The sequence below is a fragment of the Macaca nemestrina genome, chromosome 9 (genome assembly GCF_043159975.1).
Source record: "Macaca nemestrina isolate mMacNem1 chromosome 9, mMacNem.hap1, whole genome shotgun sequence".
Lineage (NCBI taxonomy): Eukaryota > Metazoa > Chordata > Mammalia > Primates > Cercopithecidae > Macaca > Macaca nemestrina.
Window position 1 is genome coordinate 116,028,455 of NC_092133.1, and position 288,358 is coordinate 116,316,812.

General features: G+C 39.0%; 1 protein-coding gene, 1 long non-coding RNA gene and 1 pseudogene across 12 annotated transcripts; 1 reads left to right on the top strand and 2 right to left on the bottom strand.

The window, feature by feature from the left end:
* Window positions 1-13,993: 13,993 nt before the first annotated feature.
* LOC105479983 (proteasome subunit alpha type-6 pseudogene) lies at window positions 13,994-14,928 on the bottom strand (annotated as a pseudogene).
* Window positions 14,929-16,964: 2,036 nt separating this feature from the next.
* On the bottom strand, window positions 16,965-32,721 carry LOC139356115 (uncharacterized). The gene is made up of 3 exons (XR_011607508.1): window positions 32,586-32,721; window positions 29,610-29,786; window positions 16,965-17,183 (listed from the first exon to the last, which is right to left on the bottom strand). It is a non-coding gene; the product is annotated as an uncharacterized lncRNA (long non-coding RNA).
* Window positions 32,722-42,303: 9,582 nt separating this feature from the next.
* On the top strand, window positions 42,304-236,535 carry ODAD2 (outer dynein arm docking complex subunit 2). 11 transcript variants are annotated; one of them, XM_071070319.1, is made up of 22 exons: window positions 42,306-42,400; window positions 45,454-45,716; window positions 53,086-53,243; window positions 55,430-55,622; window positions 56,330-56,436; window positions 56,638-56,774; window positions 59,037-59,153; window positions 69,407-69,612; window positions 71,856-71,954; window positions 79,615-79,762; window positions 95,890-96,036; window positions 96,425-96,634; window positions 101,317-101,559; window positions 102,015-102,125; window positions 105,161-105,315; window positions 106,751-106,993; window positions 107,279-107,323; window positions 135,379-135,493; window positions 181,169-181,357; window positions 182,945-183,166; window positions 211,917-211,981; window positions 236,080-236,535. In XM_071070319.1, exons 2-22 carry the CDS (start codon window positions 45,493-45,495, stop codon window positions 236,198-236,200), a joined length of 3,255 nt encoding a protein of 1,084 aa, XP_070926420.1. In that variant the 5' UTR covers window positions 42,306-42,400; window positions 45,454-45,492; the 3' UTR covers window positions 236,201-236,535. The 11 variants fall into 11 exon arrangements, with proteins under 11 accessions (XP_070926422.1, XP_070926425.1, XP_070926420.1 ...); XM_071070320.1 differs by having other exon boundaries at window positions 211,917-211,976; XM_071070323.1 differs by having other exon boundaries at window positions 211,917-211,971.
* Window positions 236,536-288,358: the final 51,823 nt, after the last annotated feature.

Below are 288,358 nucleotides of genomic sequence, written 5' to 3' on the forward strand. Positions count from 1 at the left end.
GCACATTTACCACCCATTATGAGTTCGAGGATATTCCTGAGAACTTTTAGATAGCCAAGCTGAGCAAAATATTTTTATAAAGTATACTTCTTTTAGCCGCATATTCCCTAAAGATCACTTCCCTTTAACAATTTATTTTTTTCCATCAATAACTTTATACTGCTGAAAATAATACTTTTGGAGCTCAGCCCTTACAAAGTAGGCTGGGAAGAGGCACTTCTTATATACAAAAATTACTCAGTGAATATGTTTTTTCTCTGTAGCTCTGTATTTCACGAATCTAAATTTTAACTCACCTTCCCACCAAAACTCTTCCACTTCCTGTATTCTCAAACTTTGCTAAAGGCTCCATTGTCGCTCCAATGTGTCCAGCTAGAAGACTCACAGTCTAACCTAACCACTACCTATCCTTCACCTTGGTTGCAAAATTCTGAGATGACCTCCAGGACACGCAAGGAATGCAAGTGGCCTCTAGGAGCTGAGACCCCCCCTTATCCTCCCACCTGCTGGCATTCAGCAAGAATGCTGGGATCTCAGTCCCGCAGCTGCAAGAAACCGAATTCTGCCAAGGTCCACATGAGCTTGGAGGAAGACCCTGAGCTCCAAATGAGATGAGCAGTAAGCCCTGCTCATACCTTGACTTAAGCTTTGTGAGACCCTGAGCAGGGAACTCAGTCATGCCATGCCTGGACTTCTGACCTGCAGAAATGTGAGCTAAAAATGAATGTTGTTCTGAACTGATAAGTTTGTGGTCACATGTTACACAGCAGTAGAAAAGCAGTACACTCACTCACTTCTAGCATTCAGCCACCAGCTCCTATGAGAAGTCTTTTAGCTCCATCCTCTCCTCTCCACTTTCTCTGCGGCTGCCTTTGTGCAAAAGTTCATCATTTCTTTCCTCAACCAGTGCAGTGAGCTTAATGTTCCTTTTGAGCACCTCACACTTCTGTTCATCCTTAACACCACCACTAATAATCTCACCTTCCGCCTTCTCCTTGCTGTCTTACCATTTGGGACCTGTCTCTGTGTCTTTGCCTGTTTGCATTATGAACAGTTTTCCATTTTTGTAGCAAAGAAGCAGCTAACAAGGATCAATAGAGCAAGTATGCACACTTCATTTATGGAAGAACCATTTATTGAGTGCCTGCTATACATCAGCCTGTGCCTGGGGTGGGGATTAGTGAGCTGACTAGCAGACAGTTCCTGATTCAAGGTGCTCATGTTGTAAAGGGAGAAATAGGCACCCAGACTGGGAATAATGAGATTGGGTGGTAAGAGCACTAGTGGAGATATGTATGTAGAAGCTCCAAAGAGGATCTAACCCACTGAACAAAGGGATAAGAGGTGGGAGAGAAGAGGGGTTGGGAGGGTAGAAAATTAAGGATTGCTGTAAGAGGGGAGATGTGAGCTGAATGTCAGTGAATAAATAGGAGTTTACCAAGCAAAGGGAGAATGGGGGTGAAAGGCAGGAACCAGGGGGTACTTCGTGCAGTGGCATGAGCAAAGTCATGGAAGTGAGACGCACTTAGTGTAGTAAAATGCAGGCATTTCAGATTATCAAAGTCTGGAGCTAAAGTCAGGGATTAGTAAGAAGAAAGATGAGATTGGGCTGGATGCAGTGACTCAATCCTGCAATCCCAGCACTTTGGGAGGTGGAGACAGCAGGATTGCTTAAGACTAGGAGTTTGAGATGAACCTGGGCAATGTAGTGAGACCCTATCTCTACCAAATAATAATAAAAACAGTAATAAATTAGCCAGGTGGTTCTCGCTTGTGGTTACAGCTACTTGGGAGGCTGAGGTGGGAGGACTGCTTGAGCCTAGGAGGATGAGGCTGCAGTATGTCATGATTGCACCACTACACTTCAGCCTGAGCAACAGCATGAGCAACTGTCTCAAACAAACAAACAAACAAACAAACCAAAAGGAGATTGGAGAGACAAGAGCCAAGATCAGAAGGGTCTGCCATATACAGAGTGTTCAAAACTTTAACATGTGCCTCACTGAGGTATGTATGGCAAAGTCAAATTTCTAGGAAAGCTGGAGATCATGATTTGGTAAGACTGGTGTAAGGTTCAGAAATCAGCTTAGTCACAAACTCTTAGGTGAGCCTAATGCAGATGTTCTCTGGTTGATACTTTGAGAAACACTGTAGTTAGCAATGGGAAGACAATGAAGGAATCTGAATGTAGTGGGAAGTGGTGGGATTGTTTTTTGCTATGTTTACGTATTATGCCTTCTGGAGGATTATAAGGGGCTTGATTTGAAAAGGAGGAGAAAGACATAATCCACGGGGAAAGGAACAATGATTCAAACTAGTGCTGGAGATGGACAGGAGAAGTCAGAGTCTGGAACTCTTTGGTAGGCAAAATCTGTGGGATGTATGCTTGATTAGAGAGATGAAAAGAGGGAAGAGACAAGTCTCTAATGTGAATGAGTGGATGCTGTTGCCCATTGAACAAGAAAATATAAAAGGAAGATCTGGTGGAGGTGGAAGGATTATTAGCTCAGTTGTAGACATACTGAACATGAAATGCATATAGAATGGCAGTGTGATGTCCAGGAGGCAGTTGGATGCATAAGCCTGAAGCTTAGGGGAAGATCTGGCATGGGTATCCAGATTCTGAAGTCCATGGAACACCAGTTCTTGTGGAGGCATGACAGTGGTTGAGGTCATGCATAGAGAGAGTATAAGAGGAAAGGAACAACATGCTAAAGACAGGATCCCAGGTAGCACCAACTTTTACGAGATACCCAGAGGAGAAGAGATAAAAGGAGGCAGTCAAGGAAAAGCTAGAAGGGTGAAGAGAAAGGGAGTGAACCACAGAGGCCACAGGAATAGAAGACATCGAGAAAAAAGGAATGACTGATGATGTCAAGTACAACAGAGAACTTAAGGAAAGTAAGGATGAATAGTGTCCCTTGGATTCAGCATGGGTGCCCCTTGGCAACTCTAATGAGGACACTTTCAGATAAATGGTGAAGGGAGAAGTCAGACTAAAGTGCATTGGGAGGTGGGGCAATGAAAACAGTAAATGTACACCACTTGCCACAAGGTTTGAACAAAAATGGCAGTAGACAGAGGTTGGACATACACCAGGGAAGCTGTGTGTCAGGGGTAGGGATGTATAGCAGATTTGAACATATTTACAGATTGAAGGCAAGGAGAGTATAGACAGCGAGAGGCTGAGGATACAGGCGATAATGGAGTGTTTTAAGGAGAGGGAGACTGTGAGGAAGGTGGAAGGTTGAGGGCACAGGAGAGCCACCTCCGCATCTGAGGGTGGACGAGGGGAAGGAGGGGATTGATGAGCGCATTCAAGTGACCTTAATTTTCTTCATAAATTAGAAGGCAGAATTTTCTGCTCAAACTGAGTTCTCAGAGTTCGTTTAGTGGTTTAAAAATATCCTCATCCTCACTGCCTAGAATAGCAGGATCTTTTGTGTCTGGATAGCCAGGGCAGAACTGGCTTGAGGTGGGGCTTGATGTCAGGACTCCAGCAACATCATGAAGACCTGGTTCTCTCTGCATCGAGGGGCAGGGCTGGGCTCAGCTCACCAGGTTTTCTGCCACCTGCTGGCTTCATTCTCAGACAGGTTCTCTTTTTGGCGTTACAAGTCAGCTGTATTAGGAACTGACTCCAAGACAACTGGAAGAACAGGAGTCTTCTGGGAGCTTCCGACAATGTCCTGACATTCACTCTAATTACACAAGCATATGTCCTGTGCTGCACGCTGACTGGGGGCACCTGAAATTAGGGAAGGGAGCAGTTCTTTATGGTAGTAGCCTCAGAATTACTTGGAAAGCCTGCTAAAACACAGATCCTGAGCTCACTCCAGAGTGTCTGGCTCAGTAGATCTGGGATGAGGCCTGAGAACTTGCATCTCTAATAAGTTCCCAGTTGAGGCTGAGGCTTGTAGTTCTGGGAGCTCACTGTGGGAATCACTTATCTAGAGGAGGTTGGGGTACAGCTACCCAAGAAAGGGAAATGCCTGCTACATCTAGTCTCTGCTCTCTAGAGCCCATCTCTGGGTATATATTTGGCTCGTCCTATGAAAGGAGACTGTGGAAGCAACCGTTCTTCCACACAGAATGAAAGGCCTGCTGAAGAAGTTAGAAATAAGTCAATGAACATTGTGGTTGTTCCTCAAAGAACTAAAAGTAGAACTACCATTTCTAGCAATCCTATGACTAGATAGCTACCCAGAGAAAAAGAAATCATTATATGAAAAAGATACTTGCACATTCATATTTATAACAGCACAATTCGCAATTGCAAAAATATGGAACCAGCCTAAATACCTATCAATCAACGAGTGGATAAAAGAAATGGTGACTCACACCTGTAATCCCAGCATTTTGGGAGGCTGAGGCAGGTGGATCACCTGAGGTCAGGAGTTCGAGACCAGCCTGACTGAGATGGAAAAACTCTGTCTCTACTAAAAATACAAAAATTAGCTGGGCATGGTGGTGAGTGCCTGTAGTCCCAGCTACTTGGGAGGCTGACGCAGGAGAATCACTTAAACCCGGGAGACAGAGGTTTCAGTGAGCCGAGATTGTGCCACTGCACTCCAGCCTGGGTGACAGAATGAGACTCCATCTCAAAAAAAAAAAAAGAAAGAAAGAAACTGGGATATCAATCAATCAATCAATCTATATCTATATATCTATATCTACATATATATATATATGATGGAATACTACTCAGCCATAAAACGATTGAATTAATTACATTTGCAGCAACCTAGATGGAATTGGAGACTATTATTCTAAGTAAAGTACTTAGAATTGAAAACCAAACATGGTATGTTCTCACTCATAAGTGGGAGCTAAGCTATGAGCATGCAAAGGCATAAGAATGATACAATGGGCCGGGCGCGGTGGCTCAAGCCTGTAATCCCAGCACTTTGGGAGGCCGAGACGGGCGGATCACGAGGTCAGGAGATCGAGACCATCCTGGCTAACACGGTGAAACCCCGTCTCTACTAAAAATACAAAAAAAAAAAACCAAAAAAAAAAAAAAAAAACTAGCCGGGCGAGGTGGCGGGCGCCTGTAGTCCCAGCTACTCCGGAGGCTGAGGCAGGAGAATGGCGTAAACCCGGGAGGCGGAGCTTGCAGTGAGCTGAGATCCGGCCACTGCACTCCAGCCCGGGCTACAGAGCAAGACTCCGTCTCAAAAAAAAAAAAAAAAAAAAAAAAAGAATGATACAATGGACTTTGGGAACTCAGGGAAAAGGGTGGGAAGGGGGTGAGGGATAAAAGACTACAAACTGGGTTCAGTGTAAAGTCCTCGGGTGATGGGTGCACCAAAATCTCACAAATCGCCACTAAAGAACTTACTCATGTAACCAAACACGACCTGTTCCCCCAAAACCTATGGAAATAAAAAAATTAAATATTAAAAAAAAAGTCAATGAGAAGTGCCAAAGCACAAAGCACAGCTCCCTGACTCAAATGACATGACAGTGGCTTTCTTCACAGCTGTAGTTTTTGAAGATTTCTTCCAAGCTGCTTGCGGGCAGCACAAGGAAAAAAAGATTCTTGTTGTTGAAATCCAGATGTGTGGATTTCTGCCCTTTAAGTCAGGTTGAAAAGTCTCCTGTTTAGATTACAAATGTTGACATTCCTAATACATGATATATACTACTCGTGTCTTCTTATATTTCACCAACCTCGTATTTTAAGTTAATGTAACAGTCTAAAATAAAATATATTGGTTGGCTGAATGACTTCCAGAAGTTTATGTCTTATCTATGTGCATTTTCAAGCCCTCCTTTCTACATACACACACACACACACACACACACACACACACACACACACCCCGTAGATGAAATAATACAAATTTAACTCTATATTTTCTTTTTTTTTTTTTTTGAGACGGAGTCTCGCTCTGTCACCCAGGCTGGAGTGCAGTGGCCGGATCTCAGCTCACCGCAAGCTCCACCTCTCGGGTTTACGCCATTCTCCTGCCTCAGCCTCCCGAGTAGCTGGGACTATAGGCGCCTGCCACCTCGCCCGGCTCATTTTTTGTATTTTTTAGTAGAGACGGGGTTTCACCATGTTAGCCAGGATGGTCTCGATCTCCTGACCTCGTGATCCGCCCGTCTGGGGGCGGGATTACAGGCTTGAGCCACCGCGCCCGGCTAACTCTATATTTTCTACTCATATTTAAATAGATTTTCATCCATCCTCATAATATTATTTAATCCCTAATTTTCAAATAAAATCCAAGTTACCGTCATCTCCATAGTGAAATCATCACCATTGGCTGCTAAATGAAGGGAAAGGCAGTTCCCAGTGGACCAGTAGCCAGAGACACTTCTGTAGGGCTGGGTCCATTTCTGACTAAGACAGAGTTCTCTCGTCAGGCATGCAGCAGGAGCATGAAGGCATGAATAGAAGGGGAGCTGGGCATGCACAGGAATTAGGTATAAGCCTTTCAAAAATTAAGCTCAGACAGAAGTTGAAGATATGGGAGAGAAAGAGTCGATATTAAAGAGAGACACTGGTAAGGTGAAAACTAATTAAATAATTAATTCTTGAGGAATACTTTTCTGATAACCATTCCATGCGCAAGACCTGAGTTTGACTGTTGATTCTAGTAATGAGTACAAATCTGGACATGGAACCTGTGGTTTAATTTTGATTATTTTGATGGTGGAGGTCCAGCTCCTTGTGGACATCTGGGATGTTTACATGCCCTAGATTTTCTTTTTTTTTTTTTTTTTTTTTTTTTTTGAGACGGAGTCTCGCTCTGTCACCCAGGCTGGAGTGCAGTGGCTGGATCTCAGCTCACCGCAAGCTCCGCCTCCCGGGTTTACGCCATTCTCCTGCCTCAGCCTCCCGAGTAGCTGGGACTACAGGCGCCTGCCACCTCGCCCGGCTAAGTTTTTTGTATTTTTAGTAGAGACGGGGTTTCACTGTGTTAGCCAGGATGGTCTCGATCTCCTGACCTCGTGATCCGCCCGTCTCGGCCTCCCAAAGTGCTGGGATTACAGGCTTGAGCCACCGCGCCCGGCTAGATTTTCAAATCAAAAGTCAAGTGCCTGGAACAATGTAGTTCCCAATTAGTTTTCTGATTGGCTCCTTCTGCCCTTAGATGTGGGGCCCTGGTCCCTTTACTGATCCTGTTAATTTTTCATTTTTATGTTGAGCATAAATCTGAAGGCTCTTTTCCATTTTCTGCCAATAAACTTTAGGCATAGCCACCCCAGTCCACCTGAATAGATGCTCATAACATTTTATTTTAAGGAGTAGGGTTTGGATTCCTTCCATTGGGGTTTTTATAATCTACTCCCATCAGGTTTTTAGTTCTACATAACAACCACTTCTCCATCCCAGTTAAGTCACTTCACAGAGATCTTTGTGTAATAACATGGCACATGATCCAGATGTGCAGAGTAAGGGAAGGCTTCCTGGAAGAAGGTAGTCTGACTCAAGTCAGCAGAGGTAACCAGAGGGGAGGGACAACTTGTTGAAAGTTCAGCAGCGAGAAGCTGGACTTCTCACAGCATGACTGGATCACAGATTTTACAGGATTTTGTGTTTTGCAGCACAAGATGAAACCAAAGAAATAAGCAAGGGTCATATGCTGGGCTTCATAAACTCAATGGAGATTAACATGCTCTTTATATATGAAGAGAAAAGAAGTAATGCTGATGAGGAATGATGGTGGCCTAAACTAGGGCGGTGGCCATGGAAATGGAGAAAAGTCAATAGATACTGGAGAATCTTGGCTAGAATCAACAGATCATGGTGTTTTGGAGGTGTAGGTGGTTGGGGAGAAGGTATTACCATGGGTGCCTGGATGATAGTGAAACAGGTTAAAGTGGGTAGGGAGAGAGGAGTTCAAGTTTAAATATGGTTAAGTTTGAGGGGTCTGTGTAGGAACCCGGTGACACTTGGATATATGGATCTGAAGCTCTGGAGAAATAACAAGATCTACAGCTCTTTGGAGTTGTACCTGTGAGAATTATCACCATGAAAATGGAAATCTAAGGATAGAGAATCACCAGAAAATGTGTAGAATGAGAAGAAAGGTAAGCCCCGGATGCACTTCAGAGAGTTGCCTGAATTTAAGGGGCAGACAAAAGAGAAAGAGTGTCAAAGGAGACACGGGGAGATCAGCAACAAGCATAGGAGAACCAGGAGAGTACAGCATCATTCAAGCTCCTGAAATGAATGTTTAAAGGATGAGGTGGCCAACAATGCCAAATGCTGGTAAAAGGTCAAATTTTAAAACCAGTTATTGCATCTGGCAGCAAGAAGCTTGTTAGTGATCTTGAGAGGTTAAATGAGGTGCTGAGCAAAAAATATAAGATTATAGACGGTTAAGAAGTGAGTGGAAGGGCCGGGCGCAGTGGCTCACGCCTGTAATTCCGGCACTTTGGGAGGCTGAGGTGGGTGCAACACGAGGTCAGGAGATCGAGACCATCCTGGCTAACGTGGTGAAACCCCTTCTCTACTAAAAATGCAAAAAAATTAGCTAGGCATGGTGGTGGGTGCCTGTAGTCCCAGCTACTAGGGAGGCTGAGGCAGAAGAATGGCGTGAACCCAGGAGGCAGAGCTTGCAGTGAGCCAAGGTCATACCACTGCACTCCAACCTGGGTGACAGACTGAGACTCTGTCCAAAAAAAAAAAGTGAGTGAAAGCTGAGAAGGCAGAAGCTGTAAGCATAAAACCTTTTAGGAATTAGGTATAAGCCTTTCAAAAATTAAGCTCAGACAGAAGTTGAAGATATGGGAGAGAAAGAGTCGATATTAAAGAGAGACACTGGTAAGGTGAAAACTAATTAAATAATTAATTCTTGAGGAATACTTTTCTGATAAAAGGCATTTGAGCCAAGCCATGAAGGAAGTGAGGGAGTGAGCCATGTGGACATTGAGGGTAAAGTGTGTCAAGCAGAGAAAACAGCAAGTACAAAGGCCCTGAGCATACATCATTGATCAAGAAATAGCAAGAAGACCAACATAGCTAGAATAAGTATGAATGCTATGGTTTGAATATTTGTAGCCTCCAAAACTCCTGTTGATTCTTAATCCCCAATGTTGCATTATGGAGAGGTGGAACCTTTAAGAGGTGGGGCCTTCGAAAGGCCGACCCTTCATGCATGGATTAATTGATTTGTTAATTAATAAATTAATGGGTTAATGGATTAATGGGTTATCATGAAAACCAGATAAGAAGGGGAACATATAATTCCCTGTGCCACCTCAGGACTCTGCAGAGAGTCCCCATGAGAACGAAGGCTTTCACCAGATATATCTCCTCAACCTTGGACTTCCCAGCCTCCAGAACTGTAAAAAACAAATTTTATTTCTTATAAATGACCTAGTTTCAGGTATTCTGTTATAAGCAACAGAAAATGGCCTAAGACAATGAACAATATGAAAGTGGTAAACAATGAGATCAGAGAGGTAGTGGGAGGCAGATTTTGGAAGGCCTCTTAGATGGCAAGGGCTCCGGATTTTGCTCTGAGTGAGATGGGAAACCATTGGAAGGTTTAGCAAAAAAGTGATTTGGGAGTAAAGACATCTCTTCTAAAATGGCAGGGAGAAGATAAAGAATTTTTAAGCTAGAGAAAGGAGATTCCCATTCGATTTCTTCTGAGGTAGGGAGGTCAACTACCAAGAGAGACATGAAGAAAGGCATGGTTAAAGTTTGCATAGAGTAAACAAGTGTTAAAAATAACATTGAGAGCATTTCTGGAATAGTAGAATAAGGACCTCCAAAATCCACAGTGAGACACTGGCAAAAGTGGTTAAAATCAACTTTATTACAACTTTACGACTTGCAAGAATCTAAAGACTATTTATTCAGAAAAACCAACTGATTCTAGGTAAAGCAGCAAGGTTTGTGATTCGCAGTATTTCCATTGTTCTCTCCCACCTCTGAGGTAACAACTCCATCATTAATTATGTGGGAACTTGAAAACCAACAGCCCCACAATTGCACTGAAAACCAGCAGCCTAGAAGCCACAGGAAGCGGCAAAATGGGACGAGAGCCCTCCCAAAGGTCCATCCCAAGGTAATTGCCACTATTTGACCTGCCTGGCAGCTTCCCGAACAGTTTCAATAGTGGATCTTGTCTTTATTTAACCTATTCAGAACTGACTTAATATGAATGGCTGTATTCCCATGTCATAGTAGAACAATCAGTGGCAATTGTTCAGCACTACAGTTGTCTGAGGCAGCAATACCATTTGGGACTAATAAGAGGCTGACCTGAAAACATAAAAGGAAAAACGGGAAAATCAGATGTTCACATGGGCTTTCAGGAGCTCTGACATTCTCAGAAATCTAGAATGCCATGTTCATATGCAGAGCTGTGCACATGCTCAGGAAAGACCTGAGAAGAGGTGACCTAATCTCTCACTTCCAGCTGAACTTAAAGCTCTGCACAAGTAGAAAGCCAAGGCTAAGTTGGAGTTAAAACTTGCCTGACAGAGTATTGAAGGCATAACTCAATGCACCAAAAAACAATGACAACAATAATAACAAAAACAAACAAACAACCCCCCTCCAAAAAAAAATCTCCATAAGGGGTAGGAAGCTTATTGGTTCAAGACATTTAAGGAATCTCTGCCCAATCTTTAGCTGACCACTAAACTAACTGAGCAAAGACTTCAGTTGCTAAGGACAAGAAAGATACAAATTCTACAAAATTAGTCCAGGAGAATCATTAAACAAGTAAGCAGCAATAACACAATGAACTTCAACAACACCAGAAACTGGGGAGGTGGCAGGTCATCTGATTTTCTGAGTTTCCACATCATATTATTTTAAATATCCAGCTGTCATGAACAAATTGAGATATGGAAAGAAACAGGAAAATATGTCCCCCTCTACACACACACAAAGCAAATAATAGAAACTGTCCCTAAGAAAGCCTAGACATTAGATTTACTACATAAAAACTTTAAGTCGATTATTATAAATAAGTTCAAAGAACTAAATGATACTATATCTAAAGAAGTAAAGTATGAAAACAACATCTTATGAAGTAGAGAGTATCAATAAAGACACAGAAATTATAGGGAATAACCCAATAGAAATTCAAAAAGTATCAACATGTACAATAACTGAAATGAAAAATGTATTACAGGATCTCAACAGCAGGTTTGAACTATCAAAAGAAGGAATAGGCAAACTTTAAGGTTAGTTGAGATTTTCCAGTTTGAGGGCTAGATTTTTTAAAAAGAATGAAGAAAAAGGAACAGGGCTTCAGATACCTGTGGAATATTAACACATGTATAACGAAAGTCTGTTAATGAGAGGAGAAATAGAAAGGAGCGGAACAAAGTTCCAAATTTGATTAAAAAAAAAACATTAATGTGCACATCTAAAAAGCTCAACAAACTCCAAGTAGGATAAGCTCAGAGATCCACAGCTAGACAAATTATAATCAAGCTGTTAAATTAAAAAGAGAATCTGGAAAGCTAGAAGAGGCAAAGAACTCATTACATAAAGAAGAAGCCTCAATAAGATTCGCAGCTCACTTAGAAATCATGGAGGCCAGAGAGCAGCAGGGTAACTTAGTCAACATGCTCAAAGAAAAAGAATGTTAACCAAGAATTCCATATATATTAAAATTCTACTTCAGAAAAAAGGAATAAACCAAGATATTCCTTGATAAACAAAACTGGAGATAATTTTATATGAACAGAACTGCGCTACAAGAAAAAGAAAAGGAAATCCTTCAGAATGAAATTAAACTACACTAAAGAGTAACTTGAATCTACGTGAAAAAATAAAGGAGCACTGATAAAAGTAATTGCAGAAGGAAATATAAAAGATGCTATGTATATTTTTGTTTGTAACTCTTTTCTTCTCCTATCTAATTTAAAAGAAAGTTGTGGAGACTTCTGTTTCTTGAAACATGGAGATGTACTTTATCCTGTTCCTCTAAGTTCAACTAAAAACCTTAGATGTTATATACATAACAACCATTAAAAGACTCTAAAAGTCAGAAAGAAGACAGACTGGCAAGGGACCTTGGGACTTGAGAAATGACACAGTGGTGAGAGCCCTGGATTTGTTTTTATTATTATTTTTGTCTCATATATCCCAGACTTGTAACTGAAGAAGTTAGCAACCCAGCAACACTAATGGGTGCAGACAAAACAAACAAACAAAAAACCCTTAACAAAAGCCTGCTCTCACTTGCCAAAAGAACAGAATAGGGGCAGCCTAGCAAGACAAAAAAATGTCAAGACAATAATTGCTTTACTCCAGCCAAAAATCCTAGAAAAAAACTGTAACTCCACTCCCATTCATGCTAACACAGTCCAAGAGGAGAATCTAGACTTATAACCCTCCTGAGACTAAAGTGAAGTATCCCACACCCATGCTGGGAAGGTATCAAAGAAGGCCAACGAAGGATCCAGGACTCTCATTCCAACTCCCCAGTGATGAGTCTCTAGTGATATCAGTGGGGATCATGAGGGAAGCCTACACTTTCACTCCCATGGCAGATACCCCTTCTCCTCCCTGCTCAGGGACCTAGTGGAAAGTCAGGAGACTTTCATCATTGCCAAGGAGTAAGGCTGTGCCACCTTCATCCCCTGTTGGAGTGATGTCAGAGAAAGCCAGGTAACATAGAAGTTTTAAAAAATAGATCCAGAGTCTTATAAAATAATATAAAATGCCCATGTTTTAATTTTAAAAAATCATTTATCATACCAAGAAACAGTAGTCTCAAACTGAATGGAAACGTATGATCAATGAGTAACAACACCAAGATGACAGAGATGTTAGAATTAACTGTCAGGAATTTTAAAGCAACCATAATTTTTAAAAGCTTCAATAGCAAATACAAATATTCTGGAAACAAATGAAAAAAAAAAAACAAGTCTCAAAAAGGAAATAGAAGACCTTGGTAAACTGCTAGAGCATATAATGAAGAACCTAAAGGAAATTTTAGAAGTGAAAAATGCAATAACCCAGGTAGAAAGCTAAGTTGATGGGCTCTATTGCAGAATGGAGAGACAGAGAATAGAATCAGTAAACTAGAGAATAGAACAATAAAAATGAAGTAATCTAGACTACAGAGATAAAGTAGAGTTAAAAAAAAAAAAAAAAGACCTTTCAGGGACCTGTGTGATAACAAAAGAGTTAACATATATTTCATCAGAGTCCCAAAGGAGGAGAGAAAAAAAGTGGAGTTGAAAAACATACTCAAAGATAAAATGCCTGAAAACTTCCTAAATATGGCAAGAGAAGTAATTCAAAAGCTAAGCAAATGACAAACAGAATAAACCCAAAGAAATTCATGCCAATACACATCAAAATTAAAGTTCTGAAAATGAAAAGGCAAAGAAAAAAAAATCCTGGAAGCAGCCAGAGACAAACAAAACCTTGCTTACAGGGAACAAACAAAGCAATAATGGTTTTCTCATCAAAACTGTCAGGCCAAAACTGACAAAATATTTTCCAAGTAATAAAAAAAAAAGTACTGTCAATCCAAATATTATACCCAGTAAAAATATCCAGGAATAAAGGGGAAATCAAGACATTCTGAAATGATGGAAAGCTAAGAGAAATCACCGTCAGACTTACTCTAAAAAAATGGCTGAAGGAAGTTCTCTGAACAGAAAAAAAAAAAAAAAAGGAGGAAACTTGGAACTTTAAAAGGAAAGAGAGGCCACAGTAAGCAAAAATATGAGTAAATAAATAGACTTTCCTTATCCTTTTGAATTTTCAAAATTATGTTTGGTGACTAAAACAAAAAATATCTTTGGAATGGGTAAAAAGTGATAGCATTTACTGAATTGTAATTACTATTAAAATTCAAAAAACTGAACACATTCTTTTAACCATAAGCCAGTCTTAGTTAAATCAGGACTGCCCAACAAAAATATTTTGTAAGTCATTCATGATCTGAATTCTGGCATAGGATATCTATTAAATTATGGTATGCATGAAACAGTCATGAGACATTTCTGTTTTGAAATAAATAAGGCAGTAGCTAATTATTATTATGATTATTTTTAATTTTCCAAAAGCGTTGTTTTTATTTATATAGAGTCCTAACCACTTCAGTGGCAGGAGGAGTGGGAGAGGTCCCTTTTTCAATCCAGGGACCTCCGTAATGTTGGTTTGTTGTTACCAAACACACAGGTAAGTGGCATCACGGATCTGGTAAACTAACGACAATGTTTAGTCTCTCTCTGCTAGGGCAACAAGGTGAGCATCAATCTCTGCTTCTGTAAGAATCCTGAATTTAGGATTTTCAACTGTCACTGCTCCAACTTCTATTTCTGAAGGTTTGAAATCAATTGATAGAACAGTAGACAGGCATGTAATTGCAGTTTCCACTGTCTGTTCAAATGTCCAATCACATTTCTTCTTCACTTTTTTTTCAAGGAAGCTGGTTGACTCAGTTTGTTTAACTCCTGCTGCAGTAGCTTTAAACCCACAGTAGTAACCTGCAGGATCACACTTATATACTTGAGGGCCTTGATCTTCATCTATACCAATTAAAATCATACAACAACCAAGAGGCCTCATTTCAGCATTCTGTGTGCAGACCTGAGAAATATCGGCAATTCTTTTACACAGCATGTCCACAGGAATCTCATAGCCATACTTGTATTTCCAGTTAGCTGCCTCATAGCGTGCCCTCTGTACCTGGGATCTGCTGTCGGCTGTCATTCCGGTCATCACACAACCAATGTTTTCAAGTATCTTGAATAAGTGAGTCACTGTGCTGGAATCCAATAATTTGTCAGGTACTTTCTTCTGTGTGACAATTACTGCACAGTCTTTCCCTCTGACAGCTACTGATGTAAGGCCACCCTGGTTAATAGCCTTAAAAGCATATTCTACTTAGTAGAGCCGACCCTCGGGTGAAAAAATAGTAATGTGGCGGTCAAAACCGGCGCTGGAACCACGGGACATGTTGGTAGAAGCACTACTTCAAACACAATCCCCAATTATTACTCAGTAGCTTTTCTGAGGTAAGCTATCAGGTCTGCCCTTTCTACTTCATCTTAATGCCAGCAAAGATCATTTTAGTAAAGTTCAACTGTTCACAGAGATCTTAAAACCTATTGGAGATTGGTTTTATATTTATATGTATCTAACTGGTTATAGGAACACATTTAAATACCGGAGAAATTCCTTCAATGTCTTATAACAAAGCAAGATTCACCTGTGTTTTGTGTTCATTTGCCTCTCTTAAAGGCAAGGGCTGAAAATAAGGTAGCAATATCAACTTTATATTTTTGGCCTTATGCCAATCTAATTAGAATTTCATGTATCTAAAATGGTTCCTTTTACTTATTGAAAGGCATTTCAGTGTGGTTTATGTGTAATATCGAAGATTATTTAACACTTCAAAAAATTATAACACTCTCTGACGTGGTCCTAAATGTATATAGAAAAAATATTTTTAAGATAATGAAATTATCTGAAAGGTAAAGGGGTTAAAAGAAAGGTAAAAATTTCTATACTTCACTAAAACTGACAAATTTCATTAAAATTGGTAAATTGATGACACTCGTAGACTGTGAGAAGTTATGTATAAGTTCTGTAACATACACAGCAACTGCTGAAACTACTATGCAAAGAAATATACTCAAAAACCTCATAAATAAAATGGAATTCTAAAACATATTTAAGTAACTCATAGGAAGTGAGATAAAGAAGACAGAGAAATAAAAAACATTAAAAATAAAATCATAGACTTACGTCTACGAACATATCAATAATTATGTTACGTGAAAATGATCTAAATGCACCAATCAAAAGATAGGTTAACAGAGATGATTGAAAAATATGATCTAACAATATGCTGTCTACAAACAACTTACTTCAATATTATGATACAGACACAGTGAAAGTGAAAGAGTAGAAAAATTATATTAAACATGTTTTAATTAAAGGACAGCAGAGTGGCTTAACAGCAGATCAAATGAACTTCAGAGCAAAAAAACATTATCAGGAAGAGAGACGGGAATGGTATAATGATGAAAGAATCAATCCACCAAGAAAATCTAGCAATTCTAAGTGTGCATGAAACAAAAAAATAGGATTCCAATTATATGAAACTAAAACAGATACAAAGAGAAGTAAACAATTCGACAATTATAGTTGAAACCTTCAAAACCTCTGTCTCAACAATTGATAGAACAAAACCTGTTTCAACAATTGATAGAACAACTAGACACAAGATATACCATTATGAAATTGAAAAACCACCAATCAACAAGATGGAATCCATATTTAGAGAATGCTCCACCCAATAACATCAGAATACACATTCTTTTTAAGCAGCTGTGGAATGTGCATGGCAAGATATATCACATGCTGGGCTATCAACAAAACAAAACACCTCAACGATGAATTCAACATTTCCAAAGCACAAGAATGATACCAAATCCTTGTTTTAGAATCCACGAGGCCTGGTCTCAGAAAAAGGCCATTGTGAATGTTAGAAAACAGAAGTTTTACTTTTACTTAGAAAATGAGTTATTACAAATTCTACACTTGTAATTACTGTTCTAATACCTTATGTGTACAAAAATAATTTTTTAAAATTTAACTATATTATGTAAGTTTTAAAAAATTTTTTCTACTTTTATTTCAGATTTGAGGTTATATGTGCAGGTTTGTTACATGGGTTTATTGCATGAGGCCAAGGTTTGATCCTATCACCTATCACCCAAGTAGTGAGCTCTTCCTATGAGCACTAAATTAAATGCTCTGGAAAGACTTGATAAAGGTCAATTGCTTAAAAATTGTTCTCAAATTATAAAAATTGGAGAGAAATTATGAAAATATAAAAAGATTCTACTCATGTATTTCACAAGGGTCTTTACATTCTCACTATACATTAAAAAAAAGAAACTGAAACTAGAAACCTTAGATACTCTGATGCATTGTGGGTAAGGTTTATGCGAAAAAGACCCATGCTCAAAGAAGAGGCCTTGGTCCCATACCAAAATATGAGTGAATAGGAGATGAGTTAAAATAAAATGTTTACCCATTTATGCTTCCCTTTGAACTTAAATAGACCAACAGGTAGTTCTACCACTTTGGGTAAGAGGCTTCTACTTTCTGGCTTCACTAAGAGGTACCTTCCTATGGAGCTGGCCATCCATAGCATCTGGGCATCCCGTAATCTGAAGGCTTTCAAGGTTGGAAAAGCTTAATTCTCCTTCACAAACTAAGGTTGGTCCTAGAGAAAGCAGAAAGGTGGGAATTATCTGTAATAGCAAATAACTTTGGCCGGACACCCGTGCCTCCATGCCCCACATTCATTTCAAAATCCTTAAGTTACGCATTCGTGACCATATGAATGGCAGAGGGAGGAAATTGCTAAATTTCTGAAGAAGTGTTATTTCCAAAGGAAATCCAAGCCTGGCCAATAAATATTGGTGGTCTTCAAGGTATAGTGTTGAGGAAAGAGACATTCTCTCTCTCCTCCTGGGCTTGCTGTTGGGAGCCATCCTACAACCACAAAACCAACGATGAAGAAGGCAGGAACTTTGATGACATCATTGGGCTGTGGATTAAGACCAGCCTGAAGTTAACCCAGATGCTTGCTTTTTAAATTACATGAGCCAACATATTTCCTTCACTGTTTGGATTTGGTGTTCTGTTTGTTTCCAAACAGTTACAAAGAGCAGTTTTTTGGCTTGGGGCATGGTGGGGAGAAAGTGTCCAAAAGTGGATTGAAAAGTCCAACCAGATAAAGTGCATATCTCCTTTAGAAGAATTTTAAGAAATGCAAGTTTGTTGGTTTGTTGCCAGCTAGAAACATTTCCAGAGGTTTTAATGCACCACGGTCTCTCAGTGCCCTTCATAGGTTAGTACCATGGACAACTGCCCAGCTGGACTTCCACTTAACCTGTCTCTGATGTTGTTATAAAGTTTGCTCTGCCCAAAGACCAGTGGATGAATTATAGCAGGACACCCAGACTATCAGCCTAATGGTCCCTTTGAAAAATGTGTATGGACAAAATGAAACATTACTTTAAGCAATGCAGCAGACCAATGCTGTCAAGATCACAAGAAGAAGTCGGGCTGAATCTACTTACTTTGAGCAAAGGCCTTGTGCATCAGGAGGGAGTCCTTTGGTCATCCTGGTATGATGCAAGCTCTCCCAGGGGGATGTCCTCACCAGAACATAGAGTCGTGCCTCTGCTCATGCAGACAATACTTGTGCTGGTCCTGGGCCTGATTGCCTTTGGATCCATTCCTCACCCATCCCCTTGCACAAGAAAATAACACTGCAGACTATTTTCCAGGATGGGAATGGCCCAGGTAGACACTAGAGGCAGATGGGGGAGGAGGCTGGAGAGAGAAGCCAGGGTTTTTCTCCCACTCTCTGTTTTTGGCAACATCTGATGTAATAGTTGAGTCTCTTCTAGCCCCTATCTAAGGACCTTACCTCTCTGCCTCCTCACTCTGGCCCAGAGAAGGTTGTGGTTTTCTGGGAGTGTTTACCTCTAGGTTCTCTCCCTGTTTGCTGCTAAGCATTTCAGCTCTTCCTTCTCCTGGGTGATCAGTTTCCTGCACCAGACCCCTCTGTTTTAAATACTCAAGTGTGTTCTCTTTCTTGAGAGGACCCTGACTGGTAAGTAGATAATGCAAAGTCAGTATAAAACTTCAGAAGGATGGGTCCAAAATATATTGTCATGTCGCTATTCTAAATCTGAAGGTTTTCAGTCTGTTTGTTTCCCGTTTCATAAGTGCTCATGTTATTATTTTCCCCCTTGCATTCTCAACATTTCTTCTATTTACGACTTGAAGTTGCACTTCATCTTATAAACGGACTTTCTTGTTTCCTAGTTATTACATCTTGGCATAATAGTTTCCAAACACTGTTTTATTATGTTCCACACTTAAAAAGCCACCTGGATATTCTCCCTTTCTAGTCTTTTTGTTAAACTATCTTTAAGCCTCCTTGCGTGTTTTTGTAATGTGGAACGCAGACTTCGTTACGACAGAACAGTTTCAAAAGGCTTGTGCAGCTGGGAACTTTTTGATGATTTCATTTTATAAGTCCTTTGGAATGAACGTGGGCATTAAGAGGCACAATGAATACAATATCAGTTTAACAAGATTCGAGTGGCCTTATTTTTTACAGAGAAGTTAACATTTCTAGACGTGGTGATTCCACCAGTGGCTTTCTCCATAATGTTTAAAAAATGGAATTTAGCAGACGTATAAAATGGGAAAAAACCCAGAAAAGTTGTCATAAATCTTTTACACTAAAGTGTTTTGTGATTGCTTAAGAAAGAAACAAGACGAGAAAGTCCAGGTGCTATTTGTTAAAGTAGAGGGTTGATGTTTCACCATCTCAAAGGGATAGAATGAAAGAAACCGAAGAACATAGGTCACATGTTTTACAGTAACTCACCAGAGAAATCAAGCCCATCTGGCCTCTGCACAAAACAGGAATGTCCAAGGCCCGCCAAAGAAATGAAAGTGCCCATCACGGCAGAATTCATCAGACCCTTTCTCTGGGGGCAGGCCTCAATCTGCTTCCATGCTGGCCACGGTGCCTCTCTATGAGTCCCCATAAGACAGCCAGAGAGCAGTCTGCAGGTGTGGGATTTCCTCACCTTTGTGACTACACATCGGCCATTTGTACCACCAATGCTATTTATTGTCCCCAAGGGAGATTACATGGTCACATCGCTTGGGCCAAAAAGGCTAGGAGACCCCTCAAGCCTTGCTCTTCTCTTCAGTCTGTATATTGTTCAGCACCAAGTGACTTCCTTACTGACTTGTGCTTTTGGGCCAGCTGTATTCCTCCATAGACCATCTTTTTCTCTAGTGTCTTTGATTGAGTAGATAGTTCGCACCTCACCCTCTAAAAAATGCTTGAAGATTCACCAGTGTCTCACAGGTGTAATCCCAGTGTTTTGGGAGGTCGAGGTGGGAGGACTGCTTGAGGCCAGGAGTTCAAGACCAGCCTGGGCAAATAGCAAGTCCCTGTCTCTATGAAAAACATTTTTTAAATTTTCTGGGCATGGTGGCATGTACTTGTAGCCCCAGCTACTTGGAAGGCTGTGACAGGAGGATTTCTTGAGCCTAGGAGATCAAGGCTTCAGTGAGCCGTGATCCCACCAATGCACCCCAGCCTGGGTAACACAATGAGACCCTGTTTCTAAATAAATAAATAAATTAATTAAAAATTAAAAATACTTTAAGACTGTTAATCTTGACTGTGTGTGTGTGTGTGTGTGTGTGTGTGTGTGTGTATGCCAGCTTTCTATATTAGTCTACATGATTTCTGTCATCTTTTAAAATAACTGTGGAGGCTGGGTATGGTGGTTCATGCCTGTAATCCCAGCGCTTTGGGGGGCTGAGGTGGGAGGATCATGAGGTCAGGAGTTTGAGACCAGCCTGACTGACATGCAGAAACCCCATCTCTACTAAAAATACAAAATTAGCCGGGCGTGGTGGTGCAAGCCTGTAATCCCAGCTACTGGGGAGGCAGAGGCAGGAGAATTGCTTGGACCTGGGAGGTGGAGGTTGCAATGAGCCGAGATGATGCCACTGCACTCTAGTCTGGGTGACAGAGTGAGACTCCGTTTAAAAAAAAAAATGGCTGTGTAATAGTTTTTCACCTGGATATAAGGTATTTGTTTAAATTTATGGCATATTGGTGAACACTTAGGATTTTTCTCATTTTTTACTATTACATACACAGTTGCAGTAAATATCTATGAACATTTTTCTTCAGTGAACTTACTACTTCTATGAGATGAACTTCTAGCAGTGGAATTTCAGGGTCAAAGGGTATAAACATTTTACATTTTGATAGATATTGTGCAGTGTATTCGTGACATATTAGGCCATTTTATACTCATACAAACATAGCGTGTTTGTAAACATTATTATTTACTTTTAGTTTTCAAAGTTGTGTAGCTTGGTTATTTAAAATCAGTTTTAAAGGAGAGTGGTTCCTGAAAATTGCAGAATCCTTTTGTTTTCTGAATGCCTTATAAGATTGGTTTGGTAAGCAAGTTTAAATTTTTAAATTTTTATTTTATTTTATTTTTTGAGACAGAGTCTCGCTCTGTCGCCCAGACTGGAGTGTAGGGGTATGATCTTGGCTCACTGCAACCTCCACCTCCTGGGCTTAAGCAATTCTCCTGCTTCAGCCTCCCAAGTAGCTGGGACTACAGGCATGTGCCACCATGCCCTGTTAATTTTTTTTTTTTTGTATTGTTAGTAGAGATGGGGTTTCACCATGTTGGTCGGGCTGGTCTCGAACTCCTGACCTCAAATGATCAACCTGCCTCGGCCTCCCAAAGTGCTGGGATTACAGGAGTGAGTCAGTGCGCCCGGCCAGTAAGCAAGTTTAGAGGCAGGAACTAAGGCACAGTTAAATCTTCTTGAACATTTCAGGAGAGAGAAACCCAAAGGGAGGAGGTGGAATTCTGGAGGTCAAAGACTGGAGTAAGACCTAGACCTGTGGTGATGTGGTGCTTAAAGGACAGAAGAAAGAATGGTTTTCATGGCACGACAGCACAGAAGGGATTCTGGGGAAAAGGCTCTCAAAGGGGCTTTCAAATTCTCTGATGTGGGACATCTCTTCTGTCCCACAGAAAATAATGTTAAATATCTCTTCTCCATTACCAAATTGTCAATAAACTGCCTGTTCATCGTTAACTTATTTTTTCAGTAAATTCTTTTGAGAAAGCCCAGCCAAAAAGACAAAGGAGCATTAGGCATCAGCATTACAGTAGTTTGACTACATTGCATTTCATTTGGAAAATCAAGGCAAAGGCAGGCAAAACAGCCATGGTTCTATAACCCGAACATAAGCATGACTACAATTTTATTTGGTTCCTGGCCATCCATTCATTTTCCTATGCATTTTTACATAGTTGTAATCACAGTCTATATGCAATTTTGCATCCTGCTTTGTAAATTTGTTATTAAGGTGTATGTGTGTACATAACAAAAGACAAAATTACAAGATGGAGAAACCTTTTATATTCTTATTTTTCATTTTATTTGTAGGTTTTATTGTGGCCAGAAGTAATTATAGACATATGTATATAGTGAATGTTTGGGATTCTGTTCCCAGGGCTGAAAGTTCAGTGCATATGTTACACAGCCTTGTTTGGAGATCAAAAATATGACAATAAGTAAGTTGCTGAGGGCTGTTGATGTCACTTTTCAGTTCTAAATATAGAAAATGGTATTGACTGAAACATCTCCTTCAACTTTTGCAGATATAACTTCTGCAGCTACATTAACAAAAGTTGGTATTTTGGTTTTTAATCAGATTAAATTAATTTTCTTTTCTAGAGCTAGAGTCTTGCCCTGTTACACAGGTTGGAGTGCAGTGATGAAATCATAGCTCACTGTAACCTCTAACCCCTGGGATTGAGTGATCCTCCTGGCTCAGCCTCCTGAGTAGCTGGGACTACAGGTACATGCCACCACCATGCGTAGCTCATTTAAAAAATGTTTTAGTAGAGATAGGCCCTTGTTTATGTTAGTTAGGTTTGCTTCAAGCTCCTGGGCTCAAGCAATCTCCCTGCCTTGGCATCCCAAAGCACTGGGATTACAGGCATGAGCCATTGTGCCTGACCTTATTTGTATTATTTTTTACTGTTTTTTAAAAATATTTTCAATCTGCAGTTGGTTGATCCACAGTTGGTTGAATCTGCGGAACTCACAGATATGAAGGGCTGACTGTCATACAAATTTTCGAAAACGGTAAAATATTAATTAGTAAAACTTCAAATTTCAACAATGCTATTAACTCCCACCTGCATAGTTTTAAAATATAAACGTAACTGCTCTAGATAAACAAAGAAGATGGAAATAGCTGGTAAAAAATGGTTATATGTTAAGCCCTTGAAATGAAAAAAATATATCTCTTTGAAAATAAGTATTCATCTAGTAAAACAGAAAAACAGAAACCTGATTAGAAATATCTCTCTAATTATGGTTATTAGTACACAAATCTCCAACACTTTAGACTGAAGAAGTAATTAGATTGAATTTTTCTCAGCAATAACATATACAATCACTACTAACTTATAGGCTTTTTTACCTCAACTAGAATACCCACACATTTCAAGTAAAGCACTCATTTTAGGTAATGACCAGAAACAGGAATTTTTAAAATATCAATTCCAAAAGTAGCCACAAAAAGCACTGTTGTAAAACTTGAGAAGAATAGCAAAGAACTAATAGAGGAAATTATTATAATGTGCACCATTTAAGACAATCATACAATGCTTATCTTTGCATTAAAACAGTATCTATTATGAAAAATCTTCAATACTAATTTATACTAGCTCATATTTATATTTTAAAAGTTATTCCTCAGTAAAATGTTTAAAAGCAAGATATTACAATTCTTAAGTTTAAAGTTCAAATTAGTGAGAAAACAGTCCAGAATAAAAATTATAAAAATGGGCAGAGTGAATGAGCAGCAATTTCACAGAAGATAAGCAAATGGTCTATGGATATATGCAAATACGTTCAGCTAATTGGTAATAAGACATTAGCAGATTAAAAAAATAAGATTCTCATCAGATCAGCAAAATGTAAAGATTAATGATATCCAGTACTTTTAAGAACATGGCTATATATTGGTGGGCTGTAAAAAGATAGAGTATTTTTGAAAAATTGTGTGTAATTAAGTTTTTTTCTTTTTTTCTTTTTTTTTTTTTTTTTTTTTGAGACGGAGTCTTGCTCTCGCCCAGGCTGGAGTGCAGTGGTGCAATCTCGGCTCAATGCAAGCTCCGCCTCCTGGGTTCACGCCATTCTCCTGCCTCAGCCTCCCGAGTAGCTGGGACCACAGGTGCCCGCCACCACGCCCGGCTAATTTTTTTGTATTTTTAGTAGTGACGGGGTTTCACCGTGTTAGCCAGGATGGTCTCGATCTCCTGACCTTGTGATCCACCTGCCTCAGCCTCCCAAAGTTCTTTAATGTTTAAAATATATTTTTAACATGTTCTCAGGGAGGGCATAAGAACCAACTCATGGCCTTGTCTGAGACAGAGCATTTGTTCTTGCTGGGATTACAGGCGTGAGCCACCGCGCCCGGCCAATTAAATTTTTTAATGCACGTTCTCTTTGCCATAGCACTCCCACTTTTAGGAATGTTTATACAGACATATATTTGTGTATGTGTCTATAATAAGAAGTGCACATTTGAAGTGATGTCTGTTTTTAATAGCAAAAACTTAGAAATGACTTAAAAGTCCACCAACAGTTGAAGGGTTAAATCAATTACAATATATCTTTATTATAGAATTCTATGCAGCCAAAATAATGAGTAGATAAATTTACTTTCAATGACAACCATTTCATGATATATTGTTAAGTGAAAAATTGCAGACCACATGCATAAAATGACACCAGTAGTTTAAAGTGGTCATAAATATGTAGCGTCTGGCAGAAGCAAACGCCAATCCTGTTTAGAGGCAACTTATTTTTCCCAGTTCTTAAGGAATTTCCTTGAAAAACAAATTTCCAAGTAAATGAACAGCTTACAGCCAAAAAGACTTTCAAAATATAGGGAAACAAGGTACAAAGAGTAAAAAGCAGCAAGAATACAATCAACAGAAACAAACTAAAAAATACCTCAGATATTGTATAATGAGATGAAGATGATAAAATAATTATGTTTAGTGTGTTTAAATAAATAAAGTTTAAAAATCCTTATAGAGAATAATAAACTGTATAGTACGATCAATCACATTTGAGAAAGAACCAAATAGAGCACCTAGAAATGAAAAATACATTAACTAAAATGAACAAAAATCTCAGTGGATGGACTTGACAGTAGATTAGATGTGGATGAAGAAAGAATTAGTGATCTTGAAGACAAAGAGGTGTGAAGATGTTATCCAAAATGTTGCGCACAGAAATGAGATGCAAAATGGTTTTTGGAGGGGGGTAGCTAAGAAAAATGGTGGATAGAGTGGAAATGTGCCTAACTGAAATTTTAGATGGAAAAGAGAGAAAAGGAGGACAGAGGTAATATTTGAGAAAAGATGACTAAGAATTTTCCAGAATGTATCAAAAATATATTCTTCTAGATTTAAGAGCACAGCAAGAATCAGACAGAATAAATATAAAGAAACGCAAAAGCTACATAACTCATGGTGAAACTGGAGAGCCAAGAAGATGCAGAGGTCTTAAAGGAGATATGTTACCTTCCTTCAAAGAAGCAACAAACTGACAGCTCATTTCTTGACCACTCCAAGAGATAGTGGAATAACATATTCAATATGCAAAGGAAAAACTGTCTTCAATCCAAATGTAGAAAACTTTCTTTTCTACATAGAGCCAAACTGATGACATTCTAAATCCATCAAAAACTTAGGGGAGTTTGCCATTAGCAGATCTTTGCTAAAGGAAAATCTAAAGGGTGTACTAGAGATGAAAAGAAAGTGATCTCATATTCCAAGTCTGAGATACAAACAATAATGGAGAGGGACTTTCACTAATAGCCAATATAGAGTAACAGGATTTGGCTTTAGGCTTCTGCCTGAAACACCTCCACTACCAAAATAGAGTGCAGTGGCAGAAGTGATGGATTGAAAAAGGACCTAAGAAATCTTTTTCTTTTTTTAAATTATACTTTAAGTTCTAGGGTACATGTGCACAACGTGCAGATTTGTTACATATGTATACATGTGTCCTGTTGGTGTGCTGCACCCATTAACTCGTCATTTACATTAGGTATATCTCCTAATGCTAGCCCTCCTCCCTCCCCCCTCCTCACAACAAGCCCCAGTGTGGGATGTTCCCCTTCCTGTGTCCAAGTGTTTTCATTGTTCAGTTCCCACCTATGAGTGAGAACATGCGGTGTTTGATGTTTTGTCCTTGTGATAGTTTGCTGAGAATGATGGTTTCCAGCTGGACCTAAGAAGTCTTTTGGAGGTGAGGAGATGATCATTCTCTTGATTGTAGCAATTGTTTCACATATGTCAAAACTTATGAAATTGGGCAATTTAAATACGTGCAGTTTATTGTATGTCATTCATGCCTCAACAATTCTATTTTTAAAAGAAATGGAAGGCCAGAGAATTTGGAGAACATATGGATAAATATAAACAAAATAATGATTGTATAAAACAGCAATCTCTGTGTTTCGAGTGAAAAAAAAAAAAAAGAATTTAATTGCATGACCACAATGGCATCTTATTCCAGAGGGAGACATAATTCTAATAGGGGTGAAAGCAATGTTCCGTAGGTAGGTATTGATTAACTTCAATCTTTGATAAATTAATAATGCATGTTATTTTGGCAGTAAACACTAAAAGAATAGTATCAGACTGCATGACTTCCAAATAGTAGCAGACAAAGTAAAATGTAGAAAAAATAGTCAATCTAAACAGAAGGCAACAGAGGAGAGAAAAGGAATCAAAGAAAAGGTAGGACAAATAACACATAACAAGATTGCACTTAGTGCAAATAAATTAATGCCAACATTAAACATCAAGATTGTCAGGCCAGATTTTTTTTAAAAAGCACCTATATTCTGTTACAATAAACATGTCTAAAATATAAGTTTCTGGAAGAGTTAAAAGTAAAAGATAGGAAAAGACATACCTGGAAAACACCAAAAAGAAAGCTGGTGTACCTTTATTAAAATCAGAAAAATTAGACTTTCAGGCAAAAATCATTACTAGAGAAAAATAGGGTCACTTTATATATAAGAGGATCAATCCCAGGAAAATATAACAAATTTAAATTTCTGTGTACCTGTTATACAGTGTCAAGACTGGGCAACAAAGTGAGACCCTGTCTCTATGTGGTGGCTCAAGCCTGTAGCCCTAGCTAGTGAGGAGGCTGAGGCAGGAGGATTGCTTGAGCTCAGGAGGTTGAGGCTGCCATGATTGCCTCATTCTACTCCAGCCTGGATGACAGAGTGATATCCTCCCTCCAAAAAAAAAAAAAAAAAAAAAAAAAAAAAAAAAAAAAAAAAAAAAGACATAGCTTCCAAATATTCAAAATACAAAAAAACGAAAACATTTCATATGATTCATTTTGGCCAAAGAGATACAAATAGAATTGTGGTGTAGCAATTTCCAGAAAGAAAGTCAGTTTGTGACTTTTGCCCCTTCTCTTGAGGCTTCTCTCCTCTTGGTTGGCCAGAATGTAGTCATGATGGCTGGAGACAAAGCACATCTCGGAAACCTGGGTCTTGCACAGTGGAGGAGGAGCTTAGGTCCCTTGTAACTCTGCAGAGTCGAGCCACGGCTGCAGACCTTAACTGTTAACTCCAGACGATTGTTGTAAGTAATCAATTTCTGTCTTCTGAAAGGCTCTGTTTTTAAGAGTCTGTTTCTCACACCGGAACCTAATCTTAATTAATACAGAGTGAGTTTACAGAAGCCAAGGAAGTGGATACTTTTGCAAAGGAAGGAAAAAAATCATCATTGCTTTCCTAATTCCAAAGTACTCCTGAGACATTATTATAACACTTAGGTAATCAATATGACAGAAGAAAAATAGTTCCCTCAAATGACAACTGGCAATATATTGCATATGGTTATTAATCTATGCTCTGCCCCCTTTCAGCTGATTTACCAGTTAAGAAGGAAATAGAAAATTAGAAGATTAGTTTGGTTCATTTAGACTTCCATATTTTTTCTTTCTTCTTCAAGCACTTAATATCCATGGAAATTGCCAAATGGTCCATTTGTGCTTAATATCCTCTATAGGAAATTTAATTGATTAAGAGAAATATCCCTCAGAGAATGCACACATTCGAATTTCTGTTCTATAATATCGGATTACAATCTGTTTGTGTTCCTTAAAAACTCATTTTGCCCCTGCTGCTGTTGCCGCTGCTGTTGTTTTTCAATCCAGTGACAAGACCCAGAGAATTGTTCAAGCGCAAACTCTTGCCAGGTAATAAAGAGATGTGAAAATTAACCACAGAGTAAGTCAAAGGAAGATTTCAATAGAGAAAACTAAAAGCCAGTGACCTCACTAAATGCATTTCATGATGCTAGCTCTGAAAGCTAATAGGTTCTGGTGCATTTTGATTGGTGCAAATCTATAATGGAGTGTGTAGGAGGAAATGACTTAAGACCTTGAAGGGCGTAGAAATACGGGAACTCTATCAATGAACTAACTAAGTGGTCTACAAACTGAGGTACACATGAATTTTTTTCAAAGGTTATGTGGGTGTAAGATGGTTTATGGGAAATCAATTTCCAGATTCCAGTTCTTTCAAAAATTTATGTTTCTAAGAACGTTCCCATGTGCAAAGCGTCATCCCGGTTTTCTTGTTCTACTTTCCTTTTTACAATCATCCTCCTTCCACTGTACAAGACTTTGAAGTATATTCCAGTCAATGAAATAAACAAATCGTCTCACCATAAACCCTGATTTACTTATGTTCTTACGAATAAATCACATTGAATGGTAAAACTGATTTTCATTGCAAATAGTTTATTCATCATTTCATTATTTGAAAAGGATAATGCCTTTGGCTTTTATCTCTTTAATGATATTACGAAGTTGAAGTGCAAAATACTACTAGTCACCCAAAGAATGCATCCCTTCTCAAAATAAGAAACATTCTCCCTTAGCCATGTTCTCATTTGGTATGGACGCTTGATTTACTAGGCATCTGGAAGCCATTCTTTTAAGACGTCTTCAGTGTTTCCTTTGGTGTTATTGGGAGACATCACCCGGATATTATTAATCCTTGGTTTGTTTTTCCAAAATATCAAGTCTCACATTAAATCCTTTATCCTCCATGAGGTTTTCTGGAGTACTCACTTCTTGGCTAGACTACACATTTTCTATATCAAATAACTTTCCCTATATTCCAAGGTATTTTGCCGTGAGTGTCGACTTTTAAAAAATCCAGAACAAGTGCCACTTGACATAAAATGAGTTCAAACATTTTTAAAGAGTAAAATATATTCCTATTTATTCTCTAGATAAAAGAGAGAGCTTAGAATAAAACAGTGTTTAAATACAACAATTTATAACAATATTAAATACAATTTAAAATAATTGCATAAAAAAGAAGCAAATTCGTACACTTAGTCATTAATTCTGCTGTTCATCCTAGATATTCTTGCTAAGAGGATGAAATAGGATAAAATGACCAAACCACCATGGCAATATAATGGAAATGATGACCAAGATCAGAACATATTTGATAAATGATGAATGATGTGATGAAGAAGGGTGCTTTGGCAGATTGAATTGCTGGTGTCAATGATTTTTTTCACTCTCTCATAGTGATGTCATCTCTCTACACTCTTGCCACGGCTTCATGGTGGGCAAATGATAGTTCCCCACACTTTGACTTTGGGCTTGACATATGACTTGATTTGGTCAATGGGATGTCAGTGGATATGATGCAATCAAAGATTTGGAATGTCCACAGAAGTGATCCACCATGACAAGAACATGTCATCGGTAGTCACTGCCTCTGAATCCAGAGTGAGACCTGTGGAGCAGATTCACAACCTGCAACCAAGCCCAGAAGAAACACAGCCTGAAGCAGAGCCTGAGTCAGGCCCAACCTAGATCAGCCAAACTGCAATCGAAACTCCAAATGGCCTATAGATTCTGGAGTGTGAGCATAAATACACACATGCCACTGAGTTTGGGGGCAGTTTGTTATGCAACATTGTTGTACCTGTCGTTCACTGTCACAGAAGCTTCAGCTCCTTTGATGGTCTGTGTTCATCAGGACTGAGTGCATTTAAGCCTTTGTGATGATTAGCCAGGCCTGGATAATGGAGAGCAAGGCTTCTGCAAAGTGGTCGATGCTGGTTCTTCTTGAGAAGTTGATTTGCTCCTGGTTGTTCTTTTCCTGAAAGTCATAGTGATGGGCAACAACTCTTACCATTGTCTTCAGCATTGTTCAAACATTTCTACATTTCTAAATTACATGCTTAAACTGCTATTGTTTTCTTTATTTTATTTGCTTAATTTTAATCTTTTTTTAAGAGACAAGGTCTTGCTCTGTTGCTGAGGCTGGAGTGCAGTGGTGCAATCATAGCTCACTGCAGCCTTGAACTCCTGGGCTCGAGTGATCCTCCTGCCTCAGCCTCCCTAAGTGCTGGGATTACAGGAATGTCCCATTGTATCCAGCCCTGATTTTTCTTTTTAAGAGATTATCATTGACTTCTTACTCTGGAAGAAGAGGGTATAATTCTGTTCCATCACACTTTCCCCACTCTACCCACACACTTGCCCTATTCCAAGACCTGCATATTTGATTGAAAAGACTCTTAAGTGTGAGCACCTATAGATCTTTGTTTTCAGGCTGGTCAGACTCAGATCTGCCTGCTGATATATACTGGGTTTCTAGTGCAAGGAAGGTGACCAAGAGAAGGGGTTGAGGGGCTCTCAGCATTCAGCATGCCAGTTATGTTAGTACAGTGTTCATGGTTGTGCCTGGTGCTCTGAGTTATAAACTTGTCTATTGATAAAAAGCATATGGGGTCCAGCTACCCTTTGAACAAGGCTTTCAAGCAGTTTTCATTTTCAGCCCACCTCTATCCTGGCCTTAAGCGATGATTCACAAAAGCATGAACAGAAAATTTACAAAAGACAAAATACTAAAATTAAAAGTATCTTGAAATGCAACAAATTAACAGTAATATAATCAAATAAATTCAAATTAGAGCAAGAATGAGCTCTGAAATTCAGAAGACTACTTCAGTGCTGGATAGTTCATGGTGAGAAAAGAAAAGCTCCAACACTGAAGATAGAGAACGAATTGACTAAAACTCTGAGAAGCAATCTGGTGAAATTCATTAAAAACTTTAGAAGTATTTATGTCCCTTGACTCAACTCAACTTCTAGGATCATATACTTCCAAGTAACAATAAATATTTGAGAATAAATATACTCATTTCTGGGTTATTGCTAATAAAAATCAACTAAGCTCAATGTCTAGCAATATGAAATTATGACACATTTGTATGAAAGAATCTTTGTAAATATCAAAATTGTTTATGTCAAACTTGATGACTGGGCAAAGAAAATTTAATTTGCAGTTAACTGGAAAAAGAAAAAGATGCCTGGAAATTCTGAGCCTTCCCGGAGTCTGATTTGCAAATGTATTTTTGTTGGCTTTTACCCCTTAGAGCATTTAGATTTCATCTCTCTCTGATCTGCTAAGCTAGTTCAACACCTTTGATTTCTATCGTTCACATTTTGTTGACATGTTTTGTCTACTTCTTCTTTTCTCCCATTCTCTTTCCCCACTGTCATTTTAGTGGGCTTTTGGAATGCGCCCAATAACTGTATTTGACTGGAAGTTTCGTAATGTCGCATGTGGGTTTAAAATACCATTGAGACCATGACCACTTTCATCATTTCTAGAGGTGTTGACCAAACTGAGAAGAGAATATGCTTTCCCGGGTTTATTTCCTTCTTTTTTATATAGAGTACTGAGGCTCATAACATCCTTATCCTGTCCCCCAAAATTCAATTTCAGATTCCAGTCATTTTGATTATTTTCTTGCCCAAGTTTTCTAGTCAGAAGTCCAGCCAACTGCATCACATGTAAATACTAGAAAAGGATTGGAGAGACCACCTTTTCTCTATGAAGTTTCTTCAAGCCAAAATGTTTAAGGCAATTCTACAACTTTATTTCAGAACCAAAATCATTTTGTTTGATATATATGAAATAACCCATTATACTTGGCTATTTGACAGATGGCCTAATTTTAATTATATATGAAATTTAAGTTTACTCATAGGTTCTATGTTCATTGTCTCTTATACCATCCTAATTTTTGTTACTACAGGAACATAGACTCATTGTAACATGTTAAAAGATAAAGAGGTAAATAAATTTAAAAATTAACAGTTCTTCCCCATCCATTCACTTCCTAAGGCAATATATATACATTATTGATCTGTTGCATAACCATTCATAGTTTGTACATATACCTAAGGAATAGGATGTTAGAAATGTTTCACTAGTTCAAGATACAACAGACAATTCATTCCACAGTGGGGTACAAGGCTTAGATATAAAACTGTAAAATAACTGGAAAGTCAATTACCTGACTCACTCACACTGAAATTATAGAAGGGAAATGAGTGGATTTCCAGGGAGGAGTTCTTTGAAGAGTCATTCTAGGCATTGCCTCTCTACTTGCTGCCCTCTTGGCTCCCAACATCAATTCAGAGGGGAAAGGAGAAAAGGGACTTCAAGGTACCACTCAGAGAGCAAAATATATGTCCTGTGTGGCTGGGGGTCAGGGAGGACAGTGTGGACAAGTGTCTGACTCCCAGCTGAGAAGTCTTGGGGTTAAGAGACAGGCTGGGTCTGGTGGCTTTGGTGGAAAAGAGCAAGAGAGCTTCTATAGTGATGGGATTGACCTGCACTGCTAGAATTTGCTGGGCAAATAATGTGTGAGTGCTTCCCATGGATCAGATTTAGGCTGTTGGGGTAGGGGGAGGGAAATTCACTGGTTGGGGGAGATGGAGGTGGGATGGCAGCTATGGGACCTCGGCAGATAGTAGATGTAGTGAACTGCCAGATTCCCAGGACTACAGCCAGATTAGAGAAGCTTGTTCTGGGATGGAGCAAAACACAAGGGAAAGGACACCAACCAGGCAAGGTTTCTGAATAGCCAAGAAAAATACCCACAAGAGAGACAGCCAGCCTAGGCTTTGTTCAGAGAATGCAAAATTAGCTTATGGCAGGACCAGAAAATTAAACAGGTTCCTTGTTCCTTTTTTTTTTTTTTTTTTTCCTTCCCTGTCCCTTTTCACCTGAAGGGTTAGAGTGAACCCCCAGGTAGGAAATGGCGAAGACAAGCTAGAAAGAAGAAAGTGATCACAATTATAAATGTCCTTTGCCCTTAGGCTGACACTTTGTCTGGTCTGGGATGCTTGCCTGATGGGATGACCCAGATCTCTGTTTCTGAGGGGTTTGAGTCCTTAGCTGCCTTGTCTTAATCAGGCTGTGGTTACTGTAAGCCATGGAGGAGCAATGAAGTGAATTCTTAGGGTCCCTGGGTTCTAAACATCCTCTTTCCTGGTGGTAGCACCCTAGCTCCCATGCAATCATGGCCAGTCATGACCTGATGGGTGTAATAACTCCCCCACCCACCCCCCTTTTTTTGGCCTACTGGTTTACTTGCATGAGGAGTCCAACATAGCCAGGTGGTAGTAACAGCCTCAAGTTCAATGGAACCCTTACTCTATTCCCTGATGGATGGAGTCTCTCCATGACAAGCAGAGTTTCTAATCTGGCAGAGCCCAAGATTGGTGATAATTGGAAGCTCAAATTCCATAAGTAGGTAGGTCACTGAGAGCTCTGGTGAGAAGATTCACTCCTTGTTTTGCACACTTAGGAATTCCAGCAATGAAGGAAAAACAGCACTGTGTATCACACATCCACTGTTAATTCCGAGCATATACCACATCTTGGAGGATGAAGACCCAGCCCTAAAAAGAGTTCTGCCATACTAGCACCTTACCTGAGCCCTCAACGTGTCATTCTTCTGTGCTATCAGGCTGTCTGTTTCTAGGTGATATGGTCCAAGGTAAGACTGGTGGCTCTCACAGTCACGAGCCTACTGTTGTATCTTTCTTTTTGTGTATTTGTTTTATTTTAGATTCAGAGAGTACATGTAAGAGTTTGGTACATGGATACATTGCATGATGCTGAGATTTGAGCTTCTAATAATCCCATAGCTCAAGTAGTAAATACAATACCTGATAGGTAGTTTTTTAATCCTTGCCCCCTCCCTTCCCATTTTTGAGTTTCCAGTGTTTATTGTTCTCATGTTTGTGTCTGTGGTGCCCAATATTTAGCTCTCATTTATAAGCGAGAACATGTGCTACATGGTTTTCTGTTTATGCAATAATTCACTTAGATTAATGGTCTGCAATTGCAAAGAACATGATTTCATTATTCTTTTTGGCTGTGTAGTATCCCATGTTGTATATGTACCACATTTTCTTTATTCAATCCAACCATCTGTATCCAACTCAGATGGGCATCTCAGTTGATTCCAGGTCTTTCATTGTTGCATCTTTGTTGCTCTCAAATGAGTCTCTTTTTCTGAGGTATACATTGCTGTGGTGAATCTGAGGTAATCATGTGGGTGAATCAGGCTTTTTTTTTTTTTTCCAAGACAGGGTCTTGCTCTGTTGCCCAGGCTAGAGTGTGGTGGTGCAATCACATCTCACTGTAGCCTTGAACTTCTGGGTTCAAGTAATCTTCTGCATAGCTAGGACTACAGACATATGCCACAATGCCCAGCTATTTAAACAATGTTTTGTAGAGAAGGGGTCATACTATGTGTCCCAGGATTGTCTCGAACTCCTGACTTCAAGCGATCCTCCCATGATGCAGGCATTTTGATGGCGGTGCTGGTGGAAGCACTGTGTGCAGAGAAAGCAAACTCACATTTGGAAGACATGTCAGCCCTACTAGGGAGGAAGCTTTCTGCCACCTCCAAGGTAGAAGGGGTATGATGTAATTGATCTGCTACCAGGGCCTAGTTGGTCTCTCCAGGAATGGTGCCATATTAAAGGCTTGGTGTCGGTTTCTGCTGTTGGCAGGCTGGAAACTATCAGTGGCATTGGTCAGACTGGTGTCAGCAAGAAGGGACTCACATTGCTGGGCCCATGCATAGCCTCCATCTCTGTCACTTTCTTCTACATCTCTTCTTCTACATCTCTTCTCTAACATTTGGTCATCCAGTCTAACACTTTCAGTGAAGGGGCATTTAGATGTACTCCAAAGTAGATCTTCACTGTTTCTACTGTCAGCTACTGCTCTGATAGAGCCATGGAGCCTTTTTGGAGGTGTGGCTGAAATGCCAGTTTGGTGGTGGGGCCCCGTGGGGGTGGGGTGCCATCCTACAGGCTGCAGTAGGTGCCCCAAATCAACAGCCATTCTATGGGGCTATGACTCCTAAGGGTAAATTGCACCAGTTCCAGAACCAAGAGATGGAATAAGTGGCCACGTTTACCCATCATTTGGGAAAATTTGTGCTTCCTGTCACCACAGATCTGGGCTCTGCACATTTATATTTTCTTTAGACATAAAAAATTTTTATTGTAGTAAAAATGTAAAATTTACCATCTTAACCATTCAAGTCTACAGTTCATTGGGATTAAGTACATTCACATTTTTGGGCAACCACCACCACCATCCATTTCCAGAACTTTTTCATCTTCCGAAACTGAAACTCTGTACTTATTAAACAATAACTCCCCACTACCCCCTCTTCCAGTCCCTGGCAAACACCGTTGTGTTTCGGACTCAGTTTCTTCTTTCACTTAATAAAAGAGAGGGTGCACTACTGGCTAACGGGATAGTTCTCTATGTGCAGGCCTTCTTGCATATATGTGATTGCGTTTGTTGTAGAGAAAGGTACTAGAAAATAGAGTTGTAGAAAGAAAACAGGTGGTGGAGACATAAACTGGACAAGGGTTTTCATGCTGGGCATCCTATCCAAAGGCCTCAGCAGTCCTGCCACAGGTTTGTCCAATTCTTTTGCATCAGGAATTTGATCTTGTGAGTCATTTCAGTGCTATAGGACTGCCGGCAGGTTTCATGGCTTTCCTGCTGTCAATGGCGGCATGGCTTCTCATAGTACCCCTGATGGTATCCCCGATGCTTAATGTCCTCAATGAGTCCATCTACGGTGAGGATTCCGTTGAGGGTCCTGTAACCTCCACGGCCCTTCCTGTACCATCATAGTCCCGGCAATGAACTTCAGATGTTTTGCCATGACCTTGGATTTAAGTCTCCACTCTGCAGGGCCTCATGCACTCAGTATCCAGTGAACCCGATGCCTATTCTGCACATTTAGAGGTCCTGGCTCGGAGAGGAGAATGTTCCACCAAGGGACATAAAACTTTAAGTTATGGTGGCTATGTTGTAACTTTGGACTCTTTACGCAAGACAAAGAGGCAAGTAAAGGAGTCATGATCCCTATAGGAGAAACTGACCTAGATCATCAGGAAGAGGGAGGTTGCTGTTGCAAAGTAGGGTAAGGTTGTCTTTGCCCAGTTTTGATGGTAAAGGTATAGAGTAGTCACCACTTGAGAAGGGCATGATACCAGAAACTCAGTAGTGAGGGTCAGGATCACCCCCACCAAGGAAACTATCTAGATTAGCAAAAGTGCTAGTGAAACGTGCCGGGAATCTGGAATAGGCAGAAGAGGAGGGCAGAAATGGATACGTTTTGGCATGGAGACCAACTGCAGAGCCAGGGCTTGCAATTTTGTCTCATCTTTCACTTGTAAGTTTCCCCAGGGAAAGCTGACCACCAGGATCCCTGAAGAGTTGCTCCCAGATACCGCTCTCAGAGCTGTATTGCATGATGCTAGGGATCTCAGCTGTGCAAGGGGTGGACAGTAGGGGATGCTGTGGACTGTCCAGATACCTGACCCCTTCCCACCTCTCTAAGACTGAAGCACTCCTGCCCTCAGCTGCTGGGGAGTATGGGCAGCCGATAGCCCTCAACTGAAAGAGTAAGGTTATGCCCTCGTCCTGGGGACAGCCTGCACCCAGGGACTGGCTGATAATGATCAGTTGATGAGAAGATCTAAAGGTCCAGCCCCTTTGCCTCAATATGGGAAAACTGTTGGGCCGTCCCAGCTTCAGGGTTCTCTGTGGAACGGTTGTGGCTGCACGGCAGTTCAGCTTCTCTCTCAGTCTAATCTCCTTGCCTTCACTCTCCTGAGGGCACTTCTTCATACATTTCTCACACGCCCTTCTCTATCTCAGAGTCTATTTCTCAGGGGAACCTGAGTCCAGGTGTCTTATTAATAGTCTCTTTCTTTCTACTCATGCATTTCTCTAGTTTACTTCCACCATGTAACCAGAACAGCTTCTTAATAACAGAAATCAGAGCATGTCACTCCCTGCTAAAAATCTTCCAGTAACTTTCATTTGTTCTTGGAAGAATATTTCAATCATTATCATGGCTTGGAAGAATATTTCAATCATTATCATTATTTACCTCATGCAATCCTTCCCACCGATTCAGTCTCTTCTCCTTTCTCTCCTTTGCTACTGTGCTTCATGTGAGTGGCTCTCCTTCTAGTCCAGGAATTCTGAGTTGAGTTTAGTAGCCTCCTTTTTTGGCCAGGACTTGAACTGGATAATTGAGTTCTGCCAATGGAGTGCCTGGCACAAATTGGCATCCAAAAAGCATTTATTGAGTAAATGAATGTCTAAGAGATTAGAATCTGAGAAGAAGGAGCCATTTGATTTCCAGGCCGTGGGCCTCGGTCCACAATGCATCACTGAGAAATATCAGAGAGTCCAGGGAGGCAGCTGAAGCTGCATTTCTTTGACATTTTGTCTTTATCTATGAGAAAAGGTAGAATCTGGTGAATTTAGTCTTTAGGACTTCATAAGACTTCATGCAATTTTCTTTCCTTGGAATCTCTATTGAAAAACTCCTGAAAAAATTCTGCAGAGAGGGAATTCTGTCCTATAATGAGACTTACCCCCATTATGACACAATATAAATGACTGTAATTCCCTGCAAACCTCAGGAGGTTTATTTCATCTGTCTTAGTCCTTTACTAATTGAGGTACTGGATGCTTAAACCAACCTTGCCTCTTACTTTCTCCCTGGTTACAGCCTGTAAATTCTTAGTTGGCTTCACTCTAACATGGAAGAGTGGGCCCTGGAAGCCTGCTGATCACATCTTTACAGAATGCTATGTGTGACTTTGTTTCCCCCTAAAATCGTATGCTGAAGTCCTAACCTCCAGTACCTCAGAGTGCAACCATACTGAACACAGGGTTTTTATAGAAGTAATTAAGTTAAAATGAGTTTATGAGGGTGAGTCCTGATCCAATGTGACTGGTGTTCATAAAAAAAGGAGGAAATAAGCCAGGAGGAGTGTCCCAGCACTCTAGGAGGCTGAGGCAGGCAGATTACTTGAACCCAGGAGTTCAAGACCAGCCTGGGGAAGACGACAAGACCCCATCTCTACCAAAAAAAAAAAAAGCCACAAAACTTAAGCTGAGTATGGTGGTGCATGCCTGCAGTCTCAGCTACTTGGGAGGGTGAGGCAGGGGATCACTTGAGTCTGGGAGGTTGAGGCTACAGTGAGCCGTGATTGCGCTATTGCACTCCAGCCTGGGTCCTGCCTCAAATGCAGAAATTTGCGTACAGAGACAAGCACACAGAGATAACATCATATGAATGTGAAAACAGCCATCTACAAGCTGAGGAGAAGAGCCTAGAATAGATCCATTCCCCATAGCTCTCAGAAGGGATCAATCCTGCCAACACCTTGATCTTGGACTTCTAGCCTCCAGCACTGTGAGATAAGACATTTCTGATATTTAAGCCGCCCAGTCTGCGACACTTTGTTACAGAAGCCCTAGCAAACTAATGTGTGCAATCTGTGTCTGAACTCTCTGATACATGAGAGGAACAGATTTGCCCAAGCCAGGGTGGATGGTTTCATAAGAATCCCTGTAGATCAGCAGTCCCCAGGGACTGGTTTCATGGCCGACAATTTTTCCATGGATAGGGTGTCGGGGAGGGGATGGTTTCAGGATGATTCAAGCTCATTACATTTCTTGTGCACTTTATTTCTACTATTATTACATTGTAATATATAATGAAATAGTTATACAACTCACCATAATGTAGAATCAGTGGGAGCCTTGAGCTGGTTTTCCTGCAACTAGATGGTCCCATCCGGGGGTGATGAGTGACAGGGACAGATCAGGCATCAGATTCCCATTAGGAGCTTGTAACCTAGATCCTTCACATGCACAGTTCACAATAGGGTTCATGCTTCTATAAGAACCTAATGCCCGCTGATCTGACAGAAGGTGTGGTGCGGGGGTGGGGAACCCCTGCTGAGGATGACGTAGTGCTGCAGAGGTGGACCAAAAACTATCAAGTCTTTCCCAGGAGCCCGTGGCAGATTTTCTCTAAAGTTTCAGTGGACAGCGCTGCACCATGCGTCTGTGCTCTAGCCATAGGCAGGGCTGGTAAAGGCCTCTGGTACAGCAAAACTTGGGGGTGTTCTCAGTGATGAAGGCTCTTTCCAAGATCATGCCTACTTAGAATCCTCAGGTTGGTTCTATGAACCCTAAGAAAATGCAGGCCATGCCTTTCTGGGGCTTGGTGAAGAGTGTCAGGAAGCAAGGAATCTTTGACTAGGCAATTCGTGAATTTAGCTCCTTCTACATGTCAGTCATCCTTCTAGATCTTAGGAGTACAGACCTGAAGGAGGCAGAAAAGCTCCCTATTTTCATAAAGCTTATCTTGTAGGGGTAGCAGATGCGTAACAAGGCAAAGACAAGTTATGGCCAGGTACAGTGGCTCATGGTTATAATCCCAGTGTTTTTGGAGGCCATGGCTGGAGGATCACTTGAGCCCAGGAGTTAGAGGCTGCAGTGAGCTATGATTATAATTATGTCACTGCACTCCAGCCTGGGTGACAGAGTGAGGCCTTGTCTTAAAAAAAAAAAAAAAAAAAAGACAAGTCATGATAAATCCTTCAGGGAGTGACTTGGCTCAGGTAGTGTTTAATCACGGCAAGGAAAAATTAGAAAGAGGCGACTGGGACTCCTTCAAATTTAAATATTATTAAGTTATTTTTGCTTGGAAAGTCTCAGGTAAAATAAATTCACATTTTGGCATCAGATTAAGCAATGTTAGATTTTGACACTTAGCGTGAATTTGGCAAACGAAGATATAGTTGCTCAGCTCTTGGTGGGTTCTGGCTCTTTCCAGCTTTGCAAACCAAGGTGAACTGTCCTGAACTTGGAATATCTCTGGCCAGCATCCACATTGGACCCAGTAATGCTCCCTCATGTCACATAGCTGATTAAAATGTGCAGAGGAACTAAAGTACCCACAGAAGCTTCCCTGCTTCCGGGACTGGGACTACTCCAGGATCCTTCTGAAAGATGCTTGCTGCTCCTCACCAGGTTGTGACCTGCATTACGGCCACAGGTGTGATGCTGTTGTCTCAGACTGTAATCCACCCATTTTAAAAAGGGCTTCTCTATATACCTATTAGCATAAGCCCCTTTCTCACTGGTTGCAAGTCTAATCTTCTCTGCAGGTAGCAGCTCCCTTAGGCGAAACTATTCCATTCCTAACAACTTTTGCACTTTAAAAAAGAAAGAAAAGAACCCAAAACAGGCTGGGCGCGGTGGCTCACGCCTGTAATCCTAGCACTTTGGGAGGCCGAGGTGGGTGGATCACTTGAGGTCAGGAGTTCGAGACCCACCTGGCCAATATGGTGAAACTTCGTCTCTACTAAAAGTATAAAAATTAGCCAGGCGTGGCGGCGCAGTCTTGTAATCCAGCTACTCAGGAAGCTGAGGCGGGAGGATCTCTTGAATTCCGGAGGCAGAGGTTGCGGTGAGCCGAGATCATTCCACTGCCCTTCAGCCTGGGTGACAGAGCCAGACTCCGTCCCCCACCCTCCAAAAAACCCAAAACAAAGGACAAATATCTATACCTCATATCCCTACATGTTTACAGAAAGGTTCTGCTTTGAGCTGGATCCATATAATATTATGACAGGTGATATCCTGACATTCCACATTTGCCTCCTTGGCATCCGGAAAATAATCCAGTTTTAATTCCGAAACACCCCATCATCCTAAACGCTCCGACACTGGTCCTTGAACACCGTGTCCCCCCACCCCAAGATAGTGCATTCTTCTCCGCACCCCTCTCCCCCACCTCCCGCCAATAGTCCTACTCCCTTATCCCTCACTGGTGTTCCAGTTGGGACTCTTGCTGGTAGGGTGTCTAGAGGTGGGCTCAAAACGTACAAAGGTAAAAGCCATTTAAAGAAAGAGATGGAGGACATGTTTTCCTTTCACTCCGATCCTCTGCCCTATTGAAGAGCACTTTCTGATTTCCCGGTGAGTATCAGAGTATTCTACCATATTCGTTTTCTGGAGAGAAACATGTAAGCCTCAAATGTCCTACGAGAGGCCCTATACTACTTGAGGGTGCTCAGTGAAGATTTCAGGCACATACAATGCACTTGTCTGGAAGCCTGTGGACAAATGTAAAAAGGGGTTTCTAGGGAATATTTTCTGTTTTCTTTCTGCTCCATTTTAAGTTTCTGCTAACTTGCCCCCGCCCCCGCAACTGCTCACGACCTCCGTCAAAGTCAACCTTTCCCACCGCGTGGAGTGAGTTGGGATGCATACCGGGAGTTGCATAAAAGTGTTTGAGAAAGGGAGATGCAGAGTTGAACAAAAGTGTTTCCCGGGAGGGGCCGAGCGGAAAGCAGCAGGTGGCCGGGGCGGGTGGAATCTAGCGCGGGCGCAGAGTGTCTCTGGCCCGGGTATTCGGTGCAGCGGGTCCGCGGGAACCTTGGATGCGCGGAAGTCCCGGGACCGGGTGACCGACTGGGCTGCGACCGCGGCCGGGTGAGATTGGGAGCGGAAGGCGGCGGCGGCGCCCGGGGGAGGGCACCGGCCCTGGAGGCCTCCGACCAGGGCGCAGCCGTGCGCTGCGCCCGGGCGCGCAGTGTTGACCGGCGTCCTAGCAACAGGCGGGGCCGACTGCGGCCGGGCAGCGCGCTGCAGGTGAGTGCGTATGGGAGTCTCCACGCCCACCCCCGCGGGGGCTCCGCAGCAGGCCGCATGGATCCGGAAACCGAGGCGGCTCTCTGGCCCCGACGCTGCTGCTTTCGCCTGCTCCCCTTTCCCTCCTAGGGACCAAGACCCACCCCCTTTCTTTCTCTCTCCCAGGCGCATCTCGCACCTTCCTCCCCGCGAGACCCTGCCTCCGCCCTAGGTTGGGGACCGTCTGCTCCTCTGTCCTCGCGCCCCGCTCTGCACTACCCCGACCCCTTCATCTCCTGGATCCGCTCTCCACTTCTGCCGCCGCTTCCCTGCCTCTCCTTCCCCCAGCCCGTCTTTCTCCTCCGGCCTTGCAGCTCGGCCTCCCGCTCCCACCGTGGTCTTCGCTGTCCCTTCCCTCCTCGTCCCCTTAGTGAATCCATCCCTGGAAACTTAGAGTCCCAGCTCTGACGCCCACTTCCTGTAAAGAGTCTACTGGGGGCCGTCATCCCACACTAGGCTTAGCTTTAGTTTTACTTAGGGCCCTGTTCATGTCAGTTCTGAAAGTTCGATTTTCTGCGGGTCTTACTGAATAACTTCTGCATTCTCGGAAAGCCGTGTGTGCGCGCACTCCCGGTGGATGTTACCAACCACATTCACAGATCTCAGAGCTGATGGCTGCCTTTCCATAGCCCCCTAAAGAATTCGGTTGTGCTTCTGTTTAAGTCTTAACGACGTGATTCCCGAATGGGTTTTATTTCACTAATGATGCTGGAAGCTTGAAATTGACCCTTAGAAAGAAAAACAATCTATGGTATCCATTGGATAAAGAGAGTCCCAGTTAATGTAAACATCCCAGTTTATGTAAACACGTAACCAAAACTTTTTTCCTTTTAATCTTTAAGCTTACTTTCTTTACTTCAAAGGTATGTGCTGTGTATTTACATGGATTCATTTTAACTATGGTTCTTAAGCCAAAAGAGCTTGGCAATGGGTAGAAACTGGGGAGCAACTGGTCTTGATTTTAAAATCTTAGTTTTGAGTTATACTGACCATTTTTGAACACCATTTATTTTATTTTATTTTTTTAAATTTATTATTATTATACTTTAAGTTGTAGGGTACATGTGCATAACGTGCAGGTTTGTTACATATGTATACTTGTGCCATGTTGGTGTGCTGCACCCATCAACTCGTCATTTACATCAGGTATAACTCCCAGTGCAATCCCTCCCCCCTCCCCCCTCCCCCCTCCCCCCTCCCCCTCCCCCTCCCCCCTCCCCCTCCCCCTCCCCCCTCCCCCCTCCCCCCTCCCCCCTCCCCATGATAGGCCCCGGTGTGTGATGTTCCCCTTCCGGAGTCCAAGTGATCTCATTGTTCAGTTCCCACCTATGAGTGAGAACATGCGGGAACACCATTTATTTATTTATTTTCTAATGACATTGAACTTGCCTTCTGGATTGTCATAGGCCACCCTAAGTTTTCTTAAGCTGACCAACCTTCTTGAATAAAACTTGTGTACTGCTACGGTTCACTAGACTTGGAAATGCGATTTGAATAGATTCAAATGTTCCATTTCTGTCAAAATTTATCTTGACGAAAATAACGATTTTGCATTTCTTAATTCTGTGCTAAGGATCCTTCAAGAAGTTGCTATATGATATGTTGACTACCATAGCGTTACATAATCTATTTAATTGCACATTTTTTCTTTAAAAATGTGCAAGAAGCAATCTTTATAAGATTACCAAAACAAATGTTATGCTTGAGATTAAAGACAGACAGAACTGTTCACCTAAGTCTTTCTGTGTAAGATAAAGCCATTTGCATTTATTTCACACTATTTTACACTGATTTGCACTTATTTTATGCAACAATGGGGAACTCAAGAGTCTCACACATACACATCAGAACATATTTATGTGTTTAAATCTAAAGCATTTCTCATCGGTTAGCAGTTGAAACAAAATGCTGGAATACTAAAACAAACGCCCAGAACAAATTCATACACTAACTTCTATGCTTTATTTCATGAACACTTTGGTATATATGTCTGGATCAGTTGTTCTCAACCCTATCTGATCCAGTACTTGGTTTTTAAAACAAATATGTTGTAATGCTGCTTTGCTATCCTGAAATCAAGATTGTAGATTATAATCTTACATATTGAATATAGTTTTAAATAGTGGTAGCATGCTAACTATAAAATGAAAGAAAATAATTGTAAGAAAATACCGGCATGTAAACACTCAAGTACCACTACGCTAGAATATATAAGGAAGTAGTCAGATGTCCACATCTGACTTACACAGAATGACTGAACACAGCAGCCCCAAATGCAGACTGATACAGACATGCCATGCAACTTAAATTTCTCAAATAACATTGCCATCAATGGTGTCATTTTCCAAAATGCTGAGCTCTTGGTAAAATTCCATGTAAAACAAAGTATGTACAACCTTCCTTTCATTTACAATAGCTACAATTCTGGAAAATTCAGGGTGTATTAAAACTGTGACAAAATACTCCGCAATTTTTGCAAAGTGCAGAAAAATTCTAGGCTCAGGTAGTGCTTATGTGAAGTTTTTCACTTACCAGATGCCTGGAGGTTACAGCAGAATTCTTCCTTTTGCGGTACTGTCTTGCACAGAAGGATATTTTACATTGTCTGTCCTCAACACTAAAGGCCGATAATGCCCCCTTTCCTATCATGTTGATAACTACACATCTCTATAATATTTCTATACTGTTTATCAGCAGGAAGTACTGTCCTGTTGCGATCCAATGATCTCCTGTGATTGAATTTAATAGATAGTTCTAAGATTTAATACAGTATAGAATGTAAAATCTCCAAGTCCAATCTTTGTACTTTAAGCCTTTGTAGTAATGATGGGAGAAAAAAGCTAATTTTATTCTATATTTAACTGTATAACCATTCTTCTAATATTCTGGAAGAAAGATTTTATCAGTAAGTGTTATTACAAATGAGAAAAGAGACAAGTAGAGATTATCTGCCATAAAAGCCTTCAATGTTCATTATGAAGTCAGAACTTGCTTTCTAACTTGGCTTTTATTTAATGTTACAGATATTGTTACTTTTTAAAAGATCTTCTTTTACAGACTAATTTCTATTTAGCCAATGTGAAATTTGTCTCACTTGAATTTGTTTTAAATTTTACTGCTAGACTCTTCCGATAACTAATTCAGATAAAAAGTCTGAAAGACTTTCACTTATTCCTACATCTCTCACATTAACTCTTAAGAAGGTTGTGAATTACAGTAAAATGTCATTCTGGGCAGGATATACAGGCAGGGAAAATAGTATTTGGATTGTCCAGATATTCTGGTAATAGGATCAATGTGTCCTATATCAATTTTCAGAAAAAAATTATATTTCACAATACTGTTCTTATTCTATTTCTTTTTTAACTCAGAAGGCACTTGGGGAACCTGGAGTTATTAGAATCATGTTCTTCAGTCATCATTGTGAAGATGCAGATATTATCACTATAAGAAAGTCGGGGTAACAGTATTCAGTTTAATAGTGTAATTCTAAACAGTGTATGTCCTGGCTCAAAGGAGTGTTTGTCCCTGAAACTGCTGGCTCCCAACAGAGCTGTGAACAAAAGCCCTTAATACTAACCTCTTCCACTTCTTTGTTTTACACTCTTGGAGTTTTCTGTTTGGGTTTTATGCCTATCTGTTTGAATCCTCTCTCTTAGGCCCCAGGGAAATTAGAAAGAAGTTATTAATTTCAGGGCAAATACTGGAAATTTCTTAAATACTAGTCAGTTTTACCTAGTGCTGGTTTACTACTTCATTGAACTAAAGAGCAATTAGATAATTTTGAAAAATCAGTCTTTGAAGATTAATAAGCAGAATGTGGGGTGGGGAGTACTAGTTTAAAGTCTTGAGAATGAAAAATGTTCCAAGGAAAAGGTGGATGCTCTTGTCTCTTTCTCTTTCTACTCTGATGTAGTGCCTGTGCTAAGCTCAGGTCTGAGCACTGGCGGATCCCATGGGTGTGGCTCTGACAAAATCGACGCAGTGGACTGCTGCTGGGCATGGAACTGGAACCCTCGAAATCACACCTCTAAATGAAGCGATATTGAAAGAAATTATTATGTTTGTGGAGAGTTTTATCTATAAACATCCTCAAGAGGCGAAATTTGTTTTTGCGGAACCACTTGAGTGGAACACAAGTTTGGAGCCCTCAGCATTTGAATCAGGTTATGTTGTCAGGTAAGCCAGTTACATGCTTCTAGGATTTGATATCTTCGTTGTACATATGTTTATCAGTTGGTTCTAGGTATGGGGGTAAGTCACCTAACCTCTCTGAACCTCACAAGCCCTCTAAACCAGGGATTGTGAACCAGAGACACACAGCTGAAGTCTGAGGATGTTCAGCTTGGCCAAAACATTCTCTTTCTAAGTTTTAAATTTAAGTTTTTAAATTAAACCCAATTTTAATTTTTGTGGGTAAATTTCTTTGGACAAGGTATCCATTATCCAAGTCACAACACTGCCAACACTTATTGCTACTTTATGCCTCGCCTTTCCACCCATATGTGGATGTGTGTATATATATATGTTAGAGATGGGGTCTTGCTATGTTGCCCAGGGTGGTCTCAAATTCCTGGCCTCAAGTGATCCTCCTGCCTCAGCCTTCTAAAATGCTAGGATTACAGGCATGAGCCACCACCCCAGGTCATCCATATTCTTCTGAATTTTATTTCTATAAATATATGGGATACTTCCGTATTACCTGCCAGATGCCAGGAGCCATTGGTTTTGTGGCCTCTGATGTAGATGATATCTCTTCTGGTATTTAAATTGATCAATTCCTGGGATAGAAGCAGGAGGCGGCGGGGAGGGGTGATGAATAATGAATTTTGATTTTGCTCAATATAAGGGAGATAATTCTTAAGAATTACTGTTGTCCTCAGATGAGAGCCTTTCAAATCTGAGATGAAAAAAAATAATTTACTTCTGTCTCAAACAGTGAACTCTCCATTTATCTCATTCAAACATGGCTAAAAAATACCTACACACACACACAAAATGCATAAATTATGTGAACAAATTAAATATAATTGTATAAGAATGTATTATTTCATTAAGCATAATTATACAATAAGCAAGCTAACACACACACACACACACATATTTTTGCCAGTCGCAGTTTGTTTTGCACTTTAGGCATTCTATTTTCTACCGCCTTGTTCTTCTTTGGTTTGGATATGAACTTTTAAAGTCCGATCGTATGAAAAACAGTTCCGTAGGAAGCCAAAGCTTCCTCTAGATGCCTTTTCCCTTTTCTCCCTTTGGGATTATTTGTGAGAATAAATTCAGAATTTCATTTTTAGAACTGCAGCAAAACCATTCTTAAACTGCATTTCAAGAGCTCTTTAATTCTTCTATTGGTCGGCCTTCTCTCTGAGTTGTTTGAAGTCATATTTATTTATTTATTTTTTCTGGAGATGGAGTCTCGCTCTTTCGCCCAGGCTGGAGTGCAGTGGTGCAGTGTCGGCTCACTGCAACTTCCGCCTCTCAGATTCAAGCGGTTCTCCTGCTTCAGCCTCCTAAGTAGCTGGGAATATAGGCGCCCGCCACCACGCCTGGCTAATTTTTTGTATTTTAGTAGAGATGGGGTTTCACTGTGTTGCCCAGGCTGGTCTTGAACTCCTGAGCTCAGGCAACCCGCCTGCCTTAGCCTCCCAAAGCGTTAGAATTACAGGTGTGAACCACCAAGCCTGGCCTGAAATCTTATTTTTTTTTAACAGTGCATTTTATTTCTAACTGTGCCAGTGGTAACTTTCTCCAGAAGTGCTTGTTATTTCTGTATTGTTCAGCTTTTTTCCTAACTTTTGAAATATGGTCTTCTATGTAAAACAAATGTAAAACATATTAACTACTTGGCTGATCACATGGCTCACACCTGTAATCCCAACACTTTGAGAGGCCAAGGTGGGCAGATCACCAGAGATCAGGAGTTCAAGACCAGATGGCCAACGTGGTGAAATCCCGTCTCTACTGAAAAGACAAAAATTAGCTGGGCATGGTGGCACATTCCTGTAATCCCAGCTACTAGGGAGGCTGAGGCAGGATAATTGCTTGAATCTGGGAGGTGGAGGTTGCAGCGAGCCGAGATTGCACCACAGAACTCCAGCCCGGGCAACAGAGAGAAACTCCATCTCAAAAAATAATTATTTTTTTTTAATAAAAATGCATTTAAAGCAGATGACAGAAAAGAATATCATGATTGTAATTGCTTTGCCTCTGTACAAATTTTGTGCTCCAAGCACAAACATGACCACATCTGACCCCTGGTTAGGTTGGCTGTGACACATACCACTCAAATCTATCACTATTTCCCCTCTATTCTTGTCCAGATTCTTTTTGCTTTGTTTCCATTCTTATATCTCAGCACACAATTGTGTATATATTTATTTAAGACAGGGTCTGGCTCTGTTGCCCAGGCTGGACTGCAGTGGTGTGATCATAGCTCAATGCAGCTCAAACTCCGGGGCTCAATGGATCCTCCCACCTCAGCCCCTCAAGCAGCTAGGATTATAGGAACATAATACCATGCCTGGTCAATTTTTCTAATTCTTTGTAGAGACGGGATCTCACCATGTTGCTCTGACCAGTCTTGTACTTTTGGCCTCAAGAGATCCTTCTACCTTGGCCCCCTGAATTGCTGGTATTTCAGACCTGAGCTGCTGTGCCCAGCTCTGCATGCAGTCTTTATGCACAGTGTTCCCTCCTGAGAAGGACATTTTTACATTTTGAAACAATTACCCCTTGATTTTTATACTTCTGTCACGTTTACTGTGCAACTTTTCCTTGGGCTAATTTCTCAATCCATTCTTTTTGTGTCTGACCGTTATTGATGATATCTTTGATGTTGGAAGAGTAGAGGGAGGTATTGCCATTGTATCTGAAGGAAGCTGTGCTTGCCTGGCTCTGAGGAAAACCAAGATTGCCTTGAAGATAGCAAAGGGTGCAGCTGAGATTTTGGTCATAATGGACAATATCAGATGCTTTAACATGCGGATCTTGACTATACCCTTTGGTCTACTCCCCAAACCAAAGAAAGTTCAGTAACCTGTAGCCACTCGGTGTTTGCTACAACAACAAGTGATGTCAACCAGAAATATTCTCAATTGCCCAAAGAATTTATTATCAAAACAGTCCCCATGATGTCATTCATTGCCCTTTGGACCAAGCACACTCTTTTGACTTCTCTGCTGTTAGTCCACTATTTATACATTTATTGAAAGTGGGGAAGCTACTTTCCTTCCAGACGGGACTCAGGTCTGGGCATCTGTGTGTAAGACGAAGATTATCCTGAAGGATTTGAGCTTGGAGTCTCCGGATGTGTTTCTACCAAATAGGAATGTCCTTGGATCTTTTAAAGTAAAGGTGGATGGCTCTCCTTGTGGGTAGACTTCTCAGGCCTCCTGTTCCAAAACAAGTTAAGTTTTATCTACACTGGAATTCTGCCAAAGTAGATAAATTACCCCTTTTGTGTTGGTCTCTGCAGACATTGATGGGAATATAGTTATATTTGTGGCCTTAGTTCTCATTTGATGTTGCACACTCCAAATGCACTGTGGGCAACAGTCAATAAAAGTTTGATCACCCTTTTTCTGATTAGGCTAATGAGCATCTGATACTGAAACTGATATTTTAGTCACACACTGGAAAGCTTTTATGTTTCATCAACCACCTTCTGTCCTTTTGTACAGATTGTTATTGATTGAATAGATGGGCATAGCCCTGTTCATGTTACATGATTGTCTTTTCCTTAGAATCATTCCAATGTTTTCACCCTGTTTTAACATTTGTCATCATCTCTCCACGTTCCCTCTTGGGGTGGGGGCTGGGGATCAAATAGCTCTACTTTCATTTCATGGAAATCGTAGGTCTCTTTGTATTATCATTTGCAATTGCTTTTGTTTTTGTCAGACAGGATGAAATTAATAATCTTCCTAAAACACCTGAGAATGAAGCCTAAATATGCTGTAAACTAAGAACAAATGACGCCACTCAATGGCAATACCATCTGTGGTGCATAGAACTGAGGCACTTTGATTCATTTGAATGTAGCTTGGGAAATTTATAAATTGGATAAGTGCTCAGAATCACGTAGTGAAAATGTTGTGACCTGATTTTTTTTCCTTCTCTGGTAGAACTACAGTATGATTTTGAATCAAATGTGCTATAATATTATCATATTTTAGTTTTAAATCTCACTCCGCTGCATCTCAGTGATATATATGCATTGAGATAAAAATATGTTCTGGTAGGAGTTGGGACAGGAAGTCAGATCGCCTGAGTAATAGCTCTCTTCCCCGCAAGAATGCACAATTCACACACAATTCATACGTTTCTGGACCTTAGCTTTGTGATCAATGTCATGAAAGGCTGAATTTACATGATCTCTAAGGTTACACTCAACTTATAAAATAATATTGTTTTATGAGACAGTAATTATTGAATTTTGGTAAAATTTCTAAGTCACAGTAGTAGGGTCAGTGGCCATAAGTGGCTCTTTATTTTTTGTCTCTGAGAACTGCTAGTTTCTTAGCTATAGCCTTATTTTCTATATTACTATTTACACATACGTTTATTAAGTAGTAAGACACTAAATGAGGCCAGGTGTTGTGGCCCACGCCAGTAATCCCAGCACTTTGGGAGGTGGCGACAGAAGGATGAGTCGAATGCAGGAATCCAAGGCTAGCCTGGGCAACATAGCAAGACCCTGTCTCTAAAAAATAAATAATAAATAAATAAACAGACCAATAAATAAATAAACAGCCAGATGTGGTGGTGTGTGGCTGTAGTCCCATCAACTTGGGAGGCTGAGAGAGAAGGATCCCTTGAGCCCAGGAATTTGAGGCTGCAGGGAGCTATGATTGTGCCACTGCACTCCAGCCTGGGTGACAGAGCAAGATCTTGTCTCTTAAAAAAAAAGGACACTAAACTCGATACTGGGGATTAAAGAAAAAAGACATTTTTCTGCTTTCTTGCTTTAGAGTATAAAGAGAATTTTTAGCACCCTTCCATGGCTCTGGTTTAAAAATGTCTCCATCAGGTCCTTGGAGTTTTTGATAGCTCATTCTTCCTGACGTTCACAAGGTGGGTGGAGCATTTTTCTTTCCAAGAGCTCATTCTTCAGGTGTTAGAAACTGTGAGCCTAAAAACTGAAGCTTCCTCTTCAAAATCTTGTCGATAGCTGGTGTTTTTATTTTTTAAATCTATTTTTATTTTATTTTTTGAGATGGAGTCTCACTCTGTCACTCAGGTTGGAGTGCAGTGGTGTGATGTTGGCTCACTGCAACCTCCGCCTCCCGGGCTCAAGTGATCCTCCCACCTCAGCCTCCCAAGTAGCTGGGACCACAAGCACGTGCTACCATGCCTGGTCAATGTAGCTGGCATTTTATTTCTTACTTCTCTGTTAAGTTACAGGCTTCAACTGGTAGGAGCAATGGAAAATGTCACCCGTACCCTTTGCTTTCTCACCAGGAGTTTCACTCTCTCTAGTTAAGTAGCTTGGTATCTTTGGCATTCAGTCAGCCTATTACTTAGCCCTCTCACCATCCACTTAGTGTAACTGGCCAGCCCTTGATGTGAGTAACTTTTAGGTAACAGGCCTTTAAGAAATCTCTTCAGTCCTAAGGACATTATTCCAGAAGCTTAATTTTAGAGAAAATATACATTTTGTCAACAATGCATGTCATTGCCAAGTCTAGAAATATTTTATTCATTCATTTATTCCACAGATGTTTACCAAATGTCTTCTATGTGCAGTTCCTATATGAAGTGCTGGAGATAGGGGCAGTCCCTATCTGCACCCAGCAGAATCAGACTCATCAAGTCCTTCTGTGAGCCCTCTTTTGCTGCTGTAACACATTGCCACAAATCTAATGGCTTAACACACACAAATGTATTTTCTGATAGTTCTAGAGGTCAGAAGTCTAAAATGAATCTGCAGGGCTAAAATCAAGGTATCAGCAGGGTTGCATTCCTTCTGGAGGCTTAAGGAGAATTTATGCTTTGCTTTTCCAGCTTCTAGAGGCCCCTGTGTTCCTTGGCTCATGATTCATAGCTCATGGCTCCTTGGCTCATGGCTCCTTGGCTCGAGGCCCCACATCACTCTGACCACTGCTTCCATCAGCATATCCGTGTCACTGCCTCTGTCCCTCCTGTCTTCCTCTTATAAGAACCCTGGTGATTATGTTTGGCTCCTTCCAGATACCCAGAATAGTCTCCCCATCTCAGGATCCTTGACTTAATTTCTATGCAAAGTCCCTTTTGCCATGTAAGGTGACATGTTCATAGGTTTTGGGGATTTGGATATGAACATTATTCTGTCTCTCTTAGTTCCTATCCTCTTGTTTTTATTCTAGTGAGATCGTCAGTAATAAGTAATCTGGGTCGGTCAGATTTACTTTTTGTGATGAACTAGCAACATTTTATATCTATGTATCTACATTGCAATTCAAAATATGTTAGATTAGGCCAGGTGTGGTGGCTCACGCCTGTAATCCCAGTACTCTGGGAGGCTGAGGTGTGTGGATCCCTTGAGCTCAGGAATTCAAGACCAGCCTGGCCAACATGGTGTAACCCTGCGTCTACTAAAAATACAAAAATTAGCGAGGCATAGTGGCGCACACCTCTAGTTCCAGCTACTTGGAGGCTGAGGTGGGAGGATTGCTTGAGCTCCGGAGGCAGAGGTTGCAGTGACCCGAGATCATGCCACTGCACTCCAACCTGGGTAACAGAGCGATATTGTGTCTAAAAAAAAAAAAAAAAAAGGCTAGATCAGGTGTTAATCAGGTGTTAAGGTGTCAGGAGTTTCATCAGAGATAGCCTCCTGTAATACAAAACCTAGACAGTTTAGTTAATGTTGTAAGTCATAGAAATCTATAGAAATCACTTCCATGAAAACATCTTAATTTTTTTTAAATGCCAACCTGAAAAAAAATCATTAAAATGGATAGAAGCACAAAGCTAAGAGACTCAATAACTTTTGATCAGGAAGAGTCCATTGAGAAAAACTGCCTATTATCCCAAGGCAAACCAAATAAAGGAGTTTAGCATGGGAAGGGAATTCACAGAGAGGATCTAGTTTGCCTTGAATTTGCTTTTTTTTTTCATAGCTTTTTTATTCATAAACACAGTGTAGCCAAGAAAACTTCTAACCATGAATTACTGTGGTGTAAAAATTTTATAAATAAAATAACATTAGAAATCCCCAAAACATGAATGGTTTTGCAGAACCAATGATTTTTAAAAGGATGCCAGAAATCAACACATTTTAGAAAACAAAAACTGTGACTATCTGAGTTCAATTGTGAATTCAAGAAATTGCTAAAAAAATATATATTCCTTGGTTATATCCTATTGGTCACTAGGGTTGCTGGTAAGTTTGAGGATTTTAGTGGAAGAAAGTGGGAAAATAGATGAGCTACTAACCAGATGTATTTATATTTTCTGTATTTTATAATGAGATATAGGAATAATCTGTCTACATGTCTTAAATTTAACTTCTACTGGCCTCCAGGTAGCATGAAGCTTTCAATTTTTTTATTTTTATTTTTAGTGAAACAACAGTCAAATCAGAAGAAGTTGATAAAAATGGACAGCCTTTGCTATTTCTCTCTGTACCACAAATTAAAATTAGGAGCTTTGGGCAGCTGTCACGCTTGTTACTTATTGCCAAAACTGCGAAGTTGAAGGAAGCGCAAGCATGTGTTGAAGGTGATCTTAATGCTCCAGTCTGTGATTTGAACTTTTAGAAATAATCTTGCTGGGGAAGTGGGGAAAGGATGGGAGGATCATTTGTTAGAGTCTCTTGAAAAAAATTCTATAATCTACAAGGTAAAAAGTCAAATGTACAACTTCATGAAAATGTTATTAATTTTCCTTGGCTGCAATATTATGCTCCTATCAAATTTCTGCTTTAGAATGAAAGGCCTGTTACCTTACCACTGGTAAGTTTCTAAGTTTCCAGGTTTCTGATTTTAGCATGTGGTTTGAAAGAGAACCTTCTCAGCTTCTGGAAAGCACAGGGGGCTGTAGCCTGTTAGGTCAACGTCAGGAGAGAAGACAGATGACAAGGGCCGGCCTCTGAATCCACTCTCTCTCAACCTACTGCCAAGGAATAGATTGAATGATTACAATCTATTTCCTTTCAAATGAACGTAGGCTCTTTCTTTAGCAGAGACAGCCTTTAATAATCTCCCTTTCCACTTTTCTCAGCCATATTCTGCTGTGGGCTTCACAGCCTTCTGTGAATAGTTACAATTATTCAAATCTGTGACAAATATTTTTCTTCTTCTTAAAGATATGTGATGTTTGCACTATCGTCTAATCATCTAACATGCAAAAAATGAATGTGGTTGCCTGCTATAATTGTGTTGTAAATGTTTCTTATGAGTAGAAATATCTAATCATAGGTGATAATGTATGTGTTTTGCTTTATTGGAATTCTGTGACCAATGGGTTTCTGGCACAAGGTATTTGAATTCTGCCCATTTCTGTGTGAGATGGGAAGAGGGTCTTTTAAAAATTTTATTTTATTTTTAATATGCCAACCTCAGGATGGCAACCTCTTTTTATGCCTTGACTATTACTCCTTATTAGGTGAGGGTATCATGTCTTGAAGAGTAAAGCTGAATTCAAGAAAGTAGTTAATAGATGAAGGATTGTTCATTCAATTCAACTTAATTGGTAGACATAATACATAGATTTCTATATAGCTAAATACTTATCCATTAGCTAAATACTTATCACTTGCTGCATTTTGCCATTTCTGCAAGAATTTTGGTATAACCCTTAGTTTCATGTCCAAGTTGCATGGTACATGGCAATTTGGTAGTCAGGTTTATGCCATTCCTCAGAATCCACCTGCTCTGCCTTTTCATAAATCTCTGTGTGATGACAGTCATAAGGTTGTTAAGTTGAGATGCTCAATAAATGATTGATTCCTTGGTCTCCTTTTCGTTGCTCGTCTCCCCCAGTGAAGTTTTTTTCTCAGCCCCAAGTCTGTGGAATATCCCATGACCACACTGGAAGGTTAATGCCTTCACGGTACTTTTCTTCATTTCTTTTAAGTTAAGCTTTCTGAATTAGTCTCACAGGCCTTCCTCTCCACTCCCATCTCAATGCATATATACTTTCATCTTTCTCAAATTTCTCCATTCTAAACAAGGGCTTTCCCCTTTCTCCTTCATTTTCAACCATATTGGTTTTTAACATTAACCAAATTCTGTTTTCAGCATCTCTAGGTTCAATTTTCACATCTTTATCAGCCTTGATCATGAATTAGTATTTGTTTTTCACTATAATTTTAATATATATATAATTGCATTATACATACATATATGGCTAGATGTGTTTTTCAGCTGTAAGATCACATGGCATTACAAATATTAAGCAGTTTGAATAGGTGCAAAAGAGTGCTAGGGGGTCTGTAGCCTTAGGAAAGCATGCTATTTTGGAAAGAAAGCCTTTATAAATACCCAACCCTGCTACACACACACATACACACGTGCCCGTATAGTTCTAGTGATGATTCTTTTAAGGAGATCACTATTTCTCTATCTTCAAATCAATTCTGAATATATTAATTGAATGTACATTCTGAACAATGCCCCACAGCCAATTAAAAAAGAAACAAAGAATGACTGTCTTGGTCTTTGTGCTATTAGGGAGATATACAGATGATATTACAATAGAAACTAGAGCATCTCATGAGATAGAAGAAAGTTCCTAAAAGCAATGGAATCTCAGACGTAGAGATGAATTCTAATTGGGTGGTTTAGAAAAAGCTTAATGAAAGAAACACATTTAAATGGACTTTGAAGGATTTATTAGTCTTAATGTTTCTTGTGCTAGAAGACAAGAGGATAATTTTTATTTGTCTTCCTTTTTTTTTTTGGCAGCTAACAGAGACCCCATAGTAAAAATCCTGGGCTCCGATTATAATACAATGAAAGAAGACTCAATTGCATTAAATATTCTTGGTAAAATTACCAGAGATGATGATCCTGAAAGTGAAATTAAGATGAAGATTGCTATGCTGCTTAAGCAATTGGATCTGCACCTCCTCAATCATTCTCTAAAACATATTTCCTTGTGAGTCTTTTTCAAAAAGGAACCTCTATCGTATTGAGCAAAGATTGCACCACTGAACTCCAGCCTGGGTGACAGAGCAAGACTGTCTCTCAAAATAGATAGATAGATAAATAATAAAATATTAAAATTAAAAAATTAAAAAGGAAGCTTTAACAATTAGTTACAAAGCTGCTTTCAGAGTTTTAGGAAAAAAGACACAAAAAATAAAGCATGGAAGTTATTGCTATGGATTTAACTTTACATTTTATTGGAACAAACAATTTTCTTGGGATTCATTTATTCCAGTTCTAAAAATTAACATTGCTAAAACATTCTGGTGAGGTTTCATGCAATTCTGAAGACATTAGGTGGCCTTGTTATTTTCAAAGGCTCTCAAGACTAGTGCACAAATTATTAAATTATAATGCAGATATCATGTAGAGTTTGTATAGTCCAAAGCATGTTCATTTTCTAATATTTTTAGTATTAGAATATTATCAGCATGAAATAAAGTGAATATTTAATGGAGTATGTTTAATGTTGCATTAAACATGAATCACTGATTACTTGATGTGTTGACAGTGCTGTTATAAAATTATGGCATGGCTAAAATTAACTGCAATTTTAATTACAAAAAAGATATTTCTCTTGATACAATGAAATGTGTTCATGTGTTTCCTAGATTCTGTTTAAAGTATTTAAGCTGAAATTTTAAACATTTATTTCAGAGAAATAAGTTTAAATCCCGTGGCAGTGAAGAAGGATATAGAACTGCTCAAACATTTCTCAGGAAAAGGAGACCCAACAGTCTTGGAATCTATTGAATATACTTCAGGTCTGATGTTTTCTGAGGCTCATTTTATGTTATTTACATTTTCATAATTACATTTGCAAAATGCTTTCAATGTCTACAATACAAGAGAAGGTTTAAGAAGGGGAAAGCTTAACATTTCCACAATATTTATTTTGTGGAAGCCCACACTTTTTACCAAACTCTAGGTTAAAGAACTGTTAATTGCTTGACGATTGGTTTCAGATTATGAATTTTCAAATGGATGTCGAGCCCCACCGTGGAGACAAACTCACGGGGAAATTTGTTATGTGCTGGTGAAACCTCACGATGGTGAGACTCTGTGCATTACTTGCAGTGCAGGAGGAGTATATTTAAATGGTGTAAGTACATTTTAAAAAACGTAACTAAAACCAGTGGACTTTGGTTTTTAGCTGTAGATGTCTCAAGGGTGTGTCCCAATGACCACAGAGAATGAATTACCGTTCTGTAGGATAGAAGCAGATTCCTTTGATATATGCTTGCTGGGCAAATCCAAAACAGCTTCAGAATAAGCTCTCTTATTCTCCACTGCAGGTCATTAAGCCAATCTGATAAGAAATGGGCTTCAAAGTGACCCATTCCACTTTATAAATGTCTTTAACATAATCACTTCACTGATTTGTTACACAGCAACCAAAGGATAGAAAGGTCAAAAAAAGAACACTGAGATAATACAGATGTCCTAACTGCAGCTGGCATCCTAAGAGTTGTGCATTACTCTTAGGGACAAAGGGAAAGAGAGGGGCTTATCTAAATGTAGAAGGTTGGAGACAGTGCCCCGTGAAGCTGGGACCCAGACCTCTGGGGCGGGTCCACTTCCAGGCTGTGCTGGTCCCCACAGAGTTCAGACCATCTCCATGAGGCAGGGCTGCAGATCTCTGGAGAGTGGGCACTGCCCAGTTAATGCTTGTACCTCGGGAAGAGGATCCTTGTAGAGCTGGCAGAGCTGGGACCCGGACCTGTGAAAGTGGAGCACTAGATGGCTGATAGTGGTATTTCCCAGGGGGTGTGGTGAGCCTGTTTCTGGGACTGTGAAAAATAAACAAACCTGGAAACTGGAACCAACTGTTGCTACTGGAAGCAACTGCCACTGCGTGGAAGGAAGGGCCGTTGCTGGGGTGACTCTAACAGGGCCAGTGAGTGGGCCAACAGGAAGCAGCAGGTCCCTCCTCCCTCTCCCAGCCTTTCAGTCTTCCTTTAGCTGATTCTAATGACGGAGCCTAACCTAGCCTGGCAAAGGAGAAATACGACATTGCAGATTCCCGCGTGAGTAGCACAAAGTAGAGGCTGGGTGACTGGGCTTTGAGCTGAGTGATAAACAGCACACAGTGTTCTGGATTAAAACACTTTTAGTCTCATCCCTATTCACAGAACCAGCTGGAAGGAGCTTAGCTTTCACCTCTGCAACATCCTGCCCTCGGTATCTTCAACGTAAATTTGGAACTCAGAAACAAAATTCTGTAATGAGGACCCAAGTCCTTAATGGGGACCCAGCCACCACAGGGGACTGCCTGGAGGGTTGTTACGTGTTGGCTTGGGTTGGTACCAAAATGCTGGAGCCTCTTTTCTGATTACCTGTAATCATCTTTCTGACATGCCTTTTGGTGCTTTTCTTATTAGCATGACACTGAGCTCATTTCTACAAGGAGGAAGTAGACAAATAAGATTTTGCTTTGGTTTGTCATGGTATTTTAGAAAAACGAAATCTCTAATTAGGAATAAAGGGACAAAAGAAGGAATGATTTTCTATGACCATCTGGAGGGGGGCAGGGAGTCTTTATTTCCATCAAAGGTTATTATTGATCTACATACATATAACTTATTTGGCATGGAGATATCTAAGTACCCTTTAAGTTTTAAAAAAGTGAAAGATGAGGACGATAAAACTACTCAATAATTACAACAAAATTTAAAACACACTAGTCATATGTATAGAAATGCTTTTGTGTACAGTTATATATAACACACTGCAGTTATATGTATTTATATACATACAGTTATGTGATGTGTATGTACATATGTATATATTCTGTTATGAAAGAACAATAGAAGTAGGGAAGAAAAGGAAAATATGGAAAGGAAAGAGACAAGAAGAGAAAGAGACACATGGATGTGTGGACAGATTGTTACATAGACATCTAGAAAATAAGCCTATAGCAACCATGCCACAGAAGAACAGAGTGTGACAAGCAGAAACATAGGCTTTTCCATGGTTAAATTCTAACCTTGAAGACTTTTATGACATCGTCAACTAAGGCTCGTGAGGTCATAATGCATTTTCAGAGTAGAGGAGAGCGGAGAGAAGGAAGCTCTCACTTCTCTGCTGAATAGCAGAGTGCCTTACATGTATATAGGAGGTACTCAGTAAAGCCTTACTGAATGATTGAACAATTGAACGAAGGAAGGAATGAGTGAATGAATGGAAAAATAGATAACATTAAATTAAGGGGAAAGGATTTTGCCTATACATTTCATGTATGAAGACTACCATATAGATCCTTTAGAGATGAAAACAATACGTGTGCTTAGCTTGTGATGTATTGATTAGGATCTTATCATTGTTCTTATGTTAATCGTAGAACGAAACTTGTTTTTTCCCAAAGGGCAAAACAGATGATGAAGGGGACGTTAATTATGAGAGAAAAAGTTCAATTTATAAAGACCTTGTCACATTTTTAAGAGAAAAATCACCAAAATTTTCAGAAAAAATGTCTAAACAGGTAAGTTTTATGGTTTCTTTTGAGCTTTCATAGCATTATGTTACTAAACTACAACTTTCTATGGTACAAGGAAAACAGTAACTTTGCCTATTTTTGGACACTGTTTTGTGTGTTTTTTTTTACAGTATAACATAACATAAAAATATCGTAAATGTAGTATCATTGTTCAGAGTTCAGTGCCATTAATTACATTCACAATGTTGTACAAATATCACTATTGTCAATTTCCAAGTCTTTTTCATCTCTCCAACTTAAACTCTACACCCATTAAGCAGTAATTCCCCATTCCTTCTTCCCTGACTTCCTGGTTAACTCTGATCTGCTATTTCTATCAGGTTGCTTATTTTAGATATTTATTGTCACTGGAATGATATAATATTTGTCCTTTTGTGTCTGGCTTCTTTCACTTAGCATAGTGTTTTCAAGGCTTATCCATGCTATAGCATGTATGATAATTTCATTCTTTTATGGTAGAATAATATTTTGTTTCGGTATAGACCACATTTGGTTTATGCATTCATCCATTGATGGACATTTGGGTTGTTTCCACCTTTCAGGTATGGTGAATAATGCTGCTGTGAATATTGGTGTACAGGTATCTGTTAAGTACCTATTTTCAATTCTTTTGGATCTTTTCCTAAAAGTGGAATTTCTGGGTCATATGGCAATTCTGTATTTAACTTTTGGAGGAACTGCCAACGTGTTTTCCACGGGGCCACACCAATTTCATTCTCACCAGCATTATCCAAACATTCCACTTTCTTCACATCGTTGTTAACACTTCTTATTTTCTAGGTTGTTGTTTAATTACGAACATCATATATTTACAAATATAATTACAAATATAATTTACAAACATAATTACAAATAGTCAGTGTCATTAGGAATTTGATTTGCATTTCCATAACGATAAGTGATGTCGACCATATTTTCATGTATTTGTTGGTTATTTGTATATCTTCTTTGAAGAAATGTCTGCTTGAGTCCTTAGCTTATATTTTAAGTTGAATCTTTTTGTTGTTGTAGTTTTTGTATATACCCGGTATTAACCCTTTATCAGATACAAGGTTTGCAAATTTTTTTCTCTTGTTATGCAGGTTGCCCTTTAACTTTCTTGATAGTGTCCTTTGATGCAGAAACATTTTTACTTTTGATGAAGCCTAATTTACCTATTTTTTCTTATGTTGCCTGTGCTTTTGAAGTCATATTTAAGAAATCATTGCCAAATCCAAGGTCATGAAAAATTTGCCCCTGTTTTTCCTCTAAGGATTGTATAGTTTTAGCTCTTAAATTTAGGCCCTTGATCTCTTTTGAGTTGATTTGTGTCCATTTGGAGACTAATGAAATTTAGGTTCCAATTTCATTCTTTTGCATGTGGATATTCAGTTTTCCCAACACTATTCATTGAAGAGACTGTTCTTTCTCCTTTGGGTAGAATTCTCGTTGAAAATCAATTGATCATAGATGGAAGAGTTTACTTGGGGACTTTTAATTCTATTCCATTGGTCTATATGTCTTTCTTTATGTCAGTATCACACTGTTTTGTTATGTTATAGTAATTATAAATTATAATTATAAAACTGTTATGCTATAGTAATTATAGTTGTAATAGTTTTGACATCAGGAAGTATGAGTCCTCAAACTTTGTTCCTGTTTTTTAATACTGTTTTGGCTATTTGGTTTTCCTTGACACTCTATATGAATTTTAGGCTTGGTTTTACATTTCTGCAAAAAGTGCCATTGGGATTTTGATAGAGATTTCATTGAATTTATGAATTGCTTTAAATAGTATTGCCATCTTAACCATATTAAGTCCTCCAGTTTATGAACAGGAGATATCTTTCCATTTAGTTGTATATTTAATGGCTTTCAGCAATGTTTAGAAGTTTTCAGTGTACAAGTTTTTCTTCTTTATTATATTTACTCATTAACATTTTATTTTTGATGCTACTGTAAATGAAATTGTTTTCTAAATTTTATTTTCGATTATTCACTGCTAGTGTGTAGCAATGCAACTTTTGAGTGATCAAATCAGATCTAATTTTTGAGTGTTAAAGTCAAGATTGAATTTCGCAACTTCACTGAATTCATTTAACTGTGTGTGTGTGTTTGTGTTTGTGTATTCTTAGGTTTTTCTGCATACAAGATCATGCCATCTGCATACAGATAGTTTTACTTCTTCCTTTCTGATTTAGACGCTTTTACAATTTCTTTTTCTTTACTTATTACTGTGGCTAGGACTTCCTGGACTATGTTGAATAAGAGTGGTAACATCAGGAATCCTTGTCTGATTCCTGATTTTTTTTTTTTTTTTTTTTTGAGATGGAGTTTCACTCTGTCACCCAGGCTGGAGTGCAGTGGTGTGATTTTGGCTCACTGCAACCTTCACCTCCCCTCCTGGGTTCAGGTGATTCTTGTGCCTTAGGCTCCTGAGTAGCTGGGTTCACAGGCACCTGCTACCATGCTCTGTGAATTTTTAGATTTTTAGTAGAGACGGGTTTTCACCATGTTGGCCAGGCTGCTCTCGAACTCCTGGCCTTAAGTAATCTGCCTGCCTCGGCCTTCCAAAATGCTGGGATTACAGCTGTGAGCCACCATGCCTAGCCTGACTCCTGATCTTAATTAAAAAACTTTTAGGCTTTCACTATTGAGCCTGATGTTAGCTGTGGGATTTTCCTATATGGCCTTTAGCATGTTGAGGAAGTTGCCTTCTATTCAGTTTTCCTTTTCTTTTCTTTTTTTGAGATGGAGTCTTGCTCTGTCACCCAGGCTGGAGTGCAGTGGTGCGATCTTGGCTCACTGCAACCTCCGCTTCCCGAGTTCATGGGATTCTTCTGCCTCAACCTCCCTAGTAGCTGGGATTCTAGGTGCACACCACCACAGCCGGCTAATTTTTGTATTTTTAGTAGAGATGGGGTTTTGCCATGTTGGCCAAGCTGGTCTCAAACTCCTAACCTCAGGTGTTCCACCTGTCTCAGCCTCCCAAAGTGCTGGGATTACAGGTGTGAGCCACCATCCCGGCTCCAGTTTTCCTTTTCTTGGTGCACCCATCATTTGGTAGACCCTCCTGAGTAAAAGATGCACATTGGAGGGAAAAATTGAGGATTTGGGTGTTAGAGAATACCTTTATTATTTTCTCTCAGTTGTTTGTAGAGTAATGGTTTGAAATTAATTTTTAGTTAGCATTTCAAAGGCTTATATTTCCACGCAAACTCTTTGTTTTGGCTTTTTCTCCTCTTCGGAGGCCTTTAGGATCTTCCTTGGTGTTCTGTAATTTTTGTGGTATGGTTTGTGCAGATTTTTGTTTCTTTTTGAGATTCATCTATGCTTTTGCATCTATCATTAATTTATTGCTTTTATGGATGTGTATTATTCCATTTTATGGATATGCCACAATTTGTTTATCCACTTACCTGTTAATGGATGTGTGGTTATTTCAGGTTTTGGGCTATTACAAATAAGACTACTAAGAACATTTTTGTACAAAGATTTGTATGATCATATAGTCTCATTGTGCCTTGGTTAAAAACCTAAGAATGAAGTGGTAAGGTCATATGGTAGTTGTATGTTTAACTTTTTAAGCAACTGGTAAACTGCTCTCCATAGTGGTTGTAATATTTTACATTGGTGTAGGCAATGTATGAGAGTCCCAGTTCTTCCACATACTCATCACTAACCATTATGGTCAGTCCTTTAACTACAGGCATTCTGATAGGTGTGTACTGGTATCTCCTTTGGTTTTAATTTGCATTTCTTGAATGCATCTTTTCATGTGCTTATTGGCCATTCACATTATCTTATGTGGTAAAGTGTCTATTCAGACTCTGTGCATTGGGCTATTCAGTTTTTTATTGAGTTGCAACAGATCTTTATATATGTTCTTGGCTTATATATTCTGTTAGATATATGAAGTGTAAATATTTCGTCCCAATCTGGGTCTTGTATTTTTTATTTATTTATTTATTTTTGAGACAAAGTCTTGCTCTGTCGCCCAGGCTGGAGTGTAGTGGTGCGATCTTGGTTTGTTGCAAGCTCTGCCTCCCAGATTCACACCATTCTTCTGCCTCAGCCTTCCAAGTAGCTGGGACTACAGGCGTCCGCCACTGCGCCCAGTTAATTTTTTTTTTTTTTTTTTTTTTTTGTATTTTTAGTAGAGACGGGGTTTCACCGTGTTAGCCAGGATGGTCTCGATCACCTTACCTCGTGATCCGCTCAACTTGGCTTCCCAAAGTGCTGAGATTACAGGCGTGAGCCACTGCGCCCTGCCAGATCTTGTATTTTTATTCTCCAAACAGTGTCTTTCAAAGAGCAAGTGTCTTCAATTTTGATAAAGTCCAGCTTATTTTTTCCTTACAGTGTTTTATCTTATAATGCTTTTCCAAACCCAGTATAATGAAGAATTTCTCCAATGTTTTCTTCTAGAGATTTTTCAATTTTACCATTCCAATCTATGTCTATGATCCACTTTAATTTGGTTTGTGTATATGAGGTATGGATCAAAGTTCATTTTTTTCTTTTGCTTATCTAGTTGTTCCAGCATCATTTGTCAAAAATAAACCTATTGTTTTGCCACTGAATTACTTTTATAACTTCGTCAAAAATTAGTAGCCCATTTGTCTGTGAATGTATTTCTGAACACTTCATATTGTAACTTTGATTTCTCTATCTTTACACCAATACCACACTGTCTTGATTACTCTAGCTTTATGATAAGTCTTGAAGTTGTTTAGTTTGAATCCTCCAATAGTGTTCTTTAAAAAAGTTTTTTGGCTATTATGGGTCTTTTGCATGTCCATAAGAATATTAGAGCCAGCATGTCAATTTCTTAAAAAAAGGTCTAACGGAATTTTTGCCTTGAATTTATAGATGAATTTAGGAAAAATGGGCATCTTAACAATATTGAGTTTTCTAATCCATGAACATAGTATATCTCTCCATTTATTTAGGTCTTAATTTCTCTCACCAGTGTTTTATAGCTTTCAATATACAGGTCTTATATATCTCTTTTGAAACTTATCTGTGTTTCATATTTTGGGTCTATTGTTAATGAGTTTTAGCTTTTCTATTTCTAGTCATTTTTTCCTATTGTATAAATATATACTTGATTTTTGTATACTGATTTTATATCCTAAAATTTTGCTAAACTCCCTTATTAGTTCTAGTATCTTGTTTGTACATTCCAGAGGGTTTTCTATGTAGATATTGTCAGTGAATAAAGATCATTTTTACTTCTTCCTTCCTAATCTCAACTCTTCCTTCCCAATCTCAACAGTTTTTTATTTCTTTTTATTTCCGTAATGCACTAGCTGGAATCACCAGTAAAACATTGAATAGAAATGGTCTTCTTCCTGATATTGCAGGGAAATCTTTCAGTTAAGTTTGATGCTAACCATTTACAAGGTTAAAGCTTCTATTCTGAGTCATTGAGAACTTTTATTAGGAATGAATGCTGGATTTTATCAAATGTTTCTTTGTGTACTGTGGAGAGAATCATGTGTTTTTTTCCTCTCTTTTAGTTTGTTAATGTGATTAATTACATTGATTAATTTTTCAAGTGACAAACCGACCTTACATTTCTGAGACAAACCCCACTTGAATCTTTTATATACATTATCAGATTTAATCTGCTAAGATTTTGTTAAGTTTGGCACCTATATTCATAAAGTTATTAGTGTGTAGCTTTGTTTTCTTTAGTAACTTTGTCTGGTTTTGGTATTGAAGTAATATTGACACTATAGAATGATGTGGAAAGTTTTATCTTCAATTTTTTGGAAGAGTTTGTATAGAATTAATATTGTTTGTTTATTAAATGTTTGGTAGGTTTATTAAATGTTTGGTAGAAATGTTTGGTGAAAGGCATCTGGGCCTGGAATATTCTTTATGGGAAATATTTTAACTACAAATTCAATTTATTTGATAGTTATGACACTATACCGGTTGTCTATTTCTTTCTGAGGGAGCTTTGGTAGATTAGATTGTCCTTAAGGGAATTTGTTCATTTGGTGTAAGTTGCCAGATTTATTGGCATAAACTTTTTTCATAGTATTCTCTTACTGACTTTTTAATATCTGTAGAATTTTTAGTCATTGTTACCTCTCTCATTCCTAATATTGGTCATTTGTGGTTTTTTAATTTGATCTACCTATAACGATAGGACTATAGATTTACTAAATTTTCTCAAGGAACTAGCTTTAGGTTTAATTTTTATCTTTTCTACTTTACTTTGATGTTTATGTGGTTTTATTTTGGGTTTATTTACTCTTATTTCTCCAGTTTCTAAAAAATGTCATGATACATTTAATTTAATCTAGGCATATTTGCATTTGAAGAAATTTTGATGAATTCAATAGTGAATAATGTTTTACTCAGAGCATATTAAACAAGGGATCCTCAGCCCAAAACCTGCTTTAGCGGATAAACAACTTCAGCAGCGTTTCAGGATACAAAATCAATGTATCAGTGTATAAAAATCACCAGAATTCCTGTACACCAACAACAGCCAAGCCAAGAGCCAAATCAGGAATGCAATCCCATTCACAGTTATCACAAAAAGAATAAAATACCCAGGAATAGAGCTAACTAGAAAAGTGAAAGAGCTCTACAATGAGAATTACAAAACACTATAGCGAAATCAGAGATGACACAAACAAATGGAAAAACTTCCTATGCTCATGGATTGAAAGAGTAAATATCATTCAAATGGCCATACTGCCCAAAGCAATTTATAGATTCAATGCTATTCCTATCAAATTACCAGCAACATTCTTCACAGAACTAGAAAAAAATATTTTAAAATTCATATGGAACCAGAAAAGAATAGCCAAGACAATCCTAAGAAAAAAAAAGAAGAAGGAAAAAAACCAAAAAACAAAACTGGAGGTATCACACTACCCAACTTCAAACTATACCACAGGGCTACAGTAACCAAAATGACACGGTACTGCCATAAAAAGCAGACACATAGACCAATGGAACAGAATAGAGAGCCCAGAAACAAGGCTGCACACCTACAACCATCTGATCTACAACAAAGCTGACAAAAACAAACAATGGGGAAAGGACTCCCTATTCAATAAATGGTGCTGGGATAACTGGCTAGCCATATGCAGAAGATTGAAACTGGACCCCTTTCTTGTACCATATACAAAAATCAACTCAAGAGGGATAAAAGACTTAAATGTAAAACTCAAAACTATAAAAACCCTGGAAGACAACCTAGGCAATACCATTTTTGACATAGGAACTGGCAAAGATTTCATGATGAAGATGCCAAAAGCAATTGCAACAAAAGCAGAAATTGACAAGTGGGATGTAATTAAACCTCAGAGCTTCTGCACAGCAAACCATCAACAGAATAAACAGACAACCTACAAATGGGAGAAAATATTTGCAAACGATGCATCTGACAAAGGTTTAATATCCAGCATCCATAAAGAATGGATTTACAAGAAAAAAACAAACAACCCATTAAAAAGTGGTCAAAGGACATGAACAGATACTTTTCAAAAGAAGACATACATGTGGCCAACAAGCATGTGAAAAAAGCTTAATATCACTGATTATTAGAGAAACACAAATCAAAACCACAGTGAGATATCATCTCACACCAGTCAGAATGGGTGTTATTAAAAAGTCAAAATATAACAAATCCTGGTGAAGTTGCAGAAAAAGGGGAATGCTTATACACTGTTGGTGGGTGTGTAAATTAATTCAATCATTGTGGAAAACAGTGTGGCAATTCCTCAAGGAGCTAAAAACAGAACTACCATTTAATCCAGCAACTGTATTACTGGGTATATACCCAGAGAAATATAAATCATCACATGCACACACATGTTCATTGCAGCACTATTCACAGTAGCAAAGACATCAGATCAACCTAAATAGTCATCAGTGGTAGACTGGATAAAGAAAATGTGGTACATATATGCCATGGAATACTACAAAGCCATAAAAAAGAATGTGATCCTGTCCTTTTTAAGAAGAAAACCAATTACCCCCTGTTTTCACTTATAAATGGGAGCTAAATGATGAGAACAAATGAACACAAAGGGGAACAATAGACCCTGGGGCCTACTTGAGGGTGGAGGGTGGGAAGAGGGAGAAGATCAGAACAAATAACTATTGGGTACTAGGCTTAGTACCTGAATGATTAAATCATCTGTACAGCAAACCCCTGTGACATGATCTATATAACAAACCTGCACCTGTACCCCTGAACCCAAAATAAATTATTTTATTTTTGGCACAGATGGGGTTTTGCCATGTTGGCCAGGCTGGTCTTGAACTCCTGGCTTCAAGTGATCTGCCTGTCTAACCTATTTATTTATTTATCATTTTTGACCATAAGAATTCATGCTGCAAATTTCTTTATGAGCATTGTGTAGACTATGTTCCACAGATTTTGATACGTGATGTTTTTATTCAATATATATGAGGAGTTTCTGTAGATCTTTTACCAATTTCTAGTTCAATTCCAATGTTTTAAGATATTTTATATGATTTTAGTTACTTTAAACTTGTTAATGTTCATTTTATGGCCCAGAATATGATCTATTTTGGTGATTTTTTTTCCTTGTACATTTGAGGAGTCTATATTCTGGTGTTATTGAGAGGTGTGTCTTTTAAATGTCAATGAAGCCAACTTGTCTGATTGTGTTGCTCAGGTCTTCTATATCATTACTGATGTTTTTTCTGCTCATTTTATTGATTACTGAGAGAGTTTCGAAGTCCACCAATTATGGATTTATCTACGTTTCCTTTTAGCTCTGTGTTTCCTTCATATATAATAAAGTTCTGTTGCTTGGTGAATACACAATTACGACTGTGTGCTAATTGATTCTTTATTAGTATGTGTGCTCCTCTTTGTCCCAGTAAATAATAATATTTATTTAGAATTTATTTATTGCTGTGGAGTCGATATTGTCTGTTTTTAATATGGCCATTCCTGCTTTCTTTTGATTATTGTTTGCATAAACTATTCTTCTCCAGCCTTTTACTTCTGATGTATTTGTATCTTTACATATAAAATAGTTTCTTTAGGCCACAAATAGTTAAGTCTCTTTTTTCGTCCAATTTGATGATTTCTCATTCAATTGATGTGTGTAAACCCTTTCATTTGATGTAACTACTAATATAGTTAAATCTAAATTTACTGTCTTGCTACTTGTTTTCTATTTGTTTCATCAGTTCTTTGTGATTTTTTTTCCTTTCTCCACCCCTTTTGAATTGAGCCTTTTAAAATGATTCCATTTTATTTGTGCTATTGCTTTACTAGGTATATTTCTTATTAAAAGTTTCTTAGCTGCCCTCTGGCTTATATATATCTCTCGAATTTGTCATGTCTCCTTTAAGTAAGATTCTAAAATTCACAAATAGTTTAAGAAACTTACAACAATATACCTTGAATACCCCTCCCTATACTTTGTGTTATTGTCGTCACACATTTTATTTCTACATGTCATAAACCCCTCAAAATGTTGTTACTATTTTTGCTTTAGATAGTCAATTATATGTGAGAATGATTAAAAATAATACACAAAGTCTTGCATATTTATTTTTACCATTTCTGTAGCTTTCAATTTTTTTGCATAGATTCATGTTTCTGTCTGGCATGATTTTATTCCTGACTGAATAATTTTATTTAACATTTCTAGCACAGGTCTTCTGGTTAATTATCTGTTTTTGTTCATCTGTGAAAGTTTTTATTTTGCTTTCATTTTTGAAAGATTTTTGTTTTATTCTTAGTATAGAATTTTGGGTTGACATGGTTTTTTGTTTTTTCCTTTTTAGTGCTTTAAATATGTTACTCTCTTTTTCTCTGGTGTGCAGTGTTTCTGATGAGAGGCCTCTTAAAATTCTTATGTTCATTCCTCTGTGTTTAATATATCATACCTGTCTACCTTCAAGATGTTCCCTTTATCTTTGGTTCAAGCAATTTAAATATGATGTATTTTAGTCAATAGAGGGTTTTAGTTGAATTTTTTGGTGGTGGTGAGGAATGAGCAGGTCCAGCCCTGGTGTTGTATCTGTGTGTGCTGCAACAGAGAGTGAATTTAAAAACATCACGTTACTGTCCACCTAACTCCAACAGAAGCCTTAGTCTTGACACTGCCCTTATTTAGCTGTTACTAAGGACCACGAGTTAGATGCACCTGAGACTTCCTTTCCTGAATTTACCACTGGCATAATGTTTCAGAGAACACTAGATAATTCAGATATCATTAAAAATTATTCTCATTTTTTCAATAAAGGGGATTAGCATCAATGAAGACCAGCAAAAGGATAATGATCAGCTGGGCAGAACCCCCAAGAAGGAAGAAGCAGCTGCCTTCCGCAAAGACATTTCTGGTTCAGACAAGAGGTCACTGGAGAAGAACCAAATTAATTTTGGGAGGAATCAAATGACCAAGAGATGGGAACCAAGCTTAAACTGGAGGACCACTGTTAATTACAAAGAGTATGTAGACATTTGCATTTGTTTTCAGATGCATCTTTAGTAACCATATTCACCTAATTTTTCACAGAACTTTATTTAATTGAATTAAATTAATTAATTATTTTTTTTGAGATGGAGTCTTGCTCTGTTGCCCAGACAGGAGTGCAGTGGTGCAATCTCGGCTCACTGCAACCTCCGCCTCCTGAGTTCAAGTGATTCTCCTGCCTCAGCCTCCTGAGTAACTGGGATTACAGGCATGTGCCACCACACCTGGCTAATTTTTTTTTTTTTTTTTTTTTTTTGTAATTTTAGTAGAGACAGGGTTACACCATGTTGGCCAGACTGGTCTCAAACTCCTGACCTCAAGTGATCTGCCCACCTCAGCCTCCCAAAATGCTGGGATTACAGGCATGAGTCACTGCGTCTGGCCAGAACTTTATTTTATAATAGAAAAATACTGAGGAGATATTTACAAGTCCCTCCAAGGCACAGGTTGATTCCTTTCTGCTCCTCTTTGTATTCCAAGTGGAAAGATTTGATAGAGTTTGTGTGTGTAGCACCATGAAGGGAAGAGAAGAACAATTCACTTTCATATAGTTGGTGAGTCAGGACAAATAATATGCAGAAAAGATGATAAAACACTTGGAAAAGTCATAGGGGAAATGTAAAAATCATGGTAGAGACCTGGTTAAGTAAGCACTAGGAGAATGTGGAATGGTGAAAATTGTATGGAGTTAATCAGGGAAACTGTCATAGAGATAATGTCTTCTCTTTTAACAGAACTTTAATACTATGAAAAGGCTAGAGTCTCAAAAATATGAATGGGCCTATATAAAGTGGACACCGGCTTGATGAATGGACGAAATACACAAAACAGTGCCGTTTAGGACCCTCTATAAACAGGCATCAAAGCAAAAATCGAGGGCCAATGCTACTTAAATGCTGGGGCAGTCTGAAACACCTAGAGCTAGCTAGCTTCCTTCCTTCCTTCCTTCCTTCCTTCCTTCCTTCCTTCCTTCCTTCCTTCCCTTCTTCCCTCCCTCCCTCCCTCCCCCCTCCCCCCTCCCTCCCTCCCTCCCTCCCTCCCTCCCTCCCTCCCTCCCTCCCTCCTTCCTTCCTTCCTTCCTTCCTTCCTTCCTTCCTTCCTTCCTTCCTTCCTTCCTTCCTTCCTTCCTTCCTTCTTTCCTTTCTTTTTTGAGGCAGAGTCTTGCTGTCGCCCAGGCTGCAATGGCACAAACTTGACTCACTGCAACCTCCAACTCCCGGGTTCAAGCGATTCCCTTGCCTCAGCCTCCCGAGTAGCTGGGATTACAGGTGTGTGACACCATGCCTGGTTAATTTTTATATTTTTAGTAGAGATGGGGTTTTGCCATGTTGGCCAGGCTAGTCTCGAACTCCTGAGCTCAAGTAATCCGCCCACTTTGGCCTCCCAAAGTGCTGGGATTACAGGTGTGAGCCACTGCACCCTGCCCACTTTTTAAAATTTAACAAATAGTTTACAAGTCGCGGCCTATAAGTGATACTCTATGTTGTCCCAGTTTTGGGTTAAGAACGGCTCCTGGTTGATCACACGGGCACCTTCTCCTACAGGGATTCTGAGAACCACAGGGTGACTGTGTTTTGGAAGCAAACCCAGAGAGCCGTTTGAAGAACGGAGTCCTATGGAGAGGGGAGACACTAGCTCCTCTGATTCTCATCAATTTTGGGGTGCTTGACTTTTGTGCCTCTGTTTGAAAGAGTCAATGTGAAAATGAAAAATGCATGGGCAACTCTGTTAACCGGCAAGTGAGTTTTAAAATACTGCTTTTTCCATATGCTTACTCTTTCAAGCATGAGATTCCTTAGCAGGTATTGAAGGGAGGACACAGAATGCCAAGGACTATGCAAAGTCTGCGAATACCTGGAAAACCAGGCACAGGCCCTGTTGCAATGTTGAGTAGGGAAGATAAGAAAATAGACAACTATAATTGGGGGTGATACGTACCTAGAGTAGAAGGCATTGGGTGCAGGATTCACACCAACAGTGGCAGCCTGTGGAGACCTGTTCCTAGGTGCTGGACAGAAAGTTTCTTCGATATATAAAACATAGGGCTGTGCTGAAAGAGTGAAAGAGACAACTCCAAGTGTCAGAATCACACATCTGTCAGGAACACACATCATTTGAGCACATGGAAATAATGGAGTATATATCTACGTTGCCATCTTTTATTTTTTATTAATTAGCAAAAAGCGATAAAGCTAATATATTTGTACATATTTTTTAGAAGCAAAGGCTCAGCAAAAGAAATCCAAGAGGACAAACGCACAGGAAAACTTGAAAAAACAAGACCATCTATTTCACACGGAAGAGCACAATTACTTCGGTATGTTTCTGGTCAGCATGACAAGTTCCGTAAAGCCACCCTCACACGGTGGGCTACTGAGCATGCAAATTAATGCCATTCTTTTTTTTTTTTTTTTTTTTTTTTTTTTTTTTTTTTTTTTGAGACGGAGTCTCGCTCTGTTGCCGGGGCTGGAGCGCAGTGGCCGGATCTCAGCTCACTGCAAGCTCCGCCTCCCAGGTTTACGCCGTTCTCCTGCCTCAGCCTCCTGTGTAGCTGGGACTACAGGCGCCCGCCACCTCGCCCGGCTAGTTTTTTATATTTTTTTAGTAGAGACGGGGTTTCACCGTGTTCGCCAGGATGGTCTCGATCTCCTGACCTCGTGATCCGCCCGTCTCGGCCTCCCAAAGTGCTGGGATTACAGGCTTGAGCCACCGCGCCCGGCCAATTAATGCCATTCTTACTGTTAGGGTCCCAAGATGTTTACACTGACGGTTACTAGGAATGTTAGTAAAAGTGGTCACACCAGATTTCTTTAAATACTTTTTCAAGATATTCTTCTAATGCAGAGTTACCAGAAATACAGTGATTTACTAGTATTAGTTGACTGTGGGAAAAGAAATGTGTTTAATGCAAAGAGCAGTGAACTAAGTTTAGGAACACTGGGCTCCTAACTGATGTCTTGCCTCTGAACAATCATGTCCTGGCAAAGTTATGTCATCTGTCTGAGCCTCCCTTTGCTGATCACAAATGACTGCCGATTTTGAAGTGGTATAAGTTATTGCTAATGAAAACAATTAAAAATTAAATATGAGGCCAACTAGTAAACTTCTTATTTCATTTTCAGTTTGACAAAAAAAGTGACATGTCTGGAAGATAAGGGTCAGCCACTTCTATTAGCTTCAGAGTGGTGGATATTAGCACTTTTGTTACAATCTCACAGGTCCTTGAGGCTGCGTTCATTGTTTTTTTCAGTTACTTTTTTCTCTAGGTTGTTCAGATTGAGCCAATTCTGTTGTTCCATCTTCAAGTTCATTTCTTTTTCTTCTGTCCTATTCTTCTGTTAATTTCATTCAGTGAGTTTTTAATTTCACTTACGATTTTTAGTTCCAAAATTTCTGTTTGGTTTTTCTTTCCTATCTTGTTTCTTTGCTGAGACTTTCTATTTTTTTCATTTATTTCAAACATGTTCATATGCTTGTTGAAATATTTTTATGATGGTGGCTTTCATATCTTTGTCAGATAATTCATACATCTCCATCACCTTGATACTGGCATTTTTAAATTGTCTTTTCTCATTTAAGATGAGATCTTCCCCATTCTTGGTATGACAAATCATTTTCAGTTAAAATGTAGACATTGTGGTTATTATGAGACTCTGGATCTTATTTAAATTATTGATTTATTTATTTGAGACAGAGTCTTGTCTGTCACCCAGGCTGGAGTGCAGTAGTGCAATCTCAGTTCACTGCAACCTCCACCTCCCGAGTTCAAGCAGTTCTTCTGCCTCAGCCTCCTGAGTAGTTGTGATTACAGGAGTGCACTACCACACCCAGCTAATTTTTTTATTTTTAGTAGATATGGGGTTTTGCCTTGTTGGCCAGGCTGATCTTGAACTCCTGACCTCAAGTGATCTGCCTGCCTCGGCCTCCCAAAGTGCTAGGATTACAGATGTGAGCCACTGCCCCTGGCCTAAATCTTATATTTTAGAAGGCCTTCTCTGCCACCATATTGATAAGATGAGGTATGTGTTCCTTCTCCAGGTTGGTGAGGAATTGAAATGGCAGGTTTTCCCATAGGCCTTCGTTGATGCCTGGAGGGTCAGGCAAAGGAGGCCTCATTATTTCTGGAGGGTAGTGGGAGTTCATGCTCCACCTATGCCTCTGCTGATACCAGCTGAACAGTGTGATGGGGGAGTCCTTGGTTTGTCTGTGGGCTCTACTGACATCACAGTTCGGGGAGTGACTTCATTTTTGCCATGAGGTAGTGAGCATCTGACTCTCTGTCAGGCCTTCTCTGAGGCCACCCCAGCAGGTGGGTTGCAGTGCTTTCTTACAGTCTGATAAAGGTGGAACCCCAGGCTCTTCACTTGGCCTTTGCTGTAAGAGGTAGACTTGGGCCATGCTGTTATCCATGGTCTTGACTGACATAGATCATTTGTTGTCTAAACATTTTCTGTCTTATTAGGCTTTCCTTTTCTGACCCTTTGAATTAGACAGAGCAGGACTTTCTTAGGTCCTTTATTTGCCTGCACCGCCTGGAGTTTCTGCTTTGCTGGCTTTTCCAGTACCCAGTCTAGGATGAAGACAAAAAGAAAAGCCAGGGAATGCACCACTGTGTTGAGCCACCGGTCTTCAGATCCTTAGGTAGTCCTCTTCTTTTTCTCTACCTTTCAGAGTCACTTTATGTTTGTTTTTTTTTTACAATATCCAGATTTTTAGTTGTACTTGGTGGGGGAAATAGGTAAAAGTATATCTACTTCATCTTTCCTGAAATAGATACTGGGCCAAAAGTATTTCAATTTTTAGTGAGCTAGAGAGCTTAGGGTAATAGATAAAGTAAAGTTGTAATGTATCCAAGCAACAGCTATTACTCAGTGATAAAAATGAAATTTCCTTGTGTCTAATCTTGCCTAAGTGGATAGATTTCTGTGGTAGAGAAGTATTTCTTAAGGTGCAGTTTATAGATCAATTCAACATTGACATTTGCTTCTTTTTACCTCCTGACTGTGCAGTTGCCATGGGACAGGATTGGAAGAAATCATATCAAATAGGAAAAGTACTTTAAAGTTAGCTATCAAAGGATTCATCAATTGGGAAAAAAGAAAGACAGCTTTTCTTTGGGGCACTGCTTTGTAAAATGGGATTGTGGAGTGATTGAGTAGACCTAATTCACTATGCCCTCAACTCCAGGACCTTGTTAGGCTAAGGAAAGGTAAATTTAGGCTTTTCCCAAAGAATTTAGGCTTATTCTACTATATGCTTCAATCGGGAATCTTTGAGTTAAGTTTAAGTCACTTCTTGAATAGACCTGATCTATTAGAAACTTCACTCTGGTGTCTCATTAAATGGGAACAGATGCTTCAATTCAGGCTTTCCCTGTTCCATGGTCCAGAGAGCATAATCATAGTGTTTTACACACAAATTGGCTTTTGTAAGTGCAAAAATTGGGGGTATTCTGTGCCAAAAAACCTGTAAGAAATTAAGAGAATCATGGAATCTTACAAATTAATAAAATTTAAAAATTGTCCATCCTCTTCCTATGCTCCAAAATGGAATAGACTAGAAAAGACTTTTATGCACGAGAACCCACTGGGAGTTGGAGACAGCAGAGAAGGGAGAGAAACAAAGAAAATGAGAATGAATTAGATATGAGCATGAAGGCTTAAATGGACTAGTCCTTGCCCATGAGCTTAATGTTGAGTTAGAAACTTCTAGAGCGATGAGGAATAAAGTGTACTTTCTCATAAGTCTTTTTATAATTAGAGCACAATGATCGTGATTCCACTAATTCTATTTTTGTAAATCCAAGTTAAACATCTGCAGATGGCCCGTTTTCAGCCCTGGTTGATTTCACTCCAGGTTTGCGCTGTGTAGGGTGTCAATAACCCTTTTATGGATTACTGGGGACCCAGATACATTTTCTAAAGATTAATGGGAACCCAGAATGAATACACTACTCCAGGGGGTGGCTGGCAGGATTCTCGGGTTCCTCTTACCCATGGACACCACTCTAAATGCAAACCCTAATGAGTCCTGTCTCCTCCTGGACTCTTGTCCCTGTCTTGCTCTGCAATATCCCAAATGAATCATTCTTCCACTTTGCTCTTTCTTCTACATTTTTTCCTTGACCCCCCTCATACTACAAGGAAATGAATTTCCTTATATCCTCACCCTATGCACCAAAGCCTCCACTGTCTCCTTCTTGCATTTATTGAAACTTTTCCATGACAGCAGCGATTCTCCTTCAGATCTTCTTTTCCCAGGCCCTGTGTAACTGCACAGGGCATGTGTAAAAATACAGGGCATGGGGACCATAGGCAGAAATCTCCTCTTTATTGCTTCAAACTACCTTACTCTTCATATTAGACCTCCTTTCCTATGAGGCTGATGTAGCCCTCTGTCTTTCCTGGTTGCTGTTTTCTGTGGATCCATTATTACTGACAATTTTGACATTGACTTACTATCACTTTCATCCTACGTCCAATCATCATTTGAAAAACCTGAAACCCCAAGAGGAAGACCAGTACCAAATCTTGACCTACACACTCCCTGGTTTCAGTCTCACTGACTGTTGCCTCCTTTCCATCAAGCTGCTGCTACTGCCACTTCCTGGAATTATCACCAGAAATACCCTTCTTCCAAAATCTTAACCTAGACTGAATCCATTTGTTCATTCACTTATTCATACCTGCTTTAATTGATTAATTCTTCTAGCAAATGTTTATTGAGTGCCTTCCTTGTGCTAGGGGAGACAGTATGAAAGACAGAAATGGTCCTTGCCTTCACGGAATATACTAAGACAATACAAGAAAACACAGAAATAAAAATTTTCTGATGGTGACCAAAGTGGACAAGGTACTGAGCTACAAAATAATGGGAACTTACATAATTACTCATAGACCACAGATTTGATTCCGTTCTTGCTGAAGATCAAGATAAAGACAAAAAGCCAACCAGTTACTTAATTTATGTGGGCCCTAAGATGAAAACAGATCAGATTTTCAAAAACAAAACCACAGCTTTTCCTTGGAGTTTAAGAAAGATACTGAAAGACAGCGTTCTTCAATAGCATGCCCTCGATACCTGGCAGCCAACAGGTCCTCCATGCACGTCTGTTGAATGAATATGCATGATAATATAGAACTATCTAACACGTATTTCACACTCTCTCTGTGCCAGGCATTGTTATAAGCTTTTTACATACTAATTGCTATTATCATCCCCAATTTGCAGGTGAGGAAACCGAGGCACAAGTAAGTTAAATGAGTACCCCAGCTCCTCTAGGAACCAAGATGAACAGCTCCCATTACAACTATTTGTTTTAGCACAGCCACTTCACTAACCATGGAGTTTTGTTCAAATTATTATTATTATTATTACAGAGTCTTGCTCTGTCATCCAGGCTGGAGTACAGTAGCATGATCTTGCCTCACTGCAACCACTGCCTCCCGGGTTCAAGTGATTCTCCTACCTCAGCCTCCCGAGTAACTGGACAAGAGGCGCATGCCACCACACCCAGCTAATTTTTGTATTTTTTAGTAGAGACAGGGTTTCACCGTGTCGGCTAGGCTGGTCTCAAACTCCCGACCTCAAGCAATCCACTCACCTCGGCCTCCCGAAGTGCTGGGATTACAGGCGTGAGCCACCACGCCCGGCCCAAATTATTTTTAACTTGTTATCTCTATAATGAGAGTAATGACAACCTCATAGATTGTTGAGAGAATTCAAATGAGACATTTAACCTACGGTCTGTTGTCCTGAACTCTCGTGGCCAAATGCGTGGGGTTTTGAAAAACTCACTTTAAAAAAGGGTGATGAAATTTATATAACGTATATTATGATAACCTCTATTGGAGTGTGAACCAATACCCTATAATCAAAAGCATGAGCATTTCTGTAGTGAAACATGAATATTCACACTGGTGAGATGAATAAAGACCATAAATAGTCTAGTATCAGTTCATCTAAGGCCTTAGCAACAAGTTAAGTCCAGTGGGGGGAAAATAGTTTTCAGAGCTTTTTGGATTTCAGAGTTAGAGGAAAAGTATTGTGGACTTGTGTGATCTATAATGGTCATTCACTTTGTGACTTTGATATTTAAGGACACCTTAATATGTGATTGGCAAGAGTCATATTTTAAGTAATTTTGGATCCTTCAAAATGAATGATTTTTTTTCTCCTCTTAATTTCTCTTGACGTTTCCTTGCTTGTAGAATGGGAAGAATAGAGCCCGCTTTGCAAGGTGGTTGTGAAGTTTAGAAACAATGAATATAAAGTGCCTGGGACAGGCTGAGTGCAGTGGCTCATGCCTATAATCCTAGCAGTTTGGGAGGCTGAGACGGGAGGATCACGAGGTCAGGAGTTCGAGACCAGCCTGGCCAACATGGTGAAAACCCTGTCACTACTAAAAATACAAAAATTAGCCAGATGTGGTGGCACGTGCCTGTAAGCCCAGCTACTCAGGAGGCTGAGGCAGGAGAATGACTTGAACCTGGGAGGCAGAGGTTGCAGTGAGCCAAGATCGCACCACTGCACTCCAGCCTGGGTAACAGAGCGAGATCCTGTTTCAAAAAAATAAAAGTACCTAGGACAAAATAGACAAAACTGGTGGCTGCTGTTGGTATTATTTAATATTAAAATTAAGTAGAAGATTTAAAGGTTTGCTTCTGTCCTGTGAGATGAGGAATGTGTGGGAAACAATATCAGGATAAATATCCAGGGTTCACCACCTCTCCACGTGTGAGTGAGGGATGCAGTTCCTGAGAAATCATTGTGGGTTTGGTGACCCAATGGCAGTAATCTGTCATCCGGCGGTGGGAGGTGGAGACAAGCTGGTGTGATGAGTGTGCATGTGCACGAGGGACCTCTGCAGGGACATGGGCTTATATTGGATTCCAGAAGGCTCTTGTAATACTGTTGTCCATGCATCCAACCACAGAATGTGGTGTACTTCTGTGGAACTCAACACTTTGCATGGTGATGCCTCTCCGAGTTGGTGGTTGACTCTTCGGTCCTGAACCTGATTATGTTCATGTCATTACTGTTCTTTGGCACCTTTTGCCCTTGCAAGTACTTCAGTGTAGACATTACGGAGGGCTGTGCTGAATACTGACTCTCCTTGGTAACAGAGACTCTTTCACTTTAGGGCCTTGCGGCGCTGCCCAGTTGAACTTACTGGAATAAAAGAAATAGTCACTATCTGAGCTGTCCGGTGTGCTCACCACAAGGCATGTGGGCCATTGAGCACTTGAAATGTGGCTAGTGTGACTGGAGAACTGGATTTTTAATTTTCTTTAATTTTAGTTAAATAAATAAGTTCAAATATCTGTAAATATAGATGACCACATGCAATGAGTGGCAGTCTTATTGAAAAGCACAGCCTTAGGACATTCACTGAATACCCTTGTTTATTTCTCACTATTTTCTTTATTATGATTATTGCACCCAGAGCAATTGCACCTGCAATAGAGACAGGTTTATTCATTGCACGCAGTTCCTTCTTATTTTTATTTTTATTTTTTTTTTTGAGACAAGGTCTCGCTCTGTCTCCCAGGCTGGAGTGCAGTGGTGTGATAATGTAATAATGGTTTACTGCAGCTCAAACTCCTGGGCTCAAGTGATCCTCCTGCGTCAAGCCTCCTGAGTAGCTGGGATTACAGGCATGCACCACCATGTCTGGCTAATTAAGGTTGTTTTTTTTTGTTGTTTTTTTTTTTTTTTAGAGACAGAGTCTTGCTATGTTGTCCAGGCTGGTGTTGAACTCTTGGCCTCAAGTAATCCTCCCACCTCAGCCTCCCAAAGCACTGGGATTATAGGCATGAGCCACTGAACCTGACCTCATGTAGATCTTAATAGAGATTTACTAGAACTCAGAAGGTGTTGGTATCTGATCCATTGCTTGTGCCTGTGTTGCCAAAATATGATTATAACCATCTCCACACTGTAGCTTACATGTATATGTATGTTGTTATTGTTCTTAGAAAGAGTGCTGAAAAGATAGAGGAAATTATTAGTGATAGCTCCTCAGAAAGTGAGGAAGATGAAGAGCCACCTGACCATCGTCAGGAAGCAAGTGCAGATTTGCCATCAGAATACTGGCAAATTCAGAAGCTGGTGAAATATTTAAAGGTAAGAAAGGCCTATGGTAGTATATTTGCAACATTCATTTAAAATACTTTCCCAAAGATGTATATGCTGCTTCCAAGTTTACTTTATGTTTCTTTCAAATAAGAGTAGTAAACATTCCTGTTGTTTTATCTAAGTTTGTGCAGGGCAAGGTCTTATTACCCTGAGGATGCAAGATTCATTCTCATGGAGCAACCAGGCTGCCTGGTACCAGCCCTCTCTCCTGGCTGGGCAGTGGGCATGGTAAACAGCTGACACTGTGACTTGCTGCCATTTGATGATTTGTAGTATGGTGTGGAAGAAACAACACAGATTTTTAAAGCTGGACTTTGGTTAAACTCCAGGCTGTTTCACTTACTAGCAACGTAGCTGTTGAAACGTTACAGTTTTGAGCCCTAATTTTCTCAACCCATGGAATAAAATTAATATACCTGTACTACAGGACTATTATAAAGTGTTGAATAAAACGCACTTGAAACATAGCATGGTTTCTGAGACATTGTGGGTGCTTATAGTGTGGGTTGGTCCATTTTCATTTCTCTCAAGTCAGATAGCATGTATGAGAACATTTTACATAATAATTGGCCCACATCATATATTTAAGTATTTGAATTTGCAGGAGGGCAAGGGGAATGACTCACCAAAACCCAGATTAATATTCATTTCTGACGTCAGATAGCAAGTATTGATGATTTCTAGGCCTTGTGTAAAGCCGACGTCCAGAAGTATTTGTGAAAAAGCATTTGACTCAACTCATGTTTTCTTTCTGCTTTTTCATGTCTTTGGTCAAATCAACCAAGGGCATTTGCCATGGCTTTGCTTGATTTAATCATTGTACAATGTAAACATTTATCAAAATACCACATTGTACCCCACAAAAATATACAATTATTTTTTGTCAATTAAAAATAAATAATATTTTGGCCAGGTGCAGTGACTCACACCTGTAATCCCAGCTTGGGAGGCCGAGGAGAGTGGATCATCTGAGGTCAGGAGTTCGAGACCAGCCTGGCCAACATGGTGAAACCCTGTCTCTACTAAAAATACAAAAAAAATTAGCCTGGTGTGATGGCGCACGCCTGTAATCCCAGCTACTGGGGATGCTGAGGCAGGAGAATCGCTTGAACCCAGGAGGCAGAGGTTGCAGTGAGCCGAGTTCATGCCATTGTACTCCAGCCTGGGCAATAAGAGTAAAACTCCGTCTCAAAATAATAATAATAATAATAAAATAAATAAATAAATAATATTTTCATATTTCAAAAAGGACATGACCTTATACAAAACAAGCCCTAATGCTCAACTTGGAGATCCTTTTGGCAGGCTCCTAATGATTTGACCATCAATGCAAAATGAAAATTATTTTTTTTTAGTCTGGACTAATTGTCATGAAACAAACCTCTAGACTATTGGACAGAACAGTTAATATTTTGTGAGTTTTAAAATTTCATTTTAAGCACGATACTTTATAAATAGTAAATATTTTTATGGCATCTGTCAATTTTTAAAATGGTTTTTATTGGCATTTATTTTCGGTTAATATTTCCCTCATTTATGTTTTGTATTATGAAATTTCTATATCAGGTGCACATTGTTTTTACATGTTGTTGCAGTATATAATTATGTCATATATTATGGCTCATAATAATAAATCATGCATTTATTACATAAGGTTTTTTTACAGAAAACCTCTGAAACTTTTAGCATAACTCTACCACCAAAAATGATTCAATGTTTATTATGATAGAAATGATTCAGTATTATTATAGGCATTCATTATTATTGAAAGATATGTAATGAAATGTTAGGAAAAATACAGAATAATATAATTTTGGGAACTCATGAAAATTTCTAGGAATTTTGATTGCATATTCCTGAATCTTGAAGATTAACCTGTCGGGAATTTGGAAACACCAGCATGGAGCACAAGCTAGATTCAGGCCACATGCTCCTGCACTCCCCTTTGGCAGGAGTATTTGTGCACAAACCACATAGTTCAACACGGCGGTCCAGCCTGGCGTGCGTGGCAACCATGTCCAGCTTTGGAACATTTAGGACACGCTTGCAACAGTGCCTCTGCATCTTTACTGAACCACAGGGCCTCCTGTGATTGCCTCTCCTAGACTCTCAAAACGCATGTCATCTAGGGGGAAAAAAAAAGAACTGGCAGTGGAGAACTTTGCCAACACAACTCTCTCTGAGGTGGGCAGCTCTAGACAGGGCCATTGGGGCTTAGACTTCCTGACTTTTCCCTCCCCTTCCCCTTCCCCTTCCCCTTCCCCTTCCCCTTCCCCTTCCCCTTCCCCTTCCCCTTCCCTTCCCCTTCCCCTTCCCCTTCCCCTTCCCTTCCCTTCCCCTTTCCCTTTCCTTCTTCCTCCCCTCCTCCCTTTCCCTGTCTTCCTCTCCCCTCCCCTGTCTTCCCCTCCCCTCCTCTCCCCTCTCCTCTTTCCTTTTCTTTTTCCCAGGGTGCTCTTGAACTCCTGGCCTCAAGCAATCTTCCCGCCTTGGCCTCCCAAAGTGCTGGGATTACAGGCATGAGCCTCTACGCCCATCCAGGACATAGCCTTTCAGAATATGAATTAAGAGAGTCTTGAGTTTTTCCCGAGAGTCCTGGTCCATTATCTTTATTTCATTAGCAAAAGGAAACAAGAGTCAAAATGGCAGAAACAAAAGATGGATCAGGAAGCAGAATACTAGAGTAATTAGAAGCATGATCTTTGACGTTGGAAAGACTAGTTGAGTTGAAATTCTGCCGCTTACTCAATGGCCTTGGGTGACTTGAGTAACCCCTCTAAGCTTCAGTTTCCTCATTGGTGAAGATGGAAAAATAAAAGTTCTTATATTAGGATTATTAAGAATGTTAAATGAAATATAACACATGTAAAGTGCTTAGCACAAAGTACTTAGTAACTGTTGGCAATGATAATCATTTCTATTGCTTATTATTACTGTAGAAAATGTGTGGCATGGAGGCTTAACTGACTTGTGCAGGTGGCCTTCAACTTTTACTTTCAGTTCTCTAGCAACCAATAAAAGGAGGGAAATAGAGTGAGTTAGTACAGGGAGGGAAAGTCTCTCAGCATCTTAAAATAAAAACAAACCAGTTGCCAGCGAGTATAACTGATCCTGGTGCTAAGAGCAGAAAGAATTTTCTCCCTTAGGATTTAATGGGGCAGGCATGGAGTGAGAGAGTGAACAGCCTCAATAATATCCTCCCAGTGAACATGGCAAAGAGAGTTTCTCACAATAGCCTAATTACTGGATAACTGTCTTGAGTTTTTCAACTATTTAGGATAAGTCCATGTAGCATTAGGCCAAAAAGAGATGCACTATTTCTGTCCCAGTACAGCTAAAGAAAACGTTTATTGATGAAGTGCTACTTAAATTTGCACAAGTTATTCATTAATAAATCATGTGCAAATGTGATACTCTTGGCCAGACAGTAAATTGCCTGGAATTCTTATAGTTCCCACAGGTAAATATTCTTCACATAGCCAATAAAAGGAAAAGCATATCTATAAATGATTTCAAGGTTTTTGACACAGATAAATATTTTATATGGAGACACAAAATGATATTAAAAGTCTATGAAATGCAAAATTGAATGTCTCTAGGTAATCTCAAAATAAATACACCTGACATTTTAATTTATGAAATTATGGCTTAAATGTAGATTTAAGCTAGCAGAGAAATGTTCATGTTGACCTGACTTTCTATTTACCATTTTCCAAGTAGAGTAATGTCTGTGATTGTTGGAAAAAAAAAAAGATTTAATGAGCTCATTAATACCCAAAGAGGTCAATGAACTATAGCTTATTCTTCGTCCAGAGCTATGAGCTCATATCTTGGCACATAAATAGAGTTTGTATTTCATTATTTGGTTTGACATATGTTAATTTTAACCTACAAGTTTTATATATGTATATATTCTTTTCATCTGGAATTTTTGAACACAATTTAATTTTTAAATTAATGAATGTATCACATTTTTACTCACCAACCTTCCAGCTTTTCTCCCCCTTAGCTGATGATGCTGTACCCTAATTCTAAAGGAAGCAATGAACCCCCTTTTCAGCTACCTTACTGATAAGCACTTATGTTCTATCTTCTGCTATCCTGATGGTTCAGGTTGTCTGCCTTAGTACCTACTTCTTGAGTAGAGAGACCACATCAAATTTATTGCTGTATCTTGCATGGCATCTTGCCAATGGGCACAAACTCGCCTCCCCACCTCTGCCCTGATGGTGTGAAGGGGAAAGGACGAGGTTCCTTAGTGGCAGGGCTTTGCTGTTTTCACTCTCAGCCCCCTGAAAGCAGTTCTTCCTGCCTCTGAGCCTGTCCTTCCTTCTGCTGCTGACTTCTTTCCCACTTTTCTTGCATCCCTCTCTCTTCCTGTTACTGCCGTCTTTCTTGTAGACATACTAGTTGATTGCTGTATTTGCTGACTTTATATGGATATTATTTTCTTCCCTGGCCAAAATTGTTTTAAAATCTTGCAAGGAAAATGTCTTGCTTTTGATCAACTTGAGCGATTAAAGGAGATGGTTTGTTAACATCTCTATGCTCCATACTAAATCTATGAGTCTCTCTAAAACTTCAGTGAAATAGTGCTCATTTCTAAATAAGGTATGTGGAGAGCCCCTTTGTGGAATAGGAGAAGGGATGTAGGATATTTTCCTTGTTTGGAAATGTGGAAATTAATATTAGTTACAAGTACCATATGTTATAAATTCATGCAAATGGGTATTCTTCAGTAGAGTGGGGTAAAATATTGAAAGGTCCTAATTATAAGTAGATTTGCATTTTATACATATTATAATGAAAAAGAATTTCTGGACCCAAGGTCAAAAACATGTTGAAATCCATGTCAGTGTGGATTAAAGGTGGCGTGGGTATGGTATTTAACACTATAGGATCAGTAAATCCAAGAAAACATTGAGAAGACTAGAATAATGCCGAGAACGTGGTTGGTTGGTCAGCTTTTGGTAGTTTAGAGGCATATCAGAGGCTGGGCCTAGAACTATGCTTTCTTTCCTTTGAAGATATTTCCTAGAGCTGTCACTAGAGGGTAAGATGCCCGTATTATCCGGGCACCAGCTCTAGGTTCAACAACAGTTATATTGGCAAGCACAGTTGGATATCTGCCCATACTTTGAAGTGCTTCATTCAGTCGGTGTTATTTCTGAGTTCTTGCTGCAATGATGGATGCCTCTAGGGCTCATTCCCAGGGCCATTTCTCCATGTGTACCTCCTCCCTGTGGGAAGCCAGCTTCTGCACCTGGGATTTTTATTAGAGTCCAGGTGGGAGAGTGGGGAAAAGGATGATGAAAGCATTGATTTGGAAAGATGAATCCAGCAGCAGGTGATATGCCAAGTGAATCTGATGGGAAGGGACGAGAAGACAGTGACAACGGGGTTACATTGGTAGAAAGGATGGGCATTACCACACATTCATCCTCTCCCCTGACCCACAACAGATTGGTGAGGGGTCGCCTAATTTGTTCATTCTATATCATCAAATTCATCAAACACTGGCATTGATTTCACCTTTCTCATGAGCCAGATTGCTTGCCATGCTTCTGCTCTGAAACCACAAATTGAGAATTTTCAGGCCATGAAAAGTGAAGCGGCCTGGTGGATCCCAGCTTAGCAGCGGTCAATACTGTATTCCAGAGTGACATCTAAAAGACATTCACATCAGAAATGCCACTGGGCTGCCAGCTTCAGAAGGGACTCCCCAGAGCTCTCTCCCTGGAAGGTTTTGGGTTTCTTCTCTGGAGGTGGATTCTTGGCAAGGACATTTTTCAGACTTGAAAACTTTTGTTAAAGACTGCATTTGTGAGGCTCAGTTCCTTAATGATCTTACATAAATGATCTTACATAAACTGATTAAACACACACACACAGACACACACACACACTCTTTAATTGGTTAAAGAGTTCTTTCGAGTGGTAATTGGAAGTTGTATGAGTTTTTGTTGTAGGAATTTGATGTGCTTTGCAATCAATTACAGTTAATTAAATTCCTTTCCCATTACTTGAGTTTTGGGTATGGAGTGGCAGGTAGTTTGATCCTTGTTTCATTGGTGGAAAAGCTGAGAAATTCTTTGCTCCGGGCCACACAGAAGGCAGCTGCGGGCTGGGACGGAGTCCAGGCTTCTATCTTTATTGCCCATTGCCTGGTGGTTCTGTTCCACTGTCAAGAAATTCAGGACCCAGGAGGCCTGCAGAACTTGCTGTTGTACCTTCCTGTCTTTTCGCTTGTTTGGATTTCTTCATTCGAGTAAGAGTCAACAGGGAGCCCTTCCTGTAAAGGAACTCAGTATTCACGTTTGGAAGGCCGTGTTAGACTGTGCTCTTTTGCTAAGTTTTTACTTTAAAAAAGTGGAAAAGAATGTGATGACGCAGAGCTATTCTTGTTAAAAAAAGTATTTCGAAAATGGAAAACAATGGTCACTGTTCATCCACTCAAATCAACTCCAGTAGTTAGACAGACAAATGAGTGCCATGTTCCTGAGGAACATTCTTTAAGTTAGTACGTGTGTTGCTACATTGATGTGGGTTGACTTTCTTAAAAAGGTCAGTGACAAACGAATAGGACAACTTTTGTGACTATTTTTTTTAAATTGCCTGTTTGAAATCATAACATATTTAAATTCCATCAGCTAAAAAAAGTCTACTCAGAATCTGCATTTATGCTTTCATAAATATTGTAGTATAAGAAGTGAATGCATTTAAAGTATTTGGATTACTGGTAATGTGTGTTACTTGTGTGCTTATATTGCTCACAAAAGAATTTGTCATCTTTTATTTTTGTTATAAAGGAGATTGTGGAAGAAATGGAGAGATTCCTCTCCGTCTTTCCCAAAGGGAAATCTGTATTTACATTTTTGAGCTTTAAACTTTCCTTGCCTCTTGGCAGTCATAAATAAATACGTGTGGAGAAAAAGCAGAGTAAAGACAATTAGATCAGTATGATAATACAATGCTACTGACTCCTAACAGTTTATATGACCACTAGCTAGCTCTATGCTACCACATCAACTTACCGACTGAAAAATGACAATATTAAAAATCTCAGGGGAGTTCCCTTAAGCTTTAACTCATTCATTCATTCATTCATTCATTCATTCATTCATTCACTCATGTGTTTATTCATGAATGTTTGCTATGAGCCAGCACAGCTAGAGCATGATGATATGATACACATACCCATCTAGTTATTTATAAGAGTTTTGATTGGAATGAACTGGGATATCTAAGGCAGTTTTATATAGTAGAACTTTTCAGGGAATTTCTTGCCCCATGTATTTGCAGCAACACTTACTTTTGTTCCTTAAAATATGCTTTTCCCCTAAAATACATTTGAGAAAGCTAAGTAGATTGGAGAAGAGTAGTAGTACTGGCTAGTTCCCAGTTTCTATAATGTGCTAGGCTGCTTTGCTTTCTGTTTCAAAAACACACATTCACGGCCTGTTACAGAGTCTGCATGCTGAAGAATTTCTAAATATATGAGTTAAGGAATGAATAAGAGGCATAAGATTTGGTATGAATGATTTTTCATTTTACATCTTTATATGGATCTATTGTCATCATTATTTAAAATTGCATAGTAGCAGGAAAAATACTGAATCCCATGTCCCTTTTTGGTCCATTGGCCTTTGAGATTTGTTGGAGGGCTGTGGTTTTCCCCGGCTCTTGCTCCCTGGGTGGGTGTGGCTGTCTGGTGTGGTTGCTGATGTTTCTGTGACACAGGGCATAGCAGAAGAACGTGGTATTCTTCCCCTGTTTCCCTTACTCCCTTCTGTGTTTAAAATCTTTAAATATCATACAAATAGCACACTCATATATGCTCAATGTGAAACTTCAAACCATGCAAAGTGAAAGCTCCCTTCTAGATGTTTCTTTGTTTATATACATATTTATATACATAAATGAAATCCTATTCTTATTCTACATTTTACTTTTTGTATTTAATATTGTGTCTTAGTGATCTTTCATATTTGCCTCACTCCTTTTAATTACTACATAGTATTTCATTAAACGTGTATATCATTAAGTTATTGAATAATTGCCTTATTGATAACATTTAAGTTGTCACTCAAATCAGTTTTTGTTACTACAAACAATACTACAGCTAATATTTTTACATATTCTTTGGATATATACATTATTTCTATAGGATGGATTCTTTGAAATGGAATTGCTTGGGGCAAAGAGAATGCACATTTACATTTTTGATAGCACTAATAGGGAGTTCTATACACATGCCAAGATATTTATAAGATTTTTGATTGGAATGAACTGTGGTAGCTAAGGCAGTTTCATGTAATTGTTCACTGGGTATAAAATTTCATTTATGAAAGATGAATAAGTTCTGGATATCTGCTGTACAGCATAGTACCTATAGTTAACAATATATATTGTGCACTTACAACATTTAAGAAGTAAATCTCATATGAAGTGTTCTTACCACAAGAAAGGCAGAGACAAAGGACATGTTTTCAGCTGATGGATACATTTATTACTTTCATTGTAGTAATGATTTCACAGGTGTTGGATGTATATGCATATATCTAAACTCATCAAATAGTATACATTAAAGATGTGCAGTTTTTTATATCAATTATATGTCAATAAAGCTGTTTAAAACAAAGAGAAAAATAATATATGCACACTACAATTTGAGACGACTTCCATTAAAAAATTTTCAATTTAAAGAGAAATAATGAAGAGTAATAAACAAAACAAACTTAGTTTATGTAAAAAAAAGTTTCATAGCTCCTTACAGAAAGCAACTATCAATTTACACTCTACCAGTAACATACCAATAGTTTTCAACCTTGAACCTTCAACCTCAGAGTGAAATTAGCCAGGGCTGTTAAATGAAGGAGCAAATAAACAAAAGACCTTGATGCCCAGGTACCATTTTTGGAAGTTTTGATTGAATTGGTTCAAGCTGGAGTCTAGGCATTGATAGACTTTTGAATCTCCCTGTGGTAATGAAACTGTTCATCTACAATGAGAACATATGGACGCAGGGAGGGGAACAACAAACACCGGGGCCTGTCAGGGAAGGTGGCCAAGGGGACGGGGGAGCATTAGGACAAACAGCTAATGCATGTGGGGCTGAAAATCTAGGTGATGGGTTGATAGGTGCAGCAAACCACATGGCACATGTTTACCTATGTAACAAACCTGCACGTTCTGCACATGTATCCTGGAACTTAAAGTAAAAAAAAAAAAATTAAAAATTAAAAAAAGTTGTTAATACAGGATTGGAATTCATTGTTGTAAATTCTCATCGATGTGTAGTCTTTTTGTTATTTTTTATTTTGGACAATTCTCATGGGGCAAAATGTACCTTGTTTGAATTTTCATATTTCTAGTTACTAGTGAGGTTAACAATTTTTTTATATGTCAAATAGCCATTGTATTATGTCCTTTGCCTATTTTTCTGTGTGGTGGTTTGTCTTTTTAAGTCTTGATGATGCAGATTAATCCTTTGGCTGTTATACTAATTGCAGATATTTATATTCTCTTAGTGTGTCAGATGTCTTTTTTTATTTTTTATTTATTTACTTTTTTGAGATGGTCTCACTCTGTTGCTCAGGCTGGAGTGCAGTGGCACGATCTTGGCTCACTGCAACCTCTGCCTCCCCAGTTCAAGCAATTCTCCTGTCTCAGCCTCCCAAGTAGCTGGGACTACAGGAGCATGCCACTACACCTGGCTAATTTTGGTATTTTTAGTAGAGATGAGGTTTCACCATATTGGTCAGGCTGGTCTCGAACTCTTCACCTCAGATGATCCACCTGCCTTGGCCTCCCAAAGTGCTGAGATTACAGATGTGAGCCACTGCGCCCAGCTGGATGTCTTTTTGTCTACTCTTTTGTACATTAATAAGTGTCTTCTATTTCTTCATGGCTTATAGGTTTTGTTTCTTAGGAACTAGGAAGGTTTTTTTTCTGAAGCCATTCCAAGAGGACAAAAATACTTTCTAGTTCCCTCTGTTAGTTTTATAGCTTTTTTTTAAGTTCAAATTATTAATCCTGGAATTCACTTTATGTATAATAGAAGGTAAGCATCTAACTTCACTTCTTTTTCTCTAGAGGGGCAGTCAACTGTATCAATACAGATTATTGGCCTGTCTGCTCTTCCCTCCAATAATCTGGGATACCACCTTCATCAAATTCTGCAGTCTCACATGTGAGAGTTTATTTCTGGATCTTTCTCTGCGTTAACTTATTTGGATGTTCCCATGCTAGTTACATGCTGTTTTAATTACTACAGCTTTGGTATATTTTGATATTTGGTAGACCAGATAGGTACCTTAACATTTTTAAAACTTATTTTTTTGGATTTTTCATTCTAGATCATTTTAGAATGAGTTGAAAATCATGTTAGCAAAACCCCAGAATTCTGTGGGCATTTTGGTTGATTTACATGAATTTACAAATTATTTTTGGATTAACTGCAATTTAAATAATGTTGAATTATCCTGTTCAGGCACATGGTATGACCATTCATCCATTTAATCTTTTACATAATTTAGTAATACTTAATAGCTTTTTTTCATGTGTATCTAAAACATTTCCTATGAGATTTAGTCATAGATATTTTTATTATTATTTTGCTAATCTCAACATGGGAACTTTTTTCAAGTTAAACATTTTGATTTGTTATCGTTAGTGTATAAATACCACTTTAAAGTGCTGCTCTTGTATCCAGTCACTTTATTGAACTATTTTTATTAATTATCATAATTATTCAGCTCATTCTTCTGAATCTTTTTAGTAAGATAATTATATTTGCTATAAATTTTTCTTCATTGCAATGACTACAGCATTCCAATAACTGTCAATTCCTGTAAATGTTCCATGGCAAATTAAAAAGAATGCATATGTGTCAGGCATGGTGGTGCATGCCTGTAGTACTAGCTACTTGGGAGGCTAAAGCAGGAGGATCTCCTGAACTTGGGAGATGGAGGTTGCAGTGAGCCAATATCACACCATTGCACTCCAACCTGCATGACAGAGAAGACTCTGTCTGAAAATAAATAAATAAATACAATTAAAAGAATTTATGTAGCCTCCTTGCATTGTTCCTTACCCATTCCTGATAAAACATTCATAGCAGCTTGTAATACAACAACCTGAGTCTAATTTATTTAAGGATATTTGTATATTTTTCTTCTGGAAACAGTATTTTCTCTTTCTCCTCGGGGTTCTGTTGAGTCTTAGGTTTTGGAGTGCTAAGTCATCAGTATAAAATAGACTTGCAAATAAACGGAAGAAAAGCAGTGTATTTTTCTGCTTTGACTCACATGGTTGTCTACCACTACTCACTGTGAGCACCCACCTTGTACCATTTCTGATTCCGGGAGAAGAAGAGTATCTCTAAGCCAACCTTCATGCTGGGCACCAGGTCCTCTGTGATCGTTAATGAGCAGTTACTGGCAGGGGTTCGCTTTTCTTGCTCTGAGTGGCATGTTTGAGGGAAAAAATGCTGAGAATGTTCAAAGCCAGCTGCATGGCCATGTGATAACTGTGCCGCCTCTCCAAGTCTCACCGGCTGCTTCTTGATTGCAGATGGAGAAGCCGTGTGGGGTAGGGACAGAAGAAGAGGCCTCTGGTCCTGATCATTCTCTGCCTGCCTTCCTGTCTCACTGTGGTCATGTGGGACTCTGATAATAACTTCCAATGATGACCCTGCAAGCGTGTTGCCCAACAGAGTTGGAGTTTCATGTCTACTTATAGCGTCCTTTCCTGAACCAAGTTGATAAAAATCTTTCAAAAGTTTCTTTATGATTCGGGATGAGTCACCCTCCCCTCCTACTCCAAGTTATCTTCTATTCTCTGGATCACTGCAGTAACCTGACTGCATCCGTCCACGCTTGCCCCCTCCAACCAACGGCCTCTGCAGCCAGAGTGATCTTTTATAAATGGCATCATTGTAAATTACATTGGCCAATCTCGAAATAAAGATGAAAATTCTCAGCCCAGACTCTGGGCTCAGTAGCCCAGCTGGTTTTCAGCTCATCTTGCACCACGCTCCCACCCTGGGCTCTGGCCTTCTTCAGGTTCTAAACATGCCATGCTCTACTCCCCCGGGTTTTTGCATATACGGTCTGCTCTGACTGGTGGACATTTCATCACATCCCCCTCCTTCTCTGCCTGGGAAATCACCTATTTTCTGTCCAGATCTCAGCTCAGATGTTCTTTCCTGGTGGGTGATGCTCCAAGTTAGGTCAAAGTTCCCTGTGATGTGCGTCCACAGCTCCATGCCCCTGTCCCGTGTAGCAGTTCTCAGATTTATAGTTTCTGTTTATTTGGGTGAGCTTAAAAAAGTTAAAAAACTTTCTTCTCCACTACATTATAAGCTTCATGAAGGCAAGGGCAGTGTCTGTTTTTGTAAGCTGGTGTATCTCTAGTGCCGACCATCCAGCATGGCAAATAGGAAGCATGCAACACATTTGTTGAATGAAATAACACAAAAGTGATTTGAGGCAGCTCACTTCCTGTTTTACTCTTGAATACATTGTTCATTTCAACTTAGCAAATGTTTATTTCTTCCTTATCAACGGTAAGGGAGGGGCATTGCTCTGTATACCAAACGGGGTAATACTTGCTTATTTCAAATATTTTATTTGAAGTAATAAAGCAAAATCATAGTTGAAGAAATTATCTTTAATTCGTCTTATCTTTCAAAAAGAAATTTTAAGAAAAGGGAAAGACAGCGACTTTCACTCAATCTCTGCACGTTTAAAACCTAATGGTAACAATGAACAAATGCCTCCTGGTCATCAGAAGGAATGTCAATTGCAAAAAAAAAAAAAAAAAAAAAAAAAAAAAAAAAAATCCAAAGGCCAACAGAGCCTGGAGATGTTTGAAAAGCAACGGGGCAGGAAGACAACTAGCAAAAGAATTGCATTAATTTAAGAAGTGGAAACACTTATTGGAAGCATTTTTCGAAGCCCTTCAGAAGCTAGTAAAATCATATTTTACTGTATTTTCTCCAGCTCTTAAAACCTCAGAAATGCAAATGCGTGATAAAATGTGAAAATAAGTATTGGTAAATAATTATGTTCTCAGGGGAGATTTAATTGAAAAAGGAGGGTATTTGCATGGCTTCTTCTCAGTTCGATATTTATGGCATCTGAACAAAGTGGAACAAACATTCAAAAATCCTTTGACATAGCTGGTATTTAAAGAATAGCAATTGGCTAACATTTGTGGCTCTGTATGTTGAATATTTTGGCTTCTGTTCTCTGGTATTCATTCTGAAAGATTTATAATCCTTTTGGGAGTGTGGTCAGTGACAAGAGTAGAACTAAATCCTGAAATGTGGAAAAACTAACTTTCCCTAATATAAAACTGTTCTAAAAAAATCCCTCAAGCCTATGAATATGTTTCCAGATTTTCAGAAAAAAAGCTGATGATTTACAGAATTTTTTTTCTATAAGGATCTAACTTCTTGATGATAACTGTAAATTGTCAGTCTTTTGCATTCCAAATTAGCCTAGAGATAATTCAGAAAGCTATAAACTCTTACCTTTGGGACATCTGCTGCAATTAAATGGCCTTTAAGAATTTATGTCATTGGTTATAGTAAAAGTAATGAAATAAAGCTCAAAAGATGGGGAAATTGTCTAGAAGAGAAAAATTAAGACAACTTGAAATAGGAAACAAAGATTGTGCTGAGTGTATAAGCCTGAAAATTGCTACCAAAGAAAACATTATAATGCAAGAATAGCAGTCAAGCAAGTCCTCAGCACGCGCGATTAAGAGTGTCAGGACAGGACAATCTTCTTCAACGAGTGGACCTGGGGTGGGAGGAGGCTCTTGGCTTAACCAAGGCATGACACACTGTTCCATGTCTTCTTGCACTTTCTAGTCATGCTTAAGTCTGAAGCCTCTGCTTAAAGAACTCTCTTGCTGAAGTACTTGGTTTGGATTTCCAAACCCTTAATATAGGAACCCTGCTCTGCTCCTTCAGACACTCCTGGGGAGGTTTCTGGCTCCTTTTAACCATTTAAATTCAGAAAGAAAAAAAAGAGCCTTATTCAAATGAATTGTTTTTCTTATTTTCTTTGTTCTTTCTTTTTGTGCTGATTTAATTTCCTTTAATTAATTATGGTTAGCATGTAGATTCTCCTTTATTATCATTATTTTTAAAAATTTATTTTTAGAGACAGAGTCTCACTCTGTTGCCCAGGCTCGAGTGGTGTGATCATGGATCACTGCAGCCTCCAACTCCCAGGCTCAAGCGATCCTTCTACCACAGCCTTCTGAGTAGCTGAGATTACAGGTGCATGCCTCCACACTCAGACTAGCTTCTTCTTTATGGCTTATAAAATATCTGCTTTTTGTTTTTTTAAAAGAGGAAATGGAAGTACTGGCTTATGGGAGCCACGTGCACCCAAATATGGGAGTTTATGAACCTGACAGTTATAAAGAGAGGATTTTAAAATTTCATTATTTTAAAACCAACTGTATGAAAATTGGTGGTATTGGTGGCGGTAACTTTTCTCCTTGATGGGAAGCAGAAAAGACACTAAAAGCTGTAAGAACATGACTTATTTTACGTGTAAATAGTAAAATTTAGGCTCTTGTCATTCTGAACTTAATCGTGAATGTACAGGACAGCCTGGTGCATCCATTGGGAGCATTCATGTGGGGAATGGATATTGTCAGTGACATCTTCACGGGACAGTTGTTGAGGACATTTCTAGAGGGATGGAAGAAATTTTCTTAAAAGGAGTAAGAAGAAAGGCTGACATCTAAATCTTTCTATCTTCACTTGGGATCCTCTAGTAATCCCATTTCGGTTTCTTATTTTAAAAGCCTTGTGTTGAATTCACAAGAGGGTTTGCATATGTGTACAAGTGTGATATGAAGGAGGAGGCATGTGGGAAGCTTGTATGTAATTTCCATTTTCTGTGCTAACCCTATTATATATAAGACATGGTATGAAGAGATGAAGATAAATTGGCTAAGAGGTACAAAGTACAGTGAGATAGTACAACTAAGTTCAAGTTCCCTATTATAGTACAGTAAAGAAATTATAGTTAAGAATAACTTATTATTATGTATTTCAAAACAGCTAGAAGGGAGAAATTGTAAAGTTGCCATCATAAAAAAAAGATAGGTGTTTAAGGTGATAAATATCTCAATTATCCTGATTTGATCACTATACATTTTATACATGCATCAGAATATCACATGTACCCCCAAAATATGTACAACTATTAAATATAAATTTTAAAAGATTAAAAATTAACATTTTCTGTTGAATTCACAAGAAGATTTGCACATGCACAGGCTCGTACTATGGAGGAGGGAGTTTGGCAGCTGGCATGTAACTTCTATGATCTGTGCTAAGCCTATTATGTATTATCTATTTATATATAGAAATATATGTTTTTGTGTTTATGTTTTTTATATTTATATATTATGTGCAATATATTTAAAATTTTAAATTTCTATATAAACATAATGTACAATGTTTTATATATTTTAAAATGTATTTTAAAATTATACAATAGATAATGGGTAGTAGATAATGAATAAATTTATAAAATACATTATGTTTACCTTATCTATTACATATATATGATCAGTTTGTATACATAATTATATATAAACAAGTAGATAATGGAAATATAATGCTTACTAAATGGAAATAAACATAATTTAAAGTGTCTTACCTTAAAACATTGGTACTATGTTTCAAGCAGGGATCAAAGGCTTGTCTATTACCAGCACCTTTTACAAAAATGAACAGCCTTCTTGGCTTTTGTGTGTGATGAGCTACTTCAGTGCTGATGCCAGAACTCTTATCAACTAGCTGATAAGAGTCAAGGCTGGCCCCATGACTCTCTTTAATAGGTGATACTGCCTGATGTTACAGCTGTTTAAAGGAGACAGCCCGCCTTTAAATATTGACTCTTAATTGGAACAATGTTTTATGATGCTCTGTACAGCTTTTCCAAGCTTCAGCTCTACCTGATTCATTTAACAAATTCTAGCCCACTCAGAGACACGTTTTCTAGTTCATGGATTCGTAACTACTTAGTGCATTTCTATGGGAACGTGGTGTTACTTAACCTTTCTCTGGCATTGCATCTTTATAGGGAGGAAATCAGACAGCTACAGTGATTGCGTTGTGTTCAATGAGGGATTTCAACTTAGCTCAAGAAACCTGCCAGTTGGCCATCAGAGATGTTGGAGGCCTGGAAGTGCTGATAAATTTGCTTGAAACCGACGAAGTCAAATGTAAGGTGAGTGGCTCTGTCACCTTGGATGCAGAGTCTTCTTTCCACCTTCCTGCAGCTCTCTTCTTAGCTCTAGGTTTCTGCCATTCCTCGCTGCCTAGTTCTTGTCTTTATTTGCTGTTATTGCTGATGACCTGCTAATTCTGTTCACTGCACTTTCTCTTTTCTCTGCTTTTCTTCTTTCTTTTGCTCTTCTCCATCCCTCTCTCATGCTTCCTGAATGAGGATTGTTTACTTAAATGAAAGATAATATGACGGATGTGTGTACCCTCTGGGAATGGAAACTATTTCTTAAAAAACTTAACTGGGGAAGGATTTTAGGTAGACTCGGAATTTTTAAAAACATAGCACGGGTTACATATTCACCACTCATCATTTTTTTTTTCTCATGCAGATTGGTTCATTAAAAATACTGAAGGAAATCAGTGATAATCCTCAAATCAGACGTAATATTGTTGACCTTGGGGGCTTACCAATTATGGTGAATATACTTGATTCTCCACACAAGAGTCTGAAATGTTTGGCAGCCGAAACTATTGCGAATGTTGCCAAGTTTAAAAGAGCACGGCGGGTGGTGAGGCAGCACGGGGGTATCACCAAACTGGTGAGTAGCCCTGACGTCATCATCATCACTGAGTGCCAGCCGCCACCGCACACAGCTCCTTGCTGTCCTTTCTGGCCACGCTGAACATTCCATAGCCACAAGAGTGTGTTCTGGGAGCCTTCTGTCTGTATCACTTGTCCTTAAGAATTATTTTTGCATATTTATATTAGTGAGTGTCCAAAACAAAAACATCTTCAAACTCATTTTTCAAATAAATAGGAAAGTTTTAAAGCAGATGTAACTCTTTGGTACAAGTCACCACCTATGGTACATTGGTAGGAATGCATCCATGTATAGATGTAGGGGAGCTAAGAGATAGTGAGACCTGCTGCTCGGTGGAAAGCTGAAAACTTTAAAACGTCAAAAACTTTACAACTTAAAAGCTGTTGATAACTATGATGCAATTTTTTTTTCTTTTTTTTTTTTTTTTTTTTTTTTTTGAGACGGAGTCTCGCTCTGTCGCCCAGGCTGGAGTGCAGTGGCGCGATCTCGGCTCACTGCAAGCTCCGCCTCCTGGGTTTACGCCATTCTCCTGCCTCAGCCTCCTGAATAGCTGGGACTACAGGCGCCCGCCACCGCGCCCGGCTAATTTTTTTGTATTTTTAGTAGAGACGGGGTTTCACCGTGGTCTCGATCTCCTGACCTTGTGATCCGCCCGCCTCGGCCTCCCAAAGTGCTGGGATTACAGGCGTGAGCCACCGCGCCCGGCAATTTTTTTTTTTTTCTTGACAGTCTCACTTCTGTGGCTCAGGCTGGAGAGCAGTGGCGCAATCTTGGCTCACTGCAACCTCAGCCTCCCAAGTTCAAGCAATTCTCTTGCCTCAGCCTCCCAAGTAGCTGGAATTACAGCCACCTGCCACCATGCCTGACTAATTTTTGTATTTTTAGTAGAGATAGATCACCTCAAGTGATCCACCTGCCTTGGCTTCTCAGAGTGCTGGGATTACAGGCATGAGCCACCATGCCTGGCCTACGATGCCACTTTTTAAAGATCTACCCACCATTATAGAAAGTAAATCCACTAGAAATAAACACACAAAATTGCTCTCAGGAGAAGGCATGACTGATTTTTCTTCCTATTTTTCTGCATTTGCCAATTTGCCTTTTATGTGTAAGTCTTACTGGTGGCCCATGGCCTCTGATGTGACCTTACTGGCAGAACTGTCTTCCAAGGAGACAGTCAGAGCTGCAGGCTCTTGTTCATCTCATTGTTAGAAGACTGAGAGTTGAAAACAACCTGGGTGTTTAGCAGTATGTGCTCGGTAAAATGGTCTGCAGTGTGTCCATGAGAAACGTCTGTAGAGACAGCTATCACTATTGTGTGTTGAAAGCTTATTTATTTATTATTATTTTGAGATGGATGGAGTCTCACTCTATCACCCAGGCTGGCATGCAGTGGCACGGTCTTGGCTCACTGCAACCTCCGCCTCTGGGGTTCAAGCAATTTTCCTCTCTCAGCCCCTGAGTAGCTGAGACTATAGGTGCATGCCACCAAGCCCGGCCAATTTTTTTATTTTTAGTAGAGACGAGGTTTCACTATATTGGTCAGGCTGGTCTTGAACTCCTGAGCTCAGGCAATCTGCCTGCCTTGGCCTCCCAAAGTGCTGGGATTACAGGCGTGAGCCATCACACCCAGCCTGAAAGTATATTTAATAGCAAGGAATAAAATGTATAATATTTAATATTGTATAAAATCGTGACAGGATTAAAAACTGTTGTTATCTATGATCCCAATTTTTAAAGATGTACCCACCAGTGTAGAAAAAAAAAACCCACTGGAAATAAACACACAAATTGCTCACAGGAGTTTCTCTGAATCGATGACTGATTTTTCTGCCTGCTTTTCTACATTTGCCAATTTGTCTTCTTTGTCTAAGTCTTGCTTTTATAATCAGAAAAAATGATTTTCTCAATAGCTGGCATCAAAAGAAAAATACCAGAATCCTGCTTACCACCTTTGCCATCATTAGGAAAGATCTTTAAAAAGTCAACATGTTTTCACCTTCTTAGTAAGGATCAGTAGATCTTGTGTCTCACCCAGAGCTGTTATCTTACTGTATTGTTTCCACTTCCGCACTTTAAGTGACAGGCCTTATTCATCCTAGTGTCTTTCACAGCACTTAGCCCAGTACCTTACCCATATAAAGGGTTAATATATACCCGTTGGGCAAATATGAATTTTAATGTAAATAGGTACACTGAAAAATGTGTTCAGAAATTTTCCAAAAGACATTCTGTGTTTTCACTTGTCATCTGTAAAGCACTATACGTGTATTTGTTTCAAAAATAAGATAGACTTATGGTTGGGTAGATGGATGAATAGATGGTGAAATAGGTAATAAAACGAATGTGGCAGAATGTTAATTAGAGACTCCAGGTGGTGGATGTAGGGAGGTTTGTGTGCAATCATTGTACAGTTCTTTAAGCTTTTCTGTTCGAAAATGTTCATTAAAATGGTACAGAAAATGTAATTATTACTATGATTATCATTATTCTGCTTAAATAATGAAACAATTTGGTAGGTTGATGTGACTGTCTAATGACACTACTCCCATTAAATTATAAGAATGGATAATGTAATATAAAATATGTTTTATGCATCACATTCAGGAGCCTAGTACAGTAAGTCTTCATTCAATATCAACAGGTTCTCAAAAATTGTGACTTTAAGCAAAACAAGATGTAACAAAACCAGTTTTCCTAATAGATTAACTGATATAAACAAGAAATAAGGTCCTATGTCATTTTTCTGGTCACAAAAATATCACCAGACTTCTAAATGAAGACCCCAAAACTTCCAACATTAAAAATTGAAGGCTGGGCGCGGTGGCTCACACCTGTAATCCCAGCATTTTGGGAGGCTGAGGCGGGTGGATCACGAGGTCAGGAGATCGAGACCATCCTGGCTAACAAAGTGAAATCCTGTCTCTACTAAAAATACAAAAAATTAGCTGGGCATTGTGGTGGGCGCCTGTAGTCCCAGCTACTTGGGAGGCTGAGGCAGGAGAATGGTGTGAACCCAGGAGGTGGAGCTTGCAGTGAGCTGAGATCATGCCACTGCACTCCAGCCTGGGTGACAAAGCAAGACTCCATCTCCAAAAACAAAACAAAACAAAACAAAACAAACAAAAAAAACATTGAAATGACTATGATCTATACATACATTTCAGAAAGATTCATCAAAACAAGTAAGACAATTATTTAACCACTTTTTGGTGAATCAGCCAGTCGTGCTGGTCATAGTGGCAGTGGGTTAAATTAAGGAATAAATTTTTGCAAGGCAAAGATTGTGAGGAGCACCTCCTAACCACCACGCAGTTCCAAAACAGTCACAAATGGTACAGGCTTTCTGAACATTTCCGTACTGTATCATTTATTGTTGTGCATCTGTGTTCAATCCCACGGTCTTAGAGTTTTTCCCACGTTGCTATCCCATCTGCAGTCAGTACCTGGAAGCCTCCGTACCCCTACCCCCATCTTTCCTGGGGCCATAACTAATTAGACCAGGAGTTTCCACCTGACTCAAGCCAGTCCCACTGGATCTCTCTCCCAGGAACTTGGAATTGGGATTGAGAGACTCTACCTAGCCTGGGCTATTATTCCCCTATAAATTTGAGATTGATGGTTATGGGCAGTATCTGTGGAATTTGACCTTCAGGGAGAGAATAATGGAGTAGACATGCATAGATGATTGCTCCCAAGCCCCAGATAGAGACAGTGAGCCTACAAGGATGGCTGACAGCCAATCACAGCTCTAGGGAGGTCTGGCTTCCCTTCTTCCGTGGGGCAACCTGACATACTGCTTAATCTTTGTAGTAAATTGCTTTTCCCTTAAGCTCTTCAGTGACTTTAGTTATTGTAAAGAAAAAAACTGGATGCTAGCAGTTGTGCTGTTTGGTTTGGTTGGTTTCAGTAGCATATGAGGTAGGCTATGTCCTCCAAAGAGATCTCATGTGTTTTTTTTTTGTTGTTGTTTGTTTGTTTGTTTGTTTTTGGAGGCAGGATCTTGCTTTGTTGCCCAGGCTGGAGTGCAGTGTTGATATCATAATTCATTGCAGACTTGAACTCCTGGACCCAAACAGCCCTCCCACCTCAGCCTTCTGAGTAGCTGGGACTACAGGCGTGCACCCCCACATCCAGTGTTTTTTTTTTTTTGTTTTGTTTTGTAGAAATAGGATCTTGCTATGTTGTTCAGGCTGGTCTCTAATTCCTGGCCTCAAGTGATCCTCCCACCTCGGCCTCCTAAAGTGTTGGGATTACAGGCATCAGCCACTGTTCCTGGTCAGATCTTGTGGCTTTAAAGAGTGTATAGTCCATTCATTTCTCCTTAGAAAGTGCTGATGGTTTTAGGGAAGCTGGTTTTCTGAGATGTTTGGGCTGAGGATGTGGTTTACAAATATGATTAATGTAAATATTAGAGCCATGTTAAGAAAATACTATCTTGGTGGGCTTACATTTCTTGTGGGAAGGAAATGTATAAGCTCCCAAATCTGGAGGAAGGTTTTTTGTAAGGTTTTGTTTGTTTGCTTTCCCTGGCTGCTATGGAGTATGAAAATTGATTTTTTAAAGCATTCTTGTTTTTGATGGAGGTGAGTTTGGTAAACAACCCTGTAGCTATTGAAGAATGACTTAAATGTTCTTTTTAAGATTTCCATGAACATTGGATTTATCTATTATTGTAGGTTGCTCTACTGGACTGTGCACATGATTCCACAAAACCTGCCCAATCGAGTCTGTATGAGGCCAGAGACGTGGAAGTGGCTCGCTGTGGGGCGCTGGCCCTGTGGAGCTGCAGTAAGAGTCATACGAATAAAGAAGCCATCCGCAAAGCTGGGGGCATTCCTCTGTTGGCTCGGCTGCTGAAGACTTCTCATGAAAACATGCTAATTCCGGTGGTGGGGACATTGCAAGAGTGTGCATCAGAGGTACTCACGCCAGTTCTGCTTCCCTTGCCTTCTCAACTTCACTTTCTTTAGTCCAAAAGTTGTTTTTAAGGTTATCTTGATGGCTCAAGGACATTTTTTTTTAAGAAGTCAGCATTCTATGAGAAAGAGAAGATCCAACTGATAGGACATTAATTAAATCAGTATCTGTGATATATATATACACACACACACATATATATGTATTTATGTATCTCACATATATACTGACATTTATATATATATCACACATATATATGCTGACATGTATATCTACACACTATATATATACACACACACACACATATATTAATTCAGTTAACTTATTGATGTAGGGATATGTCAAGACTTTGGTGATTATTTCCTAAGGAAGTTTGTTCAGCATGTTTATTACTAAATGTAAACAGATACTTATATTCATGCCTTAGACACATAAATACGTAGGTTTTTATTCCTAGGAAAACTACCGGGCTGCAATCAAAGCAGAAAGGATCATTGAAAACCTTGTCAAGAACCTAAATAGTGAGAACGAGGAGCTGCAGGAGCACTGCGCCATGGCCATTTACCAGGTGCGATGAACTCTTCCAGCGGTTGTTGGCGTTCTTTCTCACATAGTTTAAGGTAGTTTTCTAACCATGTGGTTTCCTTCTGTGAGAATGGGACTCAGGAATCTGCACTTTATTTAGTTATTTTTTCTTTAAGTTTTAATTTTATTTTTTTAGAGATAGGGTCTTGCTCTGTTGCCCAGGCTGGAGGGCAATGGCACAATTATAGCTCACTGTCACTTCAGTCTCCTGGCTGAAGTGATCCTCCCATCTCTGCCTCCCAAGTAGCGGACACTAGAGCATTTACCACCATGTCTCGCTAATGTTCTTTATTTTTATTTTTTCTGAGACAGTGATCTCTCTATGTTGCCCAGGCTGCTCTCAAACCCCTGGCTTCAAGTGATTCTCCCTCCTCAGCCTCCCAAAGTGCTGGGATTACAGGCATGAGCCACCGTGCCCAGGCTGCATTTTTAACAAGTACCCCATTGGATTTTCAAACACAGTTAGGTCTAAGAACCATTGTCCTGTGGTAATGACAGACAACTTGTATAAGTCAGAGAAACCTGCTTTGACATCTGTGACTATTTGTTTCTAGAAGACACATATGCGTCTTTGTCTCCTAAAATAATGTACTTAGTGGAAAATAGATAAATAAGTACATGGTGCTTCTATATTGCTTTTAATATGTCCTGTTTAAATAATCTTGGGGCATTTATCTCCTACCAAGACTAGCCAGAGGAATGGGTATATGTGCGTGTGTGTTCCTGTTTTATCTTTTTACTGGTTTACTTATTGTAATGTACACTAACTTTTTGTGTATGGTACATTTCATAGTATACCAGAAAACAGATTAGAATGGTAAAGGGAGAAAAATGGCCTTGACAAAGTTGTGGATGGCTGGTTACTGTGCATGTCTGCTTCTACCTAATCACAGTAGATTTGCTAGAGGAATGCAATTAAGATGTGCATAATCAGAGAGTATGCCAAAAAGATACAAGGAGCCGGATGCGGCTCTGTAATCCCTGTAATCCCTGTAATCCCTCAGCACTTTGGAGGCTGAGATGGGCAGATCACTTGAGGTCAGGGGTTCAAGACCAGCCTGGCCAACATGGTGAAACACTGTCTCTACTAAAAATACAAAAATTAGCTGGGTATGGTTGTGTGTGCCTGTAATCCCAGTTACTCAGGAAGCTGAGGCAGGAGAATCACTTGAACCCGGGAGGTGGAGGTTGCAGTGAGCCGAGATCGCGCCACTGGACTCCAGCCTGAGATGAGACTCTGTCTCAAAAAAAAAAAAAAAAAAAAAAAAAAAAAAAAAAAAAAAAAAAAAAAAAAGATACAGGGATTCATTTCAGTAGAGGATTGTATTAGGTTGTGAGGGTGGGATGCCATAACAAAGTACCGCAGACTGGGTGGCTTGAACAGCCGAAATTTATTTCCTCGCAGCCCTGGAGGCTAGAAGCCTCAGACCAAAGTTAGTTTCTTCTGAGGCCTCTCTCCTCAGCTTGTAGATGGCTGCCTTTTCCCTGTGTCCTCCTACTGTCTTTCCTTAGTGTATGCCAGTGTCATCGTCTCCCCTCGGACAACAGTCCTATTGGAGCAGGGCCTACCCAAGTAATTTTGAAGAGGTCCTTTAGCCTTAACGACCTCTTTAAAAACTCTGTCTCCAAGTACAGTCACATTCTGAGGTATTGGGAATTAAGACTTCAATATATGGGCCAGGCGTGGTGGCTCAAGCCTGTAGTCCCAGCATTTTGAGAGGCCGAGGTGTGCAGATTACCTGAGGTCAGGAGTTCGAGACCAGCCTGGCCAACATGGCGAAATCCCATCTCTACTAAAAATACGAAACCCATTGGCCGGGTATGGTGGTGTCATCCCAGCTACTCTGGAGGTGGAGGCACGAGAATTGCCTGAACCCAGGAGGTAGGGGTTGCAGTTAGCTGAGATTGTGCCATTGTACTCCAGCCTGGGCAACAGAGAGCACCTTGATCTGAAAACCAAAAAACAAAAAACCTCTATATGTGACTTTTGAGGGGACACAATTTGGCCCATAACAATCATATATGGCCCTGACTTGTATATATTTGTATATATGCCTCGTCGGAGTAACTATTGAGTTGATTAGAAATAGGGATTAATTTTTAGGAGGTGCCTCTAATCCAGAAATGAAAATCACATGTAGAGGATAAACATGGCAGGTGCCTGTATGGTGCATTGTGATGAGGATTTCTTCTAGTGGCCTCCATGGGTGACACATGACACATTGGCATCTCATGGCATCAAAAAACAACTGTGCGCTTGGAGTAATAGCCAAGTCTCTGCTAATTGTATCATCTGTTGGCTCTAGAGCCCAGGAAGAATGATCAGTTGAGACCATCTGTGTGGAAAATATTTATTTCAAAGGATGACAAAATGGATAAGCATATTTGAATAAAATGTCGGGTACTATTGATATCACCCACTGCTCTGGGCATAGAAACTTGATTGGAGAAATTCTTTGTCTCTAATCACCTGAACCCAGGAGGTGGAGGTTGCAGTGAGTTGAGATCATGCCACTGCGCTCCAGCTTGGGCAACAGAGCAAGACTCTGTCTCAAAAAAAAAAAAAAAAAAAAGAAAATATATTTATCTCTAGATTTCAGGGGCCATTGAAGAGCTGACCAAATCCCTTTCACTCATCTGTTTTCTCTACGACATTTTCCCAAGACTCTGAGTTGCATCACTGTAGAAATCCTCCATTCCTTGCCAGTGGAGTTGTAGGTTTTTCACTGACCTTCGCCTCAAGAGATGCCCAGGCCATCTCAAAACTGGCTTGGGAGAATTGCTGAGTACGTAGAAACTGCTGTCCATTCCCAAAGCCATGTAAAGGGAAAGACATACTGTCAGAAAGTTACCAGTAGAGAGACGAATTATATTTTATATTTTACTTGGAGGCATCTTTAGAAAATGATCTCTCTAGAAAGAAGTTTCATACCTACTAGAATGGCAGCCTTTTTAGCAATCATCGAAAGCTTGATATTCCTTGATCACTGACAGCCTCTGATTTGACTTTTTGTGCAGTGTGCTGAAGATAAGGAAACCCGGGACCTCGTTAGGCTGCACGGAGGACTTAAGCCCTTGGCCAGTCTACTCAATAACACTGACAATAAAGAGCGGTTAGCCGCTGTCACGGGGGCAATATGGAAATGTTCCATCAGCAAAGAGAACGTGACCAAGTAAGAGAAGGCACTTAATATTCTGAAATGAAGATATGGCTTCTGAAACACCTTCTTGTCATTTAATGCCGTTCTAGTAAGGAATTGATTCTAATGTTAGTCGTAGATGTATATTCTGGATGGATTTAGCTGAATGAAGGGATTCCTGGAACAGAAAAGAAAAGAATAGAAATTGCCCACCACCTGGCAATGACTTTTTCTGTGCCTCAGTGGCACTAAGAGGCTTGCTGACATGATCTCTCTATTTTGCATATGGGCAGCCATTTGAATTAGAAATATCTTTGATATTTTCTATGGGAATCTATCAAGGTGAGTGGGTGGATTTCCCATGGAATCTTTAGAGATGGAAGTGATTTTATTCTTTTTCCTTTTCTAAAGATAAACAAGATGAATCAGCTAAATGTCAACTAATCAGTTACTCTTTAAAGAGTGGTCATTTTCAAACATGATTTCATCAGATTTGATTTTAAAGTATAAACTTTATGACCATTTGATTTATTTTAATTTTCTAATTCTACCTCTTCCTATTTTTGACAGTTTACATTCTCAGTAATGGGTATTCTGAGACAGCTTCTCCTTGACTCCATCTGATTATTTCCTTTAACAAGAAATTCACATCCTGACCATTTAACACAAAATAAGTTGACTTAATAAATAAGGCCTAGTGAAGACATGGCTAGATTAAAAGTAACCTTGGCTAATAGAACTTTTATCTTAATTAAAAACTGCATCATGGTACTTAAATACTGCTGAAATTTATTAGAAAGGGAAAATGTTCTGTATAGAAACTAGTAATTTTCAAATATTTACCTTTATGTAGCATGCTTGCTTTTGATGTGTGTTTGTGTGTGTGTGTGTGTGTATTTGTATATATATGCACACATACACATATACATATATATCAGAGTGAAATTTTATGACAAGAGAGATGCTGAAATGTATTAGTGGTTAATATGGAAGATACTTGAGAGTGACATTTTTTTTTATCCAAGTAGCACAAGCCACTACTCATTTCAAGAGACCTATTAAATCCAAATAGGTACAATAGAGCCATGTTTGATGCATTTGAAAACAAAAAATATATAACATATAATTTATTTTTATAAAACATTTAGAAGACTTCATTCAGGTAAAGTAGTCTCTGGAAGACAGGGGGAAGAAAACCCTAGTAGAGTGGAATCTTAGACCCTCAGGTTTAGAAGAAGCTGTGGTTTTCTTAGAGGCTGTACTGCATGGTGATTAAGGGCGCAGGTCTGGAGCAGATGGCTGGGTGTAGGTGTCAGCTCTACTATTTACCAAGCTTCAGATTAGCCATCCAGTAATGGGGATTAAATAATACTTGCATCACTGAGTTGTTGTAAGGATTGAATGAACATTTAGTAATTTTTAGCTAACCTTATACAAAAACCAATTCTCTTTCTTATGATGAACTTAGGTTTCGGGAATACAAAGTCATTGAAACCTTGGTGCGGCTTTCAACAGATCAGCCTGAAGAAGTACTTGTGAATGTGGTTGGGGCCTTGGGAGAATGCTGCCAAGAACATGAAAACCGAGTCATTGTCCGGAAATGTGGTGGCATTCAACCACTTGTGAACCTCCTTGTTGGAATCAACCAAGCTCTTCTTGTGAATGTTACAAAAGCAGTTGGTGCTTGCGCAGTAGAACCTGAAAGTATGGCGTAAGTGGCCCTGGAGATGGTAATATTTTATAAAAGTGTCAGGGAAAACACTTGGGAGGTCACAGAAGTGTCATCACTTAGAATTGATGTACATAAATGATGAAAAAATAGTGTGTCATGTAAATAATCACAGGTTTACCAAATCATGAGTTACAGAGCCAAAATATTACCTTATATGAGATGGAGGGCTAAGTTGGGCATATTGGGAGGATTTACAATACATGGTAATCAATTTCCCATGTGGAAACCTTTATTCAATCAACAAAACTTTTCTCTGTCTCCTAGGGAAGGATTATACATCTGTCTAACTAGGCTCCTGGAGAGTGCCAGGTACATTCTCATAGTAGCTTTCTTGTTTCTCACCTATTCAGCAAATGTATTTTGAGCACCTAGCAAGAACTGTGAACTGATGAGGGGAAGAGACAAGGATTTTAAGTGATGGTATTTTTCCTTATTGTCTAATTAGGAAGAAAAGACAATTTAAGAACAATAGAACAAAAATATATCATATATAGAGACAGATAGATCCATATATAAAGATATATATTCATATATTAAAAGATATGTATATATTCATATATGTATAAAGACTTATATCTTTATATAATATAAAGATATATATCTTTACTCCAAAAAAGGAGGAACCCAGTTGACTTAAAGCTGTTTTATTAGGGCTCTCCAGATAAACAGAACCAACAGGAAGTGTGGGGAGATAAGGATGTTAGTCATACCCGATAAAGACATACCTGAAACTGGGTAATTATAAAGGAAAGAGGTTTAATTCACTCACAGTTCCTCATGGCTGGGAGGCCTCATAATCATGGCGGAAGGCAAGGAGGAGCAAGTCACATCTTACATGGTGGCAGGGAAGAGAGAGGAGAGCTTGTGCAGGGAAACTCTGCTTTTTAAAGTGGTCAGATCTCATGAGACTTACTCACTATCACAAGAACAGCATGGGAAAGACCTGCCCCCATGATTCAATTAACTCCCACTGGGTCCCTCCCACAACACGTGGGGATTCAGGATGAGATTTGGGTGAGGACACAGCCAAACCATATCAGGGGGCTTCATCTAACCACATTATCTTATAAACAAATCCTAACACCTCCATAACTCCTTTTGAATTTGGTTATTGGAACCTTAGTCTCCAGTGTTTCAGACACTAAGGAATACAAGTTGCATATGTGATTACTTTAAGGGAAGAATACTGGCTGGACTTATAAAACCATTTTCTAATGTATTTATGTTTTTGAAACTTGCTTTGCTCTTCATTAGAATCTTATAAACACTTGCCAGAAATGGCTGCATGTATTTCTTTTGATCTTTGGTTCCTCTTTATTTTTTGCCTACCCAAATCTACTTGTCCACCAGCTACCTCTGACGTTCTTTAAACAAATTTCCTCCTCTCTGCTCTCAGTTGGGCTCTGTCATCTTTTACCTGAACTACTGAAATGGGTCCTATTTGGCATCACCTCTAGCCTCCCCCTCCCTTTTCAGTTTGTTCCTGAACAACATTGACATTTACTTTTCTAAACTGCATATCTGATAATGTTTTCTTGGCCCACAAAACCCTGAGTGACTTCAATGCTGAAAACCATTTTAATGCTAAGGTGCTTAACTTGCGATTCAAAGCATTTTGTCTTGTGGCCCCATTTAACTTCTCTGCTTTCATCTTTTATTTGCAAATATCAGTTGTCTGGAGTTACATTCTTATTTGTTTTGTTTAGTTTTTTTTAAGAGACAGGTCTCAGGCATTCACCCAGGCTGAAATGCAGTGATGCGATCATAGCTTGCAGCAACTTCAAACTCATGGGCTCAAGCAATCCTCTCGTCTTAGCTTCCTTAGTAGCTGGGACTACATCACCATGCCCTCTAATTCTTTGAATTTTTTTGTGGAGATGGGGATCTTGCTATGTTGCCCAAGTTAGTCTTGAACCCCTTGTCTCAAGCAGTCCTTCTGCCTCAGCCTCCCAAAGTACTGAGATTACAGGTGTGAGCCACCACACCCAGCTCCTTATTTATTCCTTTACATTAAACACATATTTATTGAGCATCTTTTGTGCTAGCCACTGGATTTATAATGGTAACCAAACAAAGCTCCTGCTATCATGGGGCTTACATTCTATTATATGTGTGGAACATTGACTATACATTCAATCAATAAACAAATAAAATGACTTCCATTGTGTTAAAAGCTATGAAGACAAGAAAACAGTGTGATTGAAAGACAGTGACTGGGTGGGAGGTGGTTACTTTAGCTCAAGCAGTCAGGAAAGTAGACTCAGGGAGGATGATATTTAAACCAAGACCTAAAAACTGAGAAGGCAGCTTGCGTGAACATCTCAGACAGGAGTAGCCAACATGGAGGACCTGAGATGGAATTGGGCTTCACCTGAGAAACTGCCTTAAAATTTTCAAGTATTTTTCATATAGAATTTATCATTGCCTCCCTTGTTAGTAATAATATTTTTGTATGACTTGATAGTCTGTGTCACAAATCATCTTTTAATCTTTCAGTGACTATTAACTTCTTAATAAATATACAGATGGTCCCAACTTATGATGGTTCAACTTAGAAATTTTTAATTTATGATAGTGCCAAAATGATACGCAGTCAGTAGGAACTATACTTCAAGTACCTCTACCACCATTCTTTTTTTCAATTTCAGTACAGTATTCAATAACTTACATGAGATTTCAACACTTTATTATAAGATAGGCTTTGTGTTAGATGATTTTGCCCCACTATAGGCTAATGACATGGTGGCTTGCATCTGTAATCCCAGTACTTTGGGAGGCAGAGGCAGAAGAATTGCTTGAGGCCAGGAGTTCAAAACTAGCCTAAGCAACATAACAAGACCCCTGTCTCTATAAAAAATGCAAAGAATTAGAGGGCGTGAGGGTGGACGATTGCTTGAGCCCGTGAGTTTGAGGCTGCAGTAATGTTCTGAGCATATCTAAGGTGGGCTAGTCTAAGCTCTGATGTGCAGTAGGTTAGGCATATTAAATGTACTTTTGATTTATGATATTTTCAACTTATGATGGGTTTATTGGGACATAACCCCATTGTGAGGTGAGGAGAGTGTCTGCATTGAATTGTATTTATTGTATATTAGAATTTACTCTTGCAAAGCCTCTACTTCTATTCTGTATCTCAGCTTTCATGATTTCTGTGTAAGTAATTACCAGGTTATCTAGTTGCCACCTTGAAATTCCTTCTAAATGTTATCATTGCATTACTTTTCGAAATGGGTCTTTAAATTCTCATTAATGTAACTACTTTAAGCAAGTATTAGATTTATTGACTTTTCAGTTGTATCCATTGAAGAAAAGGCCAGAGAAAACAGCTATCTTCTTTTCATATTCTGACTCTTAAAGAATCTATCAAGTTTTGAAACAATAAAATGGAAATGAAAAAAAAAAGTCATTGATAAACAACAAGCCCGAAGGACTTGGTTGAGTTGGGGAGACAGACAAGTGAAGTGATAATTTTAAAATAGTAAAGTAGATGATGATAAGGCAGTAAACACTTATTAGTAATGCACAAAACTAGTTTGTGGAGTTTTATGAGCGGCTTGACTTCTAGTTAACGGCATGAAACCTACAAAAAGAGAACAAAAGTAGAGAAAAAATTATATTCACACAAACAGGGGAATGGCCACAACTCCAAATTTTAAAATGTAAAACACATCTGCAAAATGCTATGAATTATTGACCCATCTGTAATATGCTGACTTTTAACACATGCCTCTTCAGATGTCAAGATTTCCTCCCAAATAAGTGTCATGGTCATTCGAAGCATAGTCGACCTTTTTTTTTTTCTTTTTTTCTTTTTTAAGAGAGCAGGGATTAGGGGAATTGAATGTGTCTTGGAAGAGGTGAAGACTTTGCCACCAGAGACCCAGTTTTGCATTATGAGGCATCAGAAGTGGAGCCCTGGGAAAAGTCATATGGACATGTCATTTTGTTTTGTCTACAACAGCCTTCCAGCCCAGGGGGATTACTGGAGACATTTCGGAGTGAAAAGGGTATTAGAGACAATGATTGCCAGATTATAACACAAAAAGAAGCTGTAAACTTTTAGAGATTTGGAGTAAGCCAGATTGACTGTTTGAATGCTCAAAACTGAGTGACAATGTGTTCTCAGGGTGAAAGGGATTGCAGGTTGTTGTGTGATTGTATTTGAGGTGATTCCATCACAAAAGCAAACAGACAAATTCAAATAACTTCCTTACAGTCACACGGCTGTTAAAACAGTATATTGTTTCTTAATAAGAGAGTCAAAAAATTATATAAAGTTTTTGCTTGCGACGGAGTCTCTCTCTGTCACCTAGGCTGGAGTGCAGTGGTGCGATCTCAGCTCACTGCAAGCTCCGCCTCCCAGGTTCAGCCATTCTCCTGCCTCAGCCTCCCGAGTAGCTGGGACCACAGGCACCCACCACCACGCCCTGCTAACTTTTTGTATTTTTAGTAGAGACAGGGTTTCACCATGTTAGCCAGGATGGTCTCCATCTCTTGACCTCGTGATCCGCTGGCCTCGACCTCCCAAAATGCTGGGATTACAGGCATGAGCCACTGCGCCCAGCCTATTTTTTGTTTTTCAGAGACAAGGTCTCACTCTATCACCCAGGCTGGAGTGCAGTGGTGCCATCATTGTTCACTGCAGCCTCGAACTGTTGGGCTCAAGCAATCCTCCTCCCTCAGTCTCCCAAGTAGCTAGGACTACAGGTGTGCTAATTTTTTTCAAAAATTTTTTTTGTAAAGACAGGCTCTTAACTCCTGTCCTCAAGCAGTCCTCCCACCTCAAACTTCCAAAGTACTTAGGATTACAGGTGTGAGCCACCAGGCCTGGTCACAATCATAGATAGTTTTGCAAAAGATTTTATAAGGCAACCTAAGTAGTTTTAAAAGCAAGTAGTTAGAGCTGAGAAAAGAAATAGGATAATCATTGAACAAAAAGCCTGGATAGGAGTAAAAGAAATATAATAAACACAACTAAAAACACAGTCAGAAATGTGATGTATAGGAAATAAAAAATAAAAATATATAAAAAGTTAATAGAAAAATGGATAAATATGAAACCCAAGGACATCCAACGTAAACGTATTGGTATTCCTCAAGAAGAGGTTGGAACCAATGGAATATGACCTTAAGTAAGGATATAACAGAAGAAAACTTTGCTGTGAGTCTTTATGTCAAAAAGACCCCAAGAGATCTTAGTAATATTGACACAAAATGACCAACAGCAACACATATCCTGATAAAATTACTTGCATTTCAGAAGGGAAAAAATAAATACATCCAGCAAAACCATTGGCTTTAAACTCTGTATCTTCTTTTAATGTCACAAGCCATTGATTAAAACATCCTGAGAGAGAAAAACTATTGCCCGAAAATTTCATTTTAGCCAAGTTATCCTTCAAATGTGAAGGCAATAACATATTCTTAAGCATACAGGATTAGTGAATGTAGTGCTCTCTAGCTCTCCCTGCAAAGACTACTTGATGACAAAATTCCAGTCAACCAAGAAATTACTCAAAGTATTTTAAAATAGTAAAACTATGGCTAAAAGATACCAGTGGAAACCTTTGAATTCATTTAAATATTAAGCTAAGACAAAACAATGAACGAATCATCATTAGGGAGAGTCAGCTATATTTTATAGAAATGGATAATTATAATTTAATAATACAACTGACACAAATCGAAGTCATTTCAGGGCAGATGTGTAAGTATGCAAATTTTATCATCTTTCACATAAAAATTCAATAGACATGGTACAAAACATTATTTTATCAATCAATCAATCATCTCTCATATATTCATCTGTTTTATCTAGCTGTCTTATCTATCCGTCAATCCTTCTGTCTACCTAAAGACATAAAGATATATCCAGAATAATTTACATTAGCAGCTAGTGATTGTTATTTCAGTATGGTAGGATTTTGGGATTATTTGTTAATGCTTTGTATTTTTCTGTACTGTCTACATGATAAATATATGTCACCTTTACAAAATCAAATTTCTTGTTTAACACCTTATACAATCCCATTTTGTTCAAACGTGTAGTGTATAATAGCTAAACATATGGATTCTGGAACCATTGCCTGCAATACCAGTCTCATCATTCTCCAACCATTTTTCCTTTGGCAAGTTGTAAATGACTGAGTGTCTTGGTCACCATATACATAAAATGGGGATAGTATGGTACCTATGTCATTGGGTTGTTGAGATGATTAAGCAAATTTATATATGTAAAGTGACTGACACATAATAAGTGCTATGTGTAAATATATGCTAGTATTGTTGAGGTAGCAGTAGCTTCAATGAATAGAAATTTTAAAAGATAATACATAACTAGAAAATGAAAGTCAGATTCCTTAGTATGTATATTCATCTGTATAAGACGACTTTGTCTTTTGATTGTGTTTCTCTTATATCAAGATATGTTATTTAATTTGCCATAAATTGAAACAAGGGGCCCTAAATGGTAAATAATTTCCATTAAACTCTCACCTGCAGTGAAGGAGCTTTGAGGGCATGTCATAAGACGTGTGAATAGGCAATGGATAAATCAGGCCTTTGTGTGTCATACTAATTTAGATTTTGTTTTGAGGTCAGTTGAGGATCATTGAAGGGTTTTAGCATTAATACTGGCAGGAAACCTTGTTAGGGGATCATCATAGGTGAGAGGTGAAGGTGGCTTAAACTAACACTGTAAAATACAATGTAATAAAAATAGAGAAATTGACAGTTTAAATAAAGACCTATGATGGAAGAGAATGGATGGGACCAAGTGAATGATTGAACGTGAGTTACAAAGAATAGGGAGGAGTCGTAGATGATGTTTGGTTTGCTGGCTTGGGTAACCATATGGATATTGGTACCACTTACTGGTAGAAGATGGTTGAAGAAAGAGTGAACTTTGTGAGAGGAGAGACAAAGTTAATATGTTCATTATTATACCTCCATTGCCTAACCCAGGACAATGATCAGGGTAGGCACCTGACAAACGCTTATTGTATAATGAATAAATGGTGAGTTCAGTTGTGGTTGTTTAGAGACTCTGGGGTTCCTATGGGACATCCAAGTGGTGATGGCAACTAGTCAATTGGGTATTCATGTCTAAAGCTTAGTTAGATTAGAGGGGTGGGTTGGGTGTATAATATTATTAATATTTGGTAACTGATGTCATGGATATATGTAAGAGGTTGTGAGGAAGAGAAACACAGTGAAAAGAGAAAGACAAAAACAGAAGCTTATTGAACTCAATCATTTAAGGAGAATGAATGGACACAAGAAAAAGTCTCGGTAAAGAAACTGAGAAGCATCAGCCAGAGAGTTGTGAGGGGAACTAGAAGAGTGAATTATAGAAAAAACAGGCAAGAGAGTGTTTAAAGGAGACAAAGAGGTCAAACATGTTAAATTCTATAGCAAGGCCTGGTAAGATAAGGACTAAACTGCCCTTTTTTGTGCGACAAGGAGGTTAGTGAATCCTTTTGCACCTGTGAACATAGGCGTCCCACATGTGTTTTTATAAACACACTAAATTTCAGAAAACAGTATTTTTAACTTTGATAAGAAATAAAACAGCATTACTCTTTGCATTATGTTTCAGGCATGGCTATTATTGCTAGATTTATAGGATTTACTACATCTCTGAGCTTTAAGTCTTACACGGTAAGGAAATGACAAATCCCTCTCTCCTATGTAAATCTTCTATAATTCATGGGTTAGGAACTTGTTTTAATGACTAGCAGCTTTATGTTTTAGTGACTTGGCTGTGGCTGTGGCAAAAACTTGGGTTGCATATCAGAATAAACATATAAACCCTTAGCACAGTTTTATTAACTTTGTGGAGTAGAATTCATAGCAACTCTCTTCCTTCACATATTTCTCAGTAAGAATAAGAAATATCATCTTAATATTAATAGTTTGGCTACTGAAGTAAAAGTGATTTTTATGAAACCAATGATTTTGCAAAACTCTATTGACTTTTTTCAGTACTCCAGACTACTTCTTTTAAAAACTCAATATAAATTATTTCATACTCATTATACCCTATGCCCCACCACCAGATCTAAAATGGGACAATAGGTATCCTGACACATTAAGTTTATGAAAAAGTAGATTTATGTGTGCTGAATTTTCCTTTCTTGTTTTGTAAGTATCAAGTAATGTCTATTTGATACTTACAAAATTCATCTGGAGGTAATTTGGCCTTCAAGTATATAAAATCATACCAACATTGCAAAAAACCATTAACATTTGTGTTTTGGGGAACAAATTTTCTAATAAAATATTATAAAATGTCAAACAACTAAAAAAATTGAAGTTAAAAACTTCAGAAATATCTATGATTTATTTTTCCACACCTCTGAATCTTTACTTTCTTTGTAAAAAATTTTTCGGCTAAATTTTACTTTGAAATAGCATTGGACTTATGGAAAAGCTGCAAAAGCAGAGAGACAACACAGAACACAGAATTCCCATGCCCTTTACTCAACTTCCCTTAACCTTAACATCTTACATAGTCATAGTAAGTTTCAGAAACCTTCCATTATTCAAGTCCAGATTTTTGACTTTGAAGAATGTTTTAAAGGTTTCTTCACATGAATTTTGTGGGTTTTTTGTCCAGTTAATTCCTAAGTATTTTGTCCTCTTTGTGGATTGTGGAAATGTTTTTTTTTCCACCTGCCATCATGTGGGCATACTGATTGGTTGTATTTAATGAGCTCCACTGAATTCTGTATGATAATTCTATATCCTGCCACCTTACAGAATTCTCTTATTGGTTGAGTTCCTTTTATTGTTAAGTCTCCAGGCCAGTGTTTGATAACTATGGCTTATGGGCCAAATCTTACTCTTATAAATAAAGTTTTATTAGAACGTAGTTACCATCATTAATTTATATATTGCCTTTGGCTGCATTTGTGCTACAATTACAGAGTTGAGTAGCTGTGGCAGAGATTGGATGGCCCACAAAGACTAAAATAATATCTAGCTCCTTACAGAAAAAATTTGTTCACCTCTGCTCTAGGGTTAGAGAAAGTGTTACTTTTTTTGTTTGTTTGTTTGTTTTTTAAATTGGAGTCTTACTCTGTCACCCGGGTTGGAGTGCAGTAGCACCATCTCAGCTCACTGCAACCCTTGCTTTCTGGGCTCAAACAATTGTCCTGTCTCAGCCTCCCAAATGTTTCACCTTTAAAATTCTTATTCTTTAAATTGAATTATCTCCTCTAATTTCATTAGCTAATTCCCTAGTACCTTCTTGAATAGTAGTGGTAAGGGAGGAGACCACCTCTCATATTGTCTTATGCCCAATTTCTGCCTCCAAAGAAAGAAGTAGTAAAAACTAAAAGGCAGAAATGAAATCCACAAGCAGACAGCCCAGTGCCACACCCTGGGAGTGCTAGTTAAAGATGGATCCCTGACCTAATCAGTTATTTGCTTAAAAAAGGCACTGTGAAGATCCCTGTTCTGTTCGGTTCCTTTCTAATTACTGGTGTATGCATCCCCCAGTCATGTACCCACTGCTTGCTCAATCGATCACGACCCTCTCACACGGACCTGTGAGCCCTTAAAAGGGACAGGAATTGCTGACTCCAGGAGCTTGGTTGTTGGAGACATGAGTCTGGCCGAAGCTGCCGGCCAAATAAAGCCCTTCCTTCTTTAACTCAGTGTCTGAGGGGTATTGTCTGCGACTTGTCCTGCTACAGTGGAGATAGGGATCCTCTTTGTCTTGTTCCTAATATTAGTGCGTATGCCTCTAGTGTCTCTCTATGAAGTAAAAGAGTAACCTTAGGTTTAAAGTGTATATATTTTATAATATTAAAATTATCTCTCAATTTCTATGTTTAAAGTGTTTTTTGTGTGATGACTCATGCCTGTAATCCCAGCACTTTGGAAGCCCCAGGCAGGAGAATCACTTGAGGCCAGGAGTTTGAGACCAGCCTGGAAAACATAATGAGGTCCTGTTTCTACAAAAACTTTAAAAATTAGCTGAGCATGGTAGTGTGCACCTGTAATTCCAGCCTCTCAGGAGGTTGAGGTGGGAGGATTGTTTGAGACCAGGAGTTTGAGGCTGTAGTAAGCCATGGTTGCATCACTGTACTCCAGCCTGGGTGACAGAGTGAGACCCTGACTCAAAAATAATTTTTTTTAAAGAAAGTGTTTTTATTAGGATTGGATATTGAATTTTGTCAAAAGCTTTCTGAGCATTTGTGGCGACTGTGCTCTATATGTTTCATTATGATTTTTTCCTTATTCTTATTAATATAGGGAATTATTAATGCATTTTCAAACATTGAACTAACCTTGCATTCCTGGAATAAGTCTCACTTAGTCATAGTGTACTGTTTTTCTTAATGTGATGTAGGACTCTGTTAGCTAATATTTAGCATTTTTATAATAGTATTCATGAGTGATGTTGGTCTATAGTTTTTCTTTTTTCTGTTTTCATTTTCTGGCTCTTTATCAAATCTAGTTATCAATGTTATACTTGCTTCACAAAAGGAATTGGGAATTTTTCTTTTCATTTTCAATACTCTGAAATATTTTATTGAGCAATGGGACTACCTGGGCTTTGAAGGTTTGTTAGAAGTCTCCTATGCAATTATATGGACCTACTGTGTTTTAAAAAATTATTTAATAGCTTTCTCTAGTTCTTCTATGGAAACTGGTCTATTTATGCTTTTTATTCTACTGAGCTCAATTTTAGAAATCTGCGTTTTATTAGGAAATGTTCAATTTCCTTTAAACTTTCAAATTTATTTGAATAGTGGCCTACAAACTAATCTCTTAATGATGTTTAAAGTTTGCCTGGTTCAATGGTTTTTTTTTTTTCTTGTCATTTTAAATTTTTGTATATGTGAGCTTTATTCTGTTGTTTTTTCTCCTCCCAATCAAGTTAGCTAATATGGTTTCTCTATTTTGATTTTCTTTTTTCTGAAATTTTTTTATTTTATTAACTGGATGTGCTGTGCTTTTATTTTCCACCACATACATTTCTGCTTTTATCTTTATTCATTTTGGTTTCTTTTGCTTTATATTGTAGCTATTTTTCCAATTATTTTCATTCTTTGTGAAAATAATAAAAGTTGCTTATGTTATAAATTTTCCTTTGACATTACTTTAAATGTACCCTGTAATTTTGATGTGTAGTACTTTCATTATCATCATTTTTAGAAGTATCTTAATTTCACTTTGTATTTCCCTATTAGCCCATTTGCTTAATAGAATTAATGAGAAATTTTTGTTTAAATTTTTTTTTAACTACACAAAGAATTTTACTTTTTGCTTTTGTAAGATATTTCTCACACTATATTTTGATCAGAGTGTGCTGACTTTTTGATTTCAACTGTTAATGAAGCTTATTGATGCTTTCTTTATGACTTAATAGAAGATGAATTTTTGTGTTTGATGGGTACTGGGATTATTTTTCTTTCTTTTTTTCCTCCTTCCTTCCTTCCTTCCTTCCTTCCTTCCTTCCTTCCTTCCTTCCTTCCTTCCTTCCTTCGTTCCTTCCTTCCTTCCTTTCCTTCCTTCCTTCCTTTCTATGAGACAGGGTCTCTTTCTATCACCTGGAATGCAGTGGTGCAATCATAGCTTACTGCAGCCTTGAACTGGACTCGATCTATCCTACCACCTCAGCCTCCCAGGTAGCTAGGACTACAGGTATGTGCCACCACATCCAGCTAATTTCAAAAATTTTTTGTAGAGATGTGGTCTTGCTCTGTTGTCCAGACTGGTCTTGAACTCCTGTCCTCAAGTGATTCTTACACCTTGGCTTCTCAAAGCACTGAGATTACAGGTGTGAGTCACCGTACCCTGCTAGTGCTTGGGATTCTTTATCAACAGAGTGTAGAGTTTGATGTGTATTCTCTAGATCTACTTTATGTTACTTATGTTTTCTATCTTGTTATTTTGTGTGAATTTGATCTATCTTATGCTATAACTGCTGTATAAAATTCTCTTACCATTAGTGCACTTTTATCTAAATCTTCTTACATCTTCTATAGTAGGTGCTGTATTATTTCGTGCATAAATGTTTCTAATGGTTATGAATTATGACTTTTGATATTTCAAGTGCTGTTCTTCGTCAGGTTCAAAGTGTTTTGGCTTGATTTCTACTTTGTCTGATAACAGAATATTTATCCCTGCTTTCTTGTTGTTTCCATTTCCTTCTTACTCTTTCTGAATCACATTGTTTTAGATGTGCCCTTGCATGCAGTATATAAATTGGGTCTTGTTTTGTGAGTCAATTAAAAAGTCTTTGTTTTAATGAGTTAAATGTATTAACATTCATTGATATGAATAATGTTTAGTTTCAACAATGTCAATTTTTTATAATTATATTTTGCTATAAGATTTGCAGCCTTTGTTCTTTAATTTTTTGTTCCTTGCTCTTTAATTTGTGTTCTTTAGAAAGGTTTGCATTTTTGTTCTAGTGGTTACCTTTGTGCCTATAAATTTTTCCAGTGCCCTCATCCTCCTCCTTATTTAATCATTCACTATTTAGGTTTTTTTTTTTTTTTTTTTTTGGTTGTTTGTTTCTGTTTTTTGAGACAGAGTCTCACTTTGTTGCCCAGGCTGAAGTGCAGTGGTACGATCTTGGCTCACTGCAACCTCTGCCTCCTGGGTTCAAATGATTCTCCTGCCTCAGCTACCGTAGTAGCTGGGATTATAGGCGCGCACCACTAAGCCCAGCTAATTTTTGTATTTTTAGTAGAGACAGGGTTTCACCATGTTGACCAGGCTGGTCTTGAATTCCTGACCTCAAATGATCCACCCACCTCAGCCTTCCAAATTGCTGGGACTACAGGCGTGAGCCACCGTGCCCAGCCCATTCAGTATTTAGTTTTTCAGTTTTTATTGGTTTCTTTAATTCTCACCTGTTGCCTGTATGGTAATCAATGGGATCGTTCTATTTTTCTTTTTCTCCATTCCTTTTCCTCCCATTTTTAAAGTGCATTATTTCTGTTTTGTTATATATAACATTCAAACATTATTATTTCACCATTGACCCTGCCTTTGTTTTAAACTCAGATCAACAGTTACGTATATATTTGCTTATATAATCTATGCATATGAGATTCAATTAGCTTCAGTTCTATAGTCTTAGTTTGGAGCTCATCCTCTAGGTGAGTCTTCAAAAAGGGCTCATGGTTGCAGAATTCCCTAAATTCTTACATGTTAAAACTTTCTAAAAATACTCAGTGGACAGCCTTGCTAGATATAAAGTTCTTTTATTGTTATGGTTTTCTTTTCTTTTCTTTTCTTTTTTTTTGAGGCAGAGTTTCACTCTTTCATCCAGGCTGGAAGGCAGTGGCACTACAGCCTTGACCTTCTGGACTCAAGCGATCCTCCCCCCTCAGCCTACCAAGTAGTTGGGACTACAGGCCCCTGCAACCATGCCTGGCTAATTTTTGTAGTTTTTGTAGAGACAGGGTTTTACCATGTTGCCCATGCGTGTCTTGAACCCCTGAGCTCAAGCGATCCACCCTCCTTGGCCTCCCAAAGTACTGGGATCACAGGCATGGGCCAAGGCGGCCAGCCTGAAGTTCTTGATTTCCAAGTTCTTTCATTAAATTACAAAACAACAACAACAACAACAAAACAAAACAACAACAACAACAAAACTGCTCCGTTGCCTTGCTTCATAACATTTTTTTGAAAAGTCTGATGCTAGTCTAATTATTTTACCTTTGTAAATCATCTAATTTTTTTGGGAGAGGGACTGGGGATTTTTATCTTTGTAATCTAAAAATTTTGTTAGGTTTGTCTCAGAATTCATTGCTGTTTGTTAACCTGAAATATAACTCATACAAATAAGGAAGGATAAATAATTTATTCCTCCTTTTTTTTAAAAAAAATCCATTTATATATACATATAGATATGTGAGTTGTCAGGAATCCCAGCAAACTCCGACTGATAAGGACTGTTTTTCCTTTTTTTTTTTTTTTTTTTTTTTTTTGAGATGGAGTGCTGCTATGTCGCCCAGGCTGTAGTGCAGTGGTGCAATCTCGGCTCACTGCAAGCTCCGCCTCCTGGTTTCACACCATTCTCCTGCCTCAGCCTCCCAAGTAGCTGGGACTGCAGGCGCCCGCCACCACGCCTGGCTAATTTTTTGTATTTTTAGTAGAGACGGGGTTTCACCATGTTAGCCAGGATGGTCTCGATCTCCTGACCTCATGATCCACCCACCTCGACCTCCCAAAGTGCTGGGATTACAGGCGTGAGCCATTGCGCCTGGACCCTTTTTTAAAATTATTTGAATTCATGAATCTTCATGAGTTACTCAGTCTCTACTGTTCTTTAGTACAAACTACCTGGCATACATGATTCAAAACATACTAAAAGTCTAATGCTCTAAATTTTCCATTACTTCAATATATCCTTAAAATTTAAAGGTTAGCTTTCAACATAAGTAAGTGCCTGCCTATAAAAGAGTTAAATTTCATGTTTTTCGTTTTCTTCATTGGAGGTGGGGTCTCACTCTGTCACCCAGCCTAAAGTGCGGTGGCATGATGAGGGGTCACTGCAGCCTTAAACTCCTGGGCTCAAGCAATCCTTCAAATTTCATGTTCTTTAGAACAAGGAAATTAAGGAACAGGTATTTCTATTAATATTTTGTAAGTGCCCAGGATTCTAAGAAATGTTACCTAACAATTTACATAAATAATATACTAATTTCCTACAATTTCTCTTACAAAATATTTTCCTTCCACACGTTGTAAAGTAAACATTTGTTGGACTGATTGTTACATGGCCCAGTGTTATGTGATCGTGTAATGAAAGACTCTTTCATATACACAAGGATAGAATTAAAACTTACCATGGAATCTGTAACTCTAAATTTCCTCTCTTCTGTGGTTGAAACATAATTATGTTGCATTTACATAGTTTTTTTTTTTCTTTTCAGTTTTTACATTGGGTTTATTTGTTCTTTGTAAAAAGGGGAAAAAAGTAAAGCTATGCTTGTTTGTATACAGAAGAGATTTAATCTCTCTGTGGCTGCCCAGATATTTCTTTTGCCACAGAACCAGTCTTCATGACCTTTCAGGGTTTATGCAAAACATAAAATAGAATATATGTTTTACATGTTTGTATCAACAAGAACATTTTTCTTTCACATTTTCATTTTTGTTTTTCATCTGCATACTTTTAAAAGCATGTAGATTTTACTGAGATACAAAAGTGTCAAATGGAGAGTAATTACGTGAATCATTTAATCTTCAGAATCTTGGTTTTCTCATTTTAAAACAGGCTTTAGGGATTTTTAAAGTTGAGGATTATGTGGGTTTTATTTTTCCACGTTCTGTATCTCATCCAGCCAGTTATGATATGCACTCATATTAATAACTGAAATAATGGGTTTCTTCTAAGTACTATTTACTGGGGGAGCACATATGTGTATCTGTGTGTTCACAATAAAATGAAAAGCCTTTAAAATGTTTTTAATTTGTAAAATATACATAAAGGAAAGTGCATAATGAAAATTAACACATTAGTAAATTATTGGAAGGGAAACACTTATGTAACTGCCATCCAAGTCAAGAAGTAGAATATTGTCATTATTATAAGCCCCTGACTGCCTGTGCTCACAGCCCACCCAGTGCCACCTCTCTTTACTCTGGGGATGGCTCCTTGTTTTGCCTTTATTGTAATTAGGATCTTGCTTCTTTTTCATAATTTTATACTTGAGAATGCATCTCTATAAACTGCAGCTTAGTTTTGTTTCTATTTGGAGTGTATCTGAATGAAAGCATAAAGTGTTTTGTCTGACATTTTGTTCTAAATTACGGGTTATTTTTACACTTAATTGTTTAGTTTAGTGAGTTTTCATAATTGTATACAGCCATATAACCAGCAGGCAAAAGTAATTATAAAACACGTCCTTCATCCAGGAAAGTTTTCTCATGTTATGTTTCAATCAATTTTCATGCCCACTCTAAGCAACCACTTTTTTATTTCCATCACTATAGATTAGAATTGCATATTCTCGAATTGGAACTTCTGAGTCATCACAGAGTACATGTTTCACTTTACTAAAAACTCAAATAGTACACAAAAGTGATTATACGATTTTACACTCCTACCAGGGCCAATACTTAGTGCTGTCAGTCTTTTTTTAAAAAATGTAGTCATTCTAATAGGATGAAATGGTATGTCATTGTAGATTTCATTTTCATTTTTCTGATAACTAATGATGATATTGAGTAACTTTCCATATCTTTATTACCAACTTGTATATATTGTTTTGTGGCCTGTTAAAGTCTTTTGCCCATTTTTAATTGGATTGTTTCTCTTTTGTTGCAGTCCATTACATATTCTGAATACGTTTGCATTATTAGATGTATGTACTGTGGAGTAATTTTTCACCAGTAAGCATTAAGATTTCCTTTTGAGCAGAAACCTTTAATATGGTTTTCAATTGTCCTTTAAGGTTCGTGGGATTCTGTCCTGTCTGTGATCAAACTAGTTTTTAAGTATGGCTTGAAAGGGAGTCAAAATTAATTGTTTCATACAGTATCCATTTGTCCCAGTACCATTTATTGAAAACACAATTTTTCATTTGATTATCTTGGTATCTCAGTTGAAATTCAATTGACTGTAAATGAATGGGTCTATTTCTGAACTAATTTAAGGAAAATGGAAATCTTAATGATATTGAGAATGTCAATCCATTAATAAGGTATATATTGCCATTTATTTGGGTCTTCCATTTCTGTCAGCAATACCTTGTAGTTGCAATGTAGAGTATTGCACATTTTGCATTATACTTTTTCTAGTTATCTACTTACTTGTGGTTTTGTGATTTATAATCATTTTTAATTTTTTGCCACTTGTTTGTTACAAGTAATGGGTATGTAATTATATTTTGAATATACCTTTGTATATTCAAATATACCTTTATGTATGCTGACAAACTTGCTAACTTTATTTTTTCTAATTTTTTTTTGTAGATACCATAGGGTTTTCTACATGTAGAAATCCATAATCTGCAAATAATGACAGTTCACTTCCCCCCACAATCCTTATGCCTGTTATTTCTTTTTTGTGTGTGCTTTATTAAGCAGGCCAAGAACTCTGTTACAATCAAGTGAGTGCAAACATATATGTTCTCTACCTAATCTGGGAGAAAGCATTCTGTTTTTAAGTGTGATGTTAGTGGTAGGTTTTTGTAGATGTTTTATCAGCTTGAAAAAGTTTCTTTCTATTCCTAGTTTGCTGTGAGATTTACATTTTAATAAAAATGGATTTTTGAATTTTATATGATGCTCTTCTATATCTATTGAGATGATCGGATGATTTTTCTTTTGTTCTATTAATAAAGTGACTTATCTTGATTTGTTTTGGAAGGATGAGCCAACCTTCCATTCCTTGGATAAAATCACTCTGATCATGTTGCGTTACCTTTTTCATGCATTCTTGTGTTCAAGTTGCTGATATTTTATATTTTGTGTTTATGTTCATGAGATATGTCGGTGTGTAGTTTTCTTTCCTTGCAATATCTTTATCAGTGTTAGTATCAGGGTTATGTAGGCCTTATAGGGCAAGTTGAGAAATTATTTTTTCTCTTTATTTTCTGATAGATTTTGTGTAGGATTATTTTTTCTTAAATATTGACATAATTCACTTAGCAAAATTATCTAAGTTGGAGTTTTCTTTGTGAAAAATATTCCTTTTTAATTGGTTTTTGAAATTACAAATTCAATTTACTTAAAGATATGGCACTATGTGGTTTTCAATTCCTTCTTGGGTCAGTTTTGGTAATTTGTGTTTCTCAAGAAATATGCTCATTTTATTTTATTTATTTTAGATATAAAGTTCTTTTATTGTTGTTTTCTTTTCATATATATATTTTATATATATATATATATGCTAGATATAAAGTTCTTTTATTTGTTGTTGTTTTCTTTTCTTTTTTTCTTTTTCTTTTTCTTTTCTTTTTTTTTTTTTTTTTTTGAGGCAGAGTTTCACTCTTTCATCCAGGCTGGAAGGCAGTGGCACTACAGCCTTGACCTTCTGGACTCAAGTGATCCTCTCCACTCAGCCTACCAAGTAGCTGGGGCTACAGGCCCATGCCACCATGCCCGGCTAATTTTTGTAGAGACAGGGTTTCACCATGCTGCCATGTGGGTCTTGAACCCCTGAGCTCAAGCTCAAGCCTAAATTATTTGTAATATCCTTGTATTATTCATTTTATTATTCTTTTAATCTTTGTAGATTATATAATGATAGTAGTTCTTATTTTTCTCTCTCTCCATCAATCTCTTTTTTGGGAGGACCATGGTCCATTAAAAAATAATCTGTGAGCTAATTATTTTTATATTTTCAATTGGTTTTGCAAACAAAAACAAAAACAAAGCAAAGAAGACTATTCAATAGAGCTTATATGTTACCTACAAAGCCTAAAATATTTTTATATTACATATTATATTACATATTACATATTGTATTACAGAAAAAGTTTGTCAACCTTTCTTTAGTGGTTTACCATTTTTATTCACCTTTTAGAAGAACCAACTTTTGACTTTATTTTCTCTATTTTTGTCTATTCCCTATTTCATTAATATCTGCCTTTATTTTTAATTATTCTATTTATTGTACTTATTTGTGTTTAACTTTGGCTTCTTTTTCTAGCTTCTTAAGGTAAAAGCTGTGTTCATTGGTATTATAGGCCAATACTTGTCTTATATATATTTTTAAAGGTATACATTTTTCTTTAAGCACAGTTTTAGCCTCAATCCCATAAACGTAAGTTGTGATTTCATTTTTATTTAATTCAGAATAGTTTCTATTTTTTGTGTGATTTACCTTGGACCCAGGGATTATTTGCAGGTGCTGCTTAATTTCTAAAACTGGTTATTTTCCAGATCCCATGTTGTTATTGATTTCTAGTTTAAAACCACAAAGTCAGGGATGATATTATATGTGATTTCAGTTCTTTCATATTTGGCTTTATGACTCAGCCATCTGGTCTGTATTTGTCAATATTCCCTTTGCACTGAGAGAAAACTGTGTATTCTGCAGTAGTTGTCTGCAATGTTTTTAAATGTTGATTAAGTTAAATTGGTTAAGTGTGTTTTTCAGTCTTTTCTATCTTTACCATTTTTTAAATTTTATTTTATCAACTCCTCAGAAAGGGGTGTGAAAATTTTCAATCATGATTGTAGATTTGTTTATTTCTAGTTTTTTCTCCCTGGAGTTGTCCTTTGAACAACACAGGAGTTAGAGACGCTAACCCTCCATGCAGTCAAAAATCTGTGTATAATTTTGGCTTTCCCAAAACTTAGCTACTAATAGCCTACTGTTGACCAGAAGCCTTACCAATATCATAAACAATTAGCATGTGTTTTGTATGTTATATACTGATTTCTTACAATAATGTAAGCTAGAGAAAAGAAAATGTTACTAAGAAAATTCTAAGGAAGAGAAAATACAATTACTATTCATTAAGTGGAAGTGAATCATCATAAAGGTCTTCATCTTGGTCATCTTCATGTTGAGCAGGCTGAGGAGGAGGAGGAAGAAGAGGTGTTGGCCTTGCTGTCTCAGGGGTGGCGGAGGTGGAAGGAAATTCACATGTAAGTGGTCCCACACAGCTTAAACCCATGTTGTTCAAGGGTCAACTGTATTTATAATTCTCTTCATTGACAGTGAGAAACTGACTTCTGTTCTTACTGTCCTTACTTATTTGATCAATTTCCCTGTATGTAACCAAGCTTTCATTCACCAAGCATCCCCATCTCCTCCCCTTCGTAGATGCTCTCCTCACCCTGTGCTGGTTCTGATTTACCATGCTGGATTACCCAGCTACCAAAATGTTCTCGTCACCCCATTCAGGCTCTAGTTCACCATGTTAGGCCACCTTCCCCTAGTATGTCTGCCCTCCTCACCCTGCTCAGCTTTTGACCTCCTGCGCCACGCTGCCCCACTATATTGGCACTTTCTTTCACACTTTTCAATCTCTGTCCCCACATACCAGCTGATTCTCAATGAGGATATTCACCTTATTCTGCCAGGGTTCTGACTTCCCGCATTGGGTTGCACCACTAAAGATTGCTTCAGTCACTCTATTTAGGTTCTAATATCTTGTGACTGTTTCCCCCTACACTTAGAAAGATTCTCTTTTCATCCTTCTTGTGCTCTAACACTCCATGCTGGACCATTAAAGCAACCTTGTTGGTTCACCTGCCAATTGAGTCCATATATATGAACAAACGTGAACAGTTTGTGCCCATATTGTAGGCATGGTTAAGGTCATAGAGTTTCTTTCTGGCAATATCATGGATGACTACTTTGTTCTGCCCCACACAATGGCTTTGCTGTGCTCTACTTACTGACTTTAGGGCTAAGGCAAAGGGATTTAATATCCCTTTTGAAGGATGTTTTCACTGGATACAGAAGTCTAGGTTGACAGTTCTTTTTCTTCTAGCATTTTATAAATGCCATTCTATTGTCTTCTTGCCCTCACTGTTTCTTATGAGAAGTCTGAATTCAATCATATCATAATTCCCTATAACTACTGTGCTATATATTGTAAATGTTTCCTCACATTTACATGTGGAAACTTAATCCCCATTGTGAAAAAATTTAGAGCTGAGACTTTTGGGAAGTGATTAGGACATGAGGGTAGAGGCCTCATGAATGAAATTGATGCCCTTTTAAAAGAGTCCCTAGAGAGCTCCTTTGCCCCTTCTACCATGTGAAGTTAAGGTGAAAATATGGTTGTCTATGAACCAGTAAGCAGGCCCTCACTAGACATTGAATCTGCCTGCCTTTATCTTTGACCTCCCAGCCTCCAGAACTGTGAGAAATAAATGTGTATTGTTTACAAGCCACCCAGCCTATGGCATTCTGTTGTTGTAGCCTGAAGGGACTAAGCCACATGTATTTTTTTTCTTTGATTGCTTTTAAGATTGGCTTTTTACCTTTGGGTTTCAGCCATTTGATTATGATGTGTGTAGGTGTGGTTTTACTTTTATTTATATTGTGGTTTTTACTTTCATTTAGGGTTTACTGAGCCTCTCGGACCTATGGATTAATGTCTGCCATCAATTTTGGGGAAGATTGCGATTATCGCCTTCACAGATATTTTTTGGTCCTATTCTCTCTCTGTCCTCTTCTTGGTATTCCAATCACGCATATGTTGTTTCATTTAATAATATTTCACAGACATTGAACTCTGTTACTTCTTTTTCGAAGGAGGAAAAGTCAGGCTTTTCTCTATTTTTCTGTTTGGATATAATTTATTGCCTTGAATTCACAGATCCCTTTGTCTTCTGTGTCTAGTTTGCTGTTAAGCCCATCTAATGAATTCTTCATTTCTAATACTGTAGTTTTCAAATATAGCATTTCTATTTTATATACATATATATAGCATGTGTATACATGCATATTTATACACACACTATATATATATATACACACACACATACATCCATATTTATAAATAATAGAAATGCTATATTTCTCCTTTGCCTACAGAGGAGATAACCACAAATTGGTCATTAAAGGGAACAGATTAAACATTTATTCTGTCTGTATGGAGGAACTTTAACTGAGCTGTAGTTAATGAAAGAAAAGCTCTTTTTCATAGAATAATGCCAAGTAACAAATTGAGAAAATGAACAGAATTAGAAAAATCACTATTTTACAACTCCCAATAAAATAATTTTTTTAGGCAAGGATAATGAATGGATGCTAAAACTTAAAATAGGGAATGATTGTTGGAATAGGACTTTCTTAGGGTGACACAATATGACCCCACAGATTGTTATACAATGAAAAGAAAAAATGGCATCTTTACATGGAAAGATCTGGTGGTCACCAGCATAATTAAATTCAGCATTGCTAACTCAGCATTGCTGAAAGTTGGACAACTAGATGTTTTGTGCCTCTTGATGTGTTGCAATGCATGGGATATAATTGGCTCTCACTTAGTATTTATTGTTTGATCTCATTCTTTTATATGGCTGCATAGTACTCCATGGTGTATATGTACATTTTCTTTATCCAGTCTACCATTGATGGGCATTTAGGTTGATTCTATGTCTTTGCTACTGTGAATTTTGCTGCAGTAAACAAATACATGCATGTATCTTTATGGTAGAGTGATTTATATTCCTTTGGGTTTATACCAAATAATGGGATTGCTGGGTTGAATGTTCGTTGTTTTAAGTTCTTTGAGAAATCTCCGAACTGCTTTCCACAGTGCCTGAACTAATTTGCATTCCTACCAGCAGTGTACAAGTTTTCTCTTTTCTCCACAACCTTGCCAGCATCTGTTATTTTTCAACTTTTTCATGATAGCCATTCTGACTGATGTGAGATGGTATCTCCTTGTGGTTTTCATTTGCAGTTCTCTAATGATCAGTGATGTTGAACATTTTTCAATATGCTTGCTGGCCACGTGTATGTCTTCTTTTGAGACGGATCTGTTCATGTGCTTTGACCACTTTTCAATGGGGTTATTCAGTTTTTGCTTGTTAATTTAAGTTCCTTATAGATTGTGGATATTAGACTTTTGTCAGATGCATAGTTTGCATATATTTTCTCCCATTCTGTGAGTTTATCTGTTTACTCTGTGGATAGTTTCTTTTGCTGTGCAGAAGCTCTCTTTAGTTTAATTAGGTCTCATTTGTTCATTTTTATTTTGTTGTAATTGTTTTTGCAACAACGTGCTTAGAGCTGGAGACCATTACCATAAGCAAATTAATGCAGGGATAGAAAACCAAATACCGTATGTTCTCACTTGTCAGTGGGAAGCGAACACTGAGTACACATGGACACTAAGAAGGAAACAACAGGCTCCAGGGCCTACTTGAAGGTAGAGGGTGAGTGGAGGGTGAGTGGAGGGTGAGGATCGAAAAACTACCTATCAGGTACATACTTATTATCTGGGTAACAAAATAATCTGTACACCAAAACCTGTGACATGGAATTTACCTGTGTAACAAACCTGCACATGTAGCCCCGAAACTAAAATAAAAGTTTAGAAAAAGAAGGAAAAACATATTTACTATATGATGAATAATTTTTCTGACAAGAAAGGTTTCTAGAGTCTTTCTAATCATATTGCTTATACCAAGTATAAAAGCATAGACTATCTTCCTGCTTTCCAAAGGCCAAAGAATTTCTGACATACTTTTCCCAAGACTGCCACATTCACATCTTTTCTCCAAATTTGTTATCCCATAGCCTCTTTGGAATAACACATAGAGGTAAAAATGTAAAAAACCTTAAGGATTTTTTTAAAGGTAAAATTCTCTTCTAATCTGTTTTTCCCAGGGATGATCATTTTAATTCTGACATACATTTATGTTTCCCATTTTATTGAATTGCCAACTTGGTTTCAAAACTTATAGATGACAGTCGCATCTTTTAATGTTGTGGTTTAAGAACGTCATGTTCTTTTAAGCAAACCACACTTAGTCTGAGCCACTGTCATTCAATAATATTTATCAGTGTAATTTTCAGCAAATACTGTGAAGTTTTTAGAAAACATGAAAAATTATGGTTTCAAAATAGATATGTTGATATTGCCAGAAAGAAACCCTACAATCTTGCCTGTGCCCACAGTATGGGCACAAACTGTTCACATTTGTTCATATATGTGGCCTCAATGGGCAGGCGAGCCAGCCAAACTTCATCGCAGTCCTGGAAAATGTTAATATAACAAGAGCCTGAGAAACAGAGCAAGCAGCTGCATCTTTTTGGTTTGTTTATTTTTTTTTAAATAACCAAAAATACGTACATGGATTCATCTTTCTAGAGCTGTTATTTTGCCAGCCAGGCAGTTTGATTTCTGGGATATAGCTGAAGATCTTGAAAGCATGTAATTCAGTTTTGTTTTTATAATGTCAAGAAATTAATGTAGGATTCTATTGCTACACAAAATGAGAAGAGCTACCATACTGCTGGAAATGAATTCAGAGCAAGATGCTAATCAAGTAAGAGAACTGTGTAAGGGGTAGACCTGTTGAAAATGGAGAGTGGTATAAATTAACACCACCTATAAGCCCATCACTGTATATGCAGAAAGCAATGAAGTTGTCAAGGAATTCTGAGAAAATACACTTTCCACTTAGAGACAACTTCAAATGAAAACTTTACTGCTTACATTTAGAATTTGAAGATGTATTTTGCAAGTATGAGGTTTAAGGAGGAATGTAATTGTGTTGGGAGAGATTTTTGATTCATTGAAGAAGAGGAAGCAAAGGCTGTCTTGTTTCAGATCCATTTCACCAATATTCGCTGGTGTGGTAGCCTGCTGGGAGTGTGGTGGGAAACACAGAATTCCTGCTATCGTGGAGATTACATGGTAATTTGGGAGATAAGAAGCACACAACACATGACTACAAGTCAAAGTAATGTGGTATGAGGTGCAGGAAAAGGGAGAGCAAAATTAAAAAGAAGCTTAAAGGAGGAAGATGCCAAAGGATTTGTGAAAGAGGTTTTGTTGTAGACCTTAAGTGATGGATTATTATGTAAAATATGGAGATGGCTGGGAAACAACTATAGTTGAAAAGTATAACAGGGGGAGAATCTCTGTGGTCTGTGAGTAAACTGGTGTCTTCTGTCTGTGGTCATGTGAAACCCTGTGCTCCATTTGTTGCAGCATTTATTACAGATTATAATGGTCTGTTTATCACCCTCACGAGACTGTAGTTTCCCAATGATCAATTAAAACACAGTCAGTCCACATTATTTGTAGATTCTGAGTTGACGAATTCATATACTCTCTAAACTTTATTTATGACCCCTAAATCAGTAGTCACATCACTTGCGCTGTCATTCCTGGACCTGCAAAGCAGGGACACATTTTGAATCACCTGGTGCACATGTTCTCTGCTGAGGTCCAAAAAGGTGACATTTTGACTTTTCGTTCCAGCTCTCACCCTGTGAATAGCTCGTCCATTTGGCAGTCTGTTTAGTGCCACGTTTTTCACAGTCTGTGCTCTCAGATGGTGATTTTGCTGTTTTAATATGGTCCCTAAGCATAGTGCTTGCTGAAGTGCCGCCCAGTGTTCCTAAGTGCAGGAAGGTTGCGATGTTCATTTTGGAAAAAATCTGTGTATTCCCTGAACGCCGTTCCGGCGCAAGTTATAGAGCTGTTGGCCATAAGTCCAATATTCATGATTCAACAATCTGTACCAAATAAGGTGTCTTTAAAGAGAAATACACGTGAAACAACGTTATATATTGATTGGTTGATGAAAACATTCTGACCAGTGGCTGATGGGAACCCACTTTATATATACCCTAGGAACAGTAGTTCAGTATTTGTTCATCTAAGGTTTGCAGTGACTTGATAGAACATAACTTCCCCTGATGAGAATTGACTGTATCCATTTTGTTTGTTTGTTTGTTTTTGAGACAGGGTCTGGCTCTGTCATCCAGGTTAGAGTGCAGTGGTGCAATCTGGGCTCACTGCAACCTCCGCTTCCTGGGCTCAAGTCATCCTCCTACCTCAGCCTCCCAAGTAGCTGAGATTAGAGTCGTGCACCACCATGCCTGGCTAATTTTTTTTTTTTTTTTTGTATTTTTTGTATTTTTTGTAGAGACAGGGTCCTTTGTTGCCTGGGCTAGTCTTGAACTCCTGAGCTCATGCGATCCACCCACCTTGGCCTCCCAAAGTGTTAGGATTTACAGGCGTGAGCCACCGTTTCTGACCCAAGTGTATCGGTTATTTCTGTATGCCTAGTACTTAGTGTTTAGTAGATAGTCAAGGAGTCTTATGAGAAATTCCAGCTCCCTAAAAAATTTAAATACCGAACTTTGGAATTGCAGCTTAATACCATGAAGGCAACGGGAGGCCATTGGAGACTTTTTTCCCCAGGAGTGATCTTTGGGTTGTGAATTGTTTAACAGGCACTGATTAAATGTGCTAGCTAGTGTCATGAACAGAATTAATATCCCTGGCACCCTGCTCTCAAGGAGCTATTGCAGAAACTCTAAAAGTGTCTTTAGGAAGATTAATTTGCAGCGATTTGTAAGATGGATTGAGATTGAGAAAAACTGAAGACACAAAACCAAGTTATTCTCTCACACAACGATCCTGAGATGAAATGGCAAAGACTGGGATTTGGGTGATCAAATAGAAAACAGGGAAATGGGCAGATACTTAAGTTATTGTGAAGTAAAATTTAGCAATAAATGAGTTCATGCAGAGGACGAGGGAGATGGAAGGGATAAAGTTAAACTCTGAAGTTTACCACTCCTGACTTTGTTAGTTCCTGTGATTGCAAATGTTTTTCAATCATGTTCTTGTCATAGGAAGTTATCATTCTGTACTGTTCTGAGTCTTTTTTTTTTTTCCCTCAAATGAAGACTCACTCTGTCGCCCAGGCTGGAGTGCAGTGGTGCAATCTCGGCTCACTGCAACCTCCGCCTCCCGGGTTCAAGCGATTGTCCTGCCTCAGCCTCATGAGTAGCTGGGACTACAGGCACATGCCACCATGCCTGATTTGTTTTTGTATTTTTAGCAGAGACAGGATTTAGCCACTTTGGCCAGGCTGGTCTTGAACTCCTGACCTCAAGTGGTCTGCCTGCCTTCACCTCCCAAACTGTTGGGATTACAGGTGTGAGTCACTGGGCCCCGCCCCTGAGTCTTCTTTTAAGATACCAGTAATAGGACCAAAATCCTCACTCATTGTAACTAAGTAGCTGATGAATTGCCTAGGGTTTGGGTTGAAAATGGTAAATGATAGATCTAATTTTACAATTATAGTGAATTTTTATAGTTAATTGTGAAATTTTGTCTATAACTTGTTTAAAGTTAATTGTGAAATTATGTCCAGTATTGAACGATCCTTTTTTTTAAATTTCAAATTTGTGCCATCCAAATGACTTCCACTGTGATGGCAAGTTATTTCTGGCCAGCAGTGTACAGTTACATATCACTGATGCCAAGCTTGCTGCGAAATTTACAAGAAGATAGGGCAGACCATTATTCACTGTTGTTCATTATGACATTTTTTATGAAAAAAATAGAGGCTCAGAGATCGGCATTAGTTATATTTTAAGTAGCATATGGAAGGCAATATGACTTTTCAGTTTAAATTTGAAAAGCAAATTCTTCATTGTGAAGTGCCAGTATGTTTCTTTAGAGTTTCCATTAATTGAGAAATAAAACTTTGTTTTCTCTCAGCATGGTATGAAAGTTTCAGGTTTGAAAACCTATTTACTTAAGCTTTACTTTAAAATAATTTTTCAGTGTATTTTTTCTTATTAGAAGTCCTTTTTTAAGACTGTTTTTATCCTGATATAGGCTATTTGCATCACCAAGGTTTTTCAATGCTCTTTTTCAGCATCACCAATTTTATAAGGTTATGCAAAACTGATCTCCTACTTGAAAACTTTGGAATAATACGTTTTTCCCCCCTGGTAAACTCATCTAAGATAATCAAGACATCTAGATGTTTTTATGTCAATTTTCAAGGAAGAATTTGAATGGCATTTTAAGCTAGTATTTATTCTATCTGTGGCTCAATACTACATGTGTTTAATTCAACTTGAGATTACAAATCAAAGGAATTTTGATGCCCTTTATCTTTTTTCATCTGCTTTGAGTTTAATATACCTTTCTGAACAAAGCCATGTTTGTAAAGGTTATTAAGTTTTGTTTGGCCTTCTTCTCCGCTGTGAGTACCCAGTGGACCTTACTGCGAGGTTATGCTCCTGGACTGATTGATATATAAACAGAAGACAGATGGTGTAGAGATGGCTCTGATGATAATTCATTTTTCAGCTAGTCATGAAGCTATTTTGATTACAGTGTGTTTAAGTAATTATAACACAGTCTGCAATGTTAGTCTTGCTGGGAAGGGTGCACATGGAAAACAAGTTACGTGTTATTCATGCCCAACAAAGGATGCACTGTGGTGTAATGATTTTAATTCCTAATGCTAGATTAGGACTGAAAGCGTTTAAAATATGTCATACAGTAAGGTAAGTCAATTAAACATGGACCAAATAAAAAAGGTAACTGCACAGTTTTGAGGCATAAATATTTGTTTTGGAAAGTATTTAGATGTTACTATATGAAAGAAACCAGTATTTTTACATTTAGGTAACAGTCTGTGTATAGCTAATTAAAAAATTACATGGCTTGATTTTCAGTTTATGTGAATCATAATCATCATGCAGCTTGATTTCTGTGTCATGGATTTAAAACTGAAATCAGAGGGCTGACAATTCAACAGCATGTTACCTCCCTACTGTTGATGAAGTTTTGAAAAAAAAAAAAAAAATCTAAGCAAAATATCAAAAGTTGAAAAAAATAATTAAAATTGTGTAAATAAGTGGGTCATTAAAATGGTTTGTCTTCACATATTAATGACAGTTTATGTCATGATTTTGGGTTCCATGATAGCATAATTGATCGCTTAGATGGAGTTCGTTTGTTGTGGTCCCTGCTGAAAAATCCTCACCCAGACGTGAAGGCCAGCGCAGCTTGGGCACTCTGTCCATGCATCGAAAATGCAAAGGTAAGAACGGACCGCAAGTCAGTCTCTTCTAGAATCTCTAATACTGTACTGAAAAATGCCACCACAGGTGACTAATTGCTTTCTACTTATTATAAGTCAGATTTATCTGGTGGGAGAGAGTGTTGCACAATGTTTATGCCAAAATAATTTTGGAGCATTGCCTTTTTTCTGGGCAGTTTTAAAATGCAAAGCCAAACTAGCCAAAGATGGCGGTGCTTGCCAAGTTCTAGCTGATTGGTGCAATGGAAGCAAGCATCTCAGGTAAATCAGAGTGAGGACAAGTTGACTGTTCTTGTCTCCTGAGGGAGAGGAAATTGTCTGCATTTACCTGCTATGTAGAGAGTGCAGCCACTGGGGAGACATGACTGCTTCTCTTGTCGTTACAGCCTGCAGTGAGAGAGCACTATGTTCTGTGTTGCTTTGAAAAGGTCGCATGATTTCAATGACTCACTTTTCTTATCTGTCACTAAAAAGAGGAGACCAGAAGTTTCTGAAATCGATTTTAGCCCTTGATTTGTAAATTTTATTGTTTTCTTTGAAGATCACTTTTCAGCCTATTTCTCTTAACATTTTTTCTATAGGTTTAGAGATTGCCCTTTAAGATCCTTGTTGCTGAAGTTATTTCTGCCTGTTGAATATTTTTTTAAATTATACTTTAAGTTCTGGGATACATGTGCAGAACATGCAGGTTTGTTACATAGCTATACACATGCCATGGTGGTGTGCTCCACCAATCAACCCATCATCTACATTAGGTATTTCTCCTAATGCTATTCCTCCCCTATCCCCCACCATCTGACAGGCCCCGGTGTGTGATGTTTCCCTCCCTGTGTCCATGCATTCTCGTTGTTCAGCTCCCACTTATGAGTGAGAACATACAGCGTTTGGTTTTCTGTTCCTGTGTTAGTTTGCTGAGAATGATGGTTTCCAGCTTCATTCATGTCCCTGCAAAGGACATGAACTCATCCTTTTTTAAGGCTGCATAGTATTACATGGTGTATATATGCCACCTTTTTTTTATCCAGTCTATCATTGATGGGCATTTGGGTTGGTTCCAAGTCTTTGCTATTGCGAATAGTGCTGCAATAAACATATAAATGTGCATGTGTCTTTATAGTAGACTGATTTATAATCCTTTAGGTATATACCCAGTAATGAGATTAAAAAATGGTATTCATGGTTCTAGATCCTTGAGGAATTGCCACACTGTCTTCCACAATGGTTGAACTAATTTACACTCCCACCAACAGTGTAAAAGCATTTCTATTTCTTCACATCCTCTCCAGCATCTGTTGTTTCCTGACTTTTTAGTGATTGCCATTCTAACTGGTGTGAGATGGTATCTCACTGTGGTTGTGATTTGCATTCCTCTAATGACCAGTGATGATGAACTTTTTTTCATATGTTCATTGGTCACATAAATGTCTTTTTTTAAGGAGTGTCTTTTCATATCTTTTGCCCACTTTTTGATGGAGTTGTTTGTTTTCTCTCATAAATTTGTTTAAGTCCCTTGTAGATTCTGGATGGCCATACTGCCCTTTGTCAGATGGATTGCAAACATTTTTTCCCATTCTGTAGGTTGCCTGCTCACTCTGATGACAGTTTCTTTTGCTGTGCAGAACTTTTTAGTTTAATTCTATCCCATTTGTCAATTTTGGCTTTTGTTGCCATTGCTTTTGGTGTTTTAGTCATGAAAGCTTTGCCCATGCCTATGTCCTGAATGGTATTGCCTAGGTTTTCTTCTAGGGCTTTTATGGTTTTAGGTCCTACATTTAAGTCTTTAATCCATCTTGAGTTAATTTTTGTATAAGGTGTAAGGAAGAGGTCCAGTTTCAGTTTTCTGCATATGGCTAGCCAGTTTTTCCAACACCTTTTATTAAATAGGGAATCCTTTCCCCATTTCTTGTTTTTTTTCAGGTTTATCAAAGATTAGATAGTTGTAGTTGTGTGGCATTATTTCTGAGGCCTCTGTTCCATTGGTCTATATGTCTGTTTTGGTACCAGTACCATGCTGTTTTGGTTACTGTAGCCTTGTAGTATAGTTTGAAGTCAGGAAGTGTGATGCCTCCAGCCTTGTTCTTTTTGCTTAATATTGTCTTGGATATACAGGCTCTTTTTTGGTTACATATGAAATTTGAAGTCTTTTTGTAATTCTGTGAAGAACTCCAATGGTAGCTTGATGGGGATAGCATTTAATCTATAAATTACTTTGGGCAGTATGGCCATTTTCACAATATTGTTTCTACCTATCTATGAGCATGGAACATTTTTCCATTTGTTTGTGTCCTCTCTTATTTCCTTGAGCAGTGGTTTGCAGTTCTCCTTGAAGAGGTCCTTCACATCCCTTGTAAGTTGTATTCCTAGGTATTTTTTTCACTGACAAAAAAGGATTTATTTACAGTGTAAAATTTATCATACATTTCTTTTTTTGAACTGAACATAACCTCAAGATTTTATTGTCTTCATAATAAAACAAAAGATGAAATTTAGAACTGAATCACTTGACCCTTTCTCTTCGTATCTCCTCCCAGTTCAAAATGCTTGCATGTCCTCATAGCCAGCATCGTCTTAGATCTGCAGCTGGACTCAGTGCTCAAGCCTTGGCGCCATCTCCTTTGTAGTTTTAGCCTTTTTCTGGAAAATTGGCTTACTTACAGAAATCAATGGCCTTGATATACACAAACAATACTTAGGTTAGAAGACTTAAGAAAACCCCATGTATAATAGCAACAAAGAAGATTAAATATTTAGAGACAAACATTAAGAAATGTGCAAAATCTATAAAGGGGAAATACTTCTGGAAAACACAAAAGCACGTAGAGTGGGAAGACATCCCTTGTTTTTGGCTATCACAACTCATCATCAAGATGCCCATTCCCTCCAAGCTGATTAATAAATTGAATGCCATTCCTATAAAAATACCAACAAGCTTTGTTTCATGGAGTTGGTAAGTTGATACTAAAGTTTCTATGGAAAATAAACATGCTGGAATAGTGACACAAAATGGGGGGCTAGCCCTATGGGCTATTAAAACAAACTGTAAAGCCCCTGTATTTAGAACAGTGTGACATTGACCATGTGAACAGGCAGACAGACCAATGGAATAGGATAGAAAGTACAGAATAGACCTAAGTACAAATGGGAATTTAGTATATGATAAAGGTGGCATATCAAATCTCAGAGGCAGTGATGGATTTTTTATATTTATTTATTTATATTTTTTATTTATTGAGATGGAGTCTCACTCTGTCACCCAGGCTGGAGTGCAGCGGCACAATCTCGGCTCACTGCACCTCCACCTGCTGGGTTTAAGCAATTCTGATGCCTCAGCCTCCTGAGTGCTCAGCCCAAGATTGCCGCTCTGCTTCCTGCCATGATTCCACGTTCCCCGTGCATACACAGCATCCTTGCCCTTCTTGTCCTGTGCCACTTTGTGGGGTTGGTGCTTGCCACATTTCTTATAGAAAATCTGGAAGGCTTTAGGAACGTGCACCACATTGCAGGAGCCCTATTGCATGGAAAGCTATTGTTAATTTCCAAGTCATTTATGCTTACAGAGCTGATAGGAGCCAAACTAAGGTGTGGGTCATTCTGTAGTAGGAAACAGTTTGGGGAGTAGTTAACATAGTGGCCAAAAGAGTTTTTTAAAACACTAAACCTCCGATTGTTGTCTGCATATACCATTTTGGGCAAAAGGTAGTTCTTATTTGGAGAAAACATAGATTGTATTATCTTGAGAAGTTCTAAAGGGAACCACAGAGGGGAGGAAGAGAAGACACAGGGAGTCTTTTTGGTTGGTGCAGTGGTCTCCCTGGGGGGGTAGACACCCTTGTCTTGGTGTGATCATAGAACTCATGGAAATGACAGGCGGCCTGTGACACCAGCTTTTCAGAGGAGAAGGGTTTCTTGTATGTATTGGTGGGACCTCAGCTGTATCTAATAGGAGGTACTGCACTGGAGGCCTCAGATGGTCCTATTCCTAGGTATTTTATTCTCTTTGTAGCAATTGTGAATGGGAGTTCACTCATGATTTGGCTCTCTCTTTGTCTACTATTGGTCTATAGGAATGCTTATGATTTTTGCACATTGATTTTGTATCCTGAGACTTTGCTGAAGTTGCATATCAGCTTAAGGAGATTTTGGGCTGAGACGATGTGGTTTTCTAAATATACAATTATGTAATCTGCAAACAGAGACAATTTGACTTCCTCTCTTACTATTTGAATACCTTTATTGCTTTAGCTTCCTGATTGCCCCGGCCAGAACTTCCAATACTATATTGAATAGCAGTGGTGAGAGAGGGCATCCTTGTCTTGTGCTGGTTTTCAAAGGGAATGCTTATAGCTTTTGCCCATTGAGTATGATATTGGCTGTGGGTTTGTCATAAATAGCTCTTATTATTTTGAGATACATTCCATATATACTTAGTTTATTTGGAGTTTTTAGCATGAAGGAATGTTGAATTTTATCGAAGGCCTTTTCTGCATCTATTGAGATAATCATGTGGTTTTTCTTCTTGGTTCTGTTTATGTGGTGGATTACATTTATTGGTTTGCGTATGTTGAACCAGCCTTGCATCCCAGGGATGAAGCTGTCTAGATGGTGTTGGATAAGCTTTTTGATGTGCTGCTGGATTCGATTTGCCAGTATTTTATTGAGGATTTTCACATCGATGTTCTTCAGGGATACTGGTCTGAAATTTTCTTTTTTTGTTGTGTCTCTGTCAGGTTTTGGTATGAGGATGATGCTGGTCTCATAAAATGAGTAAGGGAGGAGTCCCTCTTTTTCTATTGTTTGGAATGGTTTCAGAAGGAATAGTACCAGCTCCTCTTTGTACCTCTGGTGGAATTCCGCTGTGAATCCATCTGATCCTGGGCTTTTTTTGGTTAATGGGTTATTAATTACTGCCTCAATTTCAGAATTTGTTATTGGTCTATTCAGTGATTTGATTTCTTCCTGGTTTAGACTTGGGAGGGTGTATGTGTCCAGGAATTTATCCATTTCTTCTGGATTTTCTAGTTTATTTGCATAGAGGTTTTTATAGTATTCTCTGATGGTAGTTTGTATTTCTGTGGAATCAGTGGTAATCTCCCCTTATCATTTTTTATTGTGTCTATTTCATCCTTCTCTCTTTTCTTTTTTATTGGTCTGGCTAGTGGTCTATTTATTTTGTTAATCTTCTCAAAACACCAGCTCCTGGATTCATTGATTCTTTGAAGGGTTTTTCGTGTCTCTATCACCTTCAGTTCTGCTCTGATCTTAGTTATTTCTTGTCTTCTGCTAGCTTTTGAATTTGTTTGCTCTTGCTTATCTAGTTCTTCTAATTGTGATACTAGGGTGTCAATTTTAGATCTTTTCTGCTTTCCCCTGTGGGCATTTAGTGCTATAAATTTCCCTCTAAACATTACTTTAGCTGTTTCCTATAGATTCTGGTATGTTGTGTCATGGTCTCGTTGGTTTCAAAGAACTTATTTATTTCTGCCTTAATTTTATTATTTACACAGTATCATTCAGGAGCAGGTTGTTCAGTTTCCATTTAGTTGTGTGGTTTGAGTGAGTTTCTTAATCCTGAGTTCTAATTTGATTGTGCTGTGGTCTGAGAAACTGTTTGTTATAATTTCCGTTCTTTTGCATTTGCTGGGGAGTGTTTTGCTTCCAATTTTGTGGTCAATTTTAGCATAAGTGTGATGCTGTGTTGAGAAGACTGTATATTCTGTTGATTTGGGGTGGAGAGTTATGTAGATGTCTATTAGGTTCGCTTGTTCCAGAGCTGAGTTCAAGTCCTGAATATCCTTGTTAATTTTCTGTCTTGTTGATCTGGCTAATACTGACAATGGGTGTTAAAGTCTCCCAGTATGATTGTGTTGGAGTATAAGTCTCTTTGTAGGTCTCCAAGAACTTGCTTTATGAATCTGAGTGCTCCTGTACTGGATGCATATATATTTAGGGTAGTTAGCTCTTCTTGTTGCATTGATCCCTTTACCATTATGTAGTGCCCTTTTTTGTCTTTTTTGATCTTTGTTGGTTTAAAGTCTGTTTTACTAGACTAGGATTGCAACCCCTGCTTTTTTTTTTGCTTTCCATTTGCTTGGTAAACATTCCTCTATTCCTTTAGTTTGAGCCTATGTCTGTCTTTGCACGCAAGATGGGTGTCCCGAATACAGCACACCGAAGGGTCTTGATCTTTATCCAATTTGCCAATCTGTGTCTTTTAATTGGGGCATTTAGCTCATTTACATTTAATAAAGATTAATGTTGTTATGTGTGAATTTGATCCTGTCATTTTGATGCTAGCTGGTTATGTTGCCCATTAGTTGATGTAGTTTCTTCATAGTGTTGATAGTCTTTACAATTTGATATGTTTTTGCAGTGGCTGGTACCGGTTTTTCCTTTCCATATTTAGTGCTTCCTTCCGGAGCTTTCATAAGGCAGGCCTGGTGGTGACAAAATCTCTCAGCATTTGCTTGTCTGTAAAGGATTTTATTTCTCCTTCACTTGTGAAGCTTAGTTTGGCTGGATATGAAACTCTGGGTTGGAAATTATTTCCTTTAAGAATGTTGAATATTGGCCTCTACTCTCTTTTGGCTTGTAGGGTTTCTGCAGAGAGATCCACTATTAGTCTGATGGGCTTCCCTTTGTGAGTAACCCAACCTTTCTGTCTGCCCTTAATATTTTTTCCTTCATTTCAACCTTGATGAATCTGATGATTATGTGTCTTGGGGTTGCTCTTCTCAAGGAGTATCTTTGTGGTGTTCTCTGTATTTCCTGAATTTGAATGTTGGCCTGTCTTGCTAGGTTGGGGAAGTTCTCCTGGATAATATTCTGAAGAGTGTTTTCCAACTTGGTCCCATTCTCTGTATCACTTTCAGGTACACCAATCAAAAGTAGGTTTGGTCTTTTCACATAGTCCCATATTTCTTGGAGGCTTTGTTTGTTGCTTTTCATTCTTTTTTCTCTAATCTTGTCTTCATGGTTAATTTCACTAAGATGATCTTCAATATCTGATAACCTTTCTTCTGCCTGATCGATTTGGCATTGATACTTGTGTATGCTTCTCGAAGTTCTTGTGCTGTTTTTCAGCTCCATCAGGTCATTTCTGTTCTTATCTAAATTGATTATTCTAGTTAGCAATTTCTCTAACCTGTTTTTCAAGGTTCTTAGCTTCCTTGCATTGGGTTAGAACATGCTCCTTTAGCTCAGAGGAGTTTGTTATTACCCACCTTCTGAAGCCTACTTCTGTCAATTCATCAAACTCATTCTCCTTCCAGTTTTGTTCCCTTGCTGGCGAGGAGTTGTGATCCTTTGGAGGAGAAGAGGCATTCTGGTTTTTGGAATTTTCAGCCTGTTTGTGCTGGGTTTTCCCCATCTTTGTGGATTTATCTACCTTTGGTCTTTGATGTTGGTGACCTTTGGATGGGGATTTTGTGTGGACTTCCTTTTTGTTGATGTTGATGCTATTCCTTTCTGTTTGTTAGTTTTCCTTCTAACAGTCAGGCCCCTCTGCTGTAGGTCTGCTCAAGGTTGCTGGAGGCCCACTCCAGGCCCTGTTTGCCTGGGTATCATGAGCGGAGGCTGCAGAACAGCAAAGATTGCTGCCTGTTCCTTCCTCTGGAGGCTTTGTCCCAGAGGGGCAGCTGCCAAATGCCAGCCAGAGCTCTCCTATATGAGGTTTCTGTCGACCCCTGCTGGAAGGTGTCTCCCACTCAGAAGGCACTGGGGTCAGGGTCCCACTTGAGGAGGCAGTCTGTTCCTTAGCAGAGCTTGAGCGCTGTGCTGAGAGATCCACTGCTCTCTTCAGAACCAGCAGACAGGAATGTGTAAGTCTGATGAAGCTGTGCCCACAGCCACCTCTTCCCCCAGGTGTTCTGTCCCAGAGAGATGGAAGGTTTTATGTATAAGCTCCTGACTGGAGCTGCTGCCTTTCTTTCAGAGATGCCCTGCCCAGAGAGGAGGAATCTAGAGAGGCAGTCTGGCTACAGTGGCTTTGCTGAGCTACATTGGGCTCCACTCAGTTCGAACTTCCTAGAGGCTTTGTTTACACTGTGAGGGGAAAACCGCCTACTCAAGCCTCAGTAATGGCAGATGCCCTTCCCGCACCAAGCTTGAGCATGCCAGGTCGACTTCACACTGCTATGCTTGCAGCGAGAATTTCAAGCCAGTGGATCTTAGCTTGCTGGGCTCTGTGGGAGTGAGATCTGCTGAGCTAGACCACTTGGCTCCCTGGCTTCAGCCTCCTTTCCAGGAGAATGAACAGTTCTATCTTGCTGGCATTCCAGGTGCCACTGGGATATGATAAAAAAAAAAAAAACCTCCTGTAGCTAGCTGAGTGTCTGCCCAGTTTTGTGCTTGAAACCCATGGTCCTGGTGGTGTGGGCACCTGAGGGAATCTCCTGGTCTGTGGGTTGCAAAGACTGTGGGAAAAGTATAGTGTCTGGGCCAGAGTGTACTCTTCCTCATGGCACAGTCCCTCATCGCTTCCCTTGGCTAGGGGAGGGATTTCCCTGACCCCTTGCACTTCCCAGGTGAGGTGATGCCCCACCCTGCTTCTGCTCACCCTCCGTGGGCTGTACCCACTGTCTAACCAGTCCCAATGAGATGAGCCGGGTACCTCAGTTGGAAATGCAGAAATCACCTGCCTTCTGCATCAATCTCACTGGGAGCTGCAGACCAGAGCCGTTCCTATTTGGCCATCTTGCCCATGTCTTGTTGAATATTTTTATAGAAAGGATAGTTCTACAATAAATTTAACTTGACTCTAAATATCATCCTAAATATAATTTTTTAAAAAGTGAATCGTGATGTGTGTTTGGAATAGAGGAGACCTATTATAAACCCATTAATAGAATCATTTGTTATCATAGCCAAAAAATTAAAAAGATCTCAAATCTTTACAGGAGTCACACTACGTTATACACTGCAGCAGTGAAAAATCAATGTATTTTGGCAATGTGTTCATTAATACCAATATATATCACAAATATATTGAACAAAATAAAAACTTGCAGAAATAGATATATAATTCCTATTAAAGTTCAAATATATTTTTTAAAGTGCCAAATTTAAATAATATTGTTTACAGAGAAAGAAAGAAGCCAACTGGGGAAAGACTGATACAAATCCTTGAAGGATAGTCTTCATTAGTCACTTTAATCAGCCCAGCCCTTCATTCATAAATTTAAACAATCAAAGATCACTATATATTTAAGGAATACTAACCATGTTAAAGACACACACCCACGTGAACTAGCAGAACTGACTTCAGAAGAAATGGAGATAATGTAAGGAATGAAATAATTTTAAAATTATTATTTTCAGAAACACCTAAGGGTTGTTATTAAACACTGTTATTTACAATTCGTAGGCTTAAAACTGATTTTTTTTGAAACTGAAAATATATTTGGCAAAACCACAAATTTAGTAGAAAAGATGAATACTAAGATGAATAAGGCTAAATAATTATAACTAATATAGTAATAACTAAAGTCCTTTCCCTTTCCTAGAAAAGGATGTTATAGATACTGATTAACTCTCAATGGTCATTGAAAATCTGTATTTAAATGTCAAACTTAATGTTATCATTGGTGAGTTGCCATTTTGCTAGATATTATTTCTGCTTAGTGCTGTTATTACATGTAAAGTATGTTCTGTCTTCTTATAAATTTCAACTTCAAATCTAATTATCTATTATTGGGCTTAAAAGATTTTTCAGTATTTTCATATTCATTGTTCTTACATAGGTTTTCTTTCCTAAATATCTGGCTGGTCTCCTATTCAAGCAGCGTAAAACATGACCCAGCCCACCTCTCTCTTTGCTCTTGGCCCCAAGGTCTAAACCAGATCCAAGACTCCCAAAAGAGCTTCTTCCTGTTCCATTTCTCTTGAACTTCACCTACGCTCTTGAACTACACCTACTCCTTGCCTCCAGCCGCCTTCTTACTTATCTCAAGGGAAAGACAGGCTCCTGAAAAAGATCTCTGCTTGATCACATCTCTCACCAAGAACTACCCTCTCTTGTATGCATTTATCATTGAGGCAACACAAACACTTGAAGAATCATCAACAAGGAAGTGATGTAAGCCACGTGGCTAATGAGAAAATTAGCCATATAAGAGTGGGTGACAAATTAGGCTATTACGGTAGTTCAGATGAAAATGATTAAAATTTGACCTAACACCATGGCAGTGTGGATGGAGAGAAGAGACAATATAAGAAAGAATTGAAAAGTAGAATCAGGAATTGGTGAGTGATTGGATGTTTGAATTTTTTTTTTTTCTTTAATGTTGACAGCTAGGAACATGATAGAATTTTTTCCAAACATGGTAATAACATGGTCTGAAGAAAAGATGATGGAGTTGCCTTCCTCCAGGTAGATATGTCCAGTCATTTGAATACATGAATCTGGATGTCAGGAGAGAATTCTAGATGGAGATATATGTGTAGGGTCATCAGCCTTTAGGAGGTAGTGGAGGTCTGAGAGTAGATGGAAGGGAGAGGGCGTGGAGTGAGAGGAGACCACCAATGACAGAGTGAAGTAAAGGAGGAAGGCAGGTGGGTGGGGAGGGGATGGGAAAACCAGGAGAACTTGATTACAAAAAAGACAAGAAAGGAGAGAAATCAAGAGGGAGGGAGAATGTTCAACAGTATTATTTACTCCTAAGAGGACAATTTCCCTTGAAAAGTGAAAAGAGTACATTAAATACAGGAGTTAGGTGGTCATGGTCATAGCCATTTCCACTGAGAGGTGAGAGTTTAAGCTGGATGGCACTGGAGGGAAAAATGAATTGAGGGGAGGAAATAGAGGAAAAGAGGATTCATAGGTTTTTCTAGAGACTCAGCTATTAAGAGAAGGAGGCCATTATGAAACCCAGAAGATAGCTCAGGTTTAGGAAACGATAAACATGGAAGAGGCATGTGTGTGTGATTGTGTGCGTGTATCTATATATCTATATCTATATACCTATATTTAGAGAGAGTGCACACACACAAGCACAGATGGAGAAAAAAAGGACAGGCATGGCTCTCACTGTTCCTTAATCCTATAAGCACATTGCTCTGAGTACGGTAAACGATTTCTAGAGCACCAAGCAAAAGGATGATTCTAAAATGCCTAATTCCTGAGGGCGAGTCCAGGAAGAACAAAACCAGAAGAGCAAGAATAGAAAGGAATACTGAAAGAGGCACCTTCTTATTTCATCCAGACAACAAACGCATGGCCTACTTATCTGTCTGTCTATCTTTCAATCAATCATCCATCTATTACCTATCAATCTATGTCTTTGAATTTAAATATTACCTACCCATCAATATCTTTGAATTTGAATCCAGAAGTGAGAAAGTTATCAAAGGGATCCTAATTAATACCTTAATATGAATTTTAAAAATCAAAGTCAGACTTTTCCTAGCAGATTGCTAATTTGGCTGATTATTTCAACAGTGAGCACTGGCTTTTATGATTAGGTAATAAGGAAGATATTTCCATATATTGAATTAACTAAATATGCAGGGACAAAATTTCATTGACATGTATAATATCAGAAAGTAAATCTTTGTGGCTAAATTAATGATGAACATTTTTAGATGTCAATTCAAAACAGATGAAGAAGATGCACAGCTTTTCAAAAGTGCAAGGAGATATGTGAGCAAAATGTTGAAGACACTTGTCTAGTAAACACTTGAAATGAGAGAGAGGGAAATTTAAAGCATCTTTCCTTAAGAAAATGACCTGATTTGCAAGGCTCGCTCTTCTTAAAAGGTCCTATTTTACAGGGTCAGAAGCTGAATATTATATTTGTCTCCCACCTTGCATCCTTTTACAATAAATTTCATTCTTCCAAGGCAGAAGGGTACTTCAGGAGTAGAATATGACGGAGGTCATGTGCTTGGAAAGGCAAGAGGAAAGAAAGCACATATATAATGTTTAAGAATAGCATCTCATTATTTACACAGATCCCAATCAAACCATGGTTAGGGCAACTCTATTAATAGCACTTTGCGTGATGGTGAAAAGGTATTGTTCAGATATGGCAACTACTAGCCACATGTGGCTACTCAGTGCTTGAAATGTGACTAGTAGGGCCAAAGAACTGAATTTTTAGTTATATTCAGTTTTAATTAAAGTTTAGGCCAGGCGTGGTGGCTCACATCTATAATCCCAGCACTTTGGGAGGCCGAGGCGATTAAATAGCTTGGAGACAGGAGTTCAAGACCCAGCCCGGCCAACATGGCAAAACCCCGCCTCTACTAAAAATACAAAAATTTGCCAGGCATGGTGGCGCATGCCTGTAATCCCAGCTAGTCAGGAGGCACAAGAATCGTTTGAACCCGGGAGGCTGCAGTTGTAGTGAGCTGAGATTGCTCCAGTGCACTGGGTGACAGAGCTAGATTCCATCTCGAATAAGAAATAAAAATAAAAAAGTGTAAATAGTTACGTGTAGTTAGTGGCTATTGTTTTGGTGCCCAGGTCTGAGATATGCAAGTAAGAGAGAGTTGTTTCTGTAAGCCATCTGCTGTGAAAAGTTGTAAATCTCAAGAATTAAATGAGTTTGTGTGTGCTTACGTGTTCATTATGTAAGTTTTAGAAACTAAAGAAAAGCAAATAAAAAAAAAATCACCTGTAATTTTAGTGCTTTGGGATAACTGATATTAAGAGCCAACTTTTTTTTTTTTTTTTTAACCAATGACTAATGCGTCTCTCTCTAATTCTCTCTGTATGTCTTTCCATATCCCTGTCTAATTTTCTTTGGCTATATAGTATTATATTGTGTGGATATATCATAATTCATTTTCGTAATTAAGTTTCCAGGTTAAGGAACAGTGAGGTTGAGTGAAACAAAAATTTCATTTGAAGGCGGGCAAAGTGGCTCACACCTGTGACCCCAGAACTTGAGAGGCCAAGTGGGGAGCATTGCTTCAGCTCAGGATTTTGAGGTCAGCTAGGGGAGCATAGGGTGACTCCTTCTCTACAAAAAAAAATTTTTTTTTTTAAATGCACATGCCTGTAGTCCCAGCTACTCTGGAGACTAAGGTGGGAGGATTGCTTGAGCCTGGGAGGTTGAGGCTTCAGTGAGACGTGATTGCGCCACTGCACTCAAGCCTGGGCAACAAAGCAAGACCCTGTCTCAAAAAAAAAAATTTATTTTAAGCCTTTCTAGAATGTTCTTTCACATAGGGAAAGAAAATAGTTACCGCTGACCCTTTGGTAAAAATTTTTGTTTTTACCAAAAAATATTGTTTTACTGATATTTGTTTTACCAGTAACATTATATCATAGGTTAATCAGTGGTGATTTTCTTGGTGGTACATAAAATAATAGTTTATTTTACAATCAACTGCCTTTTGGATTAGTGGAAAATAATATGGCCAAAGATACATGTAAATGTATATCCGTGGAGGTTACGTGTACTTGGAATTTTTTTAAGGTCTCGTGTTGTGTTTATATCACTATACAAAACTTTCCCCACTTGGTTATATTAAATTTAGCATTTTCAATGAATATTTTGTATGTTCTATGTTAGAAGAATTAAACTTGTTTTCTAATAAGATTATTTATTTATTTATTTATTTATTTATTTATTTATTTATACATGTATTTTTTAGAGACAGGATCTCACTCTTGGCCCAGGCTGGAGTACAGTGGCACATTTGCTCACTACAGTGTCAATCTCCTGGGCTCAAGCAATCCTACTGCCTCAGCCCCCAGAGTAATTAGGACTCCAGGCCTGAGCCACCATGCCTGGCTAACTTTTTCAGATCAAGATAGGGTCTTGCTCTGTTGCCCAAGATGGTCTCAAACTCCTGGCTCCAGGTGATCCTCCCACCTCGGCCTCCCAGAGCCCTGGGATTACAGGCCTGAGCCACCACACTCGGCCTTCTAATAAGGTTGTAAATGCTGAGGGAGAGTAGGATGGGGAATGTTTTTTGAATATGCTGGGACATCCAGCTTGCAATAAAACAGTGGAACTAGAAGAAGAGATCATACCAAATAGTATAGCCCTTTCTTTCTCCCCCTCACTGCCCCTTTCCTATTTAGGTCAGTTAGTGACTCAGCTTTCTAGGAAAGAATTGCCTTTTATTGTGTACGGAAGCATTTCTACATTGTTTTCACATACAATGCTTTTGCAAGTAACTTTAGACATACTAACTTATGAGTCATAGGATTTGGCATCATTTTGAAATAAATAACGTCTTTGTTTAGATTAATGGCGCTGACAGTAATGCTGCAGAAACCAGCTATTTTAATTATAGCTGAGAGCTACATGAAAGGAAAGAAAGTACCAGTTATGCCTTTAGACAAGCTGTTGCTACTTCAGGGCCCCTGCCATGTCTGCCAGGCATCATGAAACCTAAGTTCACCATGTATATGTGTGTCCGTGTGGTGTGGACATGGTGAAATGTCAACTGTTCAAACCAGATGTTACCCATTATTATCATACACATTAGAACACATTTTCAGATGTATCTGTTAAGAAAATAAGATGTGAATATTGTTTCTAGTGAATGTAGTACATCTTTTCTTTCTTTTCTTTTTCTTTTCTTTCTTTCTTTGTTCTTTTTTGTGACGGAGTCTGGCTCTGTCGCCCAGGTTGGAGGGCAGTAGTGCGATCTTGGCTCACTGCAACCTCTGCCTCCCAGGTTCAAGTGATTCTCCTCCCTCAGCCTCCCAAGTAGCTGGGATTACAGGAATGGACAGGCATTCGCTCCCATCCCTGGCTAATTTTTGTACTTTTAGTAGAGACGGGGTTTTGCCATGTTGGTCAGGCTAGTCTCAAACTCCTGACCACAAGTGATCTGCTCGCCTCGGCCTCCCAAAGTGCTGGGATTACAGGCATGAGTTACCACGCCTGGCCGTAGTACATCTTTTCTTGTTGGGAAACATTTAAAGCTACCTATCAGTGACTGAGCCAAGCAACCAAGTAGCAGAATCGAAGACTTCAGTAATGAATTATGGGATAATTGAGAGAAATAAAGATTCACAGTGTAAGTTGATGTTGCCTTTGCGTTCTAATTATTTTGTTATTAAATGCATAAAACAAATGGAATGTGGGACTTTTGTAATAAGAGATATTGACCTTTTTGGTAGTAGACTAGCGTTTCAGTTAAGTTTAAAACTTTACTTCATTTTGGAGAAAGTATGTATGTAATAGTTGATAGCTTATTGGTGATAAATAAAATGTACTAGGTGAAACAGATATGTTTTTCCAGCTTAAAAATTATCTGTGCATTCGTTATCTGATTGGAAAATCGCAGTGTGAAATGAGAGTCTGTTTTATGATCTTTGTAAAACTCAAAATAATTTAAGACAGGAAATAAGCAGCTTCACTTAGAAAGCCACACGGTCTTTTTTAGTCTATCTAGAACCCAAGAAAAGAAAGTCAAACTAAAGTGAACTCGTCGTAAAAAATAATCTGCATATTTTTGAACAAGTTTTATTTGAACATTTAGCATTTGAGATATTTTCTGTGTTAGGTCTAAGAAAAGTTCTTTTTTCCTATTAAGATTGCTCAAAAGGACAGAGATCCTAAGGTTCAATCTCTGTAGTGATGTTATGTGTAAATTTCAAGAGCCGTAAGTCCGGTTGCAGACTAATAACTGCTTTGTGAAAAATGTGAGATTTGTAAATGGAAGTGAAACACTGTTTCTTTCAAGCTGAACGATCAAACACATTTTTGGAGAAAAAGGGTGGTTGAACAGGTGTTCAGTATTATGAAGTTGTGATGTGAAGAATGCAACCAAATCTGGCAAAAATCCATATATCAAATTCTTTGTTCTTAAGAAGCAAAACTCTCTGCTGCAGAAAGTCTACTCAAATTTGTATTCCATGAACATTGATACCGAAAAATATAAAAGTTTATATAAAAATGTAATTGTGCCATATCACACAATTATTTTCATGCCTTTTGTCAACATTTGTAAGAAACATTTTTTTCTTAAATATCATTATGTTTTTAATATTATTTGTTTTGTGAATATCACAAGATAGTGCTTAATTTCCTTAATTCTGTTTCCTTTCATTAATGAGTTTTTAAAAGTTTTTATTAAGAAAAAAATAGATGTTCAACTATATTTGCATTTTCGTAAGAAGTAATTAGTATAGTTCATATTAATGTGTGATCACCATTTCCTTATGAATTAGACAGAAAACAGGCATTCTTATTTTAGAATAAATACTCTGAATGTATAATAAGTCAGTCATTGGGTTAGGAAGAAAACTCAATATGTCTTCCAAATCAGTAATATATAACCATGATGTATATATATGGATTTGCTACTTGTTTAGACAATGTCTGGTTTTGATATTGAAGGAAAAAAAAAAAAAAAACTCTAGTAATTTGAAAACCAATGACCTAAAGCTCTCCTCCAAACTAAGAAGCCAATCAGGAATTTGAGAATGATTCCCCAAAAGAGAAGAGAAGTTAATTTCTGTGAGGTTATAATACATGCTTGGGCAATTTAGCCAGGAATGTTGAGGACTGAGAATGGATGAGGCCAACTTCCTGACCACAGGTGTGACAGAACACAGCTGATCAAACAGGACAGGAATTTGACATCACCCTCTGTTTAACTTCAGCTGCCCAGTGGGCCATGCCCAATCAGGAAGCCAATGAGAACTTTGAGAAGAAGACATGTGGAGGGGTTTAGTTTCATACTAGGAATACTGCTATAAACACAAGCTCCGATTTAGCCATGTTTGGGCTGTCGAATATATCGCTGTCCGACATGGTGCCAAATAATCAACTTTTTTTTCTAAATCCAAAACATCTTTAAAATGTAACCCGCATTTGGGTTCTGCCTCCCTGTTTGGGGTCAGCTGTCATTTTCAGTCACCAAATAGTTCTAAGTATGTACCCATCTGGCCCCCAGATTCTAAAATCCTAAAAGATTAGAGTAACAAACTATAATACAAGTTTTTTTTTTTAATGTATATACCATATTTTCAAGCGGAGACATGAGGGGTCTAAACAAAAGGAGGGCCTTAAAAAGCCTGTCTTCAGAGCACAGCTGGAAGAATCACTGGCCATAGCTCAAATCTATCACTTTCCTTTCTCCTCCCCATCTCCCCACTACTCCCTTCCCATTCCCTACTCCACAGAGGACTGCAATAGAGGCTGCTAGTCTACAAAGAGATGAAACTGACAGAAGAGTAACACAGTGTACAAAATGGTAACTTACAATGAAAAGCATTGCCTATTCTAAACAGGAATATACAGAATTATGTACCAGCCACTAACTATTCATGAAACCACTTAACCACTTAATTTTGAAAGCACAGTTGTTTATCAGTTTTCAGTTACTTATTAAATTAATAACTTCATCTATTAAATTAATCATGTCATTATATTCACCTCAGCCAAGAGTGCCCAGCATCAAACAATGCACTCTGTCGTGATCAGATCAGAAACTGTGCCATGTCAAAATTCATTGATTCAGATACCTGACTGGGACCCCAGATGGCCTCTTCTTCCATTTCGCTTGCTTAAGCACTCCCATTGCACTGTGACCCCATCAGGCCCCCTGCCCATTGACCTCACTGTCTTTTCTATCCACCAGCCTTTTGTTATCTTCAGTTCCCTCATTGCACACATTAGTTCCATGATCTATCATTATACTTACTCCATTTTTTTGGCTATGCATTTTTTATTTGTATAAATGGGGTACAAGTGCAGTTTTGTTCCATGGATATATTGCATAGCACTCACTGCATTTCAAATACCCTCAAGTCCATATACTCTCTTTCTTTCCATGGTACCTGCCTAATGAAGTCTCAACCCTGGAAAAAGCATTTATCCTTCTTGTCCATGACTGTAGTCTGGCTGGTGAATGTTGCAGGAGAAAATCATGTAATTGGGCCAGTTACCATTATTATCAACATGTGATCACCAATCTCAAACTGGCCAACATAACTGAGGTCATCAGCTACTTACATGAGACTAGTTAGACTGTGAGAATGCATAATTGCAAAGCTGCAGTCATCATTGAGTACACAGGGCTGGGAGACTTGGAGTCCATGGGAGTGTCCGTGTGTGAGACTGTGAGATCAGAATGTCGGACAGTGGGACTGAGGGACAGCACACCAAAATGTAGGACTGCAGAGACTTTGAGGTTGTGGAGCTTCAACACCACCAGTAGAGACCCATGAGATCATAAGACTAAGAGACAGTGGGATTGGGAAATCCCTCTCCATTTTCCAGCCTGGTCCCCCAGCTTTCTTACTGAGCAAAATTCCTGTGTGAGAGAATCACTTATGGTGATTATCTCTGTGCTTGGGAATTATTCTGATTTGAATTTGATATGCTGTGTCCATCAAAGTGTGGCTGTTTTCTCTTCTTTCAGGCAGACTGTCCTCCTCCAGCATGCCTGCTTCTCTACCCAACAAGCCCCTGCTTTAGCAACTGCCCCAAGTGTGAAATCTTCCTTATCCCTTGCTCAGTTTCTGGTTGGAAAGTTGGGTCCAACTTGATCTCTCTAGGCACATAGCTTGATATAAGAAGCAGCCACAGGCAACCTTTAGTAGTAATGCTTTTCTGTCTCCTTTCATGAATGTGGAAGCCCCTTTGTATACCTGTTTTCAAGAAGTGAACTAGATTTGGCTCCCCTGCCTGAAACACTTTTGTTTTATTATCCTGTAAAATCTAAACTAAATGAGGCTTTGTCTGTTTCTGGACCTGAACTCAACATGCTTAGAACTTCAGATACATTGTGTTTTGGATGTTTTCTTCTAAAAGTTTTATAGTTTCATGTCTTATGTTTAGGTCTTTAATCCATTTTGAGTTACATTTTTGCATACGGTGTAAAGTAGGAGTTCAAATTTACTCTTTTGCATCTGAACATCCAACACCATTTATTTTCCCAACAATATTTGTTGAAAAGACTTTCCTCATTGAATAGTTTTGACACCCTTGTTGAAAATCTTTTAAAAAATTTTTTATTTGTATAAATGTAAGGGGTACTATACAATTTTGTTATGTGGATATATTGTGGGCACAAACTGAGTAATAGACAAATGGGACTTAATTAAATTAAAAAGTTTTTACACAGCCAAAGTAATAATTAACAGACTAAACAGACAACCTACAGAATAAGAGAAAATATTTGCCAAGTGCATATCCGACAAGGGACTAATATCCAGAATCTACAAGGAACTCAAACAACTCAACAGCAAAATAATCCCATTAAAAAGAGGGCAAAGAACATGAATAGATATTTTTCAAAAGAAGACATACAAATAACCAACAGGAATATGAAAAACTGCTCAATATCACCAATCTTCAGAGAAATGCAAATTAAAACCACAGTGAGATATCATCTTACCCCATTCAGGATGGCTATTATTAAAAAGTAAAACAAACAAACAAAAACAATGTATGTTGGCAAGGGTGGGGAGGAAAGGGAACACTTATACACTGTTGGTGGAGAATGTAAATTAGTGCAACTTCTATAGAAAACAGTATGGAGATTTCGCAAAGAACTGAAAATAGAACTACCCCTTGATCCAGCAATACCACTACTGGGTATCTACCTAAAGCAAAGAATTTGTCATATCAAAAAGATACATGTACTTCTGTGTTTATCACAGCACTATTTCACAATAGCAAAGATATGGAATCACCTGAAGTGTCCTTTTCTTTGTTGGGAGGCTTTTTTTTATTGTTTAAATCTCCTTACTCATTAAGGATCTGTTCAGATTTTCTTTTTCTTCATGATTCAGTCTTGATAGGTTGTTTGTTTCTAGAAATTTGTCTATTTCATCTAGGTTGTCCAACTTGTTGGTGTACAACTATTCATACTATTCTCTTACAATCTTTTTCTATTTCTAATTTTAGTTATTTGGGTCTTCTCACTTTTTTTCTAATCTAAGGTCTATGATTTTTTTTATCTTTTTGAATAACCAACTCTTGCTTTCATTGATTTTATATGTTGTTTTTCTATTTTTGTATGATTTCTTCTTTGACACATTGGTTGCTTACAAGTATGTTGTTTAATTTCCACATATTTGTGAATATTCCACTTTTCCTTCTGCTGCAAATTTCTAGTTTCATTCCATTGTGTTCAGAAGAGATACTTTGTATGACTTCAATCTTTTTTATTTTTAAAGGCTTGTTTTGTGGCCTCATACATGGTCTATCCTGGAAAATGTTTATTGTGCACTTCAGAAAAATGAGTATTCTGCTGTTGTTGGGTGAAGTGTTTTGTATGTGTCCATTAGGTACAGTTGGTCTGTAGTGTTGTTGAACTCTTCTGTTTCCTTATTTATGCTTTCTCTAGTTGTTCTTTTTTCTTTTTTTATTATTATTATACTTTAGGTCTAGGGTACATGTGCACAACATGCAGGTGTGTTACATATGTATACATGTGCCATATTGGTGTGCTGTACCCATTAACTCATCATTTACATTAGGTATATCTCCTAATACTATCCCTCCCCCATCCCACAATAGGCCCCAGTGTGTGCTATTCCCCTTCCTGTGTCCAATTGATCTCATTGTTCAACTTCCACCTATGAGTGAGAACATGCAGTGTTTGGTTTTCTGTTCTTGTGATAGTTTGCTGAGAATGATGATTTCCAGCTGCATCCTTGTCCCTACAAAGGACACAAACTCATCTTTTTTATGGCTGCATAGTATTCCATGGTGTTTATGTGCCACATTTTCTTAATCCAGTCTATCATTGATGGACATTTGGGTTGATTCCAAGTCTTTGCTATTGTGAATAGTGCCGCAATAAACATACGTGTGCATGTGTCTTTATAGCAGCATGATTTATAATCCTTTGGGTATATACTCAGTAATGGGATGACTGGGTCAAATGGTATTTCTAGTTCTAGATCCTTGAGGAATCGCCACACTGTTTTCCACAATGGTTGAACTAGTTTACAGTCCCACCAACAGTGTAAAAGTGTTCCTATTTCTCCACATCCTCTTCAGCACCTGTTGTTTCCTGACTTTTTAATGATTGCCATTCTAACTGGTGTGAGATGGTATCTCATTGTGGTTTTGATTTGCATTTCTCTGATGGCCAGTGATGATGAGCATTTTTTCATGTGTCTGTTGGCTGTATGAATGTCTTCTTTTGAGAAGTGTCTGTTCATATTCTTTGCCCACTTTTTGATGGGGTTATTTGTTTTTTTCTTGTAAATTTGTGTGAGTTCTTTGTAGGTTCTGGATATTAACCTTTTGTCAGATGAGTAGATTGCAAAAATTTTCCCCCATTCTGTAGGTTGCCTGTTCACTCTGATAGTAGTTTCTTTTGCTGTGCAGAAACTCTTTAGTTTAATTAGATCCCATTTGTCAATTTTGGCTTTTGTTGCCGTTGCTTTTGGTGTTTTAGACATGAAGTCGTTGCCCATGCCTAGGTCCTGAATGGTATTACCTAGGTTTTCTTCTAGGGTTTTTATGGTTTTAGGTCTAACATTTAAGTCTCTAATCCATCTTGAATTAATTTTCATATAAGGAGTAAGGAAAGGATCCAGTTTCAGCTTTCTACTTATGGCTAGCCAATTTTCCCAGCACCATTTATTAAATAGGGAATCCTTTCCCCATTTCTTATTTTTCTCAGGTTTGTCAAAGATCAGATGGCTGTAGATGTGTGGTATTATTTCTGAGGGCTCTGTTCTGTTCCATTGGTCTATGTTTGTTTTGGTACCAGTACTGTGCTGTTTTGGTTACTGTAGCCTTGTAGTATAGTTTGAAGTCAGGTAGCGTGATGCCTCCAGCTTTGTTCTTTTGGCTTAGGATTGTCTTGGCAATGTGGGGTCTCTTTTGGTTCCATATGAACTTTAAAGCAGTTTTTTCCAATTCTGTGAAGAAAGTCATTGGTAGCTTAATGGGGATGGCATTGAATCTATAAATTACCTTGGGCAGTATGCCATTTTCACAATATTGATTCTTCCTATCCGTGAGCATGGTATGTTCTTCTATTCGTTTGTGTCCTCTTTTATTTCACTGAACAGTGGTTTGTAGTTCTCCTTGAAGGTCCTTTACATCCCTTGTAAGTTGGATTCCTAGGTATTTTATTCTCTTTGAAGCTATTGTGAATGGGAGTTCATTCATGATTTGGCTCTCTATTTGTCTGTTATTGGTGTATAAGATTGCTTGTGATTTTTTCACATTGATTTTGTATCCTGAGACTTGGCTGAAGCTGTTTATCAGCTTAAGGAGATTTTGGGCAGAGACGATGGGGTTTTCTAAATATACAATCATGTCATCTGCAAACAGGGGCAATCATGTCATCTGCAAACAGGGACTTCTTTTCTTAACTGAATACCCTTTATTTCTTTCTCTTGCCTGATTGCCCTGGTCAGAACTTCCAACACTATGTTGAATAGGAGTGGTGAGAGAGGGCATCCCTGTCTTGTGCCAGTTTTCAGAGGAAATGCTTCCAGTTTTTGCCCATTCAGGATAATATTGGCTGTGGGTTTGTCATAAATAGCTCTTATTATTTTGAGATACATTCCATCAATGCCGAATTTATTAAGAGTTTTTAGCATGAAGGGGCTGTTGAATTTTGTCAAAGGCTTTTTCTGCATCTATTGAGATAATCATGTGGTTTTTGTCTTTGGTTCTGTTTACATGCTGGATTCCATTTATTGATTTGCATATTTTGAACCAGCCCTGCATCCCAGGGATGAAGCCCACTTGATCATTGTGGATAAGCTTTTTGATGTGCTGCTGGATTCAGTTTGCCAGTATTTTATTGAGAATTTTTGCATCGATGTTCATCAGGGATATTGGTCTAAAATTCTCTTTTTTTGTTGTGTCTCTGCCAGGCTTTGGTATCAGGATGATGTTGGCCTCATGAAATGAGTTAGGGTGGATTCCCTCTTTTTCTATTTATTGGAATAGTTTCAGAAGGAATGGTACCAGCTCCTCCTTGTACCTCTGATAGAATTTGGCTGTGAATCCATCTGGTCCTGGACTTTTTTTGGTTGGTAGGCTATTAATTATTGCCTCCATGTCAGAGCCTGCTATTGGTCTATTCAGGGATTCAACTTCTTCCTGGTTTAGTCTTGGGAGAGTGTAAGTGTCCAGGAAATTATCCATTTCTTCTAGGTTTTCTAGTTTATTTGCGTAGAGGTGTTTATAGTATTCTCTGATGGTAGTTTGTATTTCTGTGGGGTCGGTGGTGATATCCCGTTTATCATTTTTTATTGCATCTATTTGATTCTTCTGTCTTTTCTTTTTTATTAGTCTTGCTAGCGGTCTATCAATTTTGTTGATCTTTTCAAAAAACCAGCTCCTGGATTCATTGATTTTTTTTGGAGGATTTTTTGTGTCTCTATCTCCTTCAGTTCTGCTCTGATCTTAGTTATTTCTTGCCTTCTGCTAACTTTTGAATGTGTTTGCTTTTGCTTCTCTAGTTTCTTTTAATTGTGATGTTAGGGTGTCAATTTTAGATCTTTCCTGCTTTCTCTTGTGGGCATTTAGTGCTATAAATTTCCCTCTACCCACTGCTTTAAATGTGTCCCAGAGATTCTGGTATGTTGTTCTGGTATCTTTGTTCTCATTGGTTTCAAAGAACATCTTTATTTCTGCCTTCATTTCGTTATGTACCCAGTAGTCATTCAGGAGCAGGTTGTTCAGTTTCCATGTAGTTGAGTGGTTTTGAGTGAGTTTCTTAGTCCTGAGTTCTAGTTTGATTGCATTGTGGTCTGAGAGACAGTTTGTTATAATTTCTGTTCTTGTACATTTGCTGAGGAGTGCTTTACTTCCAACTATGTGGTCAATTTTGGAATAAGTGCGATGTGGTGTTGAGAAGAATGTATATTCTGTTGATTTGGGGTGGAGAGTTCTGTAGATGTCTATTAGGTCCACTTGGTGCAGAGTTGAGTTCTATTCCTGGATATCCTTGTTAACTTTCTGTCTCGTTGATCTGTCTAATGCTGACAGTGGGATGTTAAAGTCTCCCATTATTATTGTATGGGACTCTAATTCTCTTTGTAAGTCTCTAAGGACTTGCTTTATGAATCTGGGTGCTCCTGTATTGGGTACATGTATATTTAGGATAGTTAGCTCTTCCTGATGAATTGATCCCTTTACCATTATGTAATGGCCCTCTTTGTCTCTTTTGATCTTTGATGGTTTAAAATCTGTTTTATCAGAGACTAGGATTGCAACCCCTGCTTTTTTTTGTTTTCCATTTGCTTGGTAGATCTTCCTCCATCCCTTTATTTTGAGCCTATGTGTGTCTCTGCATGTGAGATGGGTCTCCTGAATACAGCAAACTGATGGGCCTTGACTCTTTATCCAGTTTGCCAGTCTGTGTCTTTCAATTGGACCATTTAGTCCATTTACATTTAAGGTTAATATTGTTATGTGTGAACTTGATCCTGTCATTATGATATTAGCTGGTTATTTCGCTCATTAGTTGATGCAGTTTCTTCCTAGCATCGATGGTCTTTACATTTTGGCATGTTTTTGCAATGGCTGCTACCAGTTGTTCCTTTCAGGATCTCTTGTAGGGCAGGTCTAGTGGTGACAAAATCTCTAAACATTTGCTTGTCTGTAAAGGATTTCATTTCTCCTTCGCTTATGAAACTTAGTTTGGCTGGATATGAAATTCTGGGTTGAAAATTCTTTTCTTTTAGAATGTTGAATATTGGCCCCCACTCTCTTCTGGCTTGTAGAGTTTCTGCCAAGAGATCTGCTGTTAGTCTGATGGGCTTCCCTTTGTGGGTAACCCGACCTTTCTCTCTGGCTGCCCGTAGTATTTTTTCCTTCATTTCAACTTTGGTGAATCTGACAAGTATGTGTCTTGGAGTTGCTCTACTTGAGGAGTATCTTTGTGGCGTTCTCTGTATTTCCTGAATTTGAATGTTGGCCTGCCTTACTAAGTTGGGGAAGTTCTCCTGGATGATATCCTGCAGAGTGTTTTCCAACTTGGTTCCATTTTCCCCGTCACTTTCAGGCACACCAATCAGATGTAGATTTGATCTTTTCACATAATCCCATATTTCTTGGAAGCTTTGTTCATTTCTTTTTACTCTTTTTTATCTACACTTCTCTTCTTGCTTCATTTCATTCATTTGATCTTCAATCACTGATACTGTTTCCTCCAGTTGATTGAGTCAGTTACTGAAGCTTGTGCATTTGTCATGTAGTTCTCATGTCATGGTTTTCATCACTATCAGTTCTTTTAAGGTCTTCTCTGCATTGATTATTCTAGTTATCCATTCATCCATTCTTTTTTCAAGGTTTTCAGTTTCTTTGTGCTGGGTACGTAGTTCCTCCTTTAGCTCTGAGAAGTTTGATTGACTGAAACCTTCTTCTCTCAACTCGTCAAAGTCATTCTCTGTCCAACTGTGTTCCATTGCTGGTGATGAGCTGCGTTCCTTTGGAGGGGGAGATGCGCTCTGATTTTTTGAATTTCCTGCTTTTCTGCACTGCTTTTCCCCCATCTTTGTGGTTTTATCTGCCTTTGGTCTTTGATGATGGTGACGTACTGATGGGGTTTTGGTGTGGGTGTCCTTTCTGTTTGTTAGTTTTCCTTCTAACAGTCAGGACCCTCAGTTGCAGGTCTGTTGGAGTTCGCTTGAGGTCCACTCCAGACCCGGTTTGCCTGGGTATCAGCAGCGGAGGCTGCAGAAGATAGAATATTGCTGAACAGCAAGTGTTGCTGTCTTATTCTTACTCTGGAAGCTTCATCTCAGAGGTATACCCAGCCATGTGAGGTGTGAGGTGTCAGTCTGCACCTCAGTTGAAAATGCAGAAATCACCCATCTTCTGTGTCACTCACGCTGGGAGCTGGAGGCTGGAGCTGTTCGTATTCAGCCATCTTGGGCGCCCCCCACCCCCGCTGCCCTCTCTAGTTGTTCTATGCTTGATGGGAAATGGGATATTGAAGTTGCCTATTTTTCCCTTCAACTCTGTCAATGTTTGTTTCATTTATTTCAGAACTTTGATGTTTGGTGCATATATGTTTGTAATTATTACATCTTCTTGAATTAACCTTTATATAATATCCTTCTTTGTGTCTTGCAACAGTTTTTGATTTAAGGCTATTTTGTCTGTTATTGGTATGGACAATCTTGCTCTCTTTTGATTACTATTTGCTTGGAATATCCTATTTCAACATTTCACTTTCAACCTATGTGTATCCTTAAATCTAAAATGATTCTCTTGTAAACAATATATTGTAGAATTGTTTTTTTAAAATCCATTTTGCCAATCTATTTTGATTAGGGACTTTATTCCATTTACATTTAAAGTATAAGAAAGCGCTTATTTTTGCTATTTTGTGCTTTGTTTTCTGTATGTTTTGTAGCCTTTTATTCCTCATTTTCTTCATTACTGCTTCTCTTTGTGCTTAGTTGATTTTTTTATAGTGGCACATTTTTATTTCCTTCTCATTTCCTTTTGTGTATATTTTATGGTTATTTTCCTTGTAGTTACTACCATGGAGATTACATATACCATTCTAAAGTTATAACAATCTCACTTAAATGGATAGTAACTTCATTTCAATTGTATACAACTCCACTTTCCCCTCCACCCACAGACTACATTATGAATGCCACAAATAACATCTTTATATATTGCATACTCATTGACTTGCATAATTTTTATGCATTTGTCTTTTAAATCCTGTAGAAAATAAAAAATGGAGTTACAAAATTACTGTAATACTGTTCTTTGTATTTGTTCATCTGTTTATTTTTACTAAAGAACTTTGTATTTTTGTATGGCTTCAAGTTACTGTGTAGAATCCTTTTATTTTAACTTGTAGGACTCTCTTTTGCATCTCTTATATGACAAGTCTAGTAATAAATCCCTCAACATCTGTTTTTCTAGATTAGTCTAATTTTTTCTTCATTCTTGAAAGACAGTTTCAATCAATATCAAATGTTCAGTTTATAGTTTTATTATCACTTTAAATATATAATTTCACTGTCTTTTGGCCTGCAAAGCTTCTCTGGAGAAATCTACTGATATTTATATTGTTGAGATCCCTTGTACATGACATGTTGCTTTTCTTTTGCCACTTTCAAGAACCTCTCTTTGTCTTTCAACAACTTGCAGATGTGCTGTCTTGGTGTGATTATCTTTTTGTTTGTCCTACCAGGAATTGTTTGAATTATTGGATTTGTATATCTATCTCTTTCCTTAAATTTGGGACATTTTTGGTCATTATTACTTTAAATACTTTTCCTGTCCATTTCTCACATTATTTTTGTTTGTTATTTTGGTTTTTGCTTTTCAGACTTGATAATTTCAAATGACCTGTGTTTGTGTTCACTGATTTCTTCTGCTGCTGCTATATCCTATAGTGAATTTTTCAATTCAGTTATTGTGTTTTTCAGTTCCAGAATTTGGAGAGAGATATATATATATTAAAAAATATATATATATATATAAAATATATATATATATGGGTGTTTTTTGTTTTTTGTTTTTGTTTTTTTGAGATGGAGTCTCACTCTGTCGCCCAGCCTGAAGTGCAGTGGTGAGATCTTGGCTCACTGCAATCTGCACTTCCCAGGTTCAAGCCATTCTCCTGCCTCAGCCTCCCACATAGCTGGGATTACAGGCACGTGCTGCCATGCTTGGCTAATTTTTGTATTTTTAGTAGAGACATGGTTTCACCATGTTGGCCAGGATGGTGTCTATCTTTTGACCTCATGATCCGCCCACCTCAGCCTCCCAAAGTGCTGGGATTACAGGCATGAGCCACCGTGCCAAGCCTATTTTTTCTGTCTCCTTGTTCATATTCTCATTTTGTTTATAGATAGTTTTCCTTATTTATTTTAATTCTTTGTGTTTTCCTTTAGCTCCTTCAATATACTTAAGACAGTTGTTTTAACATCTTTGTCTAGTAAGATGTATTTTCTTTTTTCAGTTTTGGGAGATTTGTTCCTTTACATAAGCCATGCTTTCCTGTTTCTTCATATGTCTTCAGATCTTTTGTTGAAAACTGGGCATTTAAAGAAACAGCCACTTCTCCCAGTTTTTGCAGACTAGCTCGGAAGAGCTTCACTAATTAACAAGTTCCTAAGCCTGGGATCATCCCAGAGTAAAAGCAGAAGGTCGGTCTTGGGTCTTTTATGAGCATTCATCCTATCTGAGCCGGTATGTATGCTTTTAATTTTTTCCCCCCATATACATGGCTGTTCTTAAATGCCTTAATTTTCCAAAGAGGCTCACCCCAGCTTCTTCTTGGGATCTTAGGCATTCTATTGTACTTCTGTGCCTGTAATCTCTTGCTCCCAGGTGTCTGTGAGTCTGCAGTCTCCCTGAAGTTTTCATAGGCCTCAGTGTCTGCCTTTGCCTTTCACAGCTTCTGCTAGCTGAAATCTAGACTCTGCCATGGTGTTCTGTCTGAGTTCTGAGTCAGATAAAACAGAAGCCAGTCCTTCAAGTAGCCCACAGATAGGCCAAAACATGGCAAACAATTTCCACTTTGGTCCTTCTGGCTGAAGGAAGGAAATAAGACTTAAAGTAATGCCTTCCAACTTCCCCATGCTGTGCCAGAGAAGGGGTGGAGAAAGTACAAATAAAAGTGCCAGGAAATTTTATAGGTCAAATATGGATGTTTAGTGGTTTGGCATTTTCTTTAGATATCTGAGCTGATTTTCAAAGCCTTTATAAAGTTGAGTCTGTCTATAGTTGTTTATTTAATGTTTTCATAGGAGAACGAGGGTCTGGAGCTTCCAAGTTAACCATCTTGGTAACATCTCCACACTTTCTGATGAGAAGTCAGCTGTCGATCTTAATGAGGTTCCCTTGTTTGAGTCATTTTCTCTTGCAACTTTCAAGATTCTTTGTCTTTCAATAGTTTGACTGTGATGTGCCTAACTGGGGATCTCTTTAAGTATATTCTACATAAAATTCATTAAGATACTTGGATATGTAGTTAAAGTTTCTCATCAGATTTGGAGAACTTTTGGCCATTATTTTTTCAAATATCCTTTCTGCCTCTTTCTCTTTCTCCTTTTTTCTAGAATGCTCATATGTGTATGTTGTCATACTTGCTGATGTCCCCCAGGTATCTGAAGCTATGCTCATGTTTCTTCATTCATTTCTTCTGCCTCTTCACATTGGATAATCTGAATTGACCCATCTATCATGCTCACTGAGTGTCTCTTCTGCTTGCTGAAATCTGCTGTTGAGCCCATCTAATGAATTTTTCATTTCAGTTATTGTACTTTCAACTAAACTGAAGAATTCAGCTCCAGAATTTCTATTTAATTTTTCAATACAATTTAATTCTCTTTATTGATGCACACTACTTCCTGAAAAGTTGTTCTCAAACTTTTTTGGGACATAGTTTCCTTTAGTTTTGCAAATATATTTGTAATAACTGATTTTCAAGTTTTTTCTAATGAGGCCAACATTATACAGGCTTCCTTAGGGTCAGAATCTCTTGAATACTTTTTCCCCTGGCACATACTTTGAGGCATACTTTTCTCCTTTGTTGTATGTATCATATTTTTTGTTAAAAACAATATTTTAAATAATTAAATATGAAAATCCTAGAAGTCAGACTCTCCCCTTCCCGTGGTCTGTATTTGTTACTCTTTCTTGTTGCTTTTGCTATTGTTTATTTTGTTATTAACTACCTTAGGCTAATTCTGTAAAGTATGCATTTTTTGTCATGCATGACTCCAGAGGTTTCTACTCAGCTTATTGGTCAACAAATGAGTTGACAGATATTTCCTTAAATGTCTTGCACCATTAAGTCTCCCACCCTGTGATGAGGGTTCTGTACGCATGTTGTGGCACACATTTAATATTACTACAGTTTACAACTCTCAGACTTCACTTCTGCTTATATAGCACCTCAAGGTCAGCCAGAGGTGAGAAACTAAGGCCTTCTGAGATCTTTTCTGAGCATGCACACAACCCGACACATGTATGTAGCATTTTAGATTCCCAGGAATATGTTGTTTTTCAAAGCTCTGTACAGACTTCTCACTTCTAAGATTTTTCTTTTAATTTTTTTGACCAGCCTCTTATTTACCACAACTGGTATGCTCATCTCAGCAACTTTTTGTTTGTTTGTTTGTTAAATAATTGCCACTGATTTTGTATAACAAACACTCTAGGGATAAGACTTTACTCACTGTGTGAAGTCTTAGGTCAAGTAAAGACAAGGCTTGTGAATGGTGCTTTTCCTAGGAATTGCCATACAGGCAGATTTTAGAACGGAGCTTTTGGGGGGCTCCAAACCCATTCTGTCCCTCCTGTGGTTTCTAGGTTGCAGATGTCCCCAGATTCCATGGTTGCAAGGTTGCTGATCTTCAAGGCTACTATAGAGCTGGAGAGAGGGAGATTGGAATAGAGAAAGTTAAAATACTACAAAGCTCATTTTTCTAACTGAGATTCAGGCATTTTTCTTGAATAGATGCTGTTTGTTGCAAACCTTTTGTTAAATTTGAGAGTTCTGGAAAATGTTGATTTTTACCACTTTTTGCCAGTGTTCTTTTTGTTATGGAGGATAAGATTTTTGGAAGTCACTATTCCACCATTTCAGACATGCTTCCTCTCTGTTTATTCTTAAACTAAATATATGCACTTGCTGACACTATGCTATAATTTTGGAGGTAACACCACCACATTTTGGAAATTATCCAGATAAGTAATCCTCTACCCTGGCTACACATTAAAATAAACTTGAGAGCATAAAAGAAATTCTTATTCCAGAGTCCTCTCCCTGTTCAGTAAATCTGTATCATTGAGAATGAGATCTGTTCTTTCTTCCCTCCCTCCCTCCCTCCCTCTCTCCCTCCCTCCCTCCCTCTCTCTCTTTTTCTTTCTTTCTTTTCTTTCTTTCTTTTCTTTCTTTCTTTCTTTCTTTCTTTCTTTCTTTCTTTCTTTCTTTCTTTCTTTCTTTCTTTCTTTCTTTCTTTCTTTCTTTCTTCTTTCTCTTTTTTTAATCTTTTTATTTTTTCTGAGACAAGTTCTGACTCTGTCACCTAGGCTGGAGTGCTATGGGGCAATTGTGGCTCAATACAACCTCTGTCTCCTGGGCTCAAGTGATCCTCCCCCCTCAGCCTCCTGAGTAGCTGGGACTGCAGGCACATGCCACCATGCCCAGCTAATTTTTTTTGTACTTTCAGGAGAGAAGGATTTCACCATGTTGCCCAGTCTTGTCTCGAACTTCTGGGCTCAAGTAATCTGCCCACTTCAACCTCCCAAAATGCTGGGATTACAGGTGTGAGCCACCATGCCCAGTTTGAGCATTCATATTTCTAAGAAATCACCCCAAGTGATTATAATGTGAAAGCAGTGCTGAGAATCACTGATCTAGGTTTTATTTATTTTTGAATCTCACAATGTACAACATACAGTACCTTATATTTCTGAGACTCCTAATTTACTGAATGAATAAATGAATTAATGAATAAAAGTGGTTTTAGGTATATAAACATAAACTTACTATCTAATAATAGTCAAGGGTGTATTTTTGCCAACTCATTCTTTTCAGTTTTTTTTTGAGACAGGATTTTGCTCTGTTGCCCAGGTTGGAGTGCAATGATGTGATTATAGCTCACTGCAGCCTCAAACTCCTGGGCTCAAGTGATCCTCCCACCTCAGCCTCCCAAGTAAGTGGGACTACAGGTGCATGCCACCATGTCCAGTTAATTTTTAATTTTTTTTTGTAAAATCAGAAGTCTTGTTATGTTGCCCAGGCTGGTCTCAATTCTCCTGCCTTGGCCTCCCAATGTGCTGGGATTATAGGTATAAGCCACCACTCCTGGCCCTTCTTTGGGTTTTAAAGTGGCATTGAATATACAGTACAATGTTTATTGTTATCCAAGTTATATATTTTGAACACATTCATAAGGATTAATGACATGTGGAATCAAATACATTTCAAGTGGCTATTCATTAAAATGATTATTTTAGTTGTATAAACTATTGGTAACAAATACTTTCTAAAAATAATAATAATAAACACTATTATCATATGCCAGGCATCTTGCTATATGTTTAACATGTATCTTTTTAACAATCCTGAAGAGTAAAAGCGTATTAGCTCCATTTTACAGATGAGGAAATTGAAGCTTAGGGAAGTTAAGTAGTTTGCTGAAAGCCACATTGCTAATAGTGATGATGCTGGAATGTGCTCCCAAATTTTTTCACTATGGGACTTAACTCTTAAGCCAGTAGTTTCCAAGCACTGGGTTCACGTAGAAATCTTTATGATGCTGGCTCCCATCCCCACCCACCAATGAATACATTCTGAATCAATTGGTATTGGTGCAACTTGGGTGACTTGATCCATTTGTGCTCCTGTAACAAAATACCACAGACTGGATAATTTATAAAGAACAGAAATTTATATCTTACAATTCTGGAGGCTGGGGAGTCCAAGATCAAGGCACTGGCATTGGTGTCTGGTGAGGGCTGCTCTCTGCTTCCAAGATTGGTTGCTGTGTCCTCACGTGGCAGAATTGGGAAGGGCAATAGCGCCTCTTGCTATGTGTAGCTTCTTTTATAAAGACATTAATTCCACTCACTACAGCTCCATCCTCATGACTTAATCGTCTCCTAAAGGTCCAACCTCTTAATATTATTACATTGGCAATTAAGTTTCAACACATTAATTTTGGAGGGGACGTAAACATTCAAACCATAGCATTTGAACTTAGGAAGTTTTAAAACTCTCCAGGCAATTCCAATATAGAGTAAAATTTGAGAACCACTGTCTTGAAAACTATATTTTCTGCCTCCCAAAGGAATTGTTTTAGACGTAAGAATGCTCAGATAAATTATTTACTTCAAGACATCCAGATAGCTCAACTGGTTTCTCTAAGTATTACATAGATTTAGAAAAGTTTCACAAGGTGAAATTTACATCTAAAAGGTTCTCTTTTATATGAAAATTGTTCAACTTAATTAATGCAATAAAGAGTAGCTAGAAATCCCATAGGGGCAGGACAGGGGAGTCCTGGCTGTATAGTAATTCACTTGTTAAAGACACAGGAATTTCAGCTGACTTTAAAGCTTAATGTGAACAAATAGAGTAACATGAGGCTGAAATAGCTTCTGGAGTTTGCCACACCAGCAGAAATACCATGTCTCAATCACAGAAGATAAGAATTCCACTATACTCTGCTCTAGTTGGACCACATCTGGAATTCTGCATTAAACTCTGCATTTATTTTCAGAGGAACTTCGATAAATGAGAGAGTAGGCCTATGCAAACTATTTAATGTAAAAATTGGCTAAAGGTACACAGCAGAAAGGATGAGGGAGACCAGAGAGCTGGCTTGGAATATTAGGAGAGCATTCATAAAAATGAAGATTAGTTACAGTTAATATAATGTTATAGTTTACATCCATTATGAGTTAGTAGACTCTTATCTACCAAGTTGGGAAGCTAACCACGTGTCTACAGAAAAATGTTATGTAACAGATCCAACAAGTAAACTTTTGGAAAACAATCTCTTCGTAAATTGAAGACTCTTTGTTTTTGGAATATAATACATCATATGGTTAGATTTTTTTCTTGTAATTATGGTTTCAAGTGTTGTTCTTTGCCTAATCTGTACAACTCACTGTTTAGAAGCATCTGTCTGAATCTGAACAGGAAATTACTTTACTCTTCTTAATCTGTGGGTTACTGAATATAAGTAGGAAAGACATTTAAATATATGTACATTTTCAATTCTTTAATATATACATATATTCCTATATAAAAGACGTATGCATAGATACACACACATAGATTTATAAATAATAACTTTTGTGATAATATATGACTTACATTTGTTTAGCACCTTATACTTGTTATAAAGTTCTTCCAAATACATCATTGGTTAAGAATGTCATGTAATTAACTCTAAGCCTCTGGTTACACAATGGTACCTCACAATTTAGATCTCCTCATTAATGGAGATCTAAATTCTGCTTTATATTACATCTAAAGCAGAATCAACACAGGGCATGGTAAAATGGAAAAATCACACTTATCTGTGATATTTAAGAAAGTTATCTAAACTCAGGCTAGAGAAGCAGAAACAAATCAGAACCATTCCATTTATTTTTTGCTTTTCTTGTGGTTCAATTGGATAAAGCTACCGTCAACAGGTAATGCATTTTTTGCTATGCAAATCTAGACTATAACAACGGCATCATTTCCTTTACCCAAGCTAATTTTCCTTTCCTTCGGTTCACAAGGACAAGGGTAATAATTGATATTCTAATTTTGATTTTTGAAGTACTACATTTGGTAGGTTAAGGTAAGTCTAAATCAGCAATAATTTTTTTTTTAAGTTGTAGGACTTGTTAACTACTGGGAACAGAACAAGGATCTTATTGTGATAGAGGAACACAAACAAACTCTCTGTGCTTGAGGATATATAGGCTGTATTGAGAATTTTTAAAGGATTTAATTTATTAAATATGCTTTTGAGGGCAAGATTTGCCTGTTCAGTTTTCACTTCTCTGACATGCTATTCTAATGTGAGTGTGTGATTTAAAAAATTTCTGTATGTGATGTGCTATTTTAAACTCTTTTTCAAATACTATATTATGCATCCTGTGGTCTCTATATGGCCCAGAGTGGTGTTTTTATAGCTCTCCTGGTTAAAAATTTTTGTCTTGAGTCATGTTACGCTTGCCTTGTAGGTGCTTTAAAGTTGCATTATGTATATCTCACCTCATCAGAAAACTGCCAGTGCTTTTCGCTGGAGGCAAGAGAAGGAATTTCATACCCATTAATTTAATTGCTCTATGCCAAAACACCCAGTTTTCTGTTTTATTCATTAATCTGTAAATAATGTCTTAATATTTTCCCCATTAGTTGAATTTTAACCAAATGTATTTGCTGTTTTATATTTTTCATCATATTTGTGTATTCTACTTGATTTTATTACCTTTGAACTTGACACCGTTTCCTGCTTATTTAACCATCCAACCTTTACTTTAGTACCATTATGAAGGCATTTCATATTCTCTTTCTCAATGACTTTTTGTTTGTCTTAGGGGATGATCTTGGTAAAATAACTTCACCTTTTTTAAGATTATTAATCTCATAAGTAGTGAAGATTCTTTTGAATCTCTGTGAACTAGGTTTAATCTAATAAATAATTGTGGGTGCTTCCAAGTCTTAAGTGCACAGAGTATAGTGAAAAAATGTTAAACAAGATTTCAGAAAATCTAAGGTCAGTTTTTTGTTTTGCCACTAACTATTCATGAACTTCAAGTCTTTATGTCTATAGGACAAAAATTTCATGCCTCCTTAAGACAACGTTGTGAAGATCATATCAGATAATACATGTGGAAGTCCTTTATAAATTGCAAAACTTAACCTTTTGTTATTTTTACTATCATTGTTATTACTAAGGGTTTTGCCATTACACATGAACATTTGAATTGTGCATAACCAACATTGTACCAGTGGTGAAACTGGCAAAGACTAGGTTTTTAAGACATGTGAGAAGGTGGAAAATGTGGTGAATTTGCCCAGTCGTTCAGCATTAGTGAAAGACAGTTTTGGCAGAATAATTACTTTTTCCATCCTCGATATACTGCCTCCCTTTCCATAGAAACTATGTGAGGGAAGACGTCATATGTTTAAAATCTTTAAATCTAAAAAGGAGAAAAGAAAAGAAAAGAAAAGAAAAGAAAGAAATCTCACCTTCAAAACAAATAAACTTTGGGGGGACCTGCAGGGTTTTGAGACTAACGTTTCCTTGTCCCACGGATTAGGAACCGTTAGGAACCTTATGGGACCCTGTTGAGCTGTGTCCATGATCTCACTGGGACTTTGGCTCCTGGTATCTCATACCACGCACCTTAGGAAGTTCTTGGATCGGAGGCATATGTGATCACTTTTGTCATTTTTCCCAGTACGGCCCCAGTTCTATGGTTGATCGTCCCTACTGATGAAGCAACCAGAGAACTGGGAAGTCATTAGACGCTGTGAGGTCAACTCCAGAGGAGCAAAACTGATTTGGAATTTGGCTTGTTGAACTGATTTCATCAATTTATATTCCATCAGACATAGCTAATATTCTGTTCCTTTTAAGTGTTTGTAACTATGGCTAAGTATTTTAAAGTTAAAATCCCCTTTTTTATTTTTCACCGTTCAACAAATATTTATTGAATGTTCACTGAGTGATAGACATAAGTCTATATCCCAAGGGAGAATCAAAGACCAAGAAGACTGGGTCTCTTTGGCCTGGAAGATCCCAATAATTAATGGGGGAAGTATCTGTAAGAAAATTATTACAATATGAAGAACAAAAGACTACAGATGCCCTTAGCTGTAAATGACCACATCAGATTTTAGGATTAGTCAATTCTGCAGCTCAAAAAGGTCATCAGGCAGCGCGCATATAGAGGAGATAAGTTGTAACACGGTAAGCATACTGGAAAGTGCACTTGGACAAACCAAAGTGTAGCTGACCCTGGACAAACCAAAGTGTAGCTGACCCTGAAAGGAAAATTGAAATTTTCCTTTCAATTTTGCCATTCCTTGCTGTGACCTGTGATGATTCCTGCCTTATAAGGAGGAGAACTCCCAGAGGATTCCTCGGAGACATCATCTCAGACCTCATTGTCTGTAATTGGGCCCTGGGCAAATAATTGGCTGCTATTAGAAGCTGAGTTAGAGTTTGCAGGGCTAAGTAGGAGTTTGTGGGAGTTTGAAAGGGAATCCCAGTAAAGAGAATAAGAGATTCAAAGATGTACAGGAACCGGGAACTTTAGGAGACAGTATCCCAGAAGGCTGGAGTGTAGATTATGCCAAAGAGAAGACTGGGAGAGAAGAGAGTGAGGTTGGGTCAGATCAGGAAAATGCCTGAATGTCATGCCAATGATTATTCTGAAGAAAAATGAAACCAATAGAGGATTTTAAGACATTGACGGCCCTTTTGTTAATGGCCTTCTAGACTTTTTGGAGATCTGACATTCATTCTCAAGTCAAGGGCATGTGTTAACATCATTCCTAGAAACCTTCCATATTTATAAAAGTTTTATATTTTCAACTATATATCTATATATTTTACTTTGAAGGTCATTTTGACTCAATATTAGAACATCGATTTGCATTTTCTTTCCTGGAGTAGCTTAGAGGTATCACTCCCTTCCCCTCATCATCAAACATTACTATTGTAAAGTCTAATGATAATGTCTTACTCTTTCCCTTAGAAGTGTCTTCGTTGACCGGGCATGGTGGCTCATGCCTGTAATGCTAGCACTTTGGGAGGCCGAGGTGGGTGGATCACCTGAGGTCAAGAGTTCGGGACCAGCCTGGCCAACATGGTGAAACCCCATCTCTACTAAGAATACAAAAATTAGCTGGGTGTGGTGGCATGCGCCTGTAATCCAAGCTACTCAGGAGGCTGAGGCAGGAGAATCACTTGAACCTGGGGGGCAGAGGTTGCAGTGAGCTGAGATCATGCAAAGAACGAAACCCCATCTCAAAAAAAAAAAAAAAAAAAAGTGACTTGGTCTTTTTGCTTGACTGATTATAGAATTTTTTTTTTTTAAAGTCCAGAAGTTATACCAGAATATATCTTTACATTACCCCATTCTGGGTCAATTTTTCCAAATATATAACTTTTCAATATACTCTCAGGTTTTATTTATTTTAGGAGAAAGATTTTTTATTCTAGATTTTAAAATATGCCCTATTGTAGAGGTTTGTTTTCTTTCTTGGGGACTCTTACATACGTGTGTTAGAACTTCTCTGCCTATTTGTTGCCTTGAATTTTTTGTTAACTATTTTTACATTACCTTTCAGTTTTCAGATCTTCTATTGAAAAAGATTATCCATTATCTTTATTTGTTCTTGTGCTCCTTCTAGTTCACTCTTCATTTCAAAAATACATTTTTATTTTATATTTAATTCTTTATGGATGTCTTTCATCTGTCTTTTAAAAAGTTGTTTTTCAAATTAATCACCTAATTACACCTTCAGCAATTCTAATTTAGGTTTTTCCCTCATTGCTTGTATTATTTTCCTTTAGCTCCTATTGAAATTTTATCTTACAGTTTTCATCTGTTTTGTAGGCATGTCTTTCTAATGTGCTTTCATTACATAAGAGCATGATTTTGCTCCTTATTCTCTTTTTTTTATGTTTACAGGGAAATTTTATTTTATTATTTATTTTTATTTTCTTTTCTTTTATTCTAAGTTCCAAGATACATGTGCAGAATGTGCAGGTTTGTTACATAGGTAAATGTGTGCCATGGTGGTTTGCTGCACCTATTAACCCATCACCTAGGTATTAAGCCCTGCATGTCTTAGTTATTTATCCTGATGCTCTCCCTCCCTCTGTGCCCCAGCGGGCCCCAGTGTGTGTTGTTCACCTCCCTGTGTCCACGTGTTCTCATTGTTCAGCTCCCACTTATGAGTGAGAACATGTATTGTTTGGTTTTCTGTTCCTGTGTTAGTTTGCTGAGGATGATGGCTTCCAGCTTCATCCATGTACCTGCAAAGGACATGATCTCATTCCTTTTTATGGCTGCATAATATTCCACAGTATATATATGTACCATATTTTCTTTATCCAGTGTATCATTGATGGGTGTTTGGGTTGATTCCATGTCTTTGCTCTTATGAATAGTGCTGCAGTAAACATATGTGTGCATGTATCTTTATAATAGAATGATTTATATTACTTTGGGTATATACTCAGTAATGGGATCTCTAGGTCAAATGGTATTTCTGGTTCTAGATCCTTGAGAAATCACCACACTGTCTTCCACAATGGTTGAACTAATTTACACTCCCACCAACAGTGTACAAGCGTTCTTATTTCTCCACAGACTCAAGAATATGTTGTTTCTTGACTTTTTAATGATCATCATTCTGACTGGCATGAGATGGTACCTCATTGATTTTGATTTGCATTTCTCTAACAATCAGTGATGTTGAGCATTTTTTCATGTTTGTTGGCTGCAGAAATGTCTTCTTTTGAGAAGTGTCTGTTCATGTTTTTTATTTCTTATAATAACTCTATATGGAAATTGACTGGAGTCTTTTATGTTCCTTTTTTTTTTTTTTTCTTTTGAGACAGAGTCTTGCTCTGTCACCCAAGCTGGAGTGCAGTGGCGTAATCTCAGCTCACTGCAACCTCTGCCTCCCGAGTTCAAGCGACTCCATAGCTGGGATTACAGGTGCACGCCACCATGCCCAGCTAATTTTTGTATTATAGTAGAGACGGGATTTCACTGTGTTGACCAGGCTGGTCTCAACCTCCTGACCTCAAGTGATCTGCTTGCCTCAGCCTCCCAAAGTGCTGAGATTACAGGCGTGAGCCGCCGCACCTGGCCCTTGCTCATTTGTAAGTGAAATGAGTTTCCCTGGTCTTTTAGAAGGGAGATGTGGACCAGGATGGCACTGCTACTTTCTTGATTCCCACGATTCTGTTATCATCTTCACAGTGATGCAGGGTGCATTCTGGCCCCTCTGCTTCCACCGTTTCTTTTTATCTGAACTTTCTTAGTCCTTCATCCCAGTGTCCCTGCCTTGCTCAATTTGGATGATGCAATTCCTTGTAGTTTCTCTTCCGTGCAGGGCTTTGTCCCAGAAAAGGCTTCAGTTTGTAGTTTTACGAATTCATGGAACTCAGGCCTAACAGAATGCCCCAGCACCATCAGACTTTGTGGTGTTGTAGTCTTATCAGTTCATCACAGCCTGAAAAGTCCATTCCCAGCTGCTTCTGCTGCCGTTCTGTAACTTTCCAGTGAGAATTTCATGGCCCTTTGGGGTTTCTTGGCTCTCAAGACCTTCCCAAATGCCTCTGCCTTCCCACTGTGGTTGCTAATTTGTCCCTCCAAGTCTGCTTGTGCTTTGGGGTCAGTGTGGATACTTCGTTCACCTACTATGGTGTATATTGTCCGTTGTGTTTTTTGTTTTGCTCTACTATCTGCACTGTTTTCATAGGGAGAGTAAGATTCCAACACTTTGCCACTATCATCTGTCCAGAATTCCTCCCATTTTTCTTGAGAAAAAAAAGAAGTTCTGTGATTTTGTTATTGACAAATGTATGAGACTATTGACACATACAACATCACTGAGATAGTTGGGATATTTTCCCCTCCAAACCTCATGTTGAAATTTGATCCCCATTGTTGGAGTAGGGCCTAATGGGAGGAGTTTTGGTCGAGGGGGCTGATCCCTTATGAATGCCTTGGTGCCAGCTTCGTAATGAGTGAGTTCTTGTTCTATTAGTTCCCACCAGAACTGATTGTTAAAAGTCTTTTAAAAAGTCTGGTACCTCCCTCCCATCTCTTGCCTCCTTCCTTTTACCATGTGATGCCTGCTCCCTTTCACCTTCTACCATGAATAGAAGCTTCCTGAGGCCCTCACCAGAAGCAGATGCTAATACCATGTTTCTTGTAAAGCCTGCAGAACCATAAACCAAATAAACTTATCGTCTTTATAAATTACCCCGTAATTTATAAAGTATTCCTTTATAGCAACACAGTTGGACCAAGGTGATCCTTGGAAAAGTTGAGCTTTGGGGCTATGCTTTTGAAGTCCCCTGAAATTCCAAGAGCTGCTGTTTCTGCTTTTGAATTTACATGTGCATGGCCTCATTTGAGCCAAGTATATGGTTAGGATTTACAAATCTCAATATTGTGAAGGGGCTCTGGGTTCAGACAGATCTGGAATCAAATCCTGCTTCTGCCACTCTGTCACTTTACCCTTTACATGTTAATTTATTCCTCTGGGTTTTCTTCATCTGTGACATGCAAATACTACTGCTCCAACTACCACCACTAACTGCCTCAAAGGGTAATTAGAATTAAGTAGCGTTGGATATTTCAAGGTTAATACATTCGTGTTTATAGCATTTTGATTTGAGAGCATCCTAATGCATAGAATTGTAATAAAGTAACAGTATAGAAGACAATTGAAAATATAATAATTTCTTTAGTACTACATAAAAATCTTTATTGTAGAATTTTACAAAGAACAGCAATTAACTATTTTCCAAATAAGCTTATGAATACAACAGAATTTAGAAGTATGTCCTAACTATCAGAAATTGTATTTAGATTTGGTATTGAGAACCGGGCCACCAATATTGCTGCTGTCACTTCTCTCAGCAATCACGTAAGGCAACATGTTACACAGAGAAGGTGGCTTTGCCCTCACACTTGGGTGGAACCCGAGTCATGTCCTGCCTTCACCATTTAGTAGGAATTTAGTTTGGTTTGTTGTACCCACAGTGAAAGTTTTCTTTTAAGGCTATGAGTTTGCAAACAATAAAATTCAATGAATGAGTATCAGTTAATTGAGTATCTACTAACTGCTAGAAAGTGGCATAGGTACCAGGCATACAACAGTGAACGAGACAGAAAGAGTCCTAGCCCTCCTGGAACTTACAGTTCAGGGTCAAAGGCAAACAAAGAAACCACAACTACGAGGAGTGAATAGATGCTGTAATACACAAGAACCAGGTATGATGGAAGATGCCGCTTAACCCAGACTTCAGGTTCAGGAATGGTTTCTTGAAGAAAAGCATACCTTAGTTGGCAGCTGAAGATGTGTAGGCATTCCCAAGCTAAGAGGAAGATAGACAGAAAAGCTTTGTGCAGACTCGTGGAGACATGCACATTTGAGGACATGAAACCTGAGGACTAATTCATAAAGCAGTGTTCCCAATACTGGCTGGAGAGCTTTTTAAAATACAAATATTTTAATGGACCCCACCCAGACTTAATGAATCACATTCTCAGGGAATGAGTGCCAGGGTTGTTATTATTAGCTCATATAGGGAGCCACTGGCTCAGGGTGTGTGTAGGGGAGGTTGGAGAAGAGATGTCAAGGCAGGGAAGTTGAGGCTGGAGAGATAAACCAGGGGTGCACCTTGAAGGGTTTGCAAACAACGTTGTGGAGTTTGAATTTTATCCTAAGGGTAGGGGGCGCTGTGGAAGAATTTGGTGAGCGTGGAGATGAGATGATCAGATTTACGGTTTCTAATGATCACTCAGTTGAGTAAGACATAGTGCCTACCTTCATGAGGGATACAATCTAGTTTATAAGGTTCAATCTCTTTGAGCCTCACTTTTAAAAATCTAAAATGGAAATAATACCCATTTTGCATGATTCCTGTGAGGTTTAACTGAAATAACTTATGTGAAGTGCGTAGTACCACGCCTGATACACCGCTGGGAGGCAAAAGATGTGAATTATTTTTATTTGAGAAAATGATAGAGCCAAGTGATTGGTGGACATTTCACTCACCCCCATACGACCTCAGGGAAGCAGGAGATCTGACCTCAGGATCTTCTGACATATCCTTTTCCTTGGCCCACACCTGGGACACCAGAAAGAGCCCACTCTCACCTCACTCCCCACTCTCACCTCACTCCCTACTCACACCTCACTCCCCACTCACACCTCACTCCCCACTCACTTCACTCCCAACTCACACCTCACTCCCCACTCACACCTCACTCCCACTCACCTCACTCCCCACTCACCTCACTCCCCACTCACCTCACTCCCCACTCTCACCTCACTCCCCACTCACCTCACACCCCACTCTCACCTCACTCCCCACTCTCACCTCACTCCCCACTCACCTCACTCCCCACTCTCACCTCACTCCCCACTCTCACCTCACTCCCCACTCTCACCTCACTCCCCACTCTCACCTCACTCCCCACTCACCTCACTCCCCACTCTCACCTCACTCCCCACTCTAACCTCACTCCCTACTCACCTCACTCCCCACTCTCACCTCACTCCCCACTCTCACCTCACTCCCCACTCACCTCACTCCCCACTCTCACCTCACTCCCCACTCACACCTCACTCCCCACTCACACCTCACTCCCCACTCATCTCACTCCCCACTCACACCTCACTCCCTACTCACACCTCACTCCCCACTCACCTCACTCCCCACTCACACCTCACTCCCCGCTCACACCTCACTCCCCGCTCACACCTCACTCCCCGCTTACCTCACTCCCCACTCTCACCTCACTCCCCACTCTCACCTCACTCCCCACTCACACCTCACTCCCCACTCACACCTCACTCCCCACTCTCACCTCACTCCCCACTCTCCTCACTCCCCACTCACACCTCACTCCCCGCTCACACCTCACTCCCCACTCACCTCACTCCCCACTCACTTCACTCCCCACTCACACCTCACTCCCCACTCACCTCACTCACCACTCTCACCTCACCCCCCACTCACCTCACTCCCCACTGACCTCACTCGCCACTCTCACCTCACTCCCCACTCTCACTTCACTTCCCACTCTCACCTCACTCCCCACTCTCACCTCACTCCCCACTCACCTCACTCCCCTCTCACCTCACTCCTCACTCTCACCTCACTCCCCACTCACCTCACTCCCCTCTCACCTCACTCCTCACTCTCACCTCACTCCCCACTCACCTCACTCCCCTCTCACCTCACTCCCCACTCTTACCTCACTCCCCACTCACCTCACTCCCCACTCACACCTCACTCCCCACTCACCTCACTCCCCACTCACACCTCACTCCCCACTCACCTCACTCCCCTCTCACCTCACTCCCCTCTCAGCTCGCTTCCCACTCACACCTCACTCCCCACTCACCTCACTCCTCACTCTCACCTCACTCCCCACTCACCTCACTCCCCTCTCACCTCACTCCTCACTCTCACCTCACTCCCCACTCACCTCACTCCCCTCTCACCTCACTCCCCACTCTTACCTCACTCCCCACTCACCTCACTCCCCACTCACACCTCACTCCCCACTCACCTCACTCCCCACTCACACCTCACTCCCCACTCACCTCACTCCCCACTCACACCTCACTCCCCACTCACCCCTCACTCCCCACTCACCTCACTCCCCACTCACACCTCACTCCCCACTCACCTCACTCCCCTCTCACCTCACTCCCCACTCACTCCCCTCTCACCTCACTCCCCACTCTCTAATTTGCATGGCTTTAGTTACAGTCTTTATTCTGATAATTCCAAATCTCCATTTCCAGCCTGTTTTTTTTTTGTTTTTCCTAAGCTCCAGAAACCCATACATTCACCTGCATCCTAGATAGTTCCACTTTAACATCTGTGAGTACTTCATTCAAATTAGGTCTTCTAATACCATATGCCACCCCAAGAAAACCAAACCAAGCAAAACCAAACCAACTTTTCCAACATTAGCCCTACTAAGTTGAGCCAGAGACATGGGAATCATCTCGAATCACTCATCTCTATCTTCTCCAAGCAAGCTTCCCAAATCCACACTCTTCTCTCCCAGCAGAGACCACCACCCTCACCCACACCGTCACCACTTCCCATATGGACTAGTGAAATAGCCCCGTGTTCCCTATACCATTCTTTACATCCACCCAACCCTGCACCCTGTAATTCTGAGAAATCTTCTAAGATACAAAATTTATAAAAATCCTTCCCCCACACTTCAGCCTCTTCAGGGGCCTTCTAATGCCCTTAAAAATCAACTCCAAACTCTTTACCAAGATGCCTCCTGAAGGATCTTAAAGGTGAGACCCTTCAAGATCTCACCTCTTAAGTCTCACTTTCTCCCATGCTGCCTTTCCTATTTTATGCTCCAGTCAGTCTGAACTAGAAAAAAGTCACCTTCTCTCTCACTCTCAGATCTATGCAACTTGATGATTTGTCTAATCAGAATCCCTTTTATGCTGGATAACTCTTTGTCCCTTAGGCCTTGGGGAGTCAGCCCTTGAACCTTTATATTAGTTGAGGTTCCGTCATTGTGTGGATTTGTCGTCTCTTCATCTCCTCCTCCCTCCAGTGCTATTTGTTATTCTTGTAATTTCTTAATGCCCATCTACCCCACCAGTTGTAAGCAACATGGTGGCAAAAGAATATATAGAGTCGATCCACATTATTCAGATTCTCCTTGGGAATTAGCCTACTTGCTCAAATTTACTTGTAACCCCCTAATCAATACAGTCATTCTTGGATGTGCGCAGAGAAGTGAAATATGTGAGTTATCCAATGCACACGTTCTCAGCTGAGGTTGAAGAAGGCAATTCTCTGCCTTCTTGTTCCAGTTCTCATACTATAAGCCAGTGTCCATTTTGCAGTCCATTTAGTGCCGTAAGTTTTGGATTTTTGTTTTTGTTGGTTATTTCACTGTTCACAATGGCCCCCAGATGTGGTGCTGAGGTGCTGCCTATGGTTTGTAAGCGCAAGAAGGCTGTGGTGTGCCTGAAAGAGAAAATATCTGTGTTAAATAAGCTCCACTGCATGAGCTATAATGCTCTTGGCCATGAACAATATATGAAATCAGGTGTCTTCAAACAGAAATACACATAAAACAAGGTTATGTATCCGTCAACTGATGAAAATGTTGTAGCCAGAGGTTTGCAGAAACCTAATCCTATATTTCTCCTAAGAGAAACAGTTTGGTATTGGCTAATCTAGTGTTTGCAGTTACTTTACAGAGCAAAGCTACTGCAAATAGTAAGAAACAACTGTACTTTAATAACTTTGATATCCTCAGTAGCTAACACAGTGACTCTCATGTAATAGTTATTCAATAAATATTTGTTGAAACTGAATTTTTGTATGTTTTATATATATAGACATATATATGTACACATACTTTATACATATACATGTAGAAATAATATGTAATATAGAAATAAATTAAGCTGAAGTAGTCTTTCATGCCAAGGATGTACCTCACAGCTGTACTGTTACTTTCTGCCTCTTAAAAAATGCTTAAATGTAGGCTTAGTTTTGATACCACCTTTATTTTTATTTTTGTCTAGGATGCTGGGGAAATGGTTCGTTCCTTTGTTGGTGGTTTGGAACTTATTGTCAATTTACTGAAATCAGATAACAAAGAAGTCTTGGCAAGTGTATGTGCTGCCATTACCAACATAGCAAAAGATCAAGAAAATTTAGCTGTTATTACAGATCATGGAGTTGTTCCTTTGTTGTCCAAGCTGGCAAATACAGTAAGTAACGTATCTTTTTGTTTTACATGCATGTTGTCCTGAGCTATCATGGTGTAATGATGAAAACAATGAGTTTTCAGTCCAGAAACCTGGATGCAAATTTAATACCCATTGCTAATGAGGTATGAGATTTGGTCAACTCATTTAGTTTCTCTGAGACTAACATATGTGAAAGTGTATTTTAAACTGTAAAATGTTAATATTGCAAGATCCTTGTAAAATAGAAGCTGTTTTTTATTTGCCACTGGCAAGTAAAGTGGCAAATACAAGCGCTACTATGTAAGTGTTAACTATCATCTTCACCACCAACATCATGGTTATGATTCTTGATGGTTGTTCATGCCAACGTTAGAAGTCAAATGTGCCTCCCCCAGCTTAGCAAGCTTCAGTCGATGGCATTCTTGAGCTAGAAGACTTTGGCAATGATTGCATTGTTTATCCAGAGCTGTGCCAGACAGAATAAGCAGCCTTGAGAGACAATGACTTCACCATGACCAGAGGTATTTGAACATAGCTTGCACTACACTCGGCAGAAAAGTCATAGAGCAGAAATTCAAACCCTGGAAGGATGGTTGGTCTAGAAGACTTCAAGTTCCTAAGAGTATCTGTCAGATTCAGTTAAGGACACCAAGTTGTTGCCTGAATCAAGAGAACAGTACTCTTAATAAACACAAAACCATCCGATTCAGTTATAGTATGCCCATACAAGGCAATTACATATACGAAGAAGGATATAGGCTGCATCAAAAAATACAGAAAGAAAAATGGAAGACCCAAAATGTATCTTCAGATTTGCTGCACTCTCTTCTCCCTCTTAGGAGCCAAGGGAACCAAGGTGTATTACTGATATTGATGTATTCCTAGGGTGGAGAAATCAAGTCAGTCCACTTATCCCAGTTAAGTGCAGAATCCCTTTAAGAATATCCAATATACTTTAAATATTTGGATTACAAAACAACTTGCTAATCTGTAATTTTGTGTTGTGTAGTAGACTTACTCTAAAGAAAATCTAGCCTTGAGCTAATGACTGATGTCAGATGCTTGGTCACCTTTGAGTGCACTGACTACATTCAGTTCATAAAAAGACAACTCAAGATTGAACGTTGGTCCATGGGTGACCCTACCAAAAGTCTAGTTCCTTCAGCTGGGTGCAGTGGCTCACGCCTGTAATCTCAGCACTTTTGGAGGCCAAGGCGAGTGGATCACTTGAGGCCAGGTGTTCAAGACCAGCCTGGCCAACATGGTGAAACCCCTTCTCTACTAAAAATACAAAAATTAGGTGGACGTGGTGGTGGACACTTGTAATCCCAGCTACTTGGGAGGCTGAGGCATGAGAATTGCTTGAACCCAGGAGGCGGAGGTTGCAGTGAGCTATGATTGCACCACAGCACGTCAGCCTGGGCAACAGACTGAGACTCCGTCTAAAAAAGACTAGTTCCTTCAAGACATCACCTAGGTAGTCAGCCAGCTGGCCCTTCTCTCTAGACACATTGGTGTCTTAATGGTTAATAAACATAAAGTGCTTATCGATATGATTTTGCAGGGTCATTACAATGCACAGATCCCAATTCATTTTCCTTTGCACAGAATAACAATAAATTGAGACATCATCTAGCAGAAGCTATTTCACGTTGCTGTATGTGGGGCAGGAATAGAGTGGCCTTCGGTGAGCACAAAGCAGTGGCTCCACTAGTGCGTTACCTGAAATCGAATGACACCAATGTGCATCGGGCGACAGCTCAGGCCTTGTACCAACTCTCAGAAGATGCTGATAACTGCATCACCATGCATGAGAATGGTGCAGTAAAGGTACAGTTGAATGACTTTGTGGTTTAGTCCAAGTTTGGTGGTAAATGTAGGCTGGAAAGAAACTTAGGCATCACTAAGATTTCTCTAAAGGAGGTATTCAGAGACACAAAAGTGCCTGCCTGCTGCGTCATGGCTGCATTCAAGCCATGCGTTACCAAGATTTTTTTTTTTTCTTTTTAAACAAGGTCTCTCTGGGTTGCCCAGGCTGGAGTATAGTGGTATAATCATAGTTCACTGCAGCCTTGAACTCCTGGGCTCAAGTGATCCTCCTGCCTCACCCTCCCAAGTAGCAAGGACTACAGGTGTATGCCACCATACCTGGCTAATTCTTTTAATTTTGTATACAGACAGGGTCTTGCCATACAGCCCTGGCTGATCTTGAACTGCTGGCCTCAAGTGATCCTCCTGCTTCGGCCTCCCAAAGTGTTGGCATTACAGGAGTGAGCCACAATGCCCAGCCAGTGTGTTATGATGATTTATGCTGCAGAAAAGTTGTATGGAGATAGAATTTTTCTAAATTAAAGCATAGAAATGTCCTTAGTAGAATAATCATTCCATAATTTGATATTGATGAAAGAAAATGTACAGCATATGAACAAACAGTAGTATTCACAATTCTATTGGCTATAGTGTTTACTTAACACATAAATAATAAAGGATAGAGGCAACCATAGGCACTAACTAAACACCAAAGGAACTGGCTGAAACAATAAATAGGTGGAGCTTGTCAGTCTAAACCATAATAACAATGGATAGATTCAAAGACATGTTCGTTTGTTTAAATCTGTGCATCAGTAGGCAGTTAGGAAAGTTTCTGTAAAGAGACTCTAACTTATCTACACATTGCAAACTACCTAAAATATTTTGCTGGCAATAAATATAAAAATATTTAGAGTACACGAACAGCTTACATGTATTAGGAAAATTTGATTTAAAATATTAGTTCTTTTCTATAGCCTGTTTCCTTGTACAATATCATTTTACTGTTTATTACCTTCATTTGGAGCCTATGACCACCAGATGCATTTACATCTTAAAATAGATGCCCAAAGTGGACTTGTTGTTTTAGCTAAGAGTTAAAAACTCCAGTTAGTCATATCTAGTCAAATCTAGATATGCCAGATACGAAACATCTTAGGAGGAATCGTACTCTTAACATACCAATTGGTAATTTTTGAGGCAATTATTTTAATTAATTCTTGAAATCTATTCCAGTGGGAGAATATGATGTTAATTTTTCTGAAATTAAACTCAATTTATATTTGAATGTGTCAACCTTTCCATTATAAATCTGTTTTTATGGCATGTAAATTAGGCCAGATTAGTTTCTTCAAGCAAAAATCTGGCAAAAAAAAAAAAAGGCATCTTTTAAACTAAGTAACAATTTTTAAAAGTAGATTATAAAAAACATATTGGAACATTAACTTTGAGTTGTTCAAGAATGCTAAAAAGGCCATTGTCTCAATATGACTGTGTTCTCATTTCAAAAAGGAAGATATTTCTAATTTAAAAGTATACATACTTTTATTGAACAGGGACTTGCACAACCTAAGTATGCAGTCTTAAAAAAAAAAAAAAAGAAAAAAAGAAAACTATTTAGGTAGCCAGGTAGAAATGTCTGACATATAGCATATGCTTAGACCACTGCCAGTTAGTTTAAGCTCGAAAAGTTTTAAAATGTATTGGCACGCACCTGTAGTCCCAGCTACTCGGGAGGCTGAGGCAGGAGAATTGCTTGAACCTGGGAGGTGGAGGTTGCGGTAAGCTGAGATTGCACCACTGCCACTGTACTCCAGCCTGGGCGATAAAGCGAGACTCTGTCTCAAAAAAAAAAAAAAAGTATTAAGGTGTACATGTAATGGTTCAGTTGACATAAATACCTGGTGTATATGCAACTCACAATGATTTCTTCAGATGCAAGACAATAGATAATCCAAAATCATTTAAGAATATTATCCTACCTTGTAAAGTGATGAAACTGTGTTTGCCCACCCACACAGTTAGGAAAGTTTCTGTAAAGAGAAACTGTAGAATTAGAAAAAGAAAGGCAGTAAGAAAGATTAGAGTGAAGGACAGAAAAGAAAAAAGCAAAGAAGGAAAATTGTGTCTGTTGTGTTCTAGAGCCTTTCCCAGATTATCCTTGGGTTTCTTGGGGGCCTTTCTCTTTAGTCTGTTTGCTTTTCCAACTGCCTGTTATTTCTACTGGAGGAAAACTGTAAAGAATGGGGTACTTTTTTTGTAAATTACTCTGCAATAACATAGAGGCAGGCCTTACCATGCTGTGTTACCAGCAAAAATATGTAACCTGGAGAGTGTCTCTCTCAACCTCTTTTTCCTACTCTGTTCTGAGCCCCAGAACTCGTGGGGTCATGGGGGAAGCATAACAACCTGTGTTTCCTTTCTCTGGTTTTCTTTAAGGTGGAAAAAATGTAGGTGTGGCATACTGGGTGTTGGTAGAATCATAATTTGATAGTTGCTTGGATATGGAAATAAAGGAAAGTCTAGTAAAAAAATTATTCCAGATTTCAGTCTAGACGAAGAGGAAGAGTTCATGAGCCAGGTAATGCAAAATATTTTGGCACATCGGGGTGGTTCAATTACCTGCAGAGAATGTGTCACAACTACATGTGTGACTGCTAACATTTCTGACTTTGAATGCAGGTAAATTTTATCCAGTATTTTGGCAAAACCCTGGCTGTCTTTGTTCCTAACTCCTGCTGCCCGCTTCTTGTCAAATGCTTGTCGTGTTATTTTCCAGTTGTACAAACATTCCTGCTGCAGCTGCCAATGACTGAATGTTGACAGGGGCTTTGACAATGACCAGAGTCACCCTGTCGCCTATTCATAAGTAATTGATCCTAGGATTAGCTGCTTTGTTAGACAATTTCCTCAACAGTAGTGGCCAATGAATGCGGTGTATCTGTCTCCTGAAGGCTGAGGTTTATTCTGTCCTGACCGTGACGGAGCAGGGTCTGGAATATGATGAGTCAGTTTCTAATGTGTTCAGTTTGAATCATCAGTTTGAATTTTAGGTGCAGAGCAGCGCTGCCCAGCAGAAATGTCACATGCGCCACGTATGTAATATTAAATTTTCTAGCAGTCACACTTTAAGAAAAGATAAAAGGAAACGGTGAAATTAATTTTAGTAATATGTTTAACCCAATACACTTGACCCTTGAACAATGCAGGAGTTAGGGGTGATGACCCACTACACTGTCAAAATCCACATATAACTTTTGACTGCCCCAGAACTTAACTGCTAATAGCCTACTGTTGACCAAAAACATCAACAGTTGATTAATACATATTTCGTATGTTATATGTATTATGTATTAGTACAATAAAATTAGCTAGAGGAAGAAAAGTGTTATGAGAATCATAAGGAAGAGAAAATATATTTACTGCTTATTAAGTGGAAGTAGATCATCATAAAGGTCTTCATCCTTGTCATCGTCACATAGAGTAGGCTGAAGAGGAGGAGGAAGAAGAGGGGTTGGTATCACTGTCTCAGGAGTGGCAGAGGCCGAAGAAAATCCACATATAAGTGGACTCGTGCAGTTTAAACTTTTGTTGTTCAAGGATAAACTGTGTATATCCAAAATATTGTTATTTCAACATATAGTCAATATAAAAATTACTTAAGATACTTTATATTATTATTATTTATTTATTTTTGAGATGGAGTTTCAGTCTTGTCACCAGGCTGGAATGCAATGGCGCAATCTCGGCTCACTGCAACCCCTGCCTCCTGGGTTTCAGCGATTCTCCTGCCTCAGCCTCCTGAGTAGTTGGGATTACAGGCACCTGCCACGATGCCCGACTAATTTTTGTATTTTTAGTAGAAACAGGGTTTCACCGTGTTTGCCAGGCCGGTCTCGAACTCCTGACCTCAGGTGATCCACCCACCTCGGCCTTTGTACCCAAGTCTTCAAAATCTCTTGTGTGTTTTTTCCAGTATATCTCAGTTTGCACTAGCCACATTTTAAGAGCACACTAGTGGCTAGCAGTTTCCTTGCTGGACCGTGCAATTCCAGAGGGGAGAGTGGAGAGATTTGGAAATTATCAACAGGGGTTATTAAACCATTAATGAGAGTGGATGAGATGTTTTTGGCAGAGAGTCTAGAGAAGCCTGGGAAATATCTACATTTTCACTTTCGGGGCATGTAAACTAGGAAGAAGTGCTGTCAGACTAGACTGGAGAAGTTACGAGGTTAACCAGGAGTTCTAGAAGCCAAAGGAAGAGCAAGTTTCAAAAGAGTTTGTATTTAAATACTGCTAAGAGGTCAACAAGGATTTCCTGATCCAATTATGTTGAAAAATCAGCTTGTGTTTTAGAAGAGGTAAAAATCTCTTCTAAATGTGTTAATCAATTCCCTCCAATACCGTGTGATAGGAGTATTCAATCCTATTCTCTTTATGATTTTGCACAGACCTCCTTTTCAAATGTATCAGCCCAGGGATTTGTACCATTACAAAATCTTGTGAATATAGATGCAGATTTGTTGGAAACTATGTGGAAAATATGAGAAGTCTAAGAGGTACCCGAGTTATTTGCTAATTATAACAAAGCTGTAGCATAGGAGAGTAATGGGGAAGAATAAATTGCAGGAAAAAATTCATCAAGGCAAGCCCTTTCCTAGGACAGAAAAAGTGATCAAGTAGAAAACTGATGAGCACCTATTAAAGGCAGCAAGCTTCTTTCCCCATGGTGACATTGGATTTGTTTTTGCAAATGTCTATACCAGGCAAGTGAAAACTACATCATGGCTTATAACTTTCTGAAAGACAGGAAATTGAAGAGATTGCAGACAAATACAATCAGAAGTGTGTCCAGCATTGGCAGAGTGAGTGGAGAGCAGTTCAACTGGAACTGCTGAATTGGTACAGCCAACAGGCTAACTGCCTCCTAGGCTCAGTACATGTACTGGCGTTCCAGAGGGCCAGAAAGATGATCCCAGATGCAAACACACCCATCATTTTTGAAGCCTAGCACAGGAAAAGAAAAAAACTGCTAATGTTTGCGAGTCAAGTAAACAGATTTTAGATACTAAGGTCACCTAGAAACACTCATTAAGCGCCCATATACTTAATGTTTTATCTAAATATATTTTCTGATAATTAAAACTCTTAATGTCGCTGTAGTTTTGAGTGCTTTTCTCCCATTCCAGACTTTCCTTGGAGTGCCGAGAAGAGTTTACTAGGTGATGTGCTATTAAATAACTTAATAACTAGATGAAATCTTTTACTGATCCTAATCAATTGGTATCGATGAATATATACTACATATAGAGTAATAAACAGACTTGTTTCTGATTGGCTTTTTTCTTTTTATTTGTATTTCTCCTGTAAAGTGAGAAAGAAGTTCATGATTACTGAAGGGGTCCAGTAAGTTAGAGTTTAGTTCATCATGTTTAACTTTGATATCATATGTACATCAAATGTTTTTCTTATTTCATTTTTTTTTAATTTGAAGAAACCTTAACAGCTTTAAGGGATAATTGACATACACATGCACATATTAAAGGTGTACAGTTTGATGGATTTTGACATATATATGCATATACCCACACATACACATGAAACTATTACCAAACCAAAATGATGATCACCCAAAATTTCCCAGTACCCTTTCATAATCCCTGTCTCCTGCCCTACTCTGCCTGGGCCAATCACTGGTCTGCTTTCTGTCAATATAGATAAGTTTTCATTTTCTAGAACTTAAGAAAAATGGGTTCCTACAGTAAGTACTTGGTTTTTTGTTTGGTTTCCTTCACTCAGCTTACTTATTTTCATATTCATTCATGTTCTTACATGGATCAATCAACTCTTTTATCGCTGAGTGGTAGTCTGTTGTATGAAATTATCATAATTTGGTTATCCTTTCTTTTTTGTTTTGTTTAGTTTTGTTTTGCGACAGAATCTCTCTCTGTGGCCCACACTGGAGTGCAGTGGCGTGATCTGGACTCACTGCAACCTCTACCTTCTTGGCTCAAGCAATTCTCGTGCCTCAGCCTCCCGAGTAGCTGGGGTTTCAGGCGTGCACCACCACACCGGGCTAATTTTTAAATTTTTGGTAGAGACTGGGTTTTGCCATGTTGGCCAGACTGGTCTCGAACTTTTGACCTCAAGCGACCTGCCTGCCTCGTCCTCCCAAAATGCTGGGATTATAGGTGTAAGCCACTGTGCCCAACCGCCTTTCATTTGTTAATGAATATTTATTTCCAATTTGGGTTGTTATAAATAAAGCTGCTACGAACATTCATGTACAAGTCATTGGGTGGACATTTGCTTCCTCTTCTCTTAGGTAAATACCCAGGAGTGGATGGTTGGATCATACAGTATGTGTACCTTTAACTTTTTAAAGAATTGCCAGACCGTTTTCCAAAGCGTGCCATTTTTGCATTCCCACCAGCTGTGTAGGAAAGCATCCCTGCCAACACTTGGTATGGTCAGTCTTTTTGATTTTAGACTTTCTAATAGGTATGTCATGGTATCTCACGATTTCAATTTCAATTTTCCTAATAATTAATGATGTGGACATCTTCTTATGTGCTTGTATATCAGCTGTATAACTCCTTGGGCAAAGTGTTCACATTTTTTGACCACTTTTTAATTGGGTTGTTTGTTTTCTTATTATTGAGTTTTGAGAGTTCTGTATGCATTGTGGCTGCTTACCAGATGTGTAATTTGCAAATATTTTCTCCCAGTCAGTAGCTAGTCTTTCATTCTCTTAACTGTGTCTTTTGAAGAGCAGAAGTTTTTAATGTTGATGAAGTCAATTTTTTTTAATGAATTGTGTTTTTGGTTGCATATCCAAGAAATATTTGCCTAACACATGGTCACAAGGATTTCATGCTTTCTTCTGAAATTTTATGATTTTTGGTTTTTCACTTTTAGTCTATGACCCATTTAAGTAAACTTTTTTGTGATGCTAATTATGAATCAAAGTTCATTTGGAGGGCATATTAGCAGCATTTATTGAAAAAACTGTTTGCCCTTTTCTCACTGAATTTCTTTTGCAATTAACAAAAACAACTGAGCCAGGCACAGTGGCTCATGCCTGTAATCCCAGTACTTTGGGAAGCCAAGGCAGGAGGATTGATTAACCTTAGGAGGAGATCAGCCTGGGCAACATAGCAAGACCCCATCCCCCGGACCTCCACACACAAAATATTAGCCACGCATGGTGTTGTGCACCAGTAGTCCCAGCTACCAGGAAGGCTGAAGTGGGGGATCACTTGAGCTTGAGAAGTTGAGGCTGCGGTGAGCCGTGATCCCACCACTGCATTCCAGCCTGGGCAACAGAGTCAGGTCCTGTCTCAAAAAAAATTAAATAAATTAATTAATTAACAAAAATAAAAATCAATTTGATATACGTTTTGTTCCACTGTTATATTTGTCTATATTTATGCCAGTACCACACAGTTTTAATTACTGTGGCTTTACAAAAGTAAAATTAAGTAGGATAAGTCTTCCTACCTAATTCTTTATTCAAAGTTGTTTGGGTTACTCTGGTGCCTTTACATTTCCACAGGAATTTTAAAATCAGTTTGCCAAGTTATACAGGAAATGCTTTCTGGGATTTTGATTGGAATGCTGTTGAATTTATGTATTTTGGGGGGAATATCGATGTCTTAACAATATTAACTTTCCCCAATCATGAACAAGGGATACTTTCATTAATTCAAGTCTTACCTTTCAGTAACATTTTATAGTTTAGAGTGTACAGGTCATTCAAATCTTTGTCAGATTTATCCATATATGTTTAACATTTTGATGTTACTGTAAATGGTATTTTTAAAATGTCAATTTCTGATTGTTTATTGGTATGATGTAGACATAGAATATGTATGTTAATCTCATATCTTCCAATCTTGCTGAACTCACTTATTCTAGTAGGTTTTTAGATTCCATCAAACTTTCTACATAGACCAGGAATCAACAAACCTTTTCTCTAAAAGGCAAGATAATAAATATTTTAGGTTTTATGGGTCAATAGAGTCCCTGTTGCAGATTCTTCCTTGTTTTACTGTTACTGTTGCTATTATTTTTATTATTATTTACAACAATACAAAAATGTAAAAATCACGCTTCATTTTGTGATTTTGAGCTATACAAAAACACATTGTAGTTTCTCAGTGTGTCACATAAACAATCATGTCATCTGTGAATAAACAGTTTTTCTTTTTCCTTTTAAACCTGACTGCCTTTTAATTATTTTTCTTGCCAGATTGCACTGGCTGGAAACTCCTATGCAGGTTGAACATCCCTAATCTAAAATCTGACATCCAAAATTCTCCAAAATCTGAATTTCTTTGAGTGCCAGTATGATGCCACAAGGGGAAGATTCCACACTTGATGTCACATGACTAGGCAGTCAAAACACAGTGAAACTTTGTTTCACACACAGTATTATTTAAGATATTATATAAAGTTACCTTCAGGCTATGTGTATATAAGGTACATACAAAACATAAATGAATTTTGTGTTTAGACTCATGTCCCACACCCAAGATATTCTGTATATGCAAATATGCCGAAATCTGAAAATTTGAAACACTTTTAGTCCCAAGCATTTTGTGTAGTGATAGTTGACCTACACAATATTGAAAAGAAGTGATAAAAACAAATACCCTCGTCTTATTCTCTATCTTGGGGGAGTGCATTCGGTCTTTCACCATTAAGCTTTATGTTAGCTGTCGGTTTTTTTAGGTGACCTCTATCATGTTGGAAAGTTCCTTCTATTACTACTTTGATGAGAATTCTAGAAATCAAGAATATATATACTGGATTTTCTCAAATACTTTTTCTATATCTATTGAGATTATCTTATTATTTTTTCTTTTTTTGGTTTGTTATTATCATGACCATATTGATTGGTGCCCAAATGTTAAACCAACTCACTATTGTTGGGAAAAACCTACTTGACCATGATATGTTACTCTTTTTATACATTATTGAATTCAGTTTGCAAAAATGTTGTTCAGAATTTTGAATCTATGCTCATGAGAGATATTGGTGTGTGGTATTCTTTCCTTGCAGTGTCTTTGTTTTTGTATCAGGTCATGCTGGCTTCAATGAATGAGTCAGGAAGCGTCCCTTCCTCTGCAATTTTCTGGAAAAGATTTATAGTACTGCTATTTTTTTCTCCTTAAATATTGTAGATATTTGGTACAATTCACAAGTAAAGCCATCTGAACATAACGTTTTCATTTGTGGAATGTTTTAAATTACAAATCTAATTTCTTTAACCAATGTAGGGCTATTGAGGTTATTTCTTTTTTAATGAGACTTGGTAGCTTATGTCTTTCAAGAATTTAGTTTATTTTACCTAAGTTGTCAAATGTATTGGCATAACACTGTTCATAATAATCCTTTATTCTTTTATTATATGTAGAATCTATAGCTATGGAACCTCTTTTATTTCTGATATTGGTAAACTTGTCTTGTCTTTGCTTAGGATCAAAGAGAAGACAAAAATTCTGGCTAGAACTCTATCAATTGTATTGATCTTCTGAAATAATCACTTTTGGTTTTATTGATTTTCTCTATTTTTCTGTTCTCTATTTCACTGATTTCCAACATGATCATTCTTTCTTCCTTTCTTCTGCTTAATGTAGGGTTTTTTGTTGTTGTTGTTTTTGTTGCTGTTGTGTTGTTTTGTTTTTGAGGTGGAGTTTCACTCTTTGTTGCCCAGGCTGGAGTACAGTGGCGTGATTTGGCTCACTGCAACCTCCGCCTCCTGGGTTCAAGGAATTCTCCTGCCTTAGCCTCCCAAGTAGCTGGGATTACAGGCATGTGCCACCATGCCTGGCTAACTTTTGTAGTTTTAGTAGAGTCGGGTTTTCATCATGTTGGTCAGGCTGATCTCGAATTCCTGACCTAGATGATCCGCCTGCCTCAGCCTCCCAAAATTCTGGGATTACAGGTGTGAGCCACCGCACCCGGCCAATGTAGGGTTTTATTTGCTATCCTTCGTCTAGTTTCTTAAGGTGAAAACTAAGATAATTATTAGACACATATTCTTTTCTAACAGACGCACTTAGTGCTAGCACTTTATCTCTAATGCTGCTCTAGTTGCATCCCAGAAATTTTTATATGTTGTGTTTCATTTTCAATCAGTAAAAACACTTTATATAATTTCCTGTTTGATTTCTTCTTTGACCTATGAATTATTTAGAAGTGTGTTTTTAGAACTGTGTCATTTAGTTTCCAACCATTTGGGGATTTTCCAGTGACCTTTCTGTTATTGATTTACATAATTACATTATAGTTGGAAAACATGCATTGTATTACTTGAATATTTAAAAATTTTTTGAAATATGTTCTGTGACCTGGAACATTATTTATCTTGTTATTGTTCAACATGTACTTGAAAAAGAATGAGTATTCTGATATGGTTGAGTATTCTAATATGGTTGGGTATAGTGTTCTGTGAAGTTTACTAAGATTGAGTTGGTCGATATTGTTCAATAATTCTACATCTTTATTGATTTCCTACTTGTTCTATCAATTATTGTGGATTTGTCCATTTCTCTCTGCAGTTATATCAGTTTTTTCTTTATATATTTTGAAGCTCTTTTATTAGGTGCATATATATTTAGAAATAATTATGTTCTCTCAAAGCCCTCTTTATTGTTATAAAATGGTTATCGTTATTCTTGGTCATATTCTTTGTTTTGAAATAATTTTCAATACTAATATAGACACCCTTGTTTTTTTTGAGAGGGCACTAATATTAATTAGCATACTAAAGTTTTATAGCTTTTTCTATCCTTTAATCATATTTGTATCTTTTTACTTAAAGTGGAAAATTGTAGGCAGCATATAGTTAGGGCTTACTATTTATTTATTTATTTATTTATTTATTTATTTAGAGACAGCGTCTCGCCATGTCACCAGGCTGGAGTGCAGTGACGTGATCTCAGCTTACTGCAACCTCCACCTCCCGGATTCAAGCGATTCTCCTGCCTCAGTCTCCTGAGTAGCTGGGATTACGGGCACACGCCACCATGCCCAGCTAATTTTTGTATTTTTGGTAGAGAAGGGGTTTCACCATGTTAGCCAGGATGTTCTCAATCTGCTGACCTCATGATCTGCTGGCCTCGGCCTCCCAAAGTGCTGGCATTACAGGTGTGAGCCACCACACCTGGCCAAGGCTTACTTTTTTATTCAACCTTTTATACAACCTCTGCCTTTATTGGGAGGGGAAGTGGTTACACTATTTACATTTAATGTGATATTGACATGGTTAGCTTTTTTTTTTTTTTTTTTCTGAGACTGAGTCTTACTCTGTCACCCAGGCTGGAGTGCAGTGGTGCAATCTCAGCTCACTGCAACTTCCGCCTCCTGGGTTCAAGCGATTCTCCTACCTCAGCCTCTTGAGTAGCTGGGATTACAGGCTGGTGCCACCACGCCTGGCTACTTTTTGTATTTTTAGTAGACACGGGGTTTCGCCATGTTGGTCAGGCTGGTCTCAAACTCCTGACCTCAGGTGATCCACCCACCTCCGCCTCTGAAAGTGCTGGGATTACAGGTGTGAGCCACTGTGCCCGGCCACGGTTAGCTTTAAATGTACCATCTTGTTATTTGTTTTCTATTTTTCCCATCTGCTCTTCTCTTTACTCCTCTTTTTCTATCTCCTCTTGGATTATTTGAAGATTTTATCATTTCATTTTATCTCATGTTTGGCTTATTAGTTATTATTCCGTGTTGTCATTTAGTGATTGCTTTAGAGTTCATAGCATATTTATTTAATTCAGTATAATGTAACTTCTAGTAATGTTATACATATTAACATATAATTTAAGAATTGTACAACCATATGCTTCCATTTTTGCCCTCCTCGCTTTTATGCTATTTTTATCATACATTTGATTCCTACAAGCATTATAAGCTCAACTGTATTGTTCTTGTTTTTGACTGTAAACAATCGTCTTTCCCAGAGATTTAAATACACAGGAAAATATCTTTTCTACTTACCTTCATAGTTATTTTTTCCAGTGCTATTTATTCCTTTCTGTAAATGCAGATTTTCTTCTGATATCATTTTCCTTCTGCCTAAAAGACTTTTAACATTCCTGGTAGTGCAATTCTGTTTATGATGAATTCGTTCAGGTCTTATATATCTAAAAAAGACTTTTTATTTTGTCTTTGTTTTCGAAAAATATTTTTGCTAGGTATAGAATTTTACGCTGAATTTTTTTCTTTCCTAACTTTAAACCTGGTGCTCCATTTTATTCTCACTTGCATTGTTTAAGAGAGGAAATCTGTTATCATCCTTACATTTGTTCCTCTGTATGTCATGTATCTTTTTGCGTTGGCTGTTTTTAAGATTTCATCATTTTCGCTGGTTTTGAGAAATTTGATTATGATGGGCCTTGTGTAGTTTCCTTCATGTTTCTTGTGCTTGGAGTTTGCTAAGCTTCTGAGATGTGTGGGCTTATGGTTTTCATCACATTTAGAAAATTTTCAGCCATTATTTCTTCAAATATGTTTCCATCCTCTTCCCTTTTTACCGTCCTTGCAAACTCCACTATCACCTATATTTGGTGAAAATATAGGTAAATGTTTTCCCACAGCTCTCTGAGTGGCTGAAAGTTTTCCCACAGCTCCCTGAGACTTTGTTTATTTTGTTACATTTTTCCTATGTTTTAAATTAGGAACTTTTTATTTGTTTTCAAGCTCACTAATTTTTTTTTTCTGCAATGTTTAATTTGCCTTTTTTGCTACCTAGCGTGTTTTACATCTGCAATACTATCGACATTTGATTTGGATCTCCTTTCACATTTTTCGTGTCTCTACTTGACATGTTGAGTCTTTTTCTAATTTCATATGTAATCCAACTCTAATATCATTTCTGGGTTGCTTTCGGTTCCTTGAATATTAGCATGTTGAGTGCTTGGTTTTTGTTTTTTGGGGTAATAGGATATCTATAAATATTCCTGAGCTTTGTTCTAAGACGCAGATTGCTATTTTGAAACAATTTGATCCTTTCAGTTCTTACTTTAATGCTTTGTTAGCAAGACTAGAGTACGGATACGTTTTTTCCCACTACTGAGGCGAGACCTCTGGCTACTCTACCTGTGCATTATGAAGTCTTCCACTCTGAGTGGTGGATAGACACTGTCCCTCCTCTTGTAGAAGTTTAGAAGATTCTTCTTTTCCTGCCCTCAAACAGTTTCTCCTCATACAGGTGCTAATCAGTATTGAGCCGAATATTCAAGAGGCACCTTCTGCAGACCCCGGGGTTCTCTGTTTTGCTCCCCAATCTCCATTATCTGCCCTGAAGACTCCAGTGGTTGTGGTTCTCCCAGACTTCCAGCTCTGTCTCCTCAACTTGGAGAGACTGTCAAGCTTTGTCTGGGCTCTCCTTCCCTGTGCTGTAGCCTATAAACATTCTCCCTGGAGTTAGTCTGGGTCAATCTTAGGGCTTACCTTTTTTGTTTTCCTTCTCTCAAGAATCACTATCTTTGGTTGTCTGATTTCCAATATTTTAAAAGTTGTTGTTTCACAGAGTTTTTTCCATTTTTAAATTATTTTAGACAGGAAGGTAAATCCAGTCCCTGTTACTCCATCTTAACATGAAGCAGTCTTTTCTTTTGATATTTTCTCTTAGAGAATAAATTCATAGAAAATTAGGGCTGGCAAAGCCAAGGTTTCCATTTTATTTATTTATTTATTTATTTATTTATTTATTTATTTATGTAGGTGTTTATTTATTTATTGAGACGGAGTCTTGCTCTGTCACCCAGGCTGGAGTGTAGTGGCACGATATCATCTCACTGCAACCTCCACCTCCCAGGTTCAAGCGATTCTTATGCCTCAGACTCCTGAGTAGCTGGGATTGTAGGCGCCTGCCCCCACAGCTGTCTAATTTTTGTGTTTTTAATAGAGATGGGGTTTCACCATGTTGGCCAGGCTGGTCTCAAACTCCTGACTCCAAGCGATTCCCCCGCCTTGGCCTCCCAAAGTGTTGGAATTACAGGTGTGAGCCACTGTGCCCAGCAAATGTTTTCATTTTAAACACACAGTTTGCAGATGAGGAAACTAAGGCCCAAACTAGTGAAGTATCTAAACCTACACAATCAATATATGATGTAACATCATAAATTATTGTATTGCTCACTTTAGTGCTGTGTCCATTTGATTAGTAGATTTCGAACCATGACTCAAGGAACTCTGGGTTCCCCTGACAGAGATCAGGGGCTGGTACTCAGAGCTGTTGCTGGGTGGTTCACCTACTGCAATTAGAGCAGCTACTTTTTCTATTTTACACATTAGAATCGTGCACAAGCTCCTATTTTAGAGTAGTTTTTGCGACTTTAAAAAGAATTGAAAATTACTGCACTTGGCCATGCTGCCCTTTAATGGTTCTGTTCATGAAACCCATTAGAAGCTTTTTTTTTTTTTTCACATTTATTTAGCACTTTGCTCCTCTGTGATAGAGAAGTTTGCAAAATCAGATTCTCTTCAGTAGGAATTACGAATTCTCATCTTGATTTTTATACCAGAGGATGACTCTTTAAAGCCACTTTTTTCCCCCTCTTTTTCAGTTTTCCTTGGGGAGCGCTAGGCAATGCTTTTACCTCTGAGGTGATTCAGCTGACTTCTAAAATATCCAGGAGCACTTGGGAAAATTGAATGTGCCTAGGAGGGGCTGAGCCAATAGAACACTTGTCTTCTTCATCCAAGCAAGCTCTGCTTCACTATAATGGATCCACCTTGCTTCTGCTAAGTCCAATCCAACTCCTTCGCCACCACCCCATCGCTAGCCAAATAAATCTTCCTCCCATTCTTAGAGCTATAAGTGAGAAGAAATGAAAAAGAAAAGCCTAAGTGTAGCAAAAGAGCAAGATAATAATGAAAGTCATATCATTTTTGCTTTTTCAGCTTCCTGGGTGCCAGACATTTATTCTAAAAGCATATTTAAACAGAGCGTTTTTTTTTTTTATTTTTTATTATACTTTAAGTTCTAGGATACATGTGTACAACGTGCAGGTGTGTTACATATGTATACATGTGCCATGTCGGTGGGCTGCACCCATTAACTCGTCGTTTACATTAGCTATATCTCCTAATGCTATCCCTCCCCACTACCCCCACCCCACGACAGGCCCCGGTGTATGATGTTCCCCTTCCTGTGTCCAAGTGTTCTCATTGTTCAATTCCCACCTATGAGTGAGAACATGTGGTGTTTGGTTTTTTCATTCTTGGAATAGTTTGCTGAGAATGATGGTTTCCAGCTGCATCCATGTCCCTACAAAGGACATGAACTCATCCTTTTTTATGGCTGCATAGTATTCCATGGTGTTTATGTGCCATATTTTCTTAATCCCGTCTATCATTGATGTACATTTGGGTTGGTTCCAAGTCTTTGCTATTGTGAATAGTGCCACAATAAACATACGTGTGCATGTGTCTTTGTGGCAGCATGATTTATAATCCTTTGGGTATATACCTAGTAATGGGATTGCTGGGTCAAATGGTATTTCTAGTTCTAGATCCTTGAGGAATTGCCACACTGTCTTCCACAATGGTTGAACTAGTTTACAGTCCCACCAACAGTGTAAAATTGTTCCTATTTCTCCACATCCTCTTCAGCACTTGTTGTTTCCTGACTTTTTAATGATTGCCATTCTAACTGGTGTGAGATGGTATCTCATTGTGGTTTTGGTTTGCATTTCTCTGATGGCGAGTGATGATGAGCATTTTTTCATGTGTCTGTTGGCTACATAAATGTCTTCTTTTGATAAGTGTCTGTTCATATCCTTTGCCCACTTTTTGATGGGGTTGTTTGTTTTTTTTCTTGTAAATTTGATTGAGTTCTTTATAGGTTCTGGATATTAGCCCTTTGTCAGATGAGTAGATAGCAAAAATTTTCTCCCATTCTGTAGGTTGCCTGTTCACTCTGATGGTAGTTTCTTTTGCTGTGCAGAAGCTCTTTAGTTTAATTAGATCCTATTTGTCAGTTTTGGCTTTTATTGCCATTGCCTTTGGTGTTTTAGACAGGAAGTCCTTGCCTAGGCCTATGTCCTGAATGGTGTTACCTAGGTTTTCTTCTAGGGTTTTTATGGTTTTAGGTCTAAAACCATTTAAGTCTCTAATCCATCTTGAATTAATTTTCGTATAAGGTGTAAAGAAGGGATCCAGTTTCAGCTTTCTACATATGGATAGCCAGTTTTCCCAGCACCATTTATTAAATAGGGAATCATTTCCCCATTTCTTGTTTTGGTCAGGTTTGTCAAAGATCAGATGGTTGTAGATGTCTGGTATTATTTTGAGGGCTCTGTTCTGTTCCATTGGTCTATATCTCTGTTTTGGTACCAGTATCATGCTGTTTTGGTTACTGTAGCCTTTTAGTATAGTTTGAAGTCAGGTAGCGTGATACCTCCAGTTTTGTTCTTTTGGCTTAGGCTTGTCTTGGCACTGTGAGCTCTTTTTTGGTTCCATGTGAACTTTAAAGTAGTTTTTTCCAATTCTGTGAAGAAAGTCATTGGTAGCTTAATGGGGATGGCACTGAATCTATAAATTACCTTGGGCAGTATGGCCATTTTCACGATATTGATTCTTCCTATCCATGAGCATGGAATGTTCTTAATCATGTGATTTTTGTCTTTGGTTCTCTTTATATGCTGGATCATGTTTATTGATTTGCATATGTTGAACCAGCCTTGCATCCCAGGGATGACGCCCACTTGATCATGGTGAATAAGCTTTTTGACGTGCTGCTGGATTCGGTTTGCCAGTATTTTATTGAGGATTTTTGCATCGATGTTCATCAGGGATATTGGTCTAAAATTCTCCTTTTTTGTTGTGTCTCTGCCAGACTTTGGTATCAGGATGATGTTGGCCTCATAAAATGAGTTAGGGAGGAATCCCTCTTTTTCTATTGATTGGAATAGTTTCAGAAGGAATGGTACCAGCTCCTCCTTGTACCTCTGGTAGAATTTGGCTGTGAATCCGTCTGGTCCTGGACTTTTTTTGGTTGGTAGGCTATTAATTATTGCCTCAATTTCAGAGCATATTATTGGTCTATTCAGGGATTCAACTTCTTCCTGGTTTAGTCTTGGGAGAGTGTATGTGTCCAGGAATTTATCCATTTCTTCTAGGTTTTCTAGTTTATTTGCATAGAGGTGTTTATAGTATTCTCTGATGGTAGTTTGTATTTCTGTGGGGTCAGTGGTGATACCCCCTTTATCATTTTTAGTTGCATCTATTTGATTCTTCTGTCTTTTCTTTTTTATTAGTCTTGCTAGCGGTCTATCAATTTTGTTGATCTTTTCAAAAAACCAGCTCCTGGATTCATTGATTTTTTGGACGGTTTTTTGTGTCTCTATCTCCTTCAGTTCTGCTCTGATCTTAGTTATTTCTTGCCTTCTGCTAGCTTTTGAATGTGTTTGCTCTTGCTTCACTGGTTCTTTTAATTGTGATGTTAGGGTGTCAATTTTAGATCTTTCCTGCTTTCTCTTGTGGGCATTTAGTGCTATAAATTTCCCCTACACACTGCTTTAAATGTGTCCCAGACATTCTGGTATGTTGTATTTTGTTCTCATTGGTTTCAAAGAACATCTTTACTTCTGCCTTCATTTCGATATGTACCCAGTAGTCATTCAGGAGCGGGTTGTTCAGTTTCCATGTAGTTGTGCAGTTTTGAGTGAGTTTCTTAATCCTGAGTTCTACTTTGATTCCACCGTGGTCTGAGAGACAGTTTGTTATAATTTCTGTTCTTTTACATTTGCTGAGGAGTGCTTTACTTCCAACTATGTGGTCAATTTTGGAATAAGTGCGATGTGGTGCTGAGAAGAATGTATATTCTGTTGATTTGGGGTGGAGAGTTCTGTAGATGTCTATTAGGTCCGCTTGGTGAAGAGCTGAGTTCAATCCTGGATATCCTTGTTAACTTTCTGTCTCATTGATCTATCTAATGTTGACAGTGGGGTGTTAAAGTTTCCCATTATTATTGTGTCGGAATCTAATTCTCTTTGTAAGTCTCTAAGGACTTGCTTTATGAATCTGGGTGCTCCTGTATTGGGTGCATATATATTTAGGATAATTAGCTCTTCTTGTTGAATTGATCCCTTTACCATTATGTAATGGCCTTCTTTGTCTCTTCGAATCTTTGTTGGCTTAAAGTCTGTTTTATCAGAGACTAGGATTGTAACCCCTGCCTTTTTTTGTTTTCCATTTGCTTGGTAGATCTTCCTCCATCCATTTTGAGCCTATGTGTGTCTCTGCACGTGAGATGGGTCTCCTGAATACAGCACATTGATGGGTCTTGACTCTTTATCCAATTTGCCAATCTGTGTCTTTTAATTGGAGCATTTAATCCATTTACATTTAAGGTTAATATTGTTAATAAGGTTAATTGTTATGTGTGAATTTGATCCTGTCATTATGATGTTAGCTGGCTGTTTTGCTTGTAAGTTGATGCAGTTTCTTCCTAGCACTGCTGGTCTTTACATTTTGGCATGTTTTTGCAGTGGCTGGTACTGGTTGTTCCTTTCTATGTTTAGTGCTCCCTTCAGGAGCTCTTGTAGGGCAGGCCTGGTGGTGACAAAATCTCTCAGCATTTGCTTGTCTGTAAAGGATTTTATTTCTCCTTCACTTATGAAACTTAGTTTGGCTGGATATGAAATTCTGGGTTGAAAATTCTTTTCTTTTAGAATGTTGAATATTGGCCCCCACTCTCTTCTGGCTTGTAGTGTTTCTGCTGAGAGATCCGCTCTTAGTCTGACGGGCTTCCCTTTGTGGGTAACCCGTTCTTTCTCTCTGGCTATCCTTAACATTTTTTCCTTCATTTCAACTTTGGTGAATCTGACAATTGTGTGTCTTGGAGTTGCTCTTCTTGAGGAGTATCTTTGTGGCGTTCTCTGTACTTCCTGAATTTGAATGTTGGCCTGCCTTGCTAGATTGGGGAAGTTCTCCTGGATAATATCCTGCAGAGAGTTTTCCGACTTAGTTCCATTCTCCGCATCACTTTCAGGTACACCAATCAGACGTAGATTTTGTATTTTCACATAGTCCCATATTTCCTGGGCTTTGTTCATTTCTTTTTACTCTTTTTTCTGTAAACTTCTCTTCTCACTTCATTTCATTCATTTGATCTTTAGTCACTGATACTCTTTCTTCCAGTTGATCGAATCGGTTACTGAAGCTTGTGCATTTGTCATATAGTTCTCGTGCCACGGTTTTCAGCTCTATCAGGTCATTTAAGGACTTCTCTACATTGGTTATTCTAGTTAGCCATTCGTCTAATCTTTTTTCAAGGTTTTTAGCGTCTTTGCGATGGGTTCGAACTTCTTCCTTCAGCTCCCAGATGTTTGAGTTTCTCGAGCCTTCTTCTCTCAACTTGTCAAAGTCATTCTCCGTCCAGCTTTGTTCCATTGCTGGCAAGAACCACCACTCTCTTCGAAGCTGTCAGACAGGTACATTTAAATCTGCAGAGGTTTCTTCTGCCTTTTGTTTGGCTATGCCCTGTCCCCAGAGGTGGAATCTACAGAGACAGGCAGGCCTCCTTAAGCTGTGGTGGGCTCCACCCAGTTCAAGCTTCCTGGCCGCTTTGTTTACCTACTCAAGCCTCAGCAATGGCAGGCGCCCCTCCCCCAACCTCACTGCCACCTTGCAGTTAGATCTCAGACTGCTGTGCTTGCATTGAGGGAGCCCTGTGGGCATGGGACCCTCCTAGCCAGGCACAGGATATAATCTCCTGGTGAGCCATTAGCTAAGACCCTTGGAAAAGCACAGTATTAGGGTGGGAGTGACCCAATTTTCCAGGTGCTGTGTGTCACAGTTTCTCTTGACTAGGAAAGGGAAATCCCTTACCCCTTGCACTTCCCAGGTGAGGCGATGCCTCGCCCTGCTTCAGCTCTCGCTCAGTGGGCTGCACCCACTGTCCTGCACCCACTGTCCGACACGCCCCAGTGAGATGAACCCAGTACCTCAGTTGGAAATGCAGAAATCACCCGTCTTCTATGTTGCTCACGCTGGGAGCTGTAGCCTGGAGCTGTTCCTATTCGGCCATCTTGGAACCCTTGTCACACACGGAGTCTTTTATTCAATCTTCTCCATAACCTATTGAGTTGGAAACTGTTATTAACTCAGTTTTACAGATAAAGAAACTGAGTTTCATAAAGATTAAATAACTTTCCCCAAATCACTCAGGTCATAAGGAAAGGACTCAAGAAAACGTGGGTTTAGAGGCTGCTCTCTGAACCACCATTGGAAGGTAAAGCTCAAGTGCCCAATGCACAAATGTGTGTGGACTCCTAGGCTTGTGGTTGTTTCTGAAGGACTAAGCCTGGTTGAGAAACTCTGCTTTATAGGAGAGAGCACAAAAAGGAAGGGGACTTGGCAGAGAGTTTGCTTGCTTCATGTTGGAATGATGTCTGCCCTTCCTGTTAGAACTCCCACATCCTCTTTTGAAAATCCACCCCAAAGGCTCCATTTCTCTTTTCAGTTTTAGCAATTTTCCAACCCCCTTGCTGCTCTTGCAGCTGGTGTATATTCTTAATTTACGCCAATTAAACTTTTTTGGTTTGAGACAGGGTCTTGCGCTGTTGTCCAGGTTGGAGTACAGTGGCACGATCATAGTTCACTGAAGCCTCTAACTCCTGTCAAGTGGTCTATCTGCCTTGGCCTCCCCAGTAGCTGGGACTGCAGGTGCGTGTCAGCATACCTGGCTAATTTTTTTATTGTTTGTAGAGATGGGGTCTTGTTGTGTTGCCCAGGTCAGTCTTGAACTCAGCCTCAAGCGATCCTCCCACCTCAGCTTCCCAAAGTGCTGGGATTACAGGTGTGACCATGTTGGGCAGAATTAAACATTGTTGTTAGTAGTAGTTATAGTATATGAAGTTTAAACCAGATTCTTTATGATTTTTTGAAAAAGCAAATCTTTTTATTTATGTCTATTGCATCTTCGGGCTATTAATATTCTTAATTTTCAATGCTAACTTTTTTATTTTGTTTTGTTTTGAGACAGAGTATTGCTCTGTCACCCAGGTAGGAGTGCAGTGGCATGATCTTGGCTCACTGCATCTCTGCCTCCCAAGTTCAAGCGATTCTTCTGCCTCAGCCTCCTGAGTGGCTGGGATTACAGGCACATGCCACCACACCCAGCTAACTTTTCTGTATTTTTAGTGTAGGCAGTGTTTCATCATGTTGGTCAGGCTGGTCTCAAACTCCTGACCTCAAGTGATCCACTTGCCTTGGCTTCTCAAAGTGCTGGGATTACAGGCGTGAGCCACCATGCCCAGCCCTCAATGCTAAGTTTTACAGTTACCTTTCAGTTAATCAGGAATATGTAGAGCCACTCTGCATCAGCCCGTTGCTTTTCTACCCAGTTATGCTGGGTGGCACACTACAGCATCCACTACAATTGTATTCAAGCTTTGTATATTTTTATAGATCACTGGAAAGGTTTGTACATTACTATTGATTCAGCTCGATCTTTTCTAAACCTTCAGGATTTTCATGCCCAGATTTGTTGCAGATAGGCTGTTTTTATTTTAGACTTTGCACTCCACAGTAAATAGCTTCAGCTTATTTTTTAAAAAAAAACAAACTGTGACACCAGTTTCTAATTTTTTCCAGATATGGTTTTCTAATTTATTTTAGATACAAGTTTCTAGTTTATTCTAGGGAATATATAACATGTTGCCTTAAATGTAATCACAGATATTGTTTACAAATCATACAGCACTTATCCAACATCTTGAGAAATTTATGAAGGATAATTTGAACATGAATCTTTTGTTTTAGGATCCTCTACATATTAAAAGGGTCTATTAAAAATAGTGCTGCTATGAGCTTCTGGACATGTATTTTGGTGCATGTAAGCACCGACTGATGTTGAGTATATGCCCAGGAGCAGAATTGCTGGATCAAAGGGCATATGTACAATTAGCTTTAGTAATTATTATTAAATTATTATTTTTACTCCATTGATTTCATGCCAGATGAGGGTTCAGATATAAAACCTGGATAAATATTTTGTCTGTTCAGAATTTTAATCAATCAACTGACTTGACTTTTTCTTTCAGTTTATTTGAATTCAAAGATTTTACTGTAGGGAATTATTTTGGCTTCTACTTTTAGTTGATCTGGACATGGCCCATGGGTTTATAGAATCTTCTTAAAGACAATTTGATATGTTTTTGAATTTTCTGTTTAACAAATTAATCTTTCAAATGGTAGAAGATTGATAACTATTTGTGAAAAATAGTTATCCAATCTATTCCCATATATTGGCTGTTAATTTATTGTAATCAGAGGAAAATATGTATTGCTAACTGGAGGCACAATCTCTTGAAAAGTGTGGTCAAGAATGATCATGTATGCTTAGTGTCTATCCAGAAAATGACATTCTTCACAACGGCACCCTTTTTTCAAAGGAATGAAATAAAGATACAGTGTAGAGATTCTCCACATGGGCAAGACCTGTCCTTCCATTCACCATCCCCAGAATTCAGAAGGAGAGAGCAAGGCCAAGGCTCTCATAACCCTCTCAACCATTTAAGAAGAGACTGGTCAAAAACATGTAAATGGACAAAATAATACCAAGTGTACTGAATGCTGTAAAGGAAACAAAGGGGGTCAAATGAAGACTAATGAAGGGAAAACTCATTTTATACAGGGAAGTCAGAGAAGGCATCTTTGAAGAGATGCATCTTAGCTAAGGAGGATGAAGTGAGGAGAAGAATTTGCAGCCAGAGGGAAAGTGTTCAGCGGCCATAGGGTAGGAACGCGCCTAGAATTTCTGAGGACTAGCCTGGGCAACATACGGAGACCCTATCTCCACAAAAAATAAAAATAAATAAGCCGGGCATGGTGGTGCGTACCTGTAGTCCCAGCTACTCAGGAGGCTCAGGTTGGAGGATCACTTTAGCCCGGGACGTCGAGGCTGCAGTGAGCTGTGAATGCACCGCCATACTCCAGCCTGAGTGACAGAGCAAGATCCTTTCTCTAAACAAAAAACAAACAAAAAAAAGAAGATCACTCTTGGAGGTGTGTATGGACAGGATCAGAAAGACTGGAAGCAGATCCACCAGGGGTGGTGGCTCATACCTGTAATCCCAGCAGTTTGGGAGGCTGAGGCAGGCAGATCACCTGAGGTCAGGATTTCAAGACCAGCCTGGCCAACATGGTGAAACCCATCTTTACTAAAAATACAAAAAGTAGCCAGACATGGTGGCAGGCACCTGTAATCCCAGCTACTCAGGAGGCCAAAGCAGGAGAATTGCTTGAACTTGGGAGACGGAAGTTGCTATGAGATGAGATCGTACTACTGCACTCCAGCCTGGGTGACAGAGCAAGACTCCGGGTCGGGGGGAGGGGAAAAAGAAAGGAAAGAAAAGAAAAACTGGAAGCTGATCTGTCTATGAGGCTGGTAAGCTGTAAGCGCGTGAGACATAGTGGCCTAGACAAGGCTTGGTTACAGATTGGATGAGAGAGTAAGGGAACAGGAAGAATTAAGAATCCATTCACAAACCTTTTTTCTACCACAAGGAGGGAAATAATCATAGTAATAACAGTTGCTAGCAAGCCCATTTTTATTTTAAATTTCATTAGATAACTTGGAGTCACCCATTAAATGAATAATTATCCAATATTAGAATATTAGGCTTAATAATTACACTAGCAAATAGCCAATATAAATAGCTCATATATATGTTACAAAATGTGTATTTCAGATTGATCTATTTTAAAAAGAATAACAATCAATTACTAAGCCTTCACCCGTGGCCTGTGTGCTTTATTCCTTATTTCATTTAATCTTCACTGTAACCCCCTGGTGCAGGCATTACTCTCCCATTTTAAAGATTGGGAAGCTTTAGCTCGACAGTCTAAGTGATGCATCCAAAGTCCTACAGATACAATGCAGGATCCGCTATAAATCAGTAAATTACTTCATAACTCATATTTGAGCAACATAACTCAAATAAACTTACGCACCAAAGAGAATTCCCATGGGCAAGAAAGCAGCAGAGCACTAAGAAGGTGCTGAGCTCCAAAGCCTTTAGCATCTTTTTTCCATCTGTAATCTCTCCTCTTTTCTTATTTGTTTCCTTTTACTCTTTCTCTGCAAGTTGACTTCCTCTCTTTTGCCACTGTTTTCTTTACAGCTTCTCCTGGATTTACACATCCAGCCACCCCAAAGAGGCCACATATTTTCCCCACCCCCAGTTTCAGTTCAAAAATCTCAGACAAGGGAAGCTGATTGGCCCAGTTTAGGAAAAGTACCCGCCCCTTGTCCAATCAGTGGTGGACAAGGAAACGTGATATTTTACAAGATGGCTTCCAAGACTTGCCACTGGAGGTGGAACACAAGGGCAGTCAAAGGAGTTCATGATATGCTGGAAAGGCATTCCAAAAGATGCGCACAAATGTGACAAATCAGAATTTAAATTTCTGAACCAACTGATGTGAGAAATTCTTAGGTCAGTTGACATTCATTATCTTTTGTCATACTGTTATCTAGGCTGTTTTAGAGTCAAATATATGCTTTTATTATGAGGTTGTTATTGCACTTGTTTTAAAGATGTACATAAATATGTACAAATAGATCAATAAAGATTCAAAACAAAGGTACAGAGGACATTTTACCCAATATTTAACTTGTAGAATATTCTACCTCATTTGTGAAAATGACAAATTCTTTCTGACAGCTTTGGCTAGTTTTATTTATTATTATTGTTTTATTTTTATTAAAGAACTCTTCCATAAGGCAAGCTTTGTGAGTTAAATCAATGTAAATTATAAATGTGAAAGGTAATCATTTATATATTTTTTTGAAAATATTCCAGACTCAGCTACTGCCAGCTGTTGGTATGGATTCAGCATCCTGAAATTTAAACAGAATAACAGTTGGCTCTTTTTTGTCAAATACTTTGTGATTATATGAGGTGAACTATTACACTGTCAACCTAAGTTTAAGAAAAGATACACTCCTTCACCATTTTAAATCTGTGCAAAACAGTCTTCACTTTATGCACATGTAAACCTGTGAAGCATTCCCATGTTGGTTTGGGGATTTTAAACTTGTCAAATTATACATCTCGTTATTTTATATCTGTCGCTGTTGGCTCCCAACTTTATGTTGAAACCACAGCGTTTTTCTGGCACTCACGTGAAGCTAATACTCTTCCCCTGCTTTAAATTAGCTGCTACTTAGTGATTAAGAAAGAGTGCACTAGATGGCAAATAACATTAGTAACAATAATATATCCAAGTCACTGTCAACTATACAGTCTGCCTCAATTTGGGGCTGTTTGAAAACCAAATACCTGACCATAATGTTGCAGTCAAAAACTTCATAGCAACAGGTGAACACCCCTCATATTTTGCTTTTGTTTGGTTTAGAAGAAACCAAAAAAATCTGAAAACAAAAAGTCATTTCCTCTGAGTTACATAAAAAGCTTATCAGGTGTGAGCCTCTCTTTCCTGAGTTGAGTGAAGCCAGAAAACACTGCCTTCATACTTGCTGCCGCGTGTCATATTTTTAGAGATTGTTACTTATATATCCTCAGAAGTTTACTATAGAATCACTGCCAGCTCAGAAAAAAATTCAGGGTTAAGAAGTATTGGATTCCACAAAAATTTGATTTTGGACGGGAGAATTATTCCTTTTCTTAACATCATCATGTTACCAAAATTAGGAATGTTGGACTCAGTTACAGTTTTTCTGATCACAAATAGAAAAAACGACAGAGCTGGGTAGCTTATCTCGCCTAAATTGAACAGTCCAGGGTTCCTCCACATTTAAATAGGTTTGGATATCAAAAGCGTCAGATTGGCATAAGATGATGCGGGCACATGTTAAAATATCTCTTGGTTTCAAAGAAAGACGCTTTCCTGCCGAGCCGTAGGTCCACTGGATCTGTTCAACAGCAGCTGTGCCCCGCAGCTTTTTTTGTTGATAAATGATCCGTTTCAAATAAATGTAATTGCAGCCAACTCTGTAGAAATAATTGCCTTCTAAAAAAGAAAGTTTGGGAGGGTCAAAAATACACAAACAGTATGGTAAAATAAAGTATATGCTGCTCCTTTTAATGGAAAAGATTGCTACTGGGTACCTTTGCCAAATTAAATCAGTGTGCCAAAAAGTCGAGGAATCTGGCAGATGCTACAGAGAGCAGTTCCATCTTTCATCTATATTTCGTTTCTGTATTTATCTAGCTTTAGAAAATGTTGGGAATGTCTTTTCCTTCCGACTTGGCCCTTTTGCTAAACCACAGAAATACACCGGCAGCTTCTTGTAGTTGTTTGGTTACTTAGAGTGCAGTCAGTCTTTAAACTTGTGAGAAATATATTCTTTCCATTGGAAATTATGAAACATCAACAACTATTTGTTCCCATTTTCTGAAATTTATCACAGGAACAAAAAAAAATCCATTATATTAATTGGCAGCTATTTGACTCAATACACAAAGGCAGAAAGCCAACTCATTATTTTTAGCCTTCAGCTGACCCAAAATAGTGTTCTCGTATAAGAAGTTATTCACAGATGCTGAATGTAAGAATTACTACTAATAATAATGGTATTTCAGACTTCATGAGTAAGTAGTTCTTGGCACTCAGAAAATATCTTCTGTTTTTCCCTTGAAAATAGCAATCCTGTTATATACAAAAAGTAAACAGTGCTTGAATTAGTACGTTGGAGTTTTTAATGTACCAAAAACATGCATGCATTAATAGTCCCTTCTAAGACTCCTTTTTTTTCAATTTCTTCAGGATTAATCCAGTTTTGTTATTTAAAAAAATACAAAAATCTTAGATTCTTAGGAGCTTTGTTCTTTGTGTTTCTCAACCCATCGCCATGGAGTAAGATGTCCCTCTTTGAAATAAAAATACAGGAGCTAAAAAAAAGTTACATTAAAAATCAAATTAATTACAGCTTATGCAGATTTCAATCAGAACAACTCTAGGTGCTCCGGAGTGAGGGAGCACAATGGTTCGTCCTTATGGTTAACAAGTCAGGGCTTGCGGATACTGTGTTCGTTTATAATACGCTTGTGGAAAAAGCACTTGATTCTCTACATCTTTGTTTACCCAGGAGCAAAAGTAAGAGAAATATTTGTAAAGTTTATTTTATCATTCTTTATGAGCCGCGTTTAAATTTTGAATCCCGGCAGAGAGAGGGAATTAGAAAAGCACCCTAATGTTCCATTTACAGCAATGAAAACCATCGTTCGGTTTGATGCCTTAGTCTGTATTTATAGTCTGTATTTATACCTCTGCTTATTATAAGAACATAAAATATACACACTAATGACTGAAAACACTGATATTTTCTCTAGATCCATGATTTTCTGATTGTGGAAATCTGATCAAATTTCTGTGAAAATAAATTTCTAAGGTATTTTTTCTTAGACAATCACTTGCCTAGGAAATGACTTGCCAGAATATCAACTTGATATTTTCATTCATGCCATTTTGCATGCAGAGAAGTAAAAACAAAAACCTCTTTGGGAATGAACTGTCTTTATCAAAGAAGTGAAGAAATGCTCATCGAAGATGTGTGGCCAAGATGGCGCCCGCGATAGGTCTCACTCTGAGTGACAGCAGCATGGGACCGTGTGGTCACAGGGGAGCAGAGATGAGGATGGGAGCATCCTCGCTGTGACCCAGAGGGGCAGCAGAGGTACTGGTGTCTTTTACAGTGGAATTGTGTGGACAACAAATTATCCCTCGGGAAGAATATGACCTTTCTTGCATCAAAATTTGTTTTCAGTTACACTCCTACGAGTCCCAGAAATCCTCACAGTGGGCAGTTGAGGATCTGGAAAGGCAGCTCGAGAGCCTGACTTAAGCGACATTCCCTGCAAAGCCAGGGCAAATCTTGATTTATATCTTTGAGGCTTAGTCGTGAACCACTGAGCTATCCTCTTTAGGTTTGATGTTTATGAAATCCATCCTCTGTGTTTCAACACCATTTCAAGTTTCTGCTCTGATAATTATTCAATTAAATTAACAATTGAATATTAACCAACACTATTAATCAATTGATAGTAATTATTATAATTAATTAAGTCAAAACCACTAATATGGCTTAACTGTATTTTCCGTATTCCTTGAAATCCTAAAGAAATTATGTCCTACCATAAAACTAATGATCTGAGAGTGAACCAAAAGGTAAGAACCCTGTAGCTCACAGGCACTAAAGCTGCCACAGGCCATTTTTCAAGAATTAAAAACATCAGAGGTTTCTAATGTACTTTTTTATAGGATATCGCAGTGACTTGCTTGCAAATTTAGATGGGTTTTGCAAAAAAATCATTTTAGATGGAATAGAAATATGTTTACATATTGGTATAATTTAGGAAGATGTCCTCAAATTCTCTCACTGATCAAGTTCAGAAAACGGATAAATCTTTTTTATTTAATGAAGTAAAAAAAGACAGGATTCAGGGAAATGAATGTGTGTTTGGTGTTAGCAGATCTGGGTTTGGATTCTGGCCCCGAGTTCTGCTGCCAGGTCACCCAGTACTCCTGGGCTCTGTGTCCTTATCAGTTTTATAAGGATGATAATATTTTCCTCAAAGAGTTATAGGAAAGATGAAATACCTTTCTGTATACACACACATACACACTCATATGTATTCAACTGTGTATATGTACTAAATATATATACAATTGATCCTTGAACAACATGAGTTTGAACTGCATGGATCCAATTTTATGCAGATTTCCTTCTGCCTCTGCCACCCCTGAGACAGCAAGGCCAACCCCTCTTCCTCCTCCTCCTCTTCAGGCTACTCAACGGGAAGATGACAAGGATGAAGACCTTTATGATGATCCACTTCCACGTAATGTATAGTAAATGCACTTTCTCCTCTTTATGATTTTCTTTTCTTTCCTTTTTCTTTTTTGATGGGAGTTTCACTCTTGTCACCCAGGCTGGAGTGCAGTGGTGCAATTTTGGCTCACTGCCTCCCCTGCCTCCTGGGTTCAAGTGATTCTCCTGCCTCAGCCTCCCGAGTAACTGGGATTACTAGTGCCTGCCACCATGCCTGGCTAATTTTTGTATTTTTAGTAGAGACAGGGTTTTGCCATGTTGGACAGGCTGTTTCTTCCTTATGACTTTCTTAATAACATGTTATCCTCTGTTAAACCTCTCTTATTTTAAGAAGCCAATATATAACACACATGACATACAAACTTGGTGTTAATTGACTGGTTATGTTATTGTTAAGGCTTCTGGGCAACAGTAGGCTATTAGTCATTAAGTGTGGGGCAGTCAAAAGCGATATGTGGGTTTTTGACTGTATGAGGGCGCGGTGCCCTAACCCTCACATTGTTCAGAGAGAGAACACACCCGCCTCACAGTGGGGGCATCTGAATGTTGCTGCAGCTGTTGTCGTTATTATAGGAGGAGAATCGTCAAGTTCAGGCTACAGGTGTGAGATGGGTGACGTTCTAAGTTGCTTCTTCTCACATCTGACCTCCCTGGATTAAAGTCCCATTCCTGTACATCGAACCAACTCAGACAGCAGGTATTCAGCTCTCAGCCTCTCTGCTTCCAACTGTAGACAGAATTGGAGGTGCCAGCTTCAGCAGCCTATCTCCTCAGGGCCAAGAAGCTGTGTAGATGGGTCCTGTGTCCGTGGCGGGATCTGACGCTCCTCCAAGGGCCTGCTGGTGGGACTGTGCCGGCCTTGAGAGTGGTTTTGTTCTCTGTGGCTCGGCCAGGACGCAGGGCCACGCGATGTCTACAAGTACGGATGTGCTGGTGCAGCAACCCCTGCACCTTAGGTCGTGTGTTCTGTCGGGCCTGGGTGACCTCATGAAAACTCAGCGCCACATCACAAAGTCGCTGACGGTGGAAAGCTGCGCAATATAGGATAGCTCAGGTTTCCATCCACAACTACAGAAAAACTTTCCATTAAAATCAGAGCTTTCAGGCAATTTCTTCGGAGACCCTATGACTTAGATAGGTGTCTTCTGCATGCAGAATCTGGGCTGTTGGTAAACAAGGACATCTGAGAATTAAATGAGAGAATCGCTAAGAAACCTCAGCTTGTGTCTACCCTGATCAAGCCTTCTCTGTAATAGTCTTTTCTGCAAGCGTATACCCATACATCTGTCACTGCTCTTTTGAAAACACTAGCATGGTTTCCTGTTGCTTTAAACAAGCTCTTTCATGTTCTGCCCCCTGCCTGCCTCTCCATCATTATCTCACTTCTTGCCCCTCATCCTTCCTCATAGCACAGCCTCCTGGATGTCCACCAACCTTCATCCTCCCGTCTTTGATGATAGCACATGGCAGCCAGCCAGAGAAGATGCTTCTCAGCTTCCCTTGAGTCTTGCTGTGGCCGTGTGATTAGCTTCTCACTAATGGGAAGTGAGAAGAAGTGATGCGTGCTATTTGTGTTTCTTGCCCTATGTAAGGGATGCCTGTGGCTTCATGGGTTCCATCTCTATCCCAGAAGGCCGAGGCATAGCGCCTTTGGAGCAGCTTTGGACTCACTGAGATTGGCCAGCACAATGAAGGTGGCAGAGCGATGCTACCAGCGCTAGACCACATGCACGTATAATGTTACACCAGGGAAAACAACCTTCTAGATTATTTCAGTCATTACATTTGAGAGTTTTTAGGTTAAAACAGTTTATCCTGGACTCAAATCAATGCATTCATAGGACTTGTCTTGGCAATCATCTGCTACTTTTGTGTCCTCTTGTGAGTTGTCAGTGACACTCCGGGATGTCCAAGCTGGAAAGCAGAGCAGGGCCTGAATGTCACTCACCTTCTGGTCAGCACCTTGGTGCTGCACACACTGCAAATCCCTGTAAGGTGGCACCATGTGGAACTTTCACCACTGTCCTTCCTCGGCTTGGAATATTCTCCAAATCCCCATGTTACACAGTGCTTTGTTCATAACCATCTTTCAGGTTTCAGATTCGCTCTTGCTCTTCAGGGAGGCCTGCCTTTACCTTGCTGTCTGTAGTTACCCAGGACTTGCACGTCTCTTCCCCATTGTAACAACATAATTGTGCATCTCAGCAAACTGCAAGACCCCTGTGGAAGTCAAGCCTTTCTTGTCTACTCCTGCATTTCCAGGAACTAGTTCAGTGCCTGCCATGGAGCAGAACATAGCAGATATTTGTTGAATGAAGCAATGGACTATTCGCCCCACTTTTTGTCCCACACATAACCATAATATCCTAATATCAAAATACTCTTCAAATGTGAAGACAAAATAAAAAGTATTTGAGGAGAGATGCATACTTACAATATTTTTCTTCTATGTAGCCACATAAGCCACGGAGTTTAAATTCTTTATTTTAATTTTGAAGAATACAGGGAGGGGCTGAGTTCCTACAATGCATTTTATTTCCAATGCTGTATTTTCCCTGCTGCTAGAGAAGTTTAATTTCCCTCCTTGATTTTTTTTCAGTTTGTACCCTGGAAAAGTAAGGTGATAAATACAGGCAATCATTGCAAAGTATGACTATTGCCGGGTGCTAATGTTTTCAAATTGCTGATGATTTTTAGGGACACCACAAACTGGCCACACTGTCAGAAGCCTTTGGCAGTCATAACTGGCAGCAATAAATCAGACTGTAAATTTAGAAAACATGCACCGTGTTTGAGAATGCACCCCAGAGTCACCTCTAAATATGTCATGGCCATGTAGCTGGGGTTCAGAGTAAACTGAACTACCCTTTATTATGTATTTTGTGGTATATGAAAAACTTCAAAAAGCACGGCCAGGCAAGGGAGAAAGCCAATCTGTTAAGGTAACAATTTCATCACAGATTCCACCTGCCCCTGCCAAGTTGGAAAAGCCATATTGCACTGATACTTTCCTCTTATACCCTTCGACTTTACTGAAATAATTTGAAAAAATTATTCCTATTACTTATTCCTTTCATGATAAGTAGGATAATTTTCTCAGTAGCTGCTTATGTCACAGTAAAATGATACGCTGAAAAACAGATGTTTAGTTTTAACCCACGAGAGCTTTAGCGTACCATGGGACCATGATAAATAGGATGCCCGTGGTGAGTGTATCCTGCTGAAATGCAACATTAAGTCCTTTTGCCATATGTGTTGAGCAATAACGTTTAAGGAGAAAAATAGTATTCCTGGTCATGCGTGCTCTGGTAATTCATGAAATGTGCTAACCGGTAACACCAAAAGGAGCCCGCCAGATCATCATGTAGATTTCCAGGATGTTTTTGACAAAGTTCTATACCAAAGTAATTGAAAAGAAGTGTGTGTGTGTGTGTGTGTGTGTGTGTGTGTGTGTGTGTGTGTCTGTGTGTGTGTGAACAACATGAGGAGGGGGCGGAAAGTTGATCTTGTGGATAATTAGAGGACCTAGCTGCGATACAAGGGACAAGAGAGAAAGTAGTCAGCACGTGACGTATTCTTTGGCAGTATGCTTCTAGGGTCGGCGCTAGGAATAATCTTATTGAAGAAGCTAAAGATATTTGAAAGAGGGCATGTGTGATAAGATCAAGTCAGTGTACAAGTAAAAGTGTGAGAAAAATCAAACCAGAGACACCCAGAGACATTGTGTCCAGGCAAAAGAGTGACTAATAAGTTTCACTGGGTACCAGAGAATTATTCAAGGATATTTTTTAAGGATTCTGAGTTGAAATCAGTGAAAGGTTCTGAGGAGTGGTTTTTAAATCTTCTCAGCCTCATTTGTTGCTGCAGCTGAAATACGCCAAGCATCTGAACTTCAAAATACTGTTTATTGAGTTATCTCTGTGTTAGCCCCTGAAGATGCAAAGATGAAAGTATGTGGTCCAGCCTTCAGGGGAAGCCCCAGATGTGCTTGACCGCGAGTCCAGTATGGTGCAGGAGCAATGATGCACTGTGGGTCAAGGCAGGCACCTAGAAGGGTGAGCCTCAGGTAGGTCCTGGTGCCCTCACAGACTGCATGTGGCATGCAGGGGAGAGGGGAGCCACATGCACCCACGGACCCACAGGGAGGGTTTGCAGAAACAAACAGGCTCCATTGAGGGGAACAATTGCAAACATGAAGGCACATGGCTGGGACTACAGAGTATGAGCATGATGGCCAAAGGGCCAGAGAGGACCAGCTATGCCTCATAATATGCCAACACCGGGCATCCAGGAACCAGGCCAGTCCAGCTTCTTCTGTGTGGACACCTACGCCAAGGGAGGCCATCTGCATGGCAGATAAGCGCATGGAATCTAGGGCTTGAGTTCAAATCCTGACTTTGCCAAACTCTGAAACTTTGGGCAAGTTGCTTAATCTTTCTATGCTGCGGTTTCCTTATCTATACATTGGAATGTTAATAATAAAATTTAGCTAGGTTTGTTGAGAACTTCAAAGGAATCAGTATCCTATAAGGCACTTCGAGTAGTGCCTGATATATGGTAAGCACTCACTATGGAAGTGTCAGCTATTGTTCCTATTATTCTCTTCCTTCTTGAAGGTTCTCTAACCCCTCTGCCTTTCCTGGGTCTATAATGATGAATTTGGGCAGGGGAATGTCATTTTCGGGGATGACGAAAAAATGTACAGGTTTAATATTTTATAAATGTTACCTCCAATTCATAGAACATTTGAATTAGTATCAAACAAGAACAAAGAATTGTTCTGATAGACCAGAGTCCATCAGTGTTGCAGGCAGAGGTAGCGTTATGTGCAGATGTAAAGATGCATCCAAGCACAAGACAGGTGGACTTCTGGGAGCACTGTCCCCTGGGCCACTGGCCTCCAGATCCCTCCTCATGCCTCTTCCCTCCCCCATCCACTCCTTCAGGGCTAGACTGTGTTTTCCTCATGGTGCCTTTAACATCACATCACAGCTGATCAGCAACATCTTTACCTGATAGAACAAAGGAAAAAGGACCTGTCCACCTGCCCAACTTATCCAAAAGATGTACTAGAGAAAAAAAATTATTTAAAGAATCTTGCCAGAAGTATAAGATGTGCACTGAAGACAGCTATATTAACACTAAATAAGTATTGGCATGAATAAGCCATTTCAGTGCCCCAGATCCAAACTGATATTAAAGTAAGATCAGTATTGAGGGAACGACTTTATTAAATCTCCAACAGGAACTCTGGGTTGATCCTGGAAAAGGCTTAGAGATGCAATCCACTCCAATGTTCCAGGGAGAATATTCAGACGAGTCAGTAAAACATAAAAACGATGATCCTCTTCATGTATATTTTAGAGGGCCCCAAAAGACCTTCCTGAATAGAACCATTTCACTAGGCTGCCTGAAACGCACATGTGATATTGCCACATAACTTGAAACTTCATAAATTAAAGATCTGGTTGAAAACTATCTTCTCTAAAATTTGTAAACATTCATTTTAAATCTGGGAAGATTAAGCAAGGCTATCAGCCACTTAAAACTCGGTAGGAATGTGTTTAAACTGTGTTCTTCCAAACATCGACTTGAGACTCTCAATGAGAGAATGGGAGCTTCAGGGACTATGGTGCAGTGGTATGGGGCAATTGTTAGAAGAGTAAGTGCAGATTGCGCAGACCCGTGTGTAATGAATGGAACATGAGTAGGCTACCAGATAGGAGTGAGCAGCAAGGGGAGGTGTTATGTGGTGAGAAAGACATTCCAGGAAACCAGGAGGTGAGGAGACCAAGGATTAGGCCCCACTCCTATTACGAAGATGAACAGTTTTTAGAGTATCATGGAGTTGGAGAAGGTTCTTCAAGGATCTCTATGGGGAACAAGAAGGAACAGCAAAGTTCCACGACCCTGTGCCCCACTTTGTGTTCAGATGTTCCATTTTATCTTACATGTGTATGTTCACATATATGTGGATTTCATAGAAGTAAGTTTTGTCTGGGGAAAAAAGAAACAGGTTCCACTGCTTATATATATATATATATTTTTTTTTTAATTGCTGTCTGAATACCTTGCTTAGGACCAGTCTTGAAGCTCTGAAAACCTAAGTTGGCAAAAATCATGTAAGATGGGCTCTGAAATGAACACAGTCTTTGCCAGAGAGGAAGAAGGATCGTTCTGTTCTAAAACTCATTCCGTTTCTTTCACTGAAATGTGAAGTTCTCATATAGATGAAATTGAAAAGCATTGTTTTATATCATTTTTGCAAAAAGACTAAAATTAATATCTAGTTGCTTATTAAAATGTTAGGGGATTATCAGGGGACTTTTTCAGAGTGGGTAGAAACATTACTCTGTATTTTACTGTAATTTTTTTAGGCTCCATTTTTAAAGGTCTTAGACAAGTTCTGTTAGAAATAAGTTATAAAAAAGAAATAACAACCACATTTGACATATGCCTTCCAAAAAATTATATGAGACAAGGAAAACATTCCTCAAATTGGTAGCAAATGACAAGACAGACTCTTAAGATGCACTTGATATCAACAGGGTGAATGGAAGGAAAGGCCGAGGAGGCCTTGAGAATGAGGTTAAGTCAACGGGAGTTTGAAAAAAGCAATTATTGGACCAAAAGAATCTTTCACTTAAGGTTATTTCTCAAGAAATTAGTCATTTATTTTCATCCTTATGAGCTTAGTAGGAGCAGGGATTTAGTAGGAGCAGGGAAAGCTATTTATTTGACATCGAAGAAGAAAAATTGTGCTCTTCTTTCCAGCCTTGTACTTTATTTTTTCTATATTAATCTGCTTTTGAAAGCCGAACCAAAATCAAAATAAAATTGGGAAAATGGCTCAACAAAAGGATTTTGTTTCTTTTTTTTTTCCTTTTTAATTCTTTGGCTTCATCTCTTCTGGATAATATCTATTCTAATTTTATCCACATGAGGGATGAATTCTATATCCAAAAATGTATTTTAAATATTGGCTTGTCTTTGGTTTCAAATTTCTTCTAATAATGAGTTCATTTTGGAAGATAGATAAATATAAAGGCAAACATAACATTAAGAAATTATACTTTTTCTAATGTTAAGGAATACTGTGGAACTAATTATTCATTTTTAATATGGGTATTAATTCTCTGTTTGACTTTTTTCTTATATTAAACAATTTTGAACTTTTCTTACTTGTTAAGATTTAACAGCTTTGCATCAGATTACACAAATTCTTAGCATTTTCCAAAGTAAAGTTATCAACCAAAACAAAATTATTTCATGGAAAGCTTATTTATATAATTAAGGTAATTGTTTTCTAATAGATGGTGCATATCTTTTATTGCTTTAAAAATATTTCCATGTTAAATTATGAACAGTAACCCTATGTCTGCATTAAGTAGGGATATTACTCACATGAACTTGCCTTTGATATTTAAAAAAATGAAGTTAAAGTCAGAAAAAATCTCAACTTCCTGTCGCACACCTACAAACTTACCCGTAGTTACCTTCAGTCTAAACATCTTCCTTCTGGTCTTTGAGTATTCCTTCTCCTGGCCTTTCCCATCCTCTGTAATGGTGATCTCATTTTGACTTCTCCAGAAGCTATAAGTTCTGACATTGGCAATTCCCTCTCACTTCTGCGTATTTAGTCTTAATCTTCCTTCCTAACCCTCCATCAATTGATCATGCCCACTGCAGAAATCATCATATCAGAGAAGTAGCATTCTCTGAGGAGCCTCCTTGCCCCAGCTGCTCCTAGCTCTTCAGTTCACTGTCTTCTGACTTTTGCCTTAGAAACTTCAGAGACTTCCCTATTAATGATCTCAAGGATTTTCAAATGTCTGAATTCAAGGGATTCTTTTCATCCTTCAAGGAATTTAACTTCCCCGGGGCATAGTATAATACTGACATCCCCGTTTCCTTAAAGTGTCACCCTTCACTGGTTTCTATGATTTCTTGGCCTCCTGGTCCTGCCCTTCCTCTCTGATGACTCCTTATCTCCTCTGCATCTCCTTCTGGCCAATCCACTTACTAGAACTTTTAAAATAGCACAAGTAATATATAGTCACAGAAAAAAGAACAGAAGCTAAAGATGAACAGAAGGGGACAATGTCAACTGGAGCCCACTGAAGACCCCTGTGAACCTTTCTGGGGAATAAAATTTGGCTTTGGAGAGCCATTAAAATATTTTGAGTTGGAGAATCAGTGGGTCCCATTGGCCCTTCAGAAGTTACTCTTGTTTGAGAATGGATGGACAGGGCTGGAAGATGAGTTAGGCAGTAGCTCAGGGCGAGAGAATGGTGATTGCAATTAAAATGATATCCCCGGAGATGAAGAGAAATGAGTGGATTCAAGCAAGAGATAATTGACAAGTAAAAACAACAGGAGTTTGTGACTTTTTGGATGTGATGCCTGGGAAAGAGGGCAGAGTGATGATGTCTAAATGTCTGGCTGGGACAACAAGATTTAAGGAGGAGAGAAGAAATCTGCTTGTGGGGGGAAGTAAGAGCTCATTTGGGGCACAATGGCTTTGAACATCTTGGAAAACATAAAGCAGAGACATGCAGAATATATATATATATATATATATATATATATATATATATATATATAGTGTGTGTGTGTGTGTGTGTGTGTGTGTGTGTTTGCTATGTATATATGTCCTTAAAGACATAGATTTGAGAGCAGTTGTTCATGAAATAATGAGAGTGAATGACATTTCCTTTGGAGGGTGTATAGACAAAAAATGAGGTTGAAGGACATACCATGATGTCCTGAGTCATATCATAATGGGTTAAGAAAGAGGATTCCTGGAAAAAAGCAATTAAATATTAAAGAGGTGAAAATACAAACAAACAATCAGGAAAGTGTTATTTTCACAAAGTCAAGAGAAGAGAATATTTTAAGCACAAGAGCATGACTGATGGGACAAGTGTTATTGAAAAGTAATGTAAGACAAGAACCAAAAGTGTCCCCTGCATGCATAGCAAAGCGATTACAAATGCCTTGAATAAGAAGTGAGGAAATAGGGGCAGCAAGTGGAGGTCACCCTTGGAAAAGTTTGACTGAGAAGGAGAGTGAGGATGCTAGCTGGAAAGTGCTAGCTGGAGAGTGAGGATGCTAGCTGGACGGGGAGATAAAGGAGGTCTTGGTGGTTTTCCATTGTTTGTTATGTTTCTGTTCTGAGATAGCAGATATGTTTAAATGTTAATTGGCAAGAGCAGGAAGAAGGGTGAAAGAGGTAGTGAAGATACCGGAAAGAGGGGGGCTAATGGCGCAGTCAGCTTCCAGAGGAGGTGGAGAGGGAGGCAGGAGGATGTAGAGCATGAGGGCAAGGAGATGAGCTTGGGCAGGAGGAGACACCTCTTCCACATGACAGATGGGAGGAGGAAAGGACGCGTGCACTTGCAGCGGGAATCTGTGCGTGTGGTGGCAGTGAGTTGGGCCACTTCCCTTTTCGTGATTTCTATTTTCCCCACCAAGTAGGAGGCAAAGACATATGCTTGAGAGTGAGGGAACTGAAGTGGTGGGTTAGGTAATCTGAGGAGAGTGGAGATGGTTTTAAATAGCTGCTGTGGAGAAAGTTGATGAGAGAGACACCTGGGTGGATGACCGGGCAACATGGAGAGCTGATGGAAATTAGGGATCATAATGTGTGTGCCATTGCTGCAATGGATGTACATGATCTGGAAGCCTGGTTGAGAGCCAGAATTTCAATTTGTAATATCACTATGGGAGAAGAATGATAGAGAACAGAGAGTCAAACCTGGTGACAGTAAAGCAGGTGACACGGCAGACCAGAGCAGGGAGACTGCACTGGTAGATCAGTGCCTTTTGATATTCTTGATCCCATTCTGCCTTCTCCAGAACCTGGAATTTCTGATAGACAGCAATGAGAGGCAGAGATGAAGCAGTCACTGGTATTACTAAGGTCTGGGTATGACCATAAGAATGACTGATTAATTAATGTGGAATTGAAATGAAGATCAATGGAGTTGAGGAAGTCAGGGTCTGATGTTAGAGGCGAGGTGCTTGGAGGAAAATGTTTTTGTCTTGTTTGTTTACTGTGAGGATGAGGTGTCATTTTCAGTCATGATTTTATTCATATATTAGAAAAACATGGATTCAGTAGCTCAGGTGTTAACAAGGGCTGCTATTCCACTTATTGTATAGGAAACATTGGCTCAAGTCTCCTGCTTTCCATGCCCTCGGCAAAGTCTGGCTTGTAAAGGATTCCAAATATTGCCACAGACATCTCCAGCTTCTGATAACCTGATCCAGGCTATGCATTGTCTCGCTCCTGTACACATGTTGTCCCTATCCTATGTGGAGCTGACCTAGATTTGGAACTCAACCCTTTTTACCTGTCCTCCTCATTAGCAGCTTAGTCATGAAGGCAACAACCAAACCAAAACATTTCCGTAACATCGTTACGTACAAAGCAAAAATAGTCAACGTTTTGGAGTGATGGAAGGACATATGCATTGCAGCAATTCCAGCAACTTCTGAGTTGAGTATTAGGCATGTCAGTTCTTAAAAAGACTCATGGCCATTTCTAAATGAAGCTACCATTCTCCCAGATCGCTAAGTTGTCTTTTCTCTTCTCTGCTGTCTCCCCTTGAAAAGAAAGAAAGGTTCTAATACATTCTGAATCTGAGCATTTTTGCTTTCACTAGGCTGAATCTTTAAAGTCAGCTTCAGATCTTTTTGCATATTGAAAACTTGGCCTAATCATTAAATTCAGTTCAAGAGATGGTAGTGGCTCAGACCAGTGAAGGTAATGAGAAGATGTCAGGACAGATTCTGGGTTTATTTTGAAGGTAGAGCCAATAAATTTTGTTCATGGCTTGGATAAGGGTTATGAGAGAAAGAGAGGAGTCAAGGATACGCCAAGATTTTCAGCCCCAGCAACTAGAGAGATGAGTTGGCATTAGCTGAGTAGGGGAGGCTGTGGGAAATAAGGTTTGAAATGGGAAGATCAGGAGTTCAACTCTGTCCCTTTTGAGGTGCCATTTTTATATCCAAGTGGAGATGTCAAGTAGGAAGCTGAATGGTCTAGAGTTCAGGTCAGGGTTGGAGACTTAAAATTCCAGAGAAGTCACAGTGAAACCCAGCTTGTTCCACTGTTTGACCGTTTTATATATACAACCTTTCCCCAAGAAATGTATTTCCAAATAGTCTCTCAAAAAATGGATCTAACAACAGAATACAGACAGCCAACAGACTTTCAATCTCACACCAATGGGAGAGAACCCAAGTTAAATGCAGGCATTATATTCAGAGTTTATATCAAGAGGGCAATTTTCTTAAGAGTCTAGAGGAAACCTGTGGATTGTTTCTAATAAAGAGATCTATGGATTGTTCCAGATAATTTAATTCGTGTCTTTGTTTACCTGTGGGGCTTTAGTCCACTTTCTGCTAATATAAAAGAATATAGACTGGGTAATTTATGAGGGAAAAAATTATTTCTCACAGTTCTAGAGGCTGGGAAGTTCAAGAGCATGGCACCAGGATCTGTCAAGTTTCATCCCATGGCAGAAGGGCAGGAGGTGGAAGCAAGTACATGAGACAGAGAGCAGATGGGGGCCAAACTTACCCATTTATTAGGAGCCCAACCACCCTGTAACAGCATTAATCCATTCATAAGGGCAGAGCCCTCAGGTCTTATTCACTTCTTAAAGGCCCCACTTCTTAATACTGTTACAATGCCAATTAAGTTTCAGCATGAGTTTAGAAGGGGACAAACATTCAATCCACAGCAGGATTTGATGTTCTCCTAGACCAGAGACTGATACAGGAGAAAACAGTAATTTGAATAAGAACTTACTGATCTATTTTTATGAACATAGAGATGTGTTAGTTCTAATGCCTTGACTTTTGTTTTTGACCATCTAATGGGAAACCATGAACCTTCTGTTAATGTAACCAGATTAATTTTCAATGTAACTAGATTAAAATTGCTTATTTGGATGAATCCAACAGGAACTGTAGCAGAGAAAATGAGTTAACAGTAAATATTATTGCCTCTGGTCAACGACAATCTCTAAGTCAAGATAATAAGAGTAGTAATAATAACAACTTTAATTTAGGGGCACATGGCATGAGGACTTTACATTAAGTTTCCCATTTAATCCCACATCTATCTTATTAGGAAAGTACTATTAAAAATCCTAACTTTACTGATAAGAAAACTAAGGTTTAGAGAGAGTTAACTCAGGTCACATATAGTTAGGAGGACGTAAAGTCAGGATTCAAATTCAGACTGTCTGAACTCAAAGCATAAACTCATAGCCACTTTGCTGCATAATCTATGGGAATTTTTTTTTTCCAGAGAATTGCCATCTACACTTTGATCTAACCAATAGCAAAATGCAATTCTAAACAATCTTGTCCACATAGATCTTTTAAATCCATCCTTATCCTATTATTTCTTTAGCATTCTTATGTAGGAAGCTCCTATGTGTGCCAATATTCTTTATATTTAATAGGAGTAAAAATCCAAGAGCAAATTAAGGCCATTCCAAATGACACCATGAGCTTCTGCCCTGGGCAGACAGAAACTTATCACTTCCTTTTCCTCTGATATAGGGTGCTGAGCAATGTTCCACAATCCCCTGACCAACCAGCCATCAAGTCATTCTTCTTTTCTAGCATTTTTAGAAGAAAGTCAATAGGGCTCTCTCTATGATATATCCCATTTCTACTCCCAATACTATTAAGCCAATGTGCGAATCTCCTGTCTGTCTGTTTGGGCACAAAAGCTCTCTAATAGAAGGTTCATGAAGAAACATGGAAGAAAACCCAGAAGATAAACTTATGAATGTCCACACAGAAAGAGTACTGGATCCAATAAGCAGATCCAAGTTTTGCAGACATGGACCTCAGATCACACACACACCTATCACCTTGAGGAGGACAGACACCAATAAAGGCAAGCCCCTTGACTCCCTTCACTGACCAAACAGAACTAAAGGTTTTGCTCCAACCAGCAAATGTTACATATGTTTTGAGGCCCCTAGCTCTGGTGAGCTGTCACATGAAATGAATTGCTGAGGCTCAGAGTCTGGATGTGCAAGACACTGCGGTGGATTCTATGTTGGAAGAGCTGCAGAACCCAAGCCAACCCAAATAGTTGGGAAACCATTCCATAGGCAGACACAGTCCAAAGGCATTTCTTGTTACTGGGTTGTGCATGAGTGCTACAACGTCACTGCAATGCCTTGTAAACAGGAGAATGTCAGAAGGGTTCCCAGTTCAAATCAGCTCTGGGCACTTAAGATCTTTCGGGAAAACCCCTAAGCCTGGTATGCATTCCAGAGCTCATCCGGCTCTAATTAAAACTCATAATTCCAGGCTGTGTTCACCCAAACAATGTCAAGTCAAACCACAAGAAAATCTGTTATCACTCAAATTGGTACATATTTTCCATACAACTGAAATATTATATAAAATCATAAACTGTTAAATGGAAATGTAAAAATTGAATTCAGACCCAATTCCCATGCTACCTTTGTCACACCTTCCAGGAGATGTGAACTGTGGGTCACAGCTGCATGCCGAGGGCATGAACCTTAAGATCAAAGCCTTTTACACCAGAGGAAGCATTGGTGTTAACCCAGTCTACAAACAGCTCCTTGTGCCTTTCCCCACGTTCTTGTTCACTCCAACGTTGTAAAAAGTTATTTGTTTGAATGCTGTTTTAAAGTGCTCTGTGCAGTTAAGTTTTCAAAAGCATGGGGGCTAGTTTTTCCTTCAGTGTATATATGAAACTCCCAATAAATTTAAAGTCCTTAGGTGTGTTTTGGGGGAGGCAGAGGATTAAAAGGAGAAAAGTTGGAAAGGAACAAGGACTTCAAAAAGGTAATCCCCTTAGAATATTAAAAAATGTCTTTATTGTTGGAAAGAAAGTCTATAGATCAAAAAATAGACACTGAAAAAGTGTATACCAATTTCATACTTACTTGTACCAAATTTGTATTTCACTTTCCTAAGAAAACTATTCCTTTTATGTAATTGTGACAAAAAGATTAGAAACCGCCCTCACCTTGCTCTGTGTGTGAGTGATTTGAAAATACGCACTGCCTTTCATTTCTGTTAGCTGCACATCAAATTCAGGATTTTGTACCAACTTTCTGTTGTATGAGTATTTGTTAGTTTTAACAAAACTAGTGCCTTACTTTAAAGAAACTAGTGCCTTAGTTTAAAGAAATTAGTGCCTTAGTTTGCTTGTGAGGCTCATAGGAAAATAAAAACATATTCCTGAACCCAATTCAAAACCAAGACACATATATGCTACATATTTTTCAGATGGTGGTTTGGGACAGTAGCATAACCTTATTCAATTTGTAAAACAGCATTAGATGTGTAGCCTCTGGGTGTATAACAAAGCAATGAGTAACATTTATTGACAATAAAGTTAAACTCGGGAAAAACAATACAGTTAGCTAGCAGCAAAACTCAAAGAGGGATCTGGGGGTATGTCTCAAATAATAAGCCATTCAGACCCTGAGCACACAGAAAATTCTAGACTTCCAATTCTATACCCTTGATTGAGACTGTACTTAGCTAAGTAAAATGGACAGAGCAGGCTAAATTCAGCAGTAAAGAATAAATCATAGTTCTTTAAAATAGTGGGATGCTGGCCGGGCCCGGTGGCTCACGCCTATAATCCCAGCATTTCAGGAGGCCAAGGTGGGCGGATCACTTAAGATCAGGAGTTTGAAATCAGCCTGACCAGCACGGTAAAACCCTGTCTCTACTAAAAATACAAAATTAGCCGGGTATGGTGACACATGCCTGTAATTGTACCTACTCGGAGGCTGAAGCAGGAGAATGGCTTGAATCCAGGAGTCTGAGGTTGCAGTGAGCCGAGATCACACCATTACACTCTAGCCTGGGCAACAAGAACAAAACTCTGTCAAAAAGAAAAAATAAAGGTGGGGGGGGGGTTGCTGGGCTTCATTGGTTTAATTGTTAAGCTAAAATTTAACCAACCAGCATATGGGATATAGAATGAAGCCTTGTGGTTAATGTAAGAAACTTAAGGGAAAATAAATTCCCCCAACAAAGAGCAGTCCTCTTGGTACATTCAGGACTAGAAGTTACTCAGATAAAGAAAAATTTAATTTATAGAGTAGAGTCATATAAAGGGTACCTGCTTAGATTACACGTTTTCTTCTAACATAAGTCTTGTGAACACACAGGAGATGCTGCCTCCAGCAACCCTTATCTGGTTGACTCCGGGAATAGCCAACACACAGCAGCTTTCTGTGTGCCAAACATTATGACTCATATGCTTGACACTCACAGTCCATTGGTTTATGCAATGGGAAATTATGTAAGTGAATCAAGAGTTTGGAAATAAATACAACCGACTCTTAGAAAGCCCAAGCAGAGACCGCAGAACAATGACCAGGTCTGAGGGAGGATGGGCGAAACGCAGGCTAGATTTTGACAGGCATCAGGTCAAAGGTTTCCTTTCCAAGGCAGCTGTACCAGGTAGCAGCAGCCAGTGCCTTGTGGAGCCTGGGCCATCGGTGTCCATGGAGGTCAACCAGCGACAAGGCAGGGCCTGGAGCAGGTGCTGACAGAAGCTAGACTGACCTCTAGGCCAAAATTCCTCCTTCCTTCCAAACTAACCAGGCCAGGCCTCCAGGAAATAATGCCAGAACCAGACTTCTGAACTGGCAAAATAATCACCATGAGCATGAATAGCATTCATGGAGCACTTGCTTTGTATTGGACACTGGACTATGCGATTCAAATGCGTAACCCATACGAAACCAGGCTGCCTCATGGTTTAGTCCTGACCTGAAAATGCAGTCGGAGAAACAGAAGCCTAGCAACCCAATAGCACTTGAAAGTATTTTTTTTCTTTCTTTTTTTTTTTTTTTTTTAAGAGACGAGTTCTCTTAAATCTAGATACAGTATGCTGTTCACTCCTTCCTAGAAAAATCACTATCAAACCATAGTCAGGGGTATGGGTTTTGAGGTCACAGCAATGGTGCAATCATAGCTCACTGCAGTCTTGAAGAACTGGGCTCAAGCAGCCCTCCCGCCTCAGCCTCTCAGACCCACCCAGCTACCCAGACTACAGGTGCACGCGAACACACCTATGTCTGGTTAATTTTTTTTTTTTTTTTTTTTTTTTTTAGAGACAGGGTCTCACTGTTGCCCAAGATGGTCTTGAACTTCTGGCTTCAAGCCGTCCTCCCGCCTTGGCCTCCCAGTGCACTGGGATTACAGGCATGCACCCAGCCTGAAAGTAATTTGAATCCTAGTTTTACTCTCTCGAAGATAGAGAGTACAATCATGCACTATTAAGCTTTAAGTTCTTAATCTTTCTCAGTATATCTCTCTCACCTCAGAGTTGCTTTTAAAACAACTTTCTACTCCAAACCGCTCAAACTCTTCAAAACAGGATGAAAGTTCTCCTTCCCCCTTTTTCATTCCTTCTCCTTCTGTTGCTCTTTTCTGTCCCATAAGGAGTCCTCTGCCCTTGCCAGTGTAAATTCCCCCCACCTGTGCTCCTCCACTCTTTCCTCTCACACACTGCAGACTTGGGTTTGCAGAAGGCAGGGGAATCATCAGATGAAATAGGAAGGGGAAATATCAAAGGACATAAAGAAAGGAAGAGGCTGTGAATACAGGTGTTCAAACATTTATTAAAGATGTATGTTTAATTCATCTTTGCAGTGACCCCCAGAGGTACGTGATCCCTTTACACATATGAGAAGGTTGGGTTAAGAGGTTCAGTGATGTGACCAGTAACTGGGAGAGTCAGATACAGATCCAAGATGCTGTGACCTCAAAACCCATACCCTTGACTATGGTTTGATAGTGATTTTTCTGGGAAGGAGTGAACAGTATAAGGCATCTAGATTCCTTCTCAGGTAGTTGAGCTATGGACTAGGACTTTACTTCACTTCTTTCCAGATTTAAAAAGCAACAATGGCCAGAACTATGAGCAGAGAGGCCAAGGACTGCAGCGGAAGCATGGTGGGTGGCTGTGGGAGGTAGATGTTAGGTGGAATTGCTGTAGCTAGCAATCTATTCTCCTCCTATTACCTAAACGACAAATATAGGGCAATTGGAGACTAGATTTTTTTCTAAATCTCATTTGCTTGTGGAAATCAAGCTTTTAGTGTAGCGTTAGGTCCCCTAATCCAGGGCCCAGAAACACCTACAGGGAACTGGCATTATTCATTGTGATGACCAGGCTGTAATAACAAAATTCGTAAAGTAATAATTGTTGTCTATTAAAGTGACTGTTGGGAGAGTTTTTCTGCTATATTTTGTACAACAATGGAGTTAACACAGGGACTCATGAACCCTTATGAATCATCTACTTGGGAGAAGGAGTGAGAAAATAACTCAGGTAAAGGGAAATTAATAACTTTAAAATCCTATAATCAAGGCGTTATACAATTATGTAATCAAGGGATCAAGTCAATCCCTTGATTATATAGTTTACCAAGAAATTAGTTGGAATGTTTTGTTTTGATATAAGAAATAATTTAAAGATCAGAAAGCAGAAGTGAGGAAAAAACAGGCCCATTGGGCATAGAGACATGAATATCAGGATCTGTTGGCATCCAGGCTGGCAGCGCTCACATTCAGTGATGTACTAGTGGTGTGGAGGAGTAAAATCTCCAGGTTTACAGTTGGCACTCCATACTCCAGGATAACAAAGGTTACCATGGTGGACGTGGGCTACAAAGAGGTCAGTAAAAGCCATGTGAGTATGAAAAATGGTGAATGGTGTGAAGTATGTATCTAGAAGAAATCGTCTAAATTTCATAAAGTTATATCTGCTTTAAAAACTGTCTGTAAATGGCCATTCGATCCAGCAGTCCCATTACTGGATATATACCTAAAGGGAAGAAATCACTATGTCAAAAAGATACCTGCATTTGTGTGTGTATTGTGGCACTATTCACAATAGCAAAGATATGGAATCAACCTAAGTGGCCATCCATAGAGGACTGGGTTTTTAAAATGTGGTATATATATGCCATGGAATGCCTACTCAGTCATAAAAAAGAATGAATCATGTCTTTCGCAGCAACATAAATGGAACTGGAGGCCATTATCTTAAGTGAAGTCACTCAGAAACGGAAAGTCAAAACTGCATGTCCTCACTTATTAGCGGGAGCTAAACAATGGGTACACATGGAATAACAGACATTGGAGACTCCAAAAGATGAGAAATGGGGAGGGGGAGTGAAGGTTAAAAAATTACCTATTGGGTGCAATGTTCACTATTTGTGTGATGGGTACATTAAAAGCCCAGACTTCACCACTGTGCAATATATGCATGTAAGAAATTTGCACTTGTACCCTTGAAATATATCCAAATTTTTTGAAAAGAGTTATAACTATCTATATAGTAAAGTGAGGTATGAACAAAGAGATTAATAAAAATTCTGAACCGTAGATCATGCGTTAAAAGTTGCAAGCTAGGAAAGGGATTTAAGTGTGAATAGTTATACAAAGACATCTAAGTCATGTGTTAGGATAACCAAAGAGAGTGGCTACTTTGTTCTTCCTGCTCATTATTTTCCCATTATTTCCTTTTCCTACAGTGAGAGAGGGAGAATGAGAATATATAAGTGTGTATGCATGCATGCATACATCTGTGTGTATGTATAAAACTGCATAACAGGCCGGGCACAGTGGCTCATGCCTGTAATCCAAGCACTTTCGGAGGCTGAGACGGGTGAATCACCTGAGGTCAGGAATTAGAGATCAGCCTGGCCAACATGGCAAAACCCCATCTCTACTAAAAATATAAAAATTAGCTGGGCGTGGTGGCACGCGCCTGTAATCTCAGCTACTTGGGAGACTGAGGCAGGAGAATCACTTGAACCCTGGGGGACAGAGGTTGCAGTGAGCCAAGATCACACCACTTCACTCCAGCCTGGGCAAAAGAGCGAGACTTGTCTAAACAAACAAACAAACAAACAAACAAAAAATACGTAACAATCTTATACTGACCTACATTCCCATGGCCATACCCTGGATCTTGTCAATACTCAAAGCAACTTCATCTGTAAAATCTTAAACTCCAAATATCTCATTCTCAGATGAGAATGTCTTATTTTCACCCTTTTCCTATGCTTTGGTCCCACCAAAACTGTTTTCCTGCATTGTTGAGGCCTCACTTCCTAATTCTCCCAGTGATCAGTAGCCTCCTGTTTTCACTTCCCTTCCGGCCCAGCACGAACCATATGGCTGTTCAAATGAATCACACTCCTATAATCTATTTCCTCTGTCTTATGCCTAGGATATTGAACAATGCTGGAGAAAAAGAATAATACAAAACTCCCAAGGCATGAGCCCCTCCAAACTTCCCTGTTTCCCTCATGCAGAACAGAATCTTCCTTTCTCTTTAATCTCAGAAGATTGATCCTGTCTTGTTGCTTCCTGTTTGTCAAAAACATTGTATCTTATTAGTGAATTTCGCAATTTAGGCAATTACTCTAGATACAGTATGAATAGTTAATCAGGGGACAAGACAGGGTGCAGGGACAGTGGGAAGGTGTTGTGGGCTTTACTGGGGTGAATGACAACAGCAATAAAGAGAAGTGAATGACTTTGAAAGATGTGTAGGCAGCTGAATCACAAGAATATGATAATAGGTTGGATGCAGCATAGGGGAAATGAGGGTGGGAGTGAGTGTGAGGCACGCAGATTTCCGTCTTGAACAACTAAGTGATAACATCTATTATGGATACAGGAAAATACTTGGAAAGAGATTCATGTTTATATAGAAAAAGTAAAAAATTTCATTTGGAATCTATTAAGCTTGAGGTGGCTGTGAGACTTCCAAGTGGAGATGGCTAAGAAGTGTTGGATATGAAGTGTTCCAATCCAAAGAAGGTTCTGGGGTGGAGACAGAAATTTAGAAGATGGTTCCATATGAATGCCATTTGAATTCAGGTAGTGAAAGATGTCATCTAGGGAGGGAGAACAGAATGAAAACAGAAGAGGAATTTGTTCTGATGAACTCCAACAATTTTTTTTGGGAGAAACAAAGAGCCATGGATGAAGATTGAGAAGATGAGAATGAATGGATGCGAGGAAAAGTCGGGGAGTAGGGGTAGAAAAAGCCAGTGGCGGCGAAGGAGGAAGTTGCCAGTTATATCAAATGCTGTTAAGGGGTCAAATAAGATGAGAACTCCTAAGTGTCCACTACTCTTAGCCACATGGAAGGAAGTTACCGACATCCTCTGAGAGGGTCATTTCAGAGGAGAGCTGAAGGCAGACAGCAGCCTGGAGTGAGTGGGATGGAATTTAAGACTGGAGATAGGAATTCCAGACAGCAACTCTTTAAAGAAATTGGCTATGAAGGGAAGAAAATGAGGTCAAAGTGGTGTCTTTTTGTTTTGTTGATTTTTAATGTGTAAGACATGTGTTTAAATGATAATGGAATCATTAGAAAGGAAGAGGTGAAAGCTAAAGTAGAAGAGAAACAGGGAGTATTTGGTAGTAAAATGTCCTAAGAAGAAGAAGAATGAATGAAGAATACAAGTGGACTGTGGGCCTGGGATAGGAGAGAGCCATTATAACTGGAAGGTAGGATAAAAAGATCTGCTAAGATGCTGGCATGATTGCCGTTTTAGGTAGAGTAGTTTCTATCTAATGGCTTCTATTGAGTTTATGAAGGAGACTTTATTGGTCATCTTCTGGAAGTGGTGGTTAAAAGGAAGAACTGGAGATTGAAGAAGAAGGAAGATTTAAAATAGGCATTGAAAAGGGAAAGTAACCTAATGAGAGGGACACAAATTTCTATTGCTGGGCAGTGAATGAGAATCCAGTTGAGGTTGAACTGATAGTGGATTGATTTGCCTTGTTGACATATGGTCTCCCACAGGACTCAGTTATTGGTGAAGGCACAGGGAAGAACAGAGTTGGATTTATGGACAGTTAATGGTTTTCCTGGAGGGATGTTATAAGGAGGTTTAAGAAACTGATAAGAGAATGATCCAAAAGATGGACTATGCAATCTAAGCCGGTTATGGAGGAAGCAAAGACAGAAGACGGTTAAAGAAAAAGTATGTGAGCCTATGGACAAGAGATCATGATGAGAATAAACAAGTAAGATGGTTGCATAGCCAAATTGTGGGAGGAGACATTGTGGTCAGAGAGTTTGGAGGTCAGACTGTTGACAGTGATGAAAAATCAGGGCCCAGGTGAGACCCTGAAGGTGGAAGGTTGAAGTGTGAAGATCAGTGACAATGGGAGGTCAAGGAACTGAGAGGACAGACATCCTTCAGTCCCCCAATTTGAACATGATATTCTCATATACAACCTTCTAAATGCTTTGCATTGTCCCTTTCTTATTGAATCTCACTGAGACAGCCAGGTGGAAAGGGGTCCCCAGAGAAACTTCAAACAGCCTGTGCACTGGGAGGAATGTGCACCGGGGTGGAGGAATGTGCACTGGGTGGAGGAATGCACACTGGGAGGAATGCGCACCGGGGTAGAGGAATGTGCACCGGGGTGGAGGAATGTGCACTGGGTGGAGGAATGCGCACTGGGAGGAATGTGCACCGGGGTAGAGGAATGTGCACTGGGGTGGAGGAATGTGCACTGAGTGGAGGAATGCACACTGGGAGGAATGCACACTGGGAGGAATGCGCACTGGGGTGAAGGAATGCGCACTGGGGTAGAGGAATGTGTACCGGGGTGGAGGAATGTGCACTGGGTGGAGGAATGCACACTGGGAGGAATGCGCACTGGGAGGAATGCACACTGGGGTAGAGGAATGTGCACCGGGGTGGAGGAATGTGCACTGGGTGGAGGAATGCGCACTGGGAGGAATGTGCACTGGGAGGAATGTGCACTGGGAGGAATGCGCACTGGGGTGGAGGAATGCGCACTGGGGTGGAGGAATGTGCACTGGGAGGAATGCGCACTGGGAGGAATGCGCACTGGGGTGGAGGAATGCGCACTGGGAGAAATGCGCACTGGGAGGAATGCGCACCGGGGTGGAGGAATGCGCACCGGGGTGGAGGAATGTGCACCGCGGTGGAGGAATGCACACTGGGAGGAATGCGCACTGGAAGGAAAGTGTACTGGGAGGAATGTACAATGGGAGGAATGTGCACTGGGGTGGAGGAATGCACACTGGGAGGAATGTTCACTGGGAGGAATGTGCACTGGGAGGAATGTGCACTGGGGTGGAGGAGTGTGCACTGGGAGGAATGTGCACTGGGGTGGAGGAGTGTGCACTGGGAGGAATGGGCACTGGGGTGGAGGAATGCACACTGGGAGGAATGTTCACTGGGAGGAATGCGCACTGGGAGGAATGTGCACTGGGGTGGAGGAGTGTGCACTGGGAGGAATGTGCACTGGGGTGGAGGAATGCACACTGGGAGAAATGTGCACTGGGGTGGAGGAATGCACACTGGGAGAAATGGGCACTGGGGTGGAGGAATGTGCACTGAGGTGGAGCCACAGAAGTACGTGATGTTTGCAGCAGGCAGGAGCCTGGCCCTCCTCATCCCAGGTGATACCTGGGATTCAATCTGCGAGGCAGGAAGCACACCCACAAGGACTCTGGCTTTGCGGAGAGTCCCTGTTTCCCTTTCCCCCATTTTGCCCAATAAATTCCATTTTTCTCCCCCTTCAAATTGTCTGTGAGCCTAATTTTTCATGGCCTTGTAAAAAGGACCCTGTCTTTAGCTGAACTGAGAAGAGAGTCCTACAGCATCATTAATCCATCTGGAATTGATATTTATGTGTAATGTCAGATTACCGTTTTAATTTTCTTCTATTTGGAGAAGCAGTTGTTCTGGGGCCATTTATTGAAGTTATTTCATCCCAAATATCCCTTGAATATGTTCCTTCCTCACTATCCTTACCTTTTATTCCATCCTGTCACCTCTACATGAAGTAATACAGTACTTCCACCTCTTTTCCCTACAGTCTATATTCTGTAATTTGCTGTAAATGTTACCTTTCTAAAATACAAATATGACCTTGTCACTCCCCTGATTAAAGTGCTTAAATAACTTCTTTTTGTTACCTATAGAGTAAAAGCCACACCCTAAGCCTGGTATATGTAAAACATCTCACAGTATTTTTCTTTATAAGATTTCTTTGCTTATCAAATCATCCTCATATTTTGGCATGATCTACATTTGCACTCAAATGCTATGGGGTAGAAAAATATGTGATTCAAATTTACTTTTAAAAACTCTTTTACCAAGACCATTAATTAGAATCATAATTTCTAGATATTAAATGTTCTAATTCATTTGTCTTCTATGCATTAGATACTGTACATTTTTTAAGCACTTAGAATCTAAAGAAGGACAGAAAGCATTAAGCCAATTATCTTATGAAAAGGAAAAAATACATATAGCGACAGACATTTGAGTAAACTGCTACTGAGAGCCTGATGAGGAATAAATGGCATTTAGTTTGATGGAAATCTTGGAGGCTTCGTGGAAAAGTTGGCTAGGTCTGTTTTGAAAGATGGGTAAAACTTACCAAGCCAGAGAAGGGGATGGGAAGGCATTTTAGATGGGGGATAGCATCAATAAAGTCAAGAGAAGTAGGAGAGTGTGATCTTGGAGAAGAGGAGAAAGATGAGTAGCTGGAAATGCATTGAGGTCAGAGTGCACAAACCCTTCAAGGACCAGTTAATAGATCCGCTCTAGTTAGTTGGCACTGGAAGTCACTGAAAGTCCCTACTAAGTGACTGATATAATGAGGTTATGACATGATCAGGTGGATTGGGACTCAGAGAGATGAATCTCATCAGATGCCCTGCTAGTCTAAGCATGGTGTGCTGTTGGCTTGTTCTGAGAGATGGAAAAGCCAGAAAGGATGCAAGAAAAATTTCAGAAGCAGAACCTCAAAATAGCAGTTAGATACCCAGAGAAAGTGGGGAGGAAGGAGTCTAATTCAGCTCCAGAAAGGTAAGAAGTGCATGAGGAATTCCTGCATCTGATTAAGCACTGTTTATATTCACATTTGCTTAAATGGAATTTCTTATGCTTTTTTGGAGGCTTTAAAAAATATTTACTACTGAAAATTATTTTCATAGCCTAACTTTATGTCTTTAGATTAATGTTTTTATTCTTGTGTCTCTTCTCCTCCTCCTTGTGTGTGACAGCTTCTGCTGGATATGGTTGGGTCCCCTGACCAGGATCTCCAGGAAGCTGCAGCTGGTTGTATATCCAATATCCGCAGGCTGGCTCTTGCTACAGAGAAGGCCAGATACACTTGAAATTTAAATGGACATTACAAGCCATCAAATTCTACATGACACAGGACATGTCACTCCCATGGCCAGGAAGCCTACCTTGGGAAACATTTATAAGCAAACCCTTTCAACCGTCGAAATGAAAACGCATAAATCAAAAATGCACAGAATGTTTTTCATCTGAAAATTGCCTGGAGACTTTTGTTTCCATTTAATGTTTTAGGGATATGACATGTAGTAAGATGGAAAGCCAATAAACCTCTGATAAGTTTCTAAGAATTTGAGAATATACGTATACAGTATATATAGAGTTCAGTGAGGCTTTTGTATTTGTGGTGATTGTAATAAAGGATATGACCCTCCCAATGTGCAGTTTCATGGTTGTTCATGAACGTCTCTACAGCTCCCTTTCTGCTAAACCAATCTAACTGTCCTGTCATTACGGCTTTGTCTGTTTGATCACTTGCAACCCACGGGAGAGTTCCGAGGAGATGTGCTGATTTCACAAACTGTTATTAAATAGAATTTAGCGTCAAGCAGCTGGACTTACAGAGATCATCCTAAGGTCATCCCAAATTTCTCCTAAATACTAGCAAACATCTGAAAGCACAACGTGTAACTGTCACTGTACCAGATCATGCAAATCACAAGAACATAAGCAATGAGTTTTGTTGTTTTACACTTGGACTTACAGAGCATAAACAATTATATGTTTTATTTCTCACAGAGATTTACCAACATTTTCTTGAAAGAAATTAATTGATACTGATGTAAGGATAATACGACTTCACATAAAATTGCTTTGAATTTCTGAACTTGTTTTCAGCACACAAAGTACTTTTTAAAAAGTGGCTACAAAAAAATAATGGCATTTTATCAGGTTATAGAAACATTAGAACCCACTTAGAAGAATCACATATGTAAGCTCGGTGTGCTGAAATGTTTGGGAACTCACTGTCCCTAGTATTGTAACACTTGCCAGAAAAATTGCTTTGTATTCATCAGCACCATAAACTGACAATCTCAGTTAATGCTTTAAAAAAGCAATCAAGGAGGTTTTATTGAAAAATATTAGATACTGGATATGTGTGTCATCATTTAAAGATCATAAACTTAATTGAATTAAATGTAAATTATTTGTATGAAATGAAAAGCCTGTACAGGATGAAAATCATATGAGGGATAGATACTCCGATAAAAAGATAAAGCCCTTCTGAGAATGTTAAGGTTTAATAAAACACTAATTCATTGTCATGACTTTTCAAAGGAGGTTCTAAAAAAGGATAATGAGAAGAACAAGAACATGGTATTAATGCAAACTAAAAATTGAAATGTAAATAATAGAGGAAATCCCTTAATTTTCAACAGCAGAGATTTCTAATGTTAAAGTCACTGTTTAGCTTTGTTTCATTAGGCATTAAAAATACTTCTAGAAGCCTTGGATTATGACAGCGACAGGAAAAGAATAAACACATTGCTGTTGTAATATTATTAGAGGAAATTTCTACCATTGTTCTCAGATTTTAAAATGTTCTTGAATCAGTAGTGGTCCCGGGAGTGAGAAACACAGCAGGTAAAACAACAAAAAGAACCGTATGAATGTTGGAAAGGAAGGGTCGTTTCTTTACCATGTGCTCGCTTGGAGCAAAACTTGGGGCTTCTGTTTTTATGGTTAATAAATGCATAAAAGAAAGGTAACAGTGCCGTTTTAAAATAGACTAAGCACTTGGAAACAGAGAAAATTAGCATGAAGATTGTCTTGTATATTTCTAAGTAGGATTTTTTTTTTTTTAATTCTTAAACACCAGAAATGTAGTAATTTCAGAGTAAACAAATGAGAAGTTGAAATTAAAGGTCCATTTTTGGCTTATTGTTGTGAAATGGCATCACAGAAAACTCTGGTCTTGCTAGAAAAATGTCAAAGCCAGTGGAAACACCCCCAGCTTTCAGGGAACACAGGTATGGATGATCGCTCCATTGTTTTGCTACCCCATACTGTGTGAGTACTCTTTTTCTTTTTCATTCATTTTTGTATGAGGGATTTTTTTGTTATATTTATTTTGTGCTATTTATGGCTGACAGTCTTAATTCTTTGTAAGTTTTGGGGGACAAGGTTCTTTTTTAGACTTTATTCCCCCGCCCAGGACATTGAGGGAATACAGTATGCTCTCTTAATAACTGATGGCTGCTACGGTTTGAGAGGGGTTTAAGGTGGAAAGAATTTTAAGCAGATATTCTTTGATGTTCTAGTCTCTTTAGTTTGCAAGGTTTCCTCCTAGAAATCCTTGCTTTGATCCTTCTGCTTTTTGCAGTCAATGTTCTTTTGCTAATATCAAGATGACTTGTACTGAAAATGACTTGTTTCTTACAAAAACTTTTCTAGCTTCTGAAAGTGAATGCAAGGATAGTTTTCGTAGGCCATGGCATTGAAAAATCTGTTATTTTTGATAGAGTTTGATGTTACCATTATACATCCCTAAGGCATTTGCATGGAACTGAGAGACTATAATTAAAAATATTTAGAAAATTTATTGCTACTCAGGAGAGTAAGTATCTCAGTTGTTGATAAACAGATGATGACCAGAGCTGTAAGTAAATCCATCCTTCTTCTTTTACCTAGTGGGATTGGGTTAGCAAAAATAAAGAAACTTCTCCAGTCCAGATAATTTAAAGCATTTAATCTCGTTCCATGAAGATTTGGGAATGGAATAGTCTATGTCCATTCCTGTAACTCAGTGAAAACAACAAGGACACCCACTTATTTAAGAGCCTCACTGCTTCACATTCATTAAATGGCCCCAGAAACCAATGGTCCCCATGAACTTAAGCGTAAACAGTGGAACTCTCTCTCTAAGTGAGAATGGAGTCGAAAGGAAACTAACTTTTATAAGACGCTACTGTATGCAAGCATCGTATTAGGTATTTTGTACTCATTATATCATTTAAAATACAGGAGAACTGATAAAACAGACACTCTCAGATCTGACTAGGGCCTACTTAAATGGGCACAATCATTTTGCAAGGTGAATTTGGCAATGCATACCCAAAGTGGTACAATTTTGTATACCTTTGTGCTATGTCCAAGGATTTATCTACAATGATGCTCAACACACCATTGCTTTATTTCAATTATGGTTCAATCACGCAATGAAAACATTATAGGATAATAAAATAGCTAATGACATAAAACGCATTTCAGAATATATCGTTAAATTGAAAATCAGGTTCTGACATAGTATATACAGTATGAGCACATTTAAAAAATTATATACACATAGCTAAATAGTTACAATGAAAGAAAGAGCTGAGTTATCCACACGTATTCCTGAACACTGAAATAAAAATGATTTTTGTTTCCTCTTTTGCTCATCTGTGTGTTTTCTGATCTATTTCACAGTGAACATGAATTTCTGCTTTTTAAAGGGAAACCATTATCGATTAATTTTATCTTTTTATCATTTGGAAACTTCTAAACCAGACATTGTTCCTACTTTCTAGCACTAATTTTAAAAGAGAAGTTCTCAGTTTACAAATGGAATACACAACACACTTTTTGGAAATATAAGAAAAATAGCTTCAACATCTGAAACACCATAAAAATATTCTTAATCTACAAAATATGTATTTGCAATAGCCTTAACCCACAAATACTAATGCTGCAGCATAACTGAAACGTGCTGAAGTGGCCCATGTGTAAATTCTGACTGTTTCCTTATTTGGTTTTTGTCCATTACAAGCAGCTGAATTCTACCTCAGGAGTATAGAAAACACACAAGTGATGTAACAATTCCGAAGATCATTAAAAGATTGCTTCGTACAGTGTTGTTTTGAGAAGGAAAGAATGATTTGGGCCCATTTATTTGTTTACTCCATCGTAGATGCCTAAGATGAAAAATATTGTGATTTACTAAGTCTCTTTATATATTTTGCCTGAGTAAATCTAACAGAAGTACACTCTCAACCAAACTGTGCCAAACAATAAGTAAATATAGGACAGTTTTCTAGACTTCTGTTCTCTCTTAAAGCATTATGTTTTTCTCCTTTGTGCTATTTCTTTATGCTCTGATTGTTACATTAATTTCCCCTCATTCCAACATTTGTTTCTCTTCTTTTTTTCCCTCCACTCTAATCTCCATGTTTCCAGCTTCTACTTCCATTTTCTCTGACAAATGGTTATTACATTTTCTGGCTCTTAAAATATTTTATGCTTCAATTTCTATAAATGCAAGATATAAAGTTGATATTTCAATATGTTTCTGATGTATAATTGTCATGGCTGACTTGAAATCGTGTAACAGATGGAATCCTTATACTCTCAACCCATTATTTTCAAATTTTCAAGTAAAAGTGACTTATTCTTTATTTGCATCTGTCAAGACAAAAGGAAGCTTTTCTTTTGCCAGTTCATTCCACTCTGATTTATTAGCTGATAAAAGACATCTTTTATAAATTACATAATTGCCCCATGATGTTCAGAGTTAAGATTTGTAGTTACAATTTAGAGTTATATCCTAATTTATTTTCATGATTGAAAGATACATTCGTGCATATCAGTGTGGTTCTTATAGACTTGAAGACTCTATAGCTGGTTGGCTTTTCCACTGAGGAAGACTATACATACATCAGAAAGGAAGTTCAGACAAAGGAGTATGGATAGTTCAATGCAACTCCTTTCTCACTATTGGGAAGAAAAAGAAAAAGCTGTTGTTTGCCATTAGATTAGTTACATGAGCAATTTCAAACCTAAATGTCTGTAAGCACCAGGCAAGTAATCTAAATGAGAGAAAATAGCTAGATTAAAAAATAATAATAATACTGATACAATTGCCAATTGACTTTTAGCCTCCATATCTGGGAGACAAAAGGGATGGGTGGAGACTATGGAGAACTGGAGAATACAGACAATTACTACTCACTGCTGGACAACCATTGCCAGATCTTGCAGTTATTCAGTAGAAATACATATTTTTTCATAGCCAATCTCCCACATTTTAAATATGGCAGCTGTATTTGTCTGCTAGAGCTGTCGTAAAAGTTAACCACAGACTGGGTGGCTTAAACCACAGCAATGTATTTTCTCACAGTTCTGGAGGCTGGAAGTCCAAGATCATGGGGCCAGCAGGTTGGTTTCTGGGGAGGCCTCTTTTCCTGGCTTGCAGACAGTTATCTCTTCGCTGTGTAAGAAGTTGGCAAATTAGGCATTTGAGGAGGTATAGTCATGCATTTGAAATGCCAGTAAGGTGGTGTAACTGTGCCACTTATGAGTGCCAAGATGACCTAAAAAATGACACTAACTCTCTTAAGTTCTACTGTGTGATGTTTAGATTGTGCTAAAAGGCAAATGTCAGTTTTCTGCAACTGCTGTGTGCAATTAAGCCCTTTTAGAGAGAAAAAGGGGCAGAAGACCTCTGAAAACGTTGTGTTTGAACTGTGAGAAAGATTTCTTGGGTGGGATGCTGCCATGACAATCTGCTCAATTTGCATTGTGGATGTAATTCATACTCACAAACAGGCCCGTGAAGATGGCGAGACTGGTTCTTTGACTGCTTGCAAATGCCACTGTCTGCTTCTGCATAGTCTTCCCCTCTCTCTCTATAACCCCTCCCTTCATTTGCAGAGAAACTGTAGCTCCAGCCGAACCTCATCTTGCTTTAAATGTTGTGCACACATGGGGAGAATCTCACGGTTAGCACCAGGTTTTGCTTTGAAGGAGATGTGTTGCTTTTTCGAGCTTCGATGATCGTTCCTAATCTTCAACTGCAAGGCGTAAAACATTAAGGGATCACCTTGATTATTTTGTCCTGTTTGAAGCAATAAACAGCTGCTAATGCTGATTTAAAACAGAAGACAAGCTAATGCATTGTAATCTGTGAGGTCAATTTATTTAGATTATTCTCTTAAACGGAACTAATTATGAGCTAAAACAACAAACTTGAAGGTGTAAAGGAAAGGAGGGTCTTTGCTTTTCTGCCTATGAGTGTCATGAATGTGCAAGACAGATGTTGGAGACAGATGTGCTTTAACCAAGATGTGTGGCTGGTCTGCTTGGATTTCTAATGCAGAATCTGCTCATGGGCCTATAGGAGCCCGACTTTTCTTGCACTGTGCCTATATGAGGTTTCCCTTTCTTTTCTTTCTTTTTTTTTTTTTTTTTTTTTTTTTTTCCACCCAGGCTGGAGTGCAGTGGTGTGATCATGGCTCACTGCAACCCTGACCTCCCAGGCTCAAGCAATCCTTCCACCTCAGCCTCTTGAGTAGCTGGGATCACAGGCGTGCACCATCTCACCCAGGTAAATTTGTTTATTTTTAGTAGAGATGAGGTCTCGCTATGTTGCCCAGGCTGGTCTCGAACTCCTGGGCTCAAGGAGTCCTCCCTCCTTGGCCTCTCAGTTTTCCGTTTTTTTGGATAATATTGTTAATAATTTCCTTGGAAAGGAGATTGTTTTTATTTATACCCTTTCAGCAGAGAACTGAGGCTTCAGAGAAGGAATGAGGAATGCCTTATAAGCACTAGAAAACCTTCAATTTATTCTTAGTTCTTCAGATGTAGTCCTGGCCAATCTATTCAGAGGCAATCAAAGGAAATTGATATGAATGTCTTCGATTTCCCTTTCCTCAATTCAATTCATTCTAATTTCAATCTACCTCCCCGTTCTTACCTCCCACTATTCTCCTTCAAATATATTCTACATGTAGTCTGGTCCAAAAAAAAAAAAAAATCACATATGTTGACTCAGATGTGAAAAAATTTACGTAACTTCCTTTAATTTTTACATGTCTTTCCACTGATGGGTGAAAAGCTTGACTTTGCCAATTAGAAGTGTCTAGCCTCTTTTGATTAAAAATAGCTCCTCTTGGTTCACTGCTACATCTCTCAAAGTTGTTCCCCCTTCTCAAGTGTTCTCCCCTTCCTTCCCTTCTGCCCTCCTGGGCGCCTGTGAGCTGAGTTCTGGGAAGACGTGTGGGAATCTCCAGGAAAGTTACACGCCCCTTTTTGTTCCTTTATCCCCAGCCTGCCTCCTTTTTGTCTTGCTGTGAGTAGCTTTGAATGTCCTGGTCACAGGGCAGGCCGGCACCTGTGCTGATGCACGGAGTCTCTCGTGGATCCTAGTCAAGAAGCCTCCACCTCTGGCCTCTCCTTAGAACCCCTGGCCCTGTCTGGTGTCTGGGTCGTCTCAGCTCTGCTGGGCTCTCCCAGGAGACTGGCAGCTGCTGGCTGCTTTCCCTGTACCACAAAATCATGCATGGGCTCTTTCAAGGCTGCCCTAAGCTCACCGGCTTAGAAATCTCCCTTAGCTGGGCCAGACATGGTGCCTTGCAGAAACTGGACCTTCCCTGAGGGGCATAAACCCCTCTAGGCTGACTTTAATAACTTTTATTTCCTTCAAAGTAAGCCAAGCTCTCCAAGCAACCTCCTTCCCTTCTCTTCTTGCACTTCCAAGCTGTCCTCCCAGCACAGGGGAGTTTTACTCTCCTCTGTGTAGCAGGAGCTTTTTTGGAATCGAATTCTCCATTTTTTTCTGATCTCAATCCTCCAATCCTCCTTTCTTTATATAAAACCTGCTCTTAGAGGTCTGAGAAAACCATCGACTCCTGCTTGAAAGCCTAATTTTGGAGATGATTATTTATTTGCAGAGTTTATTTTGAAAATCTAGTTGGAAACTCAAAGCTGAGCAAGGACTTTTTTGTTCTGGGTGGCATTTTGTCTCCCTTTCCCTGCAGAAAATTATCTTCTGCGAGCATCCTGGCTTAAATAGAGGGGAGGCTGCAAAGCTTTAAAAACAACCAACTAACCAAACTAACAAACAAACCCGACCCTGGAAATACTAAAGAGAAAAAAAAATACATCATATGGTATTTCAAAATATTGCCTATTTCAATCAGCCAAACTAAACGGTTTCTCTTCCGTGAATATGCTGGACTGTCCCGTTTCCACATCTTGTCTGTGTTGATCCCGTCACTTCGAATAAGGCCTGGGGCTTAGTTTTCACATCACACTTGCTTGTCTGTTGTGTGGCTTTTCGCCTTAGTTGTTGTAAATGATTTCTCCTTTCATTCCTGATTTATTAAAAGGAAAATTAGCAATGAAAATGGCTTGTTACTGATGTCAGAGCCAAACCAGTGGGTCGCACATTTTCTCTGGCAACCACTGGGAAACAGATGAAAAGACAAAACATTATGTATGAAGGTTAGAAGTTCTGGATAACCTGATGTCAGCTCCTTGTCAATGAGCGTTCTCTGCGTGGTGGGGGTGATCTTATCCACTAAGATTTCGATAAAATCAGCTTGAACACACAGAGAGGGGAAAACTCAACATTCTTCCAGTATTTCCAGGAATTCTTGAGTGGGACCTGTTTTTCCACGTTACCTCATGATCCTGATGATTGGCGGATCATCTACCTGTTCAGGTCTCTCTAGTCTCACCTCTTGCAAGTGTTCCTGTTTCCTTCTTCTTTCATGCCCTTGTAATCTCAGGCATGTAACGCAACCCTTTTTCTTTGATTTCTGAAAAATACCACTGGCCTCAGGCAAATAGAAGTAGGAGATGTTGAATGATGATCCATGAATGAGGACAGGACTGAAGAAAGCTTTACTCTGTAAACCCACACCTATGTTCTGTCTCCCAGCTGTTCTCAAAACCGAGAACCTCTCACCGGCATCACTGGCCTTGGGCTCCTTCTTTCTCACCATCCAATTTCCTCTCCCATGACTTCCCCCCATTTCCAGAACCACCACCCCACCCCCAGATGCTATCCTCAGAAATTTAAATACTTCTGTATCTATTCGCTTTTGCTGCTTAACAAGCCATTGCCAACAGTCATTTGTTGAGCTCATGATTCCACTGGTCAGCAATTTGGACTGGGCTCAGGTGGGGGCCTGCATGCATCTGCTGTCACCTATAGGTTGACTTTGATGTTTTGGCCGGGCTTTCACTTGTCTGGGGCCTCAGCTGGGACAGCTGGGCTGATCTGAATGTGCTCCACGCACATTCCAGGAGGCAAGCCCAGGCTTATGGAGGTTGCACTCAGTTTCAAGAGAACACCCAAAAGCATGTAGGGATCCTTGAAGCCTAGGGACAATTGGTACATCATTTCTTCTGCTGCATTCCATCTGTCAAAGCAACTCACAAGGTCTCCACTTGATAGGGGGCTACAAACTCATGTTGTAAAGAGATGTGTATATGGGGAGTGGTTGGGTGGGGGACACATATATATAGGACAAATCCAAGGGCTTGTGTTTCCATAATCAAAATAGTCCTTAAGTTGTTTTTACTTAAAATACATTTCTTTCCTCTTGGAAGAACTTTGCAGCCACCTCTTAAACTTCTGTGATTTTTCTTCCCAAGATCACAAGAAAATAACATCAGTATGTGAGTGTGTTTTGGGAACAGGGAGAGTTGCAAGAAACGAAAGTAATTGTTTTTGCTCCTGGGTAATAATTTAATTTTTTATCTTCAAAATTTTTATTATGGGGACTTTAAGATAAGCAAACAATACAAATGTATATTTACTCCTGCTTTATTTTAATACATCCCACCCAAAATTACACGAGGACGAGTGTCCTAACACCCCAGTGTGGTATGTTCAGACAGTTTCTAGCTACCCTGAAATTTGCTGAAGAAAATGGGTCAGCCACCAACTGTGAAATTGATTTTTAAGTACACTGGAGATAATTACTTTTTACAAAATACATCATAAAGACAAAGATCCTTTCTAACTCCATTTTCAATAACGGCAGAATTAACAGAGAACTAAAAGAGGATTGAACCTTCTGTGAAAGTAATATACTAAGGGGAAAAAAAGGCACAGCATTCTTTTCCTAAGGAAAAGGAAAGAAACTGATGAGGAAAAAATAATTTGTTCCAGGAAAGCAAATTTCAGTAACTTTAGGGCACTGGCGAAATAAATAAATAAATACATACATATTTTGGAAACCTAATGGGAAGAAAGCCATCCAGAAGAGATGGATACTCTTTAAACAAACAATGTTGGCAGGTGAACAAACTGTATGGGAAGTGCAGGACAGGGAACAGGGTGCCAAACTGGCAAGGCAGAACTGTGCAAAGTTCTGAAAGGCGAATAGAGAACCGTGAAATGATGTCCAGCCAGATCACCAAAGAAGAACAAAAAGAAGGGACTGGGAGGTGCAGGGACCACATCAAAAGTGAGAAAGACACTGCAGTGTGGGTAGACATAAAAGACATCAGGAAGCTGTTAATCAACTGCATTAATAAAATCCAAGTTATTCCTGACCATGTTACCATTTGGCTAAACAACCAGCCCTGGATTTCACATACAGTATTTCTCTGCTGGCCTGGTGCCTGGCTCCATAATCAGCATTGACTAAATGTTTTTGATTGCAAATAGCAAAACCTTAGCTCAAATGGCTACTTTTTTTTTTTTTTTTTTTTTTTTTTTTTTTTTTTTAAGACAGAGCCTTCCTCTGTCGCCTAGGCTGGAGTGCAGTGGCACGATCTCGGCTCTCTGTAACCTCTGTCTCCCAAGTTTCAAGCAATTCTCCTGCCACAGCCTCCTGAGTGGCTGGGATTACAGGCATGTGCCACCATACCTGGCTAATTTTGGTATTTTTAGTAGAGACAGGGTTTCACCATATTGGCCAGGCTGGTCTAGAACTCCTGACCTCAGGTGATCCACTGGCCTTGGCCTCCCAAAGTGCTGGAATTATAGGCGTGAGCCACCATGCCCAGCCAAAATGGCTTTTTAAATAATGGGAATTTGTTGGTTCATGTAAACAAAAAGTTTAAAGATAGAGTGATCTTTAGGTAAAGTTTGATCGAGTTTTGAATTCTATGTGTCTGAAATTATCTTGGCCGTGCCCTCCTCTGTACGTTGGCTTCATTTTCAGCTGGCTTCCCTCATGGTTGCAAAATGGCTGTAGCAACTCCAAATCTCATATCCTCACATCCCACTGTTCAGAGGAGTTCCTCTTCCTCCAACCACAAAGCAAACTGTCTGGGCTTCACGCTGATTGAACTGACTCAGGTCATTACCATGCGGATTGACTGATCCTAGATGTGTTCATCCCTGAAGAACCAGGCACTGGTAAGGAGATGGATTTATGCTGACTTCCTTGGGTCATGTGTTGACTGGAACATGGCGGGCTCCATCTCATCCAACCCACAGGGCTGATACTCAATGGGGTAAATGTGCAGGAAGCCAGTAAAATGCCTGCCTCAGGTAGTCTGAGCAGAAAAGGACCCTGTTACATTCTCTTCTGGTTTGGGTGACTTAATAGGCACATAATCAGAACAAGGTTAACATGTAGCAAACCATGGCAGGTTAGACAACATTCTCAGGGCGTGAATGTCAGCCCGGTTGTATCCCACATCTGCCTGAAAGAAAAGCACCAGCTCTGTGTATTAAAAGCATGAATAGCTGCTCTGCAGCCATCTTCTCTCTTAACTTACTGTAATCACTAAATTTGTAGGAACGTGAATACCCTTCTCTCATGTTGGATCTTTGAAAAGTCAAACATTCTCATGCTTACACCTCACTTCGTGATAAAGCTGAAAATATTTCAAAGTAAATTAAGTTCCTCCATGTGTAATTATCATCTGCATAAATTTAATTTTAATTTCAATGAAACTTAATTGGTCAGAATAAATGTCCAGACACATTTTTATGCTCTTAAATGAACAAAAGTGATTTTTGCTCTATAAAGGATAATTTCCATTTTTTCTGTATAATTACTACCATTGATGTCTTTGAAATTTCTAGAAAAACATTTTTATCTCTTAAAAGAAATGTCTAGAGTGAACCTCAAAACCTCATCTGCAAAATAAGAATAATTACACCTACTTCATAGGGCGTCATGAGGATAAAAGAACTTAACATATAAAAAGTAAGTACAACAGTGTCTGACACATCTAATATATAATTATTATATATGTCATATGCAAGATTATTATATAACAACATCATTATTACCTCATTTTACTAGTTTTCACTTAATGCTCAGGCTAGACCTAGGAGGTTGGTGTTTATTACCACATTTTACAGAAGAGACACAAAGAGATGATAAATAAGGCATTGGGTTTCCAAGGTATTGAAATGGTGTAACTTTTTCTTCATAAGTTACTAAGATTCACATTAAAAATAACTTCAGACTTGCTAATCTCTTTTACACTTTCCTTGAACTTTCTTCTGGTTACTGAACCGATTCAGTTGAAACTCAGCAAATACATGCATGAGACACTATCTCTGCTATTCATTCATGGTCAAAGCTACTCTGCTGGGTGTTTATTTTCCAGATACTTCTGTCTTCCAGTCTCTTCCTTTTGTTATGTTTAGTTTACAGATTACATAATCTGTAGGCTTAAACATCTATCCTTACAGTTAAATTTAAATATCTGGCACTTAGTAGGTAGTCATTAACATTTATTGAAGGAAGGAAGGAATGAAGCACAACATTGATTTATATAAAAACAAAGGCTTACAGGAAAGATAGAAACTCTAATTCTCATGCCACCACTCAGGCCAATGATATGACTAAAGGAATATAAAAATTAGAGAAAGCCTGAACTAGCTGTGGAAAATAGTAAAAGGTGGCATTTACATATCAGAAACATAACAGAATTTCTGCTAAATATAATGGGAATGGAAACAGACTAAGGAAGGCATGAAGGGTCAACTGTAAATTCAGTTTTACAAACTGCTTTTATCATCTAGCAGCATGACTTGAAAGTTTTTCCAGGTGAATATCAATATTACCACTTCAATTGCTTATAAATATTTCATTATTTGTATACATAATTAATTCTTGCCAATATTTAGATTGCATCAATTTTCATTTTTACAAAAATGTCATTGAACATCAAAAATCTTATTTTCAAAGGCAACTGTTGCAGAATGAAGATTATAATTTTCAAACATTATAAGGAAAAAAGCAAATAAAACCAAATCTGTATAACAAAAGGTTGAAAGCAAAAGAAACTGCAAGGAAGTTGAAAATAGCAAAATACGACAATGGAAGAGCAAATGAATGCAAATGAACAAATGCACCTTTTAAGAGGTCAAAAAACAACCCTCTGTATTTAGGTCCGAAGCAACTCAATTTTATTCAGTTTAAGCAAGGCACCAAAAGAAAAGCTACACATAAAAATAAAAGGCTATACAAAAATAAATTAGGTAATGGTTGCATGAAAGACTTGAGCTCTTTCCTTCTCTATGTTGATTTCATTTTTTTGGCTTGTAGCAAGACAGCCACAGCAATTTCGAGTGTCATAGCAGAAATAGCAATATTCAGGTGGAGATAAGAGACCCTGGCTCTTGCTCAGAAAAAGGAAACTTTCCCAGAGGCTACCTAGCTACCAGCACACTTCCTTTTGGCCAGGACTGGACCTCATGCCCAATAAACAAGTGGAAAACATAATGGACTCACCATTTGTCTCAAATCTTTGCCTGAGACACTTAGCTATTTGGGAAAGAAGTGACTACCGAAACAAATCTGAGGTTTAGGAAGGAAGGGGAATAAATGGATTCTAGCCAGGCAAGCGGTGATGATCACACCACCAGATCAGTGTTGACAAGAAGAAAGTTGATGTATACTAAACTGACTTAAGGACATAAAAGCATTATTAAGGATCAAGGGCTGCTTTACTTAATGATAGATTCACCAGGAAGACAAATTATTCTGATGCTGTATTCACCTAAAAGCATAGCTTCAAAATACATGAAGCAGAAAGCAAGCAGAAATATAAGGTAATATAAACAATTTTTTTTTTTTTGAGACAGTCTTTCTCTGTTGCCCAGACTGGAGTACAGTGGTACGATCTTGGCTCACTGCAACTTCTGTCTCCCAGGTTCAAGCAATTCTCATGCCTCAGCCTCCCGAGTAGTGCACCACCACACCTAGCTAATTTTTGTATTTTCAGTAGAGATGGGGTTTCACCATATTAGCCAGGCTGATCTCGAACTCCTGACCTCAGGTGATCCGCCCGCCTCAACTTCCCAAAGTGGTGGGATTATAGGCGTGAGCCACCACACCCAGCTGGCAATATAAATAATTTTATATAATTTTAGGTCATAGTGGAAGATTTTTAACATAGTTTTTCCAAGGACATTGAGCAGAACAAAATTTAGTAAAAACTGAGAAATTATGAACTGCAGAATTACTAAGCTTGATGTAATTGATATATGTGTGTGTGTATATATATATACTGTGTATGTATACAGTGCTACAAGCAAAAAAATATTAAATACATATTTTCAAGCACATATTGAATATCTATAAAAGTTGATCACATACTTGACTACAAAGCGCAACTCAGTAAAAAATCAAAGCAGTAAAATTACAAATGAAATCAATTGCTAAAGATAGTCATGAAACGAATACATTTAGAAATTTAAAAACCCACTTCTAAATAATTCATGGGTCAAAAAAGAAATAATATTGAAAATTGTAAAACAGAACTGACTGGCAATAGAAACCCTACATATTAAAAACGAATGCAGGATTATTTGCAGGGAAAATTCTTTCTGAGACAACTGGGGCTTGTCTTTTTTCTAATAACATATTTCCATCCAAAACGTTGACATTGACAGAAAATTTAGGAAAACATTATACTTCTTCCATGTATTTTGGAAAGACTGCCCTCTGTTCTTTCTTTCCTTGAGTGTTTTCATGAAGTCTCAGTGAGAGTCCACATGCCATTTATTTTCTCTTTATTAAGCATTTTTGTGGCGATTTTATTCAAATAGCCAGACCAGTAACGGTCAGCCTGTCCACACTCCCACTCCACAGGGGAACATTTTCCTTATGCTAGTAAGGTGGCTATCAGAGGAGTTTCTTATTGCCCTCTCTGGCCACTCCACAAAGAAATCTAAATTGCTCCAAGTATTGCTAACCTGGCCATCTCCTTGTGGACTCTGTCACTAGCTTCACAACTCTGCACATTAGTAACCTCTTATTGATAGAACATCTGCTTCTGTGAATTTCAAAATCCAAAGCTATGCAAAATTTCTCTTTTACCATTTACTCTAATGAATTGCATGCTCAACTTGATTCAAAGGAGGGAGGAAGAAATGAACAGTTCACCGCCTGCCCTGATAGAGAGAGTTTGTAGAGAGCTTTCATTTGATTTGTCTCATAGGGATGATAGTAAACCCAAATAAGAAAGATGAATAGAATGATTTCTACTTCCAGGTTTATTATACAAATAATACATTATTATTTTATTTAAAGTTGATTTCTTGTCATGAATAGTTAAAATGCATGAATACTTGTACAGATCATCTGTTATGGTGAAGAATGATTTTGCACATGGTTACATTAAGGAAAACCCATTTTATTTCCTTTCGACTTCATCCTAAGATCACAAATGTTGGCACTCTTAACCGAACAAAGGATAGACTTCCTTAAGCATGTTTCCTGATAATAACTTTCATTTTATTTTGGTTGGCTAGATGTATATTGCCTCTCCAAGACCTCAATTATATAACCTGGGATTTCCACATTGTTTTTGACAGAAAAGTAGAACAAAAATAAGTTATGCAGACAAAATTTGAAACACATGATATGGAATTGAAAGGACTTAGTGATGAAAAAGTTGTCTGACTTCGTGGTAATCAAATCTTGAAATAGATTTCTCCTTAAACAAGCAAACAGTTCAACGTATTTGGCTATGCATCACTGTCTTTTCAAGCTCAAACAGATTTTAGTGCTCCATCTCTCAACTACAGTATATTTACAGCCGGACTTGGAAACTGATGCAGTAAACATCAAACTCTTACTGCAGTCTTGAATTATACTCTCCATTAAGCAGCCTTTGTAAGACTCTGGCTCCACAATCACAGAGGACAGGCAAGACTGTAGAATTGAGGAAAAAATAACAAGGTTTTGAAAACCATGGACTGTTACAACAGATGTTCTCCTTTTGTCTTTGCAATTGGAGTAAGCTGCTTTAATCTTCCAATGCTATATTAACTTCCAATAATAGATACTCTTATTTAGTACCTATTATTCAGTACCTTATAGACGCTTAACCTATTTTGGGGTTATAGTTCCTTATGTGCATTTGATGAAAAGTATGGATCTGTATAAAAATATACAAAACAAAGCATATAACCCTCAAAATTTTGGACTATAATTTCAGTTGACTCATGGACCCATAAATTCACTCATGGACCCCAGTTGAGAATCCTGACCCTAAGGAATCTGAGAATGCAAACCCTGGAGAAAAGGTAACTTAAAGAGTATTTTTTCTTCAAATTTTGGAATGTAAAATCCTTTGATTGAAACTTCGTTGTACACAGGGACCATCCATTGTAAGTACATTTTTTTTCAAAAAAGGATTTATGAGAATTAGGCCAGCTGCAGTGGCTTGTGCCTGTAATCCCAGCACTTTGGGAGGCCAAGGTGGGAAGATCACTTGAGGCCAGGAGTTCGAGATCAGCCTGAGCAACATGGTGAGACTCTATCTCTGTAGTTAAAAAAAATAAAAAGAAAAAGAAAAGAAAAAAAGAAAGAAAGAAAAGGAAGAAAGAGGAAGAGAATAAAAAAAGATATAGGAGATTTTTAAAGAAAAAAACACATAATTTTAAGAGGAATTTTGACCTTTGCAATCTTTTTACCAAAAATCTACATGCGTCTCAAAAATGGATAGCTAAAGCATTAGATCAGTTTCCATATCCAAATGCTTTTATTTTTTCATCTTTATTCTACTAGATAAGAAAATTCTAACTCACATTATAAATCATCAGAACTGGAAGAAAATGTTTTATGGCTCTGACAAATGGTTCTGGGTATTTGGATTGAAGCTAGGAAGAAATTTCCAATTGAAGACTACTATACACTCCAAAGCTGGACTCTTGTATGCTTTGAGTTGGGAGGTGGGGTAAATGTTTTCTGTTTTTTGGTTGCATTTGACTCCAGAGAGAGTTCTATAATTTCTATTAACAGCATATGCATGTGGTTTTATAATATGCTCAATATGATGTTATTATTATTTTTTCTCTAAAGAAGGAAGAAATTTGAGATTTGGTGTTAAAAAGAGTCATACACACAGTGATAGAGCTGTTTCCACACAGTTTGATTGTCTTAAAAAGTCCTCTCCGATTTGAAATCAAGGGGTCTTTTTTCCTTTTTTTCTTTCTTTTCTTTTTCTTTCTTTTTTTTTTTTTTTTTTTTTTTTTTTTTAGCTCTAATGTGTTAAAATCAAGCAACTAACAAAACCAAATATACTTCCAATACATGCTACTTTAGCAAGTCACTTGGAATCTTGGAGATGTTCTTTGCTGGCACTTTTTTACTGAAACTGAAATATATGATATAACATTTCTCATTAAATTGAGGCCTTTTCTCTCACTTTTAACGTGTGATAGAGCTGATTATTATACATGTTGTTCATTTGTTCACTAAGCACACAGAATACAGCTTAGGACCACTGGGTATTACCTGATTATATTCCCATTTCCAGCATGATCACAAGTTTAATCAAGAGCAGGAAGCATGTTAATGGTGACTATATCAATTAAGCCATAAGTACTGCTGCAGGTCAAACCACAATACAGAGCCTGGAACAAGAGAGAAGCTTATTTCTCTCATTGCATAAACTTCCAAGCTGTTCCATTAAATTATCAGGTGCCCATGTTCCTTCTCTTTTGGTCTAGTGCCATTCTAGCATGTTGCATGTCTGCAACATTCCACAACAGCTCACAAGACCCATGATTATATGGCAAGGAAGAAAACGGAAAGGGAGGGTGCAAACCTTAGAAGTTTCACATCTCACTTTTACATATCTCCTACCCATTAGGGCACATTCATAGGCCACACTTTACCTACAAGAGATGCTAGGAAATGTTGCCTTTATTCTGAGTGGCCATGCACCCAGCTAAAATAGCCTAATACCATAAAAGAAAGGAAGAATGGCTCTTGAGTGCAATCAGCAGTCTCTGCCAGAGCCAGCAACAGTTTCCTGTGAATTAAGTATAATGGGTTTGACTTTCAGTTGTCGTCTTTTATTCCCAAGCAGCACCTGTCTTATATATAGTGCTTGTGTTTCATCAGAACAGTTTCCAATTCAACTTTTTTTCTGATCTTTATCATAGATCACGATAGTTAACAAAAATACTTTGTCTCTAATAAGGGCAAATTAGTCCATTCTCACACTGTTTATAAAGACATAGTCAAGACTGAGTAATTTATAAAGGAAAGAAGTTTAATTGACTCACAGTTCCAAGGGGCTGGGGAGGCCTCAGGAAACTTACAATCATGTCGGATGGGGAAGCAAATACGTCCTTCTTCGCATGGCAGCAGCAAGGAGAAGTGTAGGGAACTGCCCTTTATAAAACCATCAAATCTCGTGAGATTTATTCACTATCACTAGAACAGCACAGGAAAAACCTACTCCCATGATTTAATTACCTCCCACTGAGTCTCTCCCACAACACATGGGGATTATGAGAGCTACAATTCAAGATGAGATTTAGGTGGGGACACAGCCAACCAGTATCAAAAGGTTTTCAATAACAAACAGAACAAGGAAAAAATCAAAATGATGGAATACTTTCTCCTAATACTTTCACAGCACATATTCCTTGAACAGATTAATAGTAAACACATAAATAATTTAATGCAATTGTAAAGCAGAGTATCTGCTAGCATGCATGCATATACAATTAGAGTTTTTTTTAGGTCTAAACAAATGGGAACTTGGCAGTTCTTATACCAAGGACATCCAAGGGGGGCTGCTGGCTTCCAGCACCAGTTGCCTAAGAGCCCACATTTGGGGAACATGATTAAGGCTACACATCAGAGTTTTTGTTTATTGCAAACAACAGAAATGGACTCTGGCTAGCTCAAAGGGAAAAAGAAGGAAATTTATCACAATGATATGAGGGTTGCTCATAGAAAAAGAAAAGTAAGCAAAAGGACTAGGTGTCAGGAAGGACAGAAGTCATGGCAAGGTAGCCCTGGGAAAAGACCCTTAGAACAGCCCTGCCATTGTGAATCCACCCTTGACATGTTCTGTCCTCATCACTGTGCTCTAAGATCTTCAGCCTCCTAGGAGGAGACTCTGAAGGTTGATGTTATGGGCTAAATTGTATCCTCCCCAGTTTCTACGTTAATGTCCTAACACCCAGAACCTCAGAATGTGACTATATGTGGAGATAGGGTCTTTAAAGGAGTAATTAAGTTAAAAATTAGGTCATTCAGGTGGTCCCTAATCCTACCAGTATTCTTATGAGAAGAGAAAATTTGGACACAGAGACACACAGCAGGAGAAGGCCAGGTGAATGTGAATCCAAATGGCCATCTGCAAGCCAAGGAGAGAAGCCACACAAGAAACCAACCTTGCTGACACCTTGATCTCAGACTTCCAGACTCCAGAACTGTGAGAAGACAGATTCCAATTGTTTAAACCACCCTGTCTGTGGTACTTTGCTACCCTAACAAACAAATAAGCTTGGCTTATCTTTTTACTTAAGACCGCATGCAATGAAGCAGAGGTAATCTACTAAAAGAAAGCAGAAAGAAGGAGAAAATGTGTCCAAAATAGAAAACATGATACATCTCTCGGAATAGTTGAAGCTTGTGCATTTAGAAGAGAGATTAAGTTTATTCCATATTACTCCAAAAAAAGAAATTAGTGACATTGGAAGTTCTGAGAAAATACATAATGGTCTAAATAGAATAAAGAGCTGCCTCATAACTATAATGGAATGAATTACCTTATAATTGTCTTAAAGCAACTACTATCTTTATTATAGCTAGCATTTACTGAGTGCAACTATGTGCCAAGAACTGTATAGGGCACTTTCCTGCATTATGTTATTTAATATGCCAATGGCCTCATGAATAAGTGAGCATTATTATCCCCATTTGAAAATAATGAAACTAAAATTAGTAAACAGTAAAAGTAATGGCAAAAGCCGCAGTTACTTTTGCACCAACCTATCACAAAAGCCAGATTTTGAACCCAGGACTATTTGAATTTGGAGCTAGAATTCTTATCCTAGTAGCAGTCTTGGTTTCAACTGTTGAATTCTGGAGGTATTGTACTCTTCTTTGTTTCAGCCCTGGTTAATAGATTCTTAGGGGAAGCAGAGGCTGGGATTTCTAAAGAGCAGTGGTCAATGAGAAGCTTTGGAAGGTGAAGAGGTTGTCAAACTATGTGCTGCACTGTTTGTATAAGATAATGCTGAGAATGGTCACAAGACATTTAGCTTGAATATATTTCTACCCATGTTGGAAGAAAAGGCCTTGTACCATAGAAGTGACTCAGTGCTATTTTTTTGATAACAAGCCTGCTTTTTGAGGTCAGATTGAAATATTTAGAACTATCTCCTATATAATGGAATCGTTCGTCTTATAATAGCATCTGCCAGCCCAGGCTGTGCATTAGAACACCTGGGAAAGCTGTTAAACAATATATAAGTCTGGGCCTCATTCCCAGAGGCGGTAATTCAGTTGGTCTGCGATGGGGCGTAGGCATGAATATTTTTAGAACAATCCCCCAGTGCTTCTAATATGCAACTAGGGTTGAGAAGCACTGCTTAAGAACTATACAATCAAACTGCACTTCAAACTAATAATGAAACTCCATTTTTCTATAAGAAACCTACCTGATTTGTTTTTCAGCCAGAAAAGCATCAAACTCTGCCTCTGGTTTTTATCCTTCCAGGTCTGATAGTATCAATAAGTCCACCTTGTCAAACAACATGGGCGTGAAACTTTTTCCCATTCACTATCAATGGAGCAGCAGATTCCTGGTATTGTTGCAAAGCTTGATGAAATGATGGCTATGCCTTTTTGTTCTAGCTACTATTTGTTCATATTCTGTTTAATTAAAAACATGATGTACATGACGGGAAGTTGCCTAGAAGTGGGAATTTAGTTAATGTATCCTTATCTATTGCCACAATAACGCTGTGTAACAAACCGCAAACCCTAACCGGCAGTGTTTATTGCTCACGTGTCTGAAGTATGTTGAGGATTGGCTTGGTGGCTCTGCTAATCTTGGCAGCTCTGCTAATCTTGGCTGGACTAGTTTGCTCAAGTGGGAGTCAGCTAGCCATTTTCTGATCCAGGTAATGACTGGCAGGACTAGGCATGACTGGGGTGACTTGACTCTGCCTGCGTTTCTCACATCCTCCAGCAGGCAAGCCCAGAGATGTTCTCATGTGATGGCTGAGGCACCAGAGAGCAAGACACATATGAAAACCCTTTTCAAGACTTTGCTTATGACAGGTCAGTTAGAATCCCATTAGCCAAAGCAAATCACCTGGCTGAGCCCAGTGTTAATGGGTGGCAGTCACTCCACCCACTTGCAGTGGGAGGGCAAAAGGTGTGAACACGGGGAGGGGGAAAGAACTAGAGCCATCATTTAAATTCAAGAACTGTTGAGAAAACACTATAACATCAAACCCTGAAATAGAGTAGAGGGACAAAGAAAGAGGATAATATGGTGAAATAAATAGCTGGAAAGATAAAATTTTTAAACAGATATAGGAGACCAATGGTGTGGCATTGTCAACTTTTAATTGGCTAGATGCCAGAGAATATGAGGGGAGGAATTGGCCTCCTACTTTTTACTATTGCTCTTTACCTAAAAGGTAATTGTTAAAGCCTGTGGAGTGTGGACAAATTATAAGCTATTCAAGGAAACGGGAATAAAAACATGTGAGTATATTTTCCATAAATGTGTTTATATATATATGTGTGTGTACATATATACATATATACACACACACACATATATGTGCACATATATATATAAAAACATATTTATGGAAAAGTACTCTTTAATGTGGAAAAAAATGAGAGCTAAACATAAAAAAAATGTACTTTGTAAGTTCTTATTATCTCAGCTACTCCAAATTTTAGACTTCTACTACAGATTTCTATTTTTCTGTGTCTTATATGTGGAAGTGGTTAGTAATAAATCTTTTGTTTCTGTAAGTAATTTGATCCAAAGAAAAAATAATTTTAATATTTACATAGAAACCCATCTTCTGTATTCTCAAACCTCAAAATAAGGCAATCATTTCACTAAATATCCTGCAGCCAGTTCAAAGTATTTTTGCAAAGTTAAAAAACTACATCTTGTTACTCAGATCAAGAGCTGGGTATATACACACATATACATATATGTGTATATGTATGTGCACATATATATGCATATATGTGTATATATATGTGATATTGGAACATCAGTATATTTTTTAAACAAGAACATTTTGTGCTTCAAGGAAATTTAGAGGTTACCTTATTTAGCCCTCAATTTATAGAACTGAAAAAGAATCCTCAAATAAGTTGAAATGATTTTCCCAAAATCATGCAGCAATTCAACCACCATCATGATAATATCTAGTACTTACGTAGTTTACAAAGCATTTTCATATTCATAATGTCTATTAGTTTTAACAACTACGTTCAATTATGTAGTACAGTCTTCATTACCTTTATTTTTTAGATGAGTAAACCAAGGTATACAGATATTAAGTAACATATCCACAGGCACTAAGCTGTAAGACACATAACAGTGTCTTATTCTACCTCTATAATGTCAAAGTATCCCAGCTGGAAATCGACATTAAAACTACAATGAGATGCCACTATGCACCCATCAGAATCAGAATGTGTGAACTCAAAAAGACTGACCCTACCAAGTGTTGGCGAGGATGTGGAGGAGATGGAGCTCTTGTACCCTGCTGGTGGGGTGGGGCATGGCATAGTCACTTTAGAAAAGTTTGGCAGTTTCTTTAAATATCAAGCATACACCCACCATATGACCCAGTCATGTCACTCCTAGGGATTTACCAAAGAGAACAGAAAGTTTATATTCATACAAAGACTTGTACACAAATGTTCCTAGCGGCATTTTTGCAATGGCCCTAACCTGGAAATGCAGCAATTTAGATGACTCTCAATACGGTTACACTGATTGAAAGGATCTAGATGAAGAAGAGTACATATTTTGTGATTTCATTTATTTAAAACTCTAGAAAATGAAAACTAATCTTTAGAGATAAAAAGCAGATGGAGTTGTGGGAAGGCAGCAAGGGTCTCCAAGGATTACAAAGGACCAAGAGGAAACTTGGGACTGATGAAAATGTTCATTATTTTGATTGTAGTGATGTTTTCACATCACGCATATGTATATACATGTCAAAATTTATCAAAGTGTACACTTTAAATCATCCAGCATATTATATATTTCAATATGTTCGTGTACCTTGATAAAACTGTTGAAAATAAAAAGTGGCCCAGCTAAAGTCAAGATTCTGAAAAAATCTGCTTAATTATATGCAAACTTGCTAAGATCACATGAATACAAGTGTCTTTCCACTTTTTTTAATTGAAATAAACCCTAGCAATCAAAATTTACATAGAGTCTCTTAAAAATGTGAATAGCATTGTGACACTTCTGTGCCTTTTAAGGCAATTGCAAAGATTTTATGCTCTTTCTAACCCGCAGTGCTATTAATTCTAACAATAAGAAGTTATTAATGATCCTATGCTTGGTTAATTTATTTAGTAAAAGAAAGTTTGGATCAGCAAGGGACATTTACCCCATGCTGTTGGGTATGCAAATGTATCTTTTGGGGACACAATTTGGCATAGCTGTTTCAAGGACTTTAAAATCATCCTTTTCTTCACTCCTGTTCTTCAGTCGGGTAATTACACATCTGGCAATTTAACCTAAGAAAATGATCTCAAAGCAAAAAAAATAATAATAATAAAAAATAAAAAAGCCTTTTGTGAAAATTGTTCCTCCCAGCATTATTTATAATAGCCAAAACTGGAAATAAACTTAATGTCTAAAAATAGGAAAGAGTTCTTAAATAAATCATGTTACATTCGCTTAATGGACCATTTATAGGAATTAAATAAATAATTTGTAATAGGTTCTAGAGAATCACTGAAGATGCTCCCAGAAAGAGTGAAACCAAATTGTAAAATATCCCTCCCCTTAACACTAAAGAAATGAGCAAAAATAGGTAAAAACAGAAGGACCAAAACCCCAGCACCCAGAAAGAAGACCAACTTCTTATAATAGTATTTGAAAAGAAGCATCAGGGTGAGAGAAAAACCAAAAAGTCGTTTGGATTAGCTCCTAACTCTTCATCCCCAAGCAGTGGAGATGAGACGGAGAAAGGTGAGCAGATGAAATCCTAAGGAGTTTTTTGTTGTTTTAAGGTAGTCTCACTCTGTCGCCCAGGCTGGAGTGCAATGGAGTGATCATAGTTCACTGCAGCCTTGATCTCCCAGGCTCAAACCATTCTCCTGCTTCAGCCTCTGGAGGACTAGCTGGGACTACAATTGCAGTCTACTGCACCGAGCTAATTTACTTTTTTTTTTTTTTCTTTTTTTTTTGTAGAGACAGAATCTCACTATGTTGCCCAGGCTCCTAAGCAGTTTCAATAATCCTACTCAGCTTGGGGAGAGGCAAATAGGGATAGAGAAGGAGAGGATGGAGAAAGAAAAGCAGCAAACTCCTGCAAAAAGAGTCTCTTGCACTCAGGTTGGTGCTCACTAGTGAAGAGAGAGCATTGCCATGGCTTGTCGCTCTGGACTAGGAGAAGACATGGAGGGGACTGTAAGCAGTCAATAGTGAGGCACAGAAAACTAGCTCAGCCATAAACAACACTTTGCCAGGACAGAAAGCAAAGAAGAGAGAAAAAGAAGGCGAGACCGTTTGCAGGAGTAGAAGGATAGAGCGGTGGGGCCAAGGGAAATCTCTGCCACTTCCTGCCCTCCTGCCCCACTCCATTCCCATAAAAGACCACCTGGAGCAAAACCCGTGGAATTTTTCCCTTTTAAACCCCTGAGTTGAGGCTGGGTGAGGTGGCTCATGCCTGTAATCCCAACAGGCAAGAGGTGGAGGTGGGAGGATGGCTCGAGGTCAATAATTTGAGACCGCTCCACACACAAATTTTTTTAAAATTTAGCCTGGCATGATGGCATATTCCTGTAGTCCCAGCTACTCAGGAGGCTGAGGCAGGAGGATTGCTTAATCCTAGGAGTTGGAGGCTGCATTAAGCTATGACCATGCCACTGCACTCCAACCTGGACAACAGAGTGAGAACTTATCTCTAAAAAATAAATAAACCCTGAGATATTACAGCATTATTCATAATAGCCAAAATGTGTATGAACAACTCAAATGCCCATTAACTGGTGGGTGAATAAGCAAAATGTGGTATATTCACACAATGGAATATTATTTGAAATAAGGAGGTGAAATGCTGATACATGCTACACGTGGGTGAAACTTGAAAACATCATGCTAAGTGAAAAAAAAAAAAAAGCCCATCACAAAAGGTCACATCCTGTATGATTCCGTTTATATGAAATATCCTGAATAGGCAAATCCATAGAGAGAAAGTAGATTAGAGATTCTTGGGACCTGGAGGAGAGAAGACAATAGGAGGAACTGCTAACGGCTAGAGTTTCTTTTGGGGATGATGAAAATGTTCTAAAATTAGGTAGTGGTGGCCAGGCCCAGTGGCTCACGATGGTAATCCCAGCACTTTAGGAGGCCGAGGCATGTGATCACTTGATTGAGGTCAGGAGTTTGAGACCAGTCTGGCCAATATGGTGAAACCCCATCTCTATTAAAAATACAAAAATTAGCTGGGTGTGGTGGCAGGTACCTGTAATCCCAGCCCCTAGGCTGGGGCACAAGAATCACCTGAACTCAGGAGGTGGAGGTTGCAGTGAGCCAAGATCACTCCACTGTACTCCAGCCTGGGAGACAGAGTGAGACTCCATCTCAAATAATAATAATAATAATAATAATTAGTGGTAACGCTTGCACAACATTGTGAATATAGGGAAAAAAACCCACTGAATTATACACTTTAAAAAGATGACCTAGGTCATATGTCAATTATATCACAATAAAACTGTTATTTAAAAAAAAGAAGAGGGAGAAGCGTCTGAAGGATTGCTGGGATTGCTGGCACGAGTGATGGGAGTGACTCTTAGCTGAAGTGCTACATCCTGAATTGAGGAAAGGATTTGAAGCTTGAGGAAACTACCTAAGGGAATAAGAAAGGCCACTGCTTAGATGGAAGTAACCCCATCACAGGGCTTTACATTAAATTATAGAAGAAAGGTCAGAACTCATTCACCAAATCCGACTAACCTGGTACTTCCTGAGCACTCCCTTGCCGTCCAGAGCCTCGGGCTTCCAAATAGAGCCAGAACGGCAGGCCCAGCCCTCCACATTCTGAGGTCTCAGATAAGCAAGAAGGGACCCAAGATGGCACACCAACATTGAGATGAAAGAGAAAGCCTTATTAGAGCTGCCTGTGATAAAGGAATAACATCGCAACCATAGAAATACCCTACAGCAAAGAAAGTAATAGAAAGGATTATATAAAGATAACATGTGAGCCATCCTTGGTTATAAAATACACAATACCAATACAGAAGAAAACTCTGTATAAAATAAGACTATGTGCTATAAAGAACATGCAAAGGACATAATCAGGAAAAATACCAATATTTTAGAACCATGGAAATTATGATTCCAAAAATGACAGTACATTATAAATATGCAACAACACTAAAAGAGGCTCCTAGTTTAGTGCTAAGTGGAAAGATATGCAAACATATATACTATAGGATTACAGATATGTATTTAATAGAACTATAAGGAAATTCCTGAGCCTGATAAAACTAATTGTTTTAGCCATGTGTAGTGGAGTTCACCTGTAATCCCGGCTACTCAGGAAGCTGAGGTTGGGACATTCCTTGAGCCCAGGAGTTTGGGATCAGCCTGGGTGACATAACAAGACCTCGTCTATAAAATAAAATAAAATTAAATTAAATTAAAATAAAATAGGCCGGGCGCGGTGGCTCAAGCCTGTAATCCCAGCACTTTGGGAGGCCGAGGCGGGCGGATCACAAGGTCAGGAGATCGAGACCACAGTGAAACCCCGTCTCTACTAAAAATACAAAAAAAAAATTAGCCGGGCGCGGTGGCGGGCGCCTGTAGTCCCAGCTACTCAGGAGGCTGAGGCAGGAGAATGGCGGGAACCCGGGAGGCGGAGCTTGCAGTGAGCCGAGATCACGCCACTGCACTCCAGCCTGGGCAACAGCGTGAGACTCCGTCTCAAAATAAATAAATAAATAAATAAAAATAAAATAAAATAAATCAAATTGTATTGAGGTGATTAGCCAATGCATCTTTTTTTCCTTCTTTTTAGGTTTGTACATTTTACAAGTTTTCTATAAAATGCATGTATTACTTTTGTAATGAAAACCATAATAAAACATATATATATATATATATATATTTTTTTTTTTTTTTTTTTTTTTTTTTGAGACGGAGTCTCGCTCTGTCGCCCAGGCTGGAGTGCAGTGGCCGGATCTCAGCTCACTGCAAGCTCCGCCCCCCGGGTTTACGCCATTCTCCTGCCTCAGCCTCCCGAGTAGCTGGGACTACAGGCGCCCGCCACCTCGCCCGACTAGTTTTTTGTATTTTTAGTAGAGACGGGGTTTCACCGTGTTAGCCAGGATGTTCTCAATCTCCTGACCTCGTGATCTGCCCGACTCGGCCTCCCAAAGTGCTGGGATTACAGGCTTGAGCCACCGCGCCCGGCCAAAACATATATTTTTTAAAATAATGGTTTCTAAGTGCCACTGTTGTGGGACACGCTTGTGCACAGGTAAAGTTCTATGTGGTCAGTGTGCAGCAGCAAGCGATTTTCAGTCTAAATGGCAGACTGAATAAAACTATGTGTGGATTTATTACCCTTTCTCCCCAAATCTCATTGAAATTCCAAAACAGATACGAATCCATAACAGTGCTACAAACCAACAAAGAATAGCATCAGGAAACCAAATACTGCGAACAATTTCTGTAGGACACAAAGCAAACACGATTGGATTTACGGGAAAACCAGAGCCCAGCCTTCCTAACTCCAATCACATATAGCAGAGGACCACCACAAAACCAAGTTACCATCTTCCCATCAAGAACTGTAGGCTACAGTCAGCAGGGCCATGGATCCAACATAAGCCACACACTATTGAATGGATACCTGATTAAAATGTTGCAGAAGTACTAGGCTAGTATCATACAGAAATGGTGGCATTTTTCACCAGAATGAAGCCTAAAAAACAGTTCTCTAAATAAAGCAGAGGGACGAAAACTGTGAGTTCCTTGTGGAGCCAAAGGCTAAAAATGGTTATTGGGGGAAAAAAGTAGTGGAAGAAAATTCCATACTTAAGAAAGACAAATTTTTCAGATAAAAAGATACCCACTAGCCAAAAAAAGCTGAGCAAAAATAACAAAAACATAGAGCAAGAGAGACAGTTAGGCATAGCCCAAAAAAGAAGAGAAACTACCCAAAATATCTCGCAAGGCTCATATAGCCTTGAAGCCAAAACCGGACAAGTACAATAGAAGACTAAAGAAGAAACTAGTCCCACCCTGGAACATAGATGCAAAATCAAATCAGCAATGTATAAAATACTCATACTGAATGACATTAAAGTGTATGTCCCATTAATAATAAGGTGTTTCAGTGTTAGAAAAAAAAAACCTAATTATGTGATCAAACACCTTAAAATATTAAAGTAGAAAAACACTTATTTCTATCATTGAGAAAATTTTGGGGAAATTCAAATGTGCATAATTAAAAATAAATAAACCTAGAAAATTAGGAATGGAAGATAGAAAAAACAATGAGTGTCTCCTCATCAGTCAACTTCACTTCTTCCTAAAAGAACCCCACCATTATTCACTCTCCTCTGATGGCAATTGTGGTGGTTCTGAAACATGTCCACAAATTGTTTACCACTTCTCTGTTCAAGAGGTGGATTGCATGCTTGATCAAAGAGGACGACCTTCCCTGATAGAAGAGGTCCTTTCTTTGGTCAAGGGTGTATGAGTAGCTGCACTCCCCTGCTAGAATCTCCAGACAAGCTCTCGAGAAGCAAAGCCTTCTAGTGACTCAATTCTGATGAATCAAGTGGAAGTGACAGTCATGAAAGGCAGTGCAGCCCCCTCCTGGATCTCTTTTGTAGTGCTTTCCTTAGGGGAAGTTAGTTGCTATGTTATGAGCAGCCCTATGGAGAGGCTCACATGGCAAGGAACTGAAGACTGCAGCCAACAGTCAAGGAATTGTGGCCCCCAGCCAAAAGCCAGCAAAGAACTGAGGCTCCCCCAACCAGTAGGCAGCAAAAAGCTGAGGCTTCTGGCCAATAGGCAACAAGGAACTGAGGCCCCCAGCCAACAGACAGCAAAGAACTGAGGCACTCAACCAATAGGCAGCAAAGAACTGAGGCTCCCAGTCAACAGCCAACAAAGAACTGAGGCCCCCAGCCAATAGGCAGCAAGGAACTGAGGCCTCCAACAAATAGTCAGCAAAGGACTAAAGACCCTGGCCAACAGTTATCAAGGAACTTAGGCACCCAACCAACAGGCAGCAAAGAACTGAGGCCCCCAGCCAATAGACAGCAAGGAACTGAGGCCCCCAGCCAATAGCCAGCAAAGAATTGAAGACTCCAACCAACAGCAAAGAACTGAAGAGCCCAGCCAATGGTCAGCAAAGAGCTGAATCTCCCAGCCAATAAGTAGCAAGAAACTGTGGTCCCCCAACCAACAGGCAGCAAAGAACTAAGACACCCAACCAATAGGTAGCAAAGAACTGTAGCCCCCAGCCAATAGACAGCAAAGAACCGTGGCCCTCGGCCGGGCGCAGTGGTTCAAGCCTGTAATCCCAGCACTTTGGGAGGCCGAGACGGGCAGATCACGAGGTCAGGAGATCGAGACCATCCTGGCTAACATGGTGAAACCCCGTCTCTACTAAAAAATACAAAAAAACTAGCCGGGGCGAGGTGGTGGACACCTGTAGTCCCAGCTACTCGGGAGGCTGAGACAGGAGAATGGCAGGAACCCGGGGGGCGGAGCTTGCAGTGAGCTGAGATCTGGCCACTGCACTCCAGCCTGGGGCACAGAGAGAGACTCCATCTCAAAAAAAAAAAAAAAAAAAAAAAAAAGAACTGTGGCCCTCAACCAACAGGTAGCAAAGAACTGAGCCCCTCAGCCAACAGCCAGCAAGGAATTGAGATCCCTGGCCAACAGCCATGCTGGTGAACCATTTCGGAAGCAGATCCTCCAGCCCCAGTCAAGCCTTCAGATGACAGCCACCCCATCTGATACCTTTACTGCAACCTCATCAAAGATCTGGAGCAACAACTAAGCAAATAATCAATTCCTGGATTCCAACTGTCACAAACTGAGTGAAGTAATAAAAGTTTGTTGTTCTAAGCTGTTAAATTTGGAGATATGTGAGTAATTGGTTGTGTCACAATAGGTAACTAAAACAGTCTGTTGGGAAAGGCTAGACTTCTCAGCCCTGAGGATTAATCTATTACTTATTTATTTAAGCTGACAAGTAAAAATTGTACAAATGTATTGGGTACAGCATGTATTTTATTTTATTTTATTTTATGTTATTTTATTTTATTTTATTTTATTTTATTTTATTTTATTTTATTTTTGGGGAACACAGTTACACTCTGTTTTCCAGACTGGAGTGCCGTGGTGCAATCTTGGCTCACTGCAACCTCTGCCTTCCAGGTTCAAGCCATTCTTGTGCCTCAGCCTCCCGAGTAGCTGGGAATGCAGGTGCGTGACACCACACTTGGCTGATTTTTTAATTATTAGTAGAGATGGGGTTTCGCCATGTTGGCCAGACTGGTCTTGAACTGCTGCCTCAAGTGATCCACGCAGCTTGGCCTCCCAAAGTGCTGGGATTACAGGTTGCAGCCACTGCACCCGACCAACATGTTGTTTTAAAATCTGTATTCATTATGGAACAGTTAAATTGAGCTAATTAGCATATGTGTTACCTCATATACTTATCTTTTTTGTGGTGAGAGCACTTAAAATCTACTCTCTTAGCAATTTTCCAGAATACAATACATTGTTATTAACTATAGTCACCAGCACTTTGGTCCCAGCACTTTGGGAGGCCAAGCTGGGTGGATCACTTAAGGCAGCAGTTCAAGACCTGTCTGGCCAACATGACGAAATCCCATATCTACTAATAATAAAACAATTAGCCAAGTGTGGTGTCATCCAGCTGTATTCCCAGCTACTCAGGAGGCTGAGGCACAAGAGTGGCTTGAACCCGGAAGGCAGAGGTTGCAGTGAACCAAGATTGCACACCCGCGCTCCAGTCTGGAAAACAGAGTGTAATGTTGTATAATCTCTTGAATTTACTCTTCCTATCTACCTAAGGGAAAATCCTCACTGAAGCATGTTAATTATGGCAATCTCATTGCTTAAGACAGTTTTGGACAGCAAAACATTAGTGTAAATATGCTTCTGAGGGTTGGAAAGATTTCCTCACTTTGAAAAAGTCACGAATATTCTCATTTCTGCCTCCAAAAGCTGTTGTCTGAATAAGACACCGGCAACTGTGACAGCAACTTCAAAATCATGACAAATGGCAGAAATATCTAAATGGAACTGGAGAGGGAAAAGATGAAGAACCTAAGCCCTTGATGAATCTGGGAGGCACTGAGTTACCTCGCCCTGGAATTCCCTGAAACTCTGACATTCTCAAGAAAGGTTTTTTAAAATGCCTTTAATGTTTAAGCTCCTTTTAATTGGGCTTTCTGTAGCTTGCAGGTGAGAGCATTCTCAGGGATTCAAAAAGAAAACTCTTGTATTGTCTCCTCATGCTGCCGTAATAAAATCCCATACACTGGGTGGTTTTGTATTTACCTCTGTGTAGTTTGAAATCTCTCAGTGAGAAAGTTTTATTTTATATAAAATACATCTGTTAAAATGATGGATAAAGAACAATTTTCCTGATTTTTAAATAGAAAGAGTCTAATATAGCCACCCAAAATGAATGACTAACGATAAGGATATGTGCAGTGGTCTACATAAGACATACCTATATCTAATTTTCATGTTAATTTCAGACGGATGTATCAGTAATAGGTCGCATTTTGTCGGATATACATAAGTTATTATAATCACTTCACATCTTAGTTTAGAGAAAACAAAATGTCAAAGTCAATGCAAAAGATGTGAGACGTGCTTTGAAGGTTTTGAGAGCATTTTGACATTTCATTTAATTAATAAACTCAGATATTTCACAACATTGGCAAAAATAAGTGTTTATATCCATTTTGTTCATGTCAGTTTGTTTCAGACATCTTAGACACTAAACATGGCTTTTAAAGAAAGTCTACTGCAAGAACTTCACCAAGACTGATACCCCAACTCCTTCTAAAAATTGTGGCTATTTCCCTTTTCTCTGTCTCTATCCCATGATGTGCAGGATCAGATTAGTACTCCCAGAAAAGGAGTAAGAGGAATGTAAAACTAGGAAAAGACAAAAATGAATTTGCCTCACCTATGGTTGTAAAAAGAGTAGCCAATCAGTTAATCAATAACAATAATATCTATATGCATCTCAATTTTGATGAAAAATCTGTGACTTTTATTGATGCTAATTTGATTTGTTGTAAGTGCTGTTTTCCTCGTAATGTTCCAGAGCAAAACATGCTCTTACTAAACAGCTGCTCTCTTTGCATGGCCCCCCACCCAAGGCTATCAATGACCAAGAAGCCTGGACAAAGGCTGTCTCTGTTGAGAGAACCTCAAAAACTACAGCGACCCTCCCAGGCGACTGAGACTGAGTCTACAAGGGCCAGCCCAGTGGCCTGAACCATCTTGCTTTTATTCCTCAAAGAGACCCATATCCATGGGGTAACTGTCCTTCTCTGACTCAAAACTTCTTCCAGAGCAATGTGTTTCAGTGTGTCCTACGAAAGAGGGGAGTACTTTTACCCACAAAATGGGTCAGTCAATTTAACAGGTGGGCATCTTTTGAGATATTTCAGAAATCAAGCAGGAGTTTTCCGAAGCAAGGAAATTTGGTACCGGTGGCCAAGGGAGAAGATTTAACTTCTTTTTCTTATTAGTTTTTCCTTCTCTTATTTTTATTACTATGCTTCTCCCACAACATTCCTTGAGGAAGTCATGCACATAAAAGGCGCATTCTGGTTACCTACTGGTCTCTGTGAGAGCAAATGGTGTAGTCACGACAGATCCACCTAGACAGACAGGAAAGGGTCGAGGGCTCTGCAACATTTAAGGTCTCTGATCACCAAAAAGAGGCAATGATTGAAGCAATGGAAAGCCTTTATCCTGCCCGGATAGATGACGGGATTCCGAATGGCAGGCCTTATGGACGGTTTGTGAAAACTATCCCAGGGAGCTTATGAGTTTCTTCCAGGTTTAAAGGGCCTGTTAACACTGAGCCACATGAAAAAATAATACTCCGGAGGGTTTTTCCCTCCTCTCCGTGATGTGATTAACATCTGAAACTACTCAAATTATGCTCCAATGAGGAAAACTTAAACAAGAAAAAGCTCCCTTGAACATTAAAAGAATCCACTTGTTTTGTAATCTGCACTTTTATTCCCAGAAGCCCTTTCATTCCAGGTCTAATTCTGCTGGATCTTCAAGTCCTGCATACTTTGATGTTAGTATCAATCTTATTGGTGGACAGTCACAAGTTTTTGAAGTATTTTGAAAGCAGTTTCCTGTTAATAGCACAGACACATGAGCTTTGCGTGTCAATCCTTTGATGGGGAAAATATCTGACTGGATTTGGACACTCACAGTTTTGCTTATAGTTATTCCGCCAGGTTTCATCATTGGAATTTGGCAGTTTATATCTTCTTTCTATCTTTCCTTTCTTTTTCTTTCATTTAAAAAATTTTTTTCTCTATCTTTTGATCTCTGTATGCTTATATAGAATTTTAATTTAATTATCACCTAGAAAAAAGAGAAGCTACTTAAAATTAATTTTCAAAGACAGCCAGGCATATAGTAGAAAAATCCTCATGTTGAAGTCAGGCAAATCAAGTCAGATCCTATGGCTTAAAGGAGCCACCAACCTCTTGGAGTTGCCTCAGTTTACTCATCCCTAAAATGGGGTTAACTGGGACTATTTAAAGCAGAATTTCTAAAACGTTATTCATATATGGAAACTTTAAGGAAAAAAAGATGCCTAGAGTGTTGATTCAAAGTGTTTTCTGATTTAATGTTGCTGAGCTATTACATAAATCTAGGTATAAGTTCTTTATGCTTATTTTAACTTCTTATACCAATTATATTCGTTGACTACTATGGAAATAATGCTGCATAACTGACAACCCCAGAAATCTTGGTAAATTACAAATACAAATATTTGTGTTTTCTATTCACAGTAGGGTTTGGCCGATCTCAGCTGGGCCAGGTGAGGATTAGCACCAGGTTGCAGGTAGACTCAGTGCTGCTTCCTCTGTTTTCATCGCAGGATCAGAGGCTACGTGACGCATGTCTGTTTTGTTTTGTTTTGTTTTTGATGATGTATCACAAGACCGCAGGGGCCATGTCAAATTATGAATACACATTTAGAGTCTCTTCCTGTGTCACATTAGCTGATATTCCAGCCAAGTCCATCCTTAATGGTTCAGGGAAGTATAGTCTGCTTACTCTGGGAGAGGTACTGCAAAGACTCATGGCAAAGATCATGGAGGTATAAATCCATAACAGGGAGGAACAGAAGGACTGGCAGCAATGGTTCAATCCACAATTTTTCTTAGATTATCATTTTTCACGGCTGGGCATGGTGGCTCATGCCTATAATCCCAGCACTTTGGGAGGCTAAGGTGGGGTGAATCACCCAAAGTCAGGAGTTCGAGACCAGACTGACTAACATGGCAAAACCCCATTTCTACTAAAAATACAAAAATTAGCCAGGTATGGTGGTGTACGCCTGTAATCCCAGCTACTCCAGAGGCTGAGGCAGGAGAATGGTTTGACCCTGGGAAGCGGAGGTTGCAGTGACCAAGACTGGGCCACTGCACTCCAGCCTGGATGACAGAGCAAGACTCTGTCTCAGAAAAAAAAAAAAAAAAGGTTGTACTTATTCACTTTGCTCCCATATGTGACGTGCTCCCCCTCCCCTCAAGACACACCACAAGCCTTAACCAATCATGGCATGGGGCTCAAAGTTCAAAATCTTGTACTCCTCACTGAGATGTGGCTCTTCTTTATTCAGATATTCATAAACTAAAAAGACAAGGCATCTGTCAGCCTATATTCCCAACATACAATGGTGAAATAGGGTTGAGGAATAGCAGTAAATGCCCTTCTTTTAAAAGGGGAAGACTGAGAAGATATATAGTGATTACTGGGCCATAGGAATTCTGAGATCCTACTATGAAAGTATTGACCAGTTTCCCCACCGGGGGAGGGATTGTTCTTTGGAGCAATGCCCCAGTCCACTGTTCTCCATGTCCCAGCTCTGTCTCTGGCACAGCCTTCCTTTTCCATTATTTTTCCTGGCCACATCCGAAAAGAGGACAATCATTCCTCGGTATCCATAGGGGATTGATTCCAGGACGCCTTCTCTTTGGATGCCAAAATTGGTGGATGCTCAAGTCCCTGATAGAAATGCCCTAGGATTTGTATATAACTTGCACACATCCTCTTATATACTTTAAATCATCTCTAGGTTACTTATAATACTTAATACAATGTAAATGCTATGTAATAGATGTTACTCTGTATAACACCTAATACATAGTAGATGCTCTGGAAACAATACCGTGGTTTTTTATTTGTATTTTTTTATTGTTGTATTATTTTTAATGTTTTCTTTTTCAAATAATTTTGATCCATAGTTGATTGAATCCACCCATGCAGAACCCGTGGATACAGAGGGCCAACTGTATTGGAGGATGGGAGAGCAGCTCTCTCACCCACTTCCTACCTATAGAAAGTTAGGAGCCTAGAGTTCTTTTTTTCATCTCAAGGTCAGTCTCTTAATCTAGCAACACTTTTGCAAATACAGCTCTCTCAAAAGCCTGTTGGGTTTTGATGCAGTTGATTCCAGACATTTCCATGTACCAAAAGCCACACTTGTAATTCTTTGTGAGGCACATCTCATTCTCTCTAAACTCAATTACAAGTACTTTGGGTGCATCAGGCATCAGTGAGCCCACTTTCCTGGCCACTTAAAAGTTATTACGTCCAGGGAAAAGTACCTACGTTGGTTTTGTTGTGATGAGTTTGCGCCTGGATCATGTCATTTTTCTGAGGCTATTTTCGTGAGTCTTTCAAATGCAAGTTATTTTTTAATTTTATATTTTACTGATTGAAAATGAGAAACAGCTTTATTCGTCAACTCGACAGCTTCTGGAATTTCTAGGCTTGCTACATTCCCTGTCAATTTTGCTTGAAAACTGGCCAGTTCTTTTCTGAGCTTATCTCTTGTGGTACTTTTTCAAATGCTGAGAATTGCAGCCTATTCACGTTATCAACATTCGGATTCAGAATCTCCTTGCCCAGTGCCACAGGTTCATTAGAGAACACCTTTTGCCTTCTTAGTCATCAAAAACGATAGTTTTGCCCAAATGTTTCACTGCCCCATGGTGTTACAGCAGGTAGTCAGGCAGACATAAGTAGGGCAGGAGAGGGCCCCGCACCAGGAATGTCAGGCGACCATCAGGTGATGGTCAGGCCATTGTTAACCATCTCTCTAAAATAATGATTTGTTGCAGACAATGCCAAGAAAAGGTAGTTTCCCAACAGATAGAAATACCAGAAACTGGTGATCAGCAACTTCCCGATAAGATCTCAGGAACTGGGTGAACAGGCTCAAGCCTGCACACTAAGAGGCAAAACGGCAGAGTTTAACAGGTAAATGACCTTCTTCTAGGAACCCTTGGCTGGTAAGGGAAGAACGCCTCAAGTGAGCATGTGTACAACTCCAGTAAACACACTGTGCGTGCTCACCTCCCAAGTGCTGGTAGGCCACTGTGCATGCAGACATCCCACCCCAAGGGAAGAATCAGGAAAGAAGGGATGCAAGACCCCAGAAGTATGCCAGTGTATGAGACCCCAGGTCAAAGGTCTAACCATGTCCTTGAACTCTCAAGTCACCTGCTTGGCCCTCTTCCGAGTATACTTTCCTTCCTTTTGTTCCTATTCTAAAGCTTTTTAATAAACTTTCACTCCTGCTCTAAAACCTGCCTTGGTCTTTCCCTCTGCCTTATGCCTCTCAGTCACATTGTCTCTTTTGAGGACGCAAGAATTAAGGTTGCTGAAGATCTGCACCGATACACCACTGCTAACAGTGGTACAGGTTGTCTTGTTTTCCAGCCTCCTGTAGCATTCTGCTTTCTCTAAGGTGAGGTATTGCAAAGTCTAGACAAAGGGCTTGGTTGTAGAATCCTATAATGGAGACGGAGTGAAAAAAGGAGGAGAATAATTTACCACACTGATATAAATCAAAGCAAAAAATGAAACTCAAAGAAACAGTATTAACTCAATGTGACACTGTTGTCTTATATCAAATCATAGCTCAAAATATGAATATGATGCATGTTCTTTAGGATACGACTTTACCACCGTCTGTCAGATGATAACTAAAATATCTTAGCACTATTCTGGATTTGAACTCGTGCAAAGCCATCATTGATTTCACACACGATGAGGTTGTCTCGACCAAAAGACCTCATACTGCATGAAATGAATATATATGCATGTCATTTGCATATTAAGTCTGCCTTTGTGCCTTTCTCATTAGTGTACTTCAGTTAAAGTGGCACAATGGACTACTTTGTGTGACACTCTCATTGTAAGTGTTGATTATAATCTTTCTGATGATTCAGAATATGCTCATGTTAACCGGGTTCATATTATTTCTGACATGAAACACAAGCAGTTTTCAATCTTACCACTCATGTACTACTGAGAATATGGTCTGTAGATCCCTAAGCTGAGAACATTGATCTGTAAGGTTATTGGGGGTTTTAAATGACATGACATTGTTTAAAGAGCTTAGCACAATACTTGAGTAAGTGCTCAATAACTTTTAGTTTCCTTCCCTTCCCTTTTCACTTTATAGATTAGAGTTTCGTAGTCCACTGTGAGCATTAATTTGTCCAGCTCTGCCTTCAGGTGGAACATCTGTATAAATCCAGCTTTGTGAGTATTTTTAAACTGAGAGATTTTCCATCTGTTTTGGAGTTATAGCAGCCCACATTAGCCTCACTTGAGCTCTTAATGATATATGTGTGATGGAAACAAGACGTTTTAATATGTAAGTATTCATAGCCTCCTTCATTCCTGTCTGTGCAGATTCTACCCCTCCCCCACAGTCTTAGGAATTCTTTCTTTGCCAGTCTAGTTCTTGGTATTTTTGTAATGCAAAATTAAGGGGCAGGGAGAGCAACTGGGCCATAGATGCCTGAAGAAAAAGGAAAGGATTTTTGCTTTCTGGGTCGGCCCTGGGTTCTCTATTGTGCAGAATCCAGGTAATGAGCAAAGCAGAAATGAGACTATAAAAAGAAGCCTAATTCCAAATTGATATAAATAAGAAAGATTTTGAGGTGGAGGCAGGGGGAAGAAGACAGAAAAGCCATGCTAGATTGATGTTGGGAGAATTTGGAAAGTTTGGGGAGAGTCTGCAACAAATATGGACCTTGAAAGAAGTGTGGAAGAGAGATGATATTTCCAAAAGTATTTTTGTGGGTTATAACATAGATTCCCTTTAAGACTGAGAAATACACATAAAATATTAAAATTCCTTCTAAGTTACTGCTATGGTTTGAGTGTTTGTCCCCTCCCAAACTCATGTCAAAATTTAATTCCCATTGTAACAGTATTAAGAGTTGAGACCTTTACAAGGTGATTAGGCCATGAGGGCTCTGCCCTCATGAATGGATGGATTAATGGCATTTTCCTAGAAGTGGGCTTTTATAAAAGGATGAATTGCCTCCTCTGGTTCTAATGCTCTTTAGTTCTCTCTGTGAGTGTCTCTCTCTCCCATGTGATGCCTTCTGCCATGGTATGACACAACAAAAAAGCCCTTGCCAGATACCACTGCATCTTGGACTTCCCAGCCTCTAAAACCATGAACCAATAAATTTCTGTTCACTATAAATTACCCAGTCTCTGCTATTCGATTTTAGCAGCACAAAATTGACTAAGTTACTTTTTGCTGCTGGAGTCTAGATTTCCTCAGGTGAGACACTATACTAAGACCTGTTCCTATGAACAACTGCTCTACACACACACATACATGCACACACACACAGTCACTCCACACACAAAAACTCTTTGTATTTGGATAATATACAGTCCTTCCAACTAAACAGCATCAAGATTACGTATTTATTACTATATAAAGTTTGACAAAATTACTAGGTTCATTTTCTGCAGTGTGTTCTGTGTACTTAGTTTAAGATTTTCATATAAACATTATTTCCAAGAATGGAAAGTTAATAATATTTATATCATTTGTGTTTCACTGTTTGTCAGACTTCAAAATGCATTTCGAAACTTTTAGGCAAGTTTACTTTATACACGCACATAGAGTCACATAGTGTGGAAGACAGCTAATTGATCCTCAGTTCCTCCTCCCTCTAGCCCACATGCTAGAGACTGCATTATCAGCCTCCCTTGAAGCTAGTTGACCACTGGACTAGGTTTGTGCCAGGGGAAAGTGGGCAGAAGTGATTGTGCAAGTTCTGCAGCAGGTGCTTAAGAGAAAATTGCTTGCTCTCTAGATTCATTTATTATCCCTTTCTGGTAGGCTAAATTATGGACAATAACCTGAGCCAGTTTCAACCATCTGGATGAGAACAATATCACAGGAGCAATAACATAGAAGGAACCCAGGTCCCGACCCAGTCTTTTGTCCATCCAAGCTGGTTAACCACTTCTCTCCAGACTGTATGAGACAGAAGTACACTTCTATTATGTTTGAACCAGTGATGTATGGAAGTATCTGCTATTGCAGTTTAGCCTACACCATAATCAATACACCTAGAAAATGTCACTTTCAAGGCGACAAAACCAAAAATACTCAAGTGGGACTTAACTAAACTAAAAAAGCTTCTGCAAAGCCAAAGAAATAATCCACAGAGTAAACAGAAAACCTGTAGAATGGGAGACAATATTTGCAAATTATGCCTCTGCAAAAACCACTAATATCCAGAATCTGCAAGAAACTCAAACCACTCAACAACAACAACAAATAACCCCATTAAAAAGGGGGCAAAAAGCCATCAACAGACATTTCTCAAAAGAAGATATATAAGCAGCCAACAAACAATTGAAACCTTGAGCAACATTGCTGATCATCAGAGAAATGCAAATTAAAACCACAAGATATCATCTTATACCAGTCAGAATGGCTATTACTAAAAAGTCAAAAAACAACAGATGTTGGTGTAGATGCAGAGAAATTGCATTCACAATTTGCAACTGGGAGAAATGTAAACTAGTACAGCCTCTATGGAAAATGGTATTGAGATTCCTCAAAGAACTAAAACTAGAACTACCACTCAACCTTGCAATCCCACTACTGGATATCTACTACCCAAAGGAAAAGAGACGATTCTATAAAAAAGACACCTGCACCCATATGCTTATTACAGCACCATTTATAATAGCGAAGGCATGAAGTCAACTTAAGTGTTCATCAGTGGATTACTGGATAAAGAAAATGTATATATACACCATTGAATACTATGCAGCCATAAAAAGAGAATAAAATCATGTCTTTTGCTGTAACATAGATGAAGCAGGAGGTCATTATCCTAAATGAAATAACTCAGAAACAGAAAATCAAATAATGCACGTTTTCACTTATAAGTGGGAGCTCAATAATGTGTACACGTGGACATAAAAATGGAAACAATAGACATTAATAATAGTGAGATTTGGGCTCAAACCTCACCGCTACTCAATATACACAGGTAGCAAACCTGCATGTGTACCTCCCAAATCTAAAATAATTTTTTTAAAAAGAAAATGTTGCTTTCAATTTAAGGAGTTATTGACTAATGGACAATATAACATATATACTAGTCTCTGTATTGTGCAAAAATAAAATCTGTTACAGTAACAAAATTCATTGGAGGTCATGTTTGGAAATTACTATTCACTGATAGGAAAATTAATCTCTTTCTGTACAGTTATGTTTGATTAAAGTTCAGATGTTCAAAACTAGAGCAAACAAGAGTTCCTAGAGCAACTAGAGCAAACAAGTTGGTAGATGCACTATGTTTTAGCAGTCATTCACTTACCTGTAAAACACATTGAAAAATTTTCAACTTCTAGTCCAGCATATGCAGAGCTTGGATGTCATCTCTCTCAGGAAAATAAGCTCCACACACTGAAAACCAGCAACTCTTCTTAGATCCATCAGAGAACTGAGATCACAGAGCAAAAATACTGCCCCCAGAATTGCAGAGATAGACAGGTGGATACAGAAAATTCCATCACACAAGGAAGGAAGTTCAAGCGGAAACCTCGGTGGGCACCAGAACCAGCGTAGGAAAGCCTAAGCTTAACTGACAAATCGCTGGAGGCTCGGTCCGGACAAGTTTGAGAATTAAAAACTCCCGGGGACCTGGTCTTAGAAGGAATGGGGAGCACTTTCAGGAATTGTACCTCCAAGAGCACTCAAGGTTCTCACAGTTAACATCTCAGAAAAATCCCCTCCTGTTTCCAGCAGGGTGTGTGGAAAGTAGCCATTGTGAAATAACATTCAGAGCTTTCTCCTCCCTACAAAGACTACCCCAAAGAGAAACTGCTTTGTTAGACCCCTGAGATTTTGCTAGACCCCAACTGATGTAGAGGAGGGAAATCTCCAACTCCAGCCCCATCTAACCTTCCTGTCTAACCACAGCTTGGTGGTGGTGGGGGACCTGAGAAGCACTTGGAAAGGTCGCAGCCCAGGGGCACAGGCTCATTTCAAGACAGACCTCCCCACAGGTCTAGAGGAGGCCTCCCCTCTTGACTCCTTATCTTCACACCAGTTGAGCTCCTGTATCACACAGGGGAATACAACTGAAAGAAGTGTGAGTTTCGGATGATATTTCAAGTATAAGTCTCTAAGGGAAACCTAGAAAATACTGAGTGCCTACTATATGCCAGCCAATAGCTTATCTGCCAAAGACACAGTGGCGTTAAACAAAAGCTGTCCTCTCATCGAGCTTATGTGGTAGTAGAGAAAAAAAGACCATAAACAACAAAATTTCAATCAGAGGTAAGTGGTATGCAGAGACTAAGAGAAGGAAAGGCCTGGCCAGGCACAGTCGTTCATGCCTGTAATCCCAGTGCTTTGGGATGCTGAGGTGGGAGGATTGCTTGAGGCCTGGAGTTCAAAACAAGCCTGGGCAGCATACAGAGACTCTATTTCTATAAAAAAAATTTTAAAATTTTGGACATAGTAGTGCATGTCTGTAGTCCCAGCTATTGGGGGAGCTGAGGTGGTAGGATCACTTGAGCCCATGTGTTGGAAGCTGCAGTGATCTATTATCACACCACTAAATTCCAGCTTGGGCAACAGAGCAAGGTCCTGTAGAAAGAGAGAAAAAAGAAAGAAGGAAGGAAAGAAGGAGGGAAAGAAGGAAGGAAGGAAGGAAGAAAGGAAGGAAGGAAGGAAGGAAGGGAGGGAGGAAGGAAGGAAAAGGGAGAGAGAAAAAAAGAAAGAAAGAAAGAAAGAAAGAAAGAAAGAAGAGAAAGAAAGAAAGAGAGAGGAGTAAGAAAGGGAGAAAGAAAGAAAGAAATGGGAGAAAGAAAGAAAGGGAAAGAAAGAAAGAAAGAAAGAAAGAAAGAAAGAAAGAAAGAAAGAAAGAAAGAAAGAAAGAAAGAAAGAAAAGGGAAGGGAGGGAGGAAGGAAGGAAGGAAAGAAGGAAGGAAGGAAAGAAGGAAGGAAGGAAAGAAGGAAGGAAGGAAAGAAGGAAGGAAGGAAAAGGGAGAGAGAAAAAAGAAAGACAGAAAAAGAGAGAGAGGGAAAGAAAGAAAAAAGAGAAATGGGAGAAAGAAAGAAAGAAAGAAAGAAAGAAATGGGAGAAAGAAAGGGAGAAAGAAAAGAAAGAAAAAAGGGAAGGGAAGGAGGGAGGGAGGAAGGAGGGAAGGAAAGAAGGAAGGAAGAAGGAAGGAAGGAAAGAAAGAAGGAAGGAAGGAAAACGGAGACAGAAAAAAAGAAAGAGAAAGAAAGAGGATAAAGAAAGAAAGAAAGAAAGAAAGAAAGAAAGAAAGAAAGAAAGAAAGAAAGAAAGAAAGAAAGAAAGAAAAATGGGAGAAAGAAAGGGAGAAAGAAAAGAAAGAGGAAGGGAAGGAAGGAGGGAGGGAGAGAAGAAGGAAGGAAGGAAGAAGAAAGGGAGGAAGGAAAGAAGGAAGGAAGAAAGGAAGAAGGAAGGAAAGAAAGAAAGAGAAGGAAGGAAGGAAAGAAAGAAAGAAAAGAAAAAGAAAGAAAGAAAGAAAAGAAAGAAAGAAATGGGAGAAAGAAAGAAAGAAAGAAAAAGGAAGGAAGGAGGGAGGGAGGGAGGAAGGAAGGAAGGAGGAAGGAAGGAAAGAAAGAAAGAAAGAAAGAAAGAAAGAAAGAAAGAAAGAAAGAAAGAAAGAAAGAAAAGAAAGAAGAAAGAAAGAGAAAGAAAGACAGAAGAAAGGAGGAAAGGAGGGAAGGAAGGAGGGAGGGTAGGAAGGAGAAAGGAAGAAGTGAAGGAGGAAGGAAGGAGAGAGGGAGGGAAGGAAAGGAGAGACAGAAAGAGAAAGAAAGGAAGGAAGGAGAGAAGAACGGAAGGAGGGAAGGAGGGAAGAAAGTAAGAAAGAGAAAGAGAAAATGGAAGGAAGGAAGGAAGGAAGGAAGGAAGGAAGGAAGGAAGGAAGGAAGGAAGGAAGGAAGGAAGGAAGGAAGGCCGGAAGGCAGGCCTGGAAAGCAATTAGGAAATAGGGCACAGCTATTTTAGATAAGATGGTTAGGAACTATCTCCCTGAAAAGGTGGCCTCTGCACTGAGGCCTGAATGAATTAGAAGCTCAGTTTGCAAAAACAGAATACACAGTCAGTCCAGTCATCTTTTTGCTCCTGATCCTTGAGGCATGCATGAACACGCACAGACCCCAGAGAAGTTGACAGAAACATTGTCCAACGCTCCATGTATCAGGAAGATCAAGCCCTTGATATCAGATACTTACAATTATTACAGCGTTTATGTTGGATGAGCCAAAAAAGTCATCAAATCTTGGGGGACCTGTGTCAAAAGTCTGTGGCCAAAATTTCCCCGCAAAAAGGGCTGTTAACCTTTTCTCAAAGAAGTCCTTCTGAACTTTGTGACCTTTGTTGAGATTGCCTTTCATGGGCTGATGGGTTTATTACACTGTATGATGATCATGTTTTTTATAAAATAAAATGTTCTGCGACTAGTTAATACATCTTCCTATTTATTTGAATAATGTGACTTTATTTTATTTATTTTATTTTGATATGCTAATCACATATTCTATTTCTAGCTAATTAAGTATAATGTCTGTAGTCATTTTTATTTCAGAAGTTGGGCTTTTAGTCCACACCCTTAGTCCTTAGGTTAACATTTTTTCTTTGGAAAAATCAGATTCAAATTCTATCAAATTATATCACTTTAGCAAACATTGCTCTTTCCAGAAAATTAAACTGGATTCTATACATAATAATTTAAAAGTCTGAAAACAATGGTTTTCATGCTGTTTCTGAGCAGTGGAGGTTCTATCTGTAAAACATAAATTCAGTAGTGTTCTCCATGAAGTGTGGTGGGCGATCAGCACATTCCTTCACCATCCCAATGACAGAATTAATTTCTGTCCTTCCTGGATGTATTAGTCTGTTCTCATGCTGCTAATAAAGACATGCCTGAGACTGGATAATTTATAAAGAAAAAGAGGTTTAATTGGCTCACAGTTCCACATGGCTGGGGAGATCTCACAATCGTGGTGGAAGGTGAAAGGCACGTCTTACATGGCGGCAGGCAAGAGAGAGAATGAGAGATTTATTCACTCCCATGAGAACAGTATGGGGAAAACCACTCCCATGATTCAGTTATCTCCCACCAGGTCCCTCCCACAACATGTGGGAATTATGGGAGCTACAATTCAAGATGAGATTTGGGTGGGAACACAGAGCCAAACCATATCACTGGATTTATGTGTAACTGGAATATTCATTTTTTATACAGTCTTCTATATTCCAAAGCCAGAAGAGAGGATATTTTAGAAGCCTAACACAATGGTTTACAAACTGTTCCCTAGAAATAGTTGTCTGGAGTTGCCTTAGGATGTGTGTAGAAAGCAGGGGGAAAAAAATCAAAGCAAAGGGAGGCTGGAGTTTGTGATATGGGAGATGGTGACTGGGCAGGACCCCCTAGGCTCATATTTGCAAGAGAGATAGGCTATGTGGGGATCACATATGATCTCAGTGGCTTCACACCACAAATACTATTTCTTGCTCCACAAACACCAGCACAGACCAAAAAGCCTTTTCTTTCATCTCGTACACCCATCTGCCACCATTGTGTGATGCCACTATATATTAAAGACTGCTGTTGCTGCAATAGGAAAGGAGAAATGGAGGGTCCATGGAGGATTTTAGGGCCAGCTTGGACGTGGCAGTCTCCACTGGCCAGAATGAAGTCACATGGCCCCTGTCTAACTTACAGGGAGCCCAGGAAACCTCAGGAGGCACCTAGGATCCACAGCAAGTACAAATGATTTCTGCTACAAGACCTTACCCCCACTCCAACAAGAGCAGTGATTTGTATATTTCTTTACTTGTGTGTAATATTTCCAAGGGAGATTTTATTTGAAGAGTTTCCTGGCTCAAAATAAAAACATGTGTTAAGGCACTGATCTAATAAGAAAAATGACTATTTCAAATCTAAGATGGCACAATTTAGTTATACTTCGGAGAATATAAAATTGGTGCTTTCATGGTTTGATCAAGTTGAGGGAGATTGATGATAACAGAGTGATGTACCGACTTGTCAGAATCAAGAAAAAAGAGGTTGAACATGGTGGTTCATGCCTGTAGTCATAGTGCTTTGGGAGGCCGAGGCAGGAGGACTGCTTGAACCCAGGAGTTCAGGACCAGCCTGGGCAACATAGTGAGACTCCATCTCCACCAAAAAAAAAAAAAAAAAAGAAAGAAAGAAATTAGCTGGACATGGTGGTGTGTGCCTGTAGTTCTAGCTACTCAGGAGGCTGAGAGGAGAAAACTGCTTGGGTCCAGGTGTTTGGGGCTGCAGTGAGCCATGATCCTACCACTGTGGTACAGCCTGGACAACGAAGTGAGACCCTGTCTCTACAAGAAAATAAAATAAATCTTAAAAAAGAAAGAAGACATCATCACATATATAGAAGTTGAATTTATGTGAAATATGAATGTTCATCATCCCTTCCAATCTTTTTTAGCTTTCTCGTCTGACAGAGGCTGGAAAACTCAGGTCTATGTTTCCAAAACTCCTTTGCAAATTGGATTCTGAATGTGACTGATCTGACAAATCAAATGCATTCCATGTGCGATACAGCATTTGGAAGTATAGTGGAGGCCTCACCTCTGTGGTTTTCTGTTTCTTTCAGCAGTCAGTCTCATGGAGACATTTCAGGTTTTTGTTCCAGAATTGGCAGACTTTCCGGTGTCCACATACAAGTTCCATGGGTGTCAGAGGTGAGGTGCAGGCCATCGGTGCTGTTCATGGGAGTCACAGTCCTGGTGCCAGCAGCAGTGGTGGTTTCTTGGTCATAGCACTTCCTGACTGTGGCACAGGGGGGTGGTGCTCTGGAGTTAGGATCAGGGAGGAGGCAGAAGCTCTTTCAGTACCTCTGCTCTGCAGTGTACTTAGGAAGCCATTTCTGAAAAACCTGGAACGGAGGGGTTAACCTGATCAGGTCTGCCAGATGTAGCCGCCTTCTTGCTCTTGGTCATTTTTATTTCCATGAATCTGAAGGCCATGAGATGAATGCTGCAATGTCACCTTCACTGGCCACCTTATTGACAACACTTATAAGTCACCACGGTAATGGTCACGTCAGTTGTTTTTCAGGAACTTGGGATAGCTCCTATCCAGTTCAAACTGGTTGAGACCACCCTTCAACGGGGCCTGTGCAAATGCCCGAGAGCTGACCTTTTGACATGAGAGGACCCAAAACTTTACCCACAGATCATGCTCACAATGCCATGTTCTGAACATATGTCCTGTGAAATGCCAGGCACGCTGCCTATGCTTGTGCAGATCACTGATTACGTCATTTTTCCCTACTGCCAATCACCTTTTCCCACGCCTTAGACCACCCTGCTTCTCTAACCCATAAATATCCCTATAAGCCTCATCTTCAAGGAGGTGGATTTGAGACCTGCTCTCCCACCTCCTCATCTGGCTGCCTTGTGAATAAACTCTCTTTTGCAAAACACGTATCACAGTGATTGATTTATTGCGTGTGGGCCGAAGGGACCTGGACCAGGGTGATACCAAGTGTACCCAGAGTTTACTAATTAAGCACTTCCCTTCCTCCTGTTCCTAAGTTCTTAGTGGTTTTCCACGTCATTTCATGTCCTGTAATCAATCTTTTCCTCATTGAACTAGCTAGAGTGGATTCCGTTTGCACCAATGAAGCCCTAACTGCTACAAGACCCATCTTGAAAAAAAGAAAAAGAAAATGATAGTAATATGTGGGAACATCTTGGTAACTTGCTCAAATCATCTCCCTCATCCTGTACCAGGCTAAATGCCACTGTTGTGCAGGCCCTACTTCCCAGCATTTTGTAGAAGCTGGTGGATTTCATAAATGAACTGAACTTGGCTAAAGATGAGAGATGAGAAGAAAATGGCCCAACAAATGTGACGGAGGTGTCCAGGCATAGTGGCTCTCACCTGTAATCTCAGCACTTTGGGAGGACGAGGTGAGTAGATTACCTGAGATCAGGTGTTCAAGACCAGCCTGACCAACATGGTGAAACCCTGTCTCTACAAAAACTACGAAAATTAACGGGATGTGGTGGTGCATGCCTGTAGTACCCCCTACTCGGTAGGCTGAGGCAGGAGAATCACTTAAACTCAGGAGGCGGAGATAACAGAGAGCCGAGATTGTGCCATTGTACTCCAGTCTGGGTGACAAAAGCAAAACTCTGCCTCAAAAAAAAAAAAAAAGAAAAGAGAAGAATTATGACAGAGGCTTTCCCTGCTTTTTTTTTTTTTTTTTTTCCATTGCAGAGATCTGCAAACACTTTCTGTGAAAAGGCCAGACAGAAAATATTTTAGGCTTCATGGGCTGTGTGATCTCTTTAGGGACTACTTAGCTCTACAATTATAGTATGACAGCAGCCATAGATACTCTATACATGGGTATGGCTATGTCTTCCTAATAAAACTTTATTTACAAAAATAGGCAGTGAGCCAGATTGGGGTGGCAGATCATAGTTTGCTGATCCCTCTTCTATAGTAATAGTATCCTTTATTTTTATTTTGCAGATAGGAACATGGCCACCTGGAATAAAGACTGCATTTCCCAGCCTTTCTTGCAGCTAGGTGTGGGAACGAGGAAGCATGCATTTCTATTTCCCATTCTTTCTCCTTTTCTCCTGGTTGGAATGTGGTCATAATGGCTGAAACCCCCATAGCCTTTTTAGACCGGATAATGATCTCAAGACAGAAAGCCTTGCATTGGGGAAGCAACAAAATAGAAAGCAATTAGATCCTTGGCATATAGGAATGTCAGGTGGGTTTCTTGAATATGAAAAGAAAGTAAGCAATGATCTTGTTTAAACTATTTTGATTTGGAGTTTTTCTGTTATGGCCAAACAATCTTAACAGATCAGGCAAAAATTCAAAAAGCATAGTAAATGAATGAGGACTGCTCAGTACATCATTTTTGCTGGATTAATAAATGACTGTGAATTGTAGTATGCACCCCATGAAATAAGGCTATTGGGTCTTGTCTCAAAGATCTACATATCAACTTGAAGTACAAAATACAAAAAGGTATTTGGTTTATATATTTGCAATACCAAATTTCAGTATATGAACTATCTTTGTATAAAGTTATTTGGTATTTTCATGATATAAAATAGAGAAAACTAAACTTTATTAAAGAGGATTAAAATAAGTCTACATCTGGTTATAACACGTAGATTAAAAATTTATAACTAGGGGCTTGGCACAGTGGCTCATGTCTATAATTCTCACCAACGCCCGAGGATTACTTGAGGCTAAGACTTTGACACCAGCCTGGGCAACACAGAGAGACCCTGTTTCTACAGAGAAAAAAATCAAAATTTGCTGGGGATGGTGGGTGCACTTGTACTCCTAGTTACACAGAAGGTTGAGGCAGGAGGATCCCTTGAGCCCAGGAGTTCAAGGCTACAGTGAGCTATGATGGCACCACGGCACTCCAGCCTGAGAGAGAGTGAGACCCTGTCTCTAAAAATAAACAATTAAAAAATTGTAATTAAAACACTCAGCAATTGTACACTAAACTACCAACACAGTGTTCAGATTTATATCTATGTTCTAGTCACTGTGCTACAGAAATAGCTTCCTAACTGGTCATACAAATATCTCTCTACACCAAATAAATCATCCCATAGAGGTGGTTTTTCTTTTTCTTTTCTTTTTTTTTTTTTTTTTTTTTTTTTTTTGAGACGGAGTCTCGCTCTGTCGCCCAGGCTGGAGTGCAGTGGTGCGATCTCGGCTCACTGCAAGCTCCACCTCCCGGGTTCACGCCATTCTCCTGCCTCAGCCTCCCGAGTAGCTGGGACTACAGGCGCCCACAACCGCGCCCGGCTAATTTTTTGTATTTTTAGTAGAGACGGGGTTTCACCGTGGTCTCGATCTCCTGACCTTGTGATCCGCCCGCCTCGGCCTCCCAAAGTGCTGGGATTACAGGCGTGAGCCACCGCGCCCGGCCAGAGGTGGTTTTTCTAATCCCTGTCCATGCCCTTACCCCTCTCTATAATGAGTGTATCTCATTGGGTTCTATTTGTTTTTCTAAGTTAAGAAGAGAAAGAGGAAACTAAGCTATAGCTGAAAGTTTTCCAAAGAAACAAATTATGTTGTGTGTATTTAAGTTATGCAGTATGATGTTATGGGATACATATACAGAGTAAAAAGGTTAATATAGTGAAACAAATTAACAAACATGTCTATCAACTCACATAATTATTCACTTTTTTATTTGTTTTTGTGGCAGGAGCAGCTAAAATCTACTCATTTAGCATGAATCTCAAATACAGTACAATTGTATTACCTATAATCTTCTTCTTGTACATTAGATCTCTAGACTTGTTTATCCTACATATCTGCTACTTTGTATTCTCTGACCCACATATCCCCATTTCTTCCCCCCATCCCCAACCCCTGCTAACCATTGTTATATGCTCCATCTCTGCATATTTGAAATTTTTTCAGATTCCACATATAAGTAAGATGATGCAATATTTTTCTTTCTGTGCCTGGAGAATTTCACTTAACATAATATCCTCCAGGCCCATCCGTTTTGTGGCAAATGGCAAGATCTGGTTCTTTTTTAGGGCTGAATAATACTTCATTCTGTATATAAACCACCCTACACCCTTGCTATTCAAAGTGTGGTCCTTGGGCCATCACCCCCACCTAGAAGCTTGTTAGGAATGCAGAATCTCTGACCACACAGTATCAGAATCTGGTTTTAATAAGATCCCAACGTGAATTGCACGCAAGTTGAAGTTTGCGAATATTTGAGAATACTGCTTTTCATTTCTTCTGTACTGACATTAAGTAACAAATACCCTTTAACTTCTCTCAGCTCTTTCAATCTCAAAAATACTAGTCACCTAAATAAAACGTTTCTGTACTTCTAAACTACCCACCAAGCACCAAAACAAAAAAAGGACTAAAATTAAAACATATGTCTCGTAGCATCACCTATATTCCCATTGGGAGAAAAGGGAGTATGTTTTCATTTCAAAGCACTTCTTTTTCCTAGAAAGCATCTAGGATTAGGCTCCTCTCTGATCCTCAGCTGAAAATGATAAAATGATAGTGATAAATTCTAACAATAAGATGCCATACCTGTAGAATCTCTTGGGGATCCTACAGAGTCAAATTCTGATAAATAAAACTAATAGTTTTATTTATTGAGACATCAATTTTATTACAGGTCTGCAACAATAGGTTATTATTTAATACTATTTCCACTACATATATGTCAGTTTCATATCATTTCAAGAATATAAAAACTTGTATTACAAAGTAGAAATTGTATTTTTCCCCCCAAAGAAAATCTCTGCTTGCAGTCCTGCTTGCTTAATACATCCAAATCTATGCTTCAGGTACTTGGAGGAGAGCCTCACATGTAACTACAAGTTTAAAATATAAACTTTGAAGAAAAGTTAACAGCTTCTAGAACTAAAATACTGAAAAGAAAAGTAAAGACAATTTCTAACCTTTGTCAAAGAATGATACCCCCCTTTTGGGGATATTTTTAAATATATTGGGTAGAATTCCATGATGGCTTAATTATGGCCTTGACTAAATATGGAAAGATAGATTCTATTGGCTTCTCAAGGTCTCTTTTCAATGAATAGTCGCTCTACAAATAGTATTTGCTGTAAATAAAATTGCATAGTGAAAATCAACCCAAGCACATTGTACCTTATACCATTTTATTTTCTAAACTTTGGCTGAAATATTCAGAAATATTGGCAACAATATTACTTCTTTGGAAGAAAAACTAGGTAGTGAGATTCTTGGGCCCTTTTGTGCTGGGAGTTTTAAAGAATTTTAGTACATTCCTGATAACTCTTAGAACTCACATCCTGTGTATTTAAAAACGTATTTTCTTGCCATTTTGATATATCAGCTCATATCTGAATTAAAGGCCTGTTTAAATGTCTAGGTCAAGAACAGAAGATTCATTAGAGACCTGTTGGTTGAATCCTGTATGGTTTCCTATCTGGCAATTTTAAGGACCAATTGTAGGGATCATCCCCCCCACGTTGCCAAACCCTGGAGGGTTTACTGGGACACATAATTTTCAGTACTAACATAGAGACAGTTGGTCACACTACAATTTAGCAATATATTTTTCAGAGTGTATGTGTATCTGCACGTGTGTTAGTGAGTGGTTATGGGGTGTGTGTGCTTCTGTGTGTGTGTGTCTGTGTGGAGGTGCACGGTGTGTGTGTGTGGGGGGGGGTTTATGTCTGTGGATGTGTATGTGTGTATAAGTATGTGTGTTCAGATACATTTATTGTTATTATTTTTTCCATGTGTTTAACATCCTTTTAGAGGATAACGACCAAATATAATACTTTTTCCAATCTATGTGCTATGTGTGCAAGTAAACCAGTAGTTAGCTATTTATCAACTCATCTTTAAGAAAAGTAA

Coding starts and splice junctions, on each gene's coding strand:
- ODAD2 (XM_071070319.1), top strand. CDS start 45,493: ATGGGTGTGGCTCTGACAAAATCGACGCAGTGGACTGCTGCTGGGCAT. Junction 71,955..79,614: donor GGAAGAGCACAATTACTTCG/GTATGTTTCTGG, acceptor TATTGTTCTTAG/AAAGAGTGCTGAAAAGATAG. Junction 102,126..105,160: donor GCGCCATGGCCATTTACCAG/GTGCGATGAACT, acceptor CTTTTTGTGCAG/TGTGCTGAAGATAAGGAAAC.